This window comes from Arachis hypogaea, chromosome 11 (assembly GCF_003086295.3).
Source record: "Arachis hypogaea cultivar Tifrunner chromosome 11, arahy.Tifrunner.gnm2.J5K5, whole genome shotgun sequence".
NCBI lineage: Eukaryota > Viridiplantae > Streptophyta > Magnoliopsida > Fabales > Fabaceae > Arachis > Arachis hypogaea.
The window spans coordinates 296,255-543,662 of NC_092046.1; the positions used below are offsets into that span (position 1 = coordinate 296,255).

At 33.0% G+C, this 247,408-nt stretch overlaps 20 protein-coding genes, 3 long non-coding RNA genes and 1 pseudogene across 36 annotated transcripts; 7 read left to right on the forward strand and 17 right to left on the reverse strand.

Moving 5' to 3' along the window:
* Positions 1 to 5,977: 5,977 nt before the first annotated feature.
* LOC112719645 (protein EARLY-RESPONSIVE TO DEHYDRATION 7, chloroplastic-like) lies at positions 5,978 to 8,945 on the reverse strand. The gene is made up of 4 exons (XM_025770286.3): positions 8,021 to 8,945; positions 7,506 to 7,672; positions 6,680 to 6,764; positions 5,978 to 6,498 (listed from the first exon to the last, which is right to left on the reverse strand). The coding sequence occupies exons 1-4, from the start codon at positions 8,884 to 8,886 to the stop codon at positions 6,315 to 6,317; spliced, it is 1,302 nt and encodes a 433-aa protein (XP_025626071.1). The 5' UTR covers positions 8,887 to 8,945; the 3' UTR covers positions 5,978 to 6,314.
* Positions 8,946 to 9,791: 846 nt separating this feature from the next.
* LOC112719644 (alpha-mannosidase) lies at positions 9,792 to 21,765 on the reverse strand. 2 transcript variants are annotated; one of them, XM_025770285.3, is made up of 28 exons: positions 21,408 to 21,765; positions 21,161 to 21,244; positions 20,707 to 20,795; positions 19,620 to 19,794; positions 16,685 to 16,891; positions 16,526 to 16,597; positions 15,694 to 15,807; positions 15,505 to 15,605; positions 15,298 to 15,391; positions 15,015 to 15,185; positions 14,631 to 14,720; positions 14,182 to 14,247; positions 13,872 to 13,928; positions 13,569 to 13,788; positions 13,151 to 13,281; positions 12,772 to 12,840; positions 12,618 to 12,677; positions 12,400 to 12,471; positions 12,198 to 12,245; positions 11,972 to 12,091; positions 11,810 to 11,875; positions 11,586 to 11,698; positions 11,407 to 11,494; positions 11,187 to 11,297; positions 11,003 to 11,098; positions 10,872 to 10,919; positions 10,483 to 10,551; positions 9,792 to 10,079 (listed from the first exon to the last, which is right to left on the reverse strand). In XM_025770285.3, the coding sequence occupies exons 1-28, from the start codon at positions 21,681 to 21,683 to the stop codon at positions 9,888 to 9,890; spliced, it is 3,099 nt and encodes a 1,032-aa protein (XP_025626070.1). In that variant the 5' UTR covers positions 21,684 to 21,765; the 3' UTR covers positions 9,792 to 9,887. The 2 variants fall into 2 exon arrangements, with proteins under 2 accessions (XP_025626070.1, XP_072063935.1); XM_072207834.1 differs by lacking the exons at positions 19,620 to 19,794; positions 20,707 to 20,795; positions 21,161 to 21,244; positions 21,408 to 21,765 and adding an exon at positions 17,197 to 17,504.
* Positions 21,766 to 23,330: 1,565 nt separating this feature from the next.
* LOC112719647 (26S proteasome non-ATPase regulatory subunit 4 homolog) lies at positions 23,331 to 27,892 on the reverse strand (annotated as a pseudogene).
* Positions 27,893 to 30,112: 2,220 nt separating this feature from the next.
* Positions 30,113 to 32,480, reverse strand: LOC112719648 (thiosulfate sulfurtransferase 18). Its single transcript, XM_029290044.2, has 7 exons — positions 32,298 to 32,480; positions 31,952 to 31,996; positions 31,747 to 31,827; positions 31,566 to 31,645; positions 31,187 to 31,257; positions 31,015 to 31,068; positions 30,113 to 30,450 (listed from the first exon to the last, which is right to left on the reverse strand). The coding sequence occupies exons 2-7, from the start codon at positions 31,972 to 31,974 to the stop codon at positions 30,355 to 30,357; spliced, it is 405 nt and encodes a 134-aa protein (XP_029145877.1). The 5' UTR covers positions 31,975 to 31,996; positions 32,298 to 32,480; the 3' UTR covers positions 30,113 to 30,354.
* Positions 32,481 to 35,505: 3,025 nt separating this feature from the next.
* On the forward strand, positions 35,506 to 38,596 carry LOC112719650 (uncharacterized). 2 transcript variants are annotated; one of them, XM_025770292.3, is made up of 9 exons: positions 35,506 to 35,700; positions 35,786 to 35,930; positions 36,141 to 36,231; positions 36,424 to 36,593; positions 36,741 to 36,980; positions 37,061 to 37,192; positions 37,506 to 37,573; positions 37,686 to 37,747; positions 38,245 to 38,596. In XM_025770292.3, exons 1-9 carry the CDS (start codon positions 35,585 to 35,587, stop codon positions 38,379 to 38,381), a joined length of 1,161 nt encoding a protein of 386 aa, XP_025626077.1. In that variant the 5' UTR covers positions 35,506 to 35,584; the 3' UTR covers positions 38,382 to 38,596. The 2 variants fall into 2 exon arrangements, with proteins under 2 accessions (XP_025626077.1, XP_025626076.1); XM_025770291.3 differs by having other exon boundaries at positions 35,508 to 35,700; positions 36,424 to 36,621; positions 36,751 to 36,980.
* A 94-nt stretch (positions 38,597 to 38,690) lies between these two features.
* On the reverse strand, positions 38,691 to 45,331 carry LOC112719649 (putative disease resistance RPP13-like protein 1). The gene is made up of 2 exons (XM_029290045.2): positions 44,852 to 45,331; positions 38,691 to 42,541 (listed from the first exon to the last, which is right to left on the reverse strand). The coding sequence occupies exons 1-2, from the start codon at positions 45,179 to 45,181 to the stop codon at positions 39,089 to 39,091; spliced, it is 3,783 nt and encodes a 1,260-aa protein (XP_029145878.2). The 5' UTR covers positions 45,182 to 45,331; the 3' UTR covers positions 38,691 to 39,088.
* A 3,654-nt stretch (positions 45,332 to 48,985) lies between these two features.
* Positions 48,986 to 54,442, reverse strand: LOC112719651 (putative disease resistance RPP13-like protein 1). Its single transcript, XM_025770293.3, has 2 exons — positions 52,876 to 54,442; positions 48,986 to 52,643 (listed from the first exon to the last, which is right to left on the reverse strand). Exons 1-2 carry the CDS (start codon positions 53,212 to 53,214, stop codon positions 49,260 to 49,262), a joined length of 3,723 nt encoding a protein of 1,240 aa, XP_025626078.1. The 5' UTR covers positions 53,215 to 54,442; the 3' UTR covers positions 48,986 to 49,259.
* Positions 54,443 to 54,809: 367 nt separating this feature from the next.
* LOC112723899 (putative disease resistance RPP13-like protein 1) lies at positions 54,810 to 64,803 on the reverse strand. Of its 3 annotated transcripts, none has more exons than XM_072207835.1 (3): positions 63,946 to 64,562; positions 60,508 to 61,679; positions 54,810 to 58,537 (listed from the first exon to the last, which is right to left on the reverse strand). In XM_072207835.1, exons 2-3 carry the CDS (start codon positions 60,838 to 60,840, stop codon positions 56,192 to 56,194), a joined length of 2,679 nt encoding a protein of 892 aa, XP_072063936.1. In that variant the 5' UTR covers positions 60,841 to 61,679; positions 63,946 to 64,562; the 3' UTR covers positions 54,810 to 56,191. The 3 variants fall into 3 exon arrangements, with proteins under 3 accessions (XP_072063936.1, XP_072063937.1, XP_025631046.1); XM_072207836.1 differs by having other exon boundaries at positions 60,223 to 61,679; positions 63,946 to 64,455; XM_025775261.3 differs by lacking the exon at positions 60,508 to 61,679 and having other exon boundaries at positions 63,946 to 64,803.
* On the forward strand, positions 64,637 to 80,327 carry LOC112723708 (uncharacterized). The gene is made up of 7 exons (XM_072207837.1): positions 64,637 to 64,703; positions 78,443 to 78,504; positions 78,699 to 78,839; positions 78,920 to 79,051; positions 79,366 to 79,433; positions 79,546 to 79,607; positions 80,100 to 80,327. Exons 3-7 carry the CDS (start codon positions 78,816 to 78,818, stop codon positions 80,234 to 80,236), a joined length of 423 nt encoding a protein of 140 aa, XP_072063938.1. The 5' UTR covers positions 64,637 to 64,703; positions 78,443 to 78,504; positions 78,699 to 78,815; the 3' UTR covers positions 80,237 to 80,327.
* Positions 80,328 to 80,722: 395 nt separating this feature from the next.
* On the reverse strand, positions 80,723 to 89,380 carry LOC112719652 (putative disease resistance RPP13-like protein 1). The gene is made up of 2 exons (XM_029290047.2): positions 88,957 to 89,380; positions 80,723 to 84,312 (listed from the first exon to the last, which is right to left on the reverse strand). The coding sequence occupies exons 1-2, from the start codon at positions 89,284 to 89,286 to the stop codon at positions 80,935 to 80,937; spliced, it is 3,708 nt and encodes a 1,235-aa protein (XP_029145880.2). The 5' UTR covers positions 89,287 to 89,380; the 3' UTR covers positions 80,723 to 80,934.
* A 3,648-nt stretch (positions 89,381 to 93,028) lies between these two features.
* LOC112719654 (putative disease resistance RPP13-like protein 1) lies at positions 93,029 to 97,637 on the reverse strand. The gene is made up of 2 exons (XM_025770295.3): positions 97,233 to 97,637; positions 93,029 to 96,822 (listed from the first exon to the last, which is right to left on the reverse strand). The coding sequence occupies exons 1-2, from the start codon at positions 97,551 to 97,553 to the stop codon at positions 93,457 to 93,459; spliced, it is 3,687 nt and encodes a 1,228-aa protein (XP_025626080.1). The 5' UTR covers positions 97,554 to 97,637; the 3' UTR covers positions 93,029 to 93,456.
* Positions 97,638 to 100,706: 3,069 nt separating this feature from the next.
* Positions 100,707 to 101,392, forward strand: LOC114924749 (uncharacterized). The gene is made up of 3 exons (XR_011868003.1): positions 100,707 to 100,775; positions 100,887 to 100,948; positions 101,259 to 101,392. It is a non-coding gene; the product is annotated as an uncharacterized lncRNA (long non-coding RNA).
* Positions 101,393 to 101,744: 352 nt separating this feature from the next.
* Positions 101,745 to 182,489, reverse strand: LOC112723900 (putative disease resistance RPP13-like protein 1). Of its 6 annotated transcripts, XM_072207838.1 has the most exons (3): positions 181,682 to 182,332; positions 178,238 to 179,410; positions 101,745 to 105,780 (listed from the first exon to the last, which is right to left on the reverse strand). In XM_072207838.1, the coding sequence occupies exons 2-3, from the start codon at positions 178,568 to 178,570 to the stop codon at positions 102,322 to 102,324; spliced, it is 3,792 nt and encodes a 1,263-aa protein (XP_072063939.1). In that variant the 5' UTR covers positions 178,571 to 179,410; positions 181,682 to 182,332; the 3' UTR covers positions 101,745 to 102,321. The 6 variants fall into 6 exon arrangements, with proteins under 6 accessions (XP_072063939.1, XP_025631047.1, XP_029145881.1 ...); XM_025775262.3 differs by lacking the exon at positions 178,238 to 179,410 and having other exon boundaries at positions 181,682 to 182,489; XM_029290048.2 differs by lacking the exons at positions 178,238 to 179,410; positions 181,682 to 182,332 and adding an exon at positions 105,936 to 106,403.
* Positions 136,563 to 151,084, reverse strand: LOC112719656 (putative disease resistance RPP13-like protein 1). Its single transcript, XM_025770298.3, has 2 exons — positions 150,651 to 151,084; positions 136,563 to 140,331 (listed from the first exon to the last, which is right to left on the reverse strand). Exons 1-2 carry the CDS (start codon positions 150,975 to 150,977, stop codon positions 136,882 to 136,884), a joined length of 3,777 nt encoding a protein of 1,258 aa, XP_025626083.2. The 5' UTR covers positions 150,978 to 151,084; the 3' UTR covers positions 136,563 to 136,881.
* Positions 159,936 to 165,930, reverse strand: LOC112719659 (putative disease resistance RPP13-like protein 1). The gene is made up of 2 exons (XM_072207842.1): positions 164,756 to 165,930; positions 159,936 to 163,566 (listed from the first exon to the last, which is right to left on the reverse strand). Exons 1-2 carry the CDS (start codon positions 164,864 to 164,866, stop codon positions 160,189 to 160,191), a joined length of 3,489 nt encoding a protein of 1,162 aa, XP_072063943.1. The 5' UTR covers positions 164,867 to 165,930; the 3' UTR covers positions 159,936 to 160,188.
* Positions 167,128 to 173,039, reverse strand: LOC114924756 (putative disease resistance RPP13-like protein 1). The gene is made up of 2 exons (XM_029290049.2): positions 171,106 to 173,039; positions 167,128 to 170,706 (listed from the first exon to the last, which is right to left on the reverse strand). The coding sequence occupies exons 1-2, from the start codon at positions 171,442 to 171,444 to the stop codon at positions 167,317 to 167,319; spliced, it is 3,729 nt and encodes a 1,242-aa protein (XP_029145882.1). The 5' UTR covers positions 171,445 to 173,039; the 3' UTR covers positions 167,128 to 167,316.
* A 2,487-nt stretch (positions 182,490 to 184,976) lies between the features above and the next one.
* On the reverse strand, positions 184,977 to 202,789 carry LOC112719655 (putative disease resistance RPP13-like protein 1). 2 transcript variants are annotated; one of them, XM_025770296.3, is made up of 2 exons: positions 202,110 to 202,789; positions 184,977 to 188,786 (listed from the first exon to the last, which is right to left on the reverse strand). In XM_025770296.3, exons 1-2 carry the CDS (start codon positions 202,431 to 202,433, stop codon positions 185,355 to 185,357), a joined length of 3,756 nt encoding a protein of 1,251 aa, XP_025626081.1. In that variant the 5' UTR covers positions 202,434 to 202,789; the 3' UTR covers positions 184,977 to 185,354. The 2 variants fall into 2 exon arrangements, with proteins under 2 accessions (XP_025626081.1, XP_025626082.1); XM_025770297.3 differs by lacking the exon at positions 202,110 to 202,789 and adding an exon at positions 189,677 to 189,971.
* A 5,830-nt stretch (positions 202,790 to 208,619) lies between these two features.
* On the forward strand, positions 208,620 to 213,957 carry LOC112719662 (oligopeptide transporter 7). 2 transcript variants are annotated; one of them, XM_025770302.3, is made up of 6 exons: positions 208,620 to 208,903; positions 209,247 to 209,853; positions 211,340 to 211,909; positions 212,194 to 212,452; positions 212,731 to 212,913; positions 213,232 to 213,957. In XM_025770302.3, the coding sequence occupies exons 1-6, from the start codon at positions 208,864 to 208,866 to the stop codon at positions 213,844 to 213,846; spliced, it is 2,274 nt and encodes a 757-aa protein (XP_025626087.1). In that variant the 5' UTR covers positions 208,620 to 208,863; the 3' UTR covers positions 213,847 to 213,957. The 2 variants fall into 2 exon arrangements, with proteins under 2 accessions (XP_025626087.1, XP_072063944.1); XM_072207843.1 differs by having other exon boundaries at positions 208,655 to 208,903; positions 209,252 to 209,853.
* Positions 209,199 to 210,093, reverse strand: LOC140176455 (uncharacterized). Its single transcript, XR_011868004.1, has 2 exons — positions 209,981 to 210,093; positions 209,199 to 209,880 (listed from the first exon to the last, which is right to left on the reverse strand). It is a non-coding gene; the product is annotated as an uncharacterized lncRNA (long non-coding RNA).
* A 794-nt stretch (positions 213,958 to 214,751) lies between the features above and the next one.
* On the forward strand, positions 214,752 to 218,320 carry LOC112719663 (uncharacterized). 2 transcript variants are annotated; one of them, XM_025770304.3, is made up of 8 exons: positions 214,752 to 215,049; positions 215,554 to 215,685; positions 215,781 to 215,875; positions 216,438 to 216,538; positions 217,220 to 217,289; positions 217,588 to 217,615; positions 217,696 to 217,756; positions 217,903 to 218,320. In XM_025770304.3, the coding sequence occupies exons 2-8, from the start codon at positions 215,673 to 215,675 to the stop codon at positions 218,006 to 218,008; spliced, it is 474 nt and encodes a 157-aa protein (XP_025626089.1). In that variant the 5' UTR covers positions 214,752 to 215,049; positions 215,554 to 215,672; the 3' UTR covers positions 218,009 to 218,320. The 2 variants fall into 2 exon arrangements, with proteins under 2 accessions (XP_025626089.1, XP_025626090.1); XM_025770305.3 differs by having other exon boundaries at positions 214,801 to 214,971.
* Positions 218,321 to 218,469: 149 nt separating this feature from the next.
* Positions 218,470 to 219,305, reverse strand: LOC112719665 (uncharacterized). Its single transcript, XR_003161871.2, has 2 exons — positions 219,145 to 219,305; positions 218,470 to 218,966 (listed from the first exon to the last, which is right to left on the reverse strand). It is a non-coding gene; the product is annotated as an uncharacterized lncRNA (long non-coding RNA).
* Positions 218,795 to 223,473, forward strand: LOC112719664 (oligopeptide transporter 7). Of its 2 annotated transcripts, XM_025770307.3 has the most exons (6): positions 218,807 to 219,202; positions 219,299 to 219,881; positions 220,759 to 221,328; positions 221,497 to 221,755; positions 221,996 to 222,178; positions 222,671 to 223,473. In XM_025770307.3, exons 1-6 carry the CDS (start codon positions 219,169 to 219,171, stop codon positions 223,283 to 223,285), a joined length of 2,244 nt encoding a protein of 747 aa, XP_025626092.1. In that variant the 5' UTR covers positions 218,807 to 219,168; the 3' UTR covers positions 223,286 to 223,473. The 2 variants fall into 2 exon arrangements, with proteins under 2 accessions (XP_025626091.1, XP_025626092.1); XM_025770306.3 differs by having other exon boundaries at positions 218,795 to 219,881.
* A 215-nt stretch (positions 223,474 to 223,688) lies between these two features.
* Positions 223,689 to 227,512, forward strand: LOC112719666 (calmodulin-lysine N-methyltransferase). Its single transcript, XM_025770308.3, has 7 exons — positions 223,689 to 223,900; positions 224,002 to 224,191; positions 224,512 to 224,591; positions 224,736 to 224,796; positions 224,924 to 225,039; positions 226,145 to 226,271; positions 226,811 to 227,512. Exons 1-7 carry the CDS (start codon positions 223,807 to 223,809, stop codon positions 227,094 to 227,096), a joined length of 954 nt encoding a protein of 317 aa, XP_025626093.1. The 5' UTR covers positions 223,689 to 223,806; the 3' UTR covers positions 227,097 to 227,512.
* An 8,171-nt stretch (positions 227,513 to 235,683) lies between these two features.
* Positions 235,684 to 238,196, reverse strand: LOC112719668 (thaumatin-like protein 1). Its single transcript, XM_025770309.3, has 3 exons — positions 237,926 to 238,196; positions 236,626 to 237,295; positions 235,684 to 236,115 (listed from the first exon to the last, which is right to left on the reverse strand). Exons 1-3 carry the CDS (start codon positions 238,017 to 238,019, stop codon positions 235,935 to 235,937), a joined length of 945 nt encoding a protein of 314 aa, XP_025626094.1. The 5' UTR covers positions 238,020 to 238,196; the 3' UTR covers positions 235,684 to 235,934.
* Between the last annotated feature and the right edge of the window lie 9,212 nt (positions 238,197 to 247,408).

The following is a 247,408-nucleotide window of genomic DNA, read 5'->3' on the forward strand; positions in this document are numbered from 1 at the left end:
CGCAGTTTCTATAGTTTCTAGAAGGGTAAAGTATCATTTTTGTCCCCAACGTTTGGGGTAAGTTCTAAAGTTGTCCCTAACATTTAAATCGTCTTATTTAAATCCCTAACATTTTAAAATTGGCTCAATGTTGTCCTGCCATTAGGAATCTGTTAACAGAATTGACGGCGGAACAAAATTGAGACGATTTTAAAACATTAGAGACTTAAATATGACAAAAACGTCGGGAACAAAAACGATACATAGAAATAAATTTTAATTTTATCCATCAATAATATTAATTTTTTACGGTACATAATTATTATTCAATTATTTTTTAATCACATCTAAGTAAATTACACTTAATCATATTACTTTCATTCTAAATAAATTTATTTTTTATAATTTTACTCTTAAAAATTTTTACTCATCATAAAATATTTGTAGAATGACCAGTAAATAAACTTGCGGAAAAAAATTTCAATTTTTTTACGACAAATAACTACTTAATTTATTTTACAACATTTCAGACTATATTGATCCCAAGAAAATTTTAAATTTTACACTTTAATTTTTAATAAATTTTTATTCTCTATAGGTCCACAAAAATTATTTCTTTCAGACAAAATTATCCTTCTGTTGTTTTAAAAGAGGACTAATTTATCTTATAGTAATATTTTTTTATCTAATTCTCTTATAATTATTTTTTTAAGAATTTATGTATCCAGCATGTATAATAAAAATTTGATTGAAAATGATAAAGATGCTAATTTATTTGACAGAATTTGATCACATACATGTGTAATTTTGATTTATTTCAAGAGATGTATGTGATTTATCTTTTATTATTTAGTAATAGAAATGGTAGATAACTTAGGGAAACCATAGTAGGGCATCAAAATGAGGGGTAGGTAGTTAATATTTTATCTAATATATTGTGATACCTAAAAGCAGAGATGCTTTTGTAATCTAAATTGTTGGCATTTATTTGGCAAAGGAAATTAAAGCCAAATTGAAGTAGCATGATAATAAAGTGAAAAGTAGGGCAATAATCAAATTAATTAAAAATGAGCAAATGTCAATCTCTTTTTTCTTCAATAATGGGTGGTAGCTGTTAATCAACTCATGATGATGATGAGATCATTATCACAAATTTAAACAAATTAAACACATGTGAAGCAAGGAGCATGTAGCAAAATTAATATTTAGTCAACCATGCATAACCATATAACAAAACTTTTTGTGCTCCAACTCACTAATCCATATCCAACTCACTACATTTTTGAATTAGAATAATATGGATTTAATTTTAAGCACTAAGTGGCTAAAGGGTAATTAAATGATATCTTTCTAATGTTTTAATTTCAAGTGGCAAAAAGCTTGAATTGCTATTTGCTTGGTGCAAACATCCTCCACACTATTACATTTCCATTGCACCGCTAGAAGAAAAAATAACCAACAAATTATATTAAAAGATTCAAAAAAAAAAAATATATATATATATAAGGTAATTATCTTTTCCACTAAGTTACAACCAAGTTGTTTTGTTTCAAAGTAAAGTATTAACTAAAGTTATATATTGATTGTGCCACAAAATAAATTATCATGTGTTTTCTTCACTTCTAAATTTAGGTATCTTCTACAAAAAGAGACAAACATATCATCAATCTTGGTTAATTATATTCAAGTGTACCAAATGAAAGAAAAAATTTTTTGAATAATGGATTGGGACTTTGAGTCCATTTTATCCTATTCACTTTATATGTCTACTTTGAATATGTAAATATAAGCTAACATTTATCAGAAAAGAATTTTGATGTTCTATTCTATTATTCCATGAATTAATGTAGATACCAGCTCTTTGGGCCATAAAGGAATTACATTCCTTAGGTCCATTAACTATGTGAATATATTTTCTTAGCAGTGAAATTTAGGTTTAATTACTCTATTGGTTCCTATAGTTTTGCGAAATTTTTAATTAGGTTTCTATATATTTTTTTAATTGAGTCATTGCACCAAATTTTATTTTTAATTAGATTCCTATACTTTTTTTCTTTTTATTTAGGTTCCTGCACTAATTTTTTTCCTTAATTGGATCCCTATATAATTAAACCAATTACTGTTAAAAGGGACCGAATTGAAGAAAAAAAAATTGGTATAAAGACCCAATTAAAAGGAAAAAAAAAGTATAGAGACCTAATTGAAAATTTTGTGAAACTATAAAACCAATAGAGTAATTAAACCTAAAATTTCTCTAAAGAAAAATAATATTTACTCTATTGTTTATACTTTTTTTGTAGTTGTCGTTGTATTACTGTTTATACTTTTTATATTTTTTATGATATAAAAAATATTTGTTTTCTTTTTTATCATTAGTTTTAATGTCAAGTAAAAGTATATATATATATATATATATATATATATATATATATATATATATATATATATATATATATATATATATATTTAACATCTGTGCCATCATCTTTTTACTTAATTTTTTTCCTATTAGTCCTATTAATCTACAATTTTATTTATTAAATATGTAAAATTATAATAAATGTGAGATTAATTAAGATAATAAGTAATTTATACTCTAACAAAGAACTCTTAGGTTCGAGTCATATAAATAGCAAAAAAATATTTGTTTATATACATGATAAAGATACTTTAGGGATAAAAATGTGTGCATAAACTCCTCTTTAATCCAGATTATGTTTAGTAGATTAAATATTAAGGAGAATTAGTGTAACACAGGAATCTATGTCCAATCCTGCTTAAAGAACTCTAAGCAATTCATCACTTAATCTATCAAAATTAGTGGACGATGTTTCTTTTGCATTTGGATTCATTCATTCTGGATGGAATCTTCTGTAAAGCAAAATTATCCAGATATCATAAAAAAACTAATACAAAAATAAATATAATTAATTACAAGACACTAAGCTAGCTAGTGAGTGCACCATATGCATGGTTTTAATTTGATTAAAATAACATGATCTGCATGTGTCACTTCATTCAAAATAATTAAGCAAATATATGGCATGCATATATTTTTTTCATTTCTAGTTATTAGATCGATGTCTAGCAATTAATTTTATTGGATAAATTGGAATAAATTGGTTCTTCCATCATTTTGAAGAGGAAATAATTTATCTCATAATAATATTTTTTGAAATTTAATTGTCTTATTATAAAATTTGTTAAAAATTTATTTATCTAATAAGTATATTAAAAATTCGATTGAAAATGAAAAAAGGACTAACTACTTATCCAACAAAAATAATTTTTAAAAAATTTTAGAGAATAAAAATTGATTAGCAACTAAAATATCTTATTTGAAATTCGTTAAATATCAAATTTGAATATTTACATACAAGTTTTTTATATACTCATCATATATATGAATTATGACTATGTAATTAAAACTTGTAGAATTTAACTTTTGAAATGCATTGTTGTTATTTTTGTAAAATTTGTGGGATTGAATTTGGACTTGTTGAAAAACAATGTCATTTATGGAGAATTCAACTTTTGATAATAGAAATTTTGATGTTGAAGAGATTATGATAGTTTAACACAGTCACTAAATACAGGAAAAAATTGTCACAGGAATAAATAACTTAGTAAATAACTTAGTAACAGTTTTAAATCGAAAAACTGTCACTAAAAATATTGTGACGGTTTAAATAGTCACTAAATATGCCTAAAAATTATCGTAAGAACTACTAACTTAGTGACGGTTTAAATAGTCATTAAATATGTCTAAAAACTATCACATGATTTATTAATTTAATGACAGTTTCAAAACGTCGCGAAATACAGTATAAAAAACACCTGTTACAAATTAGTGACGGTTTTATACTTTAAAAACCGTCACAAACAATTTAGCGACACTCCTTATTAACGGTGGTCCAAAACCGTCATTATGCCAACTGGCGACGTTCAAATCTGTGACGCTTTTTTTAGCGGTCACAAAACCATTTAGTGACAGTTAAAACCGTCACCAAATATTAAATATGCTATTTTGTTATAGTGATAGTAGGTTTTAGTATTATCAAAGGTGGCAATGAAAGGACTTTAGTAATTCAAAACTTCAAATTCTAAAGCCAGCATGAGCGTATATCATTAATTAGCATAACAATCAAAATCAGATACTTCTAAAATACAGGGTATTTTTACATATTAATTGTGTCAATTATTTTTTTTTATCTATTTTACTATATTTATGATACATCATATAATTCACATCCTTTTCTCATATATATATATGGAATAAAATTTGACCATGGTGGCTGTTACATGGTGTAGGGAAACCCTTGGACATGGTGTGTGTTACGTTACATACTTACATGGTATTATTATTATAACTTTATAAGGTATTAGGTAAAGGTTCACGTCCTATGTATATAGTAAGGTTGATGAATGATGAAGCAGCTTTCCACACAAAAGAAGCATTTGATTCGCTGAAAATACTTATAAATTAAAGTCTTATTATATATAATATAAGAATTGAAAAAAAAAATAAAAATTAGAGCTTGTGGCATACATTTAAAGGAAATTAAAATTAAAGTGTCATTTGTCACAATCATAAGATAAGTTGGTACTCCAATAATGGCCACCTCCAAAAAAGAAAACAAAAAGAATTATTAGAAAGTGTCTGCATCATCTAAGATGCCATAGCCAACAGGTTTTGGACCACTCATGTATCCTCAGTTCTCTGAATATGATTTATCTATGCTCAGAAATTGGATCAAGACAAATAGAGGTGGTTGGTTGAACAAGTATTATTGGTTAATAAAAAACCGAAAAAAAAGGTTATGACAATTAAATTTTTTTTTTCAGATACGCTTTTCCATAACATGGAATGAGTAATAGTTTTCGCTCAACTGTTCATATGAGAAAAAGTAATCTAAAAATAATCCTTTAATTTGGTTACATCCTGGTATATTACACATCCATATATAGAATTAGATAGAGGGGGATAATTTTGAGATTTCATGCAAAACCACTTTGGAAACTCTTAAAACATTGAGTTTTGTTGTGAATATAGATAAAGTAATTAAACTTGGTTGTTACAAATTTTCTTTAGATAAAAAAGAAAAGAAAAGAAAAAATAGAAAGAAAGATGAAGTGAAAGAGAGAGAACTTCTAGAAGGTCAAAGAGAAGATAAGAAATTAACAGTTATTATTTTGTGCTTATCCTAAGTACTAGTGGTAATCATGCTAGGTAGCATGATTATATAGTTGGTTTTATTATACTTTGAGTGATCTACTCTAATATATATATATATATATATTTTTTTTTTCAGTTAAGTATACTGTGTACATCATCATAATTGCGGATAATATGAATTTTTTTAAAAAAAAAACAGTTAATAACCAATCACCATAAGTTTTTGGAATACGTAATTTTAGATTTTAGACGTGTAATATAAGATTTTGAATTCTTTTAATTGATTATTGGTTGATTGTTGTTATGATCATCTAGCAAAATTGTTCAACATAAACTTTTAGCCAGAAAAAAGAAAAGAAGAGAAAATTATTCAAGGAGAAAAGAATGTAAAATATAAGAAATGTATGTTTCAACTATAACACTGTACAATGAACATACACCAGTGATTTATTTTATTTGATACTTTTTCTATAGTGGAGGCACAAAAAGGGATCGACGAGGTTGGGTTGGTGTCACAATCTCAGTCAGCTCAATTCATAGTTCAACACACAAACTTGTAAGGGCTGATTTTACAAACACAATTTTATTCTTATCACATTCAAATTTAAAATGTTATATGGAAAACTAAAAGCGGCACAATATTAAACATCTTTTCTCACAAAGTGAAACTGAAATGTGATTATAAATGACTTCTGAAATTCATTAAATTGCAAAATTCATCTCTAAAAATGAGTATTGTTCTTGCCACCAAATTAAAACAATTAAAACAATAAAAACCCAGTTATGAAGAGTATATATATATTATATGGTAAAGAATAAACATCAAATAACCTATGGGACATGACTTAATTAAACAAACCAAATTTAACTTGGTACATCATGATACATTAAAACGATCTAATGATGTAGATCTAATAAAAAAATGTTAGTATATAGAATTATATAATACTACAATCTTATAATACCACTAGATTAGCATTATAGCATTGTCCTAAGTCCTAACCTATAATATATATCTATACAACAACAATATGGCCACCTCTCCTAAGAGTACTGTGGGCAATTAATGAATAGCAGTGGTGACTTTAGAGTTTTGATATTAGGATGGTGATCAAACCTTAAAATATTGAATAACTCATGCCATAAATCGTAATCATCATCACTTGGCCTTTTTTTTCCTAGCCTCTAATTCTTTAGATGCAACTTTGCTGACGTCGACAGGTTGTATCAAACTCTTTGGAGTAAAGGCCTGCCTTATCTTAAATGTAGCCCATGCAGCCCCAACTGCATGACCAGCTGCATCTAGCCCTTCATTTGCAGCCTTTGCAGCTTCTTCTCCATATCTGCATGCAATACACACATTGCCAAATTTCTCTCATCAGCATCATCATTGCAATATTAAAGAATTAACTTTGAGTAATAAATCCCTAGACTTGTTTCTAACCAGAAATATAAGGGACAATTAGTATTTTAAAATTTGAACATGTTTTGCTTAAGAATTATGCATGTATTGAGATTATTTACCTGTGTTGGACAAGTTCAGTTGTCACAGTTGATGATGTTGTTAAGACATTTTTTCCTGTTACTTCAACCGCATCACATACTTTAACTATTCACAAAAATGAATTATAAAATTAAAACTTGTTCATGACATATTTAATAATGTAACATCATCAGTATAATAACCAACTGAGTATTGCAAACAAGTTAGAAAAAAATTGTTGTGCAAATGAACTAAAGATTAGCATTGCAATATTACAGACAATAATACCAGTTTAAAGCTGTTCATGAAGTTTGCAGTTGCAAAAGAACTTTAGGAATTAATAGACCATATATCAGCTGATTTTTCATAATTGTTTATTCCATATATAATTTCTAACAATCTTATGCAATAGTTCATAGTTCATAGTTCATGCACATGCATTTACATGAAAGTGATCTATTTTGAATTGATAAAAACATGATTTGAAATTTTGAGTTCTCTAAATCTGTTGCACATTGAACTAAGTGAAGGCAAGAATTCCAAGTTTTGGAAAGAATGTATCAATTAGTTTTGGATGAACATTTATCACCCTGCTGATTTACCAAGTTATGATGCATTCAACAGAAGATTTTTTTTAAAAAAAATGCTGTTATCTTATTTTTTCTAATAACATCTTATTTCCCCCTCCTTTTAATTAGAAAACATCATACTTTTTGGCTCTGTCCAAATTAAAGAAGATACATGATTTTATCTATTTCTCTTTTGTGATTATTTGGCTAGAACCTGGAAACTCATATCAGCATTTCATTTATGCATGTAGAATCATTAGCTCCCTTAAAAGGAAAGGGAATGAGATAATTGACATACTGAATCCATCCAGTGATGCAATCACAACTTCTTCAGGTAGTAGTTTGATAAATTTCTTCCCGGCTTTTGAATTTGATGCTTTAGTGGCAAAAAATCCAGAGACTCTCACCACCCCACTGAGGACCCCATTGGCTACTTTCTCTGTCACTTTAGTCACCTTCTTAACCCTATATACAACATTAAAAAATAAAAAATGATACATCATAGATCTGAATCTTTGGTTTTGGACCTTCCATGGTATAGTAATATTAAATTTCTACATAGTAGGATTTATCTTAATATAACCCTTTGAATCTTAATTTTACATATTGCAATATTAAATCCGTCATTTAAAGCAGATTATTGTTGATGAAATTTAGAGCCATTATAATCAATTTATAAACAAGATTATTACATGAGAAATAAGAAATATTTTGTTTAGTATTGATATTATCCAGAACATCCAATTAATATTTATATATTTTTGTAAAAATTAGATGAATTTTAGAATGAATGGAGAAAAAATATCATCCTACCTTTTAATCCGCTTCATAGTTTGAGGACTAACCTCGACATCGGAACCACCAGCCATCCTCTGCTTCAGGAACTCATTTCCCCACTTCAACCGCTCCACCGTCACATCTCCACACCACAATATCCCCTTAATCAGCTGCCCCGATCCGGTGGCGATCAACCTCGCCGCCGTTCCATTGTATTCCTCCACATTCGGAGCCAATGTTGTCCAATACGCCGCACTCATCTCCTCCATCAATTCCTGCTTCTCCCCCGATTTCATATCCTCCGGCGAAACATCCGCCGCCACCGATCCGTCCAACGCTTCCCCCTTCTTCTGCGCATCCTTACTCACTTCGTGTACGGTGAAACAGCTGCATTCGTTTAAAATCTCATCGAGCTTCAAAAGCAGATCTTCTTGTCCTTTCGATGCGATCGTCAGGCCGTAACTCAGCACCTCTGTGGCTGCGCCTGAGCTCGGTTTCTGATCGTCGGATTCGATCGGGACACGGAAGGAGAAGAAGTAATGTGAATCATCCACCTTCACGGCGGCCTCGTCCTTCGCCAGCGGCCACTGTGTCTCGCCGGCGAGGTCGGCATAGACGGCAACGATGTTCTCGTCTTGCCGGAGGCGAATGATGGTGAGGTTGCCGCAGGCTAGTTCCACGCTGTACTCCTTATCGATTAGGTGGAGGATGGCGCCGGGGACTGTGATGAGGATCTCCTCGGTTGCCGGCGGCGCCGAAGGAGAGGCGTCGGAGGAGGAGGAGCTGGAGCTGTCATCGTCGGCAGCAGTGGCTTTCTCCTCCGGGGAGAGATTCTCGACGAGGTCTCCGACTTCGACGTCGACGGAAGGGTAAACCTCGACGTTAGGATTTTCTAGCGCCATTGATGAATGGTTCAGACTTCGAAGGTCGTTAACTGTGTTTGGATTTTGGGATGGAGAGAGAGGGAAAGAAAGTCTAACGGACTAACGGTTGTAACTGTCTGAAAGGACACGTGGCATAAGATAAAGGATCGGAGCCAAGGGTTTAACTAACTTGGAAGTTTCCCGCGCGAATACCGGTATAAACTCTCTTTTTGTTTTTTTATCTTATCCGATTTAATTTTTATCAGCCCCATACTTAATTATTTATATATAAAAAAAAAAAAGCAATTTTTAATAAATAGATAATGTAATACAAGGGTATATACTTTAAGTTTTATTCATTTGTCATAAACGTTATATCATCATATATAGACTTGCATAAATCAAATTTAATTAATAACATTTTTTTTATGTTAAGTTTGTGAATTCTGGAGTATTAAATTTTTTAGTTTAATTTTGATGTATTGACAGTGTAAAATATTCTGGAGTTATTTAATTATATCTGTTTTTTTTTTTTTACGATTATTCACATAATTAATATAAAATATAATTATTTTACTTACATGACATTACGTAATTAGATACGTGTTAAACTTTTTTACACTTATAATATATCAAAATTAAAGAATTTGGATCCTCTAAATTTTAGACTTTTACTTGAAAGGATAAAGTGTGATATTTCATCTTTGAATATTTTCTCTTTTATATTTTCTCTTGTCCTACTTATGAAATAAACGGTAAGAGATTATATTTTATCTTCTAAAGTGAAATTCAAAATTTAGAGAATTCAAATCCAAAATTAAATACTTGAATTCACACCATAAAACATTTTTTAAGAGTGCAACAAGGAATTATGATCCACTTTTATTAAATAGATGAATAAGCTTTTGCAAATACTAATAAAGACTGTATAAATAGGAACCATGTTTATTTATTCAAATGAAATCATCATTATTCAATTTTTATTTATTTATGTAAACCAATGTTCACTTTTGAGAATAGATCATATAATACATAGTTCTCTAAAATTTCAACAAGAATGTGCGTATTTCCATAGGACCAAGCTCAACAACAAAATTGAAAGTATTAACAGGGCGACCCCTAAGTGGTTTAGGTTCTTTTCCATTAATCTCCCCTTCAACATTCCAATTCATTTTCTTGATTTCTGATTTCTCTTGGTTAGCTGATAAACTCATCTCCTTCAACTCTTTTATCTGAACAATTAATTAAACACCAAGAACATATTATAGTAGTTGTTAACAACTTAACATAGTGAGATAACTTAATCTAAAGTATGCTCCTAGGAAGTATTTGATCATAATAAATAAACAAATAAAAGGGGGAAAAATTGCTTTGCTTAAATAGAAATGTTAAGTGACTAGTAAATGCCTTGCATTAGAGACAACACTAGTTAACTTTCTATTTTTTATCCACTAAAAATATTAATTCTCTAACATTTTCCTTAATTAAAATTTGATTATTGGTTCATGCAAGCCTCCTTACCTAAAGAAATTGAGCTTAATAAAATCATTAATTATTAACTAACAACTGAGAATATCTTGCAAAAAATGAGGGTGCGAAAAAAAAAAAGAGGGTTTGAGAACAAGTATTATGTACCTGTTTTCTGGCAAACAACTTCTTCAGTTCAACTTTGGCCAGAGTTGAATACTCAGCATCTTCACTTTGCTAATTTCATTTAAAATATAAGAGAAATATATGAGAAGTACATCACAGTTTACAAAATAATGCAGCTAGAGACAGAAAGAGAAATGCTCAAGGGTTAGCAGAATTCATTGTTTTTGGCCATCAACCCAATTTCTTTAGTCTAGTAATTCAACAACATACTTTTAATCTATATTTTTAAACATTAATGGCTAACCATTGGGCAAAAAAAATAAATTCTGCTAACCCTCTAGCATTCCTGAGAGAGAAAATATTACTTAATTTTGCTTGGTTCATCAGAAGGTAAATACAAGGAGGGGGATGATGATAGTCATAGATTTTACCTCATATAGATGTGCCAAACGGAGAAGCACACTTCCACCATCCAACTCCTACACAAATAATAATAATAAAAAGATTATTAAGTCTGAAAGATTCAAGAGAGTTATATCATTCTATGCTGAATTTGATATACCTCAAGAGTTAGCAGAGCAACATTGGGAGGCAAGCTGTAATTTGGCTCCAAGACAGTTCCTTTTGTCACATGAGATGACTTCCAATTTTTCAAGCTCTGCACAAATGATAACATGCCACAGAATATTTAACATTGTAACTACTATTATTATTTCATGAAGCAAGCATGCATAACTGACTCATACCTCATATGTGAAAGCCAACAAGAGGGGTGAGTAAATCTCCTGACCAACTGTCCGACGCCACCGGGAACCAGATCCTAGCTTGTGGATGCCAAGGTAGTAATTTCCTCTCACCTGATACATGCAAATTCAATATTGCATAAAATATGAAAGAAAAATTCATCACCCAATCTATTAATCAGGACGCGCAAGAATGAATTTAATTATAGTGTCATTGCCATACTGTTAGTCCTTTACATCCATAATCTTTTGCACAATCTATTTCATCAAGAGCTTCTCCTACTCCTCTACCATCATCTTGGAGAATACGCCTAGAGCATTAAGCATTGACCATTAGCAGTTTGTAACTGTTCATAGTAAAATAATCTTGAATTTGAAAAGAAATGGCATGTTTATATATACCTGTGAAGCATTAGTTCCATCTCTCCATCTCTAATGCTCGCTCCACCCGTGGCACGATCAACTAAGACAGAGAGTTCAGATTTCTGATCCTTAACATAAATTCCAAGATTAATCTACAGACAGGAAATAAGTAGTTTAGTTGCATTATAACAAACTTAACCATAATATCATAGAAGCTCATAAACTATGAAAAATAAATAAGTAAGAGATCCAAGGAATTTTACTGGATAGTAGTTTCCTGCCACAGGTTGAGTAACTTGAAGGGGCCAATCTTCTCTGTGATCTCGAACCTGCATAAACATTTTTGAGTCAGAAAACTCAATGTTGAACATCTTTCCCAGGAGGATTTTTTGTTACAAACAAAAGAAAATTGACATCAGATTTACCCTTTTCAGGAAATCTCTTCCATTAGAATCAGTATAAAACTCCTTGTTTGTAGCCATATTTGCTGTTATTTGTGTGATCACCTCTTTTCCAACTCCATCATCAGTTGGAATTGGACCAACCTTCATAAAACAATTTGTTTCATAACCTTAGACAATTAACAGCATAATATTCTATTTTGGCTGATGAAAAAAGTGGCTTCTCACTATTCCAAAGAAGGCAACTCACAGTGTATTCAACTTCAGCATGATCTTTGTCTTTGTAAAGCCTAATAACCTTCAAAAAATAAATGAAACAAATAAATAGGAAGCAAATGACATGCTTATGGACAAAGCAAACCCATTTAAGTATTTTGAAAATAATAGGACATACCATTATATGTTGAAAAATAAAAAAGACAATAAACACAATTGTTTTAAAGGACACTGACCTGGTAAATCCAAGAGCTAAACTCTAGATGAATCTCATCAACTAGTGGCCCGCGGATTACTTTGTAGGGAACCTATCAAATAGAAAACAAATTTAAATATAAAAGCTTCAAAGGAATTGGAAATGTAATATTGTGTGTATTGAGAAATCATGTAATCACAGTTCTTTTGTTATGTTATAACTAATGCCATGAACCAACTGATTGGAAAAGAAACCTACTGATCTTGAAACAACAGTTGGCGGGGATTCAGTAGGCCGGAATATGTATGCACCAGAAGCCTGCAGGAGAGATCACATTCACACCACTTTAGAAAACATTATAATTTAAACCTTTATTAGAATGGATGTTCTTGTTTGTGCAAAAATCACACACCTGATAATCAGGAAAGTTGCCTCCACTAGAAGCATACCAGAGATAGCTTTGTTGAACCGGTATATCAACCTGCAGAATGTTTTAGCGATCATGAAATATTCTTGACATGAATGAATGACCAAAAAAATGCCATCAAGAAGCAAACTATGCTGTGAAATCTATCGTTTATGGAATATGAGAACTGAGACTTTATGATTGTGCCAATATTTGTGCTAATAGCTGGTATCTGGTAATAGTCTTCAGTAGTTAGTTCTTTCTAGTGTATGACAAAATTTATTGGTTGCTTACATTGCACTATACTATAGTCGTGATTAATGACTCAATTAAAACTTAACAAAACATTATGAACACTTTACTGTGAGCATTCAAAGTTACTTACTCCAGTTTTGGAATTAAACATCCGTTGAAGTTGTCCAGAAGTTGAAGAAAATGACATCTTTAAATCCCCAGGTCCTATGGTAACGGTGTCGCCGCTGACGAGCTGTGAAAGGAAAGGACTTCTTTTTTTACCTATCAAGTGGAAACACCAAACAAAGCTTATTCAATACTAAAAATTAACAGAACATCAAATCTTACAAAAATTCATCTTTTTTGACAATTGCGATGAAAACCGTCATTAAGCTATTATTTGCACAACCATACAAATAGGAATCGCATTACATCTTTTCTCAAGTGTTTTAAGACAAAAAAAAAAGTCTTGCATATTTCTATATCTGTCTTCTTCTACCAAACAGTTAGAAACGGGCTTAAAACTATTGCTACTAGATTTTTTTTTGGGTTGGGGGGAATAATTTTACCATTTCCAGATGCTTTCGAAATGAAGTAGGTACTCCATCCAAGTGGAGGTACTGAAACTTGAAACAGAAGTGAATATTTTGGTGCTTCTTTTGGTTGCACCCCTAAATAGGCCTCAACATAGAAGCTTCTTAAATTTTTTGTTACATTATCTGTGTCCACATACTGTGCTTCAATGATATTTCCAGAAGAATCTTTGACAACAAGATTATCATCATTAACCTAGTACAAAATTGTTACCTTTCAGCATAGTGTTGGAATTGAATTATTCATAATGCCATAATAAGTAAATTAGGGATACTCACTGGTATTCTAACAATCTCAGTGCGATTCCATCCAAGTGGGTTATACAATACTACAACCTAGAAAAAAAAAAACATTCACTTTAAGAAAATTTAGCTAGAATAAACCGAGTTATGTTGGTTGTATTCATTTCCACCTCATACACAAGTCGGCACACACTTCTCTATTGTTAGATGGTGTGTGAGATCAACACAAGATAGTTCTCACATCTCATGTAATGGTGGATATTTGTATGTCAGATTGGTGTACAAGACAATATGAATAAATGAGTACATACAACAATTCTTAAAGAAAAAATAGTGAAAATATTACCAAACTCTTAGCCTCTGGAATATTGTCCTCTGTTTGTGGGCAGTAACTGATGTTGAGTAATTGACACTGCCAAAAGTCAAATAATAATTAAAACAAAAGAGTAGAGAAAGTGACAAACAATTCAATAATCAAGATTAAGATATTACAACATATCTACCAAGACACTATGGACACAATCTACAACATTTATTCATCGCTAGAACCTTGGACAAGAGTAATAAAGGGAAACTCGGTGCTAAATATCCTGCATTACCCGGTGTTTTAGAAAGAATCACACTCAAATATGTAATGTTGGCAGCCTAACCTGATTCAACATCGGTGGCTGATTCCATGGCAAAAACCCGTGACTTTAAGGTCACAAGGAAACAACTCACTCGTAGTTCCAAGGCTCCTCTTCCTTGGACAAGAGTAATAAACATCAATAATTTCATGAAGTTTTGAAATGTTACCTGAGCAAATTCCGTTGCAGGAGCTGAACAGTGACCATTTGATTTCTTGCCAGAAAGACAAGCCAGAGAAGAGCTAGTAACTTTTTCAGCCTACAAGAGAACATTGCTTGGTGAATATCACACTATTCTAAATTCAACTTTTTATTACTAATCATGATTAATTCTACAAGTTCGACTGATTAGACCCTTTTCTTCATTCGAAAACTCTCCTTCCTTCTTCCATTCCGTCAAGTAACCACAATCAATTCATTGAGGTTTTCAAGTCCATTTTACTAGGCAAAACTTCAATGAATCAGTTCACAAGAACTGGCTAAATTTTAAAGACAATCGAAACGAACAAGATACATTATCAAAATTCAGATTAGGAAAGTTCAAGCTCCTAACCTTAGAAGCTCCAATAGCCAGTCTTTTAGCATAGTCATTAGTTACATGTTGTTTGGCTGTGCCAGAGACAGCATCATGGTGTTGTGCAACTCCAAGAGCGTCTCCAAGGTCAAATGTATTACTTCCAGTTGCAGATTTCTTTCCAGCCAAAAACTCGAGTTGGCGTGCTGCCTATAACAAAATGTCATCAGCATATCAAACTGAATTTGTTCAGAACCATAGGAGGCAAAAAAAACAAGAAAATCCCACCAAATTTTATCATGATTGGAACATTAAATTATACCAAATAGTATCCACTTAGCGACCTAACGTATCGCTTGAGGGCAGGGTGACTCGTGTAGTATCCTGTCCAATAAGCATTTGCTCCATCAGCATACCTATTAGAACAAATCATCAAACATGTGGTGTGCATAAGTCACCAACAGATTAAAATGTTAACACAATGGAAACAATCATCAGTCAAAGAAGCATTCATCTAATAAATTCTTACGGGAAATAATCATCAATTTTCAATGGCAATGTTTCATTAGCAGCATTTTTGGCATCAGTGTAAATAGATGGAGTAGAATACAAGGCATTCACTCTCCCATCCTGAAAAAGATTAAAAACACAATAGAGAATGCATTTAAATTCCATATACAATCAAAACATGTATATAATAACCATATAAACCCCTTACCAAATTAACATAGTGAATCAATTTATCCATTTGCTTGAACCAACTTTCAGCATATTGGTATTGAAAATCATCACCCATTGTCCACATTATATGGTTTGTCCTTGTCACACTTGCCTATAATAATAGTACAAAGAATTAAAAGTAGCAAAACTTTGTATTGATGAAATTCTTGGAGGGATTAATGCTAAAAATTCTAAGGCGAGTCAAGTTAGTCATTCTGTTAATTTCTTGCTGAGGTGTCGCTAACAATTGCTTGACATGTGAGGTAAAATTTGCCACATGTCATGTCCTTAACATGTACTTAAGAGTGACACATCAGAAAGAAGTTACTAAGGTAGCGTTTGTTTTGAGGTACTGAGAGTCTGAGATAGAGACTGAGATTCAGTATTATGTTTGTTGGTTGAGAGACTGGTACTAAAATTTCTGTCTCTGTCTCTAAAATTTCAGTATTTCAGTACCTCAAAAAAGTACGAACACAGGGGACTAAAATTTTTAGAGATGGAAACTGAAACTTTAATAACATTTTATACCTAAAATATTCTCATTTCAATTAGTTAATTCCAATTTTACCCTTTGTACAAATTAAATTAGAGTTTCATTTTTGTTTCAATTTCTATCTCCCATTTTGCACCAAACAGAATACTGGAATTTATTTCAATCTCTGTCTTTTAATCTCTGTCTCTCAATCTCACTCTTTCCGTCTCTGTCTCTCCACCAAACGCTACCTAAAGGGACTAATTTGACTCGTCTTTTAGGCACTAAATTAAAGCATTTGAAGAATCATATTGATTCATGAATAATCTTCGAAGAACTAATTTAAACATTGTCTTACTTGACTAGTAGCAGCATTAACAAAATCTTCAACACGCTGTTTGATATTGGTGTCAAAAAGAAGAGGATCATCCTGCACATGCAATAAGCCATATACTTAACAAAATATGCAAAGATATAAATACATTTAATTTGTAAAATAGCATGAGCATTTTAGAACCTGTAATGGGATCAAGTTTTCATTATTGACTTCAAAATTAAAAGTGTTTGGAGCACTATAATGAACAGGAAAAGCATTAGCAAAAATCTGAGCAGAAGAACCAAATGTTTTGGAACCACGCCACACAACTTCAAGTGACTTATCAACTTTGCGCTTTGCTCTGTCTTGATAATCAATCCTTGCAAAGTGAACTGAATCAAAACCAACCTGCAATCATTCATACAAACACATCAAAACAAGAACAATTATGTTACTATGACAAATTTATTCTAGTGATTAATTATTTAATTAAAAAAATATATGAATTAATATGTATAAATATATATAAATTATATAATAATTAAGTCAGTGACTAATTTTTAGTACGTGGAATTTATGAAACAAGATTACAACAACAACAAAGCCTTGTCCCACTAAGTGGGGTCGGCTACATGAATCAAACGACGCCATTGTGCTCTGTCATGTATCATGTCTACAGAGAGACCGTTTACATGTAGATCTCGTTTGCCCACCTCATTGATGGTCTTCTTAGGTCTTCCTCTGCCTTTCGCCCCTTGTCCATCTTCCATCTCATCCACCCTCCTGACTGGATGTTCTATCGGTCTTCTTCTCACATGTCCAAACCACCTGAGACGCGATTTAACCATCTTTTCCACAATGGGTGCTACTCCAACTCTCTCCCTTATATCTTCATTCCTTATTTTATCCAATCGGCGTATGACCACTCATCCATCTCAACATCTTCATCTCTGCCACACTCAACTTATGTTCGTGCTCCCCTTTAGCCGCCTAACACTCCATACCATACCGCATAGCCGGTCTTATGAAACAATATTAGTACTAAGTTATATCGAATTTTGTTTAGAAACTAAAATCTTATGCATGCATAATAAACTCTTGATATTAGTAATTAGTTTGAATAGAACGAAAACTCTAATGTTAATCTTTTTTTTTTCCCATTAACCAGGCTTATATTTGATATGTTATTCAAAATAAATAAATATCATGAATAATCCTTATTCTTAATAGCATGAATTTTATGTTTTTTTTTTTTACTAATGAACTTTTTACTTTATCCACTAGACAAATAATGTCACGTATAAAATCAAATTTCTCTCTCTTTTTCCTTTTTTTTCTTTTATTGATATGAATATGTCATGTAAAGGAAAAGATAAACACTTTACGTTTTATTTTATGATAATTGATAAAGAACCTTTTAGTTTATCCGCTGACAAATAATGTGTGACAAGGGTGTTTATGGATCGAATCTAATTCGCGGCATTTATTCGAATTCGATCCAAAAATTATGGATATCCATTCGATCCGCAAAATTTTTGGATCAGATCGGATCTACATACTAATAAAATCAGATTGCGAATTTTATGTAGGTATTCGCATATCTACAGACTCGCAAAAATAAACAAGTAAATATTTTTTTATATTTTATTTCAACTAATAATTATTATATTTATTGTATTATTTTATTTTTATTATTTAAAAAATATGTTTAATAATATTTTAAGAGTAAACATGTTTAAAAGAGTAAAAAAATAATATTTTATTGATGTTTTTTAATAAAAATAAATTTTTTAAAATATTTATATATTTTATGAATATATTCGAGATTCGATCTGCAAATATGCGAATTAGATTGAATCAAATACAAACTAAAAAATTACGAATATTATATCCGATCCGATTCGTGTTCACCCATATATATTCCATTCATATGAATATGTCATGCAAAGGAAATTAAAGATAAACTTATCCATTTAAATTGAACTTTTCAAACTAATCAACGCCATTCTTATTTACCTTTGTTTGACCGACCGGCCACTTATTTAAATTTTAAAATAGATCTGATTGATCGTCTTAGTCTTTATAGTTTATATTTAATACCATAAAATTAAACGTCCCATTCAAGTCATAGAAAATGTGATTTAGCATGTAAAACTTAAATATTTAAAAAATAATAATAGTTTGATCAATGCATGAAAGAAATACAATAATTTAATTTATCCTCTTATTAATTTATAAAATTGATGTTGTAACTTGAAAGACACAATCAAATCCCTCATTTTTTTAATATGCCAAATGTATTATTTGAAGGGGAAAAAAAATTTATATCTACCGTACACATACATAGATGAAAAATTAAAAACTATTATTCTAGGGACCACCATGTTAGCAAGTTGGTGATTCTTTAACATAAAAAGACAAATAGTATTCAATTAACAATAAATATGGAAAATTGTAGTGGGTTTTCCACTCATAAGAGAAGATTTAGAGTTCCTTTAGTATTAAGATATAAGTTTAAATATGTTCTCGCATTTTTTAATCTAATAAAGGTTTAATTATTCTGTTGATTCCTATAATTTTGTGAAATTTTCAATTAAGTCTCTATACTTTTTTTTTTTAATTGGGTTTTTGTACTAATTTTTTTTTTTCAATTAAGTCTCTCTTAGTAGTAATTGGCTTAATTTTATAAGGACCTAACTAAAAAACAAAAATTGGTATAGAGACCTAAATAAAAGGAAAAAAAAGTGTAGGGACCCAATTAAAAAAAATTTGGTGCAAGAGCTCAATTAAAAGGAAAAAAAGTATAGGAACCTAATTGAAAATTTCGCAAAATTATAGGGACTAATAGAGTAATTAAACCTCTAATAAAATAAGAACTAATTTATATCAAATCGAAATGACATAAGACGCGATTTATAAAATTAATATTTGTTTAAGAATGAATAAGCTGACTACTTGACACTCGACCAACCCAAATTGATTATATCAGTTTAAATATTGACATGTGTTATGTTTGATTTATATTTACTAGAGATTACTAATCAATTTTTTTCTTTTTTTTTTCTGTTGATTTATCTAAACCAAATATTTTTCTATAGAACCAATAACATGGCACATGGGAGCACAAAGCACTAACCTCAGCACCTAGAAGATAAGCTTGAACAGCAGAGTGTCCAAAAGGGTCAATTTGCCAACCAGAACGAGGTGTCTTGTTGAACTCTTGTTTTATGAATCTATGTCCCAAACTTGTTTGATCTATCATGTCTATGTAATGTGGTGCTGCTTCATCATGCATGCACCATCCTCCATTCCTAATCACATCATAATAACAATATTAATCATAGGATCATATTCACTTAATTTTATAGGAGATATCTATTTTACTAGCCTTAAATTTTAGTAGGTTTTGTTTAAAAAATTAAATAAAAAGAAAAAGAAAATATTCAAAACTCATATATTCTCTAATACTAGTGATAAATTGAGTTATTAAAGATGACTAGTTTGGCATAAATTTTTCTAAAAAAGAACATTTTTAAAATGCTCTTTCAACCACTTCTTTATATGCCTTTCTCAGTCTTTTTTTTTTTTTTTTGGTTACTTTTTTTTCTCCACTATCTATCTCTAGTCTTAACATAACCCATTTTTTAATGTTCACTACTTTATTTAATTAGAATGAGTAGTGTTGATATGTAAATGGTTTGATTATTCAGTTTTTTTAGTTTTATTAAATTTTTAATTAAATTTTTATAATGATTTTTATATTATTTTTAATTTTATAATTAAGTTATTTTATGTTAAAAATATTAAAAATAACAGAATATTTCTTTCAAAATACATGCGGTTAAAGATCTAATTAGATTTTTAATTATGAATACCTTTAATTTTTGAAAAAATATTCAATTAACTTTAACCTTTTTTACACTATAAAAAATTTAATTATAAAATTAAAAATAATGTAGAGAGCCAATTGAAAGAAAAAAAATTATAGAGACTTAATTGAAAATTTGATAAAATTATAGGGATCAATAGAATAATTAAATTTATTTAAATATACAAAAGTAAATGATTAATAAATATTACACTACAATTTAAAAGTAGTAGAACGAGTGTTGACACAAACTATGATCATAAGATATTCAAAAATCATTTTTTGGATCAAAATATTTCAACTTGCAACTAAATAAACAAAAGAATTAACCAAACACTCACTCACACACACTTACACGAATTCGAGCTGGCCAGCATCCACAAGCTTTCTCACTTGTTCTTGAATTTCTGGACTCTGTTCTACCCACCATCTATGAAAGAATGCCTTAAGAAAATGATAAATAAATAAATAAGTAAATAAATAAATAATGAAATCATTGCTCATTAAATAAAGGGTATCAAATAATTATGCTGATTATAATCTTTAAACCATATGAAACAAATAATCACATAAATTCCACACCAATTTAAATTTCGGAAATGTTTGGTAACCAAAGAAAATTAGCCAAAAATAGCCATAACTTGCCTTATTTAGCATTTATTAATTGTTGCGACAATTAATAAATGCTAAATAAGGCAAGTTATGGTTGTATTTTTTGTTTTCCTAGCATTATCCTTTAAATTTATATTTAAAACTATAGTAGATACAATTAATATAAATTCATATTAGAAATTGTATATTCAATTTACCATCTCAGCAAACACAAACTTTCTATTTGGATCTCTCTGAAGAGACATAACCACAGAATCCAGCACATTCTCAACACATGCACCCTACAAAAAAAAAAAAAAAAAAAAAAATCAAACTATATTCAAAAAACCAAAGTTCAAAGTTTAACAAGTCAATAGTCATATGGTACTATATTAAAAAATATAATAAAAAGTAAAATATGCATAATCTTATGAACATGATTATTTTTATGAATTCTATTAGAACCTGAATGTTGTTTCTTGATCCAACATAGTATTGATCAATGGTCTTCAACCAACCAACATCATCATGGGAATGTGCAACCAAATGAACATTCAATTTCCCTTCATTTATAGAAGCATCAGTGTTGTACTTTATGTATTTGGAACAAACTAGTGTGCCATGGAAACAAAGAAGAAGAATAATAAGAAGAGATGAGAAGAGAGACTCTGAAGCTGAAGAAGAAGAACAACTCCTTATGTTTCTCATTTTCCAATACCCCACCATGCTTTGCAATTGCATGTGCTTTTTATTACAATCAGAAATGTGTCTTTTTGCATTTAGATATATAGATATTAAATTTTAGTTGTTGAAATTAAATAACACTATTATTGAAATATACAAGGGAAGGGTATTGTCCAAGAGAAAAGTCAAAAGTCAAAACAAAAAGGTTAAGACTTAAGTGTTATTCCATTAATATAATAATACTACAATATCACAAAATGGGGAATCTATATTTAGCAATTATTGTGGGAAATATTTGCCAATCATATTTTTAAACCCTTTTTTTCAGGTTTCTATTGATAAATTATATTCTTCTTGTTTGCAAATAATTATCCAATTTGAATTTTTTTTATATATATAATAATTTGTTAAGGTACATTAAAGAATAAAAAAGGTTACATTATGAAGAAAGTTTCAAGAAATACAATTAGATTACTTTAATATTGATGTGTTTCAACCTTATCCTATCCTTATGGATTTACTATTAGCTAAATATTTAATTATATAAACCCACAATATACAATGTGCTTGTGACTGTTTAAGAAGGATAAGGCATTATAGTGGCAATCTTTACAATAAATTATTATCAATTAATTTATATTTGACCTAACGTCCATGCTTGAAATATGGAAATTAAAACTTATAACTAATTTTTCAAAAATAATCTTTAATATTTTTTAATAAAAAACATAAAATACCAGAATGTTCAATTCATCAAATCATCAAATTTTGTTTATAAAAATATTTTTCCTTCATTAGTTAAATGCCATTAGAAAATTTATTTAAAAAAGTGATTATTTTCACTCTATCAATGTCATTCTTACATAACTATTTAACATATTTATTCGAAAATAATAAAAAGAAAAACATCTACGAAAATGAGATTGGTAATATTGACTCCAATAAAGGATCCAGTCTTAGGGTGCCGGCCTAGGAAACTATAAATATTAAATAGGTAGAGATAATCACGAGGGACATTCAACTTCAATCCCAGTTCTCAAAGTTATTTAAAAATATACTATCATTTAGCTGGATAATCTTTTAGAAAAATTTTCAAGTATACCGTCATCCCGGTGTTTCAGTTATTTTTAATCGTTGATCTTAATTATAAAAAATATATATAATATATATAATTAAGATCAACGGTTAAAAATCACTGATACACCGATATGACGGTACACTTGAAAATCTTCCTAATCTTTAAACCTATATATAATCACTTAATAAAAGGATAATACAAAAAGCAAATGAACAAATGAATGGATATGATCAAATCCGCAACAGATTAATGATTAACCTGTTATACTAAAAGATACCGTGAACAACCAAAAGAAAATAATATTAATTGCTTCACCACAAAATATAGGGATCGATTAGGATACCCTTTCTTAGCTTCTTAAATCTATTTCTTAATTTAAGATCCAACCTTTCTTATTTTCCTAACCGAAATCAAAGAATTAGTAGATCCATTCCACCCAAAACAAAAATGAGTTAGGGTTATGAACTTAGAATTTAGAATTAAATGATCGACTAAGTTCACTCCATACCACACTAGACCAAAGCGAAATAGGGTTATATACATCCTCATAATGAGAATTCACATTATGAGGGGGATAGATCCTTTCAACTTGAACTTTTGGCTATTTTGTATATAAAAGCAAAATGTAAAAACATGAAAAAGCTTTAAAGTGGAATTAAAGTAAAACTTGAAAATAGTATGGTATGTTCATTCACCACAAGACCATGTACGTTCCCCTTAAATGCCCCATTGCATATCAATACCATGGTGAAAAAAATAAGGCATGGCAAATAATAGCCTCTATAACCTGATCAATCCTTCATTCATAATCTTAAGACATACATCATTTCCAATTAGCAGAGGAAAATCAATAATTGAAATACATTCAACATGCTTCATGCCTCTACTAGAACCATAATCCAACATGCTACCATTATGTATCAAAGGAAACGAAATCGAAACCCGACGCAACCAAGAGATTCTCGAAATTACTTCTTTTCCTCCTCACTTGGTGGCTTTTTGTCATCATTCTTCTGCTGAGACTGACAAGATAGCACAATCAGAAAAATAGCAGCAGTGTTTAAATGTAACAAAATCCAGGAACATTAAACAAATTAATGAGGGTGGCAGTAAAGAAATACATATCCTGTCCAGCACATAGTCATTGACACACGACAAAATCCAATTTTCAGTTTACAAAGACAAGAATATGAATCAGGAGGAGTAAAATTTAAAGCAGACTTGCCTCAGATTGATTTTGCATGGAGGCCAGCAAATCTTTGACAGATGGATCATTTGGGTCAACCCCAGGAAGCTGCAGAAGAAACGAAATATTGGCGTGAGAACATATAACTTATCGTTCTATTTATACATCTGATTGCACATGCTGTATTTTACTGAAATTTTCAAACTTACCGAAGCAAGGATAGATGACACAAAGGATTGATCTGCCAACAATTTACTCATGTCTGACTGGCTAGATGAGTCCTTTGAACTGTCTGCTACCGATAATTGGAGAGCTCCAAGTGATAAAAATAATGAAATAGATAATCAGTATAAACAAAACATCTAAGGCAATTCTGGAAATTTATTAAGACGCAACACAATGCAAGCAGTGACAGTGAGCAGAGAGGAGACACCAAATTGTAACAATTATTAGATACATACGCAGCATATGCATAATATTAAAAAAATTGAAGAATTATTATTCACAATGTAATACATATAAGCTTTGTACATCCCCGTTTTGCAGGAGAAACTTGTCTTATCTTTGTTCAGTATTTTTTTTAAAAAAAATCATAATATAATAATAATAATAAATAAATGCCATAGTCTCTATTGTATCATGTCACATTCAAGTCAGAAAAGGAAAAAAGATTTAACATGCACAGACACTTGTCATCTTTATATCATATTCAATGTGACGTGTACATATATGTCGTAACAGAGGGGCACATGTTTGTTCTTTATAAAAGAAAGGCAAGGCGTGTTATAAACTAATAATCTATATAGACACAGCAATTCAATGCAATGAAATGATACCTGCACGACCATTAATACAAACTCCAACATAATTGATAGAATTTTCTCAAATTCAGAACCAAATAAATGATCAAGCAATATAACAAGAAAGTACTTCTCATGGATGACAAGACTGTATGCAAAGATAGACTTACAGAGCACTCACCCAATGTTTAAAACAAGAAAGATTAATAAACATTTTAACTCACCAAGTGCCAATTCGGGATCATCTGAAGCTGCTTCAGACATATCTGTATCTTTGGCCTCCTGGTTAATCGCAGGATCATCCATTGACATTGCAAGAGCCTGTTGTAGTAGTGCATTCTCGTCATCCTGCGTCAATTTGAAGGTAAGTTAAACCAAAGCAAACAATACAACTAGAAGTAAACTTTTAAAAGAAAAGTTTTTTTTTTAATCAAAACAATAGATATATAAAAAAATAAAAATAAAAATAAAATCAGCCCAGAAAAAGGGAGTATTAAAACAGCTTTTTTGGTGCTTTCTCAAACGAGGAAAAAAAAAAGAAAAAAAGAAAAAATAGCTTCTAATAAGCCAATGATGTCTGTCCATCTGAATTATTCTAAACCATCCAGAAATTGAATGGTACTTTGAAAGATCGAGAGGTGACATTGTTTCATCTTGTGAAATGGATGAATAATCCCATGGGGGAAGAAACAGAAAAATAAATCTGCCTAAAAGAACAAATAGCACCAACCATCATATCATTTGTCTTTGTCTCAGCTTCTGAAGCTGATGCACTAGCACGCTCAGTCATTGTTGCATCTTGTGAGCTGGCTTGCTGCTCACCACCCTTCTCTTGTTTAGAAGCTTCTTCTGCAGCTTTTTTTGCAGCTGCTTCCTGCCTGGCTCTCTCTTCTTCCATTGAAACTCTTAAAGCAAGAGCCAGCTCGGGGTCCAAGTTTGGATCCACACCGAACTCAAATCCAGATACACCACCAGCTGCAGCTGCTGCTGCAGCAGCTGCAAATCCACTTCCACCTTCACCATCGCCAGTAAAAATAGGTGTGCTGCCACAAAACAAGGTTACAAAATTTACTTCTCAATAGGGAAAGCAAATTTGTTATTGGACTACAGGAAAGAATTTAAAAAGAGTCGGAGCAACAATGAATCCTCTAACACACAAAAAAAATAGGATGACAGAATAAGTATGACAGATATTTCACGAGAGCCATCTAAAGCATGCCATTTCTGCTACTTGGGTTTGGCAAAGAAAATATATGAAGGACGAGCCAATGTCTATTTGGTGAGCTAGTAAATAATTGGGGAAAGGATTAAAAGAAAAAGCACAAGAGTCCAAAGCCCCAAAGTCCAATCAGAATTGGAAGAAAACAGAACAGAATTGGATAGAAGCCGAGCAGATAATAAACAAATTCCTTAACTCACATGTATATCAAAGAAGAAGTCCTGGATCAAATGGGAATCCTTATTAAAAAGTAAGAAACAGAAATCAAATAAGATGAATTGAATTCACAAACCTTATAAGCACATCAGAAAGAGCATTTGTACCAGCTGGAACATGAACAATGTGGCTGGTATCATTATTGTTCACAGCTGCAAGGAGTGCTTCCAGCTTCTCTGTCTTCCCCTCATCTTCCTCACCGAAATTGACAATGTCAAGTGCAACACTATTCTTTTTAACTTTCTTCCAATCATCTCCAATACTTTCTTCTCATGCTTGACAGGACTTTAGAAACCATGAAATGAGATAATTAGATGAGAAAATAGCTACAAACAAATGAATTAAATATTTCAGAAAGGGACAGTTTTTTGTACCTTCCAGCAAAGACAATAATCCTTTGCTGCTGCTTCTTATTTTGCCGATGCTTAAGAGCCAATTGTGCCACCTGAATGCCAGCGGCTAGGTTCATATCACCACCTATTTCTAATCCTAAATCAGGAAGAAAAATAAGAAAGAGAAATCAGCTTTTTCACAATCAGGATAATCCAAGCACAATAGTACAATAAATACATAAAAAAAGTACGATGCTAGATTTTTATAAATATTTTTCAATCTAACGTAACTGAGGTTTAAAGAAGACCAAGTTACATTGATACACACAAGGTAAGAGAAAAGGTACATAGAGGAGGAATAAAAACATATTAAGATAACAACTAACCATGCATGCAAGCTAATATCTTGCCCAGATCACTGGTAGGAGTGACCAAAACACGAACCCCCTTCCCGGCCATGGTGAGAACTCCCACTGTATTTTCTGGATTAGACTGAATTATCAACACAAAAATTATCAGCACAAGTGAACCCGATGCACTTAATCACCCAAGCATCAAATCTACAATGGAACACTAGAACAAAAAGTAAGAGCTTCCTACATCAATTTGGGAAACACCGTTCCTACATCATGTATCAATAACTCCATTAATATGCTTGTAAGAAATCTTGTTTCACCAAATTGATATTTCAGTTATGGTTTATTAACAAGGTACCCAACATTCATTATTTCACCATATTCACAAGTGAGAAAACTGAAACCTCCAGTTATCCAGCAGATTCACAAATAACACAGCTCTAAATTACAAACTTCCCAGCTAACATTGATACATAATTCTCATCTCTAAAGCGTGAAATTTGAGTATTTGATTTGCAAATAATTACCATTTCTCCTATTTCTACTGAAAAACAACTAAATTATTAAAAAAGCAATGATTTACCACGAACCTGAGTTTTGGCACCGCAAATAAGATTGACAGCGTCAGCTTGAGCTTGGAATCGAGAAGGAGAATAATCCCCGTTTCGCATCCATTCCGAATTGTCGATACAGATCATCGTCGCCTATCGAATCCAAAATAACAATTACCAATAATAATAACAACAATTAATAATAACAATGTTGAAGTAACAGCAAGAAAGAAAAACCCTAATTGCTTACAGGGGATAAAAAAGGGGGAAACGTAGGAATGGTGGTGTTGGGGATTCGCTGAGGAAGGAAGAGAATCAGGGCTTACCTCGAGCACCATAGTTGCAGGATTCAGAAGCGAAACGAAGCCAAAGATCGAATTTTTCGAGAGCAAGCGAGTTCTTTTCGGATGTATTGAAGAACTATCGAGGTTTACTTGCTTAGTAGGGGAAGAGCTATTTTCGCGAAGAACAAACTTTTATATATAAAAAAATAAATAAATATTTATTACAGGTTAATTATTTTGTTTTGCCAAATATTAAGGAAGTGCCGCTATTTTTTAGAAAAATATATGCATAAGCCGGTTTACAAATTTGAAAAAACATAAGTTGAGTTGTTATAATATTTAGAATTAATCTTAAATAAGATTATAAAAAAACAGTTTTTTGATCTAATAAAAATATTAAACTAATTTTGCCATTCTTTTTAACAGATATATTAAAATAAGGTAAAAACTCATGTGCAGTTCACTTCACGTGAAATTGATAACTGAGAATCTTAAATGATTTGATTGATTTGACTAAATTTTCATCTAACGACTATCAATTATCAACTTCACGTGAAGTCGACTGCACCTGAATTTTCACCTTAAAATAATAATTATTATTTTTAAAAATATATTGGGATAGAGTGATTGGAATCACACAGGTTTTAAATTTAAAAAAGAAAAAAAGATTAAATAAGAGTGATGATACAATTAGAATTCATTAGGTTTTTTATAAAGTATATTTTATATTTTAATATATTATATAAATAATTAATTTAGTTATTTAGTAGTTAATTTTTGTATATATTTAATAAAATTTAAATTTAAAACTATTTAATTTAACTAAAAATAATATTTATTACTCTAACTTCTTCTAACATAATTGAATTCTAAATTTTTAATCACAACTCTAACTTCACCTCACTTTCAATTCCCAACCCTTCACTAATACTTAACTATCCTTTTCTTTTCCTTCTTTTTCTCATTTGAAGTAGGTTAGGAATAGAATTGTGGTTGAAAATTTAGAGTTAGATTAAAAAAAGTAATTTAAAAATGTTAGATAGTTTTTTATTATCCGAATAGACAGTATTATCCATTAGAATCCATCTTTATAGGTACAACATCAGTTTAATTGTTTTTTAGATAAATTTTTGTCAATATTATAAACATCTATCTATCTTTCTATCTAATATAAAAGTTAATACCTTTTTTTTTTTACAATGAGTTTAAGTCAATTTTTTTTTTGTTAATGATATCATATCAGCAATTTTAATTATTTAGTAAAAGATGAGAATTATTCAATTAAAATATTTTGTACTAATTAAATACAATAAATATATATTTAAAGTGTCATAATAATAATTATTATAAAAATTCTGCTACAAATATTTAAATTCTACTACTTATATATGTTAAGATTTTTATTATTATATTATTTAATTTATTTATACATGGAGCATAAGACTCTTATTACTTTTCATTTTTAATTTCTCGTACTAATTAGAAAAATTCTTTCAAGTAATTTTAAATTTGACACATCTTAATAGGTACAATCAAATATATCGTGATTATAAAGTTAATTTATTATTTTATATTATATTTTTTGTATTTTTCATTCTCATTCATTTATTTTTCTTTAATTATTTACAAACTAAAAAACGTTGCATGAAAAGATAAAGTATGACAAATAAAAAAAATATAAAAATAAAAACAATAAATAAAAATATAATTTTGTATAATTCTAATATAAAAAATCTATGTTTTTTTTTTCTAAAAAAAATTTGAATTCTTAAAACAATAAAATAAATTTCAAGTTGCATTATATTTTTAGTTGAATAATCATATAGAATTATACACAAATTATTAAATAAATATTTTGCAAAATAATTTTAATATAAAACACTTTAAATTTAACATTAACTTACATATTATCTAATCAATCTATAAATAATATAATACTTATTATAATACAATATATAGCCTCTCTGTGTATGGAGCGAATCTCACCTTAGTTCATAAATAAAAATGATAACTTATTCTTATAGTCATACCAAACTCATTTAAAATATGTTCACCATTAATTAAAAAAAAATTATCTGTATTTGCTGATCAATCTTGTTTAGCTAAACTTATTATTTTGGAGCATAATCCTCTTCTCACCTCAATCACCCAAATAGAAGAACCTAGTAATAGTATTAACCTCATTCTTCACTTTTAGCCTAGTTGATCTAAAATTTGGAGAAAATGCTATTTGTATATTAAAATCAGTTTTATGTATAAATACATATGTGGTTTAATTTATTTTCAATGTGTATTTGTATTTTAACATGTATTTTATACTAGTGGCTGAATTTGGTGGCTGATTTTGGTGTACACTTAGCATAATCCAAAATTTGGTCTACCAACAATAAACATATCAAAGTCTATTACTTAAGATAATCAACCAATAATACAATAGATTTTCTATGCAAATGGACATGAGAAATAAGAAATTAACAAGGATTTTGTCTGTTATTAATGGTTGTTCCCATTAATATAGTCCTTGAAGATTACAATTGCATTACAAGTTTACAACATATAGTTGCATTTCTTATAATTAAGGATAATAGATATACATACATACTATAGCTAGTGAGAACAATGAAAGTAGTTAACATGGATATTCATACAGAAAATATCAAAACCATTATTCAGATGAAATTAATGGATCCATGATCCTTTTATTGATTAGAGATCATTTTTCACTTTTGGTGCTTTCACTGGAAATTCATTCTTTATCCAGTCCAAATAACCTCCTCCCATGTTATTCACATCCTTATAACCCTGCCAAATTAAATTTCACAACAAAATCCAATCAATATAAACAAGTTAATTTCCTCATCCACATTGGTTGGTTCATACAATATGACAAAGCTAAGAGAATAAAAGAAAAATAAAGAAAAGCCAAAAACTAGCTTTTAAACATTGTTCATATTATTGATAGAGGACATCAACAAGGTTCTTAATTCATCATTTTTCTAAAAAACTACCCTTTTTAGAGTCGGATTGAGTCAAATTAATCGAGTTTCTAGTAATAAAATTAAGATATCTAAAAAATATTAAACGAACAAATCATAAAAGTTTAAACAAATTCGATATATAAAATTCGTTTGGATTTTCATAATCTCAATTCAAAGAACTACTTTTCATCTAATTAAGCCTTCTTAATAATATTATTATATGAGATAAAATCACCTTAATTAGGCCTTTGTCTCTATTGTCCATTCAGATAAATAATTATGCATATATTAAAAAATACAAAATGAATTTTTATTTTTTTATATTTTTTTTTAGAATTTTGATTGAAGAATGTGTTGAAGTAATTGTTGATATGAACTTTCAAGTTACCTCAGCAAGAAGATCAGCAGTTGCATAAAGAGACCTCACCCCACTCTGGCAACCCTAAAAAAAAGAAGAAACAAACACACATAGAATATCATAGCAATATGTATTAAGAAACCAAAAAAAGAAAAAAAAAGAAAAACTATTGACAATGAAAATAGATTTCAAATAAATTTACCACAATGATGTGATCTTCTTTCTTACAAGCAGATGAAACCTCCTTCAAAAACTCCAGGTTCTTTACCCTTCCTGTTCCTCAAAATCACATTAGTTAAAACATTCTAACCATAACAAGCAAGAAAAATAGTTATTTTTACTAACGTATTATGATCTTTGACTGTTTTTCGAATTTTGTTATCAAGAATTTGACTAATTCGGCTTGAAGAACTATGACAATCTCTCTTAACACAAAACGGAAGATTAATTACTGTAGATTTTAATGTTACTAGTTATTTTTATTAACGTGACAGTATATGATTAGATTTATCACATCATTGAAAAATTCTTTTAGATTGATAGTGTTTAAGTATAATTTAAAATAAAAAAATTCAGCATACCCTGTGGTGTATTAAACATGTATGGAATGTTGATAATCTTATCTGCATCCACATGTCCTTTCTGGAACTCTTCCACAGTCCTAACAATTTGCAATATCAAAGAAATACCAGCATGAAATCTTAAAATAAATCCAAAAAATTCAAAGAGACCCAGAGATATAAAGAAAAATATAAATCTTACCTAACATCTAGATAAACATGGCCATTCTGGATAAGACCCTTAGTTGAAATTACATCAACTGTGGCAACCTCAACTTTTGGGCTAAAATCAAGAACCATAGCCAAGAATAATCAGCAACTCAAGTACTCAACCAAATGAAATTATTTCAGAAAAAACTATTGGAATAATGATGAATTTGTAAGCTAATTAAGCAAATATTTGTTACCTTTCGGTTCCAATTGAACCCATAGTAGAGATAAGCAATATCTATCTACAACATAGAAAGAAAAACTGGTGAATGAGGATATATATAATATAAGAATTTAATTTTGATGTACTATCAGTGTAACTTTACACGTATATCGAATTACACGATGTTACATCAATAAAAATAAATATCTTTTAACCGTATAATTCAAAAGAACGGATATGATTGCACAACTGTATAAACACTATAATATGTTACACATCTCATCATCCAATGATAGAAAAAAGTGAATTGATTCAGTATATAAATTACTTGGAACATAATTGATAAATGGAAAGAGAGATTATGCTTATGCTTTATGCACCTAGACGGGTTAATTGCAAAAGAGTGTGCTTGAGTGTGAGATTGGAATTGAGAAAGGATCCATTATTTGTGGAAAGGTTAGTTAAGTGGGGTGTGATTACACAAATATGATAAGAAAAAAAAAAAAAAAGCCAATGATTTTGTAGTGGAAATGAAATAAAATAAAATAAAATGTAGAGATGAATAGATTGGTAGATAAAGAAATGAAATAATAAATGGCAATTGAATTGCGTGATGCGTCAGCTTGATTTGTTGCGGAGTGTGTGTAGGATTCCAGTTAAGTTGTTGATTCCTGCATGGAAGGGAATCACACAAAAGAGATATTGCTAGATTCTCTTCTTCTCCCTTTTCTTTAATGTAGTTATTAGTATAAATTGAAAAATAATACATATAGGTAGCGTTTGTTTTGAAGTACTAGGACAGAGATTGAGAGACTGAGACTCATCTGTCCCTAAAATTTCAATATTTTAGTACCTCCAAAAAGTAAGGACACAGTGGACTGAAATTTTTAGAGACAGATACTGAAACTTTAATAACATTTTATACCTAAAATACCTTCATTTCAATTAATTAATTCCAATTTTACATTTTGTACAAATTAAATTAGAGTTTCATTCTTGTTTTAATTTATGTCTCCCACTTTGCACCAAACAGAATACTGAGATTTATTTTTGTCTCTGTCTCTTAGTCCCTGTCTCTCAGTTTCAGTCTTTCAGTCACCGTCTCTCCACCAAACGCTACCATAGGGACACAAAATAAATCATCGAATAAGTTATAAGATATCGTTTGGAAGAGAGATCGAAACTAAGAGATTGAGATTAAGAGACAGAAAATGAAATAAATCTTAGTATTATATTTAGTGTAAAGTGGGAGACAAAAACAGAAATAAGAATGAAGTTATAATTTAATTTGCACAAATGATAAAGTTGAAATTAATTAATTGAAATTGAAGCATTTTAGGTATAAAATGTTATTAAAGTTTCAGTTTCTGTTCCCAAAAATTTTAGTCTCCTGTGGAGGTACTAAAATTTTGGGACAGAAACTGAAATTTTAGTACCAATCTCTCTGTTAACAAACATGATACTTATTCTCAATCTCTCAGCTTTGTCACAATATGTCAAAACAAACGTTACTTAATGTATTTACGTATAAATATATATTGTTTAATTCATTTTTAATGTATATTTTATAGAATAATATTACATATCTAAATTTTTTTTAACCAAGTTCAATTAAGTTGGTCTAATATAAAAAAAAATCAGTTATAACTAATATTATTCAAAATCTTATTATTTAACTTGGTTAGATTTAATTCGTTAAAAAACTTGAATGCGGAATATTACTCTAATATATATTTTATGTGAATTATTGATTTAGTAGTTATTTTTTAGTATACAGGTAGAATAATTAAACTTTAAACTCTTTGACATTAACTAAAATGAATTTCTACTATTAGTAAAGTTATGAAAATGTTTTATGTATTTTAAAAATTAATCATTGATAAGCAAGTAGTTACCTATATTTATACATGTATTAGTTCATATTTTTTAAATTAAATAATTAATCATAAAAATAATGTATCTTAATAGAATAATTAAATTTGTAATAGACTAATCAAATTTATTTAAATAAAAATGTTTCATCAAATACTAAATATATAATTTTATACGTGAAGATTATAGTGGTTGATTTTGATTCTACAAGTAAAATGATTGGTAAAATTAATATACCAAGATGGCATTCCAATATTCATAAGCAGAGAGAAAGTGAATAATTAAAAAAAAAAGTTTTTAAAATTCAATGCTTATTTTTTATTTTGTTTTTATAAGTCCCAAAGTTACCTTAATCACAATACATAAGTGTAAGTAGTACTATTTAGCTCCAGTTTTGGTAACCAACTTAATTAAGCTTCTTTTGATAAAATAACTTAAATAATAAATGACTCCGTTACAAGTAACTTATAAATAAGTTATTTTGTGTTTGGATTTTTAACTCTAAAAGTGCTTATTTTATAGAAATGTGATGAAAAGTAGAAGTATTATGAGAGAAGTCATTTTTTTTAACTTCTCTATAAGCTCCTAAATAGCTTCTTAGAAAGTTACCATTTAATTTTAAAAATTGCACCCGACATTAATACTACTACTTTTCATAAGCCAAAAATAAAAAAAAGTTATTTCTAAAATTTTCCAAAGAGGCCCTTATTTCCATGTGGAAATAAGAATTGAGACAAAAAGTCTATTTCAATGGCTATGAATACATCAACAAGGATGGGCAAAAAATATAACTTTTGAATTGTGAGAATAATCTTTCATCATCATAGAAAATTAAATATGGATGAAGATGAGGTATGGAACAAATTAAACAATGGGAAAACTATTCATTGTCTACCTCACTAGTACTACCCATTATATTATTCTTATCACTTTATCATGCATAATTTTAAACTTTTTACATAATCTTCATTTACTTTTTTATTGTTATGTTTTTTGTTTTTATGAACATCACATTAAATAATGAGTGCATTGAAAATCACTTTTTCTTTTGGGGATTATATGCCTCTGTTTCTTAAAATTACTTATGGTGTAATTAAAAGTAATAAAGAAGAAATATTAATGTCTCTCTATCCTTGAAAGTTGAAACAAAAATTTCCCCTTATCTTCGATTACTATCTCAACAGAAATTAATAAAAATACTGGTAAATATATATATAAATTTTATTTCTTAATTTTTTTTAATTTACTTCAAATATATTTTTAATAGTTAAATTTAAAAAAAATATATAATCAATTCAATAATAATATTTAATAACTAAGAGTTAGTGATAAAATTTTGTGTCTAACATGGTTGTATTAAAAATTGTCTTTATAAATTTATTACTAAATTAATTCTAAATTTTGAATATATTTTATGGAAATTGAAAACTTTTGCAATATAATTAAAACGAAATAAAACTTATGAATATTTTTAAAATTTTTAACAAATTTTAAAGGCAAAATATAGATTTTATCTTAAAAATATTTATCCTCTTCTAGAACTTGATATGTAAATAAATTTTACTAATCTCACTAAAATCGTTTTGAAAAAAAATATAAAATATTATTTCATTCTAAATTATAATAGAATTATTTCACATACATTGTCTCTTACACTTAAAATATTTTTTTACTAATAATTTTAACTTTTGATTTTATTATACGAACTACTAACTAATATTTACCCGCCACTTTTACATGTCGTTTACTCCATAGACGACAAAACCTAGCAAGCGTTCGCTCTCGTCGAGCTTCCATGGAAGAAGACGCTCCAACGCTGCCATTGCCAGAAGCTTTCCTTCAATTCCTCGAAGCCAATGGCCTCGACCCTTCGATTTACACTGCAATCGATTCCACCCCACGATTCATTCGGTAATCCCAATTTCCCCCTTTTTTCACATTGTTTTCAATTTTGCTACTTTTTATTAAAAACAATTGTAACTTTTGGGTTGGAAAGGTTGAAACCCGGATTTGATGCTTGTGTTGAAGAGGTTGAAAAAGAGGTGAAGTGCAAACTTGAGAAAGTGCAATGGTTGCAAGGGTTTTACTCTCTTCCACCTCATGTTCAAATTGCTGGTTCTAGGGCATATCAAGAAGGGAAAGTAAGTGAAGAACGATTTTATTTAATACTGTTTAAACTCTTTGTCTTTATATTCAAAATTTAAAACCCCATTTTTGCAATTTTTGTTGTTAACTTTTTGTATAGTTTATTACCTTATTTGTAGCTTGAGCCATTTTGGGAGTTTTTTTCTATAATGTTATTTTTTATCTTTAGGGAATGAATTGGTATTTTTTATTATTTGTTTTTCTAGATATATGGAATTGATGCATCTTCGGGAGCTGCTGTTATGGCTTTGAATGTATCACCTGGGGATCATGTCCTTGATCTATGTGCTGCTCCTGGTAAAAAATTTCTTCCTCTTAAACTGTGCTAAGTCTTCACTTTCATTAATTTATATAATGTTAAAATCTTAGAAAAAGTACTATAAAAAGATTGTAAAAGGAAATATTATATGAGGGGGAACTTTTAAATGTGATTTAGTAATTTGCCAGATATGATTATGATGGTACTCCTTCAAAATTGATTTTTTTTAGGGGCTAAACTTTGTATGATACTTGACCTGCTTGGGGACTTGGGCTCTGTGACCGGTGTAGATGTTGCAAGGCATCGTTTGGCTGCATGTAGAACAATGCTGCAGAAATATGCATTGGGTGATCGATGTCGGCTTTTTGTTGCTGATGGAACAACATTTTCAGTTATTCCTGTGGGATCTCGTTCTGATTGCAAATCATGTAATTGAAAATTAAGTTGGAATAGAGATAGTCAATATTGGAATACTACTGTGCTACAAATTTAGTATCATATTCTTGCTCATTATCATACGTTCCTGAAATGTTTTCATTCTGTCTAGTATCAAACAGTTGAATCTGGATTGGAAGAGAAAGATGATGTGTTCAAGGAGTGGACCTCAAGAAGACCATGGAAAGAGAGGAGAAAAGCAAATAGAAGTGGTATTCCACAGTCACTGTCAAAGTCTCAGCCTCCTGAGCTCATATATTATGGTCGCCATTCGGGAGTAATTGGTCTTGCTAAAGGAGAGCTATATAAGACTGTATCTGATGTTGAGATGGGAAGTCATGGATATGACAAGGTAACTGGTAATTCATTCGAGTTAATGTTTCTTAGTTATTTGCTTTATTCTACCATGATAATATGTTGGATTTGGTGTAGGTCCTTGTGGATGCAGAATGTACTCATGACGGTTCAGTTAAACATATTCAGAAGTTTGAAAATTGGGGCTGGGGGACTTTTCAACGTCGAGTACTAGATGCAGAGAGGACTGATAACTTGCATGTTCTGCAGGCAAATGATTCATCCTTATTCCCTTGATCCATAATGCATCTTTTCTCACTAGTTATGACAGATTATATCATGATTGATAACCCTCTATGCTCTATTAAGTTAATCACGGTGGAACTTATCATTGCTGAACTGAGGCTCCTTCACTTGAATATCTGATCCTAAATGATCAAGCACCGAGCTTAAGCTTACAAGCTAACTCTTTTAATATTTCCAGGCTTCATAAAGAATGTAATAGAGATAACATGGGATTTTACACATGGTGACTAACATATATTACTTTTAAAACTAACATACTTTTCGTTCCTTTCTGCAGTTGAATCTTCTCCGTAATGGTTTCAGACTACTAAAAGTTGGAGGCTCACTTGTTTACAGCACTTGCAGGTACCTTTAAATTTTTAAATTCTTTGGTATTTCGAATGAAGTAAAAAATACGTGCACAGAAACACACACTATCATGTGATTTATTCTCACAAATACCTTCTTTGTTTATTAGCTTAACATTGGCTCAGAATGAAGATGTGGTGGAACATTTCTTGAAGGAAAATGTAAATGCTGGTAGGATTCTCATGCCTCTATGTGTGAAGCGTCAACCATATATTACTAATAATCTAAAATGATATTTTTAGCAGCTTTACCATGCTTTTTGTTTTTTTGGTCTAGTGTTATAACTTATAAACATGGTTTATGATACTATGTTATATTGTCGTCCCAATTAAACCAACCCCAAAGGGCAGTGCTTGGAGTCGGTGGTGGTTGTTCACTCATGCTATGTATAATATATGAATTTGGATCGTCTAAATTTTAAATTTTTACTTTAGAGGGTAAAGTGTGATCTCTCACCCTTGAATGGTTTTTCTCTCATATATTCTCTTGGTCCTACTTATGAAATAAATGGTGAGAGATTACACTTTACACTCTAAAATGAAATTCAAAATTTAGAGGATCCAAATCCATAATATATTTATTTCTTTTCATGTCTTTCAAAATAGTTATCATACGACATACATATTGTTGAGGTTTTTTCTTTTCTGATGTTTGACATTATTATGCAGAGTTGGCAGAGATAGATGGTGGTGCCAGAAATTGGCCTTGCAAAAGTGGTGGGATACCAAAAACATGGCGATTTGACCCCTTAACATCTCAAACTAGTGGACTTTTTGTTGCCAAGTTCACAAAAGTAGCCATTTAATCTCTTCGGCTGTCCCCAAAGTATTTTATTTATTTTCAGTTGCCAAAAAATTTTAGATATGTACCAGATGCATTAGAAAAATTCATTCACAAAAGTTTTCGTTTGAGTATTATCAAGATCTAGTCGATTTAGTTAAAGGAATTTAAAAATATTGTTATTCAATCGGATGTTTGTGCTTTTAAAATTATTAATAGAGTGAAAAGCTGAATTAAACACTTTTTTTGTGTGAAAAGAATTAAACATTTTTGTTGTTGATATGATAAAAACATATTTGAATTTGAAAATTCTTATGCTTATGGTGTCTACAGATTAAGTCAAAATAGCTTTCAATTATTATGCTTGGAAAAAGAAAACGTTACACAAAGTATAGAAGAGTCTCTCCATGAAGACAAACCAAACTAGCAATTCAGTACAATCTCGCAGAGTGGCAATGTCATTCCAAACTCGTTGGCCACTTGCAAGTTGCAACAGAAGTGTACAGCAGGAATCAAATCAAAGTGAAAACCTTTGTCATCCTCATCAAATTTAAAATTGAGATTCGATCAAACTACTTTGCTCTAAAATGTATCAACTAGTTTATGCATGTTAAATCACATTTATGCAAACGCAACAAAATGAAAATCTAGTAACAGGAATACAATTGAAAGAATAAAAATAAAAAGAATATGTTGAGGCATGGATTTGCAAGGGGCAGGCTATGTAGAAAGTTACCAATCAAAGATTATGAGTGGGATGTGAGCAATCTTGGGCCACTCTTTCCCTTTCTTTCTCTCACAACTTGCTTTTAACATTGGGCATCCCCGAATTTCTAGACTTGCAATTGAGGAGGGCAGCCTTTCTTTTGGCAGTGACTTGAGCTTGTCACATTCATACAACGAGAGAGTTTTGAGAGAGGTGAGATGCTGAAGCCACTTCCCATCCAAATGTTGTATTTCACGTGCTCCTTCTATTTCCAGCATCCGAAGAGAATTGGGCAACAGAGGCACTTGTATTTCCATCAGCTTCTTAACCAGATAATCACCTTTAATACTCAAATATGAAAGAGAAGTGAGTCGGTCCAAGCCCCACTTGGTGATAGCTGTATTGCTGTAAACCCCTTCTTCATTGCCGACAGTTAGTTTCCTTAAATTGATAGGCAAACCCTCTTCTGCAATGGATTCCAAATTCGGAACATCACAAATATATAATGTTTGGAGGCCACTGAGATTATTAATTGGTTCTGGTAATGAATTAATCTTCTCGCAACTCGTTACCATAAAATAACTCAGGTTAGGAGTGGACGAATCGAGTAGGGAAATCGACTCCAGTTCAGGACACCCATATACTTGGAGATCTTCAAGAAACATGAGAGACTGGCTTGCTGCTGCTTCTTCCGAAATTGAAATTGATTTCAAATGTTTACATTTCCAAAGTATAAGACGCTTGAGCACAGGGAGAGAACCTAAGGGAAATGACGTCAGCGAGCAACAGCTACTCATTATCCTCAGACCCTCAAGTGCCTTGCAACTCTGAAGGAACTCATGACTTGGGAATTCAAGCTTCTTACAATATTCGATAGAAAGTGTCTTTAACGCTTTGGGCAGACCATTGCTCGGGAAGGACGTCAGAGAACGAATTCGAACTAGAGATAATTGTTGAAGAGAGTTAAAATTGAATAGATTCAATGGTCTCATTATGTTTCTGTTATCCACTTCTCCTGAAAACTCTGATTCAAGTACACAACAATCCTCTACATCAAGTCTAACCAAGCACGGAAGATTGCTGGGTAAATTTCCTTTCAGTTTCGGACAGCTTCTCAGAGATAGGTGTGATAGACGGGGAAACTCAGTAGTTATACCATCTATCATGTTCCATTCCTCCCACTCTGCCATCGACTCAAAGCTCAAAGTCTCCAAGGAGGGAAAGGGTTGGAATGAAGGGGAATTACCTCCGTAAAATTCAGACCCAATACTCTTCACTGATTTCATACCCGAAATGAAGAGTTCTTTTAGACTCTGTAGTCGTCCCAGAGGTGGCAATGAAGAACAATGACGGCAATCTTCAATCCACAAACTCACTATGTTGCCAAACGAGGAATCACCCAACCAATTTGGGAAACTAGTTCCACCATAGCATTTAACAGTCAATTTCTTCAAATTAGTTGAGGGTTGCAGATGTTCAAGTACAACTTGATGGGACTCTTCCAAAGTGGAATGACTCCATTTCAACAATAACTCTTTAATTTGCTTTTTCTCCTTCAAATTAGCTTGACAAGCATCAGACGGATCAATAACATTTTCTAGTTTTGAGATGCAGAGTTCTCCTTGTAAAAGGGGAAATTTTCTCAATTCTGCAAGCTTCAGTCCGTTTTGTTGTTTGCTGACAATAAAACGACTCAGACTTTGCAGATTTTCTAGTTTGGCTATTTCTAAGGGCATCTCCTGCAAATTAGTACCATCAATATCAAGGCGGCGTAGATTCACCAATTTTCCCATCCCCTTGGGCAACTCTTTAAGATTCATACAATTATCAATAGCAAGGCGGCGTAGATTCACCAATTTTCCCATCTCCTCAGGCAACTCAGTAAGAGCATCACAATAAGATAACAACAAGGTCTGTAGATTGTAGAGCTTGCATATTGCAGGAGGTAACATTTTAATTCCAGTGAAAGATAGATCTAGATGTCGCAAGTGCTTTAAATCGCCAATAGAATTCGGCAAAACAGTGATATTCCAGTAGCTTGACAGGGATAACACCCGCAACTGTTTCAATGCTACCAACAACTCATGCAATACCCCATTCACTAGGAAATGGCCCCCATACCGGTTATCAAATGGTAATGGTAATGCTAGGAGTGTACGAAGACCTTTCAATCCATGAAAGGAATCAAGTTCGCCAAAATGGTTAAACATATTTTTATCATAAGATAAATGACGAATTTTGTTTTGATTTTCAACGGCCTTTTGATCCTCGCACCTCTTACAATATGGAGAAGAAACCATGGTTGCCAAATCGTTGATGAGGTCATGCATTTCAAAGTGTTGCCCATCAACAGATCGTCGTATCAACGACCTTGCTACTAGTTCATCAAAGTATTCACCGCCTACTTCTTCAATGCTCTTCTCATTTTGGGACACACAAACAAAGCCTTGCGCCATCCATAGCTGAACTAACGCCTCTTTTTGCAGCTTCGAGTTTTTTGAGAAAATTGCACAATAAGCAAAGCATTGTTTCAAAGAAGCTGGAAGGAAATGATAGCTCAAAAGAAGAGCTGGCTGCACGTCTTTCACTGTAAGATTCCAAATGTTGCTGTTTAAGACTTTAGTCCAGTGCTCGCTTGATACCTTTCTGCCAAGAAGACCCCCCAATGCAACCGCAGCTAATGGCAAGCCACCACACTTTTCGGCAATTTTTCTACCAATTTCTTCAAAGTTGGATGACAGTTCATTGCATTTGTGTGCTCCAAATGCATGTTTGGAAAGTAAAGTCCAACAATCTTCATTGGCCAATGGTTCCAGACGGCAGGTGCGCATAGCTTTTACATTATCCACAACATCTTGATGTCGTGTTGTAACAATGATTTTGCTTCCCATTTGTCCAACATTAAAAATGGGCATCAAATTGGTCCAAGCAACATACTCTGCATTCCATATATCATCCAAGACAAGCAGAAATCTTTTACCCGACAAGTTCTTTTGCAATTCTGCTCGCAAGGCATCGAAGTTATCCAAATTTGTTGCTGCAGATGTGATAGATTCAAGAAGAGATTTTGCCAACTTGACAACATCAAAATCTTTGGAGACAGATGCCCATGCTTTCACATCAAACTTTGCTTTAACTTGAGGATCATTGTATAGGAGTTTAGCAAGAGTTGTTTTTCCGAGGCCTCCCATGCCAACAATGGCAAGCACTCCTATTTTACCGCCACCATCAGCAACAGCATCTTCTGACAGCAAATACTCTTTAAGATTATGCTTTTCATCATCTCTCCCACAAATAGCAGAATCATCCACCGCAGAGTTTGTAGGTGTTGTGCGCCAATCACTACCAGAGACACCTTTCTGTAGTAGAAGGATGTGAGCTCTTTCTGCAAAGTCATTTAATCTTTCAATCAATTTCTGCATCTGAGAATTGATCTCTCCATAAGGCCGCTTGAATGGATAGCAAAGGACCTTCCTCACCTAAATTACAAGAATATGGATATTGAATAAGATACAACAATAATGTGTTTTGCAAAAATGTTACGGTACACAAAAAAATATAGATACTAAATCATTCATTATTTATTTTTTTAATTTATTTTCAATAAGTTTTTTTTTTTAATTTTAACATATGTTATATACGAGTGACTATTTTTTAAAAACACATTACATGATAGTTTATCTAATAAAATTATAAAAACTGATATCTTGGTATGATGACTAATTTATATGAATCGGTACAATAAAAATATGAATGAACGAACAAATTACACTTGGATCATATTATTTATGTCAGTATTTATTTTTTTATTTATTTTTTAAAATAAATTTTATGTAATATACTAAAAAGCCATTATTATTAATTATGAAATGAATAAAATGTCTTTTTGACCAATTTCATAAAAAGAAAACTAATTTTGACAAAAAAATTTAATTCATTTTATAAAAGTACAAAAATACCCTCAATTAATTTTTCTTTTAAGATAATATTATTTAATTAGATTGTAAATTATAAATTTAATTTTAAAATAACTAATATACCTTTTAGTTAATTATAAGACTAAAATACCTCCTTTAAACATTAAGTTTAAAAAGACTGAAATACCTTTTTAAGGATTAACTTAAAAACTAAAATAACTTTTTAGAATTAATTTTGTTTACTTTTATTATAAATAAATTTTATTTTGATTTTGAAAAGACTAATATATTTTTTTTGTTAATTTAAAAAGACTAAAATTTTTCTTTTAAGATAATATTCTTTAATTGTATTAAAAATTAAAATTTGATTGTAAAAATACTAAAATAACCTCTTTTATTTTAAAAAGATAAAAAAATTCTTAGTATTAATTATAAAAAGATTAAAACACTCTTTTAGAATTAATATTATATTATTTAACAATTAAAACGAGTGTAACAGCAATAAATTCATATTTACTTTTATAATCTCTATGTTTTTTTTCCTTTAATTTTCAAAGAATATATTTGGATTTAATCCTTGCAAATCTTTTCTTAGCAAATTAAGTGGTATAAATCACATTATGATGATATCAAATAGAACTCCTAATACAATATTTCGATTAGAGTGATTGCTATAACGTGATTATATTACGTCTACACAAAAAATTAATTATTAAATAAATTATTTATAAAAATATATATTAAAATATAAATTATAAATAAATTAAAATATATTTATATATAAATATAAATATATAATAGTTGATTTTTAACATGCATATAATATTTTTGACTAAAATGCTATCACAATTTTAATTTTTCATTGATATTTAATGTATAAAAAAATCATAAGTTTAAAAATATTGTGTTTTATATATATTCTTGCAAAATTCTTAAAAAATACTACATGCAGCTTAAAAAATTAGTGAATAAATTAATTATTATATATTTATATATAAATATAATTATTATTTAATTTATTTTTAAATTGTATATACTTAGATCTAATTTTTGCATATCTTTTCTTAGTAAATTAAATGATATAAATCACATTATGATGGTATCAAATGGAACTATTAATATAATATTTTGATTAGAGTAATCTGCTATAACATGATTATATTATATCTATACAAAAAATTAACTACTAAATAAATTATTCATAAAAATATATATATTAAAATATAAAATATATATATTAAAAATAGTTAAACAAAATATTTTATATGTAAATATATAATAACTTATTTTTGATATATATAAAATAATTTTTTACTAAAATGTTATCATAGTTTTAATTTTTTTATTCATATTTACTGTATAAAAAATAATAAATTTAAAAATATTATGTGTTTTATATGTATTCTTGCAAAATCCTTAATCTTATAATAAAATACTACATGTAACATAAAAAAAAATCAATCAATAAATTTATTATAATATTTATATATAAATTCAAATATTATTTAATTTATTTTAATTTATATTTTAATATATATATATTTTTTATATAAATAATTAATTTAATAATTAACTTTTTATGTACACATAATATAATATAATTAATTTATGGTACACAAAAATCATCATCAAATGAATTGACTGCAATTAAGCAACGAGAATACAAAGAAGAGTGCTAGAAACAGTAAATTTTGTAATTTATAGATATCAATTAATTATTATTAATATTTTTAATGGTATGAGATTATATATAATGATGTAAGATTATTTATTTATTTTTTAATTAAGTGCGATTAGATTTTAATAAAAATACTTGTATCTAAACTTTCTGGTGTAAGATATACGGTAAAAATGAGTTATTTGCGCGCGCACCTTCACGGCAAGGGAACGGCGGGGAACATAGCGGGCTTCCACTTTGCGACGGAGAGCCTCGGTGGCAACGTCGTCGAGCAAGTCGTCAGCATCAAAGAGAGCTTGAGTGAGGTCATCAAGCCATGCCTTCACAGCAGCGTTCTTGATCTGCTTTTCCTCAGCATCACTCAGAAAAGCTTGAAGAATTCGCATCGTCGATTCCAGCTTATCCAGCTGTGACTCATCCAGATTCTTGCTCCGATAGAACTCCGAAATCTCAGGTGTGATCTTCCCAATCATTGCTTCCACAGCAGCCGAGAGCAACGCTTCTCCCACAGCAGCAGCAGCCATGTTTTTCTCCTTAGCTTCGAATTCCGATTCAACTCACAGTATTTGGAAACAAATGCAATGTGGGAACGAAGCAAAGAGAATGTGATTTTTTTTATCGTTAGATTAGAAGCTTTCTTCCGTTAAAAGTAAGCATGGAATCCCCAACCAATAACTAACTTTTCCACTGGTTTTATTCTTGAAGTAACATTTTTTTTTTGAAGAAGTTCTTATATTCTTTCTTTTATCTTCATACACCTTAAATTAAGGTGAAAATTCAGGTGCACTCAACTTCACGTTCAAAATATATATTTTATATTTTAACATGCATTCATATAAATATTTAGGGACTAATTTTTAGTGTATACGATTTTTTTGCCAGTATTGTACTGTTCTTTACTTCTTTTCCTAATGTGGTTGTTGTCTTTTTCCTTTTTCATGACAGCTGAAATTAACTTGTTAAATTGTTGGCGACTTGGCGTATATAATAAGAAGAAGAAAGAAAAAAGTTCGGAGATCATTTCTTTGGCAAAGTATTTTGTAAGTTTATTGGCGTAGAATAAGAGTAAGAAGAAAAGTTCGGAGCATAACATTCTTTGTTAAAGTGGGCAACCTGCGAATTCCTTGAGAAAAAGAAAATCTTCATTTAGTCACAAAAGACCTTATACCTGATGGTAGGATTCTCTGCTAAAATGTATTTTTGCTGCACAAAAATTATGTCCCAATGGAATCATCAACCATATGATTATTTTCACTTCACATGGTGCTTATTTTCACTCTGCATGCAAATGACTCATCATTTTTCCCTTCATCCATAATTGTGTCTTCTCTGCTATACAACATTGACAACAGATTATGCCTTGATTTTGGTCTACAGCTATAAAATTGGTTTATGATCCGATACAGTATTGTCAACCCAATCATATGGTTTTGTTTTTAAAATTGCTATTGTAGTGAATAATTTTGGGATTTTAGTTGAATGTGAAAATTTTTATACTGCTGAAGTGTATCTAGCATTTTGGAAAGACCATTGTTGGGGAAGGAAGTTAGAGAAGGAAATTTGTGATCTCATGGTGTTTCTGCCATCCACTTCACCTGAAATTTGTGATCCCAGTAGTGAACAATCAATTACCACAAGTCTAATAAAAAAAGATTGCTGGGTAAATTTCCTTCTCAGACATAGGCCTCATAGACCAATCAGAGAATATGAATGGGATATGAGGAATGTTAGAGTTGAACATCAAACCAATCTAATTGTCGTCAAATTAAAATATGTCTCCTGTAATTTGTATACAAGTAATAGTTTTTATTCATTAAATTGAAATCACATCAAACTACTTTACTCTACAATGTTTTCAACTAAGTTATGAATATATAAAATCAAATTTCTCCAGGACTTAATAGTTGGTAATATATAGAATCTAGTAACTAGAACATAATAAAAAGAACAAAAATCTTGAAGGCATGGATATGCAAGGGGAAGGGTATGTTGAAACCAGGAAGTTAATTTTCTGCATAAATTATTCTTGAGATGTGGGAAATCTTAAGCCACTCTTTGCGTCTATTTCATTGACAACTTTGTTTCAAAATCTTAAGGTAAATGATGTCAGGGAAAGACAGCTACTCGATATCACCAATTCCTCAAGTGCATTGCAACTCTGAAGGAACTCATGAGTTGGGAATTCAAGGTTCTCACACTGTCTGAGATAAAGTGTCTTTAACGCTTTGGGCAGACCATTGCTTGGGAAGGACGTTAAAGAAGGAATTCCAGTTATATATAGTTGTTGAAGATAGTTAAAATGAAGAATAAATTCAATGATGTCATCATGTTTCTGCCATTCACTTCACTTGAAAAATGTGATTCCAGTAGTAAGATGTTCAAGTATGACTTGTTGGGAGTCTTCTCCATTCCAATGATAACTCTTCAATTCGCTCTTTCTGCTTCAAATTGGCTTGACATGCATCAAAGGGATCAATAACATTTTTCCAATCTTGAGATGCAGAGTTTCCCTTGTAAATAGGGAAATTTTCTCATTGCTGCAAGCTTCAGTCCATTGTGCTGTTTGCTAAGAATAAAGAGAATTATGTTTTATGTTTTTTTTTTTTTAAATTATTTACATGAAGTTGTTTTTAACTGAATAGTTTCTCACCTAATGTATGTAAGATTTTGTCCATCAAAGTATAGTACCTTAGCGGTGACAGTATTTCTTATTAGGCAGTAAGACAATATTAGAGCCAGTTATGTTAGTGAAGCTTTATTTGTTAGATGATTGGTTAGTCTGTTGGAGGGTGAATTAGTGCTCTCTTGTGCATATAAAAGTCAACGCTGTCCTTCTCTTTCTTTCTTCATTGCTTCCGTTTGATGATTATTTTCAGCTATGGCTATCAGCAATTGCATTAAAAAATTATTAACTATAACTACGGTTTTTACACTCTGGTTATCAACAGACTATGGTTTTGGACTTTTGGTATAGTGCTGTCTTTATAATGCAATGCTTCTGCATTATTGCCAACTTGCTCTCCAATTATACATATTTTAAGACTTGATAATTAAAATTTTAGAATATTAATTTATCCCTTAAAATAATACACATCTCCAGAATATATTCAAATTGTTGTATCAACCAATTAGAAGTTTTATTGAGAGATTCTAATTTCCTTAAAAGCTGTATTCCAATTTAGTCAATTGTAGTTAATTAAGTTTATGATAAAAAAAATTAAATAACAAAATATTATATGGACATCAGAAATAATTTTGCCTCATCTCTGTCTTCCTAATTTTTTTCATTTGCTCTCTGTTTTGCTTTTCATTTCTTTTAGTTTGTTAGACACTAAAAAAAAGTACATTTTCTGCAGACAAATGGCTCATCATTGTTCCCTTCATCCATAAAAAGTTAACTGGAATTTTTAACTTTGATTTCTAGTTATGATTGCTGACCTGAGGCTCCCTTTGAATTTTCACAAAGTTTATTGCCTGTAAATTTTTGAATATCTGAGCTTTAATGATCAAGCATTGAGCTTAAGCTTACAAGCTAACTCTTTTAACATTTCCAGATTATATAAAGAATGTAATAGAGATAACAAGGAAGGACTAGGAGGGAACTGGGAAGACTTTAATTTAAATTGAAGCTGTTCAGTTGAATTTCTCCTGTGTTTCCAGTAGTATATATTATGCTTTCAACTTCTCATTCATATGGTTAAGTGGTTTGTCCTTGTAATTTTCATGTTCTTTGTTGTTTCAAATGAATTGAAACACATGCACACAAACACACACTATCATGCGATTCATTCTCACAAGTACCTTCTTTGTTTATTAGTCTAACATTGGCTCAGAATGAGGATGTTGTGGAACATTTCTTTAAAAAAAATGTAAATGCCGGAAGGATACCAAAAACATGGCGATTTGATCTCTTAAAAATCTCAAACTAGTGGACTTTTTGTTGCCAAGTTCACAAAAGTAGCCATTTGATTTCTTCGGCTGTCTCCAAAGAATTTTATTTATTTTCAGTTGCCAAATAGTTTTAGATAAACACCAAATGCATTAGAAAGATTCATTTAGAAAAGTTTTCATTTGAGTATTATTAAGATTTAGCCAATTTAGTTAAAGGAATTTAAAAATATTGTTATTCAATCAGATAGAGTGAAAAGTTGAATTAAACACTTTTGTCGTTGATATGATCAAAACATTTGAATATGAAAATTCTTATACTTATGGTGTATACAAATTAAGTTAAAATAGGTTTTAATAATTATGACGGAAAAGAAAGCGTTACACAAGTATAGAAGAGTTTCTCCATGAAAACAAACCAAACTAGCAGTTCAGCTGAGTTTTGTAGAGTAGCAATGTCATTCCATGGATTATGAATGTTGGGCCACTTGCAAGTTGCAACAGAAGTGTGCAGCAGGAATCAGATGAAACTAAAACCTTTCTCATCCTCATCAAATTTAAAATTGAAATCAGATCAAACTACTTTGCTCTAAAATGTATGAACTAGTTTATGCATATGAAATCACATTTATACAAACTCAACAAAATAAAAATCAAGTAACAGGAATACAATTGAAAAAATAAAAATAAGGCGTGGATTTGCAAGGAGCAAGGCTAAGTTGAATGTTCCCAACAAGAGATTATGAGTGGGATGTGAGCAATCTTGGACCACTCTTTCCCTTTCTTTCTCTCATAACTTGCTCTCAACATTGGGCATCCACTCATATTTAGATGTGAAATTGAGGAAGGCAGCCCTTCTTTTGGCAATGACTTGAGCTTGTCACATTCATACAACTTAAGAGTTTTGAGAGAGGTGAGATGCTGAAGCCACTTGCCATCTAAATGTTGTATTTCACCTGCACCATGTATGTATAGGGTCTCGAGAGAATTGGGCAACAGAGGCACTTGTATTTCCATCAGCTTCTTAACCAGATACTCACCTTGAATATGCAATTCTGAAAGAGAAGCGAGTCGGTCCAAGCCCCAATTGGTGATAGCTGTATTGCTGTAAACCCCTTCTTTATTGCCGAGACCAAGTGTCCTTAAATTGATAGGCAAAACCTCTTCTGCAATGGATTCCAAATTCGGAACATCACTAATCCATAATGTTTGGAGGCCACTGAGATTATTAATTGGTTCTGGTAATGAATTCATCTTGTCGCATCTCATTACCGTAAAAGAACTCAGGTTAGGAGTGCACAAATCGGGTAGGCAAATCGACTCCAGTTCAGGACATTTGTATACTTCGAGATGTTCAAGAAACATGCGAGACTGGCTTGCTGCTTCTTCCGAAACTGAAATTGATTTCAAATTTTTACAATCCCAAAGATCAAGATGCTTGAGCACAGGGAGAGAACCTAAGGGAAATGACGTCAGCGAGCAACAGCTACTCGATATCACCAATTCCTCAAGTGCCTTGCAACTATGAAGGAACTCATGACTTGGGAATTCAAGGTTCTCACAAAATAGGATAGAAAGTGTCTTTAACGCTTTGGGCAGACCATTGCTCGGGAAGGACGTCAGAGAAGGAATTTTATAGAGAGATAATTGTTGAAGAGAGTTAAAATTGAATACATTCATTGGTCTCATTATGTTTCTGTTATCCACTTCTCCTGAAGACTCTGATTCAAGTACACAACAATCCTCTACATCAAGTTCAATTAAGCAAGGAAGATTGCTGGGTAATTTTCCTTTCAGTTTCGGACATCTTCTCAAAGATAGCTTTGATAGACAGGGAAACTCACTAGTTATACCATCTATCATGTTCCATTCCTCCCACTCTGCCATCGACTCAAAACTCAAAGTCTCCAAGGACGGAAATGGCTGGAATGAAGGGGAATTACCTCCGTAAAATTCAGACCCAATACTCTTCACTGATTTCATACTCGAAATGAAGAGTTCTTTTAGACTATGTAGTCGTCCAAGAGGTGGCAATGAACAACAATGATGACAATCTTCAATCCTCAAACTCACTGTGTTGCCAAACGAGGAATCACCCAACCAATTAGGGAAGCAAGTTCCACCATAGCATTTAACGGTCAATTTCTTCAAATTAGTTGAGGGTTGCAGATGTTCAAGTACAACTTGATGGGAGTCTTCCAAACTGGAATGACTCCATTCCAATGATAACTCCTCAATTTGGTTTTTCTCCTTCAAATTGGCTTGACAAGCATCAGACGGATCAATAACATTTTCTAGTTTTGAGATGCAGAGTTTACCTTTTAAATGGGGAAATTTTCTCATTTCTGCAAGCTTCATCCCGTTTTGTTGTTCGCTGACAATAAAACGAGTCAGAGTTTGCAGATTTTCTAGTTTGGCTATTTCTACGGGCATCTCCTGCAAATTAGTACCATCAATATCAAGGCGGTGTAGATTCACCAATTTTCCCATCTCCTCAGGCAACTCAGTTAGGTCCCTACAATCAGATAACAACAAGGTCTGTAGATTGTAGAGCTTGCATATTGCAGGAGGTAACGTTTTAACTCCAGTGGAAGATAGATCTAGATGTCGCAAATGCTTTAAATCGCCAATAGAATTCGGCAAAACATTGATAGTCCTGTAGCACTGTGACAGGGATAACACCCTCAACTGTTTCAATGCTACCAACAACTCATGCAATACCCCATTCGATAGGTAATGCCTCCAGTACGGATCATCAAATGGTAATGCTATGAGTGTACGTAAGCCTTTCAATCCATGAAGGGAATCAAGTTCGCCAAAATGGTTAAACATACTTTTATCATAAGATAAATGACGAATTTCAGTTAGATTTCCAAGTTGCTTTTCATTGTCATGCCTCTTACAATATGTGGAAGAAACCATTGTTGCCAAATCGTTGATGAGGTCATGCATTTCAAAGTGTTCCCCATCCGCAGAACGTCGTATCAATGACCTTGCCACAAGTTCATCAAAGTATTCGCCGCCTACTTCTTCAATGCTTTTCTCATTTTGGGACACAGAAACAAATCCCTGTGCCATCCATAGCTGAACTACCTTCTCTTTTTGCAGCTTCGAGTTCTTTGGGAAAATTGCACAATAAGCAAAGCATTGTTTCAAAGAAGCTGGAAGGAAATGATAGCTCAATAGAAGAGCTGGTTGCACATCCTCTTTTGTCAGATTCCAAAGGTTGCTAGTTAACACTTTATTCCAGTAATCATTTGATAACTTTGTGCGAAGAACACCACCCAATGCAACTGCAGCTAATGGCAAGCCACCACACCTTTCGGCAATTTTTCTTCCAGTTTCTTCTAGGTTGGACTGCTCAGTGCATTTATCTGTTGCAAATGCATGTTTTGAAATTAAAGTCCAACAATCTTCATTCACCAGTGGTTTTAGAGGGCAGGTTTGTGTAGCATTTACAACACTCACAACTCTTTCATGTCGAGTTGTAACAATGATTTTGCTTCCCAATTGCCCAACATTAAAAATGTGCATCAGATTGGTCCAATCAACATACTTTACATTCCATATATCATCCAATACAAGCAAGAATCTTTTACCAGATAAGTTCTTTTGCAATTCAGCTCGCAACGTATCGAAGTTATCCAAATTTGTTGCTGCAGACGTGACTGATTCAAGAAGAGATTTTGTCAGCTTGACAACATCAAAATCTTTCGAGGTAGATACCCATGCTTTCACATGGAACTTTTCTCTAACTTGAGCATCATTGTATAAGAGTTTAGCGAGGGTCGTTTTCCCGAGCCCTCCCATGCCAACAATGGCAAGAACTCCTATTTTACTGCCACCATCAGCAACAGCATCTTCTGACAGTAAATACTCTCTAAGGTTCTGTTTTTCATCATCCCTCCCACAAATAGCAGAATCATCCACAGCAGAATTTGTAGGTGTTGCACGCCAAACACTACGGGAAACACCCTTTTCCAATGGAAGGTTGTGTGCTCTTTGAGCAAAATGCTCCAATCTTTCGAATGATTTCTGCATCTGAGAATTGATCTCTTGGTAAGGCCGCTTGAAAGGAGAGGAAAGCACCTTCCGCACCTGATATAAGTTGCACAAATATAAATATTGAATTCGTACATACGAAATACAATAATTTTATCAACAATTTTAAATAACAGAGACTCATTCTTAGCTTTTTCTACTCATACTTGAAGCTACTTGGTTCAAAATTGGCAGAGAAGTCATACCTCACCATATAAATTCATACCTAATTCAAGAAAAAACTTTTGAAGTATTATTTTGTCCCATATTCATAGCTAATGTATGTTACCTTAGCCGTGACAGTTTGACGGTGACGATAGTTGGCCTCGACTTTGCGACGGAGAGCGTCGGTGGCGATATCATCGATCAAGTCATCGGCATCAAAGAGAGCTTGAGTGAGTTCATCCATCCATGCCTTCACAGCAGCGTTGCTGATCTGCTTCTCCTCAGCATCATTCAGAAAAGCATGAAGGCTTAGCAGCGTCAATTTCAGCTTCTCCAGCAGCGATTCATCGAGATTCTTGCTCCGATAGAACTCCGATATCTCAGTGGAGATCTTCCCAACCAATGCTTCCACGGCAGCTGAGAGCAACGCTTCTCCCACAACAACAGCAACAGCAGCAGCCATTTCTTTTTCCCTTAGACAGAGAGGTTTGCAACAAATTAAAAGTCAACGCTGTGCTTCTCTTTCTTTCTTCATTGCTTCCTTTTGATGATTAGTTTCAACCATGGCTACCAGCAATTGCATTAAAAAATTATTAACTAATGACTACGGTTTTTACACTCTGGTTATCAACAAACTATGGTTTTGGACTTTGGTCTTCTTTGTTTCCTTTTGGTCTTTCTTTGTTGTTAACTATGTTTATCACTAATCAGCTATTCCATAAAAAATAATTAAAACACTAACTACGGTATTACAGACTATGGTTATCAATAAACTACCGTTTTCATTCAGTGCTTATTTTTCAAAGTGGATTAATTAAAAATTTAAAATTGCATCAGTGCATGTGTTACTATGTGTTGTTTATTATTTCCCAAAAGCAGTGTGTTGATTTGCGATTTTAATAGTAGATCAGATGTCAAGTGGCCTTTGGCTGGCTTTTCAAATCAATAAGGTTGATGGATGGGATGAGATAGATGCAGATAAATTATTGGCTATAGGACAATTACTTGTATCTTAGCATGGGATATGTATAATTCTCCAATGTGATTATGTCAACCAATAGTGTCAAACCAAGCTAATAAGGCACACCATATTTTACACTTGAATTGTTTGTTGTCAATAAACTCATCCAATCTTACTAAGAATAAAAGGCACAGAATAGTGTACGTGATAAGTGGGACAAAAAATCAATATGAGAGAGAGAACAATGAAGGGTTAAAGATCACACTTTACACTCTCAATTTTTTTTAACAATTGACAACTGATTATGCCTTGATTTATTACTCAACACATGACTATTAATGGTGTTTGTATCAAACAATTTTTTTTTGTGTATAGAAGACCTTCTATGGTCTTATCACGGTGGAATTTGTCAATGCTGAACTCAGGCTCCCTTCTGAATTTTCACATAGTTTATTGCCCGTAAATATTTTCAACTGAGATATGAATACAAAATCAAATTTATATACGACTTAATATATACGACATTATTCTAAAATGTTTTGAACTGAGATATGAATACAAAATCAAATTTATACAAAACTTTACTAGCTGGTAATATATATGATCTAGTAAAAGGAACATAAATTAAATAATAGATATACAAAGGCCGGCTATGCTGAAAGTTAATTTTCTACATAAGTTCCTTTTTAGCAGCTTTACCATGCTTTTTGTTTTTGTTTTTTTGGTCTCGTGTTATAAACATGGTTTATGATACTATACTATAATAGATAATATATTTGCTTTCATGTCTTTGAAAATAGTTATCACACCACATACATGTTGTTGAGGTTTTTCTTTTCTGTTGTTTGACAAATTATTATGAATTAAACACTTTTGTTGATATGATAGAAACATATTTGAATGTGAAAATTCTTATATTTATGCTGTCTACAGATTAAGTCAAAGTAGCTTTTAATTATTATGATGATGGGAAAAGAAAGCGTTACACAAGTATAAAAGAGTCTCTCCATGAAGACAAACCAAACTAGCAATTCAGCTCAGTCTCGTTGGAATGATTGGATTTTGAATGTTGGGCCACTTGCAAGTTGCAACAGAAGTGTTCAACAAGAATCAGATCAAACTGAAACCTTTCTCATCCTCATGAAATTTAAAATTGAAATCAATGTCTGAACTAGTTTATGCATATAAAATCACATTTATACAAACTCAACAAAATAAAAATCTAATAACAGAAATACAATTGAAAAAATAAAAAAGAATATATTAAGGCATGGGTTTGCAAGAAGCAAGGCTAAGTTGAAAGTTACCAATCAAACATTATGAATGGGATGTGAGCAATCTTGGGCCACTCTTTCCCTTTCTTTCTCTCACAACTTGCTTTTAACATTGGGCATCTCCGAATTTCTAGACTTGAAATTGAGGAGGGCAGCCCTTCTTTTGGCAGTGACTTGAGCTTGTCACATGCTACCAACTCAAGAGTTTTGAGGGAGGTGAGATGGCTGAAGCCACTTCCCATCCAAATGTTGTATTTCACGTGCACCTTCTATTTCCAGCATCTCAAGAGAATTGGGCAACAAGGGCAATTGTATTTCCATCAGCTTCTTAACCAGATACTCACCTTGAATACTCAAATATGAAAGAGAAGTGAGTCGGTCCAAGCCCCACTTGGTGATATCTGTATTGCAATAAACCCCTTTTTCATTGCCGACAATTAGTGTCGTTAAATTGAAAGGCAAACCCTCTTCTGCAATGGATTCCAAATTTGGAACATCACAAATCCATAATGTTTGGAGGCCACTGAGATTATTAATTGGTTCTGGTAATGAATTAATCTTGTCGCATTTCTTTACCCAAAAAGAACGCAGGTTAGGAGTGCACAAATCGAGTAGGGAAATCGACTCCAGTTCAGGACACTCATCTACTCTGAGATGTTCAAGAAACATGAGAGATTGGCTTGCTGCTTCTTCTTCCAAAATTGAAATTGATTTCAATTTTTTACATTTGCTAAGTAGAAGACGCTTGAGCACAGGGAGAGAACCTAAGGGAAATGACGTCAGCGAGCAACAGCTACTCATTATGGACAAATCCTCAAGTGCCTTGCAACTCTGAAGGAACTCATGAGTTGGGAATTCAAGGCTCTCACAATCTCTGATAGAAAGTGTCTTTAACGCTTTGGGTAGACCATTGCTCGGGAAGGACGTCAGGGAAGGAATTGTATTGAGAGATAAATCTTGAAGAGAGTTAAAATTGAATAGATTCAATGGTCTCATTATGTTTCTGTTATCCACTTCTCCTGAAAACTCTGATTCAAGTACACGACAATACATTACTTCAAGTGTAACCAAACAAGGAAGATTGCTGGGTAAAGTTCCTTTCAGCTTCGGACAGAAAGAAAGAGATAAGTGTGATAGACGGGGGAACTCACTAGTTATACCATCTATCATGTTCCATTCCTCCCACTCTAACATAAACTCAAAACTCAAAGTCTCCAAGGAGGGAAACGGTTGGAAAGAAGGGAATTACCTCCGTAAAATTCAGACCCAATACTCTTCACTGATCTCATACCTGAAATGAAGAGTTCTTTTAGACTATGTAGTCGTCCAAGAGGTGGCAATGAAGAACAATGATCACAATCTTCAATCCTCAAACCCACTATGTTGCCAAATGAGGAATCACCCAACCAGCTTGGGAAAGTAGATCCACCGTAGCATTTAAGACTCAGTTTCTTCAGACTAGTTGAGGGCTGCAGATGTTCAAGTACAACTTGTTGGGAGTCTTCCAAGATGGAATCACTCCATTCCAATGATAACTCCTCAATTTGGTTTTTCTCCTTCAAATTGGCTTGATAAGCATCAGACGGATCAAAAACATTTTCTAGATTTGAGATGCGGAGTTGACCTTGTAAATGGGGAAATTTTCTCATTTCTGCAAGCTTCAGTCCATGTTGTTGTTTGCTGACAATAAAACGACTCAAACTTTGCAGATTTTCCAGTTTGGCTATTTCTACGGGCATCTCCTGCAATCCGGTACCATCAATATCAAGACGACGTAGATTCACCAATTTTCCCATCTCCTTAGGCAACTCAGTAAGAGCACAACACCAACTAATATCAAGGTGGCGTAGATTCACCAATTTTCCCATCTCCTTGGGCAACTCAGTAAGATTTATACAATTATCAATAGCAAGGTGGCGTAGATTCACCAATTTTCCCATCTCCTCAGGCAACTCAGTAAGATCCCTACAATAAGTTAACAACAAGGTCTGTAGATTGTAGAGCTTGCATATTGCAGGAGGCAACCTTTCAATTCCACTGCAAGATAGATCTAGGTATCGCAAATGCTTTATATGGCCAATAGAATTCGGCAAAACAGTGATATTGTTGTAGGATGACAGGGATAACACCCGCAACTGTTTCAATGCTACCAACAACTCATGCAATACCTCATTCTCTAGGTAATGGCGGAAGATCATGTAACCAAATTCTAACGGTAATGCTGTGAGTGTACGTAAGCCTTTCAATCCATGAAGGGAATCAAGTTCGTCAAAATGGTTAGACATACTTTTCTCATAAGATAAATGACGAATTTTGTTTAGATTTCCAAGTTGCGTTTCCTTGTCATGCCTCTTACAATATGGGGAAGAAACCATGGTTGCCAAATCGTTGATGAGGTCATGCATTTCAAAGTGTTCCCCATCGGCAGAACGTCGTAACAATGACCTTGCCACTAGTTCATCAAAGTATTCACCGCCTACTTCTTCAATGCTTTTCTCATTTTGGGACACATAAACAAATCCCTGTGCCATCCATAGCTGAACTAACTTCTCTTTGTGCAGCTCTGAGTTCTTTGGGAAAATTGCACAATAAGCAAAGCATTGTTTCAAAGAAGCGGGAAGGAAATGATAGCTCAATAGAAGAGCTGGTTGCACATCCTCTTTTGTCAGATTCCAAAGGTTGCTAGTTAACACTTTATTCCAGTAATCATTTGATAAGTTTGTGCGAAGAACACCACCCAATGCAACTGCAGCTAATGGCAAGCCACCACACCTTTCGGCAATTTTTCTTCCAGTTTCTTCTAGGTTGGACTGCTCAGTGCATTTATGTGTTGCAAATGCATGTTTTGAAATTAAAGTCCAACAATCTTCAATCACCAGTGGTTTTAGAGGGCAGGTCTGTGTAGCATTTACAACACTCACAACTCTTTCATGTCGTGTTGTAACAATGATTTTGCTTCCCAATTGCCCAACATTTAAAATGTGCATCAGATTGGTCCAATCAACATATCCTGCATTCCATATATCATCCAACACAAGCAGAAATCTTTTATCCGACAACTTCTTTTGCAATTCTGCTCGCAAGGTATCGAAGTTATCCAAAGTTGTTGCTACAGATGTGACAGATTCAAGAAGAGATTTTGCCAACTTGACAACATCAAAATCTTTGGAGACAGATGCCCATGCTTTCACATCAAACTTTTCTTTAACTTGAGCATCATTGTATAAGAGTTTAGCCAGGGTCGTTTTCCCGAGCCCTCCCATGCCAACAATGGCAAGCACTCCTATTTTACTGCCACCATCAATAACAACATCTTCTGACAGCAAATACTCTCGAAGATTCTTTCTTTCGTCATCTCTGCCACAAATAGCAGAGTCATCAAAAGCAGAATTTGTAGGTGTTGCACGCCAAACATTGCTAGAAACACCTTTTTCCAATGGAAGGTTGTGTGCTCTCTGTGCAAAGTGCTCTAATCTTTCAAACAATTTCTGCATCTTGGAATTAATCTCTCGGTAAGGCCACTTAAAAGGAGAGGAGAGGACCTTTCGCACCTAAATCGCACAAAAATATGATTATTGAATAGCTGCATTAATTTTATCATAAAATTTAGTTCAAGGACGTGAAATGTTAAATGCACCATTTTTTAGATGCTTTATGTGTACATGTTCGATACTTTGTATTAAAAGTGATTGTTATAGTTATAGTATGTAAAAAGGGGCACTCTACTATACAGATTAAGATTGTAGAGAGAGAATTAAATTTCTTTTATAGTTATTTTTTATTATTTTATTAATATTCAAAATGTGGGTCCCATTATTTTTAATCTCTCTTTTATCACATAAAAGGAAAGATCTGTAAACTTACATCTTTACCTTATAATTCACCATGTAAAAAATAAGGGGAAAACTCAAGTGAAGTCGACTTCACATGAAGTTGATACTGAGAGCCGTCAGATGATTTGACTGATTTGATTGAATTTTTATCTAACGACTCTCAGGTATCAACTTCACGTGAAGTCGACTGCACCTGAGTTTTCACCTAAAAAATAATTGTATTTTAATTTATACTTAAAAAAAATGTACCTTTAATGTTATACACTTATACTAAAGAGTTGAGTGGCGCGGATATAAACTTCCGTATAATAAATGCTCAAATATTCACTTGTGTAATCTCTATGTTTTCTTCTTTAAATTTCTAATAAATAACTCATTTAGTGGTTATAAATCTTTGATAAGCAAACTCAATGGAAAAACTCATATCTATCAAATAACGAAACCAATATAATATGATGAATAACAATGTCTAAACAATCATCGGATCAATTCTGTTTTTTTTTTTTAATTTCAAGATTAGCCCTAATTCTTTGTTTTCTTATTTAAATATATGAAAAAAACTTAATGGTTAAAAAGTTTTCAGAAGTAACCAAAATCAAAACCTGTATTTTTTTTTTTAATGATATGATCGCTATACGTCGCTAAAGAAAACTATATATCAAAAATTCAAAATCTAGTGTCATAATGAATCTAGTTTGTATATCATTTTTATCTATATTCAGGAGCTTAGCAATCGAACCAGAAAACAAAATCATAAAATACCCAAATTAAATAAAGAGTAACAGTAAGTAACTACAACCAATAACAATAAGCAGGTTTAGAAAAATAAGAATAGTCTTGAACAAAATTCACGCGCTAAATAAGAATAGTCTTGAACAAAAAGTCTTGATGAACACCTAATGATGAATAAAAGATCAATAACTGAATTAAGAGTTGAGAGATAGAAGTTGGAAATTATAATATAATAAATTAATAATATAGTAGTTGTAGCAAATTAAATAGGTCTATTATTATACCAATAAAGAAAATTTATACTTTAAATATATTAATCTTTAAAAAATATATCAATACAATTTTTTTATAATAATAGATGTGAATAAATTATCTTTTAAATTAAATTTTTTTTATCTGATGATAGAGACTAATCTAAAGATAATGTATTTAGTTTTACTATCATAAAAAATTTTGTTGATATATTTTTTTTCGAAAATTAATCAGTCCCAAATATAAATTTTCAGAACTTATTTATTATTGTTAGAGAATCATTAGAATCAATTTAGATCGGTTAGTATCATATATATTTATATAGCATATCTGTATATTAATTGTAGAATTCTATACTTTTATTATTTTGATTCTACTAGCAGCTATATAGACCTCTTTATATTGTACTTTTCCTCAACCTGAATAATGCACAAAACACTTTCTTCAGATTTCTCTCTTGTTTCTAATATGGTATCAAAGTGAGTCTTGATCTTGCATACCCATCTACTGCCCACAATTTCCTGATTAAAAGGAGGATCAACCAAATCCTAAGTGTGTGCTTTTTTAAGTGCCTGTATTTCTTCCTGCATTGCTTGTTGCCAATTTGGATTTGCGGAGGCTTCTCTGAATGACTTAGGTTCATGTTGATGAAGAATAGTAGAAAAGCAATGATAATCAAGAAGATGAGGAGGTGGATTTCTTACCCTAGAAGAACGAGTGGGAGGAGGAGGCATGACGGTAGGAGCGGGATCGCCATCCGGTTTAAAATCATCGGGAGATGGAGAAGGCGAAAGAGCAGGAGACTGTAGAGGATGACCCGAGATAGAACTTATAGAATCTTCACTAGGAAAAAGGTCAACAATGGGGTTAGTGAAGAAAGGTGACTGAGTGGGAAGAATGGACTCAAAGGAGAAAAATCGAGAAAACATGTGATGCTCCCAGAAGACAACATGACGAGATATACGAATACGTTTAGAGAGAAGATCCCAACAACGATAACACTTGTGTTCAGTGCCATAACCAAGAAAACAACACATGCGAGCACGAGGTTCAAGTTTACTGTACTCATGAGACTGAAGAAGACAAAACAGACACAACTAAAAACTCGAAGGGAACTGTAATCTGGAGAGGTATGATAAAGACATTCAAAGGGAGTAACATTACTAAGAACAGAAGAAGGAAGTCTATTGATAACATGAATAGCAGTAACAACAGCTTCATCTCAAGTACGCTCAGGACACGAAAAAGAAAGAAGCATTGCACGAACAGAGTTAAGAATGTAACGGTGTTTACGTTCAGCTCGGCCATTTTGTTGAGAAGTACCTGGGTAAGAAAACTCAGACAAAGTACCCTGTTATACAAGAAAGGCTAAAAGTTTGAAATCACGGTATTCCATAGCATTATCGCGTTGAAAAACTTTAATGACATCGGAAAACTGAGTTTTAATCATAGTGGCAAAGTTAATATAGATCTGAGGTAACTCATGGCAATTAGTCATCAAATAAACCCAAGTAAAGCGTGAATAATCATCAATGAAAATGACAAAGTATCGAGCTCCTCCCATAGAAGCGGTGGGAGCGGAACCCCAAACATCAGAGTGGATAAGATCAAAAGGAGAGCAAGCAAGAGAGGAATTATTGTGAAAAGATAAAGCAGGTTGTTTGGCAGTTTGCCAAGAAATGTAAGCAAAAGACTCATTAGGAACCTGACCCAATACACCCTGAGACACAAAAGGATGACGTTGATGCCATAAGTGAAGGGTAGATGGAGAAGAAGCAGCACAGAGATTTAGTACAGGAGGAATATGAAGATTCTCGAGTTCAAACAACCTTCCGACTTTACGTCCAGTCCCGATGATTTGTCCCGTCCGACGATCCTGTACACGACAACCAGAAGTGAAAAAAGTGACATTAAATCCCAAATCAACAAGTTGACCAACAGAAATAAGATTAAAGTTTAAGTTGGGAATAAAATTAGTATCAGGAAGATTAAGAGTCGATTGGGAGATAGAACCCTTGTGTGTTGCGTGCAAGAGGGAACCATTAGCAGTATTGACAGAAGGTGCATTTGTAGTGGTAGACAGAGACGAGAAGAGATTACGCAACGGAGACATGTGGTTAAAGCATCCCGAGTCAAAATACCATTTAAAATTACTTGGAGGAGTCGAAAAAGCAGCAGGGGTATTATCAGAAAGGGAGAGAAGACGCTGAAGAAGAGACGCAATATCAGATAGAGAGACAGAAGACGAGTTGAGAGGAGCAGAGGTGGTAGATTCAGTAGTAGCATCAACAGCAGAAGCAGGCTCAGGACGTGGTGGGCGAGTAGGACAGGTAGCAATCAAATGTCTTTAGAGCTTGCAATAATGACAGAACAGCTGTGAACAATGGTAGCTAATATGACTTTTCTGGTGGCATGTGTGACATTCAACAGAGGGACAGACGGAGAAGAGGTGCCCAAAGCGGTTACAGTTTCGACAGAATTTATCCTTTGTCTGTGGTAGCAAAAACATATAAAGATCAAGGAAAGGAGAGAAAAACTGCAACTTTGGAGCCGAAAACGAAAAAACGGAGGGCAAAATTGGAAAGAGTGCACCAAAAAATCCTAGGGAGGGTCCCACTGTGTGCCACGTCAGCAGGGAAATGACACGTGGCGACGCGTGAGAGGAGGACCAAGACGCATCAGCAAACACGTCAGCGCTGACAGGAGGCGGGTCCACACGGGTTGCGAAGCGGGTTAGGTCAGGAGCGCGGGTCTGATGGAGCTTCCGTCAGACACGTGGCGTGACAGGAACCATGGATTTGGGGTGCTGATCCAAAGGCGCTAGAGGCGTCTGGAGGGAGAAATTCTTCACGCGGACAGGTGACTTTGGGTGGCGCGTCCGGCGGTGTTTTTAAAGGTGTTGGAAACCTGGCAACGAGGAGAAGGGTGGTGGCGATGACGAACCAAGGCGTCGGGAGAAAGGCAAAAAATAAGGACAAAGTACTGCCGGAGGAGACAAAATAAAAGAGCTAGAAACCAATTGTTTCTGGAAAAAAAAAAAAACCGAATCTCTCTCAGGCAAAGTATGCTTCAAATCTTCTTGCTCGCGCTGGGATTACAGATAGTCGCACTAATAAGTCTACTTCTCTTGAGCCTAATGTTCGATTAATCCCTATGGATGGCACTTGTTTGGATAATCCGACTCTCTATCGACAGTTAGTTGGAGGTCTCGTCTACATGACTGTCACCCGACCAAACATCACCTATCCAGTTCATGTACTTAGCCAGTTCTTATCAGCTCATCATACTACTCACTATGCGGCAGTTTTTCGCATTCTTTGCTACATCAAAGGCACTCTATTTCATGGCCTTTATTTTTCTGCCCATTCCTCTTTGTCCCTTCAGGTATACTCCGATGCTGATTGGGCTGGTGATCCCACTGATCGTCGTTCTACTACTACTGGTTACTATTTGTTTCTTGGCGACGCTCTCATTTCTTGGCGTGCTAAGAAGCAAACGTTCACTGCTCGCTCAAGCACAGAAGCTGAGTACCGTGCCCTCGCTGACACCACTGCTGAGGTTATCTCGATTCGTTGGCTTCTCGAAGATTTGGTCCTCCTCAGTCGTCTCCTACTAATGTTTTTTGTGACAACCGCAGTATTATTCAAATTGCCCATAATGATGTGTTTCATGAACGCACCAAACACATTGAGATTGGTTGTCACTTTATTCGGCAACGTATCGTTATTGATGCTGTTCGTCTCATTGCTGTTGAAACACTGGATCAGACTGCTGATATCTTCACGAAAGCTCATCACCCGACTCGTTTCCGGACTTTGTTATCTAAACTCAAGATGGTATCCTTAACTTTCACTTGAGTTTGAGGAGGGATGTTAGAAAATCATTAGGAAATTATTAAAATCAATTTAGATCGGTTAGTATCATTTATATTTATATAGCATATCTGTATATTAATCGTAGGATTCTATACTTTTATTACTTTGATTTTACTAGCAGTTATAATACCATATATACCTTTTGTACGATATATTTTTCCTCAACTTTAATAATACACAAAATACTTTGTTCTCTCTTGTTTCTGATAATTATATTACTCTTGTTACGGTGAATGAATTTCTTTTCTTGTAGCGTATAAGTCATACCTTAGAACTGACAGGATGATAGCGGGCTTCCACTTGGCGACGGAGAGTTTCGGTGGCGATGTCGTCGATCAAGTCATCGGCGTCAAAGAGAGCTTGAGTGAGTTCATCAAGCCATGCCTTCACGGAAGCAATCTTGATCTGCTTTTCCTCAGCATCATCCAGAAAAGCATGAAGACTTAGCAGCGTCAATTTAAGCTTCTCAAGCAGCGATTCATCAAGTTTCTTGCTCTGATAGAACTCCGAAATCTCAGTGGAGATCTTGCCAACTAAAGCTTCCACAACAGCTGAGAGCAACGCTTCTCCCACAATTGCAGCAGCCATTTCTCTTTCCTTAGCTTAGATTCGATTCAGCTTCAGCTCACACTCGAATTGAAGATGGAGGTTAGCAACAAAAGCAGCGTGGTAGAGGAGCTGTATTATATATATGGTAGTCTTTATGGTCAACTGTTAGCGATGAAAGTCTACCGTGCTTTCTTTTTGGTCTTTACGATCAACTGTTAACTACTCAACTATGGTTAGATTATGAGCTGTATTAGACAAAAGTAACCATGGTTTTTCCACTATCATGGTTAATTATCGATTTCTCTTTGAGCCTGCAAATCATGAAGTGGAAGTCTATTTTGGACGGCGGTAGTGCTAGATAACAAAACACATTCAGTTTAAATTTGTGGCCGAGAGTTTTTTATATGGATTTTTTTGGTGGAATTATGCTTTAGAAATTAGAATGGGATCGAATGAAGATATACCTTCATGTTGAGGTTGAGAAATGAGAATTTCATTTTTCTTTTTTAAATAAAAGAAACTCGCTTGTAACAAGAAGGTTTTATTTTATTTTATTTTTAATCTATCTATCTATTAATATATAATCTATTAATATATAATAGGAGAGTAGTAGTAGGTTAGTTGCTTGACAAGTGGCAGTTTGTATAATTGACAAGTGAAGCTTTCTGTGATAGACATGTGGCACAACATTAAAAATCTATAAAATATAAAATAATACAAATTCAAAAAGTTCTGTGAAGAAAGTGTTGGGCGGGAATTTTAATTGAATTCAAATTCAAAACCTTTATTGATTTTCTCTTATATTCTCATATGTGTATGTTCACGCATCATGCCGAAATTTAAAAAACTGAGAAAGCAAAAATTTAGAAAACGAGAAGGGAAGATGAGAGAGATGCAATTCTTGGCAGGGATGGTGCCTGTAAGGGAAGACTTCTCCGGCAACGTCATAGAGAAGAGAGGGTTAAGGGAGAGAGAGAAAGACAACGAAACAGAATGATGACGGAGGCCATGCCGCTGTTGGATCCACATAACGGCTTCCATCGCAAAACGGCGTTGCAGCCGCTCCTTTGCCGGCGGCGGCGGTGGGTCCTGCGAATGCGAGTTGACCACTCGCCGATTGCTCGGTTACGTTAATTACAGCCATCCTCAGGTTAGTTCTCTCGCTCGCACACAATTTGTTTTGTTGGAAATGCTAATTGGAATTGAATATGGCTTTTAGTGTTAATATCTTCCCCGTGAATGGTTAGGTGTGAAAATATTTTTTTTTCTGAATTTCAATTGTGTTTTTTGGAGAAAAATATTTTAGTGGCTGGTGATGCAGAGAACTATCTTCCTTAGTTACTATAATTTTGTTGTGTTTATGTATCTGATCTTCATTTTCTGTATTATTTTTAGATACACTAGAGCTGCACAACTCTCTTGAAATATGGAGAGCTAAGTACATATAGTCTCTCATCATCTATGTTTTTGATCCTCCCTGCTTTTCCCAAATGCATGGATGCAGAGATCAGAGGCGTATACCAAAAGAGGGGAATATAATTATTAGTGGAAAGATTCAGTTCTAACAGGTAACATTTAGTTCTTATTACAGGACCAAAGACATATCTTATCAAAAGACCCTTATATTGATACATTTCTCTTGAATGACACTAGAAAAATGCAGTTTATATGAATCGTGCTAATTCCAAATCAATTAAGAACTGAGACTCTTCTGCTGTAATTTGTTTGCAACTTACAGCTAGGTGAAGGGTTATTTTATGTGAAGCAGGTGCTTAGCACAGGATGCCCTCCCAAGGTTCGTTCTTAATGTTTATTTTGTTATGCTTAACGTCTATTGTCTTTTCACTTGATATTATTATGGATTAAATTTTGTTATTTTCTAGCATAAAGTATGAGAATCCTTTTTCGATTGCAGTTGGGAGAGCATCTGGCAAAAAAAAAGAAAACATAGTGGCATAGGCTTCGGAGCTGTTTCTGTTGAGAAGACAAGAAGTTGGAGGCGGCAAGTTGACCATACGGGTGAAGAGAACACAGAGATCTGAGATGCTGTGATCTGACATATTGCAGAGCTAATTTACTTTTTAAAAGATTTTTCTTGCTTTTTGATTTCTATAAATTTATATTCACTTTGTGCTTCTCATTAATAGAATAGTAAAAGTGAAGCCTGATATACTACTGGATAGAATGAGGACAGTAATTTCAACCAAAGAAAAACCTATTGGTGGAGAGAACATTGGTGAAAAGATATTATTTGTCATGAAAGCTTTGTTGGTTGAAGAGATTGTTTTTGTGGTAAGTTCATTACTTCTTTTGATCCAACAATGTGTGAGCTTCTTTTTCAATTCTTTGAACATTGATACATAAAAAATTTATTTTTATCATTGTACAATTTTTCTAGGTTGCAAATACTCAATTCGTGAAAAGTGTTTCTTTAAAAGATCTTGCATTTTTTAAGTTTCTCCATTTCTTTATCCAGAATATATTGGTGATATATAGAAAGGAATGAAGGCAAATGGCAAGTTTATTTTTAAAGAGGTACTATTCAAGTTTTCTTCTGAACTATGCATGTTTAAAGGATTATATTTATATTCATTATATAAAGATAAGGAAAAGTCTAGGGGGCCAGCAATTTTATCAAATTCTGGCCAGCATGTAACCATCAAAGAAGAGTGAGCCATTGGATGAAATCTCACATTAATCTCACACCATTAAAAGACTCATTGATGGCTATAAATCCCAAATGTTGCTGGCCCCCTAGCATTCCTCATAAAGATAATTGCACTACAATGTATTCTTTAAAGTGAGAATCATCAAGTGGTACTCTGTACTCTCAAAAGAAAGCATCCAAGAGAGACACTTATCTTAGAAGTAATTTTTTTATTTCCTCTGCACTACTCCAGTTTATTAATGTAAATATGGAATTCTTTTAAATTAAGTAGTTCTTTCCTTTTTACAAGTATGCATATACAATAAATTAATTATTCTTTTGTATTTGAATATGCATCATTTAATTAATTATATTTAAAGAAAATATACACAATTATTTTATATTATGGCATTTTCAAAGAATCAGCTATTAATAAGTTTTTGCAAAGTTATCATTGTAAGTAAAACATTCCAATATAGACAATAATATTGGTGTTTCTTAAGGTCCTTTAATGATTTGTTTTAATAAGCATTCCATGCTTGGTTCTATCTGTTTGTGACTCTAAAATTATTATTGAAAAGTTTGATCAAAGGAAACACATACAAGTTGCTGTTGTTCAATCTGCAATTTAATTTAATAGCTTTCTTTTTCAGATTTATACATAGTAGGGTCGTGTGGGAACTTCTTCATAGCCTTTATCTTTGTTCAATTAAATTTGTCAATCAATTACTATCGAATTGGAATTCAGCTAAATGTTTGAGCAAGTGATATATATCAGATGTACGTGTCGAGGAAAAGAAAAAAGCAAAACTGATACTGATATTATTGAATATGTGCGATGGGAGTTTTGTGTTGAAATAATTTGGAATTGACATTATTTCCTCTTGAAAGTATGGAATATTACGGAAGAAATTATTTACTTTCTATTTACTTTGTATTTTTAATTCATATTTGCTTTACAAAATAGATGTTTTATCTATTTTATTGAAACAATTTTGCAGTGAAAGTTGGAAAGAGAATTTGTTTTTTATGGCTGTTGTGCAAATACTTTTGTAGAACCTGATGAAAAAGAAATGGTTGATGGAGGACAAATATGGTTCTGAGATTGCTTAAGGATATTTCTTACTTGCACTTTATGATTAACAAAAAAGATATTTTGCATAATGTAAGGTCCCACATCGGTTGGAGAGGGGAACGAAGCATGCCTTATAAGGGTGTGGATACCTCTCCCTAGCATGACGCGTTTTGACGAGTGAGTGTGGGGGGCTTTGGCTATCATCCCTATCGTCAAAGGCAAAACCGTGAGGCCTTGTGTGCCAAAGCGGACAATATCGTGCTAGCGGGTGGTCTGGGCTGTTACAGATGGTATCAGATAATTTATGATTTAAAATCATCTACTCATTTTATTACATGTAACTTTTGTGCATTAAATTACTACAAAAACCTCAAAAGTAGATGTAATGATACAAGTTATCTTTTTATGTCATTTTAAGACATGATCTAAACATATGGTGCTAACCTTTGCTCTTTTATATTTTTTTTTGGCAATGATAAAACAGTTGTTTTCAGTAGATGAAGGATTTGGTTACTCTAAATAGATTCAATTTGATGCTCCAGGTGTTCAAACAAAAGTATTAAAGAGCATCATGTGTTTTGGCTTTCTTTTGATTTTTATTTGCCACCAAATGTTTAAATTGGTATTTGAAATGTATCAAGGATGATTTTGATGCCTGAGCTCTTATTAGAAGAATATTTGAAAAGATGATTGCTTAACATAGTTCATTTCTTTTATGACCAAGGTATCCCGATTGAGCAAATCCATGCTATTATTGCTTTTAGTAGTTAATACCTTCCACGGGGAAAGGAACTGCAAGTGTGAAGTTTTTAGAATAACTTTGGTATTTGCTATATTTATGTTTTAGTAGTTATAACTTTTTTTTGTTTGGTATTGTCTCTTGCAGTTTTGGTATTTGTTGTTGCCTTGGTCTGATCTTTGATGTTTTTGTTTTGAATGTGAGACCTGATTGTTACTTTGTTTTTCAGTAGTTACAACTCTATGTCTTACTAATCCAAAAATAAAAACTTGCGAAAGCAAGCATTAAATTCATCCTTCCGTGGTTACATGCAAATATGTGCTAATAAGTTTTATTGTTTCATGGTTTTTGGAAGTTATTGCAGTGCTGGATGTCTTCCTGCCTCCTACTTGGAGTCTTGGAGAAAGAGTTCTGGAAAGAAATTGCTTGCGAAAAAATGGAAACAGTTCAATATGCATGTGATGTTGATGCAGTGCCTTCTCATCTCCTTCTGATCAGCTTGGTAGCAGTAATTGGAATTTGAAGGTGTTAATTTTACTAGAGTCTCCTTTTTTCTTTTCTCCACTTCCTCTAAAAACACATGTTTTCTTTATTTTTAGAAGTCTAGAATAGAAAATATTCTAACAAAACAGATAAATTGAATGCTTTGACCTTGCTATTTTGATTATTGTACTGAATACTACCGTTCTTTTCTACTAATTTCAAAAACTTTTCCGGTTGCCAAAATCTGCATGGCGGCTCTTGGAATCATCTATTCCAGTAAGATTTTTTTGGGTCTTTTGTTTTGGTTTTGCTTTCTTTGTGTTGGATGACACCAACATTTTTTATACTATTATAACATGACTTACACATGATTTTATTTTAGGGAGTAACTGAACCCATGTTGTACATTAGAATGCTGTTTAGTATGTTTGCTTGGAATGTTGAGGATCATTATTTGTACAGGTTAATATTACTTTGGCTGATAATTCTTTATATTATTACTAACAAGGATTCCCTTTTTAGATGTTTATTTAATGGTATCAATATATTATCTTATTATTGCAGAATTAATTATCATCACTGTGGGGCATCAAAATGATATTCCAGGTCATGCAGCATTGGACTTTGAAAGGGTGGTGAGAGAACATGTGTATATACTAATGATATTTTGTCAAGTGATGGGGAAGATGGAGCCTTTGATGTTTTCTTGGGGAAAACAACTCTATTTTCGCCAAATAGTGTGCTGGAACATGAAGTCCCCATTTACAAGGCTGTTCAAAAGCTAAGGGAGTTTGTGATTACCTTCGCTAAGGCAGACCATGCTGGATTCAGTCATGGTTAGATTTGCTCATTCCCATACACTTCATTTTCAAGAATATTATGCCCTGCTACCTTTCCCACCCAGTCAGTTAATGCATGAAAAATTAATGTTGTATATCTTAATTTAAATTATAGGTTTCAACGGCGGAGAAGCTATGAACTTTGCAATTAGTGATTGGTTTCCTTTAAGAGCTATTGCTAGCCGGATATATGCACTGCTTAATAGGATTCCTTTGCTTCACCATGAAGAACTTCTATGCAAAGAAGCAATGCTTCTGTATGCATCCATGGAGCTTGAAGCTTCACATACAAGCATCCTATTAAGGTTTCTTTTGTTAATTTGATTCGTTTCCAACATTGTGCTCGTTGGTTACTAATGAAATCAAGAGCATGTATAAGTGTCTCTTCTCATTTCCATGGTGTTACTATTATGTAGTTTTTGTTGACTGATATAAAGATAATTTTTTTGGCAACAAGAACTCTTTGCCTACTGCACTATGAGAAAGTTCCAGTAAATATAGATGATTTATATGTGAACTGCTTTGGTAAGAATAATGTCTTGAGATGGAGACTATATTTTTATGTGTTTGATTAAAAAAAAAAGAAAACAAGTTGAAGACAATCTTTTCTCATTGGGATTGTCTTCGTGGTTTCTTTGAAAGAAAATGTTAGCTTACTAATTTTATCCATTAATAATAATTCAGTGCAATATAAGATAAGGTTATCAAAATTTTGAGTTATTCTCAAAGTTTATAATTTTCAATTTCACCTCAATTTCTTAGACTTGATTTCACCTCCAAAATAGAAATGTTTCAGCTGTGACAATATGGAAGCAAGCCAAGATTCATCTCTTGGTCAAATTATCTAATCACAATTCAAATATTTGGTGCATTGCGTGGATTAAAAGTATAAAAATTGAATCTAATCAACCATTTTTGTAAACATGAAAATTGGACACCAAATTACTTTTATTTAAATTCTAGGGATGAATCTTATTTAACTATATATGTAAATTATAACCATTCTTCCATATCATGTATGGCTGAGTTATGATCATGCTTATTTAATTATATATGTAAATTATGACCATTCTTGCATATGTAAATTTGGAAGACAAATACATAGACGGTCAAAAGAAATTTCATTTTGATTCGGTACATTCAAAATTTCATATCCGGAGGTTGTTATATAAAGGGATCTTGCATCTTAGCTCTTCAAAAAAGAAAGATCAATTTGTTTACCTGTTTTCTTTTCTTAATGAGTCATTCTTAGTTTGATTTTAATTAGCCTCTTAGATGTCGAGTTGTAGGATTTTTCAATTATGCATTTAAAATTTCATTATCAACTATATATACTTAAAAAGCACAATTTGGGATGAATAGAAAACTATTACCCCTAATCCTTTTACTTTTATTACCCTCATAATAGATGGATAATGCTTGATTTTTGATCAGAGATTATATGTGGATTTTGAGTCGAAGTGTGAAAAAATTGTGGTCGCAATATAAGAGGAACTAGAAGAGCAAAGATAAATGATAAACATGTCATGATATGTAAGAATATGTTTTATATAGTTCTGTTTTGTGGTAGCATTACAGTAGTGTTCTACAACTGTAGCTTCTCTTTTGTAATCTCAATGCCATAATTTATGACTTTAGGTTGTGGATGCTTCAAATGTGGTTTTGCAAATCATATTGCCAAGCAAAGTAGTAATAGGTTTCCAATGAAATAAAGTGCAAAAATTTGTCACAAAATACAAATAACACCAAGTCTGTACATATGATTGTATATTCCTACCTAATATTTTGGTTCTGTGACTATGTTTACTCAAATAAGGGGCAAACTTCATGGTGTGGATGTGATGGTTTTTGATGGAGAAATAAACTCTCAATATTAAATCTTTTTAATTATTTGTTATTATTTTTGTTCATAAATTATTCTTTATTAGAGTAGTTATTTTTATCTCTGTTGAATGCATTTTTAACTAAGGCCAATGAAAATGATTCGCAGAATTTTTTTTGTTGGAAAAATACTTAAAAGATGATTGATATTAAAAAATTATTTACAGATAAATACACAATTCGTGTTTAGCCATAGACTTGGGTTAAATATATATAAAATTTTGTAAACAAATTATAACAAATAGATTAAATACACAGATCCGTAATTAACTATACACTAGGGGTATAATTATTATAACTAAATGCCACTTGGTTAGTATTCGTTGTTTGTGTTGTTATAAAATAACTAAATAAGGAAGATAAAATAAAGAAATATAAATGAAAGACTCTAGTATTAATATTCACTAATATTAATATCATCCTACCATAATAACTATGATTTATATATTAATACTATATTTGTAATATGAAGAGAAAGAAAAGTTTCGTAGAGAGAGAAGAAATGCTTTTTATTGATGTGTCCATATCATGTACTGAGGTTGTCTATTTATACATGCAAGGAGGCTATTATTTTCAACTATCATTAAATGTAAGGACTTTGATAATGTAGCCATTCAGCATGAAAAAGATGATATGCTCATGGTCATCCATTTTCATCCTTATCGTAACACTCCCCCTTGGATGACCATTAAGGATTATTGCCTCGTTAAAATCTTACTAAAGAAAAACCCAGTGGGAAAAAACTTTAGTGAAGGAAAAAGAGTACAATATCCTTTAGTGATGGGGACTGCCTCATTAAAAACCTTGTCAAGAAAAACCCAATGGAAAAAAACCTGACCAAGGGAAAAAGAGTACAGTCTCCCCCTTTTGCCGACATCAAATCAGTACAATCTCGAAATTGGCGCATCACAATTTCATGTACCAATCTTTCAAAGGAGGATTTTGGGAGTGACTTTGTAAATAAATCTGCCAGATTATCACTTGAGCGGATCTATTGGATATCAATTGTTCCTTGATTTTGAAGATCATGAGTGAAGAAGAATTTGGGAGAAATATACTTTGTTCTATCACCTTTGATGTATCCGCCTTTAAGTTGAGCAATGCATGCTGTATTATCTTCAAACAGGACAGTTGGAGCTATCTTATGATCAATCAGTCCACATGATGACAGAATATATTGAATCAGACTCCTTAGCCAAAAACACTCGCGACTAGCTTCATGAATCGCCAGTATTTCAGCATGATTCGAGGAGGTTGTTGCTATTGTCTGTTTCGTGGACCTCCATGATATAGCTGTACCACCATATGTGAACAGATATCCTATTTGAGACCTCCCTTTGTGTGGATCAGACAAGTATCCAGCATCCGCATAGCCAACTAGTTGTGACTTGGATCCATAGGGATAAAACAATCCCATATCAACCGTCCCATGAAGATATCGAAAAATTTGTTTGATTCCACTTCAATGTCTTCTGGTTGGAGAGGAACTATATCTTGCTAGTAAATTCACCGCGAATGATATGTCAGGTCGCATATTATTAGCAAGATACATTAGTGCTCCAATGGCACTAAGATATGGTACTTCAGGACCAAGGATATCTTCATTTTATTCTTTAGGACGGAATTGATCCTTTTTCACATCCAAAGATCTTACAATCATTGGGGTACTTAATGGATGTGACTTATCCATATAAAATCTCTTCAAGATCTTTTATGTGTATGTTGTTTGATGAATAAAGATCCCATTTTTTATATGCTCGATCTGCAGGCCGAGACAAAATTTAGTCCTTCCAAGATCTTTCATCTCAAACTCTTCTTTTAGAGTTTTTATAATTGTTGGAATCTCTTCAGGAGTTCCAATGATATTTAAATCATCAACGTACACAGCAATTATAATGAATCCAGATGCAGTTTTCTTTATGAAAACACATGGGCAGATATCATCATTCTTGAATCCGTTTTTGGCCAGATACTCAGTAAGACGATTATACCACATTCGTCCAGATTGCTTTAGACCATATAAAGATCTTTGCAATTTAACTGAGTATAACCCTTGTGAATATTCATTGGATGGTTTAGATATATTTAGTCCTTCAGGGACTTTCATATAGATATCCCGATCTAATGAGCCATATAAATAGGCTGTTACCACATCCATTAAATGCATATGCAGTTTATGATATGCAGATAAACTGACCAAATAACGCAATGTTATCGCATCCACTACAGGGGAATACGTTTCTTCATAATCTATACCGGGCCTTTGTGAAAAACCTTGTGCCACAAGTCGGGCTTTATAGCGCACAACTTCATTTTTCTCATTTCGTTTTCTCACAAATACCCATTTGTATCCAACAGGTTTTACATCTTCTGGTGTACGAACTACAGGTTCGAAGACTTCACGTTTTGCAAGTGAGTCTAATTCAGCCTTCATGGCTTCTTCCCATTTTGGCCAATCATTTCTTTGTCGACATTCTTCGACTGATCTTGGCTCAAGATCCTTACTTTCATGCATGATATTTAATGCCACATTATATGCAAATATTTCATTGACAATTGTCTTATTTCGGTCCCATTTCTCTCCTGTAAAGACATAATTTATTGAGATCTCGTCATTTTCACAATTTTCAGGTACCTGAACGTCTTCTGGCGTTAACATTATATCAAAATTTTGGACAACTACATGTGTCTCTACTATGTCTTTTCCAACAGGAATATTATTTACCTCTTTTCTCTTTCGAGGATTTTTGTCTTTGGAACCGACAGGCCTGCCACGCTTCTGGCGTGTATTTGCTTCAGTGGCTACTTGTCCTATAGGGACATCAATTCGAATTGGGGCATTTTTCGCCCTGCCACGCTTCTGGCGTGAATTTGCTTCAATGGCTACTTGTCCTACTGGGACATCAATTCGAATTGAGGCATTTTCCGCTGGTATATAAGATTTGGTTATCCTCTTTGTATCAGAAAATGCATCAGGCAATTCATTTGCTATTCTTTGCAAATGTATAATCTTTTGAACTTCTAGTTCACATTGCCCTGATCGAGGATCTAAATGCATCAACGATGATGCATTCCAATTAAGTTCCTTTTCAAGAAGCTTATTCTCTCCCCCCTAATGTTGGAAATTTTGATTCATCAAAATGACAATCCGCAAACCGGGCTTTAAACACATCTCCCGTTTGTATCTCAAGATACCTCACTATAGAGGGAGAATTATATCCAATATATATCCCCAATTTTATTTGGGGTCCCATTTTGGTGCGATTAGGAGGTGCAATGGGAACATATATCGCACACCCAAATATTCTTAAATGGGAAACATTTGGCTGCTGGCCAAAAGATAATTGCATAGGAGAGAACTGATGGTAACTTGTTGGCCTCAAACGAATAAGTGCTGCGGCATGTAAAATAGCATGCCCCCAAACCGAGGTTGGGAGATTTGTTCTCATAAGCAAGGGTCTAGCAATTAATTGGAGGCGTTTAATAAGCGATTCTGCTAACCCATTTTGTGTGTGAACATAAGCTACTGGATGTTCAACACTTATTCCATTAGCCATACAATAAGCATCAAAAGCTTGGGAAGTAAATTCACCAGCATTATCAAGGCGAATTGCTTTGATTGGATTTTCTGAAAATTGTGCTTTTAATCGAATAATTTGAGCTAGTAATCTCGCAAACGCCAGGTTGCGAGAAGATAATAAGCACACATGTGACCATCTCGAAGATGCGTCTATCAGGACCATAAAATATCTAAAAGATCCACATGGTGGATGAATAGGTCCACATATATCACCTTGAATCCTTTCTAGGAATTCAGGAGACTCAAATCCAATCTTTACTGGTGATGGCTTTAAAATTAACTTCCCTTGAGAACATTCAGCACAACAAAATTCACTAGTTTTAAGAATCTTCTGGTTCTTTAGTGAATGTCCATGAGAGTTTTCAATAATTCTCCTCATCATGGTTGTTCCTGGATGACCCAATCTATCATGCCAAGTTATGAATTCATTTGGGCTAGTAAACTTCTGGTTTACAATGGCATGTGATTCAATTGCACTAATCTTAGTATAATACAACCCAGATGAAAGTGAGGATAATTTTTCTAATATAACTTTCTTATTTGAATCATGAGTTGTGATACATAAATACTCATGATTTCCCTCATTCATTGTCTCAACATGATATCCATTTCGGCGAATATCTTTGAAACTCAACAAGTTCCTCAGGGACTTGATAGATAATAGTGCATTATTTATTATAAATTTTGTTCCTCCAGGAAACAAAATTATAGCTCTTCCGGAGCTTTCTATCACATTGCCTGAGCCAATAATAGTATTAACATATTAATCTTTTGGCACAAGATGGGTAAAATATATATCACTTTTAAGAATAGTGTGCGAACTTGCACTATCCGCAAGGCAAATATCTTCAGAATATGTCTTTGCCATTTTTCTTCAAAAATAAATGATAATTATAAAATGAGTAGAAGTACATGCAGAGTCAAATTATTCACATGAATACTTAATAAACACATACACATATCAAACTATTCCATCATTGATCAAATAGCCAATATTACCTTCAGAATCCTTAAAGAAATTAGATACATCATAATGAGTGGTGAAATTTTCATCATTTGAAACAAAATTTGTTTCTTTTTCTTTGTCATCCTTTTTCAAGGATACTTGATAAAAATCAACTAGGTGCCTTGGGGTACGACAGGTACGTGACCAATGGCCCTTTCCACCACAACAGAAACATTTATCCTCAATTGATTTACTTTGTCCATTGTTTCTTTCTTTATCCCACTTCTGGTGAGATCCTTTCTTATGAACATAATTTCTCTTCCTTCCATAATTTTTCTTGTTATCAAAATCTTGCCATTTACCTCTTTTGGAGTTATAAGTTGTCGCATTTGCTTCAGAAAATGGGGCGGCGCCAATTGGGCGCGCTTCATGATTTCTTAAGAGCAACTCATTGTTGCGTTCAGCAACAAGAAAGTAAAAATTAGCTAAGAATATTTTTTAAATCCTTTTTCTCGATTGCTACTGCAGGAGCACATTCGAGGCATGGAAGGTTGAGAAACTTTTCTCTAACATATCGGGCTTGAGGAAGTATCACATGATTGTACCTTTCTTCAAGGTCTTTCCACATATCTGCAGGATCTTTTAATGTGGGATATTCATTTTTCAATCATACGTCAACATGACGACGAAGAAAAATCATGACTTTGGCTTTATCCTTCTGGGATGCATTATTTTTCAGCCTTAATGGTATCTTCAAGATCCATTAAATCAAGATGGATTTCAACATCTAATATTCATGATAAATAATTGTTTCTAGATATATCAAGAGCATGAAATTCAAGATGAGAGAGCTTCGACATAATGAAAATTTGTTACCTGGAGTCTTCCTAAAATTTCGTTAGAGCTTCGTGCTGATAACGTGTTATAAAATAACTAAATAAGGAAGATAAAATAAAGAAATATAAATGAAAGACTCTAGTATTAATATTCACTAATATTAATATCATCCTACCATAATAACTATGATTTATATATTAATACTATATTTGTAATATGAAGAGAAAGAAAAGCTTCGTAGAGAGAGAAGAAATGCTTTTTATTGATGTGTCCATATCATGTACTGAGGTTGTCTATTTATACATGTAAGGAGGCTATTATTTTCAACTATCATTAAATGTAAAGACTTTGATAATGTAGCCATTCAGCATGGAAAAGATGATATGCTCATAGTCATCCATTTTCATCCTTATCGTAACATGTGTAACTATATTTAAACAAATTAACATAATAATTTTTTCATTTAAGTGGAATTTATTTATATCGACAAGATTATTTGCCTTCTGAAAAAGAAATGATGTAACAATCTTATAAATTGTACATTAAATTTTTAACAAGAATAGTTTTTTAAATTAAAAGTAATAATTATTAGTATAAATAGACATATTTAACAAATTTTTACAATAGATTAATATTTGGCGCGCGGGTTTTACACTAGTTTTATTAAAATGTATCTTGTAAAGAGCGAAAAAAGTTTTTTTTTTTTTTTTCTAAAAAATACATCTTGGGAAAGAGCAAAAAGAGTTATTATTTTTTTATTGAAAAAATTAAATTCGTAACATGCCACAAATTAAAACAAACATTTTTTATATTTTAATCATCAATACTCAGGAAGATTCAAACTTTTGAAGAGAAGAAAAAAGTTATATTTGAAATTTCAATTCCCAGTAAATTATTGTTCAAACTTCAAAGATACCGTAGATTGTAGAGCTTGCATATTGCACAAGGTAGCGTTTTAATTCTAGTGAAAGATAGATGGAGATGTCGCAAATTCTTTAAATTGCTACGGTCGAATCATCTTCTAACTAATTGTTTTAAACTACTGAAAGGTGGAGAGACACTTGCTTACAGCACTTGCAGCTACCTTACCATTTTTAAGCTTCTTGTGAAAACTAAATCACAAAAACACACACTATAACATATATATATGTGCGATTTATTCTCACAAAGATCCTATTTCTTGAAAAGCTTGACTCTGGCTCAGAATGAAAATGTGGTGTAACATTTCTTGAAGAAAAAATTATCTGTTGGTAAGATTCTCATGCTTCTTTTTTTTTTTTTTTTTGCAGCAAAAAAGTTATGTCTGAAGCATCAACCATATATTATATTACCAATCATCTTTAATATATATGATGCATATTTATTTTTTGAACCTGATCTTTTTTTATACTCCTTATTGATATCTATCTTCTTGTTCTTGGATTTTCATATATTATGGTCTCAGCCATATCTATCTTTTTTATACAAGTCTCAGCCTCCTGAGCTCATATATTATGGTCGCCATTCGGGAGTAATTGGTCTTGCTAAAGGAGAGCTACATAAGACTGTATCTGGTGTTGAGATGGGAAGTCATGGATATGACAAGGTAGCTGGTATTTCATTCGAGTTAATGTTTCTTAGTTATTTGCTTTATTCTACCATGATAATATGTTGGATTTGGTGTAGGTCCTTGTGGATGCAGAGTGTACTCATGACAGTTCAGTTAAACATATTCACAAGTTTGAAAATTGGGGCTGGGGGACTTTTCAACGTCGAGTACTAGATGCAGAGAGGACTCATAGCTTGTATGTTCTGCAGGCAAATGATTCATCCTTATTCCCTTGATCCATAATGCATCTTTTCTCACTAGTTATGACAGATTATATCATGATTGATAACCCTCTATGCTCTGTTAAGTTAATCACGGTGAAACTTATCACTGCTGAACTTAGGCTCCTTCACTTGAATATCTGATCCTAAATGATCAAGCACCGAGCTTAAGCTTACAAGTTAACTCTTTTAACATTTCCAGGCTTCATAAAGAATGTAATAGAGATAACATGGGATTTTACACATGGTGACTAACATATATTACTATTAAAACTCACATACCTTTTCGTTCCTTTCCGCAGTTGAATCTTCTCTGTAATGGTTTCAGACTACTAAAAGTTGGAGGCTCATTTGTTTACAGCACTTGCAGGTACCTTTAAATTTTTAAATTTTTTAGTATTTCGAATGAAGTAAAAAATATGTGCACAGAAACACACATTATCATGTGATTTATTCTCACAAATACCTTCTTTGTTTATTAGCTTAACATTGGCTCAGAATGAAGATGTGGTGGAACATTTCTTGAAGGAAAATGTAAATGCTGGTAGGATTCTCATGCCTCTATGTATGAAGCGTCAGCCATATATTACTAATAATCTAATATGATATTTTTAGCAGCTTTACCATGCTTTTTGTTTTTTTGGTCTAGTGTTATAACTTATAAACATGGTTTATGATACTATGTTATATTGTCGTCCCAATTAAACCAACCCCAAAGGGCAGTGCTTGGAGTTGGTTTGTTCACTCATGCTATGTATAATATATGAATTTGGATCGTTTAAATTTTAAATTTTCACTTTAGAGGGTAAAGTGTGATCTCTCACCCTTGAATGGTTTTTCTCTCATATATTCTCTTGGTCCTACTTATGAAATAAATGGTGAGAGATTACACTTTACACTCTAAAATGAAATTCAAAATTTAGAGGATCCAAATCCATAATATATTTATTTGTTTTCATGTCTTTCAAAATAGTTATCATACGACATACATATTGTTGAGGTTTTTTCTTTTCTGATGTTTGACATTATTATGCAGAGTTGGCAGAGATAGATGGTGGTGCCAGAAATTGGCCTTGCAAAAGTGGTGGGATACCAAAAACATGGCGATTTGACCCCTTAACATCTCAAACTAGTGGACTTTTTGTTGCCAAGTTCACAAAAGTAGCCATTTAATCTCTTCGGCTGTCCCCAAAGTATTTTATTTATTTTCAGTTGCCAAATAGTTTTAGATATGTACCAGATGCATTAGAAAAATTCATTCACAAAAGTTTTCGTTTGAGTATTATCAAGATCTAGTCGATTTAGTTAAAGGAATTTAAAAATATTGTTATTCAATCGGATGTTTGTGCTTTTAAAATTATTAATAGAGTGAAAAGTTGAATTAAACACTTTTTTGTGTGTGAAAAGAATTAAACACTTCTTGATATGATACAAACATATTTGAATTTGAAAATTCTTATACTTATGGTGTCTACAGATTAAGTCAAAATAGCTTTCAATTATTATGCTTGGAAAAAGAAAACGTTACACAAGTATAGAAGAGTCTCTCCATGAAGACAAACCAAACTAGCAATTTAGTTCAATCTCGCAGAGTGGCAATGTCATTCCAAACTCGTTGGCCACTTGTTGCAACAGAAGTGTACAGCAGGAATCAAATCAAAGTGAAAACCTTTGTCATCCTCATCAAATTTAAAATTGAGATTCGATCAAACTACTTTGCTCTAAAATGTATCAACTAGTTTATGCATGTTAAATCACATTTATGCAAACGCAACAAAATGAAAATCTAGTAACAGGAATACAATTGAAAGAATAAAAATAAAAAGAATATGTTGAGGCATGGATTTGCAAGGGGCAGGCTATGTAGAAAGTTACCAATCAGAGCGTATGAGTGGGATGTGAGCAATCTTGGGCCACTCTTTCCCTTTCTTTCTCTCACAACTTGCTTTTAACATTGGGCATCTCCAAATATCTAGACTTGAAATTGAGGAAGGCAGCCCTTCTGTTGGCAATGACTTGAGCTTGAAACATTTATACAACCGGAGAGTTTTGAGAGAGGTGAGATGCTGAAGCCACTTCCCATCCAAATGTTGTATTTCACGTGCCTCTTCTATTTCCAGCATCCCAAGAGAATTGGGCAACAGGGGCACTTGTATTTCCATCAGCTTCTTAACCAGATACTCACCTGTAATCCGTAAACGTGAAAGAGAAGTGAGTCGGTCCAAACCCCACTTGGTGATATCTGTATTGCTGTAAACCCCTTCTTCATTGCCGACAGCTAGTCTCCTTAAATTGATAGGCAAACCCTCTTCTGCAATGGATTCCAAATTCGGAACATCACAAATATATAATGTTTGGAGGCCACTAAGATTATTAATTGGTTCTGGTAATGAATTCATCTTGTCGCATTTCTCTACCCAAAAAGAACTCAGGTTAGGAGTGCACAAATCGGGTAGGGAAATCGACTCCAGTTCAGGACACCAACATACTTGGAGATCTTCAAGAAACACGAGAGACTGGCTTGCTGCTGCTTCTTCCGAAATTGAAATTGATTTCAATTCCTTACATGTCATAAGTGTAAGACGCTTGAGCACAGGGAGAGAACCTAAGGGAAATGACGTCAGCGAATAACAGCTACCCAATATCTTCAGTTCCTCGAGTGCCTTGCAACTATGAAGGAACTCATGACTTGGGAATTCAAGGTTCTCACAAAATTTAATAGAAAGTGTCTTTAACGCTTTGGGCAGACCATTGCTTGGGAAGGACGTCAGAGAAGGAATTTTATAGAGACCTAATTTTTGAAGAGAGTTAAAATTGAATAGATTCAATGGTCTCATTATGTTTCTGTTATCCACTTCTCCTGAAAACTCTGATTCCAGTACACAACAATCCTCTACAACAAGTTTAACCAAGCAAGGAAGATTGCTGGGTAAATTTCCTTTCAGCTTCGGACACCACATCAGAGATAGCTTTGATAGACGGGGAAACTCAGTAGTTATACCATCTATCATGTTCCATTCCTCCCACTCTGCCATCGAATGAAATGTCAAAGTCTCCAAGGAGGGAAACGGTTGGAAAGAAGGGGAATTACCTCCGTAAAATTCAGACCCAATACTCTTCACTGATCTCATACCTGAAATGAATAGTTCTTTTAGACTTTGTAGTCGTCCAAGAGGTGGCAATGCAGAACAATGATCACAATTTTTAATCCTCAAACTCACTATGTTGCCAAACGAGGAATCACCCAACCAATTTGGGAAACTAGTTCCACCATAGCATTTAACTGTCAATTTCTTCAAATTTGTTGAGGGCTGCAGATGTTCGAGTACAACTTGATGGGAGTCTTCCAAAATGGAATCACTCCATTCCAATGTTAACTCCTCAATTTGGTTTTTCTCCTTCAAATTGGCTTGACAAGCATCAGACGGATCAATAACATTTTCGAGTTTTGAGATGCAGAGTTTACCTTGTAAATGGGGAAATTTCCTCATTTCTGCAAGCTTCATCCCGTTTTGTTGTTTGCTGACAATAAAACGACTCAGACTTTGCAGATTTTCTAGTTTGGCTATCTCTACGGGCATCTCCTGCAATTTAGTACCATCAATATCAAGGCGGCGTAGATTCACCAATTTTCCCATCTCCTCAGGCAACTCAGTAAGATACCAACAATCAGATAACAACAAGGTCTGTAGATTGTAGAGCTTGCATATTGCAGGAGGTAACATTTTAATTCCAGTGTAAGATAGATTTAGATGTCGCAAGTGCTTTAAATCGCCAATAGAATTCGGCAAAACAGTGATATTTCTGTACTCTGACAGGGATAACACCCGCAACTGTTTCAATGCTACCAACAACTCATGCAATACCCCATTCGCTAGGTAATGCTTCAAGTACCCGTTATCAAATGGTAATGGTAATGCTATGAGTGTACGTAAGCCTTTCAATCCATGAAGGGAATCAAGTTCACCAAAATGGTTAAACATATATTTATCATAAGATAAATGACGAATTTTGTTTAGATTTTCAACGGCCTTTTGATCCTCGCACCTCTTACAATATGGAGAAGAAACCATTGTTGCCAAATCGTTGATGAGGTCATGCATTTCAAAGTGTTGCCCATCAACAGATCGTCGTATCAACGACCTTGCTACTAGTTCATCAAAGTATTCACCTTCTACTTCTTCAATGCACTTCTCATTTTGGGACACATAAACAAAGCCTTGCGCCGTCCATAGCTGAACTATCGCCTCTTTTTGCAGCTTCGAGTTTTTTGGGAAAATTGCGCAATAAGCAAAGCATTGTTTCAAAGAAGCTGGAAGGAAATGATAGCTCAATAGAAGAGCTGGTTGCACATCCTCTTTTGTCAGATTCCAAAGGTTGCTAGTTAACACTTTATTCCAGTAATCATTTGATAAGTTTGTGCGAAGAACACCACCCAATGCAACTGCAGCTAATGGCAAGCCACCACACCTTTCGGCAATTTTTCTTCCAGTTTCTTCTAGGTTGGACTGCTCAGTGCATTTATGTGTTCCAAATGCATGTTTTGAAATTAAAGTCCAACAATCTTCATTCACCAGTGGTTTTAGAGGGCAGGTCCGTGTAGCATTAACAACACTCACAACTCTTTCATGTCGTGTTGTAACAATTATTTTGCTTCCCATTTGTCCAACATTAAAAATGGGCATCAAATTGGTCCAAGCAACATACCCTGCATTCCATATATCATCCAACACAAGCAGAAATCTTTTACCCGACAAGTTCTTTTGCAATTCTGCTCGCAAGGTATCAAAGTTATCCAAATTTGTGGCCGCAGACGTGACAGATTCAAGAAGAGACTTTGCCAGCTTAACAACATCAAAATCTTTCGAGGTAGATACCCATGCTTTCACATGGAACTTTTCTCTAACTTGAGCATCATTGTATAAGAGTTTAGCGAGGGTCGTTTTTCCGAGGCCTCCCATGCCAACAATGGCAAGCACTCCTATTTTACAGCCACCATCAGCAACAGCATCTTCTGACAGCAAATACTCTCTAAGATTCTTTCTTTCATCATCTCTCCCACAAATGGCAGAATCATCCACCGCAGAATTTGTAGGTGTTGTCCGCCAATCACTACCAGAGACACCTTTCTCTAGTGGAAGCATGTGTGCTCTTTCTGCAAAGCCATTTAATCTTTCAATTAATTTCTGCATCTGAGAATTGATCTCTCCATAAGGCCGCTTAAATGGATAGCAAAGGACCTTCCTCACCTAAATTACAAGAACATGGATATTGAATAAGATACAATAATAATGTGTTTTGCTAAAAGAGCACACATGCTTATTATATACGAGTGATTATTTTTAATAGTTTATCTAATATGATTATAAAAACTGATACTTGCAAATTAATACCCTCAATTAGTCATCATACGAAAGCAAGTATATTATCTAATATCTATGTCAGTATTTACTTTTTATTTATTTTTTAAAATAAATTTTATGTAATATACTAAAAAGCCATTATTATTAATTATGAAATGAATAAAATGTCTTTTTGACCAATTTCATAAAAAGAAAACTAATTTTGACAAAAAAATTTAATTCATTTTATAAAAGTACAAAAATACCCTCAATTAATTTTTCTTTTAAGATAATATTATCTAATTAGATTGTAAATTATAAATTTAATTTTAAAATAACTAATATACCTTTTAGTTAATTATAAGACTAAAATACCTCCTTTAAACATTAAGTTTAAAAAGACTGAAATACCTTTTTAAGGATTAACTTAAAAACTAAAATTACTTTTTAGAATTAATTTTGTTTACTTTTATTATAAATAAATTTTATTTTGATTTTGAAAAGACTAATATATTTTTTTTGTTAATTTAAAAAGACTAAAATTTCTCTTTTAAGATTAATATTCTTTAATTGTATTAAAAATTAAAATTTGATTGTAAAAATACTAAAATAACCTCTTTTTATTTTAAAAAGATAAAAAAAATTCTTAGTATTAATTATAAAAAGATTCAAACACTCTTTTAGAATTGAATAAAGTATTGTTTTTGTCCCCAATGTTTGGGGTAAATCTCATTTGTATCCCTAACGTTTAAATCGTCCTATTTGTATCCCTAACGTTTGTAAAAGTGATTCAATGTTATCCTACCGTCAATTACACATCATGAGCGCTTTAGTTTGAGTTTTAAAAATCTCTTATTAAAGTTAGAATACAAATGTCTAGGATAGAATCGATGATCTACTCCGAAAAATAGCTCATCAAATGTTGAAACTAATTCCTGCAACATTTACATAATTTACTTTTCTAGGGACATAATTGAATCTAAACATAAATAGTGGGTATAATATTAAAATCGACCACATCTAAGTGAGACTTAATTGAGAATGAATACATCCAAGTGAGAATAATTGAAAAATATAATCTGATTTGTTAGTATAATTGATAGTAGGATAACATTGAATCACTTTTATAAACGTTAAGGATACAAATATGACGATTTAAACGTTAGGGACACAAATAGGACTTATCCCAAACGTTGGGGACAAAAACGATACTTTACTCTTTAGAATTTGATGAGTTTGGAAAACTCTAAATTTATTTTGATGATGAACAAATATTATTAATTTAATTAAAATACAAAATTGTCAATTTGATCTTAATTCATATGTAATGATTGATAATTTTGTTTGTGCATATTTTTATTGGGACGAAAAAAATAGCAAGCCCAAGATGTTGGAAGTAAATTAGCCTTGGTTATAAATTTGGTTAAATGTTGTGGCTGAAACAATTTTTTTATTGGGTCAGATTGATTTAAGCAAGCCCAAATTAAACTTAACAATCAGCCTTATGCAACATTATAAAAGATGACTGAATTGTTTTGTTGGGCCAATTTTAATTATTATTGATACAAGCCCAAATTATTTTGCTTGCTTGATCCGAAACCAATTGAGAAAGAAAGCAAAATTGCTTCATGCTTCCAACGGATCCCATTTCTTATTTTGGGATGGATTTCAAAATTTAATTTGCTAGCATTGGAAACATAAATGAGAGAGAAATTGATTGACTCTACACGCTATTCAGCAAAGGAAAGTGGGAAACTTGAGTTCACTTTTGTTCTCTCTCTTTGCTACACTAATTATTGCTCAAATCCATTGAATATTTTCTTTCTTCTCTCTCTACTCTGTCTTCTCTTTCGGTCATATCAACAGAGAAAGTATGGAAGCTAAAGCTAGCCACCAAAGAGATGAAGATGCAAGCAACAAGACCATCACAATGATGGCAAGAAAAAAAAACAAAAAGTATACTGTGGCTAAGATTCTCATCACTTATGGTAAGATTTGGTGAAGAGATCTTGACTTCTCCATACCAAAAATGGTTGAAGAAGATATCGGTCAGAGGAAGAAGATCCTTGGAGGGATGGCTTAACTCTGATTCTGCTCAACCATCACAGGAGGTAGCTACAGTGGCTACGTGATGGAAGAGGCAGAGATCGGAGCAGATGAAATTATCATCATCAAGCATGCATCAAGGGCTAGGAGTTCATCTTGGAGTGCAAGGCAAGATGGAGGGCTCGGATTGATGATTATTGGTGACCAAGGAAGAACCAGAGGTAATTGCATGTTGGTTATTGCATTCGGTTACCTCTCCTCTCTCTCTGGCCAAACCGGTTTACATGAAGAAGAAGAAGATTAGCATGGTTTGTTTGGTTTCAACCGTGGAGGCTTCTCCCTATAAGTAAGGGTGAACAGCCAGGGTTTGAGGAAAGGAGTGAGAGTGCAAAGCATAGGATTCTCAGAGCTACCTAAAACTAACAGAATTTCTTCTTCTTCAATGTTCTTCATTTTGTAATTTTTCTGTTTAATTTTGTCTGTCTTGAGTCTCATGGTAAAAGGCAAAACAGTGAGGTTTGTATGAAAAAGTCATAGAGCGGAAAAAGACAGAGAGTGCAAAATTAAAAGAAAAAGCCATAGATGTCCTTAGAGGTCCTTTGTACATATGTGTTATATTTCATGATTCTGTGGGAATCCCCTTGCAAGTTGGGTTAGCACTTAGCAGTGAAAGCTTGGCAGTAACCAAGTCAAGTTTAGGACTGGACTTGTCCCGAATAGGAAGGGTAGTTCCTAGGGAGAATTAGTGTTTGTAATAAAGAATGATTATAGTGAAATTCCATCATCTTTGTGATGGAGACTGGATGTAGACTGCACTGCACTTAGCAGCTGAACCAGGATATATCTGGGTGTAATTTTCTCTCTCTTCTACTCCATTTCTGTTTCTGCTGCACAGGAGATAAAACTGAAAAATATCTCGTGCCGGGTCACGATATAAAAAGAAAAGTCTCGTGGTTGGGTATGAAACAAAAACCAAAAAATCTCCAGAAGTTATTTTAAAGACCAGCAAGTGTTATCAAGTGAAAAAGGGATTAAGATTCAACCCCCTTCTCTTAGCCACTGAAAACCATCAGAATTAATATTATATTATTTAACAATTAAAACGAGTATAACAACAATAAATTCATATTTACTTTTATAATCTCTATGTTTTTTTCCCTTTAATTTTTAAAGAATATATTTGGATTTAATCCTTGCAAATCTTTTTTTAGCAAATTAAGTGGTATAAATCACATTATGATGATATCAAATGGAACTCCTAATACAATATTTCGATTAGAGTGATCTGCTATAACGTGATTATATTATGTCTACACAAAAAATTAATTATTAAATAAATTATTTATAAAAATATATATTAAAATATAAAATATACATTAAAAATAAATTAAAAATATATTTATATATAAATATAAATATATAATAGTTAATTTTTAACATACATATAATATTTTTGACTAAAATGCTATCACAATTTTAATTTTTCATTGATATTTAATGTATAAAAAAATCATAAGTTTAAAAATATTGTGTTTTATATATATTCTTGCAAAATTCTTATTTTACAGTAAAAATACTACATGCAGCTTAAAAAATTAGTGAATAAATTAATTATTATATATTTATATATAAATATAATTATTATTTAATTTATTTTTAAATTGTATATACTTAGATTTAATTCTTGCATATCTTTTCTTAGCAAATTAAGGGGTATAAATCACATTATAATGATATCAAATGAAACTACTAATACAATATTTTAATTAGAGTAATCTGCTATAATATGATTATATTATGTCTATACAAAAAATTAACTACTAAATAAATTATTCATAAAAAAATATGTATTAAAATATAAAATATATATATTAAAAATGAGTTAAACAAAATATATATTTATATATAAATATATAATAACTTATTTTTGATATATATAAAATAATTTTTTACTAAATGTTATCATAGTTTTAATTTTTTTATTCATATTTATTGTATAAGAAATCATAAATTTAAAAATATTATGTGTTTTATATATATTTTTTCAAAATCCTTAATCTTATAATAAAATACTACATGTAACATAAAAAAAATCAACCAATAAATTTATTATAATATTTATATATAGATACAAATATTATTTAATTTATATTTTAATATATATATATATATATATTTTATATAAATAATTAATTTAATAATTAATTTTTTGTGTGCACATAATATAATATAATTAATTTATAGTACACAAAAATCATCATCAAATGAATTAGCTGCGATCAAGCAACGAAAATAGAAAGAAGGGCGCTAAAAACAGTAAATTTTGTAATTTATAGATATCAATTAATTATTATTAATATTTTTAATGGTATGAAATTATATATAATAATATAAGATTATTTATTTATTTTTTTAATTAAGTGCGATTAGATTTTAATAAAAGTACTTGTATCTAAACTTTCTGGTGTAAGATATACGGTAAAAATGAGTTATTTGCGCGCGCACCTTCACGGCAAGGGAACGGCGGGGAACATAGCGGGCTTCCACTTTGCGACGGAGAGCCTCGGTGGCAACGTCGTCGAGCAAGTCGTCAGCATCAAAGAGAGCTTGAGTGAGGTCATCAAGCCATGCCTTCACAGCAGCGTTCTTGATCTGCTTTTCCTCAGCATCACTCAGAAAAGCTTGAAGAATTCGCATCGTGGATTCCAGCTTATCCAGCTGTGACTCATCCAGATTCTTGCTCCGATAGAACTCCGAAATCTCAGGTGTGATCTTCCCAATCATTGCTTCCACAGCAGCCGAGAGCAACGCTTCTCCCACAGCAGCAGCAGCCATGTTTTTCTCCTTAGCTTCGAATTCCGATTCAACTCACAGTATTTGGAAACAAATGCAATGTGGGAACGAAGCAAAGAGAATGTGATTTTTTTATCGTTAGATTAGAAGCTTTATTCCGTTAAAAGTAAGCATGGAATCCCCAACCAATAACTAACTTTGCCACTGGTTTTATTCTTGAAGTAACATTTTTTTTGAAGATGAAGTTCTTATATTCTTTCTTTTATCTTCATCTTCATACACCTTAAATTCAGGTTCACTCAACTTCACGTTCAAAATATATATTTTATATTTTAACATGCATTCATATAAATATTTAGGGACTAATTTTTAGTGTATACGATTTTTTTTTGTCAGTATTGTACTGTTCTTTTCCTAATGTGGTGGTTGTCTTTTTCCTTTTTCATGACAGCTGAAATTAACTTGTTAAATTGTTGGCAACTTGGCGTATATAATAAGAAGAAGAAAGAAAAAAGTTCGGAGATCATTTCTTTGGCAAAGCATTTTGTAAGATTATTGGCGTAGAATAAGAGTAAGAAGAAAAGTTCGGAGCATAAAATTCTTTGTTAAAGTGGGCAACCTGCGAATTCGTTGAGAAAAAGAAAATCTTCATTTAGTCACAAAAGACCTTATAACTGATGGTAGGATTCTCTGCTAAAATGTATTTTTGCTGCACAAAAATAATGTCCCAATGGAATCATCAACCATATGATTTTGCCACAAAAAACAAGGCTCAAGAATAACAATCTGTGCCGCCCTCTGAAATAAGATATGCGAGAATGTTTGTCCCACTTCACATGGTGCTTATTTTCACTCTGCATGCAAATGACTCATCATTTTTCCCTTCATCCATAATTGTGTCTTCTCTGCTATACAACATTGACAACAGATTATGCCTTGATTTTGGTCTACAGCTATAAAATTGGTTTATGATCCGATACAGTATTGTCAACCCAATCATATGGTTGTGTTTTTAAAATTACTAATGTAGTGAATAATTTTGGGATTTTAGTTGAATGTGAAAATTTTTATACTGATGAAGTGTATCTAGCATTTTGGGAAGACCATTGTTGGGGTAGGAAGTTAGAGAAGGAAATTTGTGATCTCATGGTGTTTCTGCCATCCACTTCACCTGAAATTTGTGATCCCAGTAGTGAACAATCATCAATTACCACAAGTCTAATAAAAAAAGATTGCTGGGTAAATTTCCTTTGAGTTTCTGACATCCTCTCAGACATAGGCCTCATAGACCAATCAGAGAATATGAATGGGATATGAGGAATGTTAGAGTTGAACATCAAACCAATCTAATTGTCGTCAAATTAAAATATGTCTCCTGTAATTTGTATACAAGTAATAGTTTTTATTCATTAAATTGAAATCACATCAAACTACTTTACTCTACAATGTTTTCAACTAAATTATGAATATTTAAAATCAAATTTCTCCAGGATTTAATAGTTGGTAATATATAGAATCTAGTAACAAGAACATAATAAAAAGAACAAAAATCTTGAAGGCATGGATATGCAAGGGGAAGGGTATGTTGAAACCAGAAAGTTAATTTTCTTCATAAATTATTCTTGAGATGTAAGAAATCTTAAAAACACAGTTTGCCTCTACTTCTCTGACAAATTTGTTTCAAAATCTTAAGGGAAATGATGTCAGGGACACACAGCTACTCAATATTCCCAATTCCTCAAGTGCATTGCAACTCTGAAGGAACTCATGAGTTGGGAATTCAAGGTTCTCACACTGTCTGAGATAAAGTGTCTTTAACGCTTTGGGCAGACCATTGCTTGGGAAGGACGTTAAAGAAGGAATTCCAGTTATATATAGTTGTTGAAGATAGTTAAAATGAAGAATAAATTCAATGATCTGCCATTCACTTCACTTGAAAAATGTGATTCCAGTAGTAAGATGTTCAAGTATGACTTGTTGGGAGTCTTCTCCATTCCAATGATAACTCTTCAATTTGCTCTTTCTCCTTCAAATTGGCTTGACATGCATCAAAGAGATCAATAACATTTTCCAATCTTGAGATGCAAAGTTTCCCTTGTAAATGGGGAAATTTTCTCATTTATGCAAGCTTCAGTCCATTGTGCTGTTTGCTAACAATAAAGAGAATTATGTTTTATGTTTTTTTTTTTAAATTATTTACATGAAGTTGTTTTTAACTGAATTGTTTCTCACCTAATGTATGTAAGTATTTGTCCATCAAAGTATAGTACCTTAGCGGTGACAGTAATTCTTATTAGGCAGTAAGACAATATTAGAGCCAGTTATGTTAGTTAAGTGCAGAATCAGATTAATTCCATGCAAGTCACAATTCATTTTCACTCATACTCTTTCTCATCTCCTCTCCTTCTTAATTCTCTCTAGAGAGAGAGGTTTGCAATAAAAGTTAACGCTGTGCTTCTCTTTCTTTCTTCATTGCTTCCTTTTGATGATTATTTCAGCTATGGCTATCAGCAATTGCATTAAAAAATTATTAACTATAACTACGGTTTTTACACTATGGTTATCAACGGGCAATGGTTTTGTTTTAGTGCTTTTTTTATAATGCAATGCTTCTGCATTACTGCCAACTTGCTCTTCAATTATACATATCTTAAGACTTGAGAATTAAAATTTTAGAATATTGAAGTTTTATTGAGAGATTCTAATTTCCTTAAAACTGTATTTTGATTTAGGCAATTGTAGTTAATTAAGTTTATGATAAAAAAAATTAAATAACAAAATATTATATGAACATCAGAAATAATTTTGCCTCTTCTCTGTCTTCTTAATTTTCTTCATTTGCTCCGTGTTTTGCTTTTTGTTTCTTTTAGTTTGTTAGCACAAAAGAAAAGTGCATCTTCTGCAGACAAATGGTTCATCATTGTTCTCCTCATCCATAAAAAGTTAACTGGAATTTTTAACTTTGATTTCTAGTTATGATTGTTGACCTGAGGCTCTTTTTGAATTTTCACAAAGTTTATTGCCTGTAAATTTTTGAATATCTGAGTTTTAATGATCAAGCATTGAGCTTAAGCTTACAAGCTAACTCTTTTTACATTTTCAGATTATATAAAGAATGTAATAGAGATAACAAGGAATGAGTAGAAGGGAACTGAGAAGACTTTAATTTAAATCGAAGCTGTTCAGTTGAATTTCTACTGTGTTTCCAGTAGTATATATATTATGCTTTCAACTTCTAATTCATATGGTTAAGTCCAAGTGGTTTGGCCTTGTAATTTTCAAGTTCTTTGTTGTTTCAAATGAATTGAAACACATGCACACCAACACACACTATCATGTGATTCATTCTCACAGGTACCTTCTTTGTTTGTTAGCCTAACATTGGTTCAGAATAAGGATGTTGTGGAACATTTCTTGAAGGAAAATATAAATGCTGGAAGGATACCAAAATCATGGGGATTTGACCCCTTAAAAATCTCAAACTAGTGGATTTTTTGTTGCCAAGTTCACAAAAGTAGTCATTTGATCTCTTCGGCTTTCCCCAATGAATTTATTTATTTTCAGTTGCAAAATAGTTTTAGATATGCACCAGATGCATTAGAAAGATTCATTCAAAAAGTTTTCGTTTGAGTATTATAAAGATTTAGTCAATTTAAGTAAAGAAATTTAAAAATATTTTATTCAATCGGATAGAGTGAAAAGTCAAATTAAACACTTTTGTTGTTGATATGATAAAAACATATTTGAATATGAAAATTCTTATACTTATGTTGTATATAGATTAAGTCAAAATAGGTTTTAATAATTATAACGGAAAAGGAAGCGTTACACAAGTATAGAAGAGTTTCTCCATGAAGACAAACCAAAGTAGCAATTCAGCTGAAGTTTTGTGGAGTGGCAATGTCATTCCAAACTCGTTGGAATCATTGAATTATGAATGTTGGGCCACTTGCAAGTTGCAACAGAGAATCAGATCAAACTGAAACCTTTCTCATCCTCATCAAACTAACAATTCAGCTCAGTCTCGTTGGAATGATTGGATTATGAATGTTGGGCCACTTGCAAGTTGCAACAGAAGTGTGCAGCAGGAATCAGATAAAACTCAACAAAATAAAAATCTAGTAACAGGAATACAATTGAAAAAATAAAAATAAAAAAGAATATATTAAGGCATGGATTTGCAAGGAGCAAGGCTAAGTTGAAACTTGAAAGTTATAAATGAAAAGTTATGAGTGGGATGTGAGCAATCTTGGGCCACTCTTTCCCTTTCTTTCTCTCATAACTTGCTTTTAACAATGGGCATTTTATCATTCTTAGACATGAAATTGAGGAGGGCAGCCCTTCTTTTGGCAGTGACTTGAGCTTGTCACATGACCACAACTGGAGAGTTTTGAGAGAGGTCAGATGCTGAAGCCACTTGCCATCCAAATGTTGTATTTCACGTGCACCTTCTATTCTCAGTATCTCAAGAGAATTGGGCAACAGGGGCACTTGTATTTCCATCAGCTTCTTAACCAGATACTCACTTTTAATATGCAATTCTGAAAGAGAAGTGAGTCGGTCCAAGCCCCAATTGGTGATAGATGTATTGGTGTAAACCCCTTCTTCATTGCCGACACCAAGTGTCCTTAAATTGATAGGCAAACCCTCTTCTGCAATGGATTCCAAATTCGGAACATCACGAATCCATAATGTTTGGAGGCCACTGAGATTATTAATTGGTTCTGGTAATGAATTAATCTTGTCGCATCTCACTACCGCAAAATAACTCAGGTTAGGAGTGCACAAATCGAGTAGGGAAATCGACTCCAGTTCAGGACACTCGTATACTTGGAGATCTTTAAGAAACATGAGAGACTGCCTTGCTGCTGCTTCTTCCAAAATTGAAATTGATTTTAAATTTTCACATCGCTGGAGTACAAGACAATTGAGCACAGGGAGAGAACCTAAGGGAAATGACGTCAGCGAGCAACAGCTGCCCCATATCTGCAGTTCCTCAAGTGCCTTGCAACTATGAAGGAACTCATGACTTGGGAATTCAAGATTCTCACAATCTCTGAGTTTAAGTGACTTTAACATTTTGGGCAAACCATTGTTGGGGAAGGACGTCAGAGAAGGAATTTTATAGAGATATAATTGTTGAAGAGAGTTAACATTGAATACATTCATTGGTCTCATTATGTTTCTGTTATCCACTTCTCCTGAAAACTCTGTTTCCAGTACACAACAATCCTCTACTTCAAGTGTAACCAAGCAAGGAAGATTGCTGGGTAAAGTTCCTTTCATCTTCGGACAGCTTCTCAGAGATAGCTTTGATAGACAGGGAAACTCACTAGTTATACCATCTATCATCTTCCATTCCTCCCACTCTAACATAAACTCAAATCTCAAAGTCTCCAAGGAGGGAAACGGTTGGAATGAAGGGGTATTACCTCCGTAAAATTCAGACCCAATACTCTTCACTGATGTCATTCTTGAAATGAAGAGTTTTTCTAGACTTTGTAGTCGTCCAAGAGGTGGCAATGAAGAACAATGATCACAGGCTTCAATCCTCAAACTCACTATGTTGCCAAACGAGGAATCACCCAACCAATTTGGGAAACAAGTTCCACCATAGCATTTAACAGTCAATTTCTTCAAATTTGTTGAGGGCTGCAGATGTTCAAGTACAACTTGATGATGGGAGTCTTCCAAAATGGAATGACTCCATTCCAATGATAACTCCTCAATTTGCCTTTTCTCCTTCAAATTGGCTTGACAAGCATCAGACGGATCAATAACATTTTCCAGTTTTGAGATGCAGAGTTTACCCTGTAAATGGGGAAGTTTACTCATTTCTGCGAGCTTCAGTCCGCTTTGTTGTTTGCTGACAATAAAACGAGTCAGAGTTTGCAGATTTTCTAGTTTGGCTATTTCTACAGGCATCTCCTGCAAATTAGTACCATCAATATCAAGGCAGCGTAGATTCACCAATCTTCCCATCTTCTCAGGCAACTCAGTAAGATTCCAACAATGAGATAACAACAAGCTCTGTAGATTGTAGAGCTTGCATATTGTAGGAGGCAGCCTTTTAATTCCAGTGGAAGATAGATTTAGATGCCGCAAATGTTTTAAATCGCCAATAGAATCCGGCAAAACAGTGATATTCCTGTAGCGTGACAGGGATAACACACGCAACTGCTTCAACGCTAGCAACAACTCATGCAATACCCCATTTGCGAGGTAGGACAAGTCATCAAATGGTAATGCTATGAGTGTACGTAACCCTTTCAATCCATGGAGGGAATCAAGTTCGCCAAAATGGTTAAACATAGTTTTATCATAAGATAAATGACGAATTTTGTTTAGATTTTCAAGTTGCGTTTCATTGTCATGCCTCTTACAATATGGGGAAGAAACCATGGTTGCCAAATCGTTGATGAGGTCATGCATTTCAAAGTGTTCCCCATCGGCAGAACGTCGTATCAATGACCTTGCCACTAGTTCATCAAAGTATTCACCGCCTACTTCTTCAATGCTTTTCTCATTTTGGGACACATAAACAAATCCCTGTGCCATCCATAGCTGAACTAACTTTTCTTTGTGCAGCTCTGAGTTCTTTGGGAAAATTGCACAATGAGCAAAGCATTGTTTCAAGAAAGCTGGAAGGAAATGATAGCTCAATAGAAGAGCTGGTTGCACATCCTCTTTTGTCAGATTCCAAAGGTTGCTAGTTAACACTTTATTCCAGTAATCATTTGATACCTTTGTGCGAAGAACACCACCCAATGCAACTGCAGCTAGTGGCAACCCACCACACCTTTCGGCAATTTTTCTTCCAGTTTCTTCTAGGTTGGACTGCTCAGTGCATTTATGTGTTGCAAATGCATGTTTTGAAATTAAAGTCCAACAATCTTCATTCATCAGTGGTTTTAGAGGGCAGGTCTGTGTAGCATTTACAACACTCACAACTCTTTCATGCCGTGTTGTAACAATGATTTTGCTTCCCAATTGGCCAACATTAAAAATGTGCATCAGATTGGTCCAATCAACATACCTTACATTCCATATATCATCCAACACAAGCAAGAATCTTTTACCAGATAAGTTCTTTTGCAATTCAGCTCGCAACGTATCGAAGTTATCCAAATTTGTGGCCGCAGATGTGACAGATTCAAGAAGAGACTTTGCTAGCTTAACAACATCAAAATCTTTCGAGGTAGATACCCATGCTTTCACATGGAACTTTTCTCTAACTTGATCATCATTGTATAAGAGTTTAGCGAGGGTAGTTTTCCCGAGCCCTCCCATGCCAACAATGGCAAGAACTCCTATTTTACAGCCACCATCAGCAACAGCATCTTCTGACAGTAAATACTCCCTAAGGTTCTGTTTTTCATCATCCCTCCCACAAATAGCAGAATCATCAACAGCAGAATTTGTAGGTGTTGCACGCCAAACACTACGGGAAGCACCTTTTTCCAATGGAAGGTTGTGTGCTCTCTCTGCAAAGTGCTCTAATGTTTGAAATAATTTCTGCATCTTGGAATTAATCTCTCGGTAAGGCCACTTAAAAGGAGAAGAGAGGACCTTCCGCATCTAAGTTGCACAAAAATATGATTATTAATAAATTTAGTTCACGGACATGAAATGTTAAATGCACTATTTGTTCAATTCCAAAAGACTAAAAGGTTTCTGTTATAAGATATGAGGGTAATTTTAGAGGAAGATATAAATAAAAATGTAATCCTTGACTAGTAAACCTTTTTTTATCACCACTTAATGATTAATTAAACAAATAGGTTTGTTATTGTATCAAACAGATGTATATATAAAAGCGATTATGTATTCTCATATTTGTTACAAGTGTCCAGAGATAAATGCTTCTAACAAGTAATTAGATGCTTATATTTAGTTATCTGGTAGAATATAACTGTAATTTTTAATTTCTAAAATCGCTTATAAACCGTAACAAGCCAAATAGCAATGACGATGAAGTATTTGCGCACCTTAGCAGTGACAGTTTGATGAAAGCGGGCTTCCACTTTGCGACGGAGAGCCTCCGTGGCGATGTCGTCGATGAGGTCATCGGCGTCAAAGAGAGCTTGAGTGAGTTGATCCATCCATGCCTTGACAGCAGGGTTGCTGATCTGCTTCTCCTCAGCATCATTCAGAAAAGCATGAAGGCTTAACAGCGTCACATTCAGCTTCTTCAGCAGCGATTCATCGAGATTCTTGCTCCGATAGAACTCCGAAATCTCAGTGGAGATCTTGCCAACTAAAGCTTCCACAGCAGCTGAGAGCAATGCTTCTCCCACTACAGTAGCCATTTCTCTTTCCTTAATTAGCTTAGATTCAACTCACTCACACACTCACACTACAGTAGCCAATACTGAATACTGTGCTTTCTCTTTGTTTCCTTTTGGTCTTTCTTTATTGTTAACTATGGTTATCACTAATCAGCTATTCCATAAAAATTAATTAAAACACTAACTACGGGTTTATAGACTATGGTTATCAGCTTTGTGTTTGTCTCACTTTGATAATTTGGTTTTAATTTTCAATTTTGTATTAGTTGCTGCATATTATATATGGCCATGTGCTCCTAATTCAAAGTGATTTAAAGGTGCATCAGTCCATGTGTTGCTATAAGTGTATATATATGTGTATATCCCATGTGCTGATGTGCACACCATATCAATGATTTCTTTAATTTATAATGAGGAGTGCTAGGAGCAGCAATTTTTGTGTTTTGTAACCATCAATAGTATTTTTAATGGTGTGAGATTAAATCCAATGGTGTGGGATCATTCAATTTTCTTTTGCTGGTTAAATGCTAGCCAACTTTTTAAAAAATTGCTGGCCCGAGATTTCTTTAATTTATAATTATTCCCCTAAAACAAGTGTCTTGGTTTGCTGCACAAACAATGGAAACACAAAAAAAAAAGGAAAACTTGTCTCATACGGCTATAGCTGGTGCTACAGTACTAATTTGGGTCTGTAAAATAAGTCTATCAGTCTATGCCATGTTTTAGTGCATCAAAACAGAAAAATCGAACTTCCAGAATAATCAATCTTGCAATAAACAAATAATCAAATTTTTTTACAGTAGTATAATACTATTTTTTTTATGAAATACCAAATATATATTTCTATATGCAGTGACTAATTGGCAATATATATATAGCATAATTGATAGTTGAATAATTTAATAATCTAATAGAGAGGGTTTGGCCAATGAGTTATAGTTCAAATGGCATAGTCTTCCATACTCACCCTAAGAGAGGTTGCGGGTTCGAGTCTCCCTATCTTTGGTAAAAAGAAAAAATAGAGAGGGTTTGAAGTGTTTAAATTAAAACCGTTCATATAGCCTAGAGACCTTGCCGTATTACCTATATATGTGCTGCTTGTGGTGTGCAAATTTTTCATTCCTTATAATGTAAAGATCTTGGTTCTCATTCAAATTTAACAGTTTAGGTGCAAAATGTAATATCATGTTTGTTAGTCATTACTCATTATTATGTGTTCTTGAAATGTTTTCATTCTATAGAGTATGAATTTTGCCTCGAATTAATCTTGCTCTCTTATACCATGAAAGTTCAATACAACACAATATATATACGTTTTGTGATTTAATTATTCTCACAAAGACCTTATAAACAGCTGGTAGGATTCTCTGCTTAAATTTATTTTTGCTGCACAAAATTATGACTCAAGCATCAACCATATAATACTATATCATCGTCCCAACAATACATGTAACCAACACCAAAGGGCAATGCTTGGAGCTGGTGGTGGTTCTTCACTTATGCTGTATATAATATATTTGCTTCCATGTCTTTCAAAATATTTATTAAACACCATACATATTGTTGAGGTTTTTTTTTCTGTTTGATAAATTATTCTGTATTATCCAGAGTTGTTAGAGATAGATGCTGCAAGAAAATGGCCTTGCAAAAATGGTGGGATACCAAAAACATAGAGATTTGACCCCTTAACATCACAAACTAGTGGTGACTACTCTTTAGTTAAAGGAATCTAAATATTGTTATCCAATCAAATGTTTATGTTTTTAAAATTACAAATATAGTGAAAGATTGAAGTAAATAATTTTGGGATTTTAGTTGAATGTGAAAATTTTAATACCGATGGATCTGCAGACAAATTAAGTCAAAATAATAATTTATATAGGAAAATTGAAATTAAAAGTTAAGAATATAGGTTTTAATTTTGAATATGGGGAAAAGAAAATGTACATACACATGTAGAGGAGTCTCTCCATGAGACAAACCAAAGTACCAAAGTAAGCAATTCAACTTAACCTCATAGAGTGGCAATATCATTCCAACATGTTGGAATAGTTGGATTCTGAATTTTGGCCACTTGCAGCAGAAATCAGATGAAATTCAAACCATTCAAGTAGGAAAATTTCTTGAATAGCTTGACTCTGGCTCAGAATGAAGAAGTGGTGGAACGTTTCTTGAAGGAAAATTTAGCTGCTGGTAGGATTCTCATACTTCTATTTTATTTTGCAGCAAAAATGTTATGTCTGAAGCATCAACTATATATTAATAATCTATATATATGATTAGCAGCTTTGCTATGCATATTTAATTTTTGAACACCTAATCTTTTTTATACTCCTTATTGATATCTATTTTCTTGTTCTTGGATTTTCATGTGGTCCTCTCCTTTAACACAAACCCTTATTGGATATATGTTTTTGGCCGACAATGTTCTTTTTCGGGTTCGATGAAGGAACATTTTCTGAGCTGGACAGAAGAATCGAGTAGAAAAGAGGATCGAAAGCAGTGGTTGATGTGCTCTTGTGCGATCATTTGGATGGGAAGGAATAGAAGGATATTTCAGAATAAAGGCAAAGTTGTAGAAGAAATTATTAACATGACCTTGCTTAGCTGTAACGAGTGGAGAGGTGTGGATCCCTTTCGTTGTTGATGGCTATACCGGAGATTACAGTGAGATATTTCTGTGTTGCTGTGTTACTTTCTTTTAATTTTGTGTTTATTGTGTTTGGCTGGTTCTGTTTGCTCCACTTTATTATGTTGAGCTCTTTGTTTCAAAAAAAAAGTAACTATTGAATTAAGTTTGATGTCTATGAACACTCCACTTGATACTAAAATGTATACAACAAAGAAAAAAAATGCTACCTACAACATTTTTTGTTGACATATGTGAAAAATTGTGTTTAACACCTTAATGCAATATTTGAAAAGTGTACTTTTTTGTTCTTCTAAATATTAAGAATGTAAAGAAATTTTATTGTCATTAAACTAGCAATTCAGCTCAGAGTGGCACTTCCTTTACTATCCAAAATGATATAACAGATTCCGAATTTTGCGCCACTTGGAAATTATAAGAGAATGATATAACAGAAACTTCATAAAAAAAAAAAATTCTGCATGGCTTAGGTCATATACGCATCATTCTCTTAAAACTCACATGCCTTTTCGTTCCTTTCCACAGTTGAATCTTCTCAGTAACGGTTTTAGACTACTAAAAGTTGGAGGCTCACTTGTTTACAGAACTTGCAGGTACCTTTAAAATTTTAAATTCTTTGGTATTTCAAATGAAGTAAAAAATACATGATAAAAACACACACTATCATGCGATTTATTCTCACAAATACCTTCTTTGTTTATTAGCTTAACATTGGCTCAGAATGAAGATGTGGTGGAACATTTCTTGAAGGAAAATGTAAATGCTGGTAGGATTCTCATGCCTCTATGTGTGAAGCATCAACCATATATTACTAATAATCTAATGATATTTTTAGCAGTTTTAACATGCATTTTGTTTTTGTTTTTTTGGTCTAGTGTTATAAACATGGTTTATGATACTATACTGTATTGTCATCCCAATCAAACCAACCCCAAAGGGCAGTGCTTGGAGTGGTGGTGGTTGTTCACTTATGCTATATATAATATATTTGCTTTCATGTCTTTCAAAATAGTTATCACACCACATACATATTGTTGAGGTTTTCCTTTTCTGTTGTTTGACAAATTATTATGCAGAGTTGGTAGAGATAGATGGTGCCAGAAATTGGCCTTGCAAAAGTGGTGGGATACCAAAAACATGGCGATTTGATCCCTTAACATCTCAAACTAGTGGACTTTTTGTTGCCAAGTTCACAAAACTAGCCATTTGATCTCTTCGGTTGTCCCCAAAGAATTTGATCTATTTTGAGTTGCCAAATAGTTTTAAATATGCACCAGATGCATTAGAAAGATTCATTCAGAAAAGTTTTCGATAGTATTATCAAGATCTAGCCAATTTAGTTAAAGGAATTTAAAAATATTGTTATTCAATCGGATGTTTGTGCTTTTAAAATTATTAATAGAGTGAAAAGTTGAATTAAAGACTTTTGGTGTTGATATGATAAAAACATATTTGCTGTGAAAATTCTTATACTTATGGTGTATGCAGATTAAGTCAAAATAGGTTTTAATTATTATGACGGGAAAGAAAACTGTTACACATGTATAGAAGAGTCTCTCCATGAAGACAAACCAACCTAGCAAATCAGCTGAGTCTCATTGAAATCATTGGATTATGAATGTTGGGCCACTTACAAGTTGCAACAGAAGTGTGCAGCAGGAATCAGATCAAACTGAAACTTTTCTCATCCTCATCAAATTTAAAATTGAGATCAGATCAAACTATTTTACTCTAAAATATTTCAACTAGTTTATGCATATAAAATTACATTTATACAAACTCAACAAAATAAAAATCTAGTAACAGGAATACAATTGAAAAAATAAAAATAAAAAAAAATAGGGTAAACCACCAAAAAATGTACCCTAATAATTTTATCGCTGACAAAAATATACTAGAATTTTGTTATCGACAAAAATACGCTCAAATAATTTAAAAACGAGACAAAAATACCCAACGTTATTATTTAGGGTTTGAGAAATATATATTTAATGTTAAATATTTTTATCGCATTTTAAAATTATTTGAAGATATTTTTGTCAATAATACTGTTTGCCAGCTACAAAATTATTCCAATGTATTTTTGATATTTTGATAATACAAGGCATGGATTTGCAAGGGGGGCGACTAAGTTGAAAGTTACCAAGGATAGTCGAATTGTATGAGTGGGATGTGAGCAATCTTGGGCCACTCTTTCCCTTTCTTTCTCTCACAACTTGCTTTTAACATTGGGCATCCCCGAATTTCTAGACTTGCAATTGAGGAGGGCAGCCCTTCTTTTGGCAATGACTTGAGCTTGTCACATTCCCTCAACTCGATATCTTCGAGAGAGGTGAGATGCTGAAGCCACCTCCCATCCAAATGTTGTATTTCACGTGCTCCTTCTATATCCAGCAGCTCAAGAGAATTGGGCAACAGGGGCACTTGTATTTCCATCAGCTTCTTAACCAGATACTCACCTTTAATCCACAAACGTGAAAGAGAAGTGAGTCGGTCCAAGCCCCACTTGGTGATATCTGTATTGCAATAAACCCCTTTTTCATTGCCGACAGCTAGTGTCCTTAAATTGATAGGCAAACCCTCTTCTGCAATGGATTCCAAATTCGGAACATCACAAATATATAATGTTTGGAGGCCACTGAGATTATTAATTGGTTCTGGTAATGAATTAATCTTGTCGCATCTAATTACCCAAAAAGAACTCAGGTTAGGAGTGGAAGAATCGAGTAGGGAAATCGACTCCAGTTCAGGACACTTATCTACTTCGAGATGTTCAAGAAACATGAGAGATTGGCTTGCTGCTTCTTCTTCCAAAATTGAAATTGATTTCAATTTTTTACATTTCCTAAGTAGAAGACGCTTGAGCACAGGGAGAGAACCTAAGGGAAATGACGTCAGCGAGCAACAGCTACTCATTATGGACAAATCCTCAAGTGCCTTGCAACTCTGAAGGAACTCATGAGTTGGGAATTCAAGGCTCTCACAGCCTAGGATAAAAAGTTTCTTTAACGCTTTGGGCAGACCATTGCTCGGGAAGGACGTCAGTGAAGGAATTCGAAGGAGAGATAAATCTTGAAGAGAGTTAAAATTGAATAGATTCAATGGTCTCATTATGTTTCTGTTATCCACTTCTCCTGAAAACTCTGATTCCAGTAGACAACAATCGTCTACAACAAGTGTAACCAAGCAAGGAAGATTGCTGGGTAAATTTCCTTTCAGCTTCGGACAGCTACTAAGATATAGGTATGATAGACGGGGAAACTCAGTAGTTATACCATCTATCATGTTCCATTCCTCCCACTCTTCCATCGACCCAAAACTCAAAGTCTCCAACGAGGGAAACGGTTGGAAAGAAGGGGAATTACCTCCGTAAAATTCAGACCCAATACTCTTCACTGATCTCATATCCCGAAAGAAGAGTTCTTTTAGATTGTGTAGTCGTCCCACAGGTGGCAATGAAGAACAATGACGACAATCTTCAATCCACAAACTCACTATGTTGCCAAAGGAGGAATCACCCAACCAGCTTGGGAAACTAGTTCCACCATAGCATTTAACGGTCAATTTCTTCAAATTAGTTGAGGGTTGCAGATGTTCAAGTACAACTTGATGGGAGTCTTCCAAAGTGGAATCACTCCATTCCAACAATAACTCTTTAATTTGTTTTTTCTCCTTCAAATTAGCTTGACAAGCATCAGACGGATCATTAACATTTTCGAGTTTTGAGATGCAGAGTTGACCTTGTAAATGGGGAAATTTTCTCATCTCTGCAAGCTTCAGCCCATGTTGTTGTTTGCTGACAATAAAACCACTCAGAGTTTGCAGATTTTCTAGTTTCGCTATGTCTACCGGAATCTCCTGCAATTCAGTACCATGAATATCAAGGCGCCGTAGATTCACCAATTTTCCCATCTCCTCAGGCAACTTAGTAAGAGCCCAACAATAATCAATAGCAAGGTGGCGTAGATTCACCAATTTTCCCATCTCCTCAGGCAACTCAGTAAGATCTTTACAATAAGATAACAACAAGGTCTGTAGATTGTAGAGCTTGCATATTGCAGAAGGCAACCTTTCAATTCGAGTGCAAGATAGATCTAGGTATCGCAAATGCTTTAAATCGCCAATAGAATTCGGCAAAACAGTGATATTCCGGTAGTCTGACAGGGATAACACCCGCAACTGTTTCAATGCTACCAACAACTCATGCAATACTCCATTTGCTAAGTGATGGCCCCATAACATTAAGTTAAATTCAAACGGTAATGCTGTGAGTGTACGTAAGCCTTTCAATCCATGAAGGGAATCAAGTTCGCCAAAATGGTTAAACATACTTTTATCATAAGATAAATGACGAATTTTGTTTAGATTTCTGAGTTGCATTTCATTGTCATGCCTCTTACAATATGGGGAAGAAACCATGGTTGCCAAATCGTTGATGAGGTCATGCATTTCAAAGTGTTCCCCATCCGCAGAACGTCGTATCAATGACCTTGCCACTAGTTCATCAAAGTATTCACCGCCTACTTCTTCGATGCTTTTCTCATTTTGGGACACATAAACAAATCCCTGTGCCATCCATAGCTGAACTAACTTCTCTTTGTGCAGCTCTGAGTTCTTTGGGAAAATTGCACAATAAGCAAAGCATTGTTTCAAAGAAGCTGGAAGGAAATGATAGCTCAATAAAAGAGCCGGTTGCACCTCCTCCCCTGTCAGATGCCAAAGGTTGCTGTTTAACACTTTGCTCCACTGCTCGGTTGATAACTTTGTGCTAAGAAGACTCCCCACAGCAACCGCAGCTAATGGCAAGCCACCACACTTTTGGGCAATTTTTCTACCAATTTCTTCAAGGTTGGATGACAGTTCAGTGCATTTGGGTGCTCTAAATGCATGTTTGGAAAGTAAAGTCCAACAATCTTCATTTGCCAGTGGTTCCAGATGGCAGGTCCGCATAGCTTTTACAATATCCACAACATTTTGATGTCGAGTTGTAACAATGATTTTGCTTCCCATTTGCCCAACATTAAAAATGTGCATCAAATTGGTCCAATCAACATACCGTGCATTCCATATATCATCCAACACAAGCAGAAATCTTTTATCCGACAACTTCTTTTGCAATTCTGCTCGCAAGGTATCGAAGTTATCCAAAGTTGTTGCTGCAGATGTGACAGATTCAAGAAGAGATTTTGCCAACTTGACAACATCAAAATCTTTGGAGACAGATGCCCATGCTTTCACATCAAACTTTTCATTAACTTGAGCATCATTGTATAAGAGTTTAGCCAGGGTCGTTTTCCCGAGCCCTCCCATGCCAACAATGGCAAGCACTCCTATTTTACTGCCACCATCAGTAACAACATCTTCTGACAGCAAATACTCTCGAAGATTCTTTCTTTCGTCATCTCTCCCACAAATAGCAGAATCATCAACAGCAGAATTTGTAGGTGTTGCACGCCAAACATTGCTAGAAACACCTTTTTCCAATGGAAGGTTGTGTGCTCTCTGTGCAAAGTGCTCTAATCTTTCAAACAACTTCTGCATCTTGGAATTAATCTCTCGGTAAGGCCACTTGAAAGGAGAGGAGAGGACCTTTCGCACCTAAATCGCACAAAAATATGATTATTGAATATCATGCATTAATTTTATCATAAAAGACTTTGTTGATATTTTTTTTATAAATTTTTGAATCTTATTTATTATATTACTCTTATTACATTGAATGAATTTCTTTTCTTGTAGCGTATAAGTCATACCTTAGAACTGACAGTTTGATGATAGCGGGCTTCCACTTTGCGACGGAGAGCTTCGGTGGTGATGTCGTCGATCAAGTCATCGGCGTCAAAAAGAGCTTGAGTGAGTTCATCAAGCCATGCCTTCACGGAAGCAATCTTGATCTGCTTTTCCTCAGCATCATCCAGAAAAGCATGAAGACTTAGCAGCGTCAATTTAAGCTTCTCAAGCAGCGATTCATCAAGTTTCTTGCTCTGATAGAACTCCGAAATCTCAGTGGAGATCTTGCCAACTAAAGCTTCCACAACAGCTGAGAGCAACGCTTCTCCCACAATTGCAGCAGCCATTTTCTTTCCTTAGCTTAGATTCGATTCAGCTTCAGCTCACACTCGAATTGAAGATGGAGGTTAGCAACAAAAGCAGCGTGGTAGAGGAGCTGTATTATATATGGTAGTCTTTATGGTCAACTGTTAGCAATGCAAGACTACCGTGCTTTCTTTTTGGTCTTTACCATCAACTGTTAACTACTCAACTATGGTTAGATTATGAGCTGTATTAGAATTGGGCAACAGAGGCACTTGTATTTCCATCAGCTTCTTAACCAGATAATCACCTTTAATACTCAATTCTGAAAGAGAAGTGAGTCGGTCCAAGCCCCAATTGGTGATAGCTGTATTGCTGTAAACCCCTTCTTCATTGCCGACACCAAGTGTCCTTAAATTGATAGGCAAACCCTCTTCTGCAATGGATTCCAAATTCGGAACATCACCAATCCATAATGTTTGGAGGCCAGTGAGTTTCTTAATTGGTTCTGGTAATGAATTAATCTTGTCGCATCCCACTACTGCAAAAGAACTCAGGTTAGGAGTTGACGAATCTAGTAGGGAAATCGACTCCAGTTCAGGACACTCATATACTTGGAGATGTTCAAGAAACATGAGAGACTGGATTGCTGCTGCTTCTTCCGAAATTGAAATTGATTTCAAATCTTTACATATCATAAGTAGAAGACGCTTGAGCACAGGGAGAGAACCTAAGGGAAATGACGTCAGCGAGCAACAGCTACTCACTATCTTCAGATCCTCAAGTGCCTTGCAACTCTGAAGGAACTCATGACTTGGGAATTCAAGCTTCTCACAATATTCGATAGAAAGTGTCTTTAACGCTTTGGGCAGACCATTGCTCGGGAAGGCCGTCAGTGAAGGAATATTAAAGAGAGATAATTGTTGAAGAGAGTTAAAATTGAATAGATTCAATGGTCTCATTATGTTTCTGTTATCCACTTCTCCTGAAAACTCTGATTCAAGTACACAACAATCCTCTACATCAAGTCTAACCAAGCACGGAAGATTGCTGGGTAAATTTCCTTTCAGTTTCGGACAGCTTCTCAGAGATAGGTGTGATAGACGGGGAAACTCAGTAGTTATACCATCTATCATGTTCCATTCCTCCCACTCTGCCATCGACTCAAAGCTCAAAGTCTCCAAGGAGGGAAAGGGTTGGAATGAAGGGGAATTACCTCCGTAAAATTCAGACCCAATACTCTTCACTGATTTCATACCCGAAATGAAGAGTTCTTTTAGACTCTGTAGTCGTCCCAGAGGTGGCAATGAAGAACAATGACGGCAATCTTCAATCCACAAACTCACTATGTTGCCAAACGAGGAATCACCCAACCAATTTGGGAAACTAGTTCCACCATAGCATTTAACAGTCAATTTCTTCAAATTAGTTGAGGGTTGCAGATGTTCAAGTACAACTTGATGGGACTCTTCCAAAGTGGAATGACTCCATTTCAACAATAACTCTTTAATTTGCTTTTTCTCCTTCAAATTAGCTTGACAAGCATCAGACGGATCAATAACATTTTCTAGTTTTGAGATGCAGAGTTCTCCTTGTAAAAGGGGAAATTTTCTCAATTCTGCAAGCTTCAGTCCGTTTTGTTGTTTGCTGACAATAAAACGACTCAGACTTTGCAGATTTTCTAGTTTGGCTATTTCTAAGGGCATCTCCTGCAAATTAGTACCATCAATATCAAGGCGGCGTAGATTCACCAATTTTCCCATCCCCTTGGGCAACTCTTTAAGATTCATACAATTATCAATAGCAAGGCGGCGTAGATTCACCAATTTTCCCATCTCCTCAGGCAACTCAGTAAGACCTCTACAATAAGATAACAACAAGGTCTGTAGATTGTAGAGCTTGCATATTGCAGGAGGTAACATTTTAATTCCAGTGAAAGATAGATCTAGATGTCGCAAGTGCTTTAAATCGCCAATAGAATTCGGCAAAACAGTGATATTCCAGTAGCTTGACAGGGATAACACCCGCAACTGTTTCAATGCGAGCAACAACTCATGCAATACCCCATTCGCTAGGTAATGGCTCCTGTACGAATCAAATGGTAATGGTAATGCTAGGAGTGTACGAAGACCTTTCAATCCATGAAGGGAATCAAGTTCGTCAAAATGGTTAAACATATTTTTATCATAAGATAAATGACGAATTTTGTTTAGATTTTCAACGGCCTTTTGATCCTCGCACCTCTTACAATATGGAGAAGAAACCATGGTTGCCAAATCGTTGATGAGGTCATGCATTTCAAAGTGTTGCCCATCAACAGATCGTCGTATCAACGACCTTGCTACTAGTTCATCAAAGTATTCACCGCCTACTTCTTCAATGCTCTTCTCATTTTGGGACACATTAACAAAGCCTTGCGCCATCCATAGCTGAACTAACGCCTCTTTTCGCAGCTTCGAGTTTTTTGGGAAAATTGCACAATAAGCAAAGCATTGTTTCAAAGAAGCTGGAAGGAAATGATAGCTCAAAAGAAGAGCTGGCTGCACGTCTTTCACTGTAAGATTCCAAATGTTGCTGTTTAAGACTTTACTCCAGGCGTGGCTTGATAACTCTTTGCCAAGAACACCCCCCAAAGCAACTGCAGCTAATGGCAAGCCACCACACTTTTTGGCAATTTTTCTACCAATATCTTCAAGGTTGGATGACAGTTCAGTGCATCTGTGTGCTGGAAGTGCATGTTTGGAAAGCAAAGTCCAACAATCTTCATCGGCCAGTGGTTTGAGAAGGCAGGTCTTCGTAGGTCTTACAACATCCACAACATTTTCATGTCGTGTTGTGACAATGATTTTGCTTCCCATTTGTCCAACATTAAAAATGGGCATCAAATTGGTCCAAGCAACATACTCTGCATTCCATATATCATCCAAGACAAGCAGAAATCTTTTACCCGACAAGTTCTTTTGCAATTCTGCTCGCAAGGCATCGAAGTTATCTAAATTTGTTGCTGCAGATGTGATAGATTCAAGAAGAGATTTTGCCAACTTGACAACATCAAAATCTTTGGAGACAGATGCCCATGCTTTCACATCAAACTTTGCTTTAACTTGAGGATCATTGTATAGGAGTTTAGCAAGAGTTGTTTTTCCGAGGCCTCCCATGCCAACAATGGCAAGCACTCCTATTTTACCGCCACCATCAGCAACAGCATCTTCTGACAGCAAATACTCTTTAAGATTCTGTTTTTCATCATCTCTTCCACAAATAGCAGAATCATCAACAGCAGAATTTGTAGGTGTTGCACGCCAAACATTGCCAGAGACACCTTTCTCTAGTGGAAGCATGTGTGCTCTTTCTGCAAAGCCATTTAATCTTTCAATTAATTTCTGCATCTGAGAATTGATCTCTCCATAAGGCCGCTTGAATGGATAGCAAAGGACCTTCCTCACCTAAATTACAAGAATATGGATATTGAATAAGATACAATAATAATGTGTTTTGCAAAAATGTTACGGTACACAAAAAAATATAGATACTAAATCATTCATTATGTATTTTTTTAATTTATTTTCAATAAGTTTTTTTTTTTTAATTTTAACATATGTTATATACGAGTGACTATTTTTTAAAAACACATAACATGATAGTTTATCTAATAAAATTATAAAAACTGATATCTTGGTATGATGACTAATTTATATGAATCGGTACAATAAAAATATGAATGAACGAACAAATTACACTTGGATCATATTATTTATGTCAGTATTTATTTTTTTATTTATTTTTTAAAATAAATTTTATGTAATATACTAAAAAGCCATTATTATTAATTATGAAATGAATAAAATGTCTTTTTGACCAATTTCATAAAAAGAAAACTAATTTTGACAAAAAAATTTAATTCATTTTATAAAAGTACAAAAATACCCTCAATTAATTTTTCTTTTAAGATAATATTATTTAATTAGATTGTAAATTATAAATTTAATTTTAAAATAACTAATATACCTTTTAGTTAATTATAAGACTAAAATACCTCCTTTAAACATTAAGTTTAAAAAGACTGAAATACCTTTTTAAGGATTAACTTAAAAACTAAAATAACTTTTTAGAATTAATTTTGTTTACTTTTATTATAAATAAATTTTATTTTGATTTTGAAAAGACTAATATATTTTTTTATTAATTTAAAAAGACTAAAATTTTTCTTTTAAGATAATATTCTTTAATTGTATTAAAAATTAAAATTTGATTGTAAAAATACTAAAATAACCTCTTTTATTTTAAAAAGATAAAAAAATTCTTAGTATTAATTATAAAAAGATTAAAACACTCTTTTAGAATTAATATTATATTATTTAACAATTAAAACGAGTGTAACAGCAATAAATTCATATTTATTTTTATAATCTCTATGTTTTTTTTTTCTTTAATTTTCAAAGAATATATTTGGATTTAATCCTTGCAAATCTTTTCTTAGCAAATTAAGTGGTATAAATCACATTATGATTTATGATGATATCAAATGGAACTCTTAATACAATATTTCGATTAGAGTGATCTGCTATAACGTGATTGTTTATACCCTGGCCCAATAATAAAGGCCCAGGATCCAAGCAAAGAAGCCCGACCCAAAGGGTTGGCTCTCCCCCAGTACCAACCTTCATCCCAAGAAGTCGGTACTGGACATGACCTGCCCCAAAGAAGTCGGATACGAGGGTTAGCTGGCAGATAACACTCATTTGAATGAGTAACCGCCCCTAGAAACTCTCTAACCACTTCATAGAGCCATATCTTAACCTCCCTAAGATATGGGGACGGTTATCCACCTAAAAAGGTGGCACTACTTCAGCGGTGGTTATTGGTTCACCACTATAAATACACCGACACCATTCAGGTATCTCTAAGCCCAATACTCTCTAGACCTGTTCACACCCTTGCTGACTTAGGCATCGGAGTGTCTTTGCAGGTACCACCCCCCACTCTTTCGCATACACAAGTCGGACGGAGGGCACCGAGTTACAGACCCACTTGAAAGTCTCCTCCTTCACACGTTTGGGCCAACCAACGCCGTCCAACCCATTAATCTCCGGTTACCCACCGTAACATTGGCGCCGTTGCCGAGGACCCGAGAGATCAACTAGTGATTGCGGATAGATCCCCTGAAGAGGGTCATGTGGAGACAGATTCGGAACAAGAGAATCTGAACACTGGAAACAATGAGGCAGACCAGGCCCTTCATCAGGAAGTCAATGATCAACACAGGGAAGGCACCTCCGAAATAAAAAACCCGAAGGTAAATTCTTCGGAGGGGCGCGAATCAGAAAAAGAAGGACCATCCCACGCAATTGAGCTCATGGAATTAGTCCACAGTCGCCTCGAGCAGCTAGAACAGGAACGGGAACGACAAAAGGAAACCGAAAAGAACCTAAAAGAGGAGATGGAGCGACGAAAAGAGTTAGAAAGAAAAATCTTAAAGTTAGAATCCTCCCTCAGAGGTCAGAACTCCCACGACGGTAGAGAAGATTCGCCCTTAGGGGAGGAAGATCCCTTTAGTGAGGACATAATGAGGGCAAAAGTTCCGAGAAACTTTAGAAGCCCCGATATGGACCTCTACGATGGAACCACTGATCCAAAGCATCATCTGAGCAACTTTAAAAGTCGGATGTATCTGGCTGACGCTTCTGACGCTACGCGATGCAAAGCTTTCCCGACAACCTTGTCGAAAGCAGCGATGAAGTGGTTCGACAGCCTCCCTCCGAGGTCGATTACCAGTTTCAAAGACCTCTCAAGGAAGTTCTTGATGAGGTTCTCCATCCAGAAAGACAAAGTAAAACATGCACCAAGTCTCCTGGGAATAAAACAGGAGGTCGGGGAGTCCTTACGAGCCTATATGGAAAGGTTCAACAAAGCATGTTTGGAGATTCAAGACCTGCCCACCGAGGCAGTCATCATGGGGTTAGTCAATGGTCTTAGAGAAGGTCCCTTCTCACAGTCCATATCAAAAAGACACCCCGCCTCTTTAAGCGATGTACAGGAAAGAGCTGAAAAGTACATCAATATGGAAGAAAATGCCAAGCTAAGAGACCCGAGCTGGCGACCTGGTCACCCTCCCCCAACAAAAGAAAGGGAGAGAGAAGCTAAGAAGAAGGAAGAACTCGGCCTCGATAGGCCAAGAAAATATCACTCTTATACTCCTCTAAAAGTTCCTGTAGTGGATGTATACAGAGAAATCTGCAACACCGAAAGGCTGCCTCCTCCCAGGCCCATTAAAAATAAAAGAGGGGGGAGCCGCGGTGATTACTGTGAGTACCATAAGATATATGGGCACTCCACGAACGACTGTTACGACCTTAAAAATGTGATAGAAAAGCTGGCCAGAGAAGGTCGGCTTGACAGATATCTCACAGAAAGGTCGGATAGTCATGGAAAAAGAAAGCGAGATGACGCGGATAGAAGAGACCCACCACCACAAACTCCGGAGAGACATATCCATATGATCTCAGGAGGGTTTGCGGGAGGGGGGCTCACAAAATCTTCTCGTAAAAGACATCTCAAGAGAGTTTACCAGATCGGAGAGAAGTCACCCGACCTTCCTACCATCTCATTCACGAAGGAAGACGGGCAAGGAACAATCCCGGGACACGATGACCCAGTGGTGATTACCATGATCCTGGCAAATGCCCATCTCCACAGAACACTAGTAGATCAGGGAAGTTCAGCGGACATCCTCTTTAAGCCCGCTTTCGACAAACTGGGATTAGATGAGAAAGAGTTAAGAGCCTACCCTGACACCCTGTACGGATTAGGCGACACACCAATAAAGCCACTAGGATTTTTGCCCCTCCACACCACCTTTGGAAAGGGGGAAAAATAAAAAACTCTGAGTATAGACTTCATAGTCATCGACGTGGGGTCAGCCTATAATGCTTTAATTGGCAGAGCTACCCTTAACCGACTCGGAGCGGTAGTATCGACGCCCCACCTCTGCATGAAATTCCCGACCTCGGCGGGAATAGCAACGGTGAGGGGAGATCAGAAGTTGGCAAGGAAATGCTACAATGAAAGCCTAAACCTGAGAGGAAAGAACAAAGAAATCCACACAATAGAGCTCGGTGGAGCAAGGATTAAAGAAGAGCTGCGACCACAGCCCGGGGGAAAAACCGAGGAGATCCAGGTCGGCGAAGAGGAAGGAAAAATCACCCACATAGGAGCCAACCTAGGGGAAACCCTAAGACAAGGGTTGACTAAGCTCCTAAGAGACAATTCCGACCTCTTCGCCTGGAAGGCCTCCGACATGCCTAGGATAGATCCCGAGCTCATGTCCCACAAACTCTCGGTCTACTCGGGGTCCCGACCTGTGCAACAAAGAAGGCGCAAGCTCGGCCCAGAGCGAGCCCTAGTAGTGGAAGAGCAAGTACAGGCGCTCCTGGAAGCTGGCTTCATCAGAGAAGTCAGCTACCCAACATGGCTAGCCAATGTAGTGCTAGTCAAAAAACAAAATGGCAAATGGAGGATGTGCGTCGACTATACCGACTTAAATAAGGCGTGTCCCAAGGACCCTTATCCACTACCAAGCATTGATGCCATAGTAGACTCTAGCTCGGGGTATCAATACTTGTCGTTCATGGACGCCTACTCGGGGTATAACCAAATCCCGATGTACGAGCCAGACCAAGAGAAGACATCATTCATCACACCCAGAGCCAACTTTTGCTACGTGGTCATGCCATTCGGATTAAAAAATGCAGGAGCCACCTACCAGAGGTTGATGAATAAGGTGTTTGCCTCTCACCTAGGGAGCCTAATGGAAGTATACGTCGACGATATGCTGGTAAAGACCAAGAAAGAAGTCGACCTCTTGCCTGACCTTTCACAAGTCTTTGACACCATAAGGTTGCACGGGATGAGACTAAATCCTGCAAAGTGCGCCTTCGCGGTGGAGGCAGGAAAATTTCTGGGATTCATGCTAACGCAAAGAGGGATCGAAGCCAATCCCGATAAGTGTAGAGCTATCCTGGAAATGAGAAATCCGACTTGTTTAAGAGAAGTCCAACAACTTAACGGCCGACTTGCAGCTCTCTCCAGATTTTTGGCAGGATCAGCACTAAGATCCCTTCCACTGTTCTCCCTATTGAGAAAGGGACGCCAGTTTGAATGGACTCCCGAATGCGAGGAGGCGTTCCAGGAGTTCAAAAAGTTTTTGAGCCAACCTCCTATTTTGACCCGACCTGTAGCCGGAAAAGACCTCGTCCTATACCTATCCGTGGCAGAAAAGGCTGTCTCAGCAGCCTTGATAAGAGAAGACGAGAATGGTCAACACCCAGTCTATTTCATCAGTAAAGTTCTACAGGGCCCTGAGCTAAGGTACCACAAACTAGAGAAATTTGCCTACTCCTTAGTGGTAGCCTCACGAAGACTACGGCCTTACTTTCAAACTCACACGATAAGAGTTCGCACGAACCAACCCATGAAGAAAATCCTCCAAAAGACGGATGTTGCAGGAAGAATGGTTCAATGGGCAATAGAGCTCTCCGAGTTCGACTTGAAGTATAAAACTCGGACGGCGATTAAAGCCCAGTGCCTCACCGAATTCATTGCAGAATACGCAGGAGATCAAGAGGATAAACCAACTACATGGGAACTCTATGTAGATGGATCCTCCAACAAAACAGGAAGTGGTGCAGGCATAATATTGGTAGATGAAAGGGGAACACAGATAGAGGTTTCCCTCAAGTTCGAATTTCCAGCTTCAAATAATCAGGCAGAGTATGAAGCCTTGATCGCAGGACTGAAGCTGGCAGAGGAAGTCGGTGCTACAAAGGTGATGATATACAGCGACTCCCAAGTCGTGACCTCCCAAATAAGTGGAGAATATCAGGCAAAGGACCCAAACATGAAGAGGTACTTGGAAAAAACTTTGGAGCACCTCGGACGCTTTGCAGAAACCGAGGTGAAACACATAACTCGGGATCTAAACAGCAGAGCAGATGCCCTATCCAAGTTAGCAAGTACCAAAACAGGAGGAAATAATAGAAGCCTGATTCAAGAGACTCTCCAGGAACCTTCGGTGGTAAAAATAGAAGACAAACGAGAAGTCTTCGAAGTGGTCGGATTAAACCTCGGATGGATGAACCCCTTAGTCGAATACCTGAAATTCGACATCGTCCCCAAGGAGGAAAAGGAGGCCAAGAAAATCCGAAGGGAAGCACAACACTATACCTTGGCAAGAAATACCCTCTACAGAAGAGGGATATCAACGCCATTATTAAAATGTGTACCGACCTCCAGAACCACCGAGGTATTAGAGGAAGTACATAGTGGAATCTGCGGAAACCATCTCGGAGCAAGGTCATTAGCCAGGAAAGTAATCCGAGCTGGATTCTATTGGCCAACCTTGCAGAAAGATGCCACAGAGTTTGTGAAAAAGTGCCAACCATGTCAAATGCACGCAAATTTCCACGTGGCTCCTCCAGAGGAGCTCATTAGCATCACTTCTCCGTGGCCCTTTGCAAAATGGGGAATGGATTTGTTAGGTCCTTTTCCTCAGGCGCCAGGACAAGTCAGGTACCTAATAGTGGGAATAGATTATTTCACAAAGTGGATAGAAGCAGAACCACTGGCAACTATTACTGCACAAAGAAGTCGGAGGTTCCTCTACAAAAATATCATCACAAGGTATGGGATACCTTATTCCATTATTACAGACAATGGAACCCAGTTCACCGACTCCACCTTTAGAAGCCTAGTAGCCGGTATGAACATCAAACACCAGTTCACCTCGGTGGAACACCCACAAGCCAATGGGCAAGCCGAAGCAGCCAACAAAGTCATACTGGCAGGGCTGAAGAAAAGATTACAAAAGGCGAAAGGAGCTTGGGCTGAAGAGCTCCCACAAGTACTATGGGCCTACAGAACAACCCCCCAATCCGCCACTGGAGAAACACCCTTCCGACTAGTTTACGGCGTGGAAGCCATGATCCCAATAGAGGTCAATGAGCAAAGCCCAAGAGTGATTTTCCACGACGAGATCGGGAATATACAGGGGCACAAAGAGGAGCTCGACTTGCTCCCCGAAGTCCGAGAAGAAGCCCAGATAAGAGAAGCAGCGTTGAAGCAAAGGATGACCGCAAGATACAACAAAAAAGTCATTCGAAGGAGTTTCACCCCAGATGACTTGGTCCTAATCAGAAACAACATCGGAGTCAACAAATCTGGGGAAGGAAAGCTCGCTGCTAACTGGAAAGGACCATACAAGATCAACGAGGTCTTAGGAAAAGGTTATTATAGGGTAACCGACTTCGACGGCAACGAGTTACCAAGATCATGGCATGCTTGTAATATGAAAAGGTACTACAGCTAAAAGCGAACCCTACTCCCTGATGTACTCTTTTCCCAATTTCATGATTTTTCCCAAAATCAAAGGGTTTTTTCTGAAAAGGGTTTTTAACGAGGCATCACAGTAGGGGCTAAGGGAAAATAGATTGTCAAAAGCCCTTAGTAGCAATAAGGTACCTCCTCAATTAATAAAGATCTCTTTCATATATCTCTTTCAAATTCCCTTTTTTATTCTCTTTCTACGAAACGCGCCAATTTAAGCTCGACAAAACGTGAAAATCCCATGAACCGACCTAGATGGTCGTCAGGATAAAACGACGAGGTACAAATCGGCGTAAAGAGGCTATGGAAGTCGATCATGATAAACTCGGGAGCACTCCGACTCATAAGTCGGAATGCGAAACCGAGTAAAACTAAAATGAATCGCAAAAATAGCCTAAGTCACGAAAAGCTCAATGAAAACGAAATTGAGTACTAGGAATAACAAAAGAGATAGGAAAAAACTAATAAAAGATTATAAGGCTTCCCTGAAGATCAAAAAGATTCAGGCAAGCCCAAAGAAAAGGTTTTTCCAGAAAAGATCGAAAGTCAAAAGAACTACGAATAGAAAAGCATGCGCGCACAAGGTAACTCAAGACCCTTATCCAAAAAAGGGTATTTATTTAATCGTTAAAATTAAACCCTTATCAAAAAGGGTACGATAAAACTATTTTGTTTGCGGCCTTAAAAGGCCAAAAAGTGTTCAAACATCAACAAATAAATATAAAGAGTTTAAAAAGGGGGGGGGTCCACAGGCCGGACCCCCAATAGCCAACAAATTACTTCTTTGCAAGAGGAGTAGAAGGATCACCACCACCAGGGCCAGGAGTTGGAGAGAAAGTCGGAGGAACGGTAGAAGAGCTCGGAGCGTCCTTAGTGCGAGGAGGGGACTCTATGATCCTCTGCCCCCGAGTCTTCAAATCGGACTCGGACTCCACCACGGGGACAAGAGGATCCACGATGGCACCATCAATAACAATCTTATCAGGGTCTAAAGGAGAAAGGTCCAAGTCAGGAGCGATGACTCCGACCTGCTCCTTAAAAACCCTCCAAGCCTCATTAGCACCATCCGCAATAGAGTCCTCCAACTCGGTATAGGCCTTCCGGGCATTCAGCAAGTCATTCTTCGCAGACACAAGGTCATCAAATAAACTGTTGTAGCTGGCTTGCGCTGCCTTTCTCAAATCCACCTCCATGTTGCATTGGGCTTGCAACTTCTTCTCCTTCTCCTGGAGGCTATCCCTCTCCTCCTTCAGCTTGGCGACTTTCCCCTCCAACTCCCTCTCGTGCTCCTGATATATGCGAAGCCTACCTTCCAGCTCCTCGACCCTCGAGGTCATCCCTAAAGAGCTGAGAGGAGTCTTCTCAAATATATCTAAGAGTTTGCCACAAACTCCCGCCGTCTTCAGACTCTCCTCAACCACAGCAGTGAGGTAATGCCGAACAGAAACATCATCCATGCTCATACGAGCATGGGGATAAATGTTCTTTCGGACGAACGCAAGAGCGTCCGCCTCACCAGAAGTGCCAGACTCTAAGGTCTTGCGCTTCCTCTTCTCTGGTTCAGGAGTTGGTCGGATGGAGGGAGGTGGCAAGGAGGAAGCAGAAGAGGAAATCACAATAGGTTGGGAGGCAGTCCCGACGTTCCGAGGAGGAGGAGGAGGAGGGACAACCGCCCTAGCACCACCAGACCTGGCACGAGACCTCGCCTTGGCCTCCTGAACCGTTTGGTAAGACTCCTGGGCATTTGTTTTTGCCATCTCTGAAAAAATCAACAATTGATAGATTAGACAAGTCGGAAGAATCAATCAGACAAGTCGGAAAATCAAATGGAAGCTACCTATTTGCGCCTGGATAAAACTCGGAGACCCCTGGAGAAACTTTTTCGTGTCCAAGTATGGAGACCTCCCCCAAACTTCTCGGAGGAACCCCACAATGGCCGCCTCCACCTCATCCAGGTCGTCGAGACCATATTTTTCACAAGGGGAGGCCTCCAACCAGTATAAAGGAAAGCGGGGGGAAGAATTGTCATCCAGGAAAAAGGGGTAGTGACCCTCTACAGCTTGCACTTTGAAAAAATAGTTTTTGAAGTCATGGAAGGATTCGTCAAAAAGGGTAAAAATCCTCCTACCCTGTATGGCTCGGAACGATACCCACTGTTGTTTATTGTTTAGCCCACTAAAGGGTTTTGTCATATGAAAAAGATGGAAAAAAATCTTTAAAGAAATCGGGAACTCTAAAGCCTGGCTGATGAATTGATAAATTTTCAAAAAACCCCAAGAGTTGGGGTGAAGCTGGGTAGGAGCGACTCGGCAATGACGTAAAACAGACATCTCAAAGTCTGAAAAAGGAAGAAAAACACCCAAACGGGTGATCATACACTCATACATAAAGAAAAAATGGGAGGCAGCCTCATTAGCCCTCCCAAAGCAAACCCGGTCTTCTGGACCCGGGGCCACTAACTCATACTTCGGCCCGTCCTCCTCAGAAGAACAAATTCTGTGGCGAGTACGAAGATGGGTGATAAACTCAGAATCGACTGAGGGTTCCTCCCCTAAAACTGTGACATCGACCCAGTGAGAGAGAGAGTCTACAGAAGCCATTTCTTTTTCTAAAAAAAGGGGTGACAAAACCTACAAGGGGAAAAGAAAAATCACCAACACGGTCTCTAAAGGGAGGGGGATGCGAAACTAAAGTCTGCAAATCAAATTTATCTACAAAAGCATATTAAAGAACTAACCTTTATCTGGAAATGAGGGTTGGAAGTAAAAGCCTTCGAAAGCACAAGAATGCAGCACGAACGAATGCAAGGGAAATTTGAAAGATCGCAGAAACGAAACAATGAAAGAGAGGGAAAGTATTTATAAGAACGTTAGGGGCATAATGGTAAAATATGGGCAGTCATTAATGAAGATGCACCGTTACCAAGGCTATTGAATCCCTATGCACACCCCTAACGGACACGACGCTTGATTAGACGTAACTGTCAGAACCAAAAGGTCATGAAAAGTCACGTCGGTTTCAAATCATCACGTCGGTCCTCTTACAAATCGGCTACGACCCCGAGTAGAATACTCGAACCCAAATCTTAAAAAGAAATTGGGCTCGAGTAGGGGCACTGTTCATACCCTGGCCCAATAATAAAGGCCCAGGATCCAAGCAAAGAAGCCCGACCCAAAGGGTTGGCTCTCCCCCAGTACCAACCTTCATCCCAAGAAGTCGGTACTGGACATGACCTGCCCCAAAGAAGTCGGATACGAGGGTTAGCTGGCAGATAACACTCATTTGAATGAGTAACCGCCCCTAGAAACTCTCTAACCACTTCATAGAGCCATATCTTAACCTCCCTAAGATATGGGGACGGTTATCCACCTAAAAAGGTGGCACTACTTCAGCGGTGGTTATTGGTTCACCACTATAAATACACTGACACCATTCAGGTATCTCTAAGCCCAATACTCTCTAGACCTGTTCACACCCTTGCTGACTTAGGCATCGGAGTGTCTTTGCAGGTACCACCCCCCACTCTTTCGCATATACAAGTCGGACGGAGGGCACCGAATTACAGACCCACTTGAAAGTCTCCTCCTTCACACGTTTGAGCCAACCAACGCCGTCCAATCCATTAATCTCCGGTTACCCACCGTAACAGTGATTATACTATGTCTATACAAAAAATTAATTATTAAATAAATTATTTATAAAAATATATTAAAATATAAATTAGAAATAAATTAAAATATATTTATATATAAATATAAATATATAATAGTTGATTTTTAACATACATATAATATTTTTGACTAAAATGCTATCACAATTTTAATTTTTCATTGATATTTAATGTATAAAAAAATCATAAGTTTAAAAATATTGTGTTTTATATATATTCTTGCAAAATTCTTAAAAAAATACTACATGCAGCTTAAAAAATTAGTGAATAAATTAATTATTATATATTTATATATAAATATAATTATTATTTAATTTATTTTTAAATTGTATATACTTAGATCTAATTCTTGCATATCTTTTCTTAGTAAATTAAGTGGTATAAATCACATTATGATGGTATCAAATGGAATTATTAATATAATATTTCGATTAGAGTAATCTGCTATAACATGATTATATTATATCTATACAAAAAATTAACTACTAAATAAATTATTTATAAAAAAATATATATTAAAATATAAAATATATATTAAAAATAAGTTAAACAAAATATATATTTATATGTAAATATATAATAATTTATTTTTGATATATATAAAATAATTTTTACTAAAATGTTATCATAGTTTTAATTTTTTTATTCATATTTACTGTATAAAAATAATAAATTTAAAAACATTATGTGTTTTATATATATTCTTGCAAAATTCTTAATCTTATAATAAAATACTACATGTAACATAAAAAAAAATCAATCAATAAATTTATTATAATATTTATATATAGATACAAATATTATTTAATTTATTTTAATTTATATTTTAATATATATATATTTTTTATATAAATAATTAATTTAATAATTAACTTTTTGTGTGCATATAATATAATATAATTAATTTATGGTACACAAAAATCATTATTAAATAAGTTGGCTGCGATCAAACAACTTAGAATAGAAGAGTGCTAGAAACCATAGTTGTAAAAACCGGACCGGACCGGCCGGTTCGACTGGAAAACCGATGAACCGGACCCTATATCGGTCCGGTCCAGTGTTTGAACCGTATAAGGAATTGAACCGGTCAAATTCGGTGTGAACCGGTGCGAACCGGTGAGGTGGTCTGACCGAACCGTTTGGAAGAAAATATTTCCAAAATGCTTGAGGTAGGGTTCGAACCCTTGTCCTCAAGGAAACCAAAATGCTCCACAACCACAACCACCAAACCGGAAAACCGGTGAACCGGACCCTATATCGGTCCGGTCCAGTGTTTGAACCGTATAAGGAATTGAACCGGTGCGAACCGGTGAGGTGGTCTGACCGAACCGTTTGGAAGAAAATATTTCCAAAATGCTTGTAGGGTTTGAACCCTTGTCCTCAAGGAAACCAAAATGCTCCACAACCACCAGACCATTATGTTTTCTATTAAATCATATGCAAATTATGATACATATAGATATCTTCTATCAAATAGTTTACTTTTATTTAATTTATTTTAATTTTAATTATAAATTCACTCCTTCTTAAATTAATTATATTTTTATTTAACAATAATGATAAACTCACTTATTTTTTTATAATTATATAATATCTATTAATATTATTTTTTAATAAATACTTGTAGTATATAATAGTATAAAAGATATAAACTAATTAATAAATTATTAAAATTTAAAAATAATAGTTATTTTAATATAAAAACAAAATAAAAATATTTATGATAGAGTAAAAATAATAAAATATTTATTGTTCATGTTCCATATTGTTTTAAAATAACTTGATATTTTAAAATGTTAGTAAAAATATGTATTTTAAATTTTAATTTTAAACTTTTAACTATTTTTTATTTTTTATTTACATAGGACCGAGTCAACCGGTTCAACCAGTAACCCAACGGTTGAACCAGTGACCCAGTGACCCAGTGACCTGACCGGTTCGATCACCGGGTCGGTTCTAATAACTATGCTAGAAACAGTAAATTTTATAATTTATAGATATCAATTAATTATTATTAATATTTTTAATGGTAAGAAATTATATGTAATGACGTAAGATTACTTATTTTTTTTTTAATTAAGTGCGATTATATTTTAATAAAAGTACTTGTATAGTTGTATCTAAACTTTCTGGTGTAAGATATACGGTAAAAATGAGTTATTTGCGCGCGCACCTTCACGGCAAGGGAACGGCGGGGAACATAGCGGGCTTCCACTTTGCGACGGAGAGCCTCGGTGGCAACGTCGTCGAGCAAGTCGTCAGCATCAAAGAGAGCTTGAGTGAGGTCATCAAGCCATGCCTTCGCAGCATCGTTCTTGATCTGCTTTTCCTCAGCATCACTCAGAAAAGCTTGAAGAATTCGCATCGTCGATTCCAGCTCATCCAGCTGTGACACATCCAGATTCTTGCTCCGATAGAACTCCGAAATCTCAGTTGTGATCTTCCCAATCATTGCTTCCACAGCAGCCGAGAGCAACGCTTCTCCCACAGCAGCAGCAGCCATGTTTTTCTCCTTAGCTTCGAATTCCGATTCAACTCACAGTGTTTGGAAACAAATGCAATGTGGGAACGAAGCAAAGAGAATGTGATTTTTTTTATCGTTAGATTAGAAGCTTTATTCCGTTAAAAGTAAGCATGGAATCCCCAACCAATAACTAACTTTTCCACTGGTTTTATTCTTGAAGTAACATTTTTTTTGAAGAAGAAGTTCTTATATTCTTTCTTTTATCTTCATACACCTTAAATTAAGGTGAAAATTCAGGTGCACTCAACTTCACGTTCAAAATATATATTTTATATTTTAACATGCATTCATATAAATATTTAGGGACTAATTTTTAGTGTATACGATTTTTTTGCCAGTATTGTACTGTTCTTTTCCTAATGTGGTTGTTGTCTTTTTCCTTTTTCATGACAGCTGAAATTAACTTGTTAAATTGTTGGCGACTTGGCGTATATAATAAGAAGAAGAAAGAAAAAAGTTCGGAGATCATTTCTTTGGCAAAGTATTTTGTAAGTTTATTGGCGTAGAATAAGAGTAAGAAGAAAAGTTCGGAGCATAACATTCTTTGTTAAAGTGGGCAACCTGCGAATTCGTTGAGAAAAATTAAAATCTTCATTTAGTCACAAAAGACCTTATAACTGATGGTAGGATTCTCTGCTAAAATGTATTTTTGCTGCCCAAAAATTATGTCTCAATGGAAGCATCAACCATATGATTTTCCCACAAAAAACAAGGCTCAAGAATAACAATCTGTGCCACCCTCTGAAATAAGATATGCGATAATGTTTGTCCCACTTCACATGGTGCTTATTTTCACTCTGCATGCAAATGACTCATCATTTTTCCCTTCATCCATAATTGTGTCTTCTCTGCTATACAACATTGACAACAGATTATGCCTTGATTTTGGTCTACAGCTATAAAATTGGTTTATGATCCGATACAGTATTGTCAACCCAATCATATGGTTGTGTTTTTAAAATTACTAATGTAGTGAATAATTTTGGGATTTTAGTTGAATGTGAAAATTTTTATACTGATGAAGTGTATCTAGCATTTTGGGAAGACCATTGTTGGGGTAGGAAGTTAGAGAAGGAAATTTGTGATCTCATGGTGTTTCTGCCATCCACTTCACCTGAAATTTGTGATCCCAGTAGTGAACAATCAATTACCACAAGTCTAATAAAAAAAGATTGCTGGGTAAATTTTCTTTGAATTTCTGACATCCTCTTAGACATAGGCCTCATAGAACAATCAGAGAATATGAATGGGATATGAGGAATGTTAGAGTTGAACATCAAACCAATCTAATTGTCGTCAAATTAAAATATGTCTCCTATAATTTGTATACAAGTAATAGTTTTTATTCATTAAATTGAAATCACATCAAACTACTTTACTCTACAATGTTTTCAACTAAGTTATGAATATATAAAATCAAATCTCTACAGGACTTAATAGTTGGTAATATATAGAATCTAGTAACAAGAACATAATAAAAAGAACAAAAATCTTGAAGGCATGGATATGCAAGGGGAAGGGTATGTTGAAACCAGAAAGTTAATTTTCTTCATAAATTATTCTTGAGATGTAAGAAATCTTAAAGCCACAGTTTGCCTCTACTTCTCTGACAAATTTGTTTCAAAATCTTAAGGGAAATGATGTCAGGGACACACAGCTACTCAATATTCCCAATTCCTCAAGTGCATTGCAACTCTGAAGGAACTCATGAGTTGGGAATTCAAGGTTCTCACACTCTAGCTAAAATGAACAATAAATTCAATGATCTGCCATTCACTTCACTTGAAAAATGTGATTCCAGTAGTAAGATGTTCAAGTATGACTTGTTGGGAGTCTTCTCCATTCCAATGATAACTCTTCAATTCGCTCTTTCTCCTTCAAATTGGCTTGACATGCATCCAAGGGATCAATAACATTTTTCCAATCTTGAGATGCAGAGTTTCCCTTGTAAATAGGGAAATTTTCTCATTGCTGCAAGCTTCAGTCCATTGTGCTGTTTGCTAAGAATAAAAAGAATTATGTTTTATGTTTTTTTTTTAAATTATTTACATGAAGTTGTTTTTAACTGAATAGTTTCTCACCTAATGTATGTGTTGAGCCTAGTTTGATTTTGGGTTGATTAATGATGACAAACATTTAATTGGGTTGAAAAGCCCAATATGGTTTAATGTGTAATTTGTTGAGGCAGGCCCATTTGATTAGATCTTCACAGCCCAAAGCCAACATATGCTTCAGCCATGCCAAAGAGCCAATGCTCCTCAATATCACCGTTCAGCATTTAAATGTTTATATGCTTGCTAAAAGTTAGAAGAGGACAGCTGTATCATGCAAAGGACAAGTGTAGCTCTGCAAAAGCAATCAAGGACACAAAGGATATACACACTAACCCAAGGACATCAGCAAAGCACTGCTGTGGATCGTGGTTATGCAAAAAAAAACACAACCTTGCATATAGCAGCAGCAAGGAAATGGAGCAGAATGGAAAAGAGGAACATGCCAAGAGAGAAAGAAACACCAAGGACAACAGAGGTAGTGGTGGAGCTCCTCGGACAGCAGGGGAGGTGGAGCAAAATGAAGAAAGGACTGCATGCCATCAAGGACCACTCCAACGGGCAGCAAGAAAAAGCAAAGAGGATGAAGCTACAATGAAGCCTAGCCGAAGATATATAACATGCCTCACTCCAACATTTCAAGTTAAGAAAGAGAGCACACACATTCAGAGCACCTTCTCTAACATAGAGCTGAAATCTCTTTCTTCTACTCAAGCTTAATTCTGATTTATTGTTATGGCTATCTTGCGTTATTATCTGTTTTGAAAAAGGCAATTATGTGAGGATCAAAAGCCAAGAGAGAAAAGGCAAGAGTGATGCAGAAATAGCCACTGTTTGTTTTTCTGATATAATCTGGGTTTATGAACTAGGATTAGTTCCCCTTGCCAAGTTGGGTTAGCACTTGGTGAGAACTGAATCTGTGTAGATTCCCCTTCCAAGTTGGGATAGCACTTTGGGGTTGCTAAGCTTTGGTGAAGAAAGCTTAGGGGTAGATACTAGTTGAATTAGGGAGTAATTCAATAGTATTGGTGTATGTAACCTGAGAATTATAGTGAAAATTCCACCATGGTTTGTGGTGGAGACTGGATGTAGGATTCATGGCACAAGGAATCCGAACCAGGATACATGCTGGCCTCTTTCTCCTCTTCTCTGCACTTTTAATTTTCTGCGTATGAGACTATTTCAAATAATCTCCTGCAACTCGAGCAACAGCAAAAACAGAGTTTGAAACTTAAAGTTTTAAGCTAACTTGATTCAACCCCCTTCTCAAGTTCAACTAGAACCATCAATTGGTATCAGAGCAAGGTCTCAAGAAGGCAAGCTTCACAGCTTGGAGTAAAGATCCATGGCCAACAACATGAATCCCAACATCGTGGCTTTCACTCTCACTGAAGGGCAGTCCAATAATAGACCTCCCTACTTCAATGGCAGCAACTACTCTTACTGGAAAGAGAGAATGAGAATCTTCGTGCAGTCAATCGACTACAACATCTGGAAGATCATCCTCAATGGTCCAGACGTTCCTACAAAACAGAATGCTGATGGAGAAGTCGTGGCAAAGGAGGACAGCGAATGGACAGATGAAGAAAAGAAGAAGGTTGAACTCAATGCTAAGGCAATCAACCTGATGCATTGTGCAATCAGTTTTGAAGAATTCAGAAAAGTGTCAAGGTGTAAAACGGCGAAAGAAATCTGGGATAAGCTTAGACTCACTCATGAAGGCACCAAGCAAGTGAGGGAGACCAGAATTGACATGTTAATGAAGGAGTACGAAATGTTCAGTATGAAGGAAGATGAGAGCATTGATCAAATGTTTGAAAGGTTCTCGATAATCATCAACAATCTGGACGCTATGGGAAGAAGCTACTCTGAAGAAACGTTAGTAAGAAAGATTCTGAGGAGTCTTACTAAGAAATGGGAAGTGAAAAGCACAGCCATCTCTGAAAGGAATGATTTGATCAAAATCACCTATGATGAGCTGAGAGGCAAGCTGCTGGCTTATGAAACCACTCACATGTCTCAAGACAAAGATGACAAAAAGAAAAGTATAGCACTAAAATCAAGAATGACAGCCCAAGGAGAAGAATCTGATGACAGTTTCTCAGATGAAGAAATGGTGCTCTTTGCAAGAAAAATGAGAAGACTACTAAGATACAAAAACAAAGGCAAAGGAAGCTCTTCATCCAAAGAGGTCAAGAAAGATCAAGTCAAGTTCACATGCCATCACTGCAAGGAACCTGGTCACTTCAAATCAGATTGCCCTCAACTTAAGAAAGGCGAAAATTTCAAGAAAAACAAAAAGAAGGTGATGATGGCAACATGGGAGGACTTGGAGAACGACACCAGCTCAGAAAGCTCAGATCAGGAAGCTCAACTATGCCTGATGGCAGATCATGATGATGAAGATGAGGTAGATCTCTCTGACTTATCTATTGATGAACTGCACTACATTATCAAAGACATTTCTGTGAGCTCTAAGAAACTCTTGGATAAGTATGCTAAATGTAAGAAAGAAAATGAGACTTTGAGGATAGAAAATGATCTTCTTTTGAAAAAGGTTAAGGCAAATGAAACTAACAATGAAAAGTTTTTAAAAGAAGAAAACAGTGTCTTGCGAACTGAATTAGAAAAATTCAAACTCAAGCATGAAATTTCTGCCTCCACTGATTTGATTTCTGAAAATAAAAAGCTGAATGAACAAATAAAAAGTTTGAATGAAGACTTAGCAAAGTTTGTTCAAGGTTCTCAAAATCTGAACAAATTACTTGCTTGTCAAAGGTTTGGGTCTGAAAAATCTGGACTTGGTTTCATAGAGGGAAATAAATCAGTTGTCAAACCAAACTTTCAAAAATCTGAATCTTCCTCTTCCAAGTTTTTCAAACCAAAAGGATTCAGCAAAACCCAGAAATCAGTGGGCAAAAATCAGTGCTACAAGTGCAATAGAAATGGTCATGATCTTCCTCAATGTTTCATCTTTCTTAGGTCTTTTGGTAATGATAGTAAGCTATATAAAGTTGTTCATGATTTTAATGCTCTTGGGCAACCAAGAAGATTTCACATCAAAGGATCCAAATGGATTTGGATACCTAAGGTTAGTTGAAGAACATGCAGGTTTGCCTTGCATCCAAGAAGAAAATGGACATGTGGTATCTTGATAGTGGATGTTCAAGGCATATGACCGGAAGGGATACTTTCTTCATTAAACTCAACAAGTATAATGGAGGATTTGTCACCTTTGGAGATAATAGTAAAGGTAAAATAATTGCCATTGGTAAGGTTGGCAAAGATTTTTCAACTTGCATTGATAGTGTCTTTTTAGTTGATGGGTTAAAGCATAATCTATTGAGCATAAGTCAACTGTGTGATCTTGGATATGCTGTAACCTTTAGAAAATCTGATTGTAGAGTCATAAATGAGAAAACAGGGGCTGTTTTATTTGTTGCCAAAAGAAGTGACAATGTTTATGGTATCACTCTAGATGATCTAAAAGTTCAAAATGTAACTTGTTTCTCTTCAATGGAATCTGAAAAATGGATGTGGCATAAGAGGTTAGGACATGCTAGCATGTTCCAAATCTCTAAGCTTGTAAAGAGAGGCTTAGTTAGAGGTCTTCCTAATATAAAATTTGATAAGGACATCATTTGTGATGCTTGTCAAATGGGTAAACAAATTAAAACCTCTTTCAAACCCAAGGAAGATGTCTCTACTAAGAAACCATTGGAATTGTTGCATCTTGATCTGTTTGGACCTACTAGAACTCAAAGTCTTGGAGGAAAGAGTTATGGCATGGTAATTGTGGATGACTATACTAGATTTGGCTGGGTGTTCTTTCTTGCTCATAAACATGAGGCCTTTTCTATTTTTGAAAAATTCAGCAAAAAGATTCAAAATGAAAAAGGTTCAAAAATTATTTCAATAAGAAGTGATCATGGTAAAGAATTTGAAAATCAATACTTTGAATCTTTTTGTGATGAACAAGGCATATCACATAACTTTTCTTGTCCAAGAACACCTCAACAAAATGGTGTTGTTGAGAGAAGAAATAGAAGTTTACAAGAAATGGCTAGAGCTATGTTATGTGAATATGAAATCCCTAAGTTCTTATGGGCTGAAGCTGTGAACACAGCTTGCTATGTTTTAAATAGAACCATCATTAGGAAGTTTTTGAAGAAAACACCATATGAACTTTGGAAAGGGCATCCTCCTAATCTTAGTTATTTTCATGTGTTTGGCTGCAAGTGTTTCATTTTGAACATCAAAGAAAATTTAGGAAAATTTGATCCCAAAACACATGAAGGAATTTTTCTTGGTTATTCCACTAATAGCAAGGCCTATAGAGTTTATAACAAGAACTCCAAAACCGTTGAGGAAACCATGCATGTCACATTCTGTGAATCTAACTCTGTTCCTAGTGTTTTCATTGATGATAATCCAGGTTTTGAAGTTGAAGTACCTAAGAACAGTGAACCAGTTCCACAAAATCCAAGTTCTCATGAAGCTGCACCTGCTAGCAACGAAAATCCCAATTCTGCAGGAGACAATTTGGAATTATCTCCTGTTTCTGCAGAAAATACTGATGCAGAGGTCATTGTTGACCAAGAGGAATCTGAATCCTCAAACCAGTCAAGAAGACCAAGAGAATGGAGGTTTCTGAAAAACTACCCTGAAGAGTTCATAATTGGAAATCCCTCCACTGGTAGGACCACTCGTTCATCTTTGAAAAGAGCCGAATCCAACAACATTGCTCTTCTATCAAAGATTGAACCTCAAAACATCCAAGAAGCTCTTGCTGATCCATCTTGGGTGTTAGCCATGAAGGAGGAATTGCAGCAATTTGAGAAGAATCAGGTCTGGTCATTAGTGCCTTATCCAAATGGAAAGAAAGTCACTGGCACTAAATGGATTTTCAGAAACAAGCTGGGTGAAGATGGATCCATAGTCCGAAACAAAGCCAGATTGGTTGCTCAAGGATATGATCAAGAGGAAGGGATTGATTTTGATGAATCATTTGCACCTGTAGCTCGAATGGAAGCCATCAGATTGCTCCTTGCATATGCAGCTCATTGTGGTTTCAAATTGTTCCAAATGGACGTAAAGTGTGCTTTCCTCAATGGCATAATAGATAGAGAGGTTTATGTGGCTCAACCACCTGGGTTTGAAAACAAAACTTTTCCTAACTATGTTTTCAAACTAGCTAAAGCCTTATATGGTTTAAGACAAGCTCCTAGAGCTTGGTATGAGAGGCTTAGCTCATTTTTATTGAAAAATAACTTTCAAAGAGGAGCCACTGACACCACTTTATTTATTAGAAATTATCATGATCATTTTATTCTTGTGCAAGTTTATGTTGATGATATTATATTTGGTTCGGCTAATGAGGATTTGTGTGCAGATTTTGCTAAGCTTATGACCAATGAATTTGATATGAGCATGATGGGAGAACTCAATTTCTTCCTAGGCCTGCAAATCAAGCAAACTGCAGAAGGCATATTCATCCATCAAGAAAAATATGCAAAGGAACTTGTCAAGAAGTTTGGGCTGGAATGTGCTAAGCCTATGGGAACCCCCATGCATCCTAACATCAAGCTTGATAAGGATGAACATGGTAGAGATGTTGATGAGACTCGTTACAGAGGGATGATTGGATCCCTAATGTATCTAACCTCCTCAAGGCCTGATATCATCCAAAGTGTTGGAGTTTGCTCAAGGTTTCAATCAAAGCCTAAGGAGTCACATCTCTCTGCTGTCAAGAGGATCATCCGATATGTACTTGGTACCACTAATTATGGGTTATGGTTTCCTAAGACTGATTCTTTTCAATTAGTGGGTTTCTGTGATGCAGATTTTGCTGGGGATAGGATCGATAGAAGAAGCACAAGTGGCATGTGCTGTTTTCTTGGGAAATCCCTCATTGTTTGGTCTAGCAAAAAGCAAGCTACGGTAGCACTTTCAACAGCCGAAGCTGAGTACATTGCAGCCTCCTCTTGTTGTTCTCAATTATTATGGCTGAAAACTCAACTAGCTGACTATAAATTGAATGTCTCAAATATTCCATTATTTTGTGACAACATGAGTGCTATCAATATTTCCAAAAACCCTGTTTTGCACTCAAGAACAAAGCACATTGAAGTTCGTTTTCATTCTATAAGAGAACATGTGCAAAATGAAAATTTAGATATTCAGTTTGTTAATTCTGAGGGTCAGCTAGCTGATATATTCACCAAACCACTGATAGAGGAGAGGTCCTGCAAGTTAAGAACTGAACTGGGCATTCTAACTTCATCTCTGTTTTCTTAATGTTTCTGATAATGAGATCTTTTGTATTTTGTCTCATAAATCGCGGTGAGATTTTCTTTGGCAGATGATGAGTAACCTTCATTGGGTCACTATGAAGCCTACTGGATTCAAGCCTGAATGATGAACATCACGTGCTGGAGCAGTCTCGACATATGGGCTTTCTTTACTGAATCCAATTGAGCCCATTTCATAGTTGCTTTTTCATTTTTTTGAAAATAAGTTTTTGGGCCTCATTTAACATTTGTTTTCAAATCCAAATTTTATTTTTCATTTGTTCCCATCTGCAACGTACAACAATTACAGCTGTTACTTCCTATACGTTTTCAAAGTTGGGATTTTTATTTTTTCAAGGTGCAACCTTTACACTTCTCTAAATTTATAATAACTTCCCACTGCATGCATCCATTCACACCACACTCTCCACTCTCCACTCTTTCATCTTCTCCGAACCAGTGCTTCTATAAATATGGCTCGAAAAAAGAGAGTTGCTCACAGAGGCTCCCACAGTGGCACCCACCGTTCTGATCACACACACTCTCCTCCCTCTCATTCCCCCACTCATTCCTCACCATCTCCACCACCAAATCCTTCTCCTGACATGGCCCGCACGAAGACCACTGCTCGCCGCCCTGGCGTTGCTCCTCGCCCTACACCTCCTCCTCCACCAAACACTTCTTAGCCGAGTTCTTCCAAACCTAGCTCTTCTAGAGGAAAGAGGCCTCTTCACGAAGACGAAGAGACTCGCCCCACTCAGAATCGCCATACTCGCGGTACAGTCATTGGCTTTGACCTCCGTCCTGTTGCTGAACCTAGACTCTCAAATCCTATTGCTTACAAGTCATTTTATGCTGATTTTCCTGATGAGTCCTTTGATCGTCGTCGTTTTCAATCTCTCATGAACTATCTGTTTTTCTGCAAAGATGTTTACAAGCGTAAACTCTGTCCCTCGAAGCTTGTCAATCTTGACAAACTCCGTAGGAAAGGCCTGAACTTTACCCCATTGTTTGCATATCAAGGTTGGACATCCATACTGTCCATCAAAGAGAAAATTTACCCTGATTTGGTAAAACAGTTCTATAGCAACATGTCCTACAAAGAAGGGAGAATCGCCTCTTTTGTTAAAGGCAAAGTGATTATTCTTGACAAATATCACCTAGGCAAAGCCCTAGATTACCAGGATCGAGGCCCTGATGTCTACACCTCTGGTAAGTGGGACGAAACACTCAATGTTTCATACTTTGATGCCCTAAGTACTGTCTGCATCAATATCCCTCTCTTAGAAGGTAACACTCCAACTCATAAGTCTCTTGGTCCAGTCCGTGCCCAGCTGCATAGGATTGTGAACCATGTCATCCTGCCTCAGAGCGGCTCTTTTCAACGCGTCTCATTCTGTGACACACTGGTTTTGTATGCACTGCTTTCAAAAATTCCCATCTCTTTTGCTTACTTACTTGTAAGGCATATGTATGCTTGTGTCAGTACCAAAAATGCGTTACCATATGGCATGCTTCTTACAAAAATTTTTCAATATTATAATGTTGATTTTGGGGCTGAAATTGCCATAGATTGTAACTCATATATTAAAGGGGGTGGTGCAGTAAAGAAAACAGCTCCCAAGCGTCGCCAAACTGATGACAGCACTGATGTTCCCTCTGTTGATGAGGATCCTCTGATTCCCCCTTCCACATCCACTACAATCAAGGTCATGACCCGCACTCTGAAGAATGTGCTTGAAGAATTTATCAATCTGACTGACCTTCTTCTCCATCATGGTGCTGAGCGCAAAAGGAATCAAGTTTTGGAGGAGAATGCTCTTAAGAAGACCAAAGGAAGGATTCGCATTCTGAGGGACTTTGTGGAGGATGTTGAGGTTGGCCTCACCACATCTGACAATGAGGGGGAGGACAATGGAACCTCTGATGAATCCAACTCTGATGCCTAGCTCATTTTATCTCATCTGTGATTATGACTTAGTTTCCTTTTGAACTTGTTAAATATTTTGGATGACTGTAAAGACTTTAACTACTCTGCTACTTAAACTATATGCACCAGCCACTAACAAATTTTGTGCAAGTTGTTTTTTCCTTTCCTCCCTTGATGACAAAAGGGGGAGAAAAGAAAAGGAATGTTAGTTTTGGCTTAGGGATTAACAGTAATAGTTAAGAACAATGTTTTGTGGTGCTATGATTTATTTTGTGATGTGCTTAGTATTAATTGCTCTGTGCTTCCATTACTGTGATATATTGTTTGGATATATTGGTCTTGGCTGTTTTTAAATTTGGTTCAGGAAAAGAAGTAAGCCATGATCAAGGGGGAGCAATGCTAGCATTCAGGGGGAGCAACTCACAATCCGAATGTCATCAAAGGGAAGTGTTCTTAACTCATTTATATTTTTCTTTAAGTTCCCTATTTTATCATGTTTGTCATCAAGGGGGAGATTGTTGAGCCTAGTTTGATTTTGGGTTGATTAATGATGACAAACATTTAATTGGGTTGAAAAGCCCAATATGGTTTAATGTGTAATTTGTTGAGGCAGGCCCATTTGATTAGATCTTCACAGCCCAAAGCCAACATATGCTTCAGCCATGCCAAAGAGCCAATGCTCCTCAATATCACCGTTCAGCATTTAAATGTTTATATGCTTGCTAAAAGTTAGAAGAGGACAGCTGTATCATGCAAAGGACAAGTGTAGCTCTGCAAAAGCAAGCAAGGACACAAAGGATATACACACTAACCCAAGGACATCAGCAAAGCACTGCTGTGGATCGTGGTTATGCAAAAAAAAAAACACAACCTTGCATATAGCAGCAGCAAGGAAATGGAGCAGAATGGAAAAGAGGAACATGCCAAGAGAGAAAGAAACACCAAGGACAGCAGAGGTAGTGGTGGAGCTCCTCGGACAGCAGGGGAGGTGGAGCAAAATGAAGAAAGGACTGCATGCCATCAAGGACCACTCCAACGGGCAGCAAGAAAAAGCAAAGAGGATGAAGCTACAATGAAGCCTAGCCGAAGATATATAACATGCCTTACTCCAACATTTCAAGTTAAGAAAGAGAGCACACACATTCAGAGCACCTTCTCTAACATAGAGCTAAAATCTCTTTCTTCTACTCAAGCTTAATTCTGATTTATTGTTATGGCTGTCTTGCGTTATTCTCTGTTTTGAAAAAGGCAATTATGTGAGGATCAAAAGCCAAGAGAAAAAAGGCAAGAGTGATGCAGAAATAGCCACTGTTTGTTTTTCTGATATAATCTGGGTTTATGAACTAGGATTAGTTCCCCTTGCCAAGTTGGGTTAGCACTTGGTGAGAACTGAATCTGTGTAGATTCCCCTTCCAAGTTGGGATAGCACTTTGGGGTTGCTAAGCTTTGGTGAAGAAAGCTTAGGGGTAGATACTAGTTGAATTAGGGAGTAATTCAATAGTATTGGTGTATGTAACCTGAGAATTATAGTGAAAATTCCACCATGGTTTGTGGTGGAGACTGGATGTAGGATTCATGGCACAAGGAATCCGAACCAGGATACATGCTGGCCTCTTTCTCCTCTTCTCTGCACTTTTAATTTTCTGCGTATGAGACTATTTCAAATAATCTCCTGCAACTCGAGCAACAGCAAAAACAGAGTTTGAAACTTAAAGTTTTAAGCTAACTTGATTCAAGCCCCCCCTTCTCAAGTTCAACTAGAACCATCAGTATGTAAGATTTTGTCCATCAAAGTATAGTACCTTAGCGGTGACAGTATTTCTTATTAGGCAGTAAGACAATATTAGAGCCATTTATGTTAGTGAAGCTTTATTTGTTAGATGATTGGTTAGTCTGTTGGAGGGTGAATTAGTGCTCTCTTGTGCATATAAAAGTCAACGCTGTGCTTCTCTTTCTTTCTTCATTGCTTCCTTTTGATGATTATTTTCAGCTACGGCTATCAGCGATTGCATTAAAAAATTATTAACTATAACTACGGTTTTTACACTCTGGTTATCAACAGACTATGGTTTTGGACTTTTGGTATAGTGCTTTCTTTATAATGCAATGCTTCTGCATTATTGCCAACTTGCTCTCCAATTATACATATTTTAAGACTTGATAATTAAAATTTTAGAATATTAATTTATCCCTTAAAATAATACACATCTCCAGAATATATTCAAATTGTTGTATCAACCAATTAGAAGTTTTATTGAGAGATTCTAATTTCCTTAAAAGCTGTATTCCAATTTAGTCAATTGTAGTTAATTAAGTTTATGATAAAAAAAATTAAATAACAAAATATTATATGAACATCAGAAATAATTTTGCCTCATCTCTGTCTTCCTAATTTTTTTCATTTGCTCTCTGTTTTGCTTTTCATTTCTTTTAGTTTGTTAGACACTAAAAAAAAGTACATTTTCTGCAGACAAATGGCTCATCATTGTTCCCTTCATCCATAAAAAGTTAACTGGAATTTTTAACTTTGATTTCTAGTTATGATTGCTGACCTGAGGCTCCCTTTGAATTTTCACAAAGTTTATTGCCTGTAAATTTTTGAATATATGAGCTTGAATGATCAAGCATTGAGCTTAAGCTTACAAGCTAACTCTTTTTACATTTTCAGATTATATAAAGAATGTAATAGATATAGCAAGGAATGACTAGGAGGGAACTGGGAAGACATTAATTTAAATTGAAGCTGTTCAGTTGAATTTCTACTGTGTTTCCAGTAGTATATATTATGCTTTAAACTTCTCATTCATATGGTTAAGTGGATTGGCCTTGTAATTTTCATGTTCTTTGTTGTTTCAAATGAATTGAAACACATGCACACAAACACACACTATCACGCGATTCATTCTCACAAGTACCTTCTTTGTTTATTAGCCTAACATTTCTTTGTTTATTGGCGATTCATTCTCACAAGTACGTTCAGAATGAGGATGTTGTGGAACATTTCTTCAAGGAAAATGTAAATGCTGGAAGGATACCAAAAACATGGTGATTTGACCCCTTAAAAATCTCAAATTAGAGGACTTTTTGTTGCCTAGTTCACAAAAGTAGTCATTTGATCTCTTCAGTTGTCCCCAAAGAATTTTATTTATTTTGAGTTGCCAAATAGTTTTACATATGCACCAGATGTATTAGAAAGATTCATTCACAAAAGTTTTCGTTTTGAGTATTATCAAGATTTAGCCAATTTAATTAAAGGAATTTAAAAATCTTGTTATTCATTCGGATGTTTGTGCTTTTAAAATTATTAATAGAGTGAAAAGTTGAATTAAACACTTTTGTTGTTGATATGATAAAAACATATTTGAATATGAAAATTCTTGTACTTATGGTATATACAGATTAAGTCAAAATAGGTTTTAATTATTATGACGAGAAAGAAAGCATTACACAAGTATAGAAGAGTTTCTCAATGAAGACAAACTAAACTAGCAATTCAGCTGAGTTTTGTAGAGTGGCAATGTCATTCCAAACTCGTTGGAATCATTGGATTATGAATGTTGGGCCACTTGCAAGTTGCAACAAAAGTGTACAGCAGGAATCAGATTAAACTGAAACCTTTCTCATCCTCATTAAATTTAAAATAGAAATCAGATCAAACTACTTTGCTCTAAAATGTTTGAACTAGTTTATGCATATGAAATCACATTTATACAAACTCAACAAAATAAAAATCTAGTAACAGGAATACAATTGAAAAAATAAAATAAAAAAGAATATAGTAAGGCACGGATTTGCAAGGGGCAAGGCAAAGTTGAAAGTTATCAATCAAATATTATGAGTGGGATGTGAGCAATCTTGGGCCACTCTTTCCCTTTCTTTCTCTCATAACTTGCTTTTAACATTGGGCATTCTATCATTCTTAGACATGAAATTGAGGAGGGCAGCCCTTCTTTTGGCAATGACATGAGCTTGTCACATGAATACAACGAGAGAGTTTTGAGAGAGGTGAGATGCTGAAACCACTTCCCATCCAAATGTTGTATTTCACGTGCACCTTCTATATCCAGCATCTCAAGAGAATTGGGCAACATGGGCACTTGTATTTCCATCAGCTTCTTAACCAGATACTCACCTTTAATGTGCAATTTTGAAAGAGAAGTGAGTCGGTCCAAGCCCCATTTGGTGATAGCTGTATTGCTGTAAACCCCTTCTTTATTGCCGACAGCTAGTCTCCTTAAATTGATAGGCAAACCCTCTTCTGCAATGGATTCCAACTTCGGAACATCATTAATATATAATGTTTGGAGGCCAGTGAGATTATTAATTGGTTCTGGTAATGAATTAATCTTGTCGCATCTCATTACCCAAAAAGAACTCAGGTTAGGAGTGGAAGAGTCGAGTAGGGAAATCGACTCCAGTTCAGGACAATCATATGCGCTGAGATGTTCAAGAAACATGAGAGACTGGCTTGCTTCTGCTTCTTCCAAAATTGAAATTGATTTCAATTTTTTACAATTCCAAAGATCAAGACGCTTGAGCACAGGGAGAGAACCTAAGGGAAATGACGTCAGCGAGCAACAGCTACCCCATATCTCCAGTTCCTCAAGTACCTTGCAACTATGAAGGAACTCATGACTTGGGAATTCAAGCTTCTCACAACAATCGATAGAAAGTGTCTTTAATGCTTTGGGCAGACCATTGCTCGGGAAGGACCTCAGAGAAGGAATGTCATAGAGAGATAATTGTTGAAGAGAGTTAAAATTGAATACATTCAATGCTCTCATTATGTTCCTATTATCTACTTCTCCTGAAAACTCTGATTCAAGTAGACAACAATCATCTACATCAAGTGTAACCAAGCAAGGAAGATTGCTGGGTAAATTTCCTTTCAGCTTCGGACAGCTACTCAGAGATAGCTTTGATAGACGGGGAAACTCAGTAGTTATACCATCTATCATGTTCCATTCCTCCCACTCTTCCATCAACTCAAAACATAGCATTTCCAAGGAGGGAAATGGTTGGAATGAAGAGGAATTACTTCCGTAAAATTCAGACCCAATACTCTTCACTGATCTCATACCTGAAATGAATAGTTCTTTCAGACTTTGTAGTCGACCAAGAGGTGGCAATGCAGAACAATAATCACAATCTTGAATCCTCAAACTCACTATGTTGACAAATGATGAATCAGCCAACCAATTTGGGAAACAAGTTCCTCCATAGCATTCAACAGTCAATTTCTTCAAATTTCTTGAGGGCTGCAGATGTTCAAGTACAACTTGTTGGGAGTCTTCCAAATCGGGATAACTCCATGCCAATGATAACTCTTCAATTTGCTTTTTCTCCTTCAAATTGGCTTGACCAGCATCAGACGGATCAACAACATTTTCCAGTTTTGAGATGCAGAGTTTACCTTGTAAATTGGGAAATTTTCTCAATTCTGCAAGCTTCAGTCCGTTTTGTTGTTTGCTGACAATAAAACCACTTAGACTTTGCAGATTTTCTAGTTTGGCTATTTCTGCGGGCATCTCCTGCAATTTAGTACCTTCAATATCAAGGCTGCGTAGATTCACCAATTTTCCCATCTCCTCAGGCAACTTAGTAAGAGCCGAACAATAATCAATAGCAAGGTGGCGTAGATTCACCAATTTTCCCATCTCCTCAGGCAACTCAGTAAGATCACTACAACGAGATAACAACAAAGTCTGTAGATTGTAGAGCTTGCATATTGCAGGAGGTAACATTTTAATTCCAGTGGAAGATAGATCTAGATGCCGCAAATGTTTCAAATCGCCAATAGCATTCGGCAAAACAGTGATATTCCTGTAGTCTGACAGTGATAACACCCGCAACTGTTTCAATGCTACCAACAACTCATGCAATACCCCATTCGCTAGGTAATGGCCCACAGACCGGCCTTCAAATCGTAACGGTAATGCTAGGAGTGTACGAAGACCTTTCAATCCATGAAAGGAATCAAGTTCGCCAAAATGGTTAAACATATTTTTATCATAAGATAAATGATGAATTTTGTTTACATTTCCAAGTTGCATTTCATTGTCATGCCTCTTATAATATGGGGAAGAAACCATTGTTGCCAAATCGTTCATGAGGTCATGCATTTCAAAGTGTTGCCCTTCCACAGAACGTCGTATCAACGACCTTGCTACTAGTTCATCAAAGTATTTACCGCCTACTTCTTCAATGCTCTTCTCATTTTGGAGCACACGAACAAAGTCTTGTGCCATCCATAGCTGAACTAACGTCTCTTTTCGCAGCTCTGAGTTCTTTGGGAAAATTGCACAATAAGCAAAGCATTGTTTCAAAGAAGCTGGAAGGAAATGATAGCTCAATAGCAGAGCTGGTTGCACATCCTCCTCTGTCAGATCCCAAATGTTGCTGTTTAAAACTTTAGTCCAGTGCTCGGTTGATAACTTTGTGCCAAGAACACCCCCCACAGCCACCGCAGCTAATGGCAAGCCATCACACTTTTTGGCAATTTTTCTACCAATTTCTTCAAGGTTGGATGACAGTTCATTGCATTTGTGTGCTCCAAATGCATGTTTGGAAAGTAAAGTCCAACAATCTTCATTGGCCAATGGTTCCAGACGGCAGGTGCGCATAGCTTTTACAATATCCACAACATGTTGATGTCGTGTTGTAACAATGATTTTGCTTCCCATTTGTCCAACATTAAAAATGGGCATCAAATTGGTCCAAGCAACATACCCTGCATTCCATATATCATCCAACACAAGCAGAAATCTTTTACCCGACAAGTTCTTTTGCAATTCTGCTCGCAAGGCATCGAAGTTACCCAAATTTGTTGCTGCAGATGTGATAGATTCAAGAAGAGATTTTGCCAACTTGACAACATCAAAATCTTTGGAGACAGATGCCCATGCTTTCACATCAAACTTGGCTTTAACTTGAGGATCATTGTATAGGAGTTTAGCAAGAGTTGTTTTACCGAGGCCTCCCATGCCAACAATGGCAAGCACTCCTATTTTACCGCCACCATCAGCAACAGCATCTTCTGACAGCAAATACTCTGTAAGATTCTTTCTTTCATCATCTCTCCCACAAATAGCAGAATCATCCACCGCAGAATTTGTAGGTGTTGTAAGCCAATCACTACCAGAGACACCTTTCTCTAGTGGAAGCATGTGTGCTCTTTTTTCAAAGCCATTTAATCTTTCAGTCAATTTCTGCATCTGAGAATTCATCTCTCCGTAAGGCCGCTTGAATGGATAGCAAAGGACCTTCCTCACCTAAATTACAAGAAAATGTATATTGTATAAGAATTAAGATACATCAATAATGTGTTTTGCGAAAAGTGTTACGCTGCGCATAAAAAATCATATATACTAAATCAGTCATCGCATATCTGCTTAGCTTATTTTTCACTTATATATATATATATATATATATATATATATATATATATATATATATATATATATATAAGTAAATGTTATAGAATAACTATTATTTCTATTGATAAAAAATTAAAAGGATGATAAATTATTTTTTTATCAACAATGCTAGAGAACCAAGAGGGTACCAGCAAAAAATCAGTCAAATATTTCTTGGTGAATCCAAAACTTCTACGTGGATGGTGCTTATACTAGGCATTAGGATATTTCTTCTACTAAGTATCAGAATATTTTTTTTTCATGATATATTTTATAAATTTTTTATATACTAAGAATCGAGATTGTTGGAAGTTTTGTGATTTCCGCCCTATTTCACCAACGTATCATTCAGAATTTTAATTTGGGGTGAAAAGCAATTAATATTAAATATTATAAATTAAAAACAAATAAAATTAATTAAATATAATTATAAATTAATTAAGTTGTTTACTTTTTGACTGATCACCTCACTTTTTCTTTATGAAATAACAAAATTAACTTTATATTAGTAGAAGATAAGTAAATTACCATTTTTACCATTAAAAGTTTAGAATAATAGCAAATTTACTCCTAAATTAAATTACCATTATTGAGTAATTTTTTTAAATCGATTGTTAGGTTAACTATTTATATGTTATAGATAATTCTTAGAAAATTTATATTAATCTAAATTCGTCTGCTACACTATTTATATGCTTAACAAAGGATTCTCTAAGTACTTGATGTATGATTTCCGTAAAAATTGGTATAAATAATCACCATTATATGTATTATAATTCAATAGTCGAATTGATATGAATATATATTATGTTATCCTTTAAAAAATTATTAATGTTGTAACTAACTTTGATTTATATATATAAAACGTTTACGTGGTGTAAGTTTTGTTGATTTATATTGTCGAATAATTTATTATACGTGACGAATTTTATCAATTCAACCATTGAATTATGTTATATACTGTGATAGTTAGGCTTATCAAAATTAAGAGAAAATTCGAATATCAATAAATATCTAGTTTAATAGTTGTATTTTCTTTATATTTTTAAAACTGTAATATAAGTAAAAATAAAATATTATGATGACATATCAAATCAATTTCAAATTTTATTGGAACATTTTTAGTTTGATCTATATATTAAAATTTAGAATTCAACCATTGAATTAATGAAATTCATTATGGTTAAGAAGTTATTGGGTGATGTAAGTGAAATTGATTCCATATGTATGTGTATCTGTGTGTAATTAAGTTTCGAAAATAATTTTGGGGTTGATGACAATTGCCTTCAAATATTCAATGCATGTAGCTAGCAAGATTATGTTGATCAACACTCTACTTTGATTTGCATCTCAATTCATATAATTCAAGAAGTGTTTAAAAAAGAGTTAAGCAGCACTTTAGTCTTTGAGATTGGCAATTTATGTAAATATAATAAATATAATTATGTATTTTTATAGCATGAAAATTTATTCTTATAAAATTATAAAAATTAGTACTTATTTTGATACGATGACTAATTTACATATATTAGTACGATAAAAATATAGATGAATAAAAAAACAACATTTAGATCATACAATCTACGTTAGTATTTATTTTTTAAAATAGATTTTATGTAATATACTAAAAAGCCGTTATTATTAATTATGAAATGAATAAAATGATCTTTTGACTAATTTCATAAAAAGAAAAACATTTTTGACAAAAAAATTAATCTATTTTATAAAAATACAAAAATATCTTCATAGTTGATTTTTTTTAATATGATATTATTTAATTATATTATAAATTTTGAATTTAATTTTAAAATAACTAATATACCTTTTTAGTTAATTATAAGACTAAAATAAATACTCCATTTAGACATTATGTTTGAAAGCACTAAAATACCTCTATGAGGATTAAATTAAAAAACTAAAATAATTTTTTAGAATTAGTTTTGTTTACTTTTATTATAAATAAAATTTATTTTGATTTTGAAAAGACTAATATATCCTTTTTGTTAATTAAAAAATATTAAAATTCCTCTTTTAAGATTAATATTCTTTAACTGTATTGAAAATTAAAATTTGATTATAAAAGTACTAAAATAACTTTTTATATTTTAAAAAAATAAAAATATTCTTTTATTATTAGTTATAAAAAGACTAAAGTACTCTTTTAGAATTAAAATTATTTAATTTGTATTAGATATTAAAATTTTGAATTTAACCTTGAGAAGACTAGAATACACTTTTAATTAATTTTAAAAGGACAAAATTATCCTTTTATGTTTAGAGTTGTTTAATTAACTAGACATTAACAATTTGGATTTAATTTTAAAAAATGTAAAATACAAGTTTGGTTAATTAAAAAAAAAAAAAAAACTTAAATGCATTTGTTTCATCCACCTAACTGAAACCTATAGTTTTTATTTAGGGTTAAGTATTTTTTTTTCGCCCTTAAGATTTGGGTAAAAATTAAATCGTCTCTAACTTTTTTTTGTTTAAAATATTCTCAATGTTAAATTTAGTATTAAAATATTTTTTTTAAACATAATTTTTTAAATGATATAAATACCCTTTTCTATTATTATTATCATCACCCCTCCATCCACTAGCCTCTATATCACCTCCCACCTAAAACAGAAAAAACGAAAAAGAAGAGAGAACAAAAGACACATGGAACAAAAGAAGAGACAAGCAGGAAGGGAGAAGAAAGAAAAAGAAAGGAAGAAGATGAAAGCGACAACGAGGAAGAGTACAGTCTCTGTCGTCGTGTCATGACTGTGAGAGAGATAAGACAAGGAGATGAGAGAGAGAACGAGAGAAAAGAGAAATAGAGAGTGAGAAGAAAGAAAAGGAAAGGAAAAAGAGGGAGGTGATAGCGGAAAAAAGCGCGATCGTTGTTGTGGTATCGTGAAGGAAAGGTGACAGTAGGAAAGAGAGAGAATCCAAATTGCCTGACAGTATAATGAGGAGCATAGAGAGTTGCTCTGAATTGTTTCTTTTTGTGTTGAGGTAATCCAATAGGAATTATCTTAACAGCAAATAAGTTTGTCCAATTTCTGTTGGCAATTTCGTCCTCTTGATCATCATTGAAAAAGAGAAAGCGTTTGAGCCATGAACGACCACAGTTTCGACGCAGAAAGGGGATGAAATTGAGATCATTGTTGTTGAAGTTTTTACAAGAGTGAAAGAGAGAAAAAAACAGCCCAGAAATGATTCTCAGTCGATTGGGCATCTTGAAAATTTAGTTGAAAAGGGGTCAGACGAAATCCTTCGATATGTTATTTACCGAATGAACCGTCACCATCTTTTGCATGAATTTTTCAAAAATTGCATTCAACTAAAGCTGGAGAAGCCAGAGAGGTGGACCTCCTACACTAATCGAAGAGTGGTTTCGGAGACAGTTGACTAGGTAGCCAAGTTCTTCGAATAAGTGTCTCAGAATTAACTTAGCCAAATTAAAATTATTACCCTCATGTAAAAGAGCTGCCAAAAGGAGAAAAAGCTTCTGCATTTGAACACTTCGAGAGCAGAAGACAATGGCATTCAACCAGTAGTATAAAAATGCAATGTGTTCATCATCAATTACAGGTTAATTTTCATGACCCATGTTTTGAGCAATAAATTCACCATAGGAAGTTCTATGAATTATTCTATAGTCTCGATTCGGTTGCACATAAGAGGTTAGTTCAGAAAAGCTTATTGGGAGGCCAGTAATGGCGGCCACATCGAGTAAAGAAAGGCCAATCGTTTCACAGGAAAGGTAAAAATTATTTGTAGTCCTGTTCCAGAAATTGATTACTGCCCCAATCATCCAAGGATGAGTTGAAGGGGGTGAAGTAAGAAAGTCGAAGTAGGTCTTGGATACCAAGGACCCTCTAGACGGTGTTTTTCTCTGATTCAAAGGCGTCTGTGCCAAGTTCGGAAGCCAGCTCCTCGTGGGGTAATTTTTAGGTTGTTCCTGAAGGATTTCTGAGGATTGATGAAAGGGGTTATGAGAAGGTCTTGGTTGATAAGCAAATCTTTCTCTTGTACATTGGGGAAGAAGTGAAGACGTTTGTTGGCACGCTCCAAAGTTTGAATAGAGCCAACGAAACAGTGGATTTCGTCGTCGATATTAAAAGGGATGAGAATCCTTGTATCATCAATTTGAGGTTGGGGGTCTTCAATAATCTCGTCTTTGATTTGGTTGAGTATGTGCAAGGTTGGGGGAGCCTGATGTTGAGCCACATGGCCTTTGCCCTTATCTTGAGCAGTAACGCGAGTTAAAAGGGAAGTCATTGATGAGTGAATTGAGAAATTAGTAGTAAGATTGAAGTTGTAGAACAGAGAATTTAGAGAAGAGGAAAAGAAATTAGAGTTTTAGAAAGTAAGAATTCAGGAAATGGAAAAACGATAAAAATTTTGATTTAAAGAAGAAGAGTTGTTTTTAGCCGTTGTTGCAGAAAGAAATTAAAAAAGGAAGGTAACTTTCTGAAGAAGGTGAAGTGGTGGAAGAGAGAGATTGTAGATCGTGTTGAACAGATAAAAGTAAATGAAGGAAAGTAAATGTCATTTATTATTTAGTTAATTGCTTCCCGTTCATAGCATTTTTAGGATTAAGTGTTTCATCTTCAAAATAATTTCGAAAGTAACACATTAATCCTAAGGGACAATTTGTTAGTCGAAAATAATTAATTTCGAAAAAGAAAGTTATTTGGAAATCAGCAGGCGTGTACTCTCAAAAGGAAGCTTGTATCGAGGAAGGCATTTTGACATTGACTTGAAACTTGACTATTATAGTTAGTCGAAGAGGTAAATCGAAGACATCGAATTTTGGAGTTTGCTTTTTAAGACGTTACATTATAAAGCAGAAGAAGCGAGAACGATTACATATGTTTTGACGCACGTGGTGGTTACACTTTGATTCGATTGGCTAGGAGATGGCTATAAATAGAAGAAAGTTCGAAAATACAAAGGTTGGAACTTTGCTTTAGAAATTACTCACGCACACTCACATTCCAGGACTGTTTGAGTCTGCTTCGAGTTAATTTTTGTAAGGTTCCTTCCACATATCTTTATTTTCCATTTATCTTTTCTACAAACTTTACTTTTCATGCAAATTTATCTTTCAAGCAACATTTACTTTACTTGTTCAGTTTTATGTTCTAAAACCTTTAATTTTCATGTCAAAAGTCCTTCGATTTAATTGAAGATATGTAAACCATTTTAATTCCAAACAATTTTATTTTTAAATTTCTTATTTATGTCTTTTCGATCTTTTCTTTAAATTTCGTCTAATTTGAGGATCTTTGATGCACTGTTAAAAAATTGGTGCCTGCAAAAAAAAGTTAATTTTACTCTCAAACCATTAGAATCGAACCACTATCAATTTGCTAAAAATCGACAAAACACCAATACAAAATTTTAGGCCTCTCGACCAAAGAGTACCAATGCCAATAATATTGTTTCAGCAGAGATAATTGCAGCAGCAAGTTATGGCAATGCATCAAGGATTTTAAAATTCATTCCCACTTTAGGAATGAGGCCCCTATGAACAATTGAAGGACTTAGGATTAGTAGCATGGGTTTAGTTGATTGACTTAAGGAGATGTATATTTTTTTTTTTTTCAGATTTAGTTGGCTATATGGTTATTATATATGGTACTATTATGGCCTTTTGGGAGTCATCAAACTTAAATATGACAAGCCTTTTTGGTAGGCATTTTGTTGTGATGTCCCCTTTCTTATGTTTGTCTTTTGTTATGGTTGTCTTGTATGGTATTTATTGCGGCCTTTTGGAGCCATCAACTTTGACTTTATAATTTCGTTATCTATAATTCTATGCATAATGTTGCTATTACTTTATAGTATTTCTTTTGTTGCTTAAGATTGCTACGTTATACTAGTTATAAAGTGCGTGCCAAGCAGATGTGCATTTTAATAATTAAATTAAACACAATCATGTTTTAAACTATAAATAAATACTCATCTAAATTAAATGTTGCATAAAATGTGTTTCTTGTTTCACATAGAAATAATATAAAACCATACAGTCATGATCATATTGCTACAGAAGATATCAAACTAGACTAAGCTTTATTAACCAAATATCCTTATAATAAAATTAATTGTATTTATAAGTATTTTTTTATTTTGATAGTATTCCCTTTTCTACTGAAAATCTGCAAAAATGATATTCTTATTTTTTTACAGAATTTCTTTTTCAGTGACAGGTTTAGAAAACTTTGGCACAAAGCCGCGATCGAACTACAGAACTTTATGAATATATATGTTTTTATTTTCTGTATTTGATTTAACTTAGATTTTACTTTTTTTTTTATTTTACCCCTCGTCATTTGTTATTTTGAGATTTTAGAAGGGTATGATTCGTATATTAAAATTTTTTGAATAAGTCTATATATTTATTATTATGTGGATATAATATTATAATATGTGATTATGTGATTTTAAAGTAAAGATTTTTTGCTTTCATAATTAAAGATTCGGTTCATATTCACGAAGGTTCAATATTAAATAAATATAATATTAAATTAAAGGATTAGAAGTAAGTAACGCCTGAACTTTTAGTACGATCATAGAGTGTTAAAAATAAAGGTGTTACACCGGCAATGAAAACGTGTCCAAGAATGGAGGAGGGAGGTTGAAAAGGGGCAACCGTCGAGGTTGGGGGATGAGGCTGGACTTAAACGATAAAAGATAGGATTAATTATATTTACTAGTGGTAACTGAGGATGAATTAGGTTTATTACCATGAATTATTAGACATGTGTTTTTTTTTTTTTTTTGAAATGGATTATATATATGGTTCAGCCCAATAAAAAATTGCAGGAATTGGCAAAACTCCTCTTGATTATCTAACAGGATTGACAATTATAATATTAAAAAATTATTTTTGTGCTTTTAAAATTAACTAAATAGATATTTTAGTCTTCTTAAAGTTAAATTCAAATTTATAATTTTCAATATAAATTAAACAATTTTAATTCTATTCCAATACAATTAAAATATCTTAATTCTAAAAGGGATATGTTGATCTTTTTAAATTGACAAAAAAGATTTATTAATATTTTTAAAACTAAATTCAAAGTTATGTATAACAAAAATAAACAAAATCAATCCTAAAAGGTTATTTTAGTCTTTTTAAATAAATATTTAAAAGAATATTTTAGTCTTTTTAAATTTAATGTTTAAAGGAGATATTTTAGTCATATATAATTAATTAAAAGGTAAATGATATATTAGTTATTTTAAAATTAAATTTATAATTTATAATATAATTAAAATATTTTATATTAAAAAATTAACTATAAGGCAATTTTTTTACAAAATAAATTAAAAGAATTGTTAAAAATTAAAAAATATATTTGTATTTTTTGTAAAATTAGCCAATAGAGTATTTTATTCATTTCAGAATTAATATCAAGGGTATTTTAATAAATTACATAATATATATCTTGAAAAATAAATATTGACACAAATAATATAATTTACGTGTCATTTTTTATTTGTCTATATTTTTGTGGTATCGATCCATACAAATTAGTTATCGTACTGAAATAAGCACCATAAAAATTTTATGTAAATTAAGTTTGGTTTGGTGAAACACTTAATTTTAGTTTATCAAACATCTTTTTTGAAAGATAAGTTTTTAAAAGTTTTACTATTTATATTTGGTAAACCAAACTAAATAATTTTCAATATACATAAACAACAATAATTATATTTGATAAAATAATTTTTAAAATGTAAAATGACTATAATATGTATAAATAGAGAATTTTTTTATTGGAATCTAAATGTTTATTAATATAAGATTATATTAAATTTTTTAATTTATTGATAAGTATATGCTAATTTCAAAAGTATTTAGGTGTTTTCAAAAGCTCTACTAATTTTTTAAAGTTAGAAAACACAAACATATAATATTTTTTATAATTAAAAGAGTATGAAGAATCATCAACATTTAGTTAATTAATATTATCTAATAATTTTAGTATTTAGGATAATTTATGACTTAAGGTTACAAGTTTATAATTTAAGATCTACAATTTAAAATAAACAAAATAATTTTAAAAACTGAGCTAATATTATCTAAAAAATTAATTACTTGACATGATTCATTTTTTATTTACTAAATGCAAAAAAATTCTAATATTTTTTATTTTAAAAAATACAAATATCTCCCAAAAAATGTTATAATTAGGCCTTAGTAAAAAAATGCATAACTATAAGTAAAAAAACAATTCCGCTAGAGAACCAAGAGGGATTTAGCCAACTCCTGCCAACTTTTTAATGGGCTGAATTTCAAAACTCATCTTAATAAAAATAAGTTAATATACATGGATGTTTCTTCTGCTAAGTATCAAAATGTTTCTTTTTCATACCAAATGAATGTTTTTTTATATATTTTTTGAATTTTTTTGTATTGCAAATGTGAATATCTCTATTTTTCTAAGAATTTCATAATTTTTTTTTAAATTTTATAGATATCTAATTATTTTTGCCAAAATATAACTAAATATTTCTTTTGTTAAATATTAGGATGCTTTTTTTTTTCATATTAAATGAATGTTTTTTTTATATCTGAATGGTAGATTATTTCAGCTACTTGAAACCTTCACTCGCCATGAAGGAGTCAGCGCCTTTATTATGAAGTCTTTCATATTCCAACCTATTTATCTATCTTCTAGCTAGTTTCAAGCAAATAATTCGACAATTGAAGGGTGTACTTGTGAAGTATAAGGATCGAGAAGGTGATTTTGTTACAATAACCAATGTGCTGATTTAAGGCTAGCTGAAAGTTCCGGTAATGTGCTAGGATCAATTCGACTTTATATTACAAAAGTGGATCCTTCACAGGAACCATCTTATGATGATAAAACCATGGTGAGTTGGGTGCCAACTTATGTTAGCAAATCAGGTGAGGATATAGAGAATGTAGCTAGGCAAAGAGCCGAACCGATAGCAAATCGGGTGATTACTGTGGAGTACTGGCTTGTCCAGTTTGCAAGGCTGTTCAAGAACCATGTTGGGTTTGACTTTGATGTATATCTAGATATTCACGATGTTGGAATGAAGCTATATTCCGAAGCAATAGAGGATACTGCATCGGATGATGATGCTCAAGAAATGATGGGAATTGATCGTACCGACGCTGCAGTGGCAGTCCCTTCATGTGGTGTTATTGTGTCACTTTCAACCTGAGAAGTTGCAGAATCTTGGGTGAGAGCAGAGGTGGGGTCTGTGTGTGTGGTTTATTGGAGGTGGGTAGGTTAATATGAAAGAAAAGAGGAAGATTTGTATAGGTTTTAATTAAGTTTACTTAATCAATTTTTAAATTTTTTAATTTTAAATTTAAAAAATTTAAAATTAATTATTAATATAATTATAATTAATTAAGTTGTTCCATTTTTAGTTAATTAAGAATTAGTTTCATATACTTTTCCGTAAAAAAAGCATTAACTACTAGAACGATTGTAACAGCAATAAATGCATATTTACTTTTATATTCTCTATGTTTTTTCTTCTTTAATTCTCAAAGAATATATTTGGATTTAATTCTTGTAAATACTTTCTTAGGAAATTAAGTGGTATAAAGCACATTATGATGATATCAAATGGAACTATTAATATAATGTTTCGATTAGATTAATATGTTGTAACGTAATCATATCAGATTTACACAAAAAAATTAACTACTAAATAAACTATTTATAAAAAATATATATTAAAATATAAAATATATATTAAAAATAAATTAAATAATATACATATTTATATTTAAATATATAATAATTAATTTTTAGTATTTATATAATTTTTTTACTAAAATACTATCACAGTTTTAATTTTTTATTAATATTTAATGTATAAAAAAATATTATGTGTTTTGTATATATTCTTGTAAAATCCTTATTTATAATAAAAATACTACATGCAAGATAAAAAAACCAATGAATAAATCAGTTATTACTTATTATTTATTTATATATAAATATAAATATTATTTAATTTATGTTTAATTTATATTTTATATTTTAGTATATATTTTATACAAATAATTAATTTAATAATTATTTTTTGTGTATGTATACATCGTATAATTGATTTATTGTACACAAAAATCATCGAATAAATCAGCTACGATCATGCAGTATAGAATATAGAATAAATCAGCTACGCACCTTGACAGCAAGGGGACGGCGGGGAACATAGCGGGATTCCACTTTGCGACGGAGAGCCTCGGTGGCGACGTCGTCGAGCAAGTCATCAGCATCATAGAGAGCTTGAGTGAGTTCTTCAAGCCATGCCTTCACAGCAGTGTTCTTGATCTGCTTTTCCTCAGCATCACTCAGAAAAGCTTGAAGGATTCGCATCGGGGATTCCAGCTTCTCCAGCAGTGACTCGTCCAGATTCTGGCTGCGATAGAACTCCGATATCTCACTTTTGATCTTCTCAATCATTGCTTCCACAGCAGCCGAGAGCAACGCTTCTCCCAATACAGTAGCCATTTTTTTCTCCTTAGCTTCGAATTCCGATTCAACTCAGAGTATTTGGAACAAATGCAAAGTGGGAATGAAACAAAGAGAGTGTGATTTCTTTATATATCGTTAGATTAGAAGCTTTATTCCGTTAAAAGTAACCATGGAATCCCTAACTAGGAACTAACTTTGCGAGATGAATGTAAAAGTACCAGAATTTATTATTTTTGTTTGTTAATTAATTAATAATATTTAAAATATGTGTTAAAATATATGATTAATAAATTATTAAATTAAAATATGTATTAAAATATATTGTTAAATTATTAAAAATAATAACAAAAAAATAATAAATTTTGATATTTTTTAATATTTTTTATTTAAATATTAAGAATTAACTACAATTTGTCGATTTTTATCTTGTAAAAATAATTAATTTTAATGCACTTTTTTTAAAATCGTTTTATACATATATTAAATTACATAATATCATATTAATAAAAATAATAACTTTTTATATTTATTACATGAATAATCATGTAAAAAAGTTATAATTACATATTTTACATTGTTAATTAATATATTTGGATTTTACACCAAAATTAATCATTAAAATCAGCACAGCTTTTAGTATAAAATACACGTTAAAATATAAATATACATTAAAAATAAATTAAATTACATATATTTATATATAAATATATTTATGATTAATTTTAGTGGTTGATTTTATTTTATTTTATTTTATTTTATTTTTTTAATTCTCGTAAAGAAATGCTTTCCCCCTCGTTGTTGTATCGCTGACTTGCTAAGCTGCTGTGCAATTATATATTTTTTTAACACTAGACAATTAAAATTGACTCTCAAGGCATTAATTTAATGTTCAACTAACATGTATAAAATACTTTGTCTGTTTTACGGTAACTACTGTTCCAAAACTACAGAATACACTAATTAAATGGGGAAATGCATTTTAATAGTGTTAAAAAAATATAATTAATAACACATTCTCTTCATTAATTAATATTGTATCGCCGTTATCAAGAGTAAAATAAAAGAGAAAAACTAAATTAATATTACATCTATATCGTAAATAATATTAAAAAAAAAAAGTAAATTCTCCTTTTTAATTTGAAGTCAATAAAAATAGCTAAAAATTATAAATAGAGCAAGTCGAAATTTGTAGAAAATTAAAAATATTATAAAATTAAATTCTGTCGTCTAGAATATTTAGAAAATTCATGAAATTATTTGACAAATTGTCTAATTTATATAGTCAAAGTTCTAACAAAAAATTACAACTTAAAGATAAACTAGTTCTGTTACAATCTTTAACTTAATTAAAAAATGAGTTGTACATAATAATAAAATTAAACTGATATTTATCAACTTGTTATACATACAACTAAAAAAAATTATACAAAATGATAATTTGAGAAGATCAAGTTGATCAACTTGGTATCATGACAACTTGAACAAGTACTGATTTATTTGTTTTGTTTCTCATATCATTAATTCACTACTTTTAGGAATTTATATATAAGAATTAAGGTATTTGTTAATATATGTCATATTTTATATATAATTAATGAGTAAATTTTTTTTTAAAAAATAGTAAGATCTTTTATTTGTATAATTTTTTTTACATGAATTTTCATAATATATAAGAATATCATAGATTTCTCTATATATTTTAAGAGATCGTATAATTCCACCATTTTATTATATTATTTCTATTATTATCTAATTTTTGTTTAATTTTATCTGTTTCTCATTACAAATTTTAATTGTATTATTTTATCTCTGTTAATTTTATAGTACCTAACAATCAGACAAATATTTTAATGGTATCAGGAATGATAAACATCTCATGTTATGAAATTACTCATCCCAAAAACTGATTTAGAGTTCTGATACCATGTCATAAAACTACTCATCTCAAAAGCTTAAACTTATAGAAAAAAAGTAACACTAATAATTATATTTCTAATACTGAATTGAACATCCTTAAACTTCCATTGTACACATTAAACAAATATTCCATTAGCTCCCTATGTTTCCTCTTAATTTAATCATTAAATAGAAATGCACATTCCAGAAAAGTTTTCCATAAATTTTAGTGTGTTTGATTGGTGCTTGCTATGAGTGCAATAAATGCGATAGGGAGAGCAATGCTACATAAGTACATATTATTGGTTAACAAACACTTGACCAATACTTTATGTTTTAAGTATTAGATTTTAAACTTCATATACTAAATTCTAACTATTAATAAAATAGAAATAAAATATTAACTCTTAACATTTCTCTATCACAAAATATAAATGTGTGTCATTTGTTGCACTGAGAATACATAGAGAGATCCACTTACGTACACTATTGACTATTCAATGTTGAATTGAGATACTAGCTTCAATAAAAAATTCATAGAATTTAAAAACAATTTGATAATCCATCTTACAATCTTATTTTGACATGTAATTTTGTGTTAAAATACAAGTAGATATCGATAATTGAATTGCACATTTATCGATATATAAATTTTAGTATATTTTGCAAATTCAATTTTAATAACATATGTGATTTAACAATTTAATTAATAAAATTCATATATATAAAAAAGAATTGTTTGATAATAATGTAACTCATTTGACCTTAGCTTACACCTAATAATGTAAAATATTGTAAATGAACAGCTCTCTATTTTGTGATTTTGCGCACTTTTATCATTTAGTTTATTTTTGCAATCACCAAGTCAATCTTTGTGTGATCCCATGTGCATTTGTATGGATTGCTGCATGTATAGAATATTCGTAGCTGTTTACCATGTGCGCACCATATATATTATCAATGGGATCTTCATTATCTCCTTAAATTGGATGCATGGATTATAGATGTCAACTAAGCCGTTTCAGTAAGAAAATGTCTTAATTGTTAGATATATATATAACTATTAATGTTATAATTTTTTATTAGCTTAAATTTTTAAAATGAATGATTTTATAATTTAGAATTATAATTCTATATTAAAAAAGTCAAGAATTTAATTTTTGATAAATCTCAAAAAAAAAAAATGAGATAAATAAAAAATAATTTGTCTATCATGTATTTTAAGAGTATATGTTAAGATTACAAAACAATAAAATTTTATTAAAAATATAAAATTTTTAGAGTGCGTTTAGTTTGTATCTTTATTTTCTGATTTTATTTTTAATATTTTGTATTTTTTAGATTTTGTAAAGAAAAAAAAGTAAAAATAGGAGATAAAAATAAAAAACAAGATTTTATTGTTTTTATTTTTATTTTTTTTTCACAAAATTAAAAAAATAAAAAATATCAAAAATAAAAATAGAAAATAAAAATACAAATTAAACGCATCCTTAAATTTTTAATATATTTGTTTTATATTTATTAAATAAAAATATTTAAAATTTTTTATTAGTGGTAAATTTTATCATGTGTTCTAATTAAGATACATATTAATTAAATTCATAAAAGAAAATATACAAAAAAATCAAATAAATTAAAAAAAACTCTTGTTTAATTTTTGGTATGAGTGATTTGATTGGTTTCATGACATTAATGGCCATGGTATCGGACCATATGCATATTAATGGTTAAATTAACGTCAAATTTAAGACTTAGATTATCTAATGTCTTTTTATAATATTTTGGTGCTATGAACAGCGAAATTTCAAACTCCCTTTTCCAATGATCGCTCCTCCGTATACATCTTCATCGTTGGCTTTCGTTATCGTCTCTCCATACACAAAATGGTACAAAAATAACGACCGCTAATAATATTCTCAAAAGATTATATTTTGAAGCTATTTTTATTGTTTATAAATATTAAAAGTACCTCTATAATTCGAAGTCACTTTTTTATCTAGTCTAATATTTATAAACTATAGAAATTTTACTATAGTATTGAAAGTTGTTTCCAAAGCAAGTGAAACTACTGTTAACGAGATACAAGAACCACATGTTAAGTGGTACATGTTGATTTCTTCGCTATATCAAGATTTATGGGACGGAACGTGAACAATATTTGTTTGACAACTTGCTTTATTTCAACATTGTATATCTGTATGTAAAGTGGAGAAAGCAACCCTTCTGTCAACGACTTAGGATTTCAACTTAATTGTCACAATGTGAAAAATGAAGGCATTTGAGATTATTACTATTAACTAGACTAATATATATGGGCGATGCAACGTACAAAGAGATAAATTAATTGTATTATATAATAATGTGAGTTAACCACAAAAGATATCTTCGAATTTTAAATATATCCGAATTTTATTATCGACAAAAATGTCTTTAAATAATTTAAAAATACGACAAAAATGTCTAATAATAAATATATATTTTTCAAAAATACTTTAGAGATTGAATTTTGATGTGATTTTTTCAAATATAATTAAAAAAGTGAAATATTATTATTCTTAAAATTTGATAATTTTTTTCTAAGTATCTATTTTTTTGTAATTTTTTAAAAGTATTATTAGTTGTTAACAAAAAAATTACAAAAAAATATATACTTAACAAAATATCACCAAATTTTAAGGATAATAATATCTCACTTTTTTAATCATACTTACAAAAAAATTTATCAAAATTAAATCTCTAATATATTTTATGAGAAATACATATTTAATGTTAGATAATCTTGAAAAAAAATTAAGATTAAATATGTATTTCTCAAAAAATACATTAGAGATTGAATTTTGATGCAATTTTTTGCAAGTATGATTAAAAAAATAAGATATTGTTGTTCTTAAAATTTTGTGATTTTTTGTTAAGTATATATTGTTTTCTGATTTTTTAAAAGTATTATTGGTTGTTAACAAAACAAATTATAAAAAATATATATACTTAACGAAAAATCACCAAATTTTAAGTATAATAATATCTTATTTTTATAATTATGCTTGCAAAAAATTGCATCAAAATTCAATCTCTAAGATATTTTTGTTATGTTTTTAAATTATTTAAATGTATTTTTATTGATAGTAAAATTCGAATGTATTTTTATCGGCGTTTAAATAATTCAGGGACATTTTTTGTGGTTAACCCTATACAATATAAATTTAAAATGCTATATATATATATATATATATATATATATATATATATATATATATATATATATATATATTACTTAAGGATATATTAAATAATATATAAATTAATATTAAATTTAAAAATTAATTTGTAAAGAATATTATATAATATATTTATTTAATTTAATAATATTATTATTCAATAAAAAAATAAAAAATATATCGTTTGAATATAGTTAATAATTGTGTTTAACTGTTATTTTGTAATTCAATTGATTAATAATTTGAATTAAATTTAATTGATTAAGCAGCTTCAAATTTTGTTTAGTAACATATCAAAATTAATTTAAACTTTATAACGGTTAAAAATAAATAATAATTTAAAATTAAAAAAATTCAAAATTTAATAATTATAAAATAATAAAATTATACATAAATTAAATTATAAATAATAAAAATATTCAATTAAATTTTATTCACCTAATTTCATATAATTATTTTTTATTTTTATTTTTTAAATAGTTATTTTTATTTATTTTTTAATCTTTTTTTTTAGCAAATTAAGAAAATAAAAATAAAAACTATAGTCATCAACTAAATTCTAGTAGTGCAAAAAATTAGTAAAATAAAATAGATAGAGAAAAAGAGAAAGAGGTATGAGATTACGTGAGAAGAGATAAAAAAAAAATGTGTGAAGTAAATGTCGATTTATATAGTAAATATAAGAATGAGGGATGAGTATGAAAGGAGAAAAGAAAGAATTAATTAAATCTATACCTATTAAAAAGAATTAATATTAATATTGAAAGTAATAATGTAACCTATAAAAAATAAAGAATAAGAGAATATAAAAAATTAAGATTAAAAAAAATTTATGACATCTTATAATATTATATAAAATAAGTTATTATGAGAAGATAAAAACATAATAAGAATTCTATAGTATAGTGCAAAGATAAAAGATTATGCCACCTAAAAAAAATTTCTGACAACATAGAGTGAAATCAAATGTGTCTAAAATTTATTGTGAAATTACCTTGTATTTTTTTATTATATTATAAATTATAAATTTAGATTGATTGATAGATTGGTTCGGTAGTGAATTAAACTTGTTGCAATGCGAAACCCGGAATGAATTAAGGTTAGGAATGGGCAGGGCAGTTAAACATGTATATTCACAAGTTTGAAAATTGGGGCTGGGAACTTTATAACTTACATGTTCTACAGGCAAATGACTCGTCACTATTCCCTTGATCCATAATACATCTTCTCTTCTATTATAGAAAATTTAACTGGAATTGTTAATTTTGATTTCCAGTTATCACATATTATATCATCATGATTGAAAACCCTCTATGCTCTAAGAAATTATCACAGTGGAACTTATCATATCATAATTAAAGAATCCAATAGAGATAACAAGGAATACTTACAAATGGTGACTAAAAAACTAGCTAGGAACTGTTTTGTTGTATTTCTAGTGTGTTATAGTGAAAGCATTATTGTAAGGCCTGGACTAATAAGTAAAATAAATTAGTCCTTTAAAGCATTATAATAACATTTACGTGGATTATTATACTATGCATATTTATTTTTTGAGCACCTAATCTTTTCTTGTAATCCTTATTGATATCTATTTGACTATTTTCTTGTTCTTGGATTTTCATGTGGCATTCTCCTTTAACACAAACTCTTATTGATAACTATTGAATTAATTTTAATCTCTAAAAGAATATAAACTTTGGCTTATGATATGTTATTATAGAATCATCTTAAGTCTTAACTATGTAACCAACCCCAAAGATGGGGTTGATGGTTGTTATTCTCTTCATTTGAAAAATAAAATCTCCTAAAATAAAGAAGTTGGGAAACTAATAAAATAATATTTTAATTATTTTTGAATTTATAATAACTTTTATTATATGTAAGTTTTATTATTTTAATTCAAGGGTGATTAAAGTATTATTTTATTATTTTATCAATTAAAGTATTATTTTTACTTCAACGGTACAAATTATCTTTTAGATAAACTAATTTCTAAAAAAAAAACAAATTGGTGCTTGGCCTTTTAAATACCAAAGAAACAAGGTATTAAATTGTTTGAAAGTTTTAATGATAAAAGACTTTTTTTTTCTTTTATTAGGAATTAATTTGTTTAATATCCTAAATGGTTCTGAATTTGTCAATTTTTTTCTGGAGACTAATCTATTTAAAGGAAAAATTGTTAGAAACTAATTTGTTGTATTAATTTTTTTTAAATAATAAAAGATACATATTTCATTCTTTCTTTTCTTATCAAATACTTTTAATACTAAAAATCCACAAAGAGACAAAAAAAGTCGTACATATAACCACGTCTGTTGACATATATGGAAAATTTTGTTTACCACCTTAATTCAAATATTTGAAAAGTGTACTTTTTTCCTTCTAAATATTAAGAATGTAAAGAAATTTTATTGTCATTAAACTAGCTTTATCTCAGAGTGGCACTTCCTTTATTATCCAAAATGATATAACAGATTCTGAATTTTGCGCCAATTGGAAATTACAAGAGAATGATATAACAGAAACTTCAGAGTTATTAAACGTGAAACCAATCTCATCCTCATCAAATTAAAAATGTGTCTCTAGCTATCCAATATTATATACACAATCAACTAATAGTTTTTATATTCATTAAATTGGAATCAGATGAAACTGCTTTGCTCTAAAATGTTTCCAACTAAGCTACAAATACAAAATCACATTTAAACAAGACTTAATTAGCTGGTAATATATAGGATCTAGTAACAGAACATAACATAACAAAACAAATAATAGATATTCAAGGGGTAGGCTATGCTGAAAGTTAATTTTCTAAATAAATTTTGAGCAGGATGGTTGCATTCACTATAAGGATATTTAAAGGTGAGAATCTCCAAGATGAACATTCCAAAATATATGTCAACCAATTCATTGTAACCCACTTCATATCCTTCAGGAGCCATAAACTCAAGTGTGTCTGAATGATGTAAAACAATTAAAAGAAATAAGTCATGCTTAATTTTCTTCATTTGCTCTGTGTTTCACTTTTCGTTTCTTTTAGTTTGTTAGCACCAAAAAAAAAGTGCATTTTCTGCAGACAAATGGCTCATTATTGTTCCCTTCATCCATAATGCATCTTCTCTATTATAAAAACTTAACTGGAATTCTTAACTTTGATTTCTAGTTATGATTGCTGACCTAAGGCTCCCTTTGAATTTTCACAAAGTTTATTGCCTGTAAATTTTTGAATATATGAGCTTTAATGATCAAGCATTGAGCTTAAGCTCACAAGCTAACTCTTTTAACATTTTCAGATTATATAAAGAATGTAATAGAGGTAACAAGGAATGCTTACAATGACTAGGAGGGAACTGAGAAGACTTTACTTTAAATTGAAGCCATTCAGTTGAGTTTCTACTGTTTTTCCAGTAGTATATATTATGTTTTCAACTTCTCATTCATATGGTTAAGTGGTTCGGCCTTGTAATTTTTTCAAGTTCTTTGTTGTTTCAAGTGAATTGAAACACATGCACACAAACACACATTATCTTGCAATTCATTCTCACAAGTACCTTCTTTCTTTATTAGCCTAACATTGGCTCAGAATGAAGATGTGGTGGAACATTTCTTGAAGGAAAATGTAAATGCAGGTAGGATTCTCATGCCTCTATTTATAGAGTGAAAAGTTGAATTAAACACTTTTATTGTTGATATGATAAAAACATATTTAAATGTGAAAATTCTTATACTTATGGTGTATATAGATCAAGTCAAAATAGCTTTTAATTATTATGACGGAAAAAAAAAGCGTTACACAAGTATAAATGAAGACAAACCAAACTAACAATTCAGCTCAGTCTCGTTGGAATGATTGGATTATGAATGTTGGGCCACTTGCAAGTTGCAACAGAAGTGTGCAGCAGGAATCAGATCAAACTGAAACCTTTCTCATCCTCACGAAATTTAAAATTGAAATCAGATCAAACTACTTTGCTCTAAAATGTTTGAACTAATTTATGCATATAAAATCACATTTATAGAAACTCAACAAAATAAAAATCTAGTAACAGGAATACAATTGAAAAAATAAAAATAAAAAAGAATATATTAAGGCATGGATTTGCAAGGAGCAAGGCTAAGTTGAAACTTGAAAGTTACCAGCTATCAAAGTCTATGAGTGGGATGTGAGCAATCTTGGGCCACTCTTTCCCTTTCTTTCTCTCACAACTTGCTTTTAACATTGGGCATTCACACATTTCTAGACGTGAAATTGAGGAGGGCAGCCCTTCTTTTGGCAATGACTTGAGCTTGTCACATTTATTCAACCAGAGAGTTTTGAGAGAGGTGAGATGCTGAAGCCACTTTCCATCCAAATGTTGTATTTCACGTGCACCTGTTATGATTAGGCTCTCGAGAGAATTGGGCAACAGAGGCACTTGTATTTCCATCAGCTTCTTAACCGGATACTCACCTTTAATACACAATTCTGAAAGACAAGTGAGTCGATCCAAGCCCCAATTGGTGATAGGTGTATTAGTGTAAACCCCTTCTTCATTGCCGACACCAAGTGTCCTTAAATTGATAGGCAAACCCTCTTCTGCAATGGATTCCAAATTCGGAACATCAAAAATATATAATGTTTGGAGGCCACTGAGATTATTAATTGGTTCTGGTAATGAATTCATCTTGTTGCATCTCTTTACCTCAAAATAACTCAGGTTAGGAGTGCACAAATCGAGTAGGGAAATCGACTCCAGTTCAGGACACTCTTCTACTTGGAGATGTTCAAGAAACATGAGAGACTGCCTTGCTGCTGCTTCTTCCAAAATTGAAATTGATTTTAATTCTTTACAATCCAAAAGATTAAGACGCTTGAGCACAGGGAGAGAGCCTAAGGAAAATGACGTCAGCGAGCAACAGCTACTCATTATCTTCAGATCCTCAAGTGCCTTGTAACTATGTAGGAACTCATGACTTGGGAATTCAAGGTTCTTACAAAATTCGATAGAAAGTGTCTTTAACGCTTTGCGCAGACCATTGCTCGGGAAGGCCGTCAGAGAAGGAATTTCATAGAGATATAATTCTTGAAGAGAGTTAAAATTGAATACATTCATTCGTCTCATTATGTTTCTGTTATCCACTTCTCCTGAAAACTCTGATTCAAGTAGACAACAATCCCATACAAAAAGTCGAATTAAGCAAGGAAGATTGCTGGGTAAATTTCCTTTCAGTTTCGGACACCTTCTCAGAGATAGGTTTGATAGACAGGGAAACTCAGTTGTTATACCATCTATCATGTTCCATTCCTCCCACTCTTCCATCGACTTAAATGTCAAAGTCTCCAAGGAGGGAAACGGTTGGAAAGAAGGGGAATTACCTCCGTAAAATTCAGACCCAATACTCTTCACTGATTTCATACCCAAAATGAAGAGTTTTTTTAGACTCTGTAGTCGTCCCAGAGGTGGCAATGAAGAACAATGATGACAATCTTCAATCCACAAACTCACTATGTTGCCAAACGAGGAATCACCCAACCAATTTGGGAAACTAGTTCCACCATAGCATTTAACGGTCAATTTCTTCAAATTAGTTGAGGGTTGCAGATGTTCAAGTACAACTTGATGGGAGTCTTCCAAAGTGGAATCACTCCATTCCAATGATAACTCTTCAATTTGCTTTTTCTCCTTCAAATTGGCTTGACAAGCATCAGACAGATCAATAACATTTTCAAGTTTTGAGATGCAGAGTTTACCTTGTAAATGGGGAAATTTTCTCATTTCTGCAAGCTTCAGTCCATGTTGTTGTTTGCTGACAATAAAACCATTCAGACTTTGCAGATTTTCTAATCTGGCTATTTCTACGGGTATATCCTGCAAATCAGTACCATCAATATCAAGGCGCCGTAGATTCACCAATTTTCCCATCTCCTCAGGCAACTCAGTAAGAGCAACACAATAAGATAACAACAAGGTCTGTAGATTGTAGAGCTTGCATATTGCAGGAGGCAACCTTTCAATTCCACTGCAAGATAGATCTAGGTATCGCAAATGCTTTAAATCACCAATAGAATTCGGCAAAACAGTGATATTCCTGTAGTCTGACAGTGATAACACCCGCAGCTGTTTCAATGCTACCAACAACTCATGCAATACCCCATTCGCTAGGTAATGGCCGGGAATCCAGAACTCAAATTCCAACGGTAATGCTGTGAGTGTACGGAAGCCTTTCAATCCATGAAGGGAATCAAGTTCGCCAAAATGGTTAAACATTCTTTTATCATAAGATAAATGACGAATTTTGTTTAGATTTCCGAGTTGCATTTCATTGTCATGCCTCTTACAATATGGGGAAGAAACCATGGTTGCCAAATCGTTGATGAGGTCATGCATTTCAAAGTGTTCCCCATCCGCAGAACGTCTTATCAATGACCTTGCCACTAGTTCATCAAAGTATTCACCGCCTACTTCTTCAATGCTTTTCTCATTTTGGGACACATAAACAAATCCCTGTGCCATCCATAGCTGAACTAACTTCTCTTTGTGCAGCTCTGAGTTCTTTGGGAAAATTGCACAATAACCAAAGCATTGTTTCAAAGAAGCTGGAAGGAAATGATAGCTCAAAAGCAAAGCAGGTTGAACGTCCTTCGCTGTCAGATGCCAGATGTTGCTCGTTAACACTTTATTCCAGTATTCGACTGATAAGTTTGTGCCAAGAAGACCCCCTAAAGCAACCGCAGCTAATGGCAAGCCGTCACACTTTTTGGCAATTTTTCTTCCAATTTCTTCTAGGTTGGACTCTTTAGTGCATTGATGTACACCAAAGGCATGTTTGGAAAGCAAAATCCAACAATCTTCATTGGCCAATGGTTTCAGAGAGCAGGTGCACACAGCTTTTACAATATCCACAACACTTTGATGTCGTGTTGTAACAATGATTTTACTTCCTGATTCTCCAACATTAAGAACGTGCATCAGATTGGTCCAATCAACATACCCTGCATTCCATATATCATCCAACACAAGCAGATATCTTTTACCCGACAAGTTCTTTTGCAACTCTGCTCGCAAAGTATCAAAGTTATCAATATTTGTTGGTGCAGATGTGACAGATTCAATAAGAGATTTTGTCAACTTGACAACATCAAAATCTTTTGTGACAGATGCCCAAGCTTTCACCTCAAACTTCTCTTTAACTTCAACATCGTTATATAGGAGTTTAGCGAGGGTTGTTTTTCCAAGCCCTCCCATGCCAACAATAGCAAGAACTCCAATTTTATTGCCACCAACAGTAACATCTTCTGACAACAAATACTTTTTAAGATTTTGTTTTTCATCATCTCTCCCACAAATAGAAGTTTCATCGACCGCAGAATTTGTAGGTGTTGCACGCCAAACACTCTCAGAAACACCTCTTTCCAATGGAAGGTTGTGTGCTCTTTGTGCAAAATGCTCTAATCTCTCAAACAATTTCTGCATCTCAGAATTGATCTCTCTATAAGGCTGCTTGAAAGGAGAGGTAAGGACCTTCCGCACCTACGTTGCACAAATATGATCATTGAATGCCATATTATATGAACTGAGAGGGTATAATAATAATAAATAGTAGAAAATTTCAAAATTTATTATTTTTGACCATTAATTAATTATCAATGTTTAAAAGTATGGTTTAAAGTATATTGTTATATTACTAGACTAAAAGAATTAGATTGATACCTAAAAAAATAGTAAAAAATAATAAATTTTGATGATCTTCTAACATTTCTCGTAATTAATAATAATAATAATAATAATAATAATAATATTAATAATAATAATAATAATAATAATATTAATAATAATAAATTTTCTTTTAGATAGAAAATGGTGTAAAAATAAATTTTAGAATATTTACTTTTATAATCTCTATGTTTGCTTCTTTAAAATTCCAATAAACAACTTAGAGTTAATTGATGTAAATCTTTAATGTATAACAAAATTATTCAATGGAACAACTCATATTTATTAACGAATAATTATATCTGAACTTTCAAATCTATTCAACCTCAAGAATTAAATATTATAAGTTATAAATTATATTCTTTTATCCACACCAAATTTTCCAAATAAAGATGCGTTTCTCAGAAAGAAATTTCTCATTTTTTCAGTGTTTTAGAAACATACATACAAAATTTTCAATAGAAAACTCATATTTATCAAATGGGACCAACGGAATTATATGATGAATAACTATATCTAAACTGTCAGATCAATTCAACCTCAAGAATTAAATACTTTAATAATGTACAGATTATATTCTTTATTCCACACCTAATTTTTCAAAGATTTTAATTTCTCACGCGAAAATAAATTTCTTTTTTTTTAAATGAATAAAAGATAAATAACTTAGTTGAGACATAGAAATTTGCTGTATATTTTTCTTTCAATAGTTAGGATTGAGACTCGAACAGTCGAACCTGAAATTTTTAAGTTAGGATTGCTGTATATTGCCAAAAAATATTGGTCACTTCGCTTATTTATTTATTTATTTGTGATTTATAAGCATGCAAAATTTTCTCATTTACATCATCTAAATATTTCTGGACATAAAAGCTTAACAAATAGTCATAAAAAAACAGGTTCATCATTATATTGATTATTGAATGAATTTCTTTTCTTGTATCCAGAGAAATATATTTTCATGAAAAAGATATGATAATAAAAATGAAGTATCTATTTTGCGTACCTTGCCAGGAAGAGTTCGATGGCGGGCTTCGACTTTACGACGGAGAGCTTCGGTAGCTATGTCGTCGATGACGTCATCAGCATCAAAGAGAGCTTGCGTCAACTCATCCATCCATGCCTTCACGGCAGCGTTGCTGATCTGCTTCTCCTCCGCCCACAAAGAGAGAGAAGAGATAACCGTACATTAACCAACATGCAATTACCTCTAGTCCTTTCTTGATCACCACCCTTCATCAATCCGAGCTCTCCATCCTTGACTTGCTCTACAAGATGGAATTCTGGTCCTTGATGCTTCATGATGATGATGATTTCATCTGCTTCAATCTCTGCCTTCAACCATCACTTCGCCACTCTAGCTACTCCCTGTGGTGGTTGAGCAGAATCAAAGACAAGTCATGCTTCAAGAATCTCCCTTGCTGGCCGATATCTTCTTCTTCCTTTTTGAGCATGCAAAGCTCAAGATAACCTCACCAAATCTAACCACATTTGGTAAGTATCTTAGCCACAGTTCATTTTTATTTTAGTATGTTTTCTTGCCATCATTGTGATGGTCTTTAGGCTTTCTTTCTCTTCCTTTCGGTAGCTCATTTTTGCTTCCATGGCTACCAATGTTTCCTGTGTAATAACCGAAGAAAAGAAAGAGATGAGAGAGAGAAGACAAAGTGGAACTAAAAGCATGTAGTGAGTTTGAATAAAGTAAAACAATGCTGAATTAATTCCTACTCCCCTTTCTTTCTTGATGGCGTGAAGCAATAATGACCCATCAAATCAATTTTAATCTCTCTCATGTTTCCAATGCATATATTAATTATCTTCAATAAATTTTGAGTTCCATCACAAGTTAGGAGAAGAGATCCGTTGAGGGCATAAGGCAAATTGCAACATTTGCTTTCCTGATGGATTTATTTTCGGATCATGCATTGGATCTTTCATCAAAGTTGGGCTTGGTTGCAACCATATTTGTTCTTGGCCCATTAATAACATTTGCTTTCTTGATAAAATTTGGAGCAAGCATAAAGCAAATGGAAAGCATGTAACACTCTTGGGCTTAGAGCAATCAAAATCATTTGGGCCCAAGTAACATTAAATCAGCCACATTCATTTTTTGTTATTAAAATCAAGGCTGAGTGTAAATTGGGCTAGCACAATAAATTTGTTTTCGGCCCAATATGAAATCTGCACAACAAAATTATTAATTAGGCAAATGTAAATTAAGATCAAATTAATAATTTTGTAATTAAACATTTTAATAATGTTTGTTCATCATCAAAATTAAATAAGAGTTTTCCAAACTCATCAACTTTGATTTCTAGTTATGATTGCTGACCTGAGGCTCCCTTTGAATTTTCACAAAGTTTATTGCTTGTAAATTTTTGAATATCTGAGCTTTAATGATCAAGCATTGAGCTTAAGCTTACAAGCTAACTCTTTTAACATTTCCAGATTATATAAAGAATGTAATAGAGATAACAAGGAATGACTAGGAGGGAACTGGGAAGACTTTAATTTAAATTGAAGCTGTTCAGTTGAATTTCTCCTGTGTTTCCAGTAGTATATATTATGCTTTCAACTTCTCATTCATATGGTTAAGTGGTTTGTCCTTGTAATTTTCATGTTCTTTGTTGTTTCAAATGAATTGAAACACATGCACACAAACACACACTATCACGCGATTCATTCTCACAAGTACCTTCTTTGTTTATTAGCCTAACATTTCTTTGTTTATTGGCGATTCATTCAGTACCTTCAGAATGAGGATGTTGTGGAACATTTCTTCAAGGAAAACGTAAATGCTGGAAGGATACCAAAAACATGGCGATTTGACCCCTTAAAAATCTCAACTTAGAGGACTTTTTGTGGCCAAGTTCACAAAAGTAGTCATTTCATCTCTTCGGCTGTCCCCAAAAAATTTTATTTATTTTGAGTTGCCAAATAGTTTTACATATGCACCAGATGTATTAGAAAGATTCATTCACAAAAGTTTTCGTTTTGAGTATTATCAAGATTTAGCCAATTTAATTAAAGGAATTTAAAAATCTTGTTATTCATTCGGATGTTTGTGCTTTTAAAATTATTAATAGAGTGAAAAGTTGAATTAAACACTTTTGTTGTTGATATGATAAAAACATATTTGAATATGAAAATTCTTGTACTTATGGTGTATACAGATTAAGTCAAAATAGGTTGTAATAATTATGAAGAAAAAGAAAGCACTACACAAGTATAGAAGAGTTTCTCCATGAAGACAAACCAAACTAGCAATTCAGCTGAGTTTTGTAGAGTGGCAATGTCATTCCAAACTCGTTGGAATCATTGGATTATGAATGTTGGGCCACTTGCAAGTTGCAACAGAAGTGTGCAGCAGGAATCAGATGAAACTAAAACCTTTCTCATCCTCATCAAATTTAAAATTGAAATCAGTTCAAACTACTTTGCTCTAAAATGTATGAACTAGTTTATGCATATGAAATCACATTTATACAAACTCAAAAAAATAAAAATCAAGTAACAGGAATACAATTGAAAAAATAAAAATAAGGCGTGGATTTGCAAGGAGCAAGGCTAAGTTGAAAGTTCCCAATAAGAGATTATGAGTGGGATGTGAGCAATCTTGGACCACTCTTTCCCTTTCTTTCTCTCATAACTTGCTCTCAACATTGGGCATATCATCATTTCTAGACTTGAAATTGAGGAAGGCAGCCCTTCTTTTGGCAATGACTTGAGCTTGTCACATCTTAGCAACTTGAGTTTTTTGAGAGAGGTGAGATGCTGAAGCCACTTCCCATCCAAATGTTGTATTCCACGTGCATCTTCTATGATTAGCGTCTCAAGAGAATTTGGCAACAGAGGCACTTGTATTTCCATCAGCTTCTTAACCAGATACTCACCTTTAATACTCAATTCTGAAAGAGAAGTGAGTCGGTCCAAGCCCCAATTGGTGATAGCTGTATTGCTGTAAACCCCTTCTTCATTGCCGACACCAAGTCTCCTTAAATTGATAGGCAAACCCTCTTCTGCAATGGATTCCAAATTCGGAACATCAAAAATATATAATGTTTGGAGGCCACTGAGATTATTAATTGGTTCTGGTAATGAATTCATCTTGTCGCATTTCTCTACCCAAAAATAACTCAGGTTAGGAGTGGACGAATCGAGTAGGGAAATCGACTCCAGTTCATGACACATATATACATGGAGATGTTCAAGAAACATGAGAGACTGCCTTGCTGCTGCTTCTTCCAAAATTGAAATTGATTCCAAATTTTCACATCTCAAAAGCATAAGACGCTTGAGCACAGGGAGAGAGCCTAAGGGAAATGACGTCAGCGAGCAACAGCTACTGATTATGTACAAAACCTCAAGTGCCTTGCAACTATGAAGGAACTCATGACTTGGGAATTCAAGGCTCTCACACCCGTCGATTACAAGTGACTTTAACGCTCTGGGCAGACCATTGCTCGGGAAGGACGTCAGAGAAGGAATTTCATAGAGATATAATTCTTGAAGAGAGTTAAAATTGAATACATTCATTGGTCTCATTATGTTTCTGTTATCCACTTCTCCTGAAAACTCTGATTCCAGTACACAACAATCCTCTACATCAAGTGTAACCAAGCAAGGAAGATTGCTGGCTAAATTTCCTTTCAGCTTCGGACAGCTTGTCAGAGATAGCTTTGATAGACGGGGAAACTCACTAGTTATACCATCTATCTTGTTCCATTCCTCCCACTCTGCCATCGAATCAAATTCCAAAGTCTCCAAGGAGGGAAACGGTTGGAATGAAGGGGAATTACCTCCATAAAATTCAGACCCAATACTCTTCACTGATCTCATACCCGAAATGAAGAGTTCTTTTAGACTTTGTAGTCGTCCAAGAGGTGGCAATGAAGAACAATGACGACAATCTTCAATCCTCAAACACACTATGTTGCCAAACGAGGAATCACCAAACCAATTTGGGAAACTAGTTCCACCGTAGCATTTAACGGTCAATTTCTTCAAATTAGTTGAGGGTTGCAGATGTTCAAGTACAACTTGATGAGAGTCTTCCAAAATGGAATCACTCCATTCCAATGATAACTCTTCAATTTGCTTTTTCTCCTTCAAATTGGCTTGAGAAGCATCAGACAGATCAAAAACATTTTCTAGTTTTGAGATGCAGAGTTTACCTTGTAAATGAGAAAATTTCCTCATTTCTGCAAGCTTCAGTCCATGTTGTTGTTTGCTGACAATAAAACGACTCAGAGTTTGCAGATTTTCTAGTTTGGCTATTTCTACGGGCATCTCCTGCAATTTAGTACCTTCAATATCAAGGCAGCGTAGATTCACCAATTTTCCCATCTCCTCAGGCAACTCAGAAAGATTGCAACAATGAGACAACAACAAGGTTTGTAGATTGTAGAGCTTGCATATTGCAGGAGGCAACCTTTCAATTCGAGTGGAAGATAGATCTAGGTATCGCAAATGCTTTAAATCGCCAATAGAATTCGGTAAAACAGTGATATTCCTGTAGTCTGACAGGGATAACACCCGCAACTGTTTCAATGCTACCAACAACTCATGCAATACCCCATTCGCTAGGTAATGGCCGGGGAACCAGAAGTTAAATTCAAACGGTAATGCTGTGAGTGTACGTAAGCCTTTCAATCCATGGAGGGAATCAAGTTCGCCAAAATGGTTAAACATACTTTTATCATAAGACAAATGACGAATTTTGTTTAGATTTCCGAGTTGCATTTCATTGTGATGCCTGTTACAATATGGGGAAGAAACCATGGTTGCCAAATCGTTGATGAGGTCATGCATTTCAAAGTGTTCCCCATCGGCAGATCGTCGTATCAATGACCTTGCCACTAGTTCATCAAAGTATTCACCGCCTACTTCTTCGATGCTTTTCTCATTTTGGGACACATAAACAAATCCCTGTGCCATCCATAGCTGAACTAACTTCTCTTTGTGCAGCTCTGAGTTCTTTGGGAAAATTGCACAATAAGCAAAGCATTGTTTCAAAGAAGCGGGAAGGAAATGATAGCTCAAAAGCAGAGCTGGTTGCACATCCTCTTTTGTCAGATTCCAAAGGTTGCTAGTTAACACCTTATTCCAGTAATCATTTGATAAGTTTGTGCGAAGAACACCACCCAATGCAACTGCAGCTAATGGCAAGCCACCACACCTTTCGGCAATTTTTCTTCCAGTTTTTTCTAGGTTGGACTGCTCAGTGCATTTATGTGTTGCAAATGCATGTTTTGAAATTAAAGTCCAACAATCTTCATTCACCAGTGGTTTTAGAGGGCAGGTTTGTGTAGCATTTACAACACTCACAACTCTTTCATGTCGAGTTGTAACAATGATTTTGCTTCCCAATTGCCCAACATTTAAAATGTGCATCAGATTGGTCCAATCAACATACCTTACATTCCATATATCATCCAATACAAGCAAGAATCTTTTACCAGATAAGTTCTTTTGCAATTCAGCTTGCAACGTATCAAAGTTATCAAAATTTGTTGCTGCAGACGTGACTGATTCAAGAAGAGATTTTGTCAGCTTGACAACATCAAAATCTTTCGAGGTAGATACCCATGCTTTCACATGGAACTTTCCTGTAACTTGAGCATCATTGTATAAGAGTTTAGCGAGGGTAGTTTTCCCGAGCCCTCCCATGCCAACAATGGCAAGAACTCCTATTTTACAGCCACCATCAGCAACAGCATCTTCTGACAGCAAATACTCTCTAAGGTTCTGTTTTTCATCATCCCTCCCACAAATAGCAGAATCATCCACAGCAGAATTTGTAGGTGTTGCACGCCAAACACTACGGGAAACACCTTTTTCCAATGGAAGGTTGTGTGCTCTTTGAGCAAAATGCTCCAATCTTTCGAATGATTTCTGCATCTGAGAATTGATCTCTTGGTAAGGCCGCTTGAAAGGAGAGGAAAGCACCTTCCGCACCTGCACAAATATAAGTATTGAATTCGTACATATGTAAATACAATAATTTCATACTAAAACCCCAGTTTCATCAACAATTTTACATAACAGAAACTCATTCTTAGCTTGTTCTACTCATACTTGAAGCTACTAGGTTCAAAATTGGTAGAGAAGTCATACCTCACCATATAAATTCATAGCTAATTCAAGAAAATTTTTTTGTAGTATTATTTTGTCCCATATTCACATTGTTAGAGATTTCAAATGAAATATAAAAAAAATGATGATTAGTGAAAAGAATGTTTTAAGTCAATTTTTTGTTCAAATATTTATAAATTTGCACAAAACTTATGTTTTATGTTTTATTATTATTATTTACATGAATTTGTTTTTAAGTATTTATCCATCAAAGAATAGTACCTTAGCGGTGACAGTTTGACGGTGAAGATAGTTGGCCTCGACTTTGCGACGGAGAGCGTCGGTGGCGATATCATCGATGAAGTCATCGGCATCAAAGAGAGCTTGAGTGAGTTCATCCATCCATGCCTTGACAGCAGCGTTGCTGATCTGCTTCTCCTCAGCATCATTCAGAAAAGCATGAAGGCTTAGCAGCGTCAATTTCAGCTTCTCCAGCAGCGATTCATCGAGATTCTTGCTCCGATAGAACTCCGATATCTCAGTGGAGATCTTCCCAACCAATGCTTCCACAGCAGCTGAGAGCAACGCTTCTCCCACAACAACAGCAACAGCAGCAGCCATTTCTTTTTCCCTTAGAGAGAGAGGTTTGCAACAAATTAAAAGTCAACGCTGTGCTTCTCTTTCTTTCTTCATTGCTTCCTTTTGATGATTAGTTTCAACCATGGCTACCAGCAATTGCATTAAAAAATTATTAACTAATGACTACGGTTTTTACACTCTGGTTATCAACAAACTATGGTTTTGGACTTTGGTCTTCTTTGTTTCCTTTTGGTCTTTCTTTATTGTTAACTATGGATATCACTAATCAACTATTCCATAAAAAATAATTAAAACACTAACTACGGTTTTACAGACTATGGTTATCAATAAACTACCGTTTTCATTCAGTGCTTATTTTTCAAAGTGGATTAATTAAAATTGCATCAGTGCATGTGTTACTATGTGTTGTTTATTATTTCCCAAAACCAGTGTGTTGATTTGCGATTTTAATAGTAGATCAGATGTCAAGTGGCCTTTGGCTAGCTTTTCAAATCAATAAGGTTGATGGATGGGATGAGATAGATGCAGATAAATTATTGGCTATAGGACAATTACTTGTATCTTAGCATGGGATATGTATAATTCTCCAATGTGATTATGTCAACCAATAGTGTCAAACCAAGCTAATAAGGCACACCATATTTTACACTTGAATTGTTTGTTGTCAATAAACTCATCCAATCTTACTAAGAATAAAAGGCACAGAATAGTGTACGTAATAAGTGGGGCAAAAAATCAATATGAGAGAAAACAATGAAGGGTTAGATATCACATTTTACACTCTCAATTTTTTTAACAATTGAGAGGATCCATTCCCCTAGCTAACATTGACAACTGATTATGCCTTGATTTATTACTCAACACATGACTATTAATGGTGTTTGTATCAAACAATTTTTTTTTTGTGTGTATAGAAGACCTTCTATGGTCTTATCACGGTGGAATTTGTCAATGCTGAACTCAGGCTCCCTTCTGAATTTTCACATAGTTTATTGACCGTAAATGTTTTCAACTGAGATATGAATACAAAATCAAATTTATATACGACTTAATATATACGACATTATTCTAAAATGTTTTGAACTGAGATATGAATACAAAATCAAATTTATACAAAACTTTACTAGCTGGTAATATATATGATCTAGTAAAAGGAACATAAATTAAATAATAGATATACAAGGGCCGGCTATGCTGAAAGTTAATTTTCTACATAAGTTCCTTTTTAGCAGCTTTACCATGCTTTTTGTTTTTGTTTTTTTGGTCTCGTGTTATAAACATGGTTTATGATACTATACTATAATAGATAATATATTTGCTTTCATGTCTTTGAAAATAGTTATCACACCACATACATGTTGTTGAGGTTTTTCTTTTCTGTTGTTTGACAAATTATTATGAATTAAACACTTTTGTTGATATGATAGAAACATATTTGAATGTGAAAATTCTTATATTTATGCTGTCTACAGATTAAGTCAAAGTAGCTTTTAATTATTATGATGATGGGAAAAGAAAGCGTTACACAAGTATAAAAGAGTCTCTCCATGAAGACAAACCAAACTAGCAATTCAGCTCAGTCTCGTTGGAATGATTGGATTTTGAATGTTGGGCCACTTGCAAGTTGCAACAGAAGTGTTCAACAAGAATCAGATCAAACTGAAACCTTTCTCATCCTCATGAAATTTAAAATTGAAATCAATGTCTGAACTAGTTTATGCATATAAAATCACATTTATACAAACTCAACAAAATAAAAATCTAATAACAGAAATACAATTGAAAAAATAAAAAAGAATATATTAAGGCATGGGTTTGCAAGAAGCAAGGCTAAGTTGAAAGTTACCAATCAAACATTATGAATGGGATGTGAGCAATCTTGGGCCACTCTTTCCCTTTCTTTCTCTCACAACTTGCTTTTAACATTGGGCATCTCCGAATTTCTAGACTTGAAATTGAGGAGGGCAGCCCTTCTTTTGGCAGTGACTTGAGCTTGTCACATGCTACCAACTCAAGAGTTTTGAGGGAGGTGAGATGGCTGAAGCCACTTCCCATCCAAATGTTGTATTTCACGTGCACCTTCTATTTCCAGCATCTCAAGAGAATTGGGCAACAAGGGCAATTGTATTTCCATCAGCTTCTTAACCAGATACTCACCTTGAATACTCAAATATGAAAGAGAAGTGAGTCGGTCCAAGCCCCACTTGGTGATATCTGTATTGCAATAAACCCCTTTTTCATTGCCGACAATTAGTGTCGTTAAATTGAAAGGCAAACCCTCTTCTGCAATGGATTCCAAATTTGGAACATCACAAATCCATAATGTTTGGAGGCCACTGAGATTATTAATTGGTTCTGGTAATGAATTAATCTTGTCGCATTTCTTTACCCAAAAAGAACGCAGGTTAGGAGTGCACAAATCGAGTAGGGAAATCGACTCCAGTTCAGGACACTCATCTACTCTGAGATGTTCAAGAAACATGAGAGATTGGCTTGCTGCTTCTTCTTCCAAAATTGAAATTGATTTCAATTTTTTACATTTGCTAAGTAGAAGACGCTTGAGCACAGGGAGAGAACCTAAGGGAAATGACGTCAGCGAGCAACAGCTACTCATTATGGACAAATCCTCAAGTGCCTTGCAACTCTGAAGGAACTCATGAGTTGGGAATTCAAGGCTCTCACAATCTCTGATAGAAAGTGTCTTTAACGCTTTGGGTAGACCATTGCTCGGGAAGGACGTCAGGGAAGGAATTGTATTGAGAGATAAATCTTGAAGAGAGTTAAAATTGAATAGATTCAATGGTCTCATTATGTTTCTGTTATCCACTTCTCCTGAAAACTCTGATTCAAGTACACGACAATACATTACTTCAAGTGTAACCAAACAAGGAAGATTGCTGGGTAAAGTTCCTTTCAGCTTCGGACAGAAAGAAAGAGATAAGTGTGATAGACGGGGGAACTCACTAGTTATACCATCTATCATGTTCCATTCCTCCCACTCTAACATAAACTCAAAACTCAAAGTCTCCAAGGAGGGAAACGGTTGGAAAGAAGGGGAATTACCTCCGTAAAATTCAGACCCAATACTCTTCACTGATCTCATACCTGAAATGAAGAGTTCTTTTAGACTATGTAGTCGTCCAAGAGGTGGCAATGAAGAACAATGATCACAATCTTCAATCCTCAAACCCACTATGTTGCCAAATGAGGAATCACCCAACCAGCTTGGGAAAGTAGATCCACCGTAGCATTTAAGACTCAGTTTCTTCAGACTAGTTGAGGGCTGCAGATGTTCAAGTACAACTTGTTGGGAGTCTTCCAAGATGGAATCACTCCATTCCAATGATAACTCCTCAATTTGGTTTTTCTCCTTCAAATTGGCTTGATAAGCATCAGACGGATCAAAAACATTTTCTAGATTTGAGATGCGGAGTTGACCTTGTAAATGGGGAAATTTTCTCATTTCTGCAAGCTTCAGTCCATGTTGTTGTTTGCTGACAATAAAACGACTCAAACTTTGCAGATTTTCCAGTTTGGCTATTTCTACGGGCATCTCCTGCAATCCGGTACCATCAATATCAAGACGACGTAGATTCACCAATTTTCCCATCTCCTTAGGCAACTCAGTAAGAGCACAACACCAACTAATATCAAGGTGGCGTAGATTCACCAATTTTCCCATCTCCTTGGGCAACTCAGTAAGATTTATACAATTATCAATAGCAAGGTGGCGTAGATTCACCAATTTTCCCATCTCCTCAGGCAACTCAGTAAGATCCCTACAATAAGTTAACAACAAGGTCTGTAGATTGTAGAGCTTGCATATTGCAGGAGGCAACCTTTCAATTCCACTGCAAGATAGATCTAGGTATCGCAAATGCTTTATATGGCCAATAGAATTCGGCAAAACAGTGATATTGTTGTAGGATGACAGGGATAACACCCGCAACTGTTTCAATGCTACCAACAACTCATGCAATACCTCATTCTCTAGGTAATGGCGGAAGATCATGTAACCAAATTCTAACGGTAATGCTGTGAGTGTACGTAAGCCTTTCAATCCATGAAGGGAATCAAGTTCGTCAAAATGGTTAGACATACTTTTCTCATAAGATAAATGACGAATTTTGTTTAGATTTCCAAGTTGCGTTTCCTTGTCATGCCTCTTACAATATGGGGAAGAAACCATGGTTGCCAAATCGTTGATGAGGTCATGCATTTCAAAGTGTTCCCCATCGGCAGAACGTCGTAACAATGACCTTGCCACTAGTTCATCAAAGTATTCACCGCCTACTTCTTCAATGCTTTTCTCATTTTGGGACACATAAACAAATCCCTGTGCCATCCATAGCTGAACTAACTTCTCTTTGTGCAGCTCTGAGTTCTTTGGGAAAATTGCACAATAAGCAAAGCATTGTTTCAAAGAAGCGGGAAGGAAATGATAGCTCAATAGAAGAGCTGGTTGCACATCCTCTTTTGTCAGATTCCAAAGGTTGCTAGTTAACACTTTATTCCAGTAATCATTTGATAAGTTTGTGCGAAGAACACCACCCAATGCAACTGCAGCTAATGGCAAGCCACCACACCTTTCGGCAATTTTTCTTCCAGTTTCTTCTAGGTTGGACTGCTCAGTGCATTTATGTGTTGCAAATGCATGTTTTGAAATTAAAGTCCAACAATCTTCAATCACCAGTGGTTTTAGAGGGCAGGTCTGTGTAGCATTTACAACACTCACAACTCTTTCATGTCGTGTTGTAACAATGATTTTGCTTCCCAATTGCCCAACATTTAAAATGTGCATCAGATTGGTCCAATCAACATATCCTGCATTCCATATATCATCCAACACAAGCAGAAATCTTTTATCCGACAACTTCTTTTGCAATTCTGCTCGCAAGGTATCGAAGTTATCCAAAGTTGTTGCTACAGATGTGACAGATTCAAGAAGAGATTTTGCCAACTTGACAACATCAAAATCTTTGGAGACAGATGCCCATGCTTTCACATCAAACTTTTCTTTAACTTGAGCATCATTGTATAAGAGTTTAGCCAGGGTCGTTTTCCCGAGCCCTCCCATGCCAACAATGGCAAGCACTCCTATTTTACTGCCACCATCAATAACAACATCTTCTGACAGCAAATACTCTCGAAGATTCTTTCTTTCGTCATCTCTGCCACAAATAGCAGAGTCATCAAAAGCAGAATTTGTAGGTGTTGCACGCCAAACATTGCTAGAAACACCTTTTTCCAATGGAAGGTTGACTGAATTTTTATCTAACGACTCTCAGGTATCAACTTCACGTGAAGTCAACTGCACCTGAGTTTTCACCTAAAAAATAATTGTATTTTAATTTATACTTAAAAAAAATGTACCTTTAATGTTATACACTTATACTAAAGAGTTGAGTGGCGCGGATATAAACTTCCGTAATAATAAATGCTCAAATATTCACTTGTGTAATCTCTATGTTTTCTTCTTTAAATTTCTAATAAATAACTCATTTAGTGGTTATAAATCTTTGATAAGCAAACTCAATGGAAAAACTCATATCTATCAAATAACGAAACCAATATAATATGATGAATAACAATGTCTAAACAATCATCGGATCAATTCTGTTTTTTTTTTTTTTTAAATTTCAAGATTAGCCCTAATTCTTTGTTTTCTTATTTAAATATATGAAAAAAACTTAATGGTTAAAAAGTTTTCAGAAGTAACCAAAATCAAAACCTGTATTTTTTTTTTAATGATATGATCGCTATACGTCGCTAAAGAAAACTATATATCAAAAATTCAAAATCTAGTGTCATAATGAATCTAGTTTGTATATCATTTTTATCTATATTCAGGAGCTTAGCAATCGAACCAGAAAACAAAATCATAAAATACCCAAATTAAATAAAGAGTAACAGTAAGTAACTACAACCAATAACAATAAGCAGGTTTAGAAAAATAAGAATAGTCTTGAACAAAATTCACGCGCTAAATAAGAATAGTCTTGAACAAAAAGTCTTGATGAACACCTAATGATGAATAAAAGATCAATAACTGAATTAAGAGTTGAGAGATAGAAGTTGGAAATTATAATATAATAAATTAATAATATAGTAGTTGTAGCAAATTAAATAGGTCTATTATTATACCAATAAAGAAAATTTATACTTTAAATATATTAATCTTTAAAAAATATATCAATACAATTTTTTATAATAATAGATGTGAATAAATTATCTTTTAAATTAAATTTTTTTATCTGATGATAGAGACTAATCTAAAGATAATGTATTTAGTTTTACTATCATAAAAAATTTTGTTGATATATTTTTTTTCGAAAATTAATCAGTTCCAAATATAAATTTCCAGAACTTATTTATTATTGTTAGAGAATCATTAGAATCAATTTAGATCGGTTAGTATCATATATATTTATATAGCATATCTGTATATTAATTGTAGAATTCTATACTTTTATTATTTTGATTCTACTAGCAGCTATATAGACCTCTTTATATTGTACTTTTCCTCAACTTGAATAATGCACAAAACACTTTCTTCAGATTTCTCTCTTGTTTCTAATATGATATCAAAGTGAGTCTTGATCTTGCATACCCATCTACTGCCCACAATTTCCTTATTAAAAGGAGGATTAACCAAATCCCAAGTGTGTGCTTTTTTAAGTGCTTGTATTTCTTCCTGCATTGCTTGTTGCCACTTTGGATTTGCGGAGGCTTCTCTGAATGACTTAGGTTCATGTTGATGAAGAATAGTAGAAAAGCAATGATAATCAAGAAGATGAGGAGGTGGATTTCTTACCCTAGAAGAACGAGTGGGAGGAGGAGGCATGACGGTAGGAGCGGGATCGCCATCCGGTTTAAAATCATCGGGAGATGGAGAAGGCGGAAGAGCAGGAGGCTGTAGAGGATGACCCGAGATAGAACTTATAGAATCTTCACTAGGAAAAAGGTCAACAATGGGGTTAGTGAAGAAAGGTGACTGAGTGGGAAGAATTGACTCAAAGGAGAAAAATCGAGAAAACATGTGATGCTCCCAGAAGACAACATGATGAGATATACGAATACGTTTAGAGAGAAGATCCCAACAACGATAACACTTGTGTTCAGTGCCATAACCAAGAAAACAACACATGCGAGCATGAGGTTCAAGTTTACTGTACTCATGAGGCTGAAGAAGAACAAAACAGACACAACTAAAAACTCGAAGGGAACTGTAATCTGGAGAGGCATGATAAAGACGTTCAAAGGGAGTAACATTACTAAGAACAGAAGAAGGAAGTCTATTGATAACATGAATAGCAGTAACAACAGCTTCATCTCAAGTACGCTCAGGACACGAAAAAGAAAGAAGCATTGCACGAACAGAGTTAAGAATGTAACAGTGTTTACGTTCAGCTCGGCCATTTTGTTGAGAAGTACCTGGGCAAGAAAACTCAGACAAAGTACCCTGTTATACAAGAAAGGCTAAAAGTTTGGAATTACGGTATTCCATAGCATTATCGCGTTGAAAAACTTTAATGACATCGGAAAACTGAGTTTTAATCATAGTGGCAAAGTTAATATAGATCTGAGGTAACTCATGGCAATTAGTCATCAAATAAACCCAAGTAAAGCGTGAATAATCATCAATAAAAATAACAAAGTATCGAGCTCCTCCCATAGAAGCGGTGGGAGCGGAACCCCAAACATCAGAGTGGATAAGATCAAAAGGAGAGCAAGCAAGAGAGGAATTATTGTGAAAAGATAAAGCAGGTTGTTTGGCAGTTTGCCAAGAAATGTAATCAAAAGACTCATTAGGAACCTGACCCAATACACCCTGAGACACAAAAGGATGACGTTGATGCCATAAGTGAAGGGTAGATGGAGAAGAAGCAGCACAGAGATTTAGTACAGGAGGAATATGAAGATTCTCGAGTTCAAACAACCTTCCGACTTTATGTCCAGTCCCGATGATTTGTCCCGTCCGACGATCCTGTACACGACAACCAGAAGTGAAAAAAGTGACATTAAATCCCAAATCAACAAGTTGACCAACAGAAATAAGATTAAAGTTTAAGTTGGGAATAAAATAAGTATCAGGAAGATTAAGAGTCGATTGGGAGATAGAACCCTTGTGTGTTGCGTGCAAGAGGGAACCATTAGCAGTATTGACAGAAGGTGCATTTGTAGTGGTAGACAGAGACGAGAAAAAGAGATTACGCAACGGAGACATGTGATTAAAGCATCCCGAGTCAAAATACCATTTAAAATTACCTGGAGGAGTCGAAAAAGCAGCAGGGGTATTATCAGAAAGGGAGAGAAGACGCTGAAGAAGAGACGCAATATCAGATAGAGAGACAGAAGATGGGTTGAGAGGAGCAGAGGTGGTAGATTCAGTAGTAGCATCAACAGCAGAAGCAGGCTCAGGACGTGGTGGGCGAGTAGGACAGGTAGCAATCAAATGTCTTTAGAGCTTGCAATAATGACAGAACAGCTGTGAACAATGGTAGCTAATATGACTTTTCTGGTGGCATGTGTGACATTCAACAGAGGGACAGACGGAGAAGAGGTGCCCAAAGCGGTTACAATTTCGACAGAATTTATCCTTTGTCTGTGGTAGCAAAAACATATAAAGATCAAGGAAAGGAGAGAAAAACTGCAACTTTGGAGCCGGAAACGAAAAAACGGAGGGCAAAATTGAAAAGAGTGCACCAAAAAATTCTAGGGAGGGTCCCACTGTGTGCCACGTAAGCAGGGAAATGACACGTGGCGACACGTGAGAGGAGGACCAAGACACATCAGCAAACACGTCAGCGCTGACAGGAGGCGGGTCCACGCGGGTTGCGAAGCGGGTCAGGTCAGGAGCGCGGGTCTGATGGAGCTTCCGTCAGACACGTGGCGTGACAGGAACCATGGATTTGGGGTGCTGATCCAAAGGCACTAGAGGCGTCTGGAGGGAGAAATTCTTCACGCGGACAGGTGACTTTGGGTGGCGCGTCCGGCGGTGTTTTTGGAGGCGTTGAAAACCTGGCAACGAGGAGAAGGGTGGCGGCGATGACGAACCAAGGCGTCGGGAGAAAGGCAAAAAATAAGGACAAAGTACTGCCGGAGGAGACAAAATAAAAGAGCTAGAAACCAATTGTTTCTGGAAAAAAAAAAACGAATCTCTCTCAGACAAAGTATGCTTCAAATCTTCTTGCTCGCGCTGGGATTACAGATAGTCGCACTAATAAGTCTACTTCTCTTGAGCCTAATGTTCGATTAATCCCTATGGATGGCACTGGTTTGGATAATCCGACTCTCTATCGACAGTTAGTTGGAGGTCTCGTCTACATGACTGTCACCCGACCAAACATCACCTATCCAGTTTATGTACTTAGCCAGTTCTTATCAACTCATCATACTACTCACTATGCGGCAGTTTTTCGCATTCTTTGCTACATCAAAGGCACTCTATTTCATGGCCTTTATTTTTCTGCCCATTCCTCTTTGTCCCTTCAGGTATACTCCGATGCTGATTGGTCTGGTGATCCCACTGATCGTCGTTCTACTACTACTGGTTACTATTTGTTTCTTGGCGACACTCTCATTTCTTGGCGTGCTAAGAAGCAAACGTTCACTACTCGCTCAAGCACAGAAGCTGAGTACCGTGCCCTCGCTGACACCACTGCTGAGGTTATCTCGATTCGTTGGCTTCTCGAAGATTTGGGTCCTCCTCAGTCGTCTCCTACTGATGTTTTTTGTGACAACCGCAGTATTATTCAAATTGCCCATAATGATGTGTTTCATGAACGCACCAAACACATTGAGATTGGTTGTCACTTTATTCGGCAACGTATCGTTATTGATGCTGTTCGTCTCATTGCTGTTGGAACACTAGATCAGACTGCTAATATCTTCACGAAAGCTCATCACCCGACTCGTTTCCGGACTTTGTTATCTAAACTCAAGATGGTATCCTTAACTTTCACTTGAGTTTGAGGAGGGATGTTAGAAAATCATTAGGGAATCATTAAAATCAATTTAGATCGGTTAGTATCATTTATATTTATATAGCATATCTGTATATTAATCGTGGGATTCTATACTTTTATTACTTTGATTTTACTAGCAGTTATAATACTATATATACCTTTTGTACGTTATATTTTTCAACTTTAATAATACACAAAATACTTTGTTCAGATTTCTCTCTTATTTCTAATAATTATATTACTCTTGTTACGGTGAATGAATTTCTTTTCTTGTAGCGTATAAGTCATACCTTAGAACTGACAGGATGATAGCGGGCTTCCACTTGGCGACGGAGAGCTTCGGTGGCGATGTCGTCGATCAAGTCATCGGCGTCAAAGAGAGCTTGAATGAGTTCATCAAGCCATGCCTTCACGGAAGCAATCTTGATCTGCTTTTCCTCAGCATCATCCAGAAAAGCATGAAGACTTAGCAGCGTCAATTTAAGCTTCTCAAGCAGCGATTCATCAAGTTTCTTGCTCTGATAGAACTCCGAAATCTCAGTGGAGATCTTGCCAACTAAAGCTTCCACAACAGCTGAGAGCAACGCTTCTCCCACAATTGCAGCAGCCATTTCTCTTTCCTTAGCTTAGATTCGATTCAGCTTCAGCTCACACTCGAATTGAAGATGGAGGTTAGCAACAAAAGCAGCGTGGTAGAGGAGCTGTATTATAAATATGGTAGTCTTTATGGTCAACTGTTAGCAATGCAAGTCTACCGTGCTTTCTTTTTGGTCTTTACAGTCAACTGTTAACTACTCAACTATGGTTAGATTATGAGCTGTATTAGACAAAAGTAACCATGGTTTTTCCACTATCCTGGTTATCGATTTCTCTTTGGCCTGCAAATCATGAAGTGGAAGTCTATTTTGGACGGCGGTAGTGCTAGATAACAAAAAACATTCAGTTTAAATTTGTGGCCAAAAGTTTTTTATATGGACTTTTTTTGGTGGAATTATGTTTTAGAAATTAGAATGGGACCGAATGAAGATATACCTTCATGTTGAGGTTGAGAAATGAGAATTTCATTTTTGTTTTTTATTTTTTTAAATAAAAGAAACTCGCTTATGACAAGAAGGTTTTATTTTATTTTATTTTTAATTTTATTAAAATGTATCTTGTAAAGAGCGAAAAAAGTTTTTTTTTCTTTTCTAAAAAATACATCTTGGGAAAGAGCGAAAAGAGTTACTATTTTTTTATTGAAAAAATTAAATTCGTAACATGCCACAAATTAAAACAAACATTTTTTATATTTTAATCATCAATACTCAGGAAGATTCAAACTTTTGAAGAGAAGAAAAAAAAGTTATATTTGAAATTTCAATTCCCAGTAAATTATTGTTCAAACTTCAAAGATACTGTAGATTGTAGAGCTTGCATATTGCACAAGGTAGCGTTTTAATTCTAGTGAAAGATAGATGGAGATGTCGCAAATTCTTTAAATTGCTACGGTCGAATCATCTTCTAACTAATTGTTTTAAACTACTGAAAGGTGCAGAGACACTTGCTTACAGCACTTGCAGCTACCTTACCATTTTTAAGCTTCTTGTGAAAACTAAATCACAAAAACACACACTATAACTTGTGATTTATTCTCACAAAGACATTATTTCTTGAATAGCTTGACTCTGGCTCAGAATGAAAATGTGGTGTAACATTTCTTAAAGAAAAATTTATCTGCTGGTAAGATTCTCATGCTTCTATTTTTATTTTTATTTTTTTTTGCAGCAGAAAAGTTATGTCTGAAGCATCAACCATATATTATATTACCAATCATCTTTAATATATATGATGCATATTTATTTTTTGAACACCTGATCTTTTTTTATACTCCTTATTGATATCTATCTTCTTGTTCTTGGATTTTCATATATTATGGTCTCAGCCATATCTATCTTTTTTATACAAGTCTCAGCCTCCTGAGCTCATATATTATGGTCGCCATTCGGGAGTAATTGGTCTTGCTAAAGGAGAGCTATATAAGACTGCATCTGGTGTTGAGCTGGGAAGTCATGGATATGACAAGGTAACTGGTATTTCATTCGAGTTAATGTTTCTTAGTTATTTGCTTTATTCTACCATGATAATATGTTGGATTTGGTGTAGGTCCTTGTGGATGCAGAGTGTACTCATGACGGTTCAGTTAAACATATTCACAAGTTTGAAAATTGGGGCTGGGGGACTTTTCAACATCGAGTACTAGATGCAGAGAGGACTGATAACTTGCATGTTCTGCAGGCAAATGATTCATCCTTATTCCCTTGATCCATAATGCATCTTTTCTCACTAGTTATGACAGATTATATCATGATTGATAACCCTCTATGCTCTATTAAGTTAATCACGGTGGAACTTATCATTGCTGAACTGAGGCTCCTTCACTTGAATATCTGATCCTAAATGATCAAGCACCGAGCTTAAGCTTACAAGCTAACTCTTTTAACATTTCCAGGCTTCATAAAGAATGTAATAGAGATAACATGGGATTTTACACATGGTGACTAACATATATTACTTTTAAAACTAACATACTTTTCGTTCCTTTCCGCAGTTGAGTCTTCTCCATAATGGTTTCAGACTACTAAAAGTTGGAGGCTCACTTGTTTACAGCACTTGCAGGTACCTTTAAATTTTTAAATTCTTTGGTATTTCGAATGAAGTAAAAAAAACGTGCACAGGAACACACATTATCATGTGATTTATTCTCACAAATACCTTCTTTGTTTATTAGCTTAACATTGGCTCAGAATGAAGATGTGGTGGAACATTTCTTGAAGGAAAATGTAAATGCTGGTAGGATTCTCATGCCTCTATGTATGAAGCGTCAACCATATATTACTAATAATCTAATATGATATTTTTAGCAGCTTTACCATGCTTTTTATTTTTTTGGTCTAGTGTTATAAACATGGTTTATGATACTATACTATATTGTCGTCCCAATTAAACCAACCCCAAAGGGCAGTGCTTGGAGTTGGTGGTGGTTGTTCACTTATGCTATGTATAATGTATTTATTTGTTTTCATATCTTTCAAAATAGTTATTATACGACATACATATTGTTGAGGTTTTTTCTTTTCTGATGTTTAAAATTATTATGCAGAGTTGGCAGAGATAGATGGTGCCCGAAATTGGCCTTGCAAAAGTGGTGGAATACCAAAAACATGGCGATTTGACCCCTTAACATCTCAAACTAGTGGATTTTTTGTTGCCAAGTTCACAAAAGTAGCCATTTAATCTCTTCGGATGTCCCCAAAGAAATTTATTTATTTTCAGTTGCCAAATAGTTTTAGATTTGTACCAGATGCATTAGAAAGATTCATTCACAAAAGTTTTCATTTGAGTATTCTCAAGATCTAGCCAATTTAGTTAAAGGAATTTAAAAATATTGTTATTCAATCGGATGTTTGTGCTTTTAAAATTATTAAAAGGGTGAATAGCTGAGTTAAACACTTTTTTTTTTTTTGTGAAAAGAATTAAACACTTTTGTTGTTGATATGATAAAAAATATTTGAATTTGAAAATTCTTATACTTATGGTGTCTACAGATTAAGTCAAAATAGCTTTCAATTATTATGCTTGGAAAAAGAAAACGTTACACAAAGTATAGAAGAGTCTCTTCATGAAGACAAACTAAACTAGCAATTCAGTACAGTCTCGCAGAGTGGCAATGTCACTTGCAAGTTGCAACAGAAGTGTACAGCAGGAATCAAATCAAAGTGAAAACCTTTCTCATCCTCATCAAATTTAAAATTGAGATTCGATCAAACTACTTTGCTCTAAAACTTATCAACTAGTTTATGCATATTAAACACATTTATGCAAACGCAACAAAATGAAATCTAGTAACAGGAATACAATTGAAAGAATAAAAATAAAAAGAATATGTTGAGGCATGGATTTGCAAGGGGCAGGCTATGTAGAAAGTTACCAATCAGAATGTATGAGTGGGATGTAAGCAATCTGGGGCCACTCTTTCCCTTTCTTTCTCTCATAATTTGCTTTTAACATTGGGCAACTCGAAATGTATAGACTTGAAATTGAGGAAGGCAGCCCTTCTTTTGGCAGTGACTTGAGCTTGTCACATTTATACAACCCAAGAGTTTTGAGAGAGGTGAGATGCTGAAGCCACTTGCCATCCAAATGTTGTATTTCACGTGCACCTTCTATTCTCAGAAACTCAAGAGAATTGGGCAACAGAGGCACTTGTATTTCCATCAGCTTCTTAACCAGATACTCACCTTTAATTTTCAAATATGAAAGAGAAGTGAGTCGGTCCAAGCCCCACTTGGTGATATCTGTATTGCAATAAACCCCTTCTTCATTGCCGACACCAAGTGTCCTTAAATTGATAGGCAAACCCTCTTTTGCAATAGATTCCAAATTCGGAACATCACAAATATATAATGATTGGAGGCCACTGAGATTATTAATTGGTTCTGGTAATGAATTCATCTTGTCGCATTTTCCTACGCAAAAATAACTCAGGTTAGGAGTGCACAAATCGAGTAGGGAAATCGACTCCAGTTCAGGACACTCATCTACTTCGAGATGTTCAAGAAACATGAGAGATTGGCCTGCTGCTTCTTCTTCCAAAATTGAAATTGATTTCAAATTTTCACATCGCCTGAGTACAAGACGCTTGAGCACAGGGAGAGAACCTAAGGGAAATGACGTCAGCGAGCAACAGCTACTCGATATCACCAATTCCTCAAGTGCCTTGCAACTATGAAGGAACTCATGACTTGGGAATTCAAGGCTCTGACAACATTGGATAGAAAGTGTCTTTAGCGCTTTGGGCAGACCATTGCTCGGGAAGGACGTCAGAGAACGAATTTGAAAGAGAGTTAATTGTTGAAGAGAGTTAAAATTGAATAGATTCAATGGTCTCATTATGTGTCTGTTATCCACTTCTCCTGAAAACTCACTACCATCCCGTACATCAAGTGTAACCAAGCAAGGAAGATTGCTGGGTAAAGTTCCTTTCAGCTTCGGACAGAAACCCAGAGATAAGTGTGATAGACGGGGGAACTCAGTAGTTATACCATCTATCATGTTCCATTCCTCCCACTCTGCCATCCACTCAAAACTCAAAGTCTCCAACGAGGGAAACGGTTGGAATGAAGGGGTATTACCTCCGTAAAATTCAGACCCAATACTCTTCACTGATCTCATATCCGAAATGAAGAGTTCTTTTAGACTATGTAGTTGTCCAAGAGGTGGCAATGAAGAACAATGATCACAATTTTTAATCCTCAAACTCACTATGTTGCCAAACGAGGAATCACCCAACCAATTTGGGAAACAAGTTCCACCATAGCCTTTAACGGTCAATTTCTTCAAATTTGTTGAGGGCTGCAGATGTTCAAGTACAACTTGATGAGAGTCTTCCAAAATGGAATCACTCCATTCCAATGATAACTCCTCAATTTGCTTTTTCTCCTTCAAATTGGCTTGACAAGCATCAGACGGATCAATAACATTTTCTAGTTTTGAGATGCAGAGTTTACCTTGTAAATGAGGAAATTTTCTCATTTCTGCAAGCTTAAGTCCATGTTGTTGTTTGCTGACAATAAAACCACTCAGAGTTTGCAGATTTTCTAGTTTGGCTATCTCTATGGGCATCTCCTGCAATTCAGTACCATGAATATCAAGGCGCCGTAGATTCACCAATTTTCCCATCTCCTCAGGCAACTTAGTAAGAGCCCAACAATAATCAATAGCAAGGTGGCGTAGATTCACCAATTTTCCCATCTCCTCAGGCAACTCAGTAAGAGCAACACAATAAGATAACAACAAGGTCTGTAGATTGTAGAGCTTGCATATTGCAGGAGGCAACCTTTCAATTCCACTGCAAGATAGATCTAGGTATCGCAAGTGCTTTAAATCGCCAATAGAATTTGGCAAAACAGTGATATTCAAGTAGTGTGACAGGGATAACACCCGCAACTGTTTCAATGCTAGCAACTCATGCAATACCCCGTTCGCTAGGTAATGGCGCTGGTACGGAGCATAAAATGGTAATGCTATGAGTGTACGTAAGCCTTTCAATCCATGAAGGGAATGAAGTTCGTCAAAATGGTTAAACATAGTTTTATCATAAGATAAATGACGAATTTTGTTTAGATTTTCAACGGCCTTTTGATCCTCGCACCTCTTAAAATATGGAGAAGAAACCATGGTTGCCAAATCGTTGATGAGGTCATGCATTTCAAAGTGTTGCCCTTCCACAGAACGTCGTATCAATGACCTTGCCACTAGTTCATCAAAATATTCATCTCCTACTTCTTCAATGCTTTTCTTATCTTGGGGCACAGTAACAAAGCCTTGAGCCATCCATAGTTGAACTAACTTCTCTTTTCGCAGCATCGAGTTCTTTGGGAAAATTGCACAATAAGCAAAGCATTGTTTCAAAGAAGCTGGAAGGAAATGATAGCTCAAAAGAAGAGCTGGCTGCACGTCTTTCACTGTAAGATTCCAAATGTTGCTGTTTAAGACTTTAGTCCAGTGCTCGCTTGATACCTTTGTGCCAAGAAGACCCCCCAAAGCAACTGCAGCTAATGGCAAGCCACCACACTTTTTGGCAATTTTTCTACCAATATCTTCAAGGTTGGATGACAGTTCAGTGCATCTGTGTGCTGGAAGTGCATGTTTGTAAAGCAAAGTCCAACAATCTTCATCGGCCAGTGGTTTGAGAAAGCAGGTCTTCGTAGGTCTTACAGCATCCACAACATTTTCATGTCGTGTTGTGACAATGATTTTGCTTCCCGTTTTCCCAACATTAAAAATGGGCATTAAGTTGGTCCAATCAACATACCCTGCATTCCATATATCATCCAGCACAAGCAGAAACTTTTTACCCGACAAGTTATTTTGCAATTCTGCTCGCAAGGTATCGAAGTTATCCAAATTTGGTGCTGCAGACGTGACAGATTCAAGAAGAGATTTTGCCAGCTTGACAACATCAAAATCTTTGGAAACAGATGCCCATGCTTTCACATCAAACTTATCTTTAACTTGAGAATCATTGTATAGGAGTGCAGCAAGAGTTGTTTTTCCAAGTCCTCCCATGCCAACAATGGCAAGCACTCCTATTCTATTTCCACCATCATCAACGGCATCTTCTGACAGCAAATACTCTTCAAGATTCTGTTTTTCATCAGCTCTTCCACAAATAGCAGAATCATCAAAAGCAGCAGTTGTAGGTGTTGCACGCGAAACATTGACAGAAGCATCTTTTTCCAGTCGAAGGTTGTCTGCTCTCTCTGCAAAGTGCTCTAATTCTTCAAACAATTTCTGCATCTGAGAATTCATCTCTCGGTAAGGCCACTTGAAAGTAGAGGAGAGGACCTTCCGCACCTAAGTTGCACAAAAACATGATTATCGAATTCCTTTGCATTTAAAATAATTGATATAAACTTAATGATATATTAAAGAGTGGTACAAATATAATTTCTTATCATCACAATAAAAGCTCGAATATTTACTTTCCGAAGCTCTACACTTGCTTCTTTAACTTTCCAATAAATAACTCATTTAGTCGCTATAATCCTTGATAAACAAATTCAATGGAAGAACTAATATCTAAATAACATGAAAACTAGATACATTATGCTTATGGCACTAGATTTTGATATATAGTTTTCTTTAGCGATGTGTAGCGATCTTATCACAGACAAAGAAAAAGAAAAAACAGGTTTTATTTTGATTTGATTAGTTCTTAAACTTTTTAACCATTAGTTATTGGTGTTTGCTACGGTAAGATGATAAATTTATACGTATCTATATGTTTAAAATATGGACAAATAATAACAATCCATGTGAAATTTATTTTCCACATCAACATTTAATTTTTGTTTTTTTTTAATATATATTATATCACCACTTTACTAATACACCCCTTTAATTAAATAAAACTAAAAAAAAAAATTTATTTAATTTTATAAAAAATCTTAAACATCATTCTTTTATTTGATTAGACAAAAATATCCTTTTAAATTAACGAAATTTTAGAATTCAATTAATCCTAATTTTATAGTTTCAAATAATTTAAACAACAAAACAAAAATATATTAAAAAACAAAAAATCAAAATTTCTTCGTCTTCTCCAATTTCTCTAATCATTCGTGCCCCTCTAAGCAAAATATATCAAAGAAACAAAAAATCAATTGTTCTTCATCTTCTCCAATTATCCCTCTGAAACAAAGCAATAAAAATTTCAAACCAAAACCTAGGTTCTTTGCCGCTACCTGATTATTAATACGATGAAGAAACCAAAGAAACCAAATCAATCGTATTATAAGCAGCTTCTCGCAGCACTCTTGTTTCTCTTCCAAAACAACCATGAGAAAAAGACGAAAAAGATTCCAATAAGACCCACACCGTCCGTCTCTGCATCGGAGAACAAAATCGCCTTTCAGATTCACACAACACACACAATGATTTGCTACGTTGGAAAAGCAACTAAGATCTTCATGTTCATTGTCACCCTTCTCGTTGTTATTGGCCTCGTATTAGGACTTGGGATCCTCCACCGCCTGATTTGGTTTCTTTGGTTTTTTCATCGTATTAATAATCAGGCAAAGAACCTAGGGTTTTGGTTTGGAATTTTCACTGTTTTGTTTCAGAAGGGTAATTGGAGAAGATGAAGAACGATCAATTTTTTATTTTTTTGATATGTTTTGTTTAGAGGGGACACGAATGATTAAAGAAATTGAAGAAGATGAAGAAATTTTGATTTTTCGTTTTTTTAATATGTTTTTGTTTTCTTGTTTAAATTATTTGAAACTATAAAATTAGGATTAATTAAATTCTAAAATTTCATTAATTTAAAAGGATATTTTTGTCTAATTAAATAAAAAAAATGTTTAAGATTTTTTATAAAATTAAATAAAAAATATTTTTTTTATTTTTATTTAATTAAATGGGTGTATTAGTAAAAGTGATTATAATATATATTTTAAAAAACAAAAATTAAATATTGATGTGAAAAATAAATTTTACGTGGCTTGTTATTATTTGTCCATATTTTAAACGTATCGGTACGTATGAATTTATTTTCGTACCGTAACAAACACCTTAGTTATTTCTTTTTTTCATATATTTAATTAAGAAAATAAGAGTTGAGGATAATTTTGTATAAGATATGAAAGTGTAAATAAGAAGAGAGAGTTTTATCAATTTGATGGTGACATTATTTATATATTCCCCTGATTTTTTTATACAAATACAAGAGTTTAATTTTAAGGCACGATTTAATGTAAAATACTATTATATGTATTATGTCAATAAAAATAATTATTTTTTATATTAATTGTGTAAATAATTAATTAAAAAATAAATATAATTTAAATATTAAACTAATATGTAAAATATTTTTTACTGTTAATATATTAAAATTAAATTTTAAAATTAAATTATAAATATAATTAAAATATTTTATTGTTGTATTTGAATGAGACATTTGTTTACAAGACTTTAAAAGAAAAAAAAGGTGAGAAATTTCTTTTGGTATCATAAACAACATTTTTGAAATTTGGCGTGGATAAAAGAGTTTTGTACATCCATTATAGTATTCAATTCTTTAGGTTGAATTGATCTCACAGACTGATATTTCAGCCACTATGATTCATCAATGTTATACAAGAAAAGATTATCCCTCAAAAGAATATTTCGATTCTCAACTCTTTTTTTTTATTATTTTAGAATAATACGACTTTTTAATTAAAAAAATTATTAAATAGTAACAAAAAATTAGTTTATAAAAAATTTTATTTGTAATTTGTAGGAGTTTTAAATTTTCATAAATTATTAATAAATTTATTTTTAAAAAATTTTTTTAGGACAGTGGTTAAGTAGAGAAAGACTATCACTAAAAATGATAACGCAGAAAGAAAAATAATTACAATACAAAGACTTTTTAAAGAAAAAATAGCATCAAATAAAAAATCAAATAAGATAATATTAATATTGATGATATTTGTATTAGTGATAATAACAATAGAAGAGATAATAACGATGATAAAATATGGTTACATAATAGAAATAATAAAAGTAAAAGTGATAATAATAAAGACGAAAAAGATAGTGGTAGTAATGATTATGATTGAATATATTGTTAAAAAAAATTTGTGAAAATTTTAAACCCTCACAAATTTATAAATTAAACTTTCATAAAATTACTTTTTATTATTATTTAACAAATTTTTTAACAAAAAACTTGTATTATCTTAAAATAAAAAAATTAAAAGTCGAAACATCTATTTTTTTTTTTAAATAAAAATCGGGTTAAGTCTTTATTCTTATTTTTATCCGTATTTAGTAGTTTACCAATCCAACCACAAAATAAAATCCTAAAAAAGTAAGTTATCCAAATCCAATATAGAGTAACAATAATCAACCACAACCGAAAACCAATAAAAATAGACATGCTTAGGAAAACAAGAATTCACGTGCTAACTTCATTTGTTCAATTCCAAAATATCCTAAAAGTTTGTGTTATGAGATATGAGAGTAGTTTTAGAAAAAATGAATGACTCTTTTTAATTTGTTTTATGAAGTATGATTTTTTACTCTACAACATATTTTTTTATATGATTTTTGTTAGTCTCACTAGAAAATATATGATAAGAAAAAACATTTTATAACATCAATTAACAAAAAATAAAATGATCGATTTTTGTTCTAGAAGAAGATATAAGAATGTAACTAATAGGGAGTGGCTACACTCCCAAAATTAAGAAATAATACTAATTTTTAACTAATAATTTATTATATATTTTATTATATATTACTAATTTTATTATTAATATGCATTATATATCACTTTTTATTATAATTGAAATCAAATTTTTTTCTTCTTTTCTCTAAAATTAAAGAGTTGTCTCTTTCACTTTCTCCCCTTTCTCTATCTCTCATTTCTTTACTTACTATATCTTTTTTATATATCATTATTAATGACGAATTACAAATTTGACAATCAAAATATGCAATATAATTTTTTTAATTACAATTAAAATAAAATTTACTAATTTAACAAAAAAAAATTCAAATATATCACATAACACTCTCTAATTAAAATCAAAATAAAATATTTATTTCTAAAATTAATAATCTCCCTTCCTCCGTTCTCTTATTTACCTTTCTCTTTTTCTGTATTTCTCTTTATCTTTCCCACTCTATATATAATTTATAATTTATGTTTTATATTACTAATTTGATAAATCAAAATGTGTCACGATATATATTTTTATTACAATTAAAATAAAATTAATTTTTTTAAAATTAACAAACTCCCTTTCTCCTTCGTTATCTTTATCTTTATCTTTCTCTTTCTTTTCTCTCTCTACCTTTCTATTCTATAAAAAATAAAATTAATAAAATAATATAATTTAAAGAAATTTATAAATATATTAAATTTATAATTAAATATAACTAAAAAATAATTCCATAATATTATTCACATAAAATAATATATTATTATATGCATATTTTTTATTTTTTTTATTTAGTTATAAATTTTCACTGCTTATCTTTCTAATATATTGTCACTTCTCTTCCTTCAAATATTTATTACATATAATTTGGAGAGAATATTAATATAGTGATTAATAATTTAAATCAAGATTCAATTGTTTCAAAAAAATTAATTTTGAGTAAATTTTTTAACTATCAATATAATTTTTTTATACTAATATATATATATATATATATATATATATATATATATATATATATATATATAGAGAGAGAGAGAGAGAGAGAATATTATTTTTATTTGTGCAACAAAATTAATACCTAATCAAATATAAAAGTATACAAATTAAATTCTTTCAGTTTTTAGATAATGAATAATGTTAAAATTAATTATTAGTAAAAAATTAAATTCTTTCACATAAAAACAATAACTAAAATGCTTATTTTTTTTTTTTTATCTATGAAGACCCTGATTTTTAGTCAATAAAAACTTTTGTCCTCTATGACATTTTTGCAAATCTTTTGTCATAATCTATAATATCAGGATAAAGCCGACGTAACTTTAAAATACTTGTATTCTCATAATGTTATTATGGGTAAAAACACTAATTCCTTTTATAAAATTATGCATACACTAAAAATTAATAACCATATTATTATAGTAAAATATATTGAGAATAAATTAAAAAATTTAATTATCATTTGCTTTAAATTAAATAATATATAATGATTAATTTAATTTTTATATATATTTATTATTTTTGTTTTTGATAAATACTTAATGGTGAATATAGGCTCTAAGTCGAGACTTAGAAATTTATATTATCATAAAAAGTATAAAAAATAAAAAATTAATATTAATTATCTTTAGTGTTTAAATTTATAACATAAGATTTAAAATAAAAAATTTAAGATACTTTTAAAAAAGCTTTTCATATTGATTAAAAAAAAGTTTTACCTAACAATATTTAGTTATTAGCTGCAAATTAATAATTCAATGAGGTATCTTTTAAATTATTTCTTTAGTTATTGTTTTATGGGTAAATTACTGTAATAAACCAAGTGCAAATTAAAATTATCTAGATTCTTCAAAATAAAAAATGCTACTTGAATGTCCCAAGTTGCATTTCTATATAAATCGAATTAATTAAATTCGATTTATGTAAACTAGTACTAAATCGAATCTATTAGATTCGAATTGTATACAAATAGAAATTTTCCATAAATTGAAGCTATTCGAATTCAAATTGTATGTAAATCGAACCCATTAAGTTCGATTTCAATATGCATGTAAATCAAACCCATTAAGTTCGAATTGTATACGTGAAACAGCTACCCATGGTAAATCGAGGTCAATGGTTTCGATTTAGTGGTTTATGTAAATCGAAACCCATAGATTCGATTTACAAGCAACTTTTCTCTCAAGTAGTTCGAATCTAATGGATTCGATTTAAAGGCAATGTTGCTATATATACAAATCGAATTTCATTCATTTGAACTACAAAACATACAAACCCCACACCCAATCCCACCATCCAGATCCGAAATTTTCGGAAAGCCACCAAGGGAAAATCGAGGCTGGACACATGGAAGACGATCCGAATCGTCTATATCGGCTAGATGGAGTCGCTCATATTGCTGGCGCCATCCACCTCGAGGTTAGTGAAAAATTTTTTCCTTTTTGAACATAGATTAGTCATTCTAGTAATGTTAACATAAATCGTGTGATAGTTAGTTAGGGTCTTTAATTAGAGAATAGGGGAAAACATTGTAATACAAGTGTATGTTAGAAGTAGTAAGCTATTAGGTTGTTAGATTTTGATAAGTTGAAATGGTACTTAATAAGGCTGTTTTGGAATGTAGGTTATGTTAGATTTTTGAAGTTCTTAGTCTTATGTGCAACGAGACTTGGTTTATGAGTAGCGATAGCTATAAATTTCTTGAATTCTTTGAAAAAAGTAATATAAATATTTTTTGTAATCTTGATTTTCTGAGTTAGATAATTATGTTTAGAAATGTTATGATATGTTAGATTTTTTCAGTTTTTTAATATTTTTGAATTGTATGTGTAAATGTGTGGAAATAAATGCTTTGGGTATAAGGTTATTATTATTATTTTTTTTTTTGGAACATGTTCATGAGTTATTAAGGATTTTGTGTTTGGTTCGATTACTAAATTTTGGGCTATACTGTAAACAAGTTTTTAAAGTTAGATCATGCCATGATTATCGTTTTCAGATTTTTATGCATTGAAAATTGTATTGTGACAATTGTGATAAGGAATTTTCTATCTATGTGCAGCCCCAACGCTGCATTAGAAGCATGAGACGGCAATACGGTATGCCGTTGGGCGATAGGATCGTTCCGTACTTGCAGATGGCAGGGTTATACCATCTTGCAAGACTTAACGAGACATAGTTTCGACTGAACGAGCCATTGGTCAACGCATTCGTAGAGAGATGACGGCCTGAGACGCACTTTTCACATGCCGTTCGAGGAGTGCACGATTACACTCCAAGATGTGGCATACTAGTTAGGGCTCCCGATCGACGGCCAGTATGTCAGTGGATGCCTTACGGACCTTGCGCAACATATTCAGGGGGGTCGGCCAGTGTGGGTATAGTTTGAGGAGTTGTTGGGTGTTTTGCCTCTTGCGAACTACATCGAGAAGTTCATGGTGAAGTGTAGATGGTTTCAGAAGACATTTAGTGAGCTACCGCAGGGGGCAGACGATGAGACGGTTAGGAGGTATGCCCGTGCATATATCATGATACTCCTATCTACACAGTTGTTCGGGGATAAGTCCGGTACCCATCTCCACATTCGTTGGCTACCCTATATTGCCAGGCTAGAGGACATGGGTCAATATAGCTAGGGTCAGCTGCACTGTCATGGCTATTCAGGTGCATATGCCATGTGGCAAACAGAAATGTCGTCAAATTGGCCGGTCCACTACAGCTTCTCCAGTCGTGGATCTTTTGGAGAATCCCTGATTTCCGGCCAGACGGATTCAATGTCTTCTATTGGCCGTTGGCGTCTAGGTACTCTCCATTTAACTATGCATCATCTTTCTAATGATATGAGTGTTTACTTTATTTTTAATTAAATGTTGTGTATTTCAGATGGCTAGGTTATCAGCCAATGTTGAGTGACAAGGGGCCTCGTGTAGCGCATTGGAGAGTTAGGATAGATTTACTCCAGCCCGGGAATGTAAGTATCATTTGGTTTCAATCTAACATAACTAGATTAGTATTTGCATATTTTACTATTTATGGTGACTCACGATAACTACTTATATGCACGTTCTTGTGGATGCCATATAGCTTGCCGGAGGTTGTTCAGGTGGTTCACCCCGAGATCTTAGAGCCACGTCATATGTCGTTGTGGAGGGCTGCGACAACGTTGATCTATTTCGCTGTCATTGAGTGGCATCCGGTAGATCCGATGCTGCCGCAGTTTGGTGGGGTTCAGGGTAGACCTCGTGCTTCCTTGAACATAGATTTTCTGATGTCGAAGAATGGGAGAGGCAGAAATCGTTGGTTTTCTTATACGCTACAGAGTTGGACCTGCATTGGGCCAACAGGGCGCAACATGTGCTACAGTTTGACGTGGTTGCGGATCCATGACCTTCCCATGAGTACCTGGATTGGTGGTATCAGTACGGCAGGAGGTTCTTGTCGCTGGAGCTTCTCCTAGGTGATCCCAGGGCTGCTACGATTCCAGCTCAGGCGATAGAGCGGGGTCCTGGACGAGTCCCTCACATGGATCATGTGCCAGATGTCCCAGACAACCGTCGAATTGCACGAAGGCAGCGTGTTGGGACACGATCGAGCCAGCATGAGTGGATATGGTTAGAGGAGGCCATCGATGTGATGGAGAGGAGGGGTCATGGGAGGCGTGGTGGGAGGGGTCGTGGGGTGCGAGGAGCTGTAGGTCATGGTCGTGGTCGAGGAGGAAGCAGAGGTAAAGGCGGGCAGGATGAAAGTAGCGGTAAGGACGACGATGGTGGTGACGGCGATGACAGAGGTACGGACGATAGTCACGGAGGTGGGGGAGGTGGTGGTGGTGGTGGTTTAGGGGGTTCAGGGGAGGATAGCATGGTGTAAGTGGTAGGGCTGGTAGTGGGGGATTTAGCAGGGATATCAGTCATGGTCAACCTGAGGGAGTGGAGGGGAGCCATGTAGGCGGTGGAGTGGGTGGGGGACCTGACGTAGGCGGCAGTGTCCCTGGTCGCGAATTTGGAGACTATTTCGTTTGGGTTCCTACGTGTGACGATAGTTTGGCTGAGCATCAGACATATATTAGCCTAGGTCAGATGCTGTCCGAGCTGATGGGCAGTGAGGGCCTTGACGTGGAGTTTGGTGGGTCACATTTTCTTGATGAGATCAACATAATCATGCAGGAATATGAGCTTGCCAGACGCAGGTCCCGAGTAGTTGGATCCTAGGCTCGGGTTGATGTGGACATAAATGAGCCTCCTTCCGGACCTGTGGACGACACATTTGCATTGGGCAGGACACCCCCCTCTACGTTCGATGCACCCAGTACATCACAGCCTGGTCCATCCGTATCACAGCCTGGAACACCAAAGGTTGTCCCGCAGAAGGCAGCCAAAGACGGCGACCGAGGCGATGAGGAGGACGATGTCCCTCTGGCAGAGAGAGTCTGGCGGGTCAGGCGTCCTCGACGATGCTTCATCGGATTGCATCTGCTCTGAGGATTGATGTGACTATTTAGTATCGTGTTTTATGTATTTCATGTTTTTCCCATTCCATGTTGTATATTCCATTTTAGTTATGTATGTCGGCTAGTTATGTATTTTAGTTTGTTGTCGTGTTATGTCAGAAAAAATACTAACAAAACTTTAATAAAACATGTAATCCATTTTATGTTATGTATTCAGTTTTAGATGAGTTCGTTACTTCACATTTTACGATGTATCTTTAGTAAAATACAAGTCAATATCCGGTGAAACAAATTGCTCAAACAAACCAAATTTAACAGAAAGCATCCCTGGTAAAATAAGATTAAACATTGTGAAAACACAAGACACGATGGCTTTTAAATTAAACCCTAGACACACTACAATAAAGCTAAAGTAAACCATACAACGGTGAATAAATACCAGATAAAAGATAACATGATACAATAAATGAAGTGAACCCTACACGTTATCGGCAGATGCAGAACCGAGTGCCACTCCTTTCTAGGGACACTTCTTACGTGTGTGGCCAGGCTGTCTGCAAAGCCCACATCTCTTGGGCCTGTTTGGGTCAGCCTCATCCATGGTGGTTCGGATCCTGGTGGTCCTGGGACGCCCCTCTGACGCACGTCTCTTGGCCGGGTCAGGTGTGACGGTCGGACCATCATACGATGGCCAAAACCCCTCAGGAATTGGAGGTGTGAACCCTAGGCGATACACCTCGTGTACGTAGGTGGACCAGGTTAGGCGTGCATATGCACAGTAAGCCAAGACATGATGACATGGATAGTGAAGTGCTTGGAAATACCCGAAATCACATGTTTGGTCGGTGAGGGATACTTTGTATGTGCCGAGTGAAAAACTCCCTGTAGGAGTGGAGTTTGCCACAGTAAACTCTGAGTTGTCTCTGTTATACAAAGTCACCATGAAATACCTTGAAGCCTTCAGATTTGCCTCAATCGCATTAATCATATGCTGACTAAACTGCTGTCCGGTTCCTAACTATGCCTCCGCTTCTCTACCTTTTCGGACGAATAACTCGGCCAATCTCTCGTAAGTGGCCTTCACCAACGCACAGACTGGAAGGTTCCTCACACCCTTTAGTATTGAGTTCACACATTCAGATATATTCGTAGTCATGTTCCCAAATCTCCGACCTTCGTCCCGATGCTGAGTCCAATGTGCACAGTCAATCCGATTAGCCTAGTCGCACATAGCAGGATCTTCAGCACGAATAATGTCAAATCAGTAGTGAAACTCGACATCGGTCTTGGCATAAGCAACATTCACTAACCACCTCCGTGCATCCTATATATATTTGATTATGGAGTTAAATCTCAATTTGACCCCTAAAATTTGGCATGATGCTTAGAATGACCCCCACAATTTCGTTGGCCCCAATTAGAACCCCCAAATTTACAATTGTGGCTCCAGCTTGCCCCTGCGATCATCTCCGTCACCGAAATGCTGATCTAGCGCAATTGCATGACATGATGGACACTACTTAAACGACGGCGCATTGGTTTCGCGCGCAAACCCTTTGGAAACCACGTAGTGTAAATGTTTTCTTGATGTTTGGCAACTTATGATCGTCGTAGTGGAAAGAAAGAGAGTTTTAACCCACAAAAAACTGAAATGACGTGGTTTCCAAAGGGTTTGGGCGCGAAACCAATTGCGCCGTCGTTTAAGTAGTGTCCACCGTGTCATGCAATTGCATCAAATCAGCATTCTGGTGATGGAGATGATTGCAGAGGCAAGTTGGAGCCACAATTGCAAATTTTGGGGTTCTAATTGGGGCCAACGAAATTGTGGGGATCATTCTGAGTATCGGGCTAAATTTTAGGGGCCAAATTGAGATTTAACTCTTTGATTATGATTTTATTTTACCCAGAAGGATAGGAAATGTTTTCGAGTTTTATATTGAATTTGTTTGTATGACATTTATTATTAGTAATAACTATGTGATTATTATTACTTAGTGATCTTTGATATATGATTTTAAGTAATAAAAATAAATTTTTTAGGCATTTTCTTAAAGCGACATCGAATTAAAGGCTCAATATTAAATAGTTAATAAGAAAAACGAGTTAGTAACGCCTTACTTTTGGTACGATTATGACGTACTAAAAGTTAGGGTGTTATAGTTTCTGGAGTATAGTATCCTTAAACTCAGCAAAACTCGTCGAAGGTTTGAGAAAAACACTCAGCAGGTCCTTTTCAGTAAACTTAATACCTGATCGCGTTTTTTTTTTAATGGACCCTCTATAATGCACAAGAGCTACAAAACTCTCATCACTAGCCATTGTGAATCTTACTATAGTAAAAATTTCACGTTGAGCTCGTATTTATAAACGTCAATAATGTATAAATTGAGTTAAGAGCATTCGATTTACTCACATAGTGTAATATATACTATATCGATCCTATTGGATTTGATTTACCTAACTGGCCACGTACCATTATAAATCGAACTTAATAGGTTCGATTTACATGCAGTTTGAATTTGAAGCCATTAGCTTCGATTTATGGAAGATTTTCATTTGCATGCAATTCGAATCTAATAGACTCGATTTAATACCAGTTTGCGTAAATTGAATTTAATTAATTCGATTTATATAGAAATGCAATTTGGGACATTTAGGTAGCATTTTTCATTTTGGGGGATCTGGGTAATTTTGGTTTGCACTTGATTTATTATAGTAATTTACCCTCATTTTATTATTAATTTTAAAAAATAAAACAAACACAACTAAATAGATTTAGTATTTTTTTAAATTTAAAATACAAATTCAAAAAACAATTTAAGTAAGACTAATACTTTGTTTGAATGAAATGAAAATGAGTAAAAAAATAGAGATAATTTTTTTGGATAAAAAAATATATAATAGAAAAAATTACATTAATATCTTAGATCTTTTAATTTTTTATTAATCAAAGAATAAATTAATTATTTTACTTTTATTTATACATTTTTCCTTCATTTTCATATTATCTTTGAAAAGAAAAAATTTTAGTAGATCCTACCTTTTTTTTTCCTTTTACTCAATTATTCTTTCTCATTCAAATAACAACAAACTCACATTTTCAACTTTTTTTTCCTTCACATTTTCTTTTCTTTTATATTCTCTTAATTCAAACAATATATAAAATTTAGAATTTCAATTTAAATATCCAAATCTTTTTTAAATCCTTAAACATTTACACATTAAAAAAAATCCTGAAATTTCCAGACACATCACAGTCCTAAAACAACAAAATACATAAGAGAATCTTTGTCTTCGAGCTCCTTATCATCGTCGCCGCTTCCTCTTCTGCGTCGCGCTCATCATCCTCGTCGCCGCTTTCTCCTCGTCGCTGCGCCGTGCTCTTCCTCCGCGCCGCGCTCCTCTTCTGCGCCGCACTCTTTCTCGTTGCTACTTCTTCTGTGTCGGAAATGCGTTTCACGTATTTGGATGTGTCTGTGTTAATAATTTTTTTTTCACTATTCTGTTTGATAAAAAAAAATATTTTTTTAATGACAAATATTTTTTATTTTTTATCGTATTTGACAAATTTCGAATAATAAAAATAAAAATAATAAAAAAACATTTTTTTTAAAAAGTTATAATTTATATATTTTTAAAATATTTTTTTTAAAAAATATATTTTTACATAATAAATAAATAAATATTTATATATTATTATATTTAAACATAATTAATAAATAAAATTTTTTTTGTATAAGATATTCAAACATAAAAACACTTTTATTTTTTTATAAAATTTTTTAAAAAAATAACTCAAAAAAAATATATTCTTTTAAAAACTCATTCAAATAAACCCATTCTCTATGTTATTATAGTGTTTAATATTTTCTTTTTTTATTTTTTTTATTAATAAAAAATATAGATTTCGGAAAGATAGAACTTTTTACGGAGTAGTGTCGCGCGGAGGAAGACCGCAGCGACTAGAATGAGCGCAGCATGGAGAAGAAGCGTGACGTTGAGAGGAAGGCGACGCAGAAGAGGGAACAGCGACAAGGATGATGAGCACGGTGCGGAGAAGGAAGCAGTGTAGAGGAGTAAGCCCAAGATTCTGCTAATGTGTTTTGCTGTTTTAGAATTGAAATATGTTTTAGGATTTTAAGGGTTCTTTTTGGACATGTTAGTATTTAAGTGTTTAAAATAAATTTGGATATTTAAAATTAAATTTTTGAATTTTAGTTTTATTTAAATATGTTTATTTTAATTTTTTAAAAGTAATATAATAAAAAATTAGCTAAAAGATAGTTTAAAGAATAGCTCTCTAGCAAGTTGTATTGTAATTGAGCAATGTTAGGGCCAGCAACTTTTGTGATTGTTAGCCATCAACTAGTCATCAATGATGATTTGATGGTGTGAGATTGGTGTGAGATTTCATCCAATGGCTCACCTTTCTCTGCTGGTTACATACTGGCCAAAATTCATTAAAATTGCTAGCCCTAGACTTTTTCATTGTAATTATATTGAATGAATCTCTTTTGTTACCTTAGCAGCGACACTTTGATGATAGCGGGCTTCCACTTTGCGACGGAGAGCTTCGGTGGCGATGTCATCGATCAAGTCATCGGCGTCAAAGAGAGCTTGAGTGAGCTCATCAAGCCATGCCTTCACAGGAGCCTTGCTGATCTGCTTCTCCTCAGCATCATTTAGAAAAGCATCAAGGCTTAGCAGCGTCACTTTCAGCTTCTTCAGCAGTGATTCATCAAGTTTCTTGCTCCGATAGAACTCCGATATCTCAGTGGTGATCTTTTCTGCTAAAGCTTCCACAGCAGCTGAGAGCAACGCTTCTCCCACAATTGCAGCAGCCATTTCTCTTTCTTTAGCTTTGCTTCGATTCAACACAGACTAGAAGATAGAGGAGCCAATAATGCAATGCAAGACTACTGTGCTTTCTTTTTGGTCTTTATGGTCATTCGTCAACTACTAAACTATGGTTACATTATGAGCTGTATTCCATAAAATGTAACCATGGTTATTGATTCCGTTCTAAGCATGGAAAACAGGAAGTACGTGGAACCCCCCAACCGGTAAGTCAGTAACTATGTAGGCAAAGTATTCAGATCAATGAGGGTGGGTTGGTGAACCTCATTAAGGTGGTGAAAAAAATTACTTACAAGTCCCCAGTAAAACTTTCTTAAAACTCTATCTGAAAGGTATCAATAAAATTTTTTGGATAACAAAGGTAGATAAATTAAATCAAATTAAGATCTTTTATTTTAATTGTAGGAGCTAATTTTAGAGAATTTTATTAATATTTTTTTAGAAATCAATCTATTTAATGAATAAATTCTCATAAATTTATTTGTTATTTTAGTCTATTTTGTAAATTACAATTTTATGCAAGCTACACGGTGTATATGGTTATTATGGATTTATGGCCACTGAATATATAATTTTAGTAATACTTAAATTCATGAGGCTACCGACATCTCATTGAATATTTTGCTGCTTTACAATGTCCTATTACTGGTTTTTTTGTCATTCGTGAAATTCACGTGTTAAATTATCGAAGTAGAATTAAAATTTGTTTGAGCGTCGTTAAACTGTCAAAATTTATAATTTTTAATAAAAAATTATTTTTCAGTATATTTGACAAATTTTTAATAATAAAAAATAAAAGTATCTTTTAAAAAATTATAATTTATAGCTTTTTCAAAACAATTTTTTTTACGTAAAAATATTTCTGTTCTAATCATATTTTAGTTCTTGAATAAATAGTTAAATACATACACACTTAGCATGTTAGTCCGTAGAAAGATTTTGTTTTAACTTTTAACACTTCAGTCAATAAAGTATTAAATATAAATACTTTACTCCTTGAAACATTTTAGTCTCAATATTTTATTTCTTTAAAAAATTAAGGTATATATACCTTTTAGTTCTCAAGAGGTTTAATTTAGTCTTTTAATAAATGAAATATTAAAATTAAACATTATATATATATATATATAGAGAGAGAGAGAGAGAGAGTATTAAAACTAAACAATAATTCAGACTGATATATGTATGTTTAATAATTTAGGAACAGAATTGTTGAAACAAAAGTCTTTTACCTCTTTTAATAATTAAGTATGTCTACATTTAACCTTTTAGAGGCAAAAGTGTTAAATTTTGTGAGCTATTAAATTGCTTCACTTAAATAAAGATGTGTATTATAATTGACGCAGGGAAATACTATAAACAAGTACCTGAGTGGTGGTTTATTTGCATTCTTGGCATCAACGTATTGTTAGAAGCGTTTATGGTTCGGATTTGATCTGTATATTGGTAAATTTGATCTGTACATTAATAAAATTAAATTTGATCTGCACACAAATAGAATTGAATTATAAATTTTATGTAAGTATCTGCAAATCTACAAATCTACAAAATTAAATAAATAAATATATAAATATTTTTTTATGTTTAATTTTAATTAATAATTATCATTGTATTTTTTTTATTATTTAAGAAAAATATGTTTAATAATATTTTAAAAATAAACATATTTAAAAAAATAAAAAAAATTTTATTGATATTTTTTAATAAAAATAAACTTTTTAAAATATTTTTATATTTTACAAATATACCTTATATCTAATCCATAAATGTACAAAACAAATCAAATCGAAGCTGATAATTTTAATAGAGATTGGATCAAAATTTTAACTTGAATACGATGTGCACTCACCCCATGATAGGGTGTAATTTTAGCTTGTGTTGTTGCCATATCATTCACACTTCGAGTTGGAGTCATTAGAGCCACAACAAATTAGATATGCCCTTAGTTTATTATTCTACAATTTTTTTTAGATAAAATACTTATATAAATAAAAAATAATTTAATATTATATAAATCTTCCAAAACAAATAACGTTACATGCATGTTTTTATTTATATATAATTTTATATAAATCGAATTACTTAAATTCAAATTACTCATCAATTAATTCGAATTTAATTTATATAAAACTAAGAATAAAGACATGCATATAACGTTATTTATTTTAAAAAATTCATGTAATATTAAATTGTCTTTTTTTTATATAAGTGTTTTACCCTTTCTTTACTTCATACATATCATTACTTTACTGTATTTCATTATTCTACATTTCTTTGCTAGCTTTGTTATTTTTTGTCATTTTATATTGTGAATATGTTTTCAAAGAACCATATATATACTTACTTACTTGAAATTCAATCTATTGGTCATTATTAATGTGAAGCATTCAACAGATTAATAATGGTTTTTACTCCTTATTTAATTTCCATATATATTTATGTTATGAACAAGAAATATATAGGATAATTGATATTGTATAACTGTATGTCTATTTTATTATGCATTTCATGCCGTAAATTTTAAGAAAATGTACAGAAAACTTCTTTAATTTAGTGAATTGAATATCACTTTTTTTTATTATTAAAATTGTTTTTTTTTTTTTACTTTTATTTTTCGAGAGTTTAAAATTTAGATTTTTTAATTTAATTTAGAATTTAGAATAATAACCAACAACGATATCGAAGGACAACAAACCAAGGATGAAATTGCAATTATTAAGGGGAAAAAGAAGAAAGATGACAATAATTAGTTTGAAGGCTTGAAGTTATAAAAAATTAATGGTGTTTGCTATAGTACGATGATAAATTTATACGTACCGATACGTTTAAAATATGGATAAATAATAACAAGGCACATAGAATTTATTTTTCACATCAACATTTAATTTTTATTTTTTTAAATATATATTATATCACCACTCTTACTAATACACCCATTTAATTAAATAAAAATAAAAAAATATTTTTTTATTTAATTTTATAAAAAGTCTTAAACATCCTTCTTTTATTTAATTAGACAAAAATATCCTTTTAAATTAACGAAATTTTAGAATTCAATTAATCCTAATTTTATAGTTTCAAATAATTTAAATAACAAAACAAAAACATATTAAAAAAACAAAAAATCAAAATTTCTTCATCTTCTCCAATTTCTTTAATCATTCGTGTCCCCTCTAAGAAAAATATATAAAAAAAAAAAACAAAAAATCGATCATTCTTCGTCTTCTCCAATTACCCCTTTTGAAGCAAAGCAGTGAAAGTCTCAAACTAAAACCCTAGGTTCTTTGCCGCCGCCGTTCCAAATCAAGTGGAGGGTTGGGTTCCTCCAAAGGCACGCTAACGCTTCGTTTCTTCCTTCTGGGGTTGATGTGAATGGATTTAAAAGTGTACATGTCGAGAAGAACGAAAGGAACATCTGATACACAGGAGTAGCCTTCGTAGTCATGGCCGCCGCTTCGGATTCTGAGCTGAAAGTTGCTGGCTTTGGAGCATACAACTGCCGCCTGAATGTGCGATTCGTGAAAAGGGGTTATGATGGCGATGGGTTTGGGTATGTATGGTCTGTTGAACCTCTTGTTGCGGGTGTGGAGGCTGAGGATGTCGGAAAAGGATGAGTTGTCTCTGGTGTATAGCGCTCCGGTCACGCTAACAGGAGCTGATGGGTTTTTCCATCTCTTGTTTGAGAGACAAGTGTGAAAGTAAGCATCTGGGTTTGCATGTAAAATGGAAGATTGAAGAAGAAGAACAATGGTGGTGCTAGCAGAGTTGAAAGGAGAAGAAATGACAATGATGATGATGATGATGTCACCATTATTGTTATGAAATGAAAGTGGTGTTTGCTAATTGCCGCATTTTTAGGGTTGCTTCAGAACAGAAGGGTAATTGGAGAAGATGAAGAACGATTAATTTTTTGTTTATTTGTTTCTTTGATATGTTTTGCTTAGAAGGGGACACGAATGATTAGAGGAATGGGAGAAAATGAAGAAATTTTGAATTTTTATTTTTTTAATATGTTTTTTGTTTTGTTGTTTAAATTATTTAAAACTATAAAATTAGGATTAATTGAATTCTAAAATTTCGTTTATTTAAAAGGATATTTTTGTCTAATTAAATAAAAGAAGGATGTTTAAGACTTTTTATAAAATTAAATAAAAAATAATTTTTTATTTTTATTTAATTAAAGTGGTGTATTAGTAAAAGTGGTGATATAATATATATTTAAAAAAATAAAAATTAAATGTTGATGTAGAAAATAAATTCCACGTAGATTATCATTATTTATCTATATTTTAAACGTATCGGTACGTATGAATTTATCATCGTACCGTAGCAAACACCAAAATTAATTAGTTCTCAGCCTAGACTCAAATTTTAAGAATCATCATTTTAGAAATATCAATAAAAAGAGTTGTAATCAATTTGAATTAATAAAATAGTTAATTTATTTATTTATTTAAATAAGTGTCAGAATTTAAATTTTAACTTCCCTGCGATGAGTTAGGGAATACTTTGAAAAATTATGATAAATGATTATGATATCTGTATCTCAATTATTATCGATCTTTATATATCATTTATTATTAAATTGTTTTTTACAAATAGCTTAGCTAATTGAATTTTTTGCTCCGAATTCTTTTTCATTTTTAAGCATAAGACTAGAAGAGTATGTATTAAGATCCTTACAAATGTTATATTCACACACAAAATTAGCCACTAAATTAAATTTATTTAATATATATTTTATATCTTAATATATAATTTATATAAATTATAACTAATTTGATGACTAATTTTTTATAAATACATAATATAATTGTAAGATATTTCATCACCTAAGAAATAAGATATTGATACTCTTATAATTTTGCTTTTAAATTTAATTATTGCATTAATTAAAATCTTATCATCTCTTATTTATTAAATTGAAACGATTATTAAAGGAGAATATAATAACAAACGGAGTGTTCAATTTTTTTTTTTTAACAAAAGCAATAAAAAAACACACCAGCTAATATTCAAATAAAATAAGAAAATGTAATTATAGATTGTAGGCCAAACCGTAACCGGAATATTCAAATAAATATTTTTAATTTTTCCCCCTTTGTGCGAGTGAATAAATAATACTATACTACTAGTATTTATTATCATGTTTGGAGAATACATAGATTACCTTATTTAGGCTACAGTTGGAAGGAAAATTAAAACTGAAATTAAAAATAGAGATTAAATTAAATTTGTATATTATATTTGATATAAAATATATAAAATTAAATTATATTTTAGTATTATATTAAATTTAAAATAAATATAAAAAATAAATAATAAATTTAGATCAAATTTAAAATTAAATCATAGTATTTAAAAATATATATATTATTAAAATTTTAGTTTTTATTTCTAAAATTTTCAGTCATTTCTACTTTCTAAAAATATTAAAAAAATTAAAATTTTATATTTTAAAATTAACATTTTAATTTCAGTCTCGGATCACCAATCAAACAGGAGAACATATAAAAATATCTTCTCATGCAATATAATGTATCCTGCCCATAAACCAGTCCAAATGCGATGAATTGCCCCCTACGGCCTACCATATGGAAATGAATTTTCCTTTATTCTCCATCAAGATTCAAACTGAGGCAAAAAAAATTTTGATACGAAAACAAAATGAGTGATATACTTTAATATAGTAATTTTTTGTATTTTTTAAAATTATGGGAGTACACAAATTGGATTCAGTTAAAAAATTGAAAAAACTTTAGAGGGTTCGATTTATGTTAAAAAAATTGAAAAAATTCAGACTACACAACTCGGACCATGTGAGTTCTTTGGTTATGAAATTTTGCTTCACAAATCGCATAGTCCGATTTGCAGTCCATGGAATTTAAAATCTGAAACGTGGAATTTGGACTCTCCGTTTTTTTTGTTCTGGGTAATTTTTTTTACATTTTGAGGACACAACTCGCAGAGTCCGAGTTCTGCTTCCTCTGATCCCATAACGAGGTGAAGCACCCCTTCTCCCTATACGCGAGTCCAACACTTCCATTACTTTCATATTCAAATTAAAAAGCGTCAAACTGATACACAGAGATTAAAATATAAAATATACAACATATAATAAGATTATATATCTCATTAATTTACTAAAATTACTCGTTATTATGAATGAATAACATAATTAGCATAGCCAACAAGCAGATAACGTCATCAGTGTCCCAACCATTTTGTGTTCTAGCTCATGTCTTATCTACCAATCATGCAAACATATATATAAAGAAAAGATTCATAATTAATATAAACAAAAAAAAGCATCCCACCATTAACAAAATCAGATCCGATCCCTTGTTAGTTTTCAAACTCCATGATTCCATGCCCCTAGTTCCTACTTCCTACCAAATAAAGAGACACAAAAAACACTATGGCTAGTAGTGAATATCAGGAAATCAACGAGCCTCTTAGTATGCACCTTAGCTCAATAACTCTATTTCCAAATTCTTCTCTTAATTTTGTTTTTTTTTTTTTCCTTTAATTTAGTTATAAAACTTCTGCTGAGTTTATTATTGGTCAGTCCATTGTCCACTAAGAATAAGAAATGTATCTCTAAATCTAATGATTTCTTAGACAGTTTTTTAAATTGCATTTTTATTTATATATTTATCATTTGTAACCTTTTTTAATTATTTTTTAAAACACTTTAATCAGAGTGTATATATATAGAAGCTCCTTAATTAAGTTCTAAATATTAGAGATTCCTTCTCAATAATTTTATTTTATTTTATTATTATTAATTTTTTTTTTCAGTTCAGAAACAGAAGCTGAGTTACCATGGCGGTTCCGGTTCCTCATGGCCGGAAATATCACCGGATACTTCGCCGGACGGCGAGAATTCTCCAATCGAACAGGTGGCGCTGACGGTTCCAATCACAGACGATCCCTCCCTACCAGTCTTCACGTTCCGTACATGGATCCTCGGAACTCTAGCATGCGTTCTCCTCTCGTTCCTGAACCAGTTCTTCGGTTACAGAAAAGAACCGCTATCGGTGACGGCGATTTCGGCGCAGATCGCGGTGGTTCCGGCGGGACACTTAATGGCGGCGACGTTGACGGATCGGAGGTTCTGGAAGGGAACGAGATTCGAGTTCACGATGAATCCAGGGAAATTCAACGTGAAAGAGCACGTGCTAATCACGATCTTCGCGAGTTCTGGAGCTGCGAGCGTTTACGCGATTCATATGGTGAGCTCGACAATCGTGTTCTACAAGAAAGAGGTTTCGGTGGTGGTGGCGATGATGGTGGTTTTGACGACGCAGGTATTGGGCTTCGGTTGGGCCGGGATTTTTAGAAGGTACCTGGTTGAGCCCGCTGCTATGTGGTGGCCGCAGAACCTTGTTCAGGTATCGCTCTTCAGGTGCGTTTACTTGCTTCACTCGCACACCTATCACGTTAACGGAAAATTAAAATAAAATAAAATAAATTAAAATGAATTCAATTATTGATTTTCCAACCATGCACATTGGATATTCAATATTCCATACCCGCCGCTTATATGATCATTTTACTTCCACGCAATTCTTTTTTTTTCTTTGTGAAATATCACTATTATGCCAGCTATTCTGAAATATTTCATTTTCACATTTTAATACCTGGCTAATAAAAATAAATCATATGTATACCATATATAGTTTTGTATCTAACATGGTCAATTATTTTGAATTTAGCTAGTTTTTTTAAAAAAAAAAAGCAAAAATAAATCAACCAATAAAAATGTAATTATTAATTGGTGGAAATTCAGCTGCAGTCGACTTCACCTAAAATTGATAGTTGAAAGCTGTTAAATGATTTGACTGATTTGACTAAATTTTTATCTAACGGCTCTCAGCTATCAACTTCACGTGAAGTCGACATCTGAGTTTCCACCTTATTAATTATATATGCTGACTAAAATACTATTGACCACCTGAATTTGCTCTAAGAAAAATAGCGACTTTAATCTGTCGTTACTTACTGCTTTTTGGTAAAACAAAATGCAAGATTTATTTATACATATAAATATATTTTCAATACATGTTATAAATTGCTCACTGAATATATAGTTTATTGAAAAGTTTTAACACGTGTTTGAATGTTATTGCAATTAAACATTCAAGTATTTCAACAATTATATTTATTCAATGATTAATTAGTAAAATTGTTTTTTTTTTTTTATGGTTTCTTAAAATATTTAAGATATACTTGTTTTTATACACTATCATTGTTAATGCCATAGTAACAGACTATTATATTAGCCAATGAGTTATAACTCAAATGACATAGACTCCCTATACTCAATTAAGAAGTTGTGGGTTCAAGTCTCAATATCTTTCAAACTTTTGCCAATGAGTAATAGCTCAAATGGCATAGTCTCTCCATACTCAATTAAGAGGTTGCAGGTTCGAGTTTCCTATCTTTAGTAAAAAAAAAAAAACAGACTATTATATTATTACATCATTATTATAATTTATCATAATAATATAATAAGGATATTATAAGCAACTTAGTTTTTTTAAAAAGTTAAACAAATTCTATTATTAATACGAGCAACCTTTTTTCATAGTGTAAATATCTTTACCAAATATCCAATATATATATATATATTATTTTTAATATGTATTTTATCTTTTGATATGTATTTATTTTATAGGATTTTTTTTTTTACATTTAACGTGCTTTTTTTTTGGTACTGGATTCACCAAGGTAATGAATGTTACCAGCTAAGGAATTTCAGCTCAAGTAATAATCATATCAAATGCATATGTAATATGTATCATTTGAATAATTCTTATTACATCTTACTTGATCAATAATGAAATATTACAATCGACTAGTGCATAACCTTATTGATTTTCACTTTTCAGGGCGCTGCATGAGAAAGAAGAGAGACCGAAAGGCGGTTTAACCCGGAACCAGTTCTTCCTCATAGCATTTATTTGCAGTTTTGCTTATTATGTCTTACCAGGCTACTTATTCCCAATGTTAACTTCACTTTCATGGATGTGTTGGATTTTTCCCAACTCCATTGTAGCACAACAAATAGGTTCAGGGTTACATGGTCTTGGACTTGGTGCCATTGGTTTTGATTGGTCCAGCATATGTGCTTATCTTGGTAGCCCTCTGGCTAGTCCATGGTTTGCAACTGCCAATGTTGCTTTTGGTTTTGCCACCTTCGTTTATGTCATTGTGCCCATTGCTTATTGGATGGATCTTTACAATGCAAGAAGGTTTCCTATATTTTCTGATGGTTTGTTCATGTCTAATGGTCAAGAATATAACATCTCAACTATTATTGACTCCAATTTTCATCTTGATATTGAGGCCTATGAGAGTGAGGGTCCTCTTTATCTTAGCACCCTTTTTGCCATGTCATATGGAATTGGTTTTGCTTGCCTTAGTGCAACTCTTGTTCATGTGTTGCTCTTCCATGGGAGGTATGTATTAAATCATGCATGTTCTAATAAATAGTTTCATAGTTTTATTTTATTTAAAACTACTCTTGGTTATGAAAGATTTCTGTTTTAATAATATTTTAGTTCTTGAAAGATTGAATAAATACATACACTTTTTAGTCCGTAGAGATTTTGTTTTAACACTTCAGTCAATAAAATATTAAATACAAATGAATACTTTAGTCCTTGAAACATTTTATTAATAATTACTGAAACAAGTGTCTTTTTACTCATTTAAATAAAGATATGCATTATAATTGATGCAGGGAAATATTGCAGCTAAGTAAGTCTGCCTTTCAAGAGAAGAAGATAGATATACATACTAAGCTCATGAGGAAATACTATAAACAAGTACCTGAGTGGTGGTTTATTTGCATTCTTGTCATCAACATTGTTGTCACTATGTTTGTATGTGAGTATTACAATGATCAACTCCAGCTGCCATGGTGGGGTGTGGTGTTAGCCTGTGTTGTTGCCATATCATTCACACTTCCAGTTGGAGTCATTAGAGCCACAACAAATCAGGTACATCCTTATCTTATTCTACACTTTTTTTTTCCTACTTACCTCATACACATTTCACTATTGTATTTCGTTATTCTATAATTCTTTGCTTTGTTGCTTGAAATTCAATCTATTGGTCATTATTAATTTGAAGCATTCAACAGATTAATAATAGTTCTATCCCTTATTTAACTTCCACATATAGTTATATTATGAACAAGAAATAGGATGATGATATTTTCTGTTGTATTGTGCATTTCATTTCCTAATAACAACTACCTTTTCTTTTTGCTGAGAAGGCACCTGCTTTGAATGTGATAACAGAGTACATAATTGGATACATTTACCCAGGATATCCTATTGCTAACATGTTGTTTAAAGTGTATGGCAATGTTAGTATGAAGCAAGCAATTTTCTTCCTCCAAGACTTTAAGCTTGGTCATTACATGAAGATTCCTCCTAGAGCTATGTTTTTTGCACAGGTTTGCACACCCAATCTTCTTCAACCTAAACAAAATAGACAGCTAATTACTCTGATATTGAATAACTGACTAACTGCATGTTTTTCTATTAACAAAAGTTTTTGTTGAAATTACACTTATTCAATAGAATGAGTGAGCTTTCAACCTCATATTTATAAGAAATTTGGCTTATATATTTTTAACAAAGCTGAATGCATTATTTGTCCACTTTTGCTGAAAATGCAAGCCATATTTCTTACAATATTACCCTTCAATTCTAATAATCTTTTCATGTAATTCTGATCCCTATTCTGTGATTGCCTTATATGTCTTTCTTAGGTACTTGGCACCATCATAGCAGCATTGGTGCACTTAGTAACCGCATGGTGGCTTATGAACTCTGTTCCAAACATTTGCAACAGAGAGCTTCTTCCATCGGGCAATCCATGGACATGCCCCAGTGATCACGTATTCTACGACGCGTCCGTGATCTGGGGCTTAATAGGACCTCGGAGAATCTTTGGAGATCTTGGACACTACTCAGCCATAAACTGGTTCTTCTTGTTTGGTGCAATTGCTCCTTTCTTAGTTTGGTTATCACATAAGGCATTCCCAAGTAAACAGTGGATTAGACTCATAACTGTGCCAGTGATTTTAGGATCACTAAATGACATGCCACCTGCTACAACAGTGAATTATTCTAGTTGGGTTCTTGTTGGATTTGTATCTGGGTTTGTTGCATATAGATACCACCGTGGATGGTGGATCAAACATAATTATGTGTTGTCTGGTGCACTTGATGCTGGGTTAGCATTCATGGGGGTTTTGTTGTATTTGTGTTTGGGAATGGAAGATATAAGCTTGAATTGGTGGGGTGGTAATTCTGATGGATGTTCATTAGCTTCATGCCCAACTGCTCAAGGTGTTCAAATTAAAGGGTGTCCTCTTTACTAAGTGTTGTAGCAGTAATCAAATCTAATTGCTGCGATTTATCTGTAATGAAAACATGATGTAAAGATTAATATTTCTAAATAGAGACAGAAAAAGAATTGAATATTTTTTTTATTTTTTGAGTGTGAAAAATCCTAAAAAAAATGTCAATACTATTAAATTAAGGTTTGAATTTTATTATGTCATCACCTTATATAGAAAGTGACGGATATATGTCAAATAATATATTTTTGTCCAAAGTTATATTTTAAAACCATAAGCTCTATTTAAGCCAACCAAACTTGTTTTTCCAACATTATTCTCATTAATTAAATGGAAGGCAAAAAGCTATTGTCATAGGGTTTTAGTATTTCAGGTTTTTTTTTTATGTAAAAATAATCATTTGTCATATATTTGTATAAATTCTATAAAATTATTAAAATAACAAATTTCAGTGTTCCCCAGAAAGCTAAACAAAATAGCTTATGTTTTCATCTTCCATTTCTAAAGCTTGAACTCATGTGAATTGATTAAGAACTAAATTATTACACTTTTGTAAGCCATTTTTCCCGCAATTTTTTTCTATATCTAGCTATATATCTATAGAGTACATATATATAGTTTTTGTTAGGATTTTTTTTTTTTTGGGACAGGATTTAAACTTGATACAAGTCACTTGTTTAACCATTAAATTATAATATTTTTTTTATGGTATCATATAGAATATAATGGTCTAACAAACACGAATTCTAGTTACTATTAGATTAAGAACTTTTATTGTAAATTCATCTTATTAAATAGAAGTTACAAATCCAAAAATAATTAAATGTGATCAAACCTCTTTTAAATTTAAGCCTTTTCAAACTTTTTTCTGACTTTTATATTAAGATTTAAGAACCCAATCTCCTATGTTAGCGGGTCGGGCCCACAATCTTTTTTGTGTAAAAAAAAAAAACAGAAGAAATGACTTCGAATCTCATTCTCGTCCCCAATGCGAAATAGCTGAAACCTGCTTTGTCCAAAAAAAAAAATAGCTGAAACCTGAGAAACAGTCTCAGCTTTTTTGTTTCAAAGCATCGAAAGGTCGAAACCCTAAGGTCCCCAAATTCTCAAATTCACAATTCAAATCTCATTCTCGTCCATCATCAGGTTCGCGGTTGATATTCCATCGATTCACCGTTGCCGTCACCTTGCCATTGTCGTACTAGTCGGGATTCTGTTTCATGAGTTCGTTTTCCCATTTTCCCTTTCTTCTGTTGAATTATTAGGATTATTCTACCATATGATTGATTGTTTTAAAGTATATATAGTGCAATGAAATGTAGCCAAATAAAAAACTAAAAATTAAAAAAAAACGAAGAAAAATTTCTTGTGTTTCAAGGCACTAGGGTTTTTAATTATATGTACTGAATATCTATAGCTGTTACATTTTTAATGCATAAGTTTAAAGTTGGATCTGATTTAGTAGCTTGTATCATGTTACTTGAATACTTGATAATGTTTCATGGCTAGTGATAGATTTCTTTGCTTTCTAGGGACCTTGAGATTATGATACTAGCTGAATAGTTTGATATAACTATCTGCATACAATTTGTATTCGTTCTATTAAGAACACTGTTATTTTTTCTATGCCAAATATGATGGTGTATCCATAACTTGAATATTTGAAATTCTACATGCAGATTTTTCTCTCTTTTTTCTTTTTAATTACGAAGTTATTTATTTATGTAGAGTATGATGGCATAAGGTAAAAATCAAGACCAAAGATTTAACTATAAGAGATGTAGAAACCAGAATATGCACATTACTTCTTCAATTCTCAAGCCCCTAATTGATTTGGTTGCTTGAAAATGGAATCCGAAGGTAACCCTTCATATTTCCCTTTACCCTTGATTTTTTGTTTGAGTTCTTAAAGTTGCAACAATGTTGTTTTTTGTTTGCCTGAGCTTATGTTATAGGACAAAAGGGTACTGTAAACCCATCTGCAATGCTGGCCTCGCTGCTTAGTAGGAGAGCCAAGCTTCACGATGAGCTTCGCAGCATTGAAAAACAGGTAAAATTTTCAATGGTTGCTTCTAGGGTTTTTTCATTGCTTCAAAACACGGGTAAAGGAACTATTTCTCAAGATATATGGTCGCTTTACTTTTATTATTTGAAGTGTATATAAAGGTTCTATGATATCAATTGGAAAAAATGTCATCTATCCTAAAATTGGATACTTACACTGGCTAAGGTTCCTCGCTAATGCAGCATCATAATAAGAGAAGAAGACAGAAAATTTGTTGTAATATGATCCGCCATCATTTATATGCAGCATCCTGTCTTTATTCTCATGATATGACACTAGTGCTAGCGGGATATGTTACAGAATATTAATCCCTTCACTTGTCCAGCAATTTCTTGTTCACGTTGTGCAGTTAATTCCAATTTTATTGTAAGTTTCTTGTTGAGTTGGCATGCAATGATGCACTCAGGTGCAGTATCTTAGATCATTGGATGCTCAAATTGGATGCTTGTCTTCACTAACATGAAATGATTTAATGAAGTTAAGCTCTTTGAAGGACCTTTTACATGGTTTCTAGCCATAACGGGCTAACATTTTGCCATTAACATAGGTTTATGATATGGAGACAAGTTACTTACAGGATCCTGGGCAGTGTGGAAATGTATTGAAAGGATTTGAGGGATTCTTGTCTTCCTCAAAGAACACTGCACTGTACGAAGTTTCTTCTATTTGGCTTTCCTTTTAAATTTTGTTTTGAAATAGTCAATGTAATATCAAGAAACCTATTCTTCAGTCTCTTACCTTATGAAGTTTATTTCATTTCTCCTGAGCAGTAGTAGCTTCCATATTTTATATTACAATCTTTGATTCTAATAATCCGTAGGAAAATAGGATGGGTAATGTGTGTTCTAGAGTGAACGATCTTTTGTGCATAATTAATAGTTGTGTCTATCAGGAACCTATTAGAAAGACTAACTCATGAATTCTGTTACTAACTGCTAAATATCCCGCCTTGAACAAGGTTTATTTTCCATGTTTGTATATTGAATGTTAAAATTACACACAATGGAGTTTCATTCATAGGTGTCGTCTTATATATCTGAGTTCTATGTAGTAATGAATTTTATTGAGGGATCTGTTGCACATCTCCATCTGTATCCTGTAGTATATGGCATGCCATTTTTAATTCAGGATTATACTCTTTTGACCAAAGTCTGTGGCTGTGCATTTAGAACTTTTTATCACGGATGAGTTAATGTGTACACTTGCATGTGCTCCTATTCTTTTTTCATTTTCCCTTCTTTTTGAGATATGAAGGTAATTGTATTTTGGCTTATGCTTGTTGATGTAATGTTTGTATGACATTGTTGAATCTATTTTTCTTCATTACAGCTTGAAGCGGTCTAGAAAGTTTCATCCTGAAGATAGGCTCTTTTCATTGTCCTCAGTAACCTCACAAGCGGTGTGTTTCTGATATTTAGTGATTAGCAATTCACGAATAGAGAAAAAGGATTCTACCTTGCTCTAGTCTACATTAAACCTATGTCATATATGATTAAGAAGTTTAGCTAATGAGCCTAATCTTATGATACCATTCTTGTCAATTTGAGACCCAAAAAACTATCTCAGAGGCAATATTTATGGAAACAATAAATGAATTTGAAGCTTGGTTCATTTTTTTTTTTCCTTTAAGTGTTGGCAACCTTTTACAAATAGGTTATTTTCTGACGTGAATTCTATTTTCATTTGGTGTATTATAGGCAGAAGAGCTTGCAGCTGGACGAGATGGTGAGTTCATATAAATGTTCATCTCAATAACTTCCCAGCATGAATTTTATTGCCCATTCACTGTATTCTGTTGGTGTCAGATGGGAGATCTGATTTTGGTCCTGGTCGTTCAAAAGGCGGAGGAATTTATGCGCATGGACCGTAAGCACTTAACCAGTTTATCTTTGATCTCGATCTTATTGAATTAAGCATTTTGCTATTTTCTTTTAGAATTATAGAAATTTGTTGCAAGTCCTGGCAAATAGTTATATGTTGGATGAGCTAATATATGTGCATGTAATCCATAGGGGTAAACCAAAGAGGGGAAGAGGCGGACCAAGAGATGCAAAGAGACTAAGGCATTCAAGTGATCAAGACTTTGATTATGAAGATGATCCAGATTTGATATTTTGACTGAGAATGTTCGTGTTAAGTTTTCTATTAATCTTAATGGGAAGATTCTGTTCTGATAGGTAGCGTTTAGTTTCTATGAGAGACAATGGGGATAGAAATAAGGTATTAAGATTCAAGATAGAAATCAAATACTTATCATATTTAATGGATGTGTAGTTGGTGCTCTCTAGTTGTGCGCATATGAACTATTGATAGTTCGTTTGGCAAGTTTATGACAGTGTTCTCTCTGGTATTATTTGTAGAAGGGAGAAATATTTTGCAGAGACAAATTTTATTCAGTAAAATATACATGCTCTAATATGAACTGATTCAGATCTGATTTCTATGAATTGAGTAATTTAATTGTTTAATTCATAGATCCGCCAAAAAATGTTTAATTAACACTTCAATGATGGTATATTTATGGTTCCCGATTATAATAAACAAGTTAAAATAGCCGTGCATACGAAGCTCATGAGAATATATATTTATAAACAAGTTCCTCAATGGTGATTTATTTGCATTATTTTGATAAACATTATTATCTTTATATGGAACCTCACTATATTCATATGTGACAATGTGAGTGTTCTAATGAGTAATGATCAACTCCAGCTACCATATCATCCGTGATTTTCTCTCCATATATGCGACAAAGAAAGGCATGAAGAAGACGATTGCATAACATATTAATTAACTGGCTACCGTACAGCGATCAATAGTGTTGTGTTCCCTGTTGACTATGATTGATTATGAGTTTTATGACACGTTCCTACTCTTGCTTTTTGTTTTCCTTTCTTCAGATACAATTAATTATCCAGTTCTATGATTGCATATAGTTGCAACTTGCAACACACTCCAGCTGCAAGCGTTGAACTCCACACACAGTCCTCACATGTCGTTCTCCCTGGATCCTCATCTTTTCAATCTCATGATTCAATCCAAAGAAAAGCTTTCCCCAAACCGGATAATAAATTCACTAGTAACAATAATAAATTAATAATACAAACAATATTCCACTCGAATATTCAAAAATTCATAGTCACACAACAATGAATAATCTCAATATTAGTGAGAGTGAAAGTTAGTTTAGTCCTTTAAAAAAATTGTTTAGACAAAAAAAAAAAAAGCAGAAAAATCTGGTTTCAGTTTCATACCTTCTCCAACTTCGCCGGAACTCTATGGCTGACCACCACGAAATCCACGCGCCACTCCGTAACGCTCAGTTTCACACTTTCTCTTCTATTATAGTATGGTTTTCACTTTTCAGCTACACTAATACGCTGCGTTTTCGTGTTTCTTTTGTTTCAGTTCACACAGAACCACCATCCACCGTGCCGGAAAACTCGCCGGCGGAGGAGGACTACGAAGACTCTTCGATTGAGCAAGTCTCGCTGACAGTCCCGGTCACCGACGATCCCTTCCTACCGGTATTCACCTTCAGGACATGGATACTAGGAACCCTAGCATGTGTGCTTCTCTCGTTCCTGAACCAGTTCTTCTGGTACCGGAGGGAGCCGCTATCACTGACGGCGATATCGGCGCAGATAGCGGTGGTTCCGGCGGGGCACCTGCTGGCGGCGACGGTGACGGATCGAAGATTCTGGAAGGGAACGAGGTTTGAGTTCACGATGAATCCGGGGAAGTTCAGCGTGAAGGAGCACGTGCTTATCACGATTTTCGCGAACTCCGGCGCGGCGAGTGTTTATGCGATTCATTTTGTGAGTGCCGTTAAGGTGTTTTACCGGAAAGAGGTTACTGCATTGATGGGCTTTTTGGTGGTAATAACGACTCACTTGTTGGGCTTTTGTTGGGCCGGGCTTCTAAGGAGGTACTTAGTTGAGCCTGCTGGTATGTGGTGGCCACAAAATCTTGTCCAGGTCTCACTTTTCAGGTACTCACTGTTTCTTTCACCAAGCTTTGTCTCAAAACAATGACGTTGGACAATGACCAAAAAGTAAAATAGAGTCAACAAATGACCCATAAAAATAAAGTTTCGTTATTTAGACCAATTCTGAGCTCTGTCCAAAAAAAAAAAGACCAATTCTGAGAGTTTTTTTTTTTTTGGTGACAATTCTGAGAGTTTTTAAGATTAAGCTTTATGGATTGATAATATAAAATCATTTTAAGCTTTGAATTTTAATCAATCTAAAACATTTATAATACTTAGTAGAATTTGAGGAACTAAAAAATAATAGTATAATACTGAATAGTTATCAATCATAGTTTAGTAATTTTTTTCTTCTTCAAATTATATAAATTGAATACACAAATGAAATTCTAAAAATATAACAGGAGTGTAATCTTAAAGCAAAGTAAATATTTGTGTAATATGACAATATATGCTATATATTTGTAAAAAAAAAAATAAACAATTTATATTGACTATCAATTAAATTTAGATCTATATTACTATTTATAACGACAAAAATATAATTTTTTTTTGTTAAATGAAAATAATTTGATGCATAAATAAGGGACTCACTGTGGAAAACAGAGAAACCAAAACAACAATCAAGTCAAGAAGAAAAAGAAAAGGAAAATGTACAACTAAAATGGCGAACATGATTAGCTTGCACCAAAATTGAATTTGGAGAAAGAATAGTGATCAGTGTCACTGTCACATGTACCCATTTTCAGCCATAAGCATTTAGAATTTCCAACACAACTGTGAATCGAAATCACCAAAATGTTCATAGCAAGTATATTCACTGATAAATAGGAAAAGATCACTCTTCTAACTACTAAGTTGATGTAATAATGGTTTTCAGGGCACTGCATGAGAAGGAGGAGAGGCCAAAAGGAGGGTTAACTCGGAATCAGTTCTTCTTCATGGCATTTGTTTGCAGTTTTGCTTATTATGTCTTACCAGGCTACCTATTCCCAATGTTAACTTCACTTTCTTGGATGTGTTGGATGTTTCCCAACTCCATTGTAGCACAACAAATAGGTTCAGGATTACATGGTCTTGGACTTGGTGTTGTTGGTTTTGACTGGTCTAGCATATGTGCTTATCTTGGTAGCCCTTTGGCTAGTCCTTGGTTTGCTACTGCTAATGTTGCTGCTGGTTTTGCCATTTTTGTCTATGTCCTTATTCCCTCTGCTTATTGGCTGAATATCTACAATGCAAGAAAATTTCCCATACTTTCAGATGAACTATTCATGTCCAATGGCCAGAAATACAACATATCAGATATTATAGACCCTAACTTTCGCCTCGACCTAGAGGCATACGAGCGCGATGGCCCTCTTTATCTTAGCATAAGCTTTGCAATGGCATATGGCTTTGCTTTTGCTTGTCTTTCTGCAACTCTTGTTCATGTACTCCTCTTCCATGGAAGGTACAAGCTTTACAAGTTTTTCTTTGGAAAGTAATATTAGTATGTTATGCATGATACCATTTCATTTATGAATAAGACTCTAACCATTTGATTTACCTTTTATTTTTCATTAACTTTTGTAACTGTGGGTCTGTCAATGTGATTGAAGTATGTCTTTCAATGGAGCAGGGACATATTACAACTAAGCAAGTCTGCATTCCAAGACAAGAAGATTGATATACACACTAAGCTGATGAGAAAAAATTATAAACAAGTTCCTGAATGGTGGTTTATTTGCATTCTATTGTTCAACATCACTGCAATTATGTTCATATGCAGATATTATAACGATCAACTCCAGCTTCCATGGTGGGGTGTGGTGTTAGCATGTGTTGTTGCTCTATCATTCACTCTTCCAATTGGAATCATTAGAGCTACAACAAATCAGGTATAAAAGCATTGCATTTATGATCATTTATGACAATTCCCTATGCTATCATAATGCTGAATTGACAAAACTTGTGGCACAAAATTGCACTTATGCAACAATTAGATGACAATATAACCTGCTAAATAATTGAATTTAAAATGATTTAATTTGAAAAGTTAAAGTATAGGTGCTGTCTCATAATCCTTTTACTGTTGTAATATCAAATGGATAACAATTTTGTTTTGGTTCCTGATGAAGGCACCGGCTTTGAATGTTATCACAGAATACATAATTGGATACATCTATCCAGGATATCCCATTGCAAACATTTTGTTTAAGACATATGGGAATGGAAGTATGAAACTGGGGATTTCTTTTTTGCAAGACTTCAAGCTTGGCCATTACATGAAAATCCCTCCTAGATCAATGTTCGTTGCACAGGTTTGCACACACAATCTACCTCATTATTCATAGAAGTTGAGAGAAAGATCAGTGTGACTTCTTATATTTATGCTTGTACATGGAAAATGATTCTTGAATATTCAATTCTTCGTATACTCTTGAATTTTGATCTGGCCCTACAATATCATACAAATTCTTTTTATTCATCCTTGCTTTATAATGTTTAAGTAATATCACACTACAAATTTGAAATTTACACTCACATCACCCACTCTCATGCATATCCACTTACCTTATGAGAAATTCTTACATGAACACAAGTGTAAGAATTAAACACATTTGCAAAAAAAAGTACGAGACCCAAAAATAAGTGAGTATATGTTGCATGAAACCCACTTTTATTGTAAATAAACTTGTTCCTATGTAAGAATATCTTAGCCCACACATTATGTGCAGATTTTATGCAACTATTTCTTCTTTTTTTTCTTCCAATTCTGAATAGTTTTGGGCGGTGTTGCATTACTCTGTTAGATACTTGGCACTACTATATCCGCTTTGGTCCATTTAACAACAGCATGGTGGCTCATGAGCACTATTCCAGACATATGTGATAGAGAATTGCTTCCAGGAAGTAGTCCATGGACTTGTCCCACTGATCATGTATTCTATGATGCATCTGTCATATGGGGTTTGATAGGTCCTCACAGAATCTTTGGAGATCTTGGACACTACTCAGCCATAAACTGGTTCTTCTTGGCTGGTGCTATTGCTCCTTTATTAGTATGGCTAGCACACAAAACCTTCCCAAACAAACATTGGATTAGACTTATAACCATGCCAGTTATCTTGGCTGCCGTAGCCGAAATGCCTCCGGGCACTCCGGTGAACTACACTAGTTGGGTTCTTGTTGGATTCCTCTCAGGGTTTGTCGCCTACAGATACTATCGCGGGTGGTGGAGCCGACACAATTATGCCTTGTCCGGAGGACTTGATGCCGGATTAGCATTCATGGGAGTGCTGCTTTACTTGTGTTTAGGGATGGAAAATGTTAACTTAAACTGGTGGGGGAGTGAAGTTGATGGTTGCCCTTTAGCTTCATGTCCAACTGCTCAAGGTGTCACAGCTCAAGGGTGTCCTCTATACTAAGTTTGTAAATTACACCATTGTTGTAATTTGTAGTTACTAGGTTCAAGGTTGTATATAGCTGTTTACATGTCATTCTTGATGCTTCAACCAATATTGTATGACTTTTGTAATAGTTCATTTGAATGAAATGAAAAAAAATGTTGGATTATTATGAACATTCATGTAAATTTGAGTTCTATTATGAATTATCAAAGATGTCCAGCAATTCATGTCCCTTTGGATTTTAAAGTTGTTTGACTTTTATTGTCAATGCATATAAATTAACCTACATTAGAAATTAAAATCTTATGATAAAAATTAAAAAAAATACAAAATCTGCACTTATTATTATTATTATTATTGATACTTAATTTTCTTTTATCCAAAAAGGTTTTAATTAGTAATTAATACAAAACTAGTTCAGTATTTCACACTTTCAGTTTCAGTTAACCAGCTCACCTTACTCTTCATCGTCGTTTTGGTACTCTGCCTCAAAACGGCACGTTGTGAAACCAAAACGACATTCTTTGGTTCCCACTTCGATGGAAAGTAGCAGAACAAAGGAGAAAGCTTCCTCTTTGAGATGGCAGATCCTCCGCCACGCTCTTCTCCCTCGCAATTCTCATCCTAAGCCACGTAATTCAACTCTTCCGACTTACTTCACTAATTCCATTTTTACTCTTTCCCCCTTTCATCGCCAAAATGCTTCAATTTTTTTTTTTTTCAATTCCTGGCAGATGAGGAATCTGAAACGCGTATTAAGAGAATTTCGAGAAGAACAACGCATGGATTCAATTTGATACACTGTCATGAAGTGAAAGTGAATGCTGATGATGAATGTGGCTCCAATACACGCAACGGTTCCACCATGGATATGCGAGTTTGTTACACTCTTCCTGTCCCTGGCTCTCAGCAACTGTTTTTGACGTGAGTTTTTTCAATGTTTTTTGCTGGAAAATTTGTTTAATTAATTTAGTTATGTTCACAATGTAGTAATATTTAGTTTAGTTGAGCTCATGTGTATCAGGCTTTAGTTTCAATTAGTGAGATTGCTTGCTTTCTGTGAATCATAGAAAATTGTTTTTTAAAAGCTAAATTGTGTCAAGGATTCGTTTGTTTGAATTGATTCTTCTTGTGGTGTGTATGTTGTTTCTATAGAATTCAATGACAATCTCATTCCCATGTGACTTTCTTGGTTGAATATTTAATTTGCTTGAATGATAATGTGGCGTATTTTGGTTTTGCAGACAAAGAGTGGAAAACCATGCTCAGCTCAGTGATTTTGAGATATGCAACAGATACAACATTGACAACACTGGCCTTGTCTGTAGGTTCCTTTTATATCATCCTCAAAATACTTAGTGTGTGTTTGAATTCGCTAGACAACTAATTACTTTTGAATAATTATAAAACATGATCTTGGTCTTTTATTGATACAGTTTGTACCTATAAATCATGATGTCTTCTGCAGGTAATTGGCCATCCGAAGATGTTCTTGCTCACTTTTGCTTGTCGCAAGCAGATATATTCAGGTTCAAAAAACTATATTTCTTTCTTGATTTTACTCAAGTTTACTTTGAATTTTGTTGCTCTGTTTACTAGCATCTTTTCTCACTTTGCTCTGTTATAATGTTTATGTATGAATTTAAATTATCTTAGGTCTAAAAAAGTTATTGAACTTGGTTCTGGCTATGGCTTGGCTGGGTTTGTTATTGCAGCTGTTACTGAGGCATCAGAGGTTGTAATCTCAGATGGAAATCCCCAAGTGGTTTATTGTATCCTTTTGGTTTTGTTATATATAATGACAAAAGTTCCTCTTCTTCTTATATTTTGAAAAGATTGTATTTTTCCGAAGTCAATACATTTTCACTTTAAGCTTATCTAAATAAGGATACTATGCTGCGTTGAGGATACGGATAACAGGGCTTTCTTCTGATGATCTTATTTTAAAATTTTGTTTGTGAAGGAGAGTAACTATGTTATATACATCAAATCAAAATTGATAATAGCTATGTTGCGATGGTTAGTTGATATCTTTTTTCTCTAATAAATGTTGGCTGAACTCATTAACCGTTGTGGTATTAACTGCAACATGTTCAGTGATTCCTGAAATTAGTGAGAACTTTGAACATTTTATTCGAGAGTAGAAGTTGACAACTGAGACGAGTTGCAGCATGTTTGGGACATTTTGTTGTGCTTTGTAGAAGTGTAGATGTGTAGACTTACTTTTTACAATGTGAAAGTGATCAAATGTGTGAATAATGATGACTAATTTTTGGGCATCCCTTTGGTGCTCTTCTCATGGTCTGTTTCATGGTGTTTCTTTATCCAATGTACAAAGAAATATGGTTTATCAGCATAGAATGCATGAGGATTTCTGATCCTCCTTTGCAATCTCTTTCTTTTCTAATGAAATTTCTTTAAATAAGCACTCAAATTGGTCCCAAGGAATTTCAGATTCGACATTGTGATTTCTAATAAATTTTTATTACTCTGGAAGTCCCCAAAAATTACTTCCATCAGATAGATTAGACTCTCCGATGCTGTCAATAAATTTTTAATATGCATATTGGACAAATAAATTCCTAATAAGTTTCATTATAAGACAATTAGGTTTAAAGAAAACATTATTGTAAGACAAATTAGTCTCTTTTATAGAGTTACCAATCTGTTTCGAGAACTTCTAGAGTAATAAAAATGTGTTGAAGACCAAAGTGACCCAATCAGAAATTCCTTAGAGACCAATTTGGGTGGTTACTCTTTACTTCGGGAAAAAAAAAGGTTTTACAATTAGTCTACATCTCAGTTCTTTGTTCTCTTCAGAAATACAGTCGTCATTTAATACTTTCTTGAATGTAATTGATTGTCCATGACAATCAGATACTCAGCGTAACATTGAAGCCAACTCTAGAGCATTTGGGGATACAGTTGTGAAGTCTATGCGGCTCCATTGGGATCAGGAAGATAATATTGCAGACACTTTCGATATCATTGTTGCAAGTGATTGGTGAGACTTTCTTCTTTTGAGTTGTTCTCTGCTGTATAGCTGGTTTCTGTGCCTCTTTTTTCCATTTCTACTTAAACGTCTTATTTACAGTTGTAGTGGTATCATTGGAAGCCTTTAGCTTATTACTTAATGGGAAATGTTATTTCATGACTATAGCATTTGTTTTGTCATATTGGATAAGGATAACAGTTAAACAATAGATCAGCATGAGTTGGTAGTCATAAGGCTCCAAATCTCTTGTTTTTATGAAGGAAGATTTGTTCTTTTCTGATGAATAAAATTTTACATTAATGTAATGGTTGGCTGGCAAATGGGGTTGCTTTTCTTTGTTTCTTTTGTTAACTTTTCTATCAGTTTCAATTTTTAAACTTGGAGATATGCAGATATTCAAATTTATTCTCCAGTGGGATGAAAGGCATTACGTGTCTCACGCGTAATGCCAAAACAGATTCACATACATGTAGCTTGACTTGCTTTTTGTTTCCATCTTTATGCTACTCTTATCTTATATTTGCGGCTTAATTTGTTCTTTTCTAAAGCACTTTCTTTAAGGATTTCCACGGAGGCCTTGTTCGAATTGTCAAACGGCTATTGTCCAAATCAGCATCTTCAGAGGCTATATTTTTAAGTCCTAAAAGAGGCAACTCATTGGACCTGTTCTTGGGGGTGGTTGAAGAAAATGGTTTGAATTTCAGTGTCACAGAGAAATATGATACAGAAGTATGGAAACGTCATGAGGGGTTCTTGAATGGTGAAAATAGGGACTCTTGGCCAAGTTATGAGAAAGATCACTGCTATCCACTATTAATCAGAATTACCCTATGAACTTAAACTTCCAAATGTTTCAAATGGGGACTCACTCCATTGTTGGTTGACTCTTATTAAGTCATGGATAAGATACAAATCTATTCTTCCAACACAGTAAATATGCTGTTGATGCATGCTTCAATTTGTTGGGGTCATATCTTCAATAGACAGTACTATTCTCAAATGAAATATGAAGCATATTCGGTGGCTCATCTTTAAAGTGAAGAATATTAAAATTTGGGGCCTCAGAAGCAGTAGATATATCAAAATATGGTTTCCTTGAATCTTATTAGTCTTTGCAACCCAAAAAAAGGGGGGAAAGAAGAAACTTATCAAAAGTTCTGTATTTGATAGATAATATTTGCTATTTAGTGATTGAATATTTGCACTATTGTTGTCTCCCATTTATGATTTAAATATACAATTTAGATGAATCATGTGTGGATTTGTTAGTATTTTATTGGGATATATTTTTTTTTGGTGACTATTTTATTGGGATATATACACATGGGGTGTGTGGGACGATGTTGACTCACACCGTGTTCATATTCATTATTGAGACGTGGGTCTTAGATTAGTCCACGTCTCATTAATGATAAGAAAAGGTGTGAGTCAGCATAATATTTAATACTACAGTTTATGGATGTATATGAAATTAATTATTTTTATAAATAATTTGATTTGATTTCAAATGAATAAAATGAAAATTTGAATATTGTTTTTAGAATGAATAGTTTAAAATAGGAATTAAAATGATTTACAAATCTATATTTATGTTTAAATTGTAATTTAATGATAAATAATTTGATTTAAATCAGTGATTTCACCTTTTTATCCTTTATTTATAAAATAATTCTACATCACATATTTACATGTCGAAAAGTTGTTGAACAGTCGTTGGTGAGTCAACTTGAATTTGACTCGTTAACAGTATGATAAGTTGAGATTATGAGATTGTGAGCCAAGTTTAAGCTTAAATTTGAGCTCATATATATATATATATATATATATATATATAACTTGTTATAATTATTTATATTAATATATATTTTGTCTTTTATACACACATAGCATATATAAATTTTATATATAATTATGATAGAGGACATAAATTATAATTGATAGAGACATAAGTTTTTATTCATATAAAATTATAGTTGTTAGTTGACCAAATTCGTGAGTCTTTGGTGAGTTGAATTTGAACTGTACAAATAGGCTCGACTATAAATGAACTGAACCATAAGCCAAGTTCAATTTTCGTGAGTTGAATTGCGCTTGAACTTAACTTGACTCACTTTCTGCTCTAACTACCATTAGACTTTCATCATCTCTTCCGCTCTCCAAACAATTTTCTTTTATATTAATATCTAAAAATTAAAAAATAACTTTTATTTTTAACCTATTAAATCTTTTAATTCCACTCAAATCATCTAAAAAATAAAAAATTTTTATATCAGTTATAACAAATCAAATTAATTTCCATATCTTATATATTCTAAACAAAGAATTTTGATTTGAAAATCATAACAAATATACCAGATATGAATATATAATTTTTTTTTCGTTCTCACTAACTGGTTTCAAGAATCATATTAAACGAGTAAGAAGCTTTTAGAAAATTTGTCCAGAGTGTAAACAAAGCAACTCCACCATTTTGATGAAGCTGCAGTGTGTCAAAAGCTATATCAACGGGTTCAATTAAACTAGAATTTAGATTTTAGACCAAGTGGGGAATTCATGCTTTCCTTTTCCTATATTATTGTACATTAACAGAATCATGATAATATGATATGCTTTGTCTTTGAGATTATATTGTTAATAACATGACCTAGGATACTTAGCTCTTACGGAAGCGACTAGTAGTATTAAATTAATTTCTTTTTTTGTTTGTTTGGTTTATTTGTGGAGTGGACTTTTATGCATTTTTTAAAAAATATTATTTGTACACTAAAATTAGCTACTAATATATTTGTATATAAATATATGTGTGGTTTAATTTATTTTTAACGTATATTTATATTCCAATATATATTTTATACTGATAACTGAATTTGATGGCTGATCTTAGTGTACATGTAGCATAATCGATTTTTTTTTTTTTACCCTTTGTCCAATCTTCCTTCAACTTTCTAAAATAAGGATGATTTTGCTGATGGCAAGTGTCTTTGCCAGAAAAAGGAGTGGGGGCTATATTTATTAGAGACAAGCCTATGACATTTCATGCTTCGTTATATTTGCATTTTCATTTTGTGCACTCTGTCCCACTTTAATTAATCTTAATGTATGTACATCTAAAGTTCTAAACAGCTAATTAAGATTGTGGAAAATACCTTTGAGTTCATACTTTGTTTTCACACCGTTATTTGGTTTATTATTAGGTTTGGTTTTTGTTTTTGTTTCTTGTGTGATTGAGATACTGTGAAGAAATTAATAAAAATAACAAATGAGAAAATAATATTTTATTTTCAGTTATGGTATATGAATTGGAGGGTTTTTTTTTTCCCCTAATTCCGAAAATCAAAATGACAAGTATTTTTCTATTTTATATAAAGTTTCTATAAAAAAATTTATCTAGTATCGACAAAATTTATCGGTGAAAATGATTTGTCAAAATTACTAACAAAATTTATCTGTCAAAATTATCAACAAAATTTACGATAAATTTTAAGTCAATAATAAACGAGCATGATTTTTATAAAATTTACGAATGAATATGATAATTAATCAATAATTTCATCAAATTTATTAATAACCCAGAGAAGGTGAAAACTCAGGTGAAGTCGACTTCACGTGAAGTTGATATCTGAGAGCTGTTAGATGAAAATTTAGTCAAATCAGTCAAATCATCTAACGGCTTTCAGGTATCAACTTCAGGTAAAGTCGATTACACCTGAGTTTCTATGCCAGAGAAATAAGTGATTCTACTCAAGGCAAGTAGGATTAACATGAAAAAATAAAATAATATTTTCCTTCTAAATTTAATTGCAACTAATATTCAAAACTCGAAAAAATAATACATATATTATTTTTGCTAACACTATGTCTGCTTTAATTTTAGGTTGTTTTATTTATTTTCCACTTACTTTCTCATAGTAATATTATTTAGTACGAAGAATGGTGTACAATAATGTAACAACCAATCAAGCAATGATTTGTTTTAAAAGTAGAAAGAAAACAGGAAAAACAAACCCTTTATTACAAAACCCTACTTTTATTTTTGCTATCCACTTCTTGTACACTATTTTTATGACTACTTTACATACCATTAAGCAATTTTCACTTCCTTTATAGGCTGGTTTGATTTCAATACAATTCATGTTCCATTTTTATTGTACATTTTTTCTATCTATCTAACCAACGGTGGGTATTATTGCGTTAAATAATTATATGTACATTTTCCAATTCCCATTGCCTTATTAGCTTGTTGTGTAGAAACAAGGAAAAAGGTTCAAGTTGCAAAGTAATAAACCATTGAGAAAAGGTCTTAGCTTCAAGTTGTTATCTTATCTTGAGGCCAAAAGTGGGTTGTTTCATTTTTTTTGTACTAAATTGTGATCATGTTCTTCTTTCTCCAAAACCCCCCTCAACTTGGTGAAAGAATCAATTGTACTTCTTCTCTTTGTGTCTTCTCAATTGGAATCTCATTAGGGTAAAGCTTCTTTTTTAACTTTCTCCTCACGTTTTATATAGGCTACTTTCATTTGATTTAATTTGATTTTTGCATTGGGTTGTATATATATTGAAACCTTTAATTTCTAACTAAAATGAATTTAGGTATACTACTTAACTAAGCTTGAATTAGTTGTTTATTGAAAATTTAAAGTTTAATATGGTAAAATGTGCCTATTTATTGTTACTTTTAATTATCGCACATATAATCATGCCCCTAATTTATATCTTTAACATTTAAAAGTATATAATTTTTAAAATTTGACAAATTCATAACTACTCCTTGCATACATTGAGATCTAAAATGTATCTAAATACATCGAAGTATAAATATGTTAAATTATTCTCCAACTTAGATTGGTGGTTCGAGTGGTTAGTTCACTTGTTCACTTAAGAAAATATATCCTCTCAATTTTTTTAATAATTAAGAATAAAATATAATCTCTCACCATTAATTTTATAAATAGGATCCAGAAAAAATATAAAAAAAAATATTAAAAATTAGATATCATACTTTGCTCTTTCAATTATTAAAAAAAATTGAAAGAATCTATTTCTTCTGCTTAATTAAGTATCTTTGATTCAAATTTTATCTTATAAATTATTAATTCTTGATCTACTAGACTTAGATATAGCGTAAAAAACTAAATTAATATATTAAATTACTAAAATGACAAGTGTGATTGTGTGGACATAAATGAGCATGCAAAAGTTTTGTCTAATTGTTAAAGTTATAGGAAAAATTTTAAGTGTATCAGAAATATCGGTATTTCAGTTATTTTAACCGTTGATTTTAATTAATATATATTATATATATTTTTTATAATTCAGATCAACCGTTAAAATGATTAAAATATCGGTGTATATTTTCGGTACACTTAAACTCTTCCAAAACTATATTCATCACAATCACATACACCCAAATACTACTCACCATGCATGATTCACTCCCAATAAATGGGGAATAATGTGAGAGCATTGTATTTTATATTCACACAAAGGATTGGGTTTATCCATCATAATAAGCACTTTATTAAAAATAGTAATAATAATAATAATTTAACCTAGCTGGCTCATTTACGCATATATATAATACTACTACCAAATTGCATTACCTTATTCGTATGCTGCGTTCACAATAGGAAAGTAGAGTGATTAAATTATATGTTAGACTTTTTCAGACCCTATCCTTTGATGTGATGAGATGAGATGATGAAAGTAATTGAAGATTATGTTACAATATCTTAGCATACAAAAGTAGAGAACGGCTTAATATAAATAAGTGTTTTTCTATATGTCATCATGCATGCCTTTTTCTTTTTTACTTTGGAAGATACTCTTATGTATTCATGAAGAAATCTTACATTTAGGGGAGTTTATATAATAAGATCAAGACCTTATGTCTTATGTATGGTTATCATTTAATACTATTATACTATTTCTCATTTTTTTTATTGGTATTTGTTAATTATTAGCAGAAGGCAAAAGGTTATATGGTAAGGACTATTCAGATAAAGACGTTAAAAATGTCTTTTTATAAAAATATTTTTTAATAATTAAAATTTAATATATATAAGTGATTAAATTGTGTTATTTTTGTCAAAATTAGATTAGACAAATTGATTTAATCAAAAAATGGTGAATCAAATCTTAAACTGGTCTAAATTAATATTATTTTTTATAAAAAATGACTACAATATCTTATTATAAAAAATAACTAAAATACTTCTATTATATATATTAATTTTGAGAATTCTAAATTTTAGTCTTTTATTTTTCTATCGTAGGGTTAGGATATAGAATTTTTAAAATTAATATATATATATATATATATATATATATATATATATATAATAATAATAATAATAATAATAATAATAAGAGTATTTTAATCATTTTCTATAATAAAAGTATTGTAGTTATTTTTTATAAAAAAATATTAATTTATACTAGTTCAAGATTTGATTCACTATTTTTTCGGTTAAATTAATTTATCTAGCTTAATTTTGACAAAAATAATATGATTTAATCGATTATATGTGTTAAATTTTAATTACTGAAAAACATCTTTAAAAAAAATATTTTAGGTGTCTTTATTTGAGTGGATCCCATATGATAAACTATGTATTTTTAATCAATATATTTTTTAAAATTTCTCCTTCTTTCTTTACCGTAAAAATCTACACCCTTAGTTTTTAGTTACTTATTTTCCATTTTGTTGATTGTTGGTTAAAACAGAATTAATTTCCTAACGACACAAATTATATAAAAGAGTATTTAATTAAATATATTTTATGGATATTAAAATTGACACTACTGTTTGTTAAATATTAAGGTGTCAATATTTTATATTAATATTAGCCAATATTTTAGACCACATCTTATTTTTATACTATTAGAATTTATAATTTAAAATTTAATCTTTTATATTTAAAATAGATTAAATATTAACTAAAAATAATAAATTTTATTGGTGACGTAATATTGTTGGAATAATTTTTGTTGTAGTGTAATAAGTTTTATGCGGCACATTAATAATGACCATGGCACGTAACAAGGTTTGCTTATCATGTTAATATATTATAAACTTTTAACTAATAGTTTTTTTAGTTAATTTAGAATGATCCAATGCTTAGTTGATTGGTTAGTTTAAGTAAGTATTAGTATTTGAATTCTATTTTGTGTATGTAGTAATTTATATATTAGTCAGTAACAAACTCTTAAATAGATCTCTAATCTGCGACCATTAGTTATTGATTTGTCGAGTTAGAAGTTATCGTGAAAAACAATTTCATAATTTAATAAAAGAATCAGCTTGACTTATTTTTCGTATTTTTTAAAGATCAAATTGATTTATAAACAATTTTTTAGAAATCAGCCATATTATTTAACGAAAATGTTTTGTAGTCAAAGAAAATCAGCCAAAAACAGTCATAATTTACTTTATTTAATATTTATTAATTATTATGATAATTAATTAATGCTAAATAAGACAAGTTCTGACTGTTTTTTTTGTCTACCTAGCATTGACCCTTATAATTGTCCCTCTAGCTAACTAACAAAATAATAAGTTAAATAAATATGATGCAATTAAAGTATGCCCGATGTTTCAATTATGATGTAATATAATAATTTGATTTATTTATTTATTCTGGGATTCATACTTGCATTGTCACTAATTAAAGCTACGACGATATTATTTTACATCTTTAATATGATTTTGGAGGCATGACGATAATAATTAAACAGAAGGCGCATGCAATTTGATCACAATATAGATGGATGACTCATATGATGTCAATGTCGATAATAACATTTCATCAAAGCTTTAACATCTTAAATTGTCATTTTTATGTTCTTTCATCTCATCAATTTTATCATCATCACTTTTTTCCTTTCATTAATTAGAAACCAATCTCTCTCTTATTGCTTCCACTTAAAAGAATATATATATATGATGACAACATTTCACAAAAGTGTTTGAAAATACATTTAAGCATTATTCCAATTTGTTTGTAATTATCACAAATCTTTCCCTGCCAATTAGCTGGCCATGTTTGCTTTATTTTCATGTGGACTTTCAATCCAACATTGTATTCATCCCAAAGTTGAAAGCCATTGTTCAAGCACAATATTCTCTAAAAATATCTATAAATAAATAAATATCTTTTAAATACTAGTGACTTAATAGTTATTAATAGATTTATTCATCACGTAACTCAAGTCTAATTTAAGGATATATATATATAATATAACAGTCCAGACCACCCGCTAGTATGATATTGTCCACTTTAGCACAATGTCTCGCGGTTTTGTCTTTGACGATAAGGATGATAGCCAAAGCCCCCACACTCACTCGTCAAAACGCGTCATGCTAGGGAGAGGTATATACACCCTTATAAGGCATGTTTCGTTATCCTCCCCAACCGATGTGGGACCATACAATCCACCTCCCTAAGGGAGCCCATCGTCCTCGCTGGCACATCGATACAGGCTCCAACTCTGATACCATCTATAACAGTCTAGATCACCCGCTAACAAAATATTATCCGCTTTAGCATACAAAGTCTTACGATTTTGTCTTTGACGATAGGTCTGATAGAAAAAGCCATAATATTTTCTTATTGATACACTAATACTTATCTAGTAGTATTATTAATTATTAATAACATTGTTTACTCTCTTTAAATATCATAGCTAGTATGAAAAAAAATCAGTAATATTAGAAAAATAAAAAATAATCGATCTAAACAGTTTAAATTTATTTTATTTAATATTTATTTATTATAAAATATATTAAATAAAGTTAAAAATAGTAAATTTTGATCATTTTTAATTCATATTTTTTGTTATAAAATATTTCTAAAACTTTATATATCTAAAATTAGAGAGGTACAATGTGTGAGTAGATGATAATAATAATAATAATAATAATAATAATAATAATAATAATAATAATAATAATAATAATAATAATAATATATGTACAATAATAATAATGACCAAATTAAATTGATGGTTAACCTTAGTAATTAACACTCTATATACATAGAGGAAATACATGTGTTTAAGTAGTATTTAACCACATTATTGTTATTGAGCATCATGTCATATATAGTTGATGATTTTTTAGTCCACATATAAGACTAGTCACTTTCATTGATCAATAATTTGTAATTTGTTAAGTGCTTTAACATGTGTGAGTCATAACATAGAGCCTTAAAATTGCAGGATCTCATCACTCAAATTCTTTTTAATGTTGAAAAATCTTAGCAAGCCAAGCATGCATGGCCTCTACTTTATCATAATTTTTTCCCTTTTTTTTTGGAATAATCCTTTGACATTTATGGGGTTACATCAATTAGATTATATTGCATGTATAGTCTTTAATTTCTTGCAATTTAATTTGTTAATAAGATCAAGTCAGCCAGAAAGGTAACATAATATATACTCAATATTGTTAAATGATTAAACTGCTTACTAGTACTATAAATAATTTACATTGAATTCAACAATAATAACAATACTATCTATATATATAATTTAACAACAAACAAATGTTGTTAATCCTATTTCTATATATGTTGGAAAATTAAAAAAGGTGAGAGGATGGTGCAAATCAATGCAATTGAGATGTTACTTCCTAAAGGGACATGCATTACATGCATACACACATAGGTAGAGAAGCTAAGAGATTAAATTAGAAAGAATAATGAAAGTAAGAGCTACAAAAAATGGAGAAATGGAAGGTGCAAAATGTTGAGTTCTTGTGGAAGCTCCTGTTGCTAAATTTGCTATCCATGATTTTGTAGCTACGGCTGCTTGCTCAACTGATGATCCTGCTCCAGAATCCATCAATGATTTCAAACTGCAAATTCAATCACATAATATCAGCCAATTTTTTTTAAATTATTTTATTTATATTAAATTCTTATGTCCTAAATCATACGCTCTTAATTTTATATTCTAATTTATAAATCTAAACGTTAAAATTAGTTAATATTAACTAATTAAATTAATTTTTTATTTTTTTTTAAATTACAAATCAAACTCATTATCATCTTTATTTTTTTCTTTTCTTCTATGTTTCCTTAAACTCAATATTAGTATTTTAGATACTTTAGAAAAAGTTATTATAACATGTAATATACTAATATTATTTTTAAGAAAAAAAAAAGAGTACTAGCTAAACAATGATTATCTTAAACAACATGAATAACCACCAATCAAATAAGAATACATTACATTCTAATTTAATGCTACTAATTAAATTTAAGATTGATTTACTCTTTTAACCCTATTAATTCACATTATTCACACATTGTTCAAAAATATTGTTAGTTACCTATACTTTTCCAAAAAAGAAAAATATATTTACCTTGGTAAAGAAGTAGGACAAAATGTGATGGTGTAATCAGCACCAGAACACGTAAACGTGCTCGTTGCGTCATCAAAAGCGTAGCTATACGCTTTTGGACACGCCGATTTGAATATCTCCGAATACACCGACGGTTTACACGCCGCCGGCGAACCAAACTCTCCGTCGCAGCAATACTCCGCTTTCCCAAACGCACGGCACGCGCTGTTACACGCGTCTCCCCCGTCCACCCTCAGTTCCTCCGGGCATCGCCGGTTCAGATCCGCGCCGCACCCCGTCGCGGCGCAAGAGCCGGTTCCGCCACTCGCCTCCACCACCATCGGCACGTTGTAGCCATCAACAAGGCTTACGTCGTAGTAGTCCTGGGCGCCGCCGCCAAGTGTGAACTCCGCAAGAGTAGCCGGCGGTGCGGCGCCATTGCCGTTGCAGTTGACCTCTCCGGATCCACAGTCACCCGTGGAACACGCGCCGTGTCCTGAGTCATCGAATTTACAGCCTGTTCGAGCCCAAAACCGGCCCGACCAGGCTGGAGGCGCGTTAAAAGAGCGCGTGTCTCCACCCCTGAGCTCGAAGCCCGTGGCTCCGAGATCAGGCTTTCCAAGAATGCCGGGCCAAACTGTGTGTTCACATTTATTCTCAAATGTGAATGTTGTTGCTGACACCCATAACCCTACATTGAAATTATAGAAATTAACATTAATTAGTTTAAAATCAAATACAGCATGTTATTCTCACGGTGAAAACTCAGGTGAAGACGAGAAGTTGGTATCTGAAAAACTGTTAGATAAAAATTTAGTCAAATCAGTCAAATCATTTAACGACTCTCAAGTATCAACTTTACGTGAAATCGACTTGCAACCAAGTTTTCACCTATTTTGATATATGCTAATACAATAATATTATTGTATTAAAAAAGTCAACATTAAATGTGTTATGAATTAGGACTAATGAAAGTCAGTTACAATAATAATGTAATGTAGATATAGTTATTATATTATAATGTTATATGAACCAAAATTAAAAGCATTATTTTACAAAAGTAAAAAAGTTGCATGCATAAATGTATGTAGCCTCTTTGGACTCCACCATAAAAAAGGTTTCTGCTGCATCTGAACTACTTTTTTTTTATTAATGAACATACATGATAAACCTTGGAAATGCTTATTAGTTTCTTTGACAATAAGGAGTTTAGAAGAGCCATGTTCAAAAATATTCTTACGTAAAATTAATAGTAAAAAATTATTAAATAATTTAATATATATTTGATTAAATTGCTAACATAATATGTTATAATATGTACCTGTGGAAGCAAGTAGATGTAGGAAAATGAAGAGTGATTTAGAAGAATAATAATGTTGTTGGTGATAATAATGATGTGAGAGTAGCAGAGACATATTAATTAATAGTAGTACTACTACTTGGTTATAGATTGAAATTGAAATCTTGTTTAATTTCAAGTTCAAAATAAAGAAGAAAATGAAAGGAATAATGTATATATGTATACACTTAATTTTGGAGAAGAATGAAATGAAGAGAAATAGAGAGAGTAGTGGTGAGGGGAGTTTGAATGCTAAGACATTCATTGCTATTTATAAGGAGAAAATGCCACAAAAATTAAACAGTTGGTGTTCGGTTTTGTGATGATTTGATAAGAGTGAGAGAAAAAAAAAAAGGTGAAGTTTCCACCCCACCTCCTATGCCCATTGTTTTTTAATATTTTTTTATTATAACTTTATCTGCTAATGGTTTATTATAACTTTATCAGCTCAAAATAAAGCTAAGCTACACACAAAAAGTTAAAAAAAAAAACCGGAAATATACTTTGATATAATATTATATGATATCGGTTCATATTAAATAATAAATAAAGTGGAAATGTAATTTAATTAGTTTCAGTGAGTTCAATATTTTATTATAATTTTTCCAATTTTATCTATTATATATTTTTTCTATATATTTATAATTAATTAGTGATTAATATAAAATTATTTATTTTAAAAGTTTAAACTAATATAAATAAAGATATGTAAATAATTATATTTATCTACTAAAATGATTGGTGTGTGTTAAGAGTTAAGACCAAACTCCAATTTAAAAGAAAAAATTTGAATTTTAAAACAGAAATCATACTAAAAAAATTAATTAATCATAATTAATATTAACAATAATAAAATAGTATATTAGTAGTGTATAAAAAAATATATATATATTAAATAAATATTTTTCAACTGAAGATAAAAATTTAGGTGTGAAATTTATTAAGGAAAATGTTGTGTGGTGGGCAGAGTCGGTTAATTTTGTCTTAAGTGATGAGTGATGAGATGGCAAAATGTTGTGAGTTCATTAATCGACAGATGCATGGATTTCACCATTATAGCGTGGACTCATCCCATTCTCCCCCATATCTTTTCAACTCTTTACTATATATATATAAAAAGAACAATATTCGGCTATTTTTTTTTAATATTATAAACAAAAGGAGTGTAATACATTGATATTAACTAATTTAGTGTAATGTATTAATATGAGAGTTGTTAATTATATATATCACAAAAAATCGTGATTAACAATTTTAGAAAAAGACAAAAAAAAAAAATGAGACTAATGACTTGAAGTAGGATAAAAAATAAACTAAAAAGAAATTAACGATTTGAAGTAGGACAAAAAAATTTTAGAATTAGTTAAATCGGTAATCTCAATTTCTTAAACTGATCTTAGCCGTTGATCAATGATCCAACGATTTTTTATTATTCTTTCATCTTCTCTCTTTCTTCATTGAAATCGTCAGTAATAATTTCTTTTCAAAGCATGATTAACGATTTCTGTAGACACTAATATAAAATTTATATCTATAGATTAGACATTCAAAACCTCATTTCAGCATATTACAAAAATCTAATTGCAATACAAAAAATAATTAGCGATAATATTAAACTACTTTTTTTTGTAACATAAAAACAAACATTCCATTCATAAAATAGTTACAAGACATTTACGGAGAATAAAAAAAATATTAAATCTAAATCTAAAAAAAATTATATATTTTTTATGTCGAATTAAAATAAAAAAATAAATTCAATATTTGATTCTGAATTTTAATATATAAAAATAGAAATAGATTCTAATCTTATTTGCTTCTAAAACTACACAAAAATATTATAAAATATATTTTTTTAATCTAAAAATATTTCAATAAACAAAATATTATCTCTAATATATTTGTCTAAATTTAAACTCTAAACTAATATGATAATCAGAATCTTTCAAAGATTTTTCTTTCTTTAATATAGTTTAGAGAAAGATCAAGCACAGCAAATTAAAGAGATTTTCTTCAATAAAGGAAAGTCCCTATAAAAATTGGGAGATGCTCCCATAGCAAAAAACGTCTTTTTTTTTTTAAGATATTTTTTAATAATTAAAATTTAACATATATAATCACTTAAATTATGTTATTTTGGTTAAAATTAGGTCAGACAAATTAATTTAACTGAAAAATAGTGAATCAAATTTTGAATTTGTCTAAATTAATATTATTTTTTTATAAAAAATACTACAATACTCCTATTATATAAAATGACTAAAACATTATTATATATATTAACAGTGAGAATTCTAAATTCTAGCCATTTTCTTCTCTATCGTTATAGGGTTAGAATTTAAAGTTTTCAATATATATATATAGGGATATTTGAGTTGTGTTTTATAATAAAGATATTGTAGTAATTTTTATAAAAAAATATTAATTTATACCGATTTAAAATTTAATTTATTAATTTTTTTTGCTAAACTGATTTGTCTAGTCTAATTTTAATAAAAATAATATAATTTAATTGATTATATGTGTTAAATTTCAATTTTTGAAAAATATCTTTAAAAAAAGACGTTTTTGACATGTTTATCTAAGTATTCCCATAAAAATTACCATTACATTATTTTCATTTTGGAGTGTACTAACATAATTATTTGGAGAATAATTTTAAATTAGTTTCTAATTTTTTTTAGTAAACGACTTTAGTTTTTTTATATTTGTTTGCTATTAGTCATTAAACTTTGAAGTTTTAAACTGTGAGACGAGTCTTTATGTATTTATTAAAGCTTTTTTATGTATACAAAATGTGAATTTAGCTAAAACAGGATATGTTACAATAACGTTTCTGTTTATTACCAATATGTTATTACTTGATCATTAAGTTAAGTTATTATTAGTACTCTCTATTTGAAAACTAACATTATACGAACATAGTATTATATATGATCGGTTTTTATTAAGGAACTAATTTTTCTTAAATCAATAATCACTCAGTAAAGTAACGAATAAATAAAAAAAATATTAAGGGAAAAAAATAAGTTTTATTAAAAAAAATATTAACTCATTGTTAGTTGAAAAAAAGTAGTTATCAGTTTTGTCCTATTACAAAATCAGATTGAATATTAATCAGAATTCCTCCTCTCTCTCACGATTACACTAATCTTTATTTTCTGTTCTGCATGATTCAGCGGATCCATCAATTCACCTTAAATCATCACAACATATATATTATATATCATAGTATGTTTGAGTTACGAAATTAATAATATCGTTATTATTAACTTAACTTTAAGGCTGTGGCTAATAATATTATTTATTTATTGATATAATCTGTTTGAAATATTTTCAAAACTAAGATGAAAAATTGAAACCAGAGACTCAATCACTCAAGCTTATATTTCATGAAAAGAAATGAGAAAATTATATATATATATATATATTGTGCGAACAAATTAACTTAAAAGTTGAAAGGTTATATAATATGTGGCTTTTATTTTCTTCAAAAGAAAATAAAATAAAAATTTAATATGTATTTAATTAATCAACTTGAGATAGTTAAATAATCAATCTACTTGTCAATTTAAGTAAATATAAAAAATTCTAATTTCATCTAATTTGTATATATAACAATTCATAAGTACAATTTTGGTCTAAATATAGACCAAAACTTTTTTTGTCTCTAACCTTTTTTACTTTAAGATTTAATTTGGTTTTAAAATCATTCTTCGAACTAAAATACCCTCTTCCTTCCTCACCAAAATACTCAGTTTCTATTCTTTTTTTTCATCACAATAGCATCTCTTCTTTTTCTTTTTCTTCTTTAACAACAACAACAATAAAACAAAAACAATATAATAAACATAAAAAAAATAAAAACAAAAATAGAAATAAAAGCAAAAAAAATATAAGCATAAGCAGAATTAAAAATAGGAGCAAAGACAAAATTAAAAACAAATATAGAAGCAGAATTAGAAGCGTAAAAAACAGAAACAAAATTAGAAGTAAAAAAAAATAGAAATAGAAGAACAATAGATTAACAAAATAAGAAACAGAATTAGAATTGAAAACAATGTGATTAACGTACAATGGATTAACAAAATCAGAATCAGAATTGTGGTGGGTTAACAAAATCAGAATCAAAATTTGTGGGTTTAACAATCTTATTAACAAAATTAGAAACAGAAGCAAAATTGGAACTCTAAGAAGCGAAGATAGGTTCCCCAATCTGATTAGTCCATTGCAGCTTCAGCACGATCCTTGAGCAATTGGAGGGAGAGAGAAGTTGGTACCTTTGAAATCAAAGATGCTGACGAGGAGCCAAAGTAAGTCCCCGTTAAAAGATTCTAGAAGGTTCCAGACCTTGCGGAAATTGCCGGTGGTGGTGATGGAGAAGATCTAGTGGAGGACGCCGTCGTTGCGACGGCAGCAACGTAGGAGGACGAGAGTGCGGTCGAGGGTGACTTTGGCGACGATGCGACGCTCGTTGAGGGGTTGGACAGTGACGACGCGGATGACGGAGCAGAGATTGTCGCAGAGAAGTTGAGTTTGACGTAGTTGCAGTGGCTTTCTCTCCTTCTGGTTCTAATTCTCGACAGCGACGGCGGCTCCAAACCTCACCATGCCGTCCCCCCTCCCCCCCCTCTTTCCCCTTCTTCCTTTATTTCCCTTTTTCTTTCCTTCTCCCTTCTTCTTCTTTCCTCCCCTTCACGTGATTTCCTTTTTCCTTCATTGTTCTCTTTTTCTTCTTTTTTTCTTTTATTTTATAATTTTTAGATAAGAATAATTTGATAATAAAATTTAAAAATTAAGTGAAAATAATGATTTTAAAATAAAGTTAAATTTTAAGGATAATTTTATATGTAAAAAAAGTTAAAAACAAAATTTTTTTAACTTATTCCTTAAAGACCAATGCAAAAACATACTTAACCCTTAATTAATCGATCATAACTCTTAAATAATAATAAAATTTGAATCTATAATAAATTATTTTGTTCGGTATCCGGATTTGAGATAAAGCTTGTCATGTTTTCTTAGGCTAATTTAAATCAGAAGGATTCTAATCAATTGATTAAGCTACAAACAATAATGAAAGAGGATCTATATTTCTTTCTTATTAGAGTCTATCCTTTCCTAAAAAACACATAACCTTTTTTTCCGGGGGGGATTAATTTTCCTTTTCTGAAAAACACGTAACATCACTTTAATTTTTCATTATGAGAACATAAAGGGATTAATAATGAACTAAAAAGGGATAAATATTTTGTTTCCAAAGCCCAAAATAAAAGAAGGAAAAATGCGTTGGAGAAAAACCATTGCATGAGAAGTAATAAAAACTAAATGGTGTTCACATATGATTGGAGCAACGGCATGAAAAGGCTCCACGTGTCTGCCAATTAAGAAAGCTATGTTCTTCCATGCAAAAACACATCATCTACGTGTGCTCTGTTCCTTCACTATGTAAATTATACAAAAATATATAATCTAATATAGATTTAGCTGTTCATTATTTTTGTTTTAAAAAATAAAAGTTTGCATAACTATTGATGAACTCAATTACATAATACATACGATGGAAACTTGTTACGGATCCGGTCCACGGGTCCTACACCCGGAATAATTTTTGATTCGGCTATTCGGGTCCGACCCACTAAGACCTTTTAGAAGGCTCAAATCGACCTACTAGAGTTCCTAATTAATTTTTGAATTCGAACATCTCTCTTATCTTAACCAAATAGGATAAGATAAGACAGTTACCATCACCTATAAATAAAGGACTTAGGTCCCTCCAGGTATTCATTCATTCCTCATATCTTATACCTCTCATTCATTCTGACTTGAGTGTCGAAGTATCTTTGCAGGTACCTCCTCCCATTACTCCAGTCAAATGATCAGGCATCTTACCCGCAAGTTCTCGATCCATCTCTCAATCTGTACCAGAAACATCTCGTACAAAACTAATAATAAAGACATTATTATTTTAGAGATAATCATATTACTCTAGCTAAGAAAAGAAACTAATTGAAAAAGCAAATTTGATTATATGTACTCGAAAGGAGATTATTAATTTGATGAGAATAAAAAATAAAAACTCAGTCGGTGATATTACATAACCAATTTATTTTAGTAATTAAATTCAACAAAATTGATTCAATAATTTATTTACATAATAAAAATCAGGTAAAAACAAGGAGACGGAAAAAAAAACTTTACTAAATTTAACTACAAAAATAATTTATTTATCTAATATTTTTTAAAATTAATTATAATTTTATCAAATCAACTTGAGTTAACTAAATGATCTATTCACTCATTTACTTAAAAAATGTCAAGATTTTGAATTTTATTTTGTATTTACAGTCATTTATTATTAATTAATCATAAACTCTTAAATAAAATTTGATAGATTAATTGTTGATTTGATGAATTGAAAAATATTCTGAAAATTAAAAAAAAAAAGTAATAATATGATGCAGTTAGATATACTTTATGTTATTAAAAATTTGATTATTTTTGTCATGCCTATATAAAACTATAGTTTTCGTTAAATACAAGTTTTTATATTTTCTATTTTATTCTTTTTATTTCCAACTTTTGAATTTGAAACATTAGATATGAAAAAGGAAACTTTGCCTACCACTTATGAGTCGATCAATTTGATGTAACTGAGATTTTCATAATCAATAAACAAAAGTCTTATATTATATTATTGAAAAATACTTATTTAACAACTAAAGACAACAATAACAACTACTACATACATATAAAGAAAAAAAAATTAAAAATATATGTGAGGATGCATAAAGTATATGTTGTTGTTATTATTATTATTATTATTATTATTATTATTATTATTATTATTATTATTATTATTCAAAAAAAACCATCAATGACCTTGTCAGAAATGAAAGACAAATTAAAGAAATTGTTAGGGGCATTTTTTTTTTTTTTTGGCAATAATTAAGAAGAAGCATCTTATGTGGTTGTAGAGTTGCCTTAATTTGATGTTTAACTGGGAATAGAAACTAATCTCAGTACACATGCTATGCTATATTTGTCATATCCACAAAGACCACAAATTCAAAGTCATTGTTAGGTAGACACTTAGTTCAAATTAAAAGACCTAAGTTCCATTTATAGAATCAAAATTTGTGTGGTTCATATAAAAGAGGGGGATTATTGTATGATTTAATTTTAATTTTTTGAGCTTTTGATAAAAATTAATTAGTACATGATAGATCAAAACTTTGACGTTAAGAAACATTTGTGAAATTTAATTATTCATTGTGATAATAATACTATTAAATAATATATAAAATATAATAATGATGGGGTGTTTCTAATTGTAATACTTAGAATTTGGGAATCCAGGTATATATATATATATATTCTACTTCACTTAATTAATTGAGAACAACTGTTATAATAATTAACTACTAATTTATGCAATTGTCAAAACTCTCATAATAAAATATTTTAATAAATTAATATATAAATATAAAAAATTAAACTGAATATCAAATATAAAATTCTAATACATAATATTATTTCATCTTATGATCTTTCATCTATCATCTCATGATGCACGTTGAGCAGTTAATTAACGAATTGACTAGCAAGTTAATTTTATAAGTTAATATTAATTAATATTTTTAATTATTTTTAAAAAAAATTTAAAATTTAAATTTTAATTTAAAAAAAATTATAATAAAAAAATTTTTAACATTAAATAATGAAATTTGGTTTCTTATACTATTTAAAAAGAAAATGGAATTCAGTTAAAGTGATTATTGCTAATTTTATAAACCAAACATCACGTGTTGACGAGATAAATAAATTGGTAATGTTAGAAAAATAAAATAAAATAAAAGAAAAAATTTTGATTGAAATTTCAGATTGAGTTTGAAAAGATAAAACAATGGCACATGGTTGACGTGTGAATTCTCATCAAAATGTCCGAAAATGGATTTCATTGCCAAATGCCAAAGCTTCAAACCTACTTTACAACAATGCATGCAGTGGCACCTCTACATTGTTTAATTTCCAAATGGAATATCTATAATGTCAATTCGGATCATGCTCACTGAAAAGCATTTATCTTTCTTTAATTAAGTATATCGATATTGTTTGACCGTTATTTTTTTTTAAAGCCAAGATAGGATACTCGAACCCGCAACTTCTTAATTGAGTATAGAAAAATTATGTCATTTGAGTTATAACTTATTAGTATTGTTTGATCGTTATTTGAGTAAAAATTTTTAAAAAATGTTATTAGACTAATCAATTATTAATCAAATAAAAGTGACTACAATTTAACATTAAATTAATCATTATGTTTAGCAGTAAATTTTTTTGTGGTAAAAATATATCATATACTTTTTTATTCTTTAAAGGTGGTAATAGAATATCTTTTTTTCTTTATATCTATTTATTGTTTTTATATTTTGTTTGAAAAACTGTATCCAATTGAAATCTTAATGGTTGAAATGTTCGTCAAAAGCAATTTTTGCATTACGTGGAATTAATTAATAACGATCACTTTCTGTGGCAGCAAATGGATAACAATGCCATAACAACTTAGTGGTTAGTAAAATAAATATCTTTCTATATATGTTTTTTTCATTTTTTTTAAATATTTTTTTTGCATGGTATATTGAGTACGACAAGTCAACAATTAATCCGTCTTGTCTGAATTTTATGTAAAAATTTATTATTGGCTAATAAATTGCTGCATGCACAAGATAGAATTCGAATTTCAACACTTTTTTAAACAGACTAGGGAACTAACCATTAAACTATTGGTATATAAAGGATAAATTTTTATCTTCTTTCATTTCGTTTTTTTTATTATCATCGGGATACATTATATTTTTTTTGTACAGTTTTTCGAACTCGACGAGTAAAGAATTAACCCGCCTCGTCTGAACTTTATTTAAAAATTTGTCATTGACTAATAAATTGATACATGCACAAAGCAGAATTTAAATTCCAATACTTTTTTAAATAGATCGATGATCTAATTACTAAATTAACTCCAGTTATTTTTTTTTATATTTTTCTATTGGTATGAAAGATAAATTTTTATCTTCTTTTATTTCATTTTTTTATTATCATCGGGGTAAAAAGTCTTAAAAAATTATAAAAAAATAACACGAAAAAATATAACTTCGTTAAAATCTAAGAACTAGAGCGAAATTATAGTGGAAAAGAATCATAAATAACTAAAAAGAGAGATTGACTATATTATATGGTGAAAATTCAGGTGTAGTCAACTTCATATAAAATTAATAGCTGAGAGCCGTTAGATAAAAATTTTATCAAATTAGTTAAATTATCTAACGATTCTGAGTTATCAACTTCACGTAAAGTCGACTGCATATGAGTTTTCACCCTATTATATAGAGGTAATAATGAAATCATGTATTATAATATACAAGAATTGAGAAGTCATGAAGAAATAAGAACTGACCTTTGGGA

Bases quoted from the DNA above. Each gene is read 5' to 3' on its own strand.
- LOC112719645 (XM_025770286.3), bottom strand. From the start codon at position 8,886: ATGGCGCTAGAAAATCCTAACGTCGAGGTTTACCCTTCCGTCGACGTC. The intron at 7,673-8,020 runs GTAGGATGATAT...TGTTGTATATAG, and splicing joins ACTATGAAGCGGATTAAAAG to GGTTAAGAAGGTGACTAAAG. The intron at 6,499-6,679 runs GTAAATAATCTC...TATTGCATGCAG, and splicing joins ACTGAACTTGTCCAACACAG to ATATGGAGAAGAAGCTGCAA.
- LOC112719644 (XM_025770285.3), bottom strand. From the start codon at position 21,683: ATGCAATTGCAAAGCATGGTGGGGTATTGGAAAATGAGAAACATAAGG. The intron at 15,392-15,504 runs GTAAGAATTTAT...TTGTTCTAATAG, and splicing joins AAAATTGATGATTATTTCCC to GTATGCTGATGGAGCAAATG. The intron at 12,841-13,150 runs GTAAGTAACTTT...AACATTCTGCAG, and splicing joins TGTTTAATTCCAAAACTGGA to GTTGATATACCGGTTCAACA.
- LOC112719648 (XM_029290044.2), bottom strand. From the start codon at position 31,974: ATGGGTTCAATTGGAACCGAAAG. The intron at 31,646-31,746 runs GTAAGATTTATA...GCAAATTGTTAG, and splicing joins CATGTTTATCTAGATGTTAG to GACTGTGGAAGAGTTCCAGA. The intron at 30,451-31,014 runs GTAACTTGAAAG...TTAATTTGGCAG, and splicing joins CTGCTGATCTTCTTGCTGAG to GGTTATAAGGATGTGAATAA.
- LOC112719650 (XM_025770291.3), top strand. From the start codon at position 35,585: ATGGAAGAAGACGCTCCAACGCTGCCATTGCCAGAAGCTTTCCTTCAA. The intron at 36,622-36,750 runs GTAATTGAAAAT...AGTATCAAACAG, and splicing joins TCGTTCTGATTGCAAATCAT to TTGAATCTGGATTGGAAGAG. The intron at 37,193-37,505 runs GCAAATGATTCA...TCCTTTCTGCAG, and splicing joins ATAACTTGCATGTTCTGCAG to TTGAATCTTCTCCGTAATGG.
- LOC112719649 (XM_029290045.2), bottom strand. From the start codon at position 45,181: ATGGCTGCTGCTGCTGTGGGAGAAGCGTTGCTCTCGGCTGCTGTGGAA. The intron at 42,542-44,851 runs GTGCGCGCGCAA...CTTGTAATTTAG, and splicing joins GCCGTTCCCTTGCCGTGAAG to GTGAGGAAGGTCCTTTGCTA.
- LOC112719651 (XM_025770293.3), bottom strand. From the start codon at position 53,214: ATGGCTGCTGCTGTTGCTGTTGTTGTGGGAGAAGCGTTGCTCTCAGCT. The intron at 52,644-52,875 runs GTAACATACATT...AACTTATATCAG, and splicing joins GTCAAACTGTCACGGCTAAG to GTGCGGAAGGTGCTTTCCTC.
- LOC112723899 (XM_072207835.1), bottom strand. From the start codon at position 60,840: ATGTGTTGTTTTCTTGGTTATGGCACTGAACACAAGTGTTATCGTTGT. The intron at 58,538-60,507 runs GTAAGAAATCCA...TGTGCGATTTAG, and splicing joins CTCCCACTCGTTCTTCTAGG to GTGCGAAAGGTCCTCTCCTC.
- LOC112723708 (XM_072207837.1), top strand. From the start codon at position 78,816: ATGGGAAGTCATGGATATGACAAG. The intron at 79,052-79,365 runs GCAAATGATTCA...TCCTTTCCGCAG, and splicing joins ATAGCTTGTATGTTCTGCAG to TTGAATCTTCTCTGTAATGG. The intron at 79,434-79,545 runs GTACCTTTAAAT...TTTGTTTATTAG, and splicing joins TTTGTTTACAGCACTTGCAG to CTTAACATTGGCTCAGAATG.
- LOC112719652 (XM_029290047.2), bottom strand. From the start codon at position 89,286: ATGGCTGCTGCTGCTGTGGGAGAAGCGTTGCTCTCGGCTGCTGTGGAA. The intron at 84,313-88,956 runs GTGCGCGCGCAA...CTTGTAATTTAG, and splicing joins GCCGTTCCCTTGCCGTGAAG to GTGAGGAAGGTCCTTTGCTA.
- LOC112719654 (XM_025770295.3), bottom strand. From the start codon at position 97,553: ATGGCTACTGTAGTGGGAGAAGCATTGCTCTCAGCTGCTGTGGAAGCT. The intron at 96,823-97,232 runs GTGCGCAAATAC...TGTGCAACTTAG, and splicing joins ATCAAACTGTCACTGCTAAG to ATGCGGAAGGTCCTCTCTTC.
- LOC112719656 (XM_025770298.3), bottom strand. From the start codon at position 150,977: ATGGCTACTGTATTGGGAGAAGCGTTGCTCTCGGCTGCTGTGGAAGCA. The intron at 140,332-150,650 runs GTGCGTAGCTGA...CTTGTAATTTAG, and splicing joins GCCGTCCCCTTGCTGTCAAG to GTGAGGAAGGTCCTTTGCTA.
- LOC112719659 (XM_072207842.1), bottom strand. From the start codon at position 164,866: ATGGATGAGTTGACGCAAGCTCTCTTTGATGCTGATGACGTCATCGAC. The intron at 163,567-164,755 runs GTACGCAAAATA...TGTGCAACGTAG, and splicing joins ATCGAACTCTTCCTGGCAAG to GTGCGGAAGGTCCTTACCTC.
- LOC114924756 (XM_029290049.2), bottom strand. From the start codon at position 171,444: ATGGCTGCTGCTGTTGCTGTTGTTGTGGGAGAAGCGTTGCTCTCAGCT. The intron at 170,707-171,105 runs GTACTATTCTTT...ATATTTGTGCAG, and splicing joins GTCAAACTGTCACCGCTAAG to GTGCGGAAGGTGCTTTCCTC.
- LOC112723900 (XM_072207838.1), bottom strand. From the start codon at position 178,570: ATGTGTTGTTTTCTTGGTTATGGCACTGAACACAAGTGTTATCGTTGT. The intron at 105,781-178,237 runs GTAAGAAATCCA...TGTGCGATTTAG, and splicing joins CTCCCACTCGTTCTTCTAGG to GTGCGAAAGGTCCTCTCCTC.
- LOC112719655 (XM_025770296.3), bottom strand. From the start codon at position 202,433: ATGGCTGCTGCAATTGTGGGAGAAGCGTTGCTCTCAGCTGCTGTGGAA. The intron at 188,787-202,109 runs GTAACAAAAGAG...TGTGCAACTTAG, and splicing joins ATCAAAGTGTCGCTGCTAAG to GTGCGGAAGGTCCTCTCCTC.
- LOC112719662 (XM_025770302.3), top strand. From the start codon at position 208,864: ATGGCTAGTAGTGAATATCAGGAAATCAACGAGCCTCTTA. The intron at 209,854-211,339 runs GTGCGTTTACTT...TTCACTTTTCAG, and splicing joins GTTCAGGTATCGCTCTTCAG to GGCGCTGCATGAGAAAGAAG. The intron at 212,914-213,231 runs GTTTGCACACCC...TGTCTTTCTTAG, and splicing joins GAGCTATGTTTTTTGCACAG to GTACTTGGCACCATCATAGC.
- LOC112719663 (XM_025770304.3), top strand. The intron at 215,876-216,437 runs GTAAAATTTTCA...CCATTAACATAG, and splicing joins TTCGCAGCATTGAAAAACAG to GTTTATGATATGGAGACAAG. The intron at 217,616-217,695 runs GTGAGTTCATAT...TGTTGGTGTCAG, and splicing joins GCTTGCAGCTGGACGAGATG to ATGGGAGATCTGATTTTGGT.
- LOC112719664 (XM_025770306.3), top strand. From the start codon at position 219,169: ATGGCTGACCACCACGAAATCCACGCGCCACTCCGTAACGCTCAGTTT. The intron at 221,329-221,496 runs GTACAAGCTTTA...TCAATGGAGCAG, and splicing joins GTACTCCTCTTCCATGGAAG to GGACATATTACAACTAAGCA. The intron at 221,756-221,995 runs GTATAAAAGCAT...TTCCTGATGAAG, and splicing joins TTAGAGCTACAACAAATCAG to GCACCGGCTTTGAATGTTAT.
- LOC112719666 (XM_025770308.3), top strand. From the start codon at position 223,807: ATGGAAAGTAGCAGAACAAAGGAGAAAGCTTCCTCTTTGAGATGGCAG. The intron at 224,192-224,511 runs GTGAGTTTTTTC...TTGGTTTTGCAG, and splicing joins TCTCAGCAACTGTTTTTGAC to ACAAAGAGTGGAAAACCATG. The intron at 224,592-224,735 runs GTAGGTTCCTTT...TGTCTTCTGCAG, and splicing joins TGACAACACTGGCCTTGTCT to GTAATTGGCCATCCGAAGAT.
- LOC112719668 (XM_025770309.3), bottom strand. From the start codon at position 238,019: ATGTCTCTGCTACTCTCACATCATTATTATCACCAACAACATTATTAT. The intron at 237,296-237,925 runs GTACATATTATA...ATTTCAATGTAG, and splicing joins ACATCTACTTGCTTCCACAG to GGTTATGGGTGTCAGCAACA. The intron at 236,116-236,625 runs GTAAATATATTT...TTGAATTTGCAG, and splicing joins TGTCCTACTTCTTTACCAAG to TTTGAAATCATTGATGGATT.